Genomic DNA, 243,793 nt, shown 5'->3' on the forward strand with positions numbered 1-243,793 from the left:
ACATTTAAAATATTTTTAAAAGACTGGAATATTTTAAAACATGAAAAAATTATAATTTTGATAAAATATAAGGTTTTGTTAAAGTCACAACAACAAATATTACATATTATCTCCTGTAAATAAAATCGAAGGTTTCTATAATTATTGTCTGTATGTCCGCCCGTCTGAATGTAACGGTTGGCTTTCTTCGTCAATATTAGCATGTTAGATTTGTCCTATCAACTTCAAACTTGGCATGATGATTTCTGTAACAATTAGGTCAGATTAGAAAGTGTAGCAACTCTGTAATTGTTACCACAAAGTTGGTATGCATGGTTAAAAGTTCTGATATTCTAATAGTTATTTCTCGCATCGTATTATAAACGGCTTTCCGCGGATATAGAATGTACAGTTATAAGATTAAAACCAGCCCCGAGGTGCCGAAGGCACGGGCTAAAAAAACTGGTTTTAATCTTATGATTGTACATTTTTATATTCGTAGAAAGCTGGATATAATACAATGCTAAATATAGTTTTTTCGTATGGATGAGAACCGGTTCCTATCCACCGGATTCGAATGAATACGAGAAAAATGTTTATGGTAGTTTGTCATACAGTCTTATTTTAGAGCTTCGTTCTAATAAATGTTATCCTTATTTTTCTGTGATATTTAAGCACATAATGAATAGGAAAATCTACTTAGTGTACATGGAGAAGCCCACCATATCCTAGTAAAACAAATATATAGACCAACTTACAAATAAAATGATATAAAGGAATAAGTTTATTAACTACAATTTTATGGTTTAACAAAGGTTTGGCTCCTTTGTTTAGAAAGGTAGTTTGGAAAATTTTAGATAATTAATTTATAAGAAATAGTTAGAAATTAATTATTGATTTTAAGTTACTTAAAACATGAGAATCAAATTATTGAAAACTAATTGAATCTATTGGAAATTTTTTTGGTCTCAACGATCATAATTAAGAAAGAAATGCAAATCATATTTTTGTTATAAAATAAATTTCACATTATCTCACTCATTAAAATAAAACGTTTTAAAATAGTAAGCAAGGGTGGGGCAAAGGGTTGTTTACCCCTCCTCAAACCTTTGTATCCCCTCATATCACTCCCCCCCCCCCCACCTAAAATAAAAAACTTGGACGTCCCTAATAATAAGAGTATACATAACTATCCCTTACCCCATTATATAAGAATGATGCTAGTCTGGGATGCTATTACAGAGGAGAAGTGAGGAAGGAATTATTGATATATTATTACTTGGATGTTGCACCAGATTTTCATGTACTCTGATAAAGTAATACTCGCGTCTGGCTAAATTATCGATACTCCTCATCCAATGCCCCTTTACCACATTCTCTCCCCTCTAACTGGATGAACGAACTGACCAATAAATGAGGTCAAAATAAGCACGATAAATTGACGACAAATTTTCCCCTGTCAACATATCCACGTATATCCTATATCTATTGAAGGAATAGTTTTGTGTAGGAACTGACAGATATCTGGCAATATCCAGATACTAGACATGGCTATACACAGAGATTAGAAAGATATAGAGAGCAGTGACGTCTAAGCTTTTTTTGGCAGTGGGAGGGTAAAATAAGTGTTTTTATTGGTTTCAGGAGGGTAATCTAAGGCATATTTCAAATTTTCAGGGGGTAAAATATGATGGGGTATAAAAATTTATGGGGTGGAAACACCCTTGAACCCCTATCCTTGGACGTCTAATATAGAGAGTCAATTTAAAAGGTTTTGAAAATTAACTTTGAAACTTAAATGAATTTTTAAAAATTACTTTATAAATTATATCCTTAGTGAAATAGTTTAAATTTTTAATTTATAATTAACACCTGGCATAAGCATTACTATGACAATTAAGTATGATTTTAAAACTATAACAACTATTATATGTTAATTAGTAATTATATTAAGTTCTTCTTATCCAATTTAGACTTGTTGCTTTTCTTATTTTGACATATAGATTTTGAAATATATATAAGATAATGATTCTTAGAACTACAAGGCACAATGTTGTTAGGCTAGAAAATCTATACAATTTAGCTTTTTATGGTTTATAATATTTAGAATATAAGAATTTAAGTAAAAAAACATTAAGCCTTAGATATAAAAAATGTGGTATAAAACTGGTCCTCTACTATATTCTAAGCTCTTTTGTAAAAGGCAAAACTTTCATTATTGAAGAATACACTGATCTTTTAACTAATACACTACTATTCAGGGAGGGAGGAGACATTGGGTTGTAAATTCTACTGGTCCCCAAAGTTTTATGTTAAAATAAACTTATTTTAGTGTTATATACACATATCAAAGTTATTTTTTTTTAGCACAAAGAACTCTTTTTTTTAAGTCTTAAAACATAAATAAGCTTTATAAGACACTATTATTTTGCTCCTCTAAAAATGACTACAAACACGCTTCAAATCTGTTGGCTTAAAAACGTTGGGTACTTTGATAAGATCTTGGTTGATTCGTACAAACTAGCAGTGCAGTGTCCATAGTTTTTTTCCCCACTTATATTAATCTACAGAAAGGGGCAATTTTGCTTTTTATAATCGAGATCAATTTATCAGCCATTGTCTTATCCCTATGCAATACATAGAGTCGACACAAACCAAGACATAGAATGTCAACACCATGTTACAAGGTTCAACAAGGATAAGTATGATAATGCTTATGGAAAATAGAAATGAATAAGGATTTTAAGGGATAAGACAATGGACGATAAATGGATGTACATCCCCAATGATGATAAACAAAATTACTAGATCAAAATCATTGGACATACTAGTTTAAAATCAACGAATCAGAATTCAATAAAAGTATTCAGTGTTTTTGTGCCAACTAGTAAAATATCCAGATTAAAAACCTTGGGTACCAGTGTAATTTACAATCCAATGTGTCCTCCCTTCCTCCCTGAGATGTGGTAGATTAGTTTTCCTATGCGCCATTACTTACTTACATTAGTGATATTAGTCATGGCAAAATTTATTAGATTATATTAGTATACATAATCTCATCGTTTGTCATTATAATTTATTTAGAAAAATAGTTTAGATTCGTATAGTTAATAAAAATTATTAATTGAAAAAAAACTTTCTTAAAAAGCATACTAAAAGTCAATTAGATTAAAAATATTTACCATTAATATATTAATTAATATTTTATATAACATTAATTATATAGTATTTAAATCAAACGATTGGCTAAGCCTCTGGCAACTAGGGCCTCTGTATTGAAAGGGACAAAGAGGGTATAAATAGCTTTAAAGACCTAAATCTGATATAAAATAGTGGGATCTACTGCAGTTCACGGTAAAATATTGCTGGTAAGCAATATTTGCAAAAATCTATGAATTTTAAAGGCTACTAGCTGCCAAACGGCTGAACGTACAGATCATACCCGCACACTGTTTTAAGCGGCATAAGAAGGCCTAAAAATAATCTGGAATAGCCAAGATCCAATTATGCACAGGAAAAACTTCACTGAAGAAAAAACGCGTAAAATAGGTCTTTTTCGCGCATTTCTCTGCACTGCGAGATAATTATGCATTATTGATTTATGTCTATTACAGATTGTTTGTAGGCCTTCTTATGCCGCTTAAAACAGTGTGCGGGCATGATCTGTACGTTCAGCCGTTTGGCAGCTAGTAGCCTTTAAAATTCATAGATTTTTGCAAATATTGCTTACCAGCAATATTTTACCGTGAACTGCATATGTGCAGCTTTCCTAAATAGAGTTCAGTAGTTATTAATATCTTACGCTTAAGATAAAAAACCACAAATAAATTAGTGGAAAGCTGTAAATTTGACTGACAGAAACTTTAAGAGCAAGAGTAACTTTCGTTTCCAGAATGGCTTTAAAACCGATTAATATCCGCTGGATTAGAACTTATTCTTAGTCATACTAAAAAAATCATTTATAGCATCGCATTAAGGCAATTTCCACGAATATTAAAAAAATCATAAAATTAATATTAGTTTTTATGATAAAAGCCTGGGCTAACTAAAAAGGTTTAAATATTAGAATTTTTCATTTTAATAACCGCAGAAAGCTGTCTGTAATACGATGCGATGAATTTCTTTACATGAAATATCTCTGAAAATGAGGTAACTGTCCTACCACCCACTTATCATTGTATATTTTATTTTCTTCTCTGAATTAAGTAAAATTTAGGTTGCCAAAATGTCAAGTAGTGTGTTGCTACGTCCGACACGGCAAAAACTTCACCAATTTTCAACGGATGCAAGGGTCAGTAAATTATTAAAATTTAACTTTTCATATCCTATTATATAAAGTATTTTTTATCTGAAACTTTAGATGTCATTAACTGCTCAACTAATAAGGCTCTCTCTATTTTATGTAAGCTTCACATAGTGATGTATTGGTTTTAAGCATTTTCATTTCTAGATTTAAGTGTGTAGATGGTCTCTGCCACTTCGATACAGAGCCACTAAATGCTGTGGACTTAGTTGCTAGTCCTTAAATAAAAGTAAACGGATCTGTGTCTGTCTGTCTGTACCGAAGGATCTTGCTAACCGCTGAACCAACTTGGATCTCCTTTACGATATAGTTTCTCATAGGTCCTGGGTGGGGGGAGGGTGGTTATAGATATTCGGGGGGGAGAGCACCTACCAACCTACAAGGGAAATCGCCCCAAGAAAAAAATTGCCGCTCTACCCCAAAAAATATTTTTTTCACAAAAATCTTAAATGGGAGGATATAATCACCCTCCCCCCTCACTCCTAAGAAGCCTCTAGCTGCGTTAACTCTGTTAAGTAATAAAGGATTCGATGTTTCTTTTAAAAACAAATATTAATTTTTTGGTAAAAATGCTACTTTTTATAGCTGACTTATTATATAGGATGTGTTTTTAATTGTCCAATTTACTGATTACGGTTCTAGATCTACTATATGTATTAGTAAAACTAAGCAAATCTTTCTCTATGACTTAATCTTATTTTCCTGTAAAGTTTGGCACTAGGATGTACCTATATATACACAGGGAGGAAGGGAACATTCACTAGCCCCCAAAGTTTTATAAAAAAAAGTTGTCTTATTTTTGTTATTTATTGTCTCAACATCTTTGGGGCCTTGTATTGAATTTTGATTGATTGGTTTAGTAAGTTGGCTGTCCAAATGTTTTAACTACTAAAAGGGGTAGTTTTGTCTTATGTATCATTATTGAGGATGTACATTGTACATCAACTTATCGGCCATTGTCTTATCCCTTTAGATTCCTGATACATACGTCACTAGTAGTATTAGGTTTACCCCATAAATACAGGACGTACTTTGGATCATTCATGAACCCGGAGAATAAAAACGTTTTAAGAAACTTCCAACATTGTTTGAAGACTGATCATATTGCAAAAATCCTTATATGTTGGTCTGGTAACTTTACAAATTGTCTCAAGGTGTTCTCAGCCATGTGACGTCATAGAATTATCCACCTATTTTTTAAGGGTTTTCTTTACAACTTCTCTCTTATTTTTATGACGTCACATGGCTGATTATTGAGACACTTTGTATAGTACATTTGTCTATGTGTAGCCAAGGATCTCAACCAATATGGTTCTTCTTTACAGAGAATCTTTCATTATAGGTCCATGGATGGGTACTTTTGGTGAGGATACCTCTATCTTTCTAATAGAAATAGTCTCTTGAAAAAATTCCCAAACCTTACCAAAAAAAAAGTCCGGCATTCATTGATCAGTAATTAATAAAAAAAACTTTTTTTTTAAAATCAATCGTTTGAGCCAAAAGTCGTTTATGTTCTAAATTGATTAAATTTAACTGGAATTACATAAAGAACAAAATATATTTATGCATAGTATTAAAGACAGTTGTCCGGTAAGGTTGAGAGCCGTTTTAAACCAGCTAAAATGCAACGGATTTGGGGCCACACTGGAAAAAGGGTTTCTTTAAAATTAACAAGAATGAAATGCTCAACAAAAAGTTGAGCTAAAAAATCAGACATTCGGACAAACGAACATTAATATTCCTTATCGTAGTAACATGATGTCTATATGTGTCTGCTGCTTAAGATCTTGCTAAGCGCTCAAACAATATGATTCTCTTTTTCAAGGAAGCTTTGTTTAGGATTATACCTATTTGGGGGGAGGGTACCTCCCCTACTCCAAAGACAAACCACCCTCTATCAAAAAATAAATTTCTACATTTTCTTTTTTCGTTTAAATGAAAAGTTGATGGCCAATTGTATGATTTGAAATCGTTAGAATTATTCTAACATTCCTAAAGTTACGTCCATAGAGTTGTTTCTGGGATGTACGTACGGTAACACCTTATATTTAGAAAAGCTTCGCTTTCCGAAACAATTTAATAGAGTTATACAGGGATATAAAGGGATAAGACAATGAAAGATAAATTGATATACATCCCCATAGTATACATCATACGTTCTGTAGATTAAAATAATTGGCTGTAACAATTGAACACTACTAGTTTTGACAATCCAATTAAAATTTAATAAAAGTACCCAATGTTTTTGAGGCAACAAATATGATACTGTGCTTGATAAACCTTAGATACCAGAGTGTAAATAAAAGCCCGATGTCTCTTTCCTCCCTGGGAGTTATACAACTGAATTTGAAAGATAATGTGGACTTTCAACAATTTAGTCCTTCTCTCTCTTAGTTACTAACCAAGAAAAAATCGGAAACGTTGACAGAAATTCTGAAAAATATTTTTGTAAGTTGGTCGTTTGTGAACAGAGGTAGATTCTTAAAAAAAAATTGCCCCACTAATCGCTTAGTGGGGCAAAATTGTTTTCGTGATAAAACCTCCAAAATCACATAAAAAATCTACAAAAATTAAATAAAATCTTATGTTCATAACCCTTCTATGATTTTGTTTATTTTTTTGTAGATTTTTAATGTGATTTTGGTGGATTTATTACGAAAACAATTTTGCTCCACTAAGCAATTAGTGGGGCAAACTTTTTTTAAGAATCCACCTCAGATTATTTATGTATTTTAATAGATAAGACAATGAATGATAACATGATAAAAATTTCCGATTGTGATACTGAAAATTTTATTGCAGATTAAATTGTTAATTAACATTAAAAGTACCCCAAATAAATAGGAAGGGGGAGGGGTGTAATAGATCCTCCCCTTTTAATCTTAGAGGTTGGTGGTATTGTAGCCCAAAATAGTTATAAACCTTCCTTGATATATGAGAAGCGAGAAACACATACGCAGACATCCTGTTACTTTTATAAGGATAAATCTTATCCCATTTCTTGTTAATCTTGTAAAAAAGGTTTTAGGACTTCTACATGGGAAAGGTAGTATATATACGTAAGTATTGATTTATGTCAACAAGAGTTTCTTTCTTTTATGTTCATCGTTTTTTTTGGGTTCTGTTTAATGGTGAATTAATTCAAAGTCTGGATTTGTACAGTGCATTTTTTGTACATTGTATTCTTGAGTTTTAGAAATATTTAGAGAAGGTTTTTTTTATTAAATTGTAGACAACAAAGATATCTTTCAAACATAATATTAATTAAACTTTAAGAAGCAGTAATTTATTGGTCATTTGCCCTTGTAATTTTAAACAAGAGTATGTTCATGGTCTAGTAGGTTTCTGTCATCTGGGTAATTTGTCCTCTCGATATGTTATTCGGTAGTATTTTGAAGTGTCCAATTTCTATTATTGTCCTTTTCTTGAGGCGTTTATCATGAATAAATTGATGTGTATTCTCAATTATGATAAACAAAATTACCTCTTCTGTATATCAAAATTATTGGTTTAAACGTTTTAACAACGAAATGAAGATTTAACAATTTTAACCGTTGTCTACTTGTTTAATCTATATTCCACTGTCCCCTCCTTCCTTGCACAAACAACAAAGTGTGCTCCAACTTTCATAGGGAAATATTATTTCTGTTTGTGATGCTAGCAGCTTCACCCTTACAGTCCCATAAGAAGGGGAGGGGGGGGGGGGGTGTGCACCTTCCATTTTCAATTTTATAAATAATACAAAATAAAAAAAATTGAGGGCATTTTTTTTCTAAGGGTTATTTCTCTTCGGAGGGTAGAGTTTTAAACTTTCCCTGGACCTTCCAAAAGCTTCACTGTAAAGGAGAACCATTTTTTTTAGCAGTTAGCTAGATCCTTCGCTACACACAAACAGACAATTAGATACATAGACATCCTGTTTTTTCTATATAATAATACATACATATATGTATATTACAACCAAAAAACAATGAGTAAAGATTGTAGGTATATGATTGCAGGAAGGGAAGGGCCTTTGGGCTGTTTATTCCACTAATCCCAAAAGTCTTATAATTACGTTTTCTTATTCGTTGACTCAATAGTCTTGGGTACTTTAATTGAATTTTAATCAGCTGGTTTATTTAGCAGAGTGTCCAAACGTTTTAACCACTAATTGTAATCTACAGAAGGTGTAATTTGGAAATTATCAATGGAGATGTATAATGGCCATTGTCTTATCCCTATAGATCCCTGTTATGATTGTGTAGATACATGGTAAATGTCTCGATGTAAAACACAAGAAAATAGGACATTGGGTACAAGTTGTGTGTCATGCATCTGTACCAGGGAGGGAGAGCACCTTGGACTGGAAATCAAATTGGCACCCAAAAACTTTGGATACTTTAAATTAAATTTGTTTGGTTAAAGCAGAATTAATATTTGGTTAGTGTCAAAAATTTACCAACAATTTTAATAAACAGAAAGGATGATTTTGTTAATTATCATCGTGGATACAGTATATCTATTTATCGTTCATTTTCTTATCCCTGAAGTACCTGATCTATACAGATACATGCATTTATGTACATATATTATAGATTCATATGTGACAGAGATAGATAAACAGCTTTGAAAATTAGATTTTTATTTCCAACTAATTTTGCCTTTTAAAAAAAATCTGTGGTGGGTTTGGTATAGCGTTTAACGTTATCAACGCCCCACTCCCCAATTTTTACCCCTGTATCTCTAGACCCAATCTTGCTTAATGATATGCATGATTATATGGTCAAACGCCCTTCAGACAACCAACCCTTTGCACGAGCTTTGTCTGGGAGTTCTATCTGTTAATGGTATTGAGTTGCACCTGTTTTGTGCCAAAGCATTCCCCTTACTATAACCATTAATGTAGCGCACCTGACATAGCAGCAGTAGGAACTATTTAAACATCTTTATATATGACACAGTGATAGGCCGAGGCTCAAACCTGAACAGAAAGCGTCTGTGCTACTTGTTATGCCACAGTTGCAGTTTTGTTTTATTTAACTATTTCAATATCTCTGATATAAACATATTGACACATAATGACAAAAGTTTCACCTCTCATCTTTGTATCTCACAACATAACATAAACTTTTTTGTTTATATATAAGGTTTACACTTTATAGGCTACTAGCGGCTACGCCCCTAGAGGCCTCTAGGGACACGTAAAATTGTTTCTTTTCAATCTATTTTAAATTCAGCTATTTACCAAAAATAATTTTTTTGCCGACGGAGAGTGTTAGTTATGTTTTTAGCTAATTGAAAAAATGTCCGCACGGCGGTGTTTTTTTATTCAATTTATTTTTGTCGATTTTTCTGGGGAGGGTGGTTCCCTCCCCCAAAATAGTTATAAACCTTCCTGGGACCTTTGATAAGCTACCCTGTTAAGGAGAACCCGATAGATTAAGCGGTTAGCAAGACCCTTCGTTACAAACATACAAACAGACAATCATCCTGTTACTTTATTATAAGGATTTGTAAAAATTCAATAATGTATACAAAATTTCCTTAAGAAGCATCAAACAATATATCAGACCTCCTTCTTTTATAGCAGCTGAGAAAATTTTACTTTATTTTCTTAGCGCTTTACAGTGCCTATAAAAATAACGTCATACAATACAAGTGACCAATGATAGGCAAGTATACATTTTAATTTACTAATAGTAGACCAGTGTTACGTAAATCTTTATTGGCACTATAAAAAGCTTCAAAATTTCTGATTTCTAGATGCCACAAATATGCAACTTTTTAATTAATCTCGGCGGCCACAGGAGCCATCCAAAATCCAGAGGTGGATTCTTAAAAAAAATTTTCCCCACTAATTTTAGTGGGGCAAAATTGTTTTCGTGAAAAATCCTCAAAAATCACATAAAAAGTCTACAAAAATTAAATAAAAGCTTATGTTCATAACCATTCTATGATTTTGTTTAATTTTTGTAGATTCTTATTGTGATTTTTGTGGATTTTTCACGAAAACAATTTTGCCCCATTAAGCGATTATTGGGGCAAATTTTTTTAAGAATCCGCCTCATGTGTATTTTTAAAAGTCCGTTTACCTTCCATTTCTAAATCCTGGGGGGGCGGGGGGGGGGGGCAAATGTTAAACTAACATTATACCTGTATAAGTTATGGCAGTCTTTCAGCAGAACGCTGTATTCCCGACAGGCTTCTTCTAAAGGAACTTGTCATAAAGATGAACTGAGGTGGATTCTTAAAAAAAAATTGCAAAGTGGGGCAAATTTTTTTAAGAATCCACCTCTGCTTTAGTTATTTTTCAACACAAATTCAAAAAGAGTGTATCTTTGAGTATGTGAAGTGCACATCCTGTTTGTGAAATCTGAGGGATTTATCTCATTAAGAAAGTTGACCTTTAAGTCAAGGGACAGTCCAATGCTAACTTTTTTTTTATCCTATTATAAAAAGTTTTCAGGTTTTTTTAAGCTACAGATCTCGGAAATGCTAGATCTAATGGGTTTCAGAGAAGCTATATGTTTTTTTGTTTTTCTTATATTAACAAAAAAAGCTAACCTTTACGGACCTCCAGACAGACCGACCCTAATTATGAGAAGCTTCCCTCTTAAAAAGAAGGAATGTTTTGGCTCTTTAAAGGAGTTTACTTTGAAATTGTTTAGAATTCTAGCTGCAAATCAAACTGCATGCTCATGTTCAACTTTAGGAGTGCGATCTAAACAGCCAAACTAACAAAATAACACAGTAATCCGACTATATTTTATTTGTTTCAAACCCCTCATTTTACACCCCCTCCCCCCAATCAAAGATAATAAAGCTACTGTGAAAAATACGAAGAATCGCCCCATAAGGTGCGATGTTACGAAAGGTACTATACCCAGACAGTTTTAAATAATTGAATTAAGTTTTGTTTAAAATTTGGTCCCTTGTATCTCAGGATTTAATCACATGTGACTTAAAATATTATAGTAAAACAATAGAGGGGGTAGCGGTTAAATAACTGTAAGGCCCCACCCCGTAGTCCCTGTGATTTCTTTCAATTGGATCTTTGAATATCAGCCAATATTAACACAGCAAAGTCGCTTTTTCAAAAGAGCAGAAAGCAATTTGCTAGCAGAAAAAGATCCCCAGGTAATTGTCTGGGTTATCCATCTATACTTACACATTTAGTAACTTAATTTAAAACAAGAATGACAACATCCATAAAAGCGAAGCACTGAAACGGTAGGACAATTGGACATTAACACTTGTATAGTGTCAGATCTGAATAATCAGAATATAAATGTATAAGAGTCAAAGCAAAATTGTAAGTAAATTTGTTGAAAAACTGCTTGATACAGGATAATGTTTATTTTCATACTTACATTTTTATGACTTGATTATAGAGTTGCTTCGCTTATAACATTATACTTTGTTGTCCCAGGAATCAATATATCAAAAATCAAATTATTCGGAAAATTTAGATCACATAAAAATAAAAAAGTAGAAAAATCAACATGTTTAAAATGGACGTACGGACATTCTGGTAATGATTATAGAGTTGCTACGCTTTCTAAATCGTACCTAACTACTACAGGAATCACCATGCAAAGTATAAATCGATAGGACAATTCTAACATGCCTGAATTAACGAAAAAAGCTTTCTGTCTCAGACGTACGGACCGACCCTAATTATAGAAAAGCTTCGTTTTCAAAAAACACCACTCTAAATAAAGAAATTAAAGAAGACTACTTCCTCTTATTTTCAAATCCTATGCACGCCACTGACGGTAAAGAAGTTTATTTTTGCGGACGTGAACTTACAACCAACTTTGAATGATTAACTTTACCATTCACTGATTGAAGGATGCCTTAATACCCAGAATTGAAGGGATAGGTCAATTTATTTAAATGTAAGCGGATGTTTAATAGTGGGTGTGTGTCTGTAACAAAGGATCTCGCTAACTGCTGAACCGATAGGGTTCTCCTTTGAAGTAGAGCTTTCCCCATGTACATACAGGGAAGGTTTATAATCATTCACGGAAGGGTAGCCTGATGTCGCGCTCGAGTGTTGCCTTGTTGTATTAGATACATCTAAAATAGAACCTACTACTGCCAAGTCAGATTCGTAATTTCAAAAGTAAGATAAGGAGGAATGCCTTGGTGCATGAACAGGCGTAATTCATCATTACTTCAAGTAAGGTTGTGAATGTACCATCACATAACCTAATACCGCATCGCCAGCACCAATTTACGATTCAAACTGCAATCACAAGTCACGTTTGAATACTGTTCAAGGTGGGTGGGGAGGACCAACACTAAACTCCCCTAAGAAAGATATTAAAAAGTACTAGGGTAATGGTTTGTAATCTAATGTTGGAGCATATCAGCGAAGTATTGATTATTTCCTCCATTTACCTGTCCCTGCATCCCTGCTAAAATATTTCAATCTCTAAACTTAGTTTTCTAGATGTAATAAATAAATCAGAAATGTTTTTCCAGCAGGTATTCGAAACCGATGAATATCCGCTGGATTAGAACTGGTTCTCAGCCATACTGAAAAATCATGTATATCGTTGTATAACAGATAATGTTCCACGAATATTATAATAAAAATCATAAATAAACAATACAATTTTTTTTACAATTATTTATTCTTTAATAATACAAATAAAAATTTATTATATATTTTTTTACAGAAAAATTATTGTACTTCAGTAGATAAAAAAATTAAGAACTACTTTAGATATTCTTAATAACTCTATAAAATAAAAATAAAATTGCGTTCATAAATAGCGATTTTATTATGTATTTTTGCCAGTTAAAAATAGATATACTTGTTTAATAAAAAGCTGAGGAAGAAAAAACATTTATCTCAATAATCTAATATTTTTCATTTTGACAATTTTAATAGTTGGAGTGGCATGTTGTATTATTCTATGGCTTAACAACTTTATTAAATTGATTGGTTAGTTCATTTAGTTGAGTGTCCATGCATTTTAACGTCTAATTGTAATCTACAGAAGGGGTAATTTTGTGTATCATCATTATAAATGTACATCAATTTATCGGCCATAGTCTTATCCCTTAGGTCATTGCCTTTTCCTTAATCTTAGAGTTGAGGTCAATTAAACTATAAAACAAAACAAAATCTATATAAGGAAAATCATTTTTAATAGTTTTCTTTTAATAGAAATAAAATAGAAACACAAGTAAACAATTTTAAAATTGTTAAGAAATAGTTAGATTAATATTTAAAAAAAAACAAATTAATTTGCGTCAAAATAAGTTTTTCAAAATATATAACTCTATTCTAAATAATATTGTTTATTAACATATATATTTAATAATTCATTGATATCTTATTATTATTAAATTAGAATATAGCACCAAAAAAAGCAAAACTAACTTAATACAAGCCAAGAGGAAGGAGACACTGGTCTTCAAATATACTGGTTTCCAAAGTTTTACAAACTGGATATTTGGGGATTTTTTCTATTTTGATGTGGAGGATTTGATTAAAATAAATTTTCATCCATTGTCTTATCCCTTAAGATTCCTATTTTAAATGACGAACTTGCATATATGAAATTGTAGAGTATCTTCTTATCTACAACAAAAATGAATAATTAATAGATTATCACCTCAGTAGCGTAGCAATAAAAAATAGCAACATTTTACATAGATTGAAATTGATATACCGCATTTCTATAAGGTACAATTTTTATATTTAGCAATTAAAACGTCATTTGCATAAATTAATAAAAATCACTCACATTCATACGCCTTTTGTCACTTTGTCTGTCAATCTGTAGCGCTAATGAGGGAAATGTGATTTTCTTGGATAATGTTCAAGATAGACAGCTGAATTTTTGTAATTTTTTTTAACTAATAAGCATTTAATATATAGTTTACTTGATCCGTCTGTCTGTCAGTCATGCTAAAAAATGTAAAAAAGTTTTGTAATCTCCCCCCTCCCCCCAATTTTATCATTTATCTTTGGATAGCGGACCAAATAATGCCATTTCTCGCGATTGTACGGGTCATGCGTCATGTTGGAAGGGTGACTCAAGCTTCAGATCCCAGATTTAACAATTTGAGAAAAATTTATTTTATACTACAGGGTATTAAATACTATTGCTAGCATCGCTTTTATCTTATAGAGAAAATAGCAAATCAAATAGCAAAAACTGAAATTTCGTCACCCTTCCAACATGACGCATGATGAAGTACGACCGCGAGAAATGGCATTATTTGGTCCACTATCTTATCTATGATCTCTAAACATCTGCCCTTTAAATCTCTTTGTCGTTATTTCAATCCAGGATTTTTATGCTTTGCTACTTATTTATATTGTCATCCTTGTTTAACCTTCGACGCATTGACAAACGCTCGTTATACAGCAACTAAACATCTAATGATAATCTACACACTAATTGTACTATTTGAATATCTTCAAATATAATAAAAAAATCTACAAATGAAATAATATTGATTATAAAATTATAAGAAAACTTGAGATTTATAATAATAACATTTAAGAATAAAACAGTTTGGTACCAATAATATAATATTTTATGTATATTGTACACAGAAACGTTAAAAAATGGCTAAAAATCAATTCCTAATTTATTCAACAAGAAAAAAATCAACCCAATTTATTTTCATATTACTAGACAACTATCCATAAAACCATCTTTGCAAAGTTAATTAAGCGAAACTTTACTATAAGTAACCTCAATATGTCTGTCTCTCTTTCGTTAACGTACTTATCCTATAATTTACCCATTACATTTCTACCATTTTCTCTTAACCTTACGACTGTAGACTTTTATTTTCAAAAAGCTTTGCTTATATTGAATATCTAAAATCAGTCACATTGATTTTATATTATCGGTACCGCTTAATAATTCATTATTAACAAAAAATATAATTTTTAACAAAAACTGTTTTGTTTCTCGACTGTTATTTTATTTATCACGAATTGTACACATAGGAGTATAATATATATTTTATAGTAGGTTTGCTGAGAATTAACACCAACTCATTTGGAAAACCTGAAAAAAATATTAAAAATTATCAAAAATGGAAAATGAATAAGAAAGTTATGTTAATATTACTAAAGTGGTTTTTTTAAAAACATGTACCAAATCCCTCAAAATTAAAAAAAGGTAAAACAGTTTTTATGCGAAGGCATTTTTCCATAGGCAATTTCTACAGGGAGGATTGTGGTACCCTCCCCCAAAATGGTATAACCCTTCCCAGGACCCATTGTAAAGGAAAACCATATCGGTTCAGCGGTTAGCAAGAACCTTCGGTACAGACAGGCACACATACACATAGACATACAGATATCTCGTTACTTTTGCATAAGGTTTAAATACTTACAAGCTTACTTTGCACCCGGATTGTCAGAAATTGTTAATTTTTTCTTCTCTTCTCCTTTTGACGAACATCACATCAAAATATATGTAGAAATTAAATCAGGTTCTTTTTAGCTCCATTGGCAAGATAAAAAAAACTATGCGAGAAGATTTTATTTTTATGTTTAAAGTCTAAATTATAAAGCAATGAATTTATAATTACTTGGATTTTATACCAGATTACAATGTTCTCTAATAAAGTGAAACATGGAGCGGGCTAAAATGACGATATCCTCCTAATGGATAAACGAACTTGCCAATAAAAGGAGAAGTAGCAACCAAAATTAATGACAATTTTTCACTATCATAATATCTGGAAGTATATTCCTCATCCATTTATAAAAAAGACTATATAGTAGGCTTTACTGACCGTATAACAAGGTTTGCTTGAGCTACACCCCCCAAAGAAAATTTAATGTTTGTGTGAGTAAAAATTTGGAGAGGTCACCAACTACTTATTGGGGCGAAGTCCCTATAAGCTGGGTGGACGTCGCAAATCTAAATTGTCGTGGTAAATTTTAAAACTAGAATGAAAAGCAAGAAAATAAAAGTACAAAACAACTTTTTGTTTTATTTTACCTAGTTTTTCTCCTTTTTTATATTTTTTTTTGTGGAAACTGTTCTAAATGAGACGGAAATAAAATTGTATGTTGCAGGCTTCAGCAGGGATAGATACATAGAAAATAAATATAAATAATTTTCATTTCTGTTCCTATACTCTATATGTTCAATTAATGGATATAGAATGTACGTGGATATTATGGCAGCGAAAAAATGTCGTCAATTTTGCTTGCCAACATGGAACTCGTTTAGCGGTCAGTTCGTTACATGGGTAAAAGGGGCTGGAATTTTAGCCCGCTGCGATTTTCATTTTATTTAAAAATCTGGTGTAATATCTAAGGTTTAATATATTTTGGCCAGGGTGGTTTAAAAACCCCTCGCCATCCCCCCCAAACGCACTTCGATTGGAATGCAACAATATGCTGAATTTCATTATTAGTTATTTATCGCATCTTATTATAAACAGCTTTCCGAGGGTATAAAAATGAACAAAATCTGGTTTTAATCCTATCATTGTACATTTTTATATTCGTAGACAACTCGATAAAAAACAATGCTAGACATAGTTTTTCGTATTGATGAGAACCGGTTTCTGTCCACCGGATTCGAATGAATACGAGAAAATAATTTTCTTTCTATGTTCTACGGACAATATTTGCAAATATTTATCTGTATCCTAGACTGTAAGTAATCAAGGATTAAAAGGAAAAAGACAACGGCCGATAAATTGATGAACATCCCCATTGACAACACATAAAATAACCCTTTTTTTAGTTTACAATTAGTGGTTCCAACGTTTGAATACCAAACATAATTAACCAAACAATTAAAAGAAGGTGTATCAACTTTTTCACTTTTTATTTAAGATAGCTAGCCGGTTGTTTTAGTAAGTGGTAGATGTAAAATTTTTCATAGAATTCAGATATGCAATCGTTTTTTTTGTAGACCTCTTATTTTTTAAGTAATTTAAGTTTAAAAAAAAAATTAAGTCAATTTTAAGGTACTAAAACACAAAAAAAAAGGAAAAAAATGGCCATTATGAACAAAAATAGTAAGTTCTTTAATTTGAAACCTTACTTTTTGAATTTTGTCAGGTAATTATTGAAAAAATAGATTTTTTAAAACCAACGAGAATAAAAACTTTGAACTTAATTTTATCATTTCACAGGTAAAAAATATATGGGTTCATATATACCTTTAGAATCAGAAAAATATTACAAATCCATTGTAAGCAAAATTGAAAAAAAGTAAAAAAATACAAAATGAAAAAATGGCCTATTTTATTTTGTTGTACAGGCAACACTTTCGTCATCCCCTAGTTACCCCCTCTTTACCCCCTTCCCATTTCTATTCTCAATTCAAAAAATAAGGTGGTTGCCTGTATAATATAATATAATATTTTCATATAATTCCTTTTATTGTAGTTTATAAACTATATTGTAAACTTTTTATTTCAATTTTGCTTAGAATGGATTTGTAATATTTTTCTCATTCTAACAGTATATATAATGCCTATTTCTTATGCCTTGGTAATGATAAAATTTAGTTTAAAGTTTTTATTCTCGTGGGTTTAAAAAAATCGTTTTTTTTCAATAATTACTTGACAGAATTGAAAAAGTAAGGTGTCAAATTAAAGATCTTACTATTTTTGTTTATAATGGCCATTTTCTTTCTTTTTTTTGTTGCATTTTAGTACCTTAAAATCGACTTAATTTAAAAAAAAAAACTTAAATTACTTAAAAAATAAGAGGTCTACAAAAAAACCGATTGCATATCTGAATTCTATGAAAAATTTTACATCTACTACTTACTAAAAGAACCGGCTAGCTATCTTTAAAAAAAGTGAAAAAGTTGATACACCTTCTTTAACAAGTCACCAATTTTTTTTAGCCAACAAATAAAAAAAAATGTTATTATAAAACTTTGGGGACTAGTGTGATAAACAATCTAATGTCCCCTCTATCCCTGGTAAGTAATACTGGCAGAGTCAGACATAAAGAAATAAAATAGTCCTATATTACTCCCTATCTCTATAGATCTCTTTTACCCAGTTGTGCTACAAAAATAGCTAAATATAAAAACACTGTATTATTCCCTATCTTTACAGATCTCTTTTTCTACTCCCCTTTTCAATAGATCTCTTATAATTAGTGGTGCTACAAAAATACCTAAATGTAAATAGCTATATAACTTCCTGTCTCTATAGATATCTCTTTCTTTTCCCTTTTTCTATAGATCTCTTATACCTAGTGGTGCTACAAAAATAGCTAAATATGAATAACTATATCTCTTTCTATTCCCTTTTTCTATAGATCTCTTATACCTAGTGGTGCTACAAAAATAGCTAAATATAAATAGCTATATAACTTCCTGTCTCTATAGATATCTCTTTCTATTCCCTTTTTCTATAGATCTCTTATTCCTAGTGGTGCTACAAAAATAGCTAAATATGAATAACTATATCTCTTTCTATTCCCTTTTTCTATAGATCTCTTATACCTAGTGGTGCTACAAAAATCACTAAATATAAATAGCTATGTAACTTCCTGTCTCTATATATATCTCTTTCTATTCCCTTTTTCTATAGATCTCTTATACCTAGTGGTGCTACAAAAATAGCTGAATATAAATAGCTATATAACTGCCTGTCTCTATAGATCTTTGATTCCCAGTGGTCCTAAAGAGAAAGCTAAATAAAGAAACCTTCATTACTCCATACATCTATTGATCTTTTACCCAGTGGTGCTACAAATATAGCTCTAAAGTTTACCAGTGTTGCTACAAAGGTAACTAAAAAAAGAGCTATGATAATCCTAAATTACTCCCTTAGGGTGAATGTAATTGAAGTAAAGGGAAGGTGGAACAAAGCCAAACTGTGCATGCTATACTGATATCCCTATCTTCTCCTCTGTTAAGAACGAACATGCACAAGGCCACAGCCACCATGCTACATAACTATGAAAACAAATTTTAACAAAAAAAAGTTATAATTATATTAATGTTTGCTGATTAGAGGTAACTTTTTTTGATAATTTCTTTCTAGAAAAAGCATCACCAAAAAATTAATTTTGTACCACCTGCTGCTTGACAACAAACTGACTCTTTAGACCAGGAAAATTAGAGGAAATAAAAAGATATGTCTTGTAAGATAGATTCCCCATACACACCAATGCTTTAACAGACACTGCCATTTTGTTCACTAGAGCTAAAGTCATTTTACTCATTTATTTTCTGTGCATTGGATTGAGAGAAAAAATGTAATTTGATACATGCTAACTATCATTTTAAAAATAAAAAGGAGTAATTGTCAGGGAGTGATGGATATTAGCCTTTATCTATGCCATAACCTAAAACTAATTAGAATAGTTCCTACTTCTGCTGTATCAGTTCCATGAAACAGCCAATGTAGGAAATTACATACAATTAAAAATTTAAAATCATACCATTTGAATAGTAATCATTCTGAAGTGAATATGACAAAAATGTTTAAAAGAAAAGAATACAAAGTTATGAAATAACATTTTATATTTCATGCACAAAAAGTAAAAAAGAAAATACATCTTCACCTACTCTTTTGTGTTAATTTTATTATTCCTATAGAACACACACAGATAGGAATAGACTCAGCAACAACAGATTAATTAACACTGCACTGCATTATCTCTTTCCATTGTCTGTCAGCTTCCTTCCAAAAATAATCTATTACGCCAAATAAAGAATAGGCAACAATTATTCTTTGTCTAAAGGTAGGTATTCCTTCTCTTGTCTAGGATTAAGTAATTTATCAAAACATCATTAGGATCATATTATTTTTATCTTCTTTCTTATTCATATTACAGTTGTACTTCCTAATGACATAATAAGTAGCATCACCCACTCTATATTTGTTTTTTTTCGTATTTGTCTATCATCTTTATTGCTAGGATAGCTGATATCATTATTAGTGTAGCATCTTCCTTCACCCTTTAATTACACTTCTACTTACTTTTAACCCCTTCACTTTCTTTCTACCTCATCTAATTGTTTAAATTCTTATTTCAGTCTTTTTCTCTTCCTCTAACTCAGTTTTACTCATCATATCAAACAGTTTCCCTTCTAGTTGACATCCTTGTTTTTTATAATATGGAAAAATAATCAGTGTGTTTTGGTACGAACATAATCTCTTGTTTTTCCCTATGGCTGATTACTAACTGCATCATTATCTGGATATTTCTTGTCCGAAATAAACAACTTTTATATATTTTTTTTTTGCATTTTATTTTACTTGTAACATTTTAATATTGTTTAATATCAATTAGTTAATACATATTTGAATAACATTTAAAATTTTGACATTTAATATTACTTTTATGATGTTAAATTGAATGTTGTTATATGTTTCATAACTTATTCAATAGAAAAAACCATTAAAGATTTATAAACAGACATTTAAATGTCAGAATATTTTATTTTGTTAAACATTATTTTCAACAGAGAATATTATAACCCGGTTAATGCATATTCTATTGTTCAAAATGTTAAAACAAAATGATGTTATTCTTGACTATACAATGTTTATCCAACTTTGTTTGAATATTCTTTTTTTCTCTAGAGAAAAAAGATGCAATGCTGACTCAGGCCAACTAATAGTCATGATGCAAACAATGTACATATAGAACATCCAAATCCACATTTATATAATCGTTCTGTAGGATCTAGAAATGTTTATTCTTCCCATTTTATAGAATAATTTTATTTCTATCTTGAGTATAAGTGGATAAATATGCAAAACCATGAATGCTCGGCCACTCAAGTGTGCTTTAAATTTATAAGTATTTTTTATACCAATATGCATTGTTTTAATATTTCAATAAAAATAACTGCATAAGTCTAATTAATGTTGACTAGTTCCACAAAAAAGGAACAGGATAAAGGTCTAACTTATATTTATATTTCTTTTAAAAGATATACTTAGCGATATATGTACCGATTACATACCTAGAGTAGGAATAGTTAAAAGCCTGCAATTTCTAAAATATATGTAATATGTATGCTTATAATTGATTTTGCAGAACATGTAACATTAGATTAATATCTTGTTTAAATTTTTATAATTTTGTATCACCCCAGCTTGTAATTCCATTTGAGATAAGAAAATATTTTCTAAATTGACTTTTGTCTTAAAGTACATATTACAATGTTTAAACTTAATTGCACAATTTAATAAATTTTCTTCTTCTCAAGATAAAAGAAAATAACAAAATTTCTTTATTTTTACTTGTGTATTCATTTAAGTATTTTATAAGTATGTCCTATAAGTGTATATTAAAATAATAGTAATATTATTGTTAAGATAATAAAAGTTAATTCAATGTTTTGTTTTAAATAACAGGATTCTAAAAATATCTTATAAAAATCAAATATATATTTTGCACTTCTCCAAATAGGCTTTCACACTTTTATAATTTGATCTTACAGTTTGCAAAACCTTTGACAGGTCAAATTAAGAATTATAAAACTAATGGTGTGAAAAATTAAAAAGACTTTGTTGAATTAGATTTTCAAAGAAGATTTTGTTTTTATTGAATATATACAACTTTTTATGTATTTGATATGAAAGACACAAGAATTTTTTTAAACCTATCAATTTTGTCATACTTGTTTTCTAATAAGATTAAAGAACATTTTATGAACTAACTTTGCAAAGTGAAGAAATATGTAAATAAGCAAAAATTTGTGATTGAATTTTATGTAATACAATTTGTTGCAAACATAGTATAATTTTGATCAGAGGCGTTCGGAAATAGGGTGTATCAACCCCTTGGTAAATTAAAAGGGGGTGGGATGTACATACCCTGTGGCAAAATAAGGGAGGTGGAATAACCCTCTTAAGTCTCCACCCCCCTGGACAAGAGTACACCCGTTGAGTATAAAATAAAATTTTGCACACATCTACACATCTTTAAGTTTTTGCTGTAATTTGGGTGTAAAAATTAAGGGATTCTATCACGCAGCCCACCTCCCCCCTGGTAAACCCTGTGCATGCCACTGATTTTGGAACAAGAAGCATATACATACATATATCTCAATGATTGACCTTTTCTTTTGTCTCTGAAAATTCATTTATTTGAAATACCTTTAAAATGTGGCTTAATGTGAGAAATCAATCTAGCTGGCAGCTGGCCAACCAGGTAGCTGCCATCACATTTACTCAGCTTTATTGCTGGTCAGAATGAACATTCAACAATGGAGATGAATGTTGCAATAAATTCAAGGTACCAGGAAAAATATTCTAATAAAATTTGGAGACAATAAACTGTCGATCAATCTTCTCCCAAACTTTCAGCCATTTGTAAGCTTAGAAACGTGGGTACAGGTTGGGTCAGAAAGATAAATACTGTGCCTCCAATACTTAGTTTTAAGGTACCAAATTGGCGTAATTATGTATTTATAGATTATACATAAAATTGTTCTTGTTTTATTGTTTTAACATAAACAATTATAAGTGTCAGTAGATTATTTTTTTTTATTCCTTTTTATTATATCTTTTGTTTTTTAATTGAAAGAACATTTTCTACCCATTTAATCATAATTAGATTAATTAGAAAAAAAATTTATACAACACGTAGATGAATATCAGGGATGATTTTGTTTCATGGTAGCTAAATGAAATTAAACTAGCGGCTATGCCCCTAGAGGCTCTGCTGGTACTTAATGTGGGAAGATGAGGGGGGGGGTGTGTAATGTAAAACTCCACTATTTTTATATTATCTTTTGGGGGAGGGGGTCTTTTTTTCCTAATGACGAATTCTCTTCCTAGAATAGTTAGAAACCTTTCCAGCGGTTAGCGAGATCCTTCGGTTCACAGAGACAGACAGAAACAAAGACAACCCTGTCACTTAATATATAAAACTGAGAGTCATAATAATCAGTTTTATAAAATAAAAACGACTGAGCCCCTTGTAAAAAAACATCCAATGGTTAAAATGGTTAGTGGTTAGTGAGATCAAAATAGACAAAAAAATATTTCTTTATATAATAGCATTTACCAAATGGTCGGATGACAAGATCTTTGAAGACAGAGAGACTGACAAACATACAAACTCATATTACTTAGAATAGATTCGCTGAAATTTAAAACCTTTATAAAATTCTACATTATAAATTTTACAAGAATTCTATTATACTCGTTCTTTTTGAGGCCTCAATGGGTTATTTTTAATGTAATAATTTGAATCTGATTTCTTGAACCTTTTGTAAATATCAGATATATAATTAATGTAGCCTAACTCGGTAAGAAAAAATGCTGCTTCTTACTTAGAGATTTTTGGTAGGAGAGAAAAAGAATAGCCTTTAACTACCTAAAATTCACCCAATGGTACAACTGTTTTTTTTAGGATATTTAGTTACACAAAAGATCTACCTGAAAAAAACATGTACAAAAAAATAAAAATCTTTCTTTTTTCTTTTACAAAGAAAATCGTGAACTGCAAATTTGATTGGCGGAAAATTTTAAAGCAAAGTTAATTTCATCCAAAATAATTTCACTATTTTTAGTCAGAGAGGGAGGGGTCATTCGTTGGTTCATTAAAATCAGTGCTCTAACATTTCAAACACTAATTTTAATCTCAGTACATGAGGGGTAATTTTTTGTATCATCATTGGGAACGTAAATCAATTTATCGGCCATTGTCTTATCACTGACTTTTAGTTGTTTTTTACATAATTTGAAAATCGCTGCCACTCTATAACTAGTTTTTATATTGATGTAATTCCTGTGTCAGTTTGAGCCATGGTCTGTCCGGCATCTGACGATTCTTCGTCCTTCGGTTGTCGAACTTCATCTGAAACAGAACAGTTGACTACAATACAGTATTGATTTATGGACAGATGATCTTTTAAATCAGTTGTAGATTCGGTGAGACTATGCTACTAAAAATATGTTTGGATGAAATAGCAAATCCAATCTACAAGTATTTTGGTTGGTTGTTTGACTAATAACAACCTTTATGGCATTTAGGTTCTTTCACTTATTTTAGAATATGGTATATCATAGAAAAGTTAGCCTCAGTATAACCTCAACTATTCTTATTTTGATATTTTTAAACGCGGTTTCCGGCTAATCCGTTTGAGATTATCATACTTCTAAGTCAAAGATTGTCCCTTTATTTTATCAAGAATGTGGAATTACCTCTACTCTTAAATAGTTATAAACATTTCCTGGATCTGTATAAAGCTTCACTGTATAAGAAGAACCATATCGGTATCGCGATTATATCGAGATCCTATAATATACACTTAAACAGACAGATGGACACCCTGTTACTTATATATAACTGCCAAATTTAATATCTATACCTGGTTTTGGAGGGAAGAGAGCCAGATAGATGATTAATATTATGAAACACGTCACAAAAACTGATCAATTTAAAGTCAAATTATTTTTTATTTAATAGTTAGTTTGTTTTTCAACCCATTAAAAAAATACACTATTCTTGATTGTATATTTCGATTTTAGCAATCATTTTTAATTCATTTTGTCCCTTATAAAAGTGAATCAAGCAATATTAGCTTGGTCGTTTTTTGTTTTTTTTAAGAATTACCGACTTAATAATATCAAATAATTTTGAATATTAGACACATGTATGTTAAGTTTTTAGATGTGTAGCATCTCTATAGGTAACCACTTCCCTCACTGAATTACTGACTCGCTGACTGAATCATTCCTTACAACGGAAAAGCTGTTTATTGTTATTAGAGTGTCCTTAGAGTATGTTTTAGTTGAGTGTATTATTTATTTTCAATTTAACTCATTTTTGTATAGGTACTTCAAATTTTGCTTGGGTGGGAAGATAATGAAAATTAAATTAATATATAACCTCTTCTCTTTCTCTCCCTCTCTATATAAGAAAATATGCAATTTATTGTATGATATAAATACATACATATACGCATATATGACCATTTTCGGCCTTGTTTTAGAATATGTATTTTTTTAATTCCATAAAATTTGTTTTATTCGCCGGTTGTGTTATACTACTAAAAAATTATAAAATCTTGATTATTTTTGAATGAGGAAAAGATTTAATAAAGATTAAACTTTTCCTAGGCTTAATTTCTTTTAAATTGCTTCTTTAGATTTCCCTTAATTTATTATTTCATGGCTTCCTGTATAAACTAGTTGAAGTATTGTAACTGTAATAAAAAAGTTAAATTCCCCAAAGTACCTAGCGAGCAGAGAAACCTCCCTCCTTTTTATTTAAATAAATAAAAAAGAGGGGGGTGGGGGGGGGGGGTAGTTTATTTCCTTATGCCTAACTCCTTCGGGGAACCCTAACCAATCGGGACTACCCTGTAACGATTATTTTTATCCATTCTTATAATTAATTTATTTCAAAATATTTCTAAAAATATCTTTATAAATAGTTTAAAAGGTATAGGGATTCGAATTGAGGGCAACATTAAAAATTAATTATGTTTTTACTGTTCTTTTATTATTTTGGAAAAATAATGAATTGAAGTTCAAAAAAAGAGAAAACTTAAAAGCATAACCCACACAAAAAATTAATAGATTTTTAAGACTTTTGATATGAAATGAATCAAGTTTATCTTAAAATCAAATAACATTACAGTTACGCAATTTAAGTTTTTATTTTTAATAAATTAAAACAAACATAATCTCTCAAATTCCCTCTCTCCATTAAGTTTAAAATAAATTAAAATAAGAGAGAAGTATTGTTTTCCTATGACTGTTACTCTACATTGGGTTCTGGGTATCCATGCAAGGATTCAACAGTTGAAGAACACCTATTTTGTCTTACCATCTCAATTAAATTATGAACAATTAATTTGACTTTCCTGAAACAATGACAGCACCCATTATGTAGAATTGTTCGTTTCTTTCTTGTATCATAACTAAACAAAATTATGTTTACCAATTACATTTGATTAGGTAGGTAAGATTAAGTTTAGCCCTCCGAGAAGGCTTTTAGCATTTGTTAAGTTTGTCCAAATAAACCTTTAGACTCTCTATTTATTTAAAAAAATATTTATACATTTTTTTATTTATTCATCAAAGAAGAAATTTATTGAAGAAGGGAGGGGACATTGGCATGTATGCATTAGTTGGGTTGTCGGAACCCAAGTGGAACCCAAATTTTGTCTTCCTTATGAAGGGCAACCCTCCTCACAAGGAGAGGCCAACCCCTAAAAAGGAGGGGCCACAAATATTTTTTTCAGAACATTTAAATACAAAAATACAGGAGGATATATGACCAAAAGGATGAGAGGCGGAATTGAGCTGTTGAAAAGTACTGCATGTAAAGACATTAAATATTATACGGGTTTTGTGAACCAGTTCTTTTAAGGGTTGGCCTTAAAGCTAAATAAATAGTGTTCAAACTTTTTAACCAATAATGTTAATCCATAAGAAAGGGGTTATTTTGTTTATAATCATTGGGAATGTGCAATCATTTATCGTCCAATAACTTATCCCTTAAGATCATAGACACCCAAGGAGGAAGGGGGGGGGGGGTATACGTTAGATTTACTCTCCTCAAACCTTTGAAACCCCTCATTTTACCCGCATAAAAAAGGCTTAGACCTTCTTGCATAACATTTTACTAAAATAATGATCTAATAATGTTTTCTATAAATAAAACTATTTTACCTTCTGCAAATTTATCAATACTGCTGCTTGCAAAGAAAAATTTTAATTAGTTTTTTTTTGCTATTATTAAGTTATCTATAATACAAAGTAGAACAATGTTTTTCCGTCCCTCCGTCTGTCAAGATTTTGATATTAAAAACAAATATAAGGAGTGGGAAAAATTTCATAGTACATGAAAAAATCTCCCCCTCCCCCCCCCCCCCAAAAAAAAAAAAAAATACTTGCAAGTTGCACTCATAATTTTTTATAATATCTCTAAAGCTTAAAGAACGATATGTTTACAGGCTTGGGGCAAAACCGCTAGTAAATAATATTTGTTTATTGAAAGTGTACATTTAGATTTACTTTTGTGTGAAAGATTGTCTAAGCTATAAAACTTCGACTAAAATGACTATTCAACCTTTTTTTCAGATATTTTATTGCTGATGGTATGCTATCAAACGCTCTTGTTAAGTTCAAAAACACAAAAATTGTCAGAAACCCACCGTTTTCTTAGCATACACTTTATCTACAGTATAAATAGTGCAATTTTCAACGTCTTTAATCATGACACGAATTTAACTATAATTTAGAAATATTCTTTTGTATATTTAAAAGTAAAACTAAGGTACCTTTCTTGTAATTCTTGTAATGTAATATTATACTTTGCCAAATCTTTATCTGTTATGTTCACTGCTTTCAAGTCTTCGGGGGTTAGATTGTATCTTAAATAGATATATATAGATAGAATGTTAGATAGATAGATAAATAGATAGATATATAGATAGATAGATAGATTAATATATATATAGATAGATAGATGGATAGATATACAGATGGATAGATAGAAAGAATAATGCATACAGAATAATATAAATAGATCGATAGATGGAATGATAGATTAACAGATGTATCAATAGATATCAAAAATGATCTAATAATAATCTTTTAAACTCTTTTTCTGCTTTGCTATTTTAGACGTTGTCATCTTTTTTTTTTAAATTTTCCAGTACTTACTTCCAGAGATAAACAATAGAGGGGACAATGGACTGATTGTTTAAACCACTAGTCCCCAAAGTTTTATAGTAATGTTTTCTCATTTGTTGGCTTAACAACTATGGGTACTTAAATGAATATGGATTTACCTCTCCATTTCTTCTGGTGTGAGTATATTTTCTATATCTAATCTCATCTCACAAACAAATAGAAATATGCACAACCAAAATGTTTCTCAGATCTTGGTAGATAGTTACACTGAAAAAGAAATAAAATATGAATGCTTCTTCTTTCTACAAATTTTATGCAGAAAAAAATTGAAATTCTGAAAAGTAAACTTTTTTTTTCCTGTTTTATCATTTCAAAATATAAAGAACATTTTACATTTCTTAAATAATACTCAATAAATGAAAATTAAAATTTGAATTTCAACATGTAATCAGACTAAAACTGGTTTGAACACTTGTAGATAAAAGGCACCTTTTTTTCACGATATTATTTTTTTGAGAAATTGCTTATTCCCGTAAGAAATATGAGATATCCGATAAAAAGATTGAATACAGGGAAAAGGGAATGTGATTCTGACAAACAATTCTAAGTAAAAAAAAGTTTTTCAATCCCCTTCCCTTTTTTACTTCAACTTTCGCCATTTCAAATGGAATTAATTTGCTGAATACGTGGCAGAGTGGTAAACAAATTGGAAAATAAAAATCACGTCTCAAGATTTCCAACATGTTTCCTCAAATATGTTATTTTACATCATCTTATGCGTAGCCTATTTTTGTTATTTTTTATGTATAATTTCAAGTGAATTTTTAAAAACGAAGCTTTTTTATAATTAGGGTCGTTTCGTCCGTACATCCTCCCGCCCGTAACTGAGAGCTCTTTTCATTAATTTTGATGTGTCAGAATTGTCATCCTTGTTTTTGTTTATTTTTTAGAGTTATTTTTTAAAGTGAACTTTTGTTACTAAAAATAAAATTCTAACTAGAACAGGGAGGAGACAGTACACTTTAAATTTATCTCCACTATCATATCCCTTAAAAAATCCCAAATCTATGTAGACAAAAGCGAAGCATTCCTGTAAATGGTTTATTTAAACATGTTTGCAGCGTCCTAAATATTAAAATTCCACATGATATTAATCCGTTTAAAAATATAGTACCTCAAAGCTTTTTTTAACACAAATGTTTTACATGGTGTAATTATATATTAACCTTGGTTAATGTTATTAAAATGGCGATTCCTATGACTATCTATGACTTATTCATTGGCTCAACAACTTTGGGGACTTCTTTTATTGAACTTTGATTGGTTGTTCAGTTCATTAGGTTGAGTGTCTGAATGTTTAAACCACTAATTGTAATCTACAGAAGGAATAATATTTTCTATAATTATTGAGGATTTACATTAATTAATCGGCCATTGTTTTATCCCTTCAGATTCCTGGAATTAACCCATGGTTACGTGCAAAGTAGTCCTTGTTAAGCAAATTATCTAACCAATTAATTGTCTCCTATTACTAAAAGAATTGCATTTAAGAAAATTTGACTAATCCAGTAATTAAAATATAAATTTTATAGCACGGCAATTAAAGAAATACATGGGATGGCAACTAATTGAATTTTTAAAATCCAACATAGAGAGAAAGAGAGAGAGAGAGAGAGAGAGAGAGAGAGAGAGAGAGAGAGAGAGAGAGAGAGAGAGAGAGAGAGAGAGAGAGAGAGAAAATAGAGAAATCGAAATTCGAGAAAATTACATTTTCCAGAAAACTTTTAGACATATGAACATTTGACTACAAAATAAAGAATTCTATTTATGAAATTTATAAAAGCATTCATAATTTCCTGATTTATTCTTTGAAATACTTTCTCTGACTGTCAAATCAATTCATCTTTTTATTGTTATATCCCATTTTATTCTGTTTATCTTCCTTTGAAATTCTGAAAATAAAATTATTATTAATTAATTATAAAATATAATTATGTTACTTTTATTTTTATAAACTTTAATCTGTAAAAACAAGCATGACAATATCAATAAATAGTCAGAGAGACAATTAAAGGTCAATTTGTGTTTGTTTTATGAAATTTTTAAGCTATAAGGTTTTAAACTTTTAACTTCGCCTTTGGCCTCTAGGGGATTATAGAGAGGGTTCGAAAACTGACATAAAAACCACCCCAAGAAATATAGTATCTTATATTTTCAACCATTTGGGAATGGTAATTTTTTTAAAGAAGGTATTTCTTTTGGGAGGGTGATAGTATCCTCCCCCAAAAATAGCTATAAACCTTCCCATGACCTATGAGTAGCTACCCTGTAAAGGAGAACCATTTCATTTCAGGGTTTAGCGGTAACCTTCGGTACTAACAGAAAGACAGATAGATATTATATAATTTTTTCCACAAGGATAAAATAGTGATAATCTTTATCAGTGGTGTACAGAGGATTTTGAATGGGGGGCATAGGTGTAAAGGGGTGGACTCCCAAGGAAGTGTATCAGACCCCCTTAATTTCTCCGGGGGGGGGGGGGGGGGGGGGGTTCACCCCTCACTGCACTCCTCTGATCTTAATACTTATTATTCAATATTCTAATATAATAATAATTAGAATTTAAAAACCAATTTTTTCCCGTTAAATCAATCTACTCTGTTAAAATTAATCAAAAGAGATTATGTTTAATTTCTGAAGGGAAGCAACTGTAAAATTAATGTATATGTCCGTTTGTCTGTCAAATCGTTTTTGGGCAAGGATAAGTAAAGTAAATTGACTTTTGGTTACGGATTTTAGAGCATCCTGGCGGTCAGTAACTACTTAACTAAAATTTTATAACGAAATAGGCTATAAAAACAAGGATGAGAAAATTCAATATAAAAAAACTCGAAAAACAATCAAACGATCGAACATTAACACTTGAATACGTGTCAAAAATTAATAAGCTGAATTTTGATAGGTTTACAAAGTATTGTATATAAACTTGGTGCAAAATTGCATAAAAACAGGACTGTTTAAGGACATACTTGATATAGAGCCTTAAATATTGTACCATGTTGTCCTAGGAATTAATTTTCCAAATATCAGACGAATAGAATGATTATATCATACAAAATTTGGTTGTCAAAAAGTAAAAAGAATTAGAATGTTTTCAATGGACTTACTGACTTTGAGGTAACCACTATAGAGTTGCTACGATTTATATATTGTACTTATCTATCACAAGAATCATCATTCAACGTTTAAAATCGATAAGACAAATTTAACATACCTAAATTAGATACATATTTTAACATAAGATACAAAACAATAAATTGTTACACATACTTACATAATTTAATGCATAGTTTGGTACTTTCATAACCTAGGTTGGCCGTTAACGAAAAGAGCTAACCGTTACTTACAAAGGGACGTACATACAGATTCTAATTATAAAAAAAGCTTACAACTTAAAAATAAGCCTAATGATGTTTATTGTTTACCTATATGCCGTAAATTGACAGCCATTAACAAGAGAGATTTTTTTAAAGCAAAGCTTTTCTATAATTATTAAAAGCGAAGCTATTCTGTTATTAGGGTAGGTCCGTACGTCCGTCACTAAAAGATAGCCTTTTTCGTTAATTTAGGCATGTTAAAATTGTCATATCGATTTCAAACTTTGCATGGTGATTCCTTTAGTAGTTCTCTATACTCATTACAAGAATGTTCGTACGTCCACTTTAAACATGTTGATTTTTTTACTTTTTCAACAACAAATCTCTCTGTGATCTAATCATCCGATTAATCTGATTTTTGGTATGTTAATTCATGAGACAACAAATTATAATGTTATAAGCGAAGCAACTCTATAATTAAGTCCTAAAAATGTAAGTATGTCCATTAGGGTGGGTCGATTTGGGAATTTCACATCAGTTCACATTGGTAAGGGTTACTGGGCCAATATAAAACCCTGTAAAACTTGAAAGAGGTTTTTTAATCCCAAAACAACGGGCGCGCGGGGGGTATAAAATGTGCCTGCCCCCTTATAAAACCAAAAATTGAAATTTCTTCAACCACAGGTATGTTGCATATCAAAATGACCGTATTGAAATGCTGATTACAGATCTTAAAACCGTTTTGAAAAATTTATATTTAGTCTTAAATGATTTTCAAATAATCTACACAACAAGGACGCCCACAAGAAGAGAAGGAGTTATTCTATGAACAATTGCAAGACACTTTTGACACACTACCTACTGAAAGTGAAATTATCATCATTGGAGATCTAAATGGACATGTTGGAAGTATCAAGGTGGAGAATGTCATAGGGGACTTTGGAGTTGGTGAGAAAAACGTGGAAGGTGAAGCAATAATTGATTTCTGTATTAGAAATGGCCTTTCTGTTATGAACACGTTTTTCAAGCACAAGGAAGCCCACCAGTACACTTGGTACAGGTACAATTCTCACGTTGGTACCTATGATATTAAAACTCAAATTGATTTTGTTCTTAGCACCAGAAAATCAATTATCAAAGATGTTAAGTCAATACCATCAGAATCTCTGGATTCAGACCATAGACTGGTGAAGGGTAAAATGAAAATACACCTTCCTAAGATTGAAAAAACATCTGTTAGAAAGAGAGTGAAAATTGGAAATATTAAAGAAGCCGCTGATGACATCCAGCAAGCTATCAGAGAAAATGCTGATAGTATTAAAAGTAATGATGTTGAAGAATATTGGAAGAATCTTCGTGACCATCTCCAGGATATTCAAGAAAACATCATTGGTATGAAAAATGTTGGAAAGACAAAGAAAAAGAAAACTGGTTGGTGGACAGATGAAGTTAAATTGGAGGTTGATAAGAAGAAACTGCTCTTTAGAAAATGGCTAAAGGAACGTACACCAGAAAGCAGAGAATCTTATGAACATCAAAGAAAAACTGTCTATTATACTAAAAAGAAAGCCAAAGCTAATATGTGGACGAGTATTGGCAAAGATCTTGAAAATGATCTTAAAGGCACAAGAAAACTCATATACAGTATGTCCAAGAATTACAAAAACAGAAACGAAGATAAACCAAAGAATGCTACTATTAAAGACAAGGATGGAGACATTGTAACAGGCGAAGAAAATGTTGCTGCAAGATGGGTGGAGTATTTTGAAGACCTGCTAAATGTAGAAATTGAGGATAGTGTAGAGGATGGTGAACATGTTAATGAGAACCATGCTGAACCTGAAATTGACAATTCTGCTAACCCAATCACAATGGAGGAGTTGGAAAAGTCTTTGAGGTTAACCAAAAGTAACAAAGCTGCTGGGCCAGACCTTATCCCAATTGAAACCATTAAAGCAGGAGGCGAACCATTGAAGAATCTGATCCTAGAACTCTTGAACTTAGCTTGGAATACAGGTACAGTTCCAGAGGAGTGGAATCATTCAATTATCTGTCCTATTTTCAAAAACAAGGGGGATCCTCTAGAATGCTCCAATCATCGTGGAATATCACTTATGAGTCATGTTGGTAAACTTTATGAGAGAATCCTTGAAATCAGACTCAGAGCCCAGGTGGAAGATCTTCTTTCAGAAAGTCAATGTGGCTTTAGACCTGGACGTGGTACAGTTGACCAGATTGCTGCCCTGAGACTTTTCCTGGACAAAAGCTGGGAACATAATATTAACCAGTATATTTGCTTTTTGGACTTGGAAAAAGCCTTTGACAGAGTGCCCAGGCATAAAATATGGGATGTTCTATATGAATCTGGTGTGGACACTAAACTTTTAAGAGCTATTAAAAGTGCTTATGTGAACCAGAAAAGCTCTGTTATTAATGGCAAAATCTACTTTACAGTAAACACTGGTGTCCGACAAGGATCAGTTCTCTCCCCCCTCCTGTTCATTGTTTACATGAATCATGTGATTCTTAAAATTGAACGGGAAAATTTTATGCTGGAGAGGCTTGGCTATGCTGATGATGTTGGACAGGCAGCTGACAGCATGCAACGACTTCAGGAAGTGATGACTACCTGGGACAGAGAACTTGCTGCTGCTGGCTTAAAATTAAACTACAAGAAGACTGAGGTTATGAAGGTTGGTAGATCTCCAGAGGAGGGTGAAATTATTATTAACGGCCACACTCTTAAGGAGACTGATAATTTTATCTATCTGGGCAGTAAACTGACCTCAAACAACCTAATTGAAGAAGAAATCAACAACAGGATATCAAAATTTACAAAAAATCTGAACTGCCTTTACCCACTAATGAAAGAAAAATCTATACCAAAAAGTGTCAAAGTTTGTATCTATTCAACTATCCTGAGACCTGTACTTTTGTATGGATGTGAAACTTGGACTCTAACTACAAAGCTAAAGAGTAAAATCCAAGCTACTGAAATGAGAGTTCTACGTTTAATCCATGGTGTAACTAGAAGAGACAGGCTAAGAAATGACGTCATTAGAGACATTCTCAAAGTGAAATCAATTTTAATGATTATTGAGAAAAGCCAGCTGAGATGGTTTGGCCACATCATAAGAATGTCAGAGGACAGAGATGTAAAGAGAATGTTAGAATGGAAACCAAATCAACCTAGACCGATAGGAAGACCGAGAAAGAGATGGCTAGACCAGATTAAAGAGATAACTAGCAGAAAAATTGCCAACTTTGAGGAGGTCTTAAGTCTAGCCAGAGAGAGAGATGAATGGAGAAGGTTCATATGGAGGCTGATACCAGACGGACCATAGTCTACCTGGCGTACTGGTGAGAAGGTGAGAAGATTATTCAGTTCTGACACTATATAAGTGTTAATGTCCGTTTTTCCTACCGTTTCAATGCATCGCTTTTATGGATGTTGTCATCCTTGTTTACATTGTAGCGAAGCCTTTCATTCAAAAGATGAGGGATTGGATGGAGGGCATAAGTTGGGCAATAGCTAAATATTTTTAATATTTTTTCTAAAAGTTACAGATAAAATGACGGACGAAGAAAGCAGATGCTCATTGTCTGCGAAATCTTTACAATAATTGCCGAGTAAACCATATCCTCTATATAGAATTTCAAGAATGACCGTCAGACCGACGCCACGGACCAAGTGAGTGGGTCACTTGGTCCCTATTGGTAAGGCAAGTATTCGCGCAACAAAAAATCAGTCTTTTTATCTTAAACTAGTGGCTCGCTCCTAGTATCTAGTGGATCTGTATTCTTAGATTTAAAAAATAGCCTAAAACCATCCAAAGACTTATATCTAAAAATTGAAAAATAGCCCAAAACCATCCTGGGAACTATGTAGAGCTTCTCTAAAATGGAGAACTCAATCGGTTTGGTAGTTATTGAAATCTTAAGCTTCAGACAGAATAACCTTACTACTTTATATAATGGAATAGCAGCATAATAGTACACACTTCTTCTTGTAGCTTTACAGACTGACAGACAAAGCGAGATATAAGTAGGGTATTATTAAGAATATTAGAGTAATATATTTGTATTGATTTATGTAAGAAGATACATCCAGAGACAAGGATATTACACATAATTAAAAAAGATATTTGCCTCCACTTTTTAACCCTTTTAAAAATTATACTGAGATGGCATTTTTTTATTTGGTTTTCTTATAATATAAAGTAGTAAGTTTTTTTTGTTTGAAGCTTAAGAATTTGAAAGAAAATGGTCTAATTTTAAGTTAGGCTTTATAAATATCTTGAGATGGGTTTAGGCTATTTCCCTAAACTTTCTAACCCTCCGTAGAGGCTAAATAGGGGAGTATCCGATAGTGTGTGCTAAACAAGTAAAATTCTGTGTTTTATTGTACTATCGATAATAGAATAAATAATAATAATTGGAGGCAAAACAGAATTTCTTTTGATGTAATATCACTACCTTCGTGATAGATAATCTATAAATCTGATGCTAGTAAAAAGAATTGTATTAATATATACATATGTAAGTAAGAGAATATCATAATTTAGTGGTATCATTATTCTTCATGCATTTCTTTATAATATACTAGCGGATATCATATGGTGCCCCTAGAGGCATCTAGGAGTAATTGAAAGACAGGGGGGCTTGTAATGTTGAAAATAAAACATAATGTTTTTTTTTCTGGGGGTATTTTTAGGGGCGATTCCTCTTTGGAGGGAGGTAATACCTTCCATGGATCTATGAGAAGCTGTAAAGGAGAACCATATCGGTTGAGCTGTTTGCAAGATCCTTCTGTAAACACAGACAGAAAGACAAACATACTGTTACTTTTATATAATGATTACTAGAAGAGCCAAAAAGAATCTTTGATTTATAACTAATAAAAAATATGTTTTTGATCAAACGATTTTGAATTGTGTAACAGTTATCCACTCGTTAAATAATAACTTTTAGAATTACATAAAGGATAGAAAGCAGCCAAATTAGTATGACATGAACATAAAATAAAATGTCCAATATTTCATAAAAGATCAATTTTAAAACCACAAAATCATAAAGTTTTAATCTCCTTTCAAAGTTCAAAATTTTTATCATAGAAACATAAATTCAATGACGTATATTTCACTGCATAAAATTGCCTAAAACCATACCATAACCTAAATTTGAAAGTAAAACAGCCTAAAATCATCCCAGATGAAGCTTTCCTAAAATGGTGAATTAAATAACATAAAAACAAAAAAAAAACTTTCTACTTTATTTAGCAGAATCTCAATGTTAATAGGAATATTAAAACACTAGAAATAAAAAAAAAATACACCAATCTGAAACGCTTTTAGCTGTTCTCTGAATAAGTGATTTTTATCAACTATTTTACATCTCCCAACCACGCTAATAAAACATACTCAATCCACTTCCAAATTTTTTCGCATGAGAAAAGTTTAATTAACAAAACATTAAAAAAGATTTAAATATTATCTATATTAGATTTCTTCAGTTATAAACTAGCAAAAAAAAAGCATAAAGCTATTGTTAAAGTCAGCTTTATTTGAGGAAAATGTGAGAAAAAATTCGTACCGGAAGAATGGTTTTCTCTTCGGACGCGCCTTCGAGAGAATTGTGTTTTCTCCGACGGTGGGAGAAATTTAGTGCAGAATACCAAATATTTGTTTGGACATTAAAGTAAAAGAATAGAGGGGACATGAGCAGTATGTAACTCTGCCCAAAGGGCGGGGATTCTGTCCAGATTTTGTATTGGTCTTTCAGCTTAAATCGTGAAAATATTGAGACAGTACCTACAAAAGATTAAAATGGTCTCCACCATTTGGGCTAGGTACTTGTCTGGATTATACATCTATACTTATACAATTATTGTTTTGATTTAGATGAAATCTTTTTTTTTAAAATGAGTACAAAGCTATATGTGAGGGGGTTAAAGGGTGATAAACATTAACATCAAAGAGTTGCGCCTGTTTTTGGCCAAGATATTCCTACCACTTTAACTATTTACCAGAAGAAACCCCTTAAAACCCTGATTATAGAAAAGCTTAGCTTACAAAATATATTTTTATCGCATATGGATTCCGAGTAAATCCAACTTCTCAAATCGCGTTATAAACGGACTTTCGGGACAAACAAAGAGAGTTAGAGAGTAGCTTTGCTAATTAATATTAAATATATACAGATTTTTTTTCTTTTAACGTAATTAGATAAAAAACATAAATGATATATTTTACAATTATTTGTTATAGATTTTTGCAAGCAAAGCTTTCCTTTAATTAGGGTCTGTCTGTCCGTACATCCGTAATGGTTAGCTCTTTTTGTTAGAAATGTCCTACAACAGTTAAGTATGATTTAGGAAGCTTGCAACTGTATAATCGTTACCAGAAAGTCCATACGCCAATTTTAAAACATATGCTGATTTTCAACTTTGTTGACATAAAATTTTGTATGATGATTAGCATATACATATGTTATTTGTAGTAATGATTCCTAAGACAACAAGGTACATTTTTATAAGCGAGGCATCTCAATAATCAAGTCCTAAAATGTAAGTATGTCCTTAAACAGAATCATGTTACCTGTATACGTAGCACATTTACTCACAATTTTGTTTAGACTTATGTATGTCTATTCTGCTTATCCAGTTTTGACACTCTCAAAGTGTTAATGTTCGTTTGTCCTAACGTTTCAGCGCTTCGCTTTTATTGATGCTGTCATCTTTGTTTTTCCTAAAACGTAATTAAATGTAATACATAAATGATATATTTCACAATAATTTGTTATAGATTTTTTTTATAAGAAACACGCAAAGATGATATTAGTATTATCATTATAAATAATGAATTATTAAAGAAGGATGAAAACCTCAATAAATTGAGAATTAAAAAGAAAATAAAAAAAAACACAGCCAAGAATAATATATTTCCCTGCATGAACAAATAAATGCATAGAGTAGATGCTTATTGATAAGCGAAATGTTCAGGTATCTAAAGGGATAAGACAATATCCGATAAATTAATGTAAATTCATAATGATGATACAAAAATTACCCCTTCTGTAGATTACAATTAGTGCTTAAAACGTTTGGACAATAAACTCAATGGACCAACCAATTAAAATCCAACAAAAGACCCCAAAATTGATAATTCAAAGAATAAGAAACATTATAATAAAATTTTTGGGACTAGTGTAATAAGCAATCCAATTTCCCCTTACTCCCTGGAAATGTCGAACAAAATTAATTCTCTGTTAATCTCTGAAACTTTTCAGAGCATGACCGTCAAACAGATGGACAAAGTTAGTCGTAAACTTTATGCTCTCTGGGAAAGGACTTCTCTACACATATATGCAGCCATCTATCTTAAACAGCAACAGAGTAATTCACCTGTGACCCACAGTCACAGATTAAGGGAAATATAGCTTTATAGAACACAGCTGCATGGTAAAATATAAATAGTTCATTTTCTCGTATACATTCGAAACAGATTAATATCTGGTGGATTTGAACCGGTTCTCATCCATATGAAAAAATTATATTTATCCTCGTATTATATCCAGTTTTCTGCGAATATAAAAATGCAACAAACATAGGATTCAAACCAGTATTTTAACCCCGTGCCTTCGGCATCTCGGTTTAAAAAAGCTGGTTTTAATGTTATAATTGTACATTTTATATCCGTGGAAAGCTTTTTATAATACGATGCGAGAAATAACATTTACAATCTAATTTAAACAGGTTAGAACTGTCATATCGATTTAAAACTTTTCATGATGATTCCTTTAATAATTAGGTATGATTATAATTATCATATTCATACTGATTACAATTACCATATGGTACAATGTTGTAGGCAAAGCATCTTTATAATCAAGTCCTAAAAATGTAAGTATGTTCTTGAACAGTATCCTCTATTTAAGAAGTTTGCAACAAATTTGCTTACAATTTTGTATAGAGTTATACTTAATATTCTGCTTATTCAGTTCTAACTTATTTCAAGCGTTAATGATAGTTTGTTTTACCATTTCAGAGCTTCGCTTTTATGGATGTTGTTATCCTTTTTTTGTAGTTTATTTTTAATACAAAATATTGGATGATTAATAATTAATATGCTCTATTTAATACTCTGATTTAAAAGAAAAAAATCAAGGATGACAATATCCATAAATGCAAAATGCTCTGAAATCTAACGGTAGAACAAACGAACATGAATACTTGTAGGGTGTCAAAACTTCATGTAAGCAGAATATTAATCTAAAGGTGTAATACACAGTATTGTATATAAACTTGCTGCTAAATTGCGCCAATACAGGATTCTGTTTAAGGTCATTCTTACATTTTTAGGACTTGATTTTAGAGATGCTTCGCAAAATCAAAGTGGGTGTAACACTGACACACTCACAATGCCTCACATATTTCCTTTATTTTAATATTTGGGAAGTATGAAAATCAATATTCAACAGAATTGGATTTATTTTCCATATTTGCTTTATTTTAGAAAATTTATTTTAGAATTGAAGCCAGAAATTTTTTTTTTTCGAAGCAAAGCTACTCTAGTCCAGAGAGAGAGGGGACAATGGGATGTTATTACACTAGTCTCCAAACTTTTTAAAAAACGTTTTGTTATTTGTTAGCATAACAACTTTGGGGACTTTAGTGAATTTTTATTGGTTGGTTTATGAAGTTGAGTGTTTAAACGTTTTAACCACTAATTTTACGCTACAGATAAGGTAATTTTGTGTATCATTATTGTTGATTTACATGAATTTTTTTGGCCATTGCATTGTCTTATCCCTTTAGATCCCTGACTCTAGTCAGCATAAGGTGCAACAAACAACAAAAAAATATTAGATAGGTTATGTGATTTTAGCTGTTGCTTAGGGCTGGGATCTTAAGGGATAAGATAATGGCCGATAAATTGATGTACATCCCCAATGATTATTAGTGGTTGAAAAGTTTGAACACTGAATTTAATGAAACAACCAATCTAAATTCACCGAAATCCCCAAAGTTGTTAAGCCAACGAATAAGAAAACGTTAGTTAAACTTTGGGGACTATTGTTATAAACAATCCATTGTCCTCTCTCTCTCTCTTTCTCTGTATTTAGGGTCTATACAAAAAAATAGTAATAAAAAAAGAAAAAATTGTATCAAAATAAATATCTTTTTATATCAAAAAAATATTCTATTTGCTTTCTAGTCAAACAAAAGTTAATGAAAAATTTAATGTGGTTATCTTATGGTTCTCAGCTTAAAGTTCAATATTTTTATTTAAAAATCAAACATTTAGAATAAAACAAAAAAATAAAACAATGCAATGGTTCAAATTCTAAATTCTTTTTTGGGTTAAGAGGGTGTAAAAATCTAGATAGGGGAGAAAATTTACATAATTGGGAGGGTAAAAAATTACATAATATCATAAAATAATTTTAAGGGGGGAAGGGGTAAAAACCAACATCATTAAATAGATGGATTAATACATCCTCAAAAAAATTAGGGAAGGGTTGAGGTTAAAGTCTAATTTTCTTTCCTAACGATATATAAAAACATAAAATCTTTCCTTTACTGTTTTCCGTGAAAAGAAATGATATCTTTATAATTTTTCTGAAAATAAAGAGGTTACATAAATCAGATACAATTACCTATCTTTACCAGAAATCTAAACGGACATTGAATGATAAATTGATGTACATTCCCAATTATGACAAAATTACCCGTTCTGTAGATTAAAATTAGTAATTTAAACATTTGAACACTCAACCTAATAAACCAACCATTCAAAATTTAGTAAAAGTCCCAAAAAGTTGTTAAGCAAACGAATAAGAAAATGTTAATGTAAAACTTTATGGACTAGTGTGATAAACAGAGCAGCCCTCTTTTTATTTAACTTTTTCAACTTTCTTTTTGAAAGTTATAATAATTAAATAAATAATGGTTCAGTTATTTTTTTAAAATTCGTGCAAAACACTTCAACTGGTTTTAATCATTTTAAAATCCTTTCTCTTGCGCGAAGTCACTCCCTCATTTTTGTTCTAGTAATTTGCACGTATAACAAGTTGGGTAGTTGAAAATAATTATCTTTTATTAAATTTATTATTCTGTGTTTTTTAGTTTACAGAAATTTTAAGGAGATGTATTTTTCTTGCTGGTTTAAAGTTTGGAATGGCAGTTGGGGTACATACTTTCAGAAATTTTTTCCTGTAGCATTTTGATGCATTACAGACAGACTGATGTATCAAGTGAGATATGAAGTACATGTTTATTGATTAGGAAAATCTTTAACTTAAAAAATCAGATTCCATTACTAGAATAGCTGCTTAGTTGATTAAAAGACCGTCAGAGCACTACCGGTGGACCAAATAATAGTTATTCATCGCATCGTATTATAAAATCTTTCCGCGGATATAAAAACTGATTTTTATCTTGTGATTGTACATTTGTATATTCGTAGGAAACTGATATTAATATTTAACATAATTTTTCAGTATGGCTGAGAACCGGTTCTAATCTACCGGGTATTAATTGGTTTCGAACCTAAACTGGAAATATTTTAGTGCAATCTACATAATTTCACTTCATATAGTTTTATATCCTGTAAGTAAAATTATTCAGGTCTTTTAATGAGAAAGAAACTTATAGAAACCAGACAAAAAGAAATCTCTCTCACTCTCTCTTTGTTTGTTTAAAGACCTGAACTTTGTTTTGGTTAACTCTCCCTTTATTTATGTTTTTACTGTGGAAAGGGAAAAATATTATGTATTAGGAAAATTAATTATTTTCATAGAAATTTTTTTTTTATTTAGTAAAAGAGACATACACATTCAGCAATTTTGCTATGGCGTCATGAATATTTTTCTTTGCTAAGTATGCAACGACATTAAGAACATGGCTTTTTAAAAGCTAAGCTTATTATAAATCAAATTGCCCGTCAGTCCGCCTGTCTGTTATTGCTGTGTTACTTTTGGTCATAATTAGTGTCCTGCACAGGGTTTTGCCTTGTGGGTGCGCGAAGCCAAAAACCGAGGGGTGTTTGAGCTTTTTCTGGGTGTAATTCATAAGGGTTGTGTTATCTTATTGTCAGGGGGTAGGGGGTTACACATCCTACACTACCAACATGCAACAAGGTAAAAAAATTGGTGGTAAATTATATAACGCTCGAAGCGCGGGAATTTTTTAAAAATCCCCACTTATATTTGATGGGGGTGGGTATTTTTTACCTTGCATAACCCTTAACTTTTTCTCTAATTATCTCTGTTCAATTTCTTTAGCACGTCCCCACTTTACACTGTGCAGGCACACTGTAGACATTAAACAGAAAAAGAAAAATTTATTTTTCATCAACCCCCCAAATATTTGGGATGCCTATGGCACTGGAGGGTATAGTTTTATTTGTGGGGGGGGGGGTCTTTGGACGTCCTTGGGTAATAAGATTTTTTAGGGACTCACCTGGGAATGGTATAGATGAAAAATCATTGAATTGGTTTCCCTTACCCCTTGTTATGAAAGTGACTATACCAATGGATATAGGATATACATGAATATATATACAGGGGAAAATTTGTTGGTAATTTAGCTTGCTAATATGAACTTCACTTTATCAGAGTAAATGAAAATCTGGTGCAACATCCAAGTAATAATATATCGATTACCATACCCCTTTGTTTCAACAAATTTTCTTTCAGGCATTTTTGAGGGATAATTAGTCTTAGATTAGGGAGTTTGCAATTTAAACAAGGATGACAATATAGCAAAAATCCAAAATAATAGATAGACAAACGAACAATGTAGTAATAGAGTTGATGTTCAGTGTTTATTGAAATACGAGAGAGAAAAGGAAAATAGGATATGCTAGATTATAGATAATCACAAAACATTCATGAGAAATACTATACATATTATTTTATGTTTTTTAGCATGAGTGACAGGCTGACGGTAGAGCTCTGACATTTTTTATGATTCAACCCCCCCCCCCCTTCCATTTAATCTATAACCTCTAAATATAATTCTAGCGCTAAGGTTGAGGTTTGGGGGGGGGGGGGGGGGAGGAGGGGTTGAATCGACCCCTCATCTTTTTAAATATAGCTTTTAAAAGAAATAGTTTCAGAAATTTTCTTTAGAGGGTAATAGTATCCTCCCTCAAAATTGTTATAAACAATAAACATTCCCTGAAAGTATGAGAAGATACATTGTAAAGGAGAACTATATCGGTTCAGGGTTAGCAAGATCCTTGTTTAAATTGAGTAGCTTTGCTGAGTCAATTTTGTTAACCCTGTTCCCATCATTAAATTCGACTAGATGAGTCTACTTTTTGTCTAACTTTACTTTTCTTTGTATTAAATTTCTAATTTACATTATTTCAATAAAACAAGAAACTTATATTTGTGTGTCTGTTTGTCTGTACCGAAAGATTTTTATTTTAATCCTTATTCAAATGTGACAATTCAGAAATTCACCAAACACCGGAAAAAAAAACATTCATAAAATAAAAGCTCTAAAAACAGACGGTAGGATAAACGAACATTAACACTTGTAGAGTGTCAGAGTTTAATAAGCCAGCAGAAATTTATTTTTAAAGTTTAAACAACATTTATGTAAACATGTTACATAATTGAATATATACTGGATACTATTTAAGAACGTGCTTAGATTTTTGGACTTGATCATAACATAATACTTTGTTGTTGTCATTAGATCAAAAATTCAAATAAATAGGATATTTATATCATAAGTGAAAGTGAAAAAATCAATGTTGATACTAACATTTTCCATATATTATTCCGACCGATAAGCATATACTATAGAAATAACTTAGTCCTTCTGTCTGTCAATAATACTTTATACTCAAATGCTTTATCATGAAGACTTTAAAACTATGTGCTTTACCTTTTATATAAATTATCATCCTTTTAATTAATCCACTTCCTTACTATGTATGAGACTTACGTTTCAAACATTTTTGCTTTCATAAGTAGAATAATTGTGCAACCATTTAAAAATTACAAGCATAACTAAGGCATGGTGGGGGTTGCGAATTTAAGGGGAGTTAGGAAAAACGTTCAGGGAGGAGGGTTTAATTTATTTTCAATAAACCTTTCCCTCCACAATTTACAAGCTGACAATGTGAGAATTCGACATATAAACCTGTGAGTGAAGGATTGATATCACACATTGTCCTATCCATGATATCCCTGAGAAAAAGTGCACATATGATTTTGCAAACATATCAGGAACATATGGAATGGTATGAGAATTTTTGAGATAAGCGTTGATGTTATCAGGCGCGTGACAATAATGAAAAGTTTATGAAGATTTCCCTTTATAATAGCCAACATTTTTTTCAAATAAATCTGAGAAACTTCCAATCTAATTCTAATGATCATATAAGATTTAAATTGAAATTCAAGTTGCACTATTTTTGAAATTTTTATTTTGTGAAAATTATGCAGTAAATTTAGACTGCTGTTCGCGGTTTTTGACAATTCGCAGTTGAATATACAGCTACCAGAAGTCATTTATTTGTATCCGACGGTGCAATTTATAGCAGCTACAGCCTGCCTAATATGAATCTGCGGCTGCCTGCTTCCAAAAAAAGCTACGATTTTTCTAGTATGGCTTCCAAAACCGATTAATATCCGGTGGAATAGAACCGGCTCAAGTATTGTATCGTATTACAGACAATTTTCTACAAATATTAAAATAAAATCATGAATTTAATACCAGTTTTCACCTCGGCACCTCGGGGTAAGCAAAACTGAAATTTACTCTTTATTTCACTATCCGCGGAAAGCTATCTATGCGATAAAGAACTATTCCATACACTCAAACGTTGTGCTCTTTTTTTGCTTCATCCACAAGCATTTTACATGCAATATAAATATTCCTAATTTTTTTCAAGCCAACCAACAGTCATTTTTTTCTGGCAAAACGTTTGGAAAATGGAAACAAAAATACGTTTTCAGCCAGTTTTTAAGCTTAAAGCAATACAAAGAAAAGGCAATTACAAAAGAAATTTTTCTAAGCTAACATTGCCGAAATCTTATTTTGATGGGATGCGTCATTTTAAAAAGCACAGCAATTCTATAATTTGGGTTTTTGAGCGCCTGTATGTCGTTTTTAATTATGAGGTTTACCTAGTGGATTACCTCGTACGGGCGGGATTACAGTCCAGGACCTTTTCGACTTGGTGTACTGTCTAGGTCCTGGTCGAGCAATCCAGGAGAACTAAGGATGACTGTTACGCACCCTTCTCTGTCCAAACACCCAAGGATATTAGGTTAAGTAACATCCAACAGACAACCAACTCCCTGTGGTGCACGACCTTTGTCTGAGAAGTCCCAACTGTGCATGGTAACGAGTTGCGCCTGTTTTGGGCCAAGATTCCCCCTACTCTAACTATTTATGTCGCGCATCTGACATAGCAGCAGTAGGAACCATTTTAAACGTCTTTAGTTATGACGCAGTGTCGGCCCGAGATTCCAACCTATCACCTTTCCGACGACGAGCGGATGCGCTACGTGTTGAGCCACGGTCGCGGGTTATTAATTATGAGGTTACTCTGAGTTGCTTTCTTTCATTCCTTCTCATATTCATTTAACTTCTTTAAATTTGTTTGGAGATTATCTAAATCACGCGACGTTTACACTAAAATCCAAATGGCTTAATTCTAGAAAGGTATGGTAGGTAATTATTATTTTCCTGTGATATTCAAGCAACCTTTGATTAGGGAACAAGGAGAGCCTTATTGACACGTTCTCTCATTCGCTGGGATTTTTGGGACTTCTGCTTTACCTTGATTTGATTGCAGTGTTCAAAATTTTCTACCAATAATAGTAATGTACAGGTGGTATAATTATGATCTTTTTAAATTGGGGGTGCAAATTCTTCGATTGTCTTATCCCTTAAAATCCATGCTTTTAGTAAATTTACTTTTGAGGCATTGCTGACCTAACCTAAAGAAAGGAGACCCTATTCTTATAAAACTAATAGCATTTTGAACACAGTAATAGTGTCTGACTGATTATGACTTAACAAAAAAAATTAGCCAATGAGAGGCCACTATAAATTTTACCATTGGTCAATAACGGGCTCTCATTGGCTTATTTCTTTTTGTTACGTCATAATCAGTCAGACACTATTACTGTGTTCAGCATTTTGTTGATAAGTAATTTTAATGCTTTATATCAACCATGTGGTAAAATTGGTCATGGCTTATAAATTACAGGGGTCAACAGCCTCGGTGAGTGTGGCTTTGGGTGGCTGCGGCTGTGGGTGGCTGGCCTAGGCTGAGAGTTAATGCAGCTGAGGGTGGCTAAATTAAACTTTGATAGCTGCGGGTGGCTGATTCTTCCTTCACGGCGCTATCATTCAATGCATCCGCACATTTGTTGAGGCAGATACTTTTGGAGAGTGTATTACAGCGTCACTACAATTGCTAAAAAGCTGTTGGCTGTGCCTGAGGATCACTAGGACTAGTGAGGCTAAGTTAGGCTATTGCCGAGGCCCACTGGGTGGCTCATTAATTATCGCCACTGAAGTAAGGCTTATTGGGCCACGCAGCCGACAATGAGGTGGTTGGCTAAGATTATCCAAAACTAGTAAGTTAAGGAGCTTGCTTTAAAACCGCGGCTAATTGTTGCTATCTATGAATGCAAATAATTTGATTGTGTTTTTATCTAATGGAATGAATCTTCCTTGTTTTGTGGGAATTAAAGAATCCCAATGCATTTCACTCTTTTGACGGAGGGGGGGGGGGGGGATAGAGGAAACCCCCGAAAACATTCTCTATCAAAACGATTAACAAAATAAACAAGAAAGAAATTATTTTTCAAGCTAAAACTAAAGAATTGAGGAAACATAGTATAAAAATAAATAAAAGGAAATACTTTTTATAAGGAAAATTGGTTTTTTTTTACAAGTTTTTGCACTTACAAACAAATCTAATTTTTTAAATGATAAGAAAATATGGGAAAAATGTTTAAAGTAAGAAAGAGAAAAGATGTAAAAGTAATTCCTGTCTGATTTACAAGAAGACATAGAGATAGATAGATTGATAAACTGAGAGAGAGAAATGGCTTGAAATGAAAGAATTATTGCTGTTGATTTATAATAGTTTCAAAATTTTAGAGTTGTTAAATTAAAATAAGGGGATTAGCAATCCCCCAAAAGGAAGGCTTTTGGTTTTAAGTAAGAAATTGAGGGCTTTTAAATTATATATGAGTAGCTTTTAGATTTTAAGGCGCACAGCTTAAGTAAATCATGATGGGGGATGAAGTGGAGGAACTAAAATTGTAAGAAAATGGGACAATCAAGTGGGCTAAGGTTGTGGGGGGGGGGGGGATACAGGATAATAGCATTTCATGACACAACTACACACATTCAGAGTTCCACAGCATTAGACCTACGCACATAACACACACACGCACACACTTACGCAAATGTATTCAAGCAGCCCTGAACTCCGCGCACGCGCCTCCCAATCTCCCCCCCCCCCTTATACATACCACCCTTGTGGGCCAAACCACCCTTTGTGTGTATGGCACAGCAACCACTCCACAGCTGTGGTGCGGTGGTGGGGTGTTGTGCGGTGGTCCTAAGAAGAGAGGGATAATATTATACTTTACTCTGCTGCCTATATACATCCCAAGCCATTCTTAACGTGGCCGGAATATGAAAATAGAAGTGTTATTACAGCAAGAAATTATGATATTGTTGTGTTTTGTTATTGAGACTATTTATTTTTAGAACCATCTACTTATTGTGCCTATACAAGATAAAAGGCGGTGGCCATTTCAAGTTAGAGTGGCTGTTCTATTATCCACCTTTTTGTATGTGTGTGGGGTAGGGGGGTTGGGTGCCCCTGAGTTGGTTTGGTAGGGCGGGAGAGGGGGTGGCAGTCGGCCTTTACTCGTCCCCCATAGTTTGTTGACTGTATTTAGTTAAACTTAACCAAGGTGAACGACTAGTACAGCTCCTGGCTTTTGTGTGTGTACTAGCCATGGCAGGGACTCGACCCAGGGTTCACTGGGTGAAAGGACCATTTTTCCTTGGCTGCCGGCCTACATTGTTGTTGTTGTTGTTATGACGGTGACTGCGGCGCCGCTTTGTGTGCACATTTTGTACTTGTATCTTCTGGTTTTAATTATAAAGGCCCTAAATACTTCATATGACTTAATTCGAAATGTTCCAGTTTTAATTTAATAATTTATTGTTATTTTTCAAAAAGATAAGATAAGTTTTAATTTTATTATTGTATGACTCAAAAGAATAAGTTTTTTTTCAAATATAAAGCTGGAAATTATAAGCAATTCTTATTATTATTCACAAGCTTTTATTTCATGGCACCCAATCTTTTAAAAGTAAAAATAGACTGCAAAAACTTTCAATAAGAATATTTTAACACGTTCTTAATTAATAAATTTCTTTTTATTTTAATGCAATATTATTAAACAAAAATATTCAATATGTATATGTATATGATATCAAAACAAAAACTATTTTGCCCTTAACTTCTTCATAAAAAGCATAAACAAACAAGCTATATTGAGGTAAATATAATAAGTTGTGAATGTTTAAACTTTTTTATAAAAATTGGCAGATTTTCCTTTGAAAAACAAAATCAAATATATTTAACCTTTTAGTTAACTTAAAAATTGACTGCCTTATTTTAAAATGCGCGGATGAATTAGTTTTCTTGTAAATTACATAGGTACTATTGTTTTGAAATAAGATTTAGGTCAGTGAAAGAGAAATTATGATGATAACTGACTGGGGCTGCTGAAATTTTCTAAAATCTTTCACCTCTTTTTCTTTCACCTGTGTCGTGTGCTAGATTATAAATTCACTGTGTTCCAAAAAGTGACATTATAAGGTTTCCTATGGTTTTAAATCTTTTATAAAGTTTTTTTTTAATAATACTATTGGTTAGTTTTTCAAAATTTAAGCATATTTTCTTTTTAATGTTTTGCTTCTAAATAAACCTTATTCTTCATTCAAAAAATCCCTTTTAAATAAAATTTTCCTAAATTTTTTTTTACTTTTATCCTAAGAAAAGTTTAAACTTACCATTAACGTCACAAAGGGATTCTAAGAAATTTATTAAGTTTTAGTTTATGGAATTTTTTATGCAGGCAAAAATTAATTTTTGTAATTTTTAAACCATAGTTTCGTTGCAAGAAATTTTCACCTTATGCTTATGTGATTTTTATTGTGTGTAAGTGTGTGTGTGTGTGCTATTTGTTATTTTTTTTATTGCGCAGCTACTCTATAGGAAGGAAGTATCTTTGATTCTTACTGACCGACTGACCAACCGTAGTCAAGGATGATTTTTATTCAATTTTTGATAAATCATTTTCAATTCAATTTAAGCAGTTTTATTTGATGCATTGAAAATCTTTGGAAGTAGGATTTAGGCAACTTTCAATTGATGTAAAATACAGTGTTTTTTCAATGTTACCAATGACAATATTATGAGTAGTAGAAGTTCTAATCTAATTCATGTTTAACTTTAGACATAACTATTAACAAAAGAAAACATTTAATGTCCCACTGAGTTAATTTAACTTGTACATAACCTCAAAAAACTATTAAAATTAGCTATTTCGATTTTTGAAAACATTTTTGAGTTTGCAAGAACACTGTCAAAACTACCCAAGGTATATGACATTAAAGTAAACCTGTTGAGAGTTGACCTTGGATAGGTTTTCGTGGACAGACAGGCATGTCAGACCATAATATCCTCTGGCCAGAACAAAAAAATGATACCAACAAAACTGGATCAATTAAAAAAAGGGTAGAAATGTGACTTGAAACAACAACAATGTCTGGTTGCCGTCAAAACAGGACCACTTTTCATGCATAAATGTACTTTAAATAAAGGGTCAAGTTACACTTAACAGTAATTTGAAATAGGGCATAATTAAAATCAAAGAGAGAGGAGACGATGGACTGTTTATTACTTTAGTCCCCAAAGTTTTATGATAACGTTTACTTATTCGTTGGCAAATTTGGATTGGTTGTTTCATTAAGTTAAATGTTTACACGTTTACTCTCTAATTTTACTTTACTGAAGGGGTAATTTTGTGTATTATCATTGGGGATGTACAGTACATCAATTCATTGGCTAATGTCTTTTCCCTTTGGATCCCTGAATTAAAATTAATGGTTTTATTTTTTTCAGATAAAAGGTAGAAGCTTAAAAATGTGGCTGCAATCCGTTACAGCAGTTTTATTAATTTCATGTAAGTAAATTTTATCCTTTTATAAATCTTTCCAAATATTATACTTATATTTTGTTAAACTTAATTTCAAAACTTTTAATAATATAAAATTAAGATTTAATAGAGAAAAGTTTTCTTTAAATCTCACATTTGTGTGAAGTTTAAGATTTAAGATTGAAATGTAAAGTAAATCATCTATATTTACTTAATTTGAATTCTATTCTTGACGCCGGAAAATGCCAATTGTAGATTTCTTAATTAGTTTTTGAAAACTTAAAATGAAACTAGAATTCCACAAATATATTCACAAAATTCTTTCCTTTTTTCATTGTATGTTTTTATTTTTGATTTCTTGAAGATTTTTAAAATATTTTAAGCGAAAAATCAGGGCAGGAAATCTACTTTAAACTTATAATCTGTGTGTCTATAAGTCATTTATTAACTCTTACACGTACTTTCCAAATCTTTAAATGTTCCATTTTTACGATTGGACACCGAACTTTCATTTTTTTATTTTCTTCTTGAGGCTAACTTTCATTATAGTAAGGTTCGATTCCTTGAATGAATTTTATTCTTTTGTTTTAGCTGTTTTCTCACAAGAAGAAGATTTAAGCACAGAAGAGAAAGTCTGTGCCGATAAAACGGCCGGAGAACTTTTTCGGCTAAAGGCTGGAGAGGACAGTTGCAGAGATGTTATCCAGTGCACGGCCGCGGTAAGTCAAGTTTTTTGCTATTTTTGACAGCTCTCATATTTTCAGTTGCATTAGCACAACAAGACGATGATGATCAATTAACAGAGGAGCAGAAAATCTGCTCTGATAAGTCCGCAGGAGAACTTTTTAGACTAAAGACTGGAGATACTAATTGCAGAAATGTTGTGCAGTGCACAGCCGCGGTAAGTACATCTTGTCCACATGACCTAACACTTTAGACGGCTGTATGTATGCGGATGCGGCCGCGGGCGCCGCCGAGTCTTGTGGTAGTCTATGTTCGCCTCACCTGCTATTCACACATAATAATTGAATTGAAATAATATATTTAGTGGATTATATGGATATTCTCATCTTTGCTGCTGACAATTCTATAATTATGATATCATTTATTTTTAAAAAATTTATAACTAACAACAATGAAAGTTAAGACATTTTGGGGGGTCAGTTATCCTCCCCTTTCAGTGTAAATTTATGGCAACAACCCCCATCCATAAAATTTAATAATTACCCCCACTTATATGAGATTTACCCCTTCCCCCTCCAAAATAAAAAGATTGGACGCCCTTAATAACTAATGAAAGAAATAAAATTTTTATTATTGATTGGGAATGTTTGAAAATCACACAAAATGGACTATAAGCTACTTTACCATTTTTAATTTTTCTAGGCATTAACACAATTTTTGAGAATTTATGGCTGTAAGAAATAAATAATTGTTTGAAATAATTCTAGTAACCTCATTTCCCGCGGTCATTTGCTGGTTAAGAGAAAATATTCTGAAAAATATTTCATGGATTTGTCTTCATTATTTAGTTAAATTAGGAATCATTTGTTGATAAAAAAAAATTCAATGATTAAGTCAACCATATCAAATTTTATAAAAGAAGTAAATTCTAATATTATTGCTTGCCAATAAAGTAAGTTTTTTTTTAAATTTGTGTAAAACTTTTCTACTGATGATAATTTAATATTATTATGGATACTTAACCCTATACGTGATCACAATAACTTTTTAGATGATTAATTATTGCTTTTGATAATTTCTTTCTTGCTAAATGACAAGCCATTACTTAGAATAAAATCGGATGTCCATACAATCTCAACACGGATAAGAACATCCAATAGCAAAGAATTTTAAAAGAGTATAATATTCTATATGTAATATTTTCATATCCACTTGAAGGTTAAGGAATGGCCGGACAGGAAAGTGAATTGTAGTAAATAGTTACTTAGTAGTCTAAGGAATCTTCATACAAACTTGAAACTAAAAACCTTTATGTTAAGGCAACTATAAAAAGCTTTAAATTTTTATTTTATTAATAATAAGGTCATAACTTCTAATTAATAATCTATAAGCTATCAACTTCATTTGAAATTTTAAAGAAAACAAAAAATCACAAAGAATATTTTTTCATGAATTTTCTCACGTTAATGCAAATTTTATAATTTGAATCCAGATTAATTTTTGGTAAAATCAAACATTACAAAAAAATATTAATTTTTCTTTCATTATTTTCTTTTGTTAAAGAATTCACCTTAAAATTTTTTTAAAGATTAGTTTCAATGCCAGCATTTCAAACTCAACATTTTAATTGATAACGAAGGCCATTCGAATTAATAAAAATTTTGTGTCATTTTTAAGTCAACATAAGACTTAACAAATTATACGTAATACAGTTAATTCATTTAAAGAACATTTTAGTTACATCTAATAGAACACTATAGTTAAGGACCCAGGGAGGGAGGAAACATAGTACCCAAAGTTAAATAATAACTTTTTTCTTAACTTTGGGACTTTTACTCAATTTTGATTGGTTGGTTCATAAAGTTGAGTATCCAAACATACTCACCCCTAAATGTAATCTAAAGAAGTGGTAACTTTGTGTACAATTGTGGGGGATGTACATCATTTTATCGGCTATTGTCTTATCCCTTTAGATCCCTGTTAAAGACCAGACATTAAAAATTTTATGACCGTTAGTTGCACAATATCTGTATTAAAATTAAGTCACGAAATTACACAACAAATTTTGAGACAAATTTCTTAGCAAGTACAACCACATGCATGCATGCAGGGTTTGGTTAGTGAAATAATATATTCTAGATTTTAAAGAAAACCATTGTGATTGGCTTATGATCTACCAAGGGATAAATGACAAAGATGATTTAAATAGAAAAAAATAGATAATATATATATCTTACTGTAGATTTCTAGTATATTAATGCTTAATATTAGTTATTTCTCGCATCGTGTTATAAACGGCTTTCCGCGGATATAGAAAGTACAATTATGAGATTAAACTAGTTTTTTTAGCCCCGAGGTGCCGGATGCTAGACATAGTTTTTTCGTATGGATGAGAACCGGTTCCTATCCACCGGATTCGAATTAATACGAGAAAAAACATATTAAAGACATTTTATTATAAGTACAAATAAAGCAATAAATAAGATATACTGTAATTTTTTAATTAAATTGGCAGCTAATTTTTTCTGATACAGCATTTGTAAATACCGTAAAGAACAATTTCAAGTTATTTCTGCCAAAAATTATTTTATCGACACAAAATTCAGATATTTGAGTAGAAAAAAAACCTTTGAAGTCTTTAAAAAGCATATTTTTTTTTATCCTATTTAGAGTAGTAGGTTTTGTTGTTTGTCTCAAGCTTGATATTTTAATCATCACTGAAGCTCTCCTTATTTGAAAGGCTTTACATAGGCCCGAGGAAGGTTTTAGGCTATTATTTTTTAGATTAAATCATAGGCTATTTTCTGGAATACTTATAACAATTTGAATGAATAACCCCTTGTTAGAAAAAGTAATAAGAAATAAAGGGCTAATTTTTTTCTAGGGTGATTTCACTTGGGAGGGTCTAGGTATCATCCTTCCTTCGATCCTTACTGTAAAAGAGAACCATATCAGTTCAGCGTTTTGCCAGATTCATTGCTACACACACAAAAATACATTTTGTTACTTTATGTAATGACCAGCGGCTACGCCTCCTAGAGGCCTCTAGTGGCACTCTAAATGTTTCCTGTTTTAAAAAAATAATACGATACCTTGCAATGTTGCGAAGGAGTCTCTATCAAATTTCTACGATACTTTTACGTAGGAGTCTCTATTCGAGAAGAAAAAATTTCGATTTATTGTGATTTCTCTTGGGAGGGTGGTGGTACCCTCCCCCAAAATAGTTATAAACCTTCCTGGGAACTATGAGAAGCAACTCTGTTAAGAAGAACCCGATCGGTTCAGCGGTTAGCGAGATCCTTCGGTACAAACATACAAACACACAGACACACAGACAAACACACAAACATCCTGTTACTTTATTATAAGGATTAGTTTAACTTTGGGAGCAAATTAAGGTAATTAGTAGATGAAAAGAGAGTTGATAAAAAAACATACAAAATTCATATTATACTTTAAACTACGTTTTTATACTATACTTTAAAATCTATTTTTCAACCTTACCTTTTAATATCCTTGGGTAAGGGGCTATTGCCAATTTTAGGATAATATATTTTAGAGTTTTTGGAGATTGGGATTGCTTTGAGTAAAGGAATTGATAATACAACAAAAATTTTAATTATCCTTTTCCTTATTTTGAATATAACAAAAGGCAGCGTACATAGCATCTAGGGCTCTAAAGGGACAGGGAAGAGCAGACAAATTATCTAAAACCATCCCAAAACCACCATAGAACCCGTGTGAAACTTGTCTGAAATGTAGAACTCAATCGGTTCAATAGTTATTGCAATCTTAATTCAAAGACAAAAAATATTTTATAAAATATATTTTGATTTTATGCTGTTTCCTTTATTTGTGGGGAAAGGTAAATAGCATAAAGAGAGGATTGGGAAAGGAAAAATGAATCTGTAAAAAAGGGGGAAGAGAGAATCATTGAGGAGGAAGTTGGTCTTAAATATTAGTGCCAAAACCAATGTATATATTTATACTAAGCTATACATATATGTACATTAATATATCAATACTCTTGTTGCCAGGCAGTTTTCAACAAAAAGCTTAAAACGTTTTGAATTCAAAAATTTTTTTTTCGCATTAGAATCATGTTGTTGTATCTGAAGAAAAAAATATTTCCATAAACTCTATAAGTGGTCAAAAAAGATGCTAAAAGGTCCCCAAACTAATATTATTTGGCGCAATTTTTTTCTGCAAGAGACAATTTTGTCTAATGTAGGTCCTATTTAAAATGTTTCTAGCACCGTTGTTAAAATTTATTTCCAAGCCAAAAGTGAATTACTTTTAGTAGCAAAGTTACTTGTGGTTTTAAAATTGTGTTTTATCAAAGAATAACAATGTAAATAAGGCCTTTACATTTTATTTTAGTTTAATAAGCATTTTCTCGAAAAGGGCTCTAGAACCAACCTTTACTAAAGCTCCTAATGCATAAAGCAAAAGCACCAATTTATAATATGTCGAGAAGCGAAGAAAATATTTTCACAATTTAGCTAAAATAATTCTCCTTAAAAGCATAATTTCCTCTTATATACTAACGATAAATAAAGATATATATTATTTCTTCTAAACTAAATTTATCAGTATCGTAATTTTTTTGCTATTTTAAAAAAACCATTTTGTCTGTTCCATAGATAACAATTAATTTCAAACCCTTTCATATCACAGCTTATGTAATTTTTAAAATAGAAAATTTCTAGAGTTTTCCGTCCATACTTATTTTAGTTAAGTTAACAAAATACATTATAAGAGGAAAACCGGAATAATTCATATTTCATGAAGCCTCAATTTAATCTTGAAGAATTCAAAGCTTTTCTTTGATTTACTTTCTGGAGAATTTCTATGAATACAAACTGTTTGTTTAAGAGTGAAAATGTTTTTACATAAGAATGCCGAAGGCTTTTTTAAAGAATATAACATGTAGTATAATGTATTTGATGTATGCTTTATCCCATAAAATGGATGTATTATAATAGACCCCCCAAAAAGTTTGTACTGCAATTTTTTTACAAAGGAAATACATCCCAAATGATGATAAACAAAACAACCCATTTTGTGGAACTTTTTTTAGAAAGTTTGGAACCAATCAATTAAAATTCAATAAAAGTACCAAAGTTTTCGAACCTACAAATTAGAAAACATGGTTATAAAACTTTGGTTACCAATGTAATTTGCAGTACAATGTCCTCCCTGAATATTTATGACTAATATTTTAAATTCTAACATTGATTAGCAGCCCACTGGCTAAAAAATAAACAGCGGCTGCAAAACCCAAAAGTTTTTTTCTGGTTATAAAAGAAAATAAATGCATGTGTTGGTTCTACCAACTTTTCTCTCAGCTTTTCCAACTTCTGTTCTTTTATTTTCTTTAAAGAAATAAAGGCATTTTCAACCATTTTTTACTCTATGACATTTAAGAATAAAATGCTTCACACACAAAAATCTTTAAAAATTATTGATCTTATTTTTAAATAACTTGACATTCATTTAGCTTGATATGATTCACCTTAATGCAATTTACATATAAATGTATAGAAATTATTAAATTCCATTAATTAAATGCACTTTTAATGTTTTTGCTTATATTGAATGTGAATGCAGAGATTAATGTGAATTTTATTTGGCATAGATCCCTCTTTGATAACTCTATCTCCATCATGAAAATATTTTCTCTTTTTACCAATAGTTGTGCAATATCTGGATATCAAAGGATTGTTTTCAATTGTTGAGAGAAAGATAAAGAAAATGCCTAGCAAGGAAATATGTTGTAGTATATCACAAAATAAAAATAAAGTGTTTTTATTGTCATAGCTATTAAGTAAAATATTTATGGAAAAAACATGTATCGTAACTCAAAATTAAAATATAAATATTTTCCGAACAAATCTGAAGTTTAGAATTGCAAAATATGCTCAGATAGATGGGAAGAAGAAGGATTGCACATGTGATATATTACATTTTGCAAAACATCTCTTCTCATTGAAAAACAGAAAGTTTAGATCCATCTGCGGTGGGATGTTTTCACTTTTTATTTACAAATTACTCTACAAAGTTGAAATGATCAATTTTGCTAATGGATTTTTCTTACTATGCATTTAGTGAAGATCTATGTCTTGTTTTTGGTTAAATAAATACAGAATAGTAAAAGTTAGAAGCTTTTACAGTGCCTATAAATTTTAACGCCATACTGGCCTACCATTGTTCAATTAATATGTAAATTGGCCTGTCATTGGTAATTTAGTCTGTGTATTGTCCTATCATTGATCATTTATATTGTATAGCTTCATTTTTATAGGCACTATAAAGAGTTCCTAAAAGTTATTTGTAATATTTGATATTTTACAACAATTATTTATGCTTTTTACAAGGAATAGTTATCTATCATATCATATTATTAACAGCTAACAAAACTGTTATTAATTTTATGATTTTTATCTTAATATTGTCTTAAATATTTTGCTACACATGATTTTTCATTATGACTGAGAACTGGTTCTACTAGAAATTATTTGTGTACCTTTGTCTGTGTCCCATATTTACAGCTCAAGGCCACAAACCTTTAAAAAATGGCATCCTTAAAAAAAACGTGTCCTTATGCATGTCTATGCTAATTAGTCTATTGTGTATTAGCCGCACTATACACAGATCTTAATACAGACAATTTTGTAACTTTACAATCTTGGCGCCATCTTTTAGTGGAGGGGTTGCTACCAAACATAGGGGAAGGGGGGGATTGGTTGTTTAATGGGGAAAGGATAAAAGATGGATTGCTAAGGGCTGAATGGGGATGGGTTTTCAAACAGGAAATTCAGGCCTAGGTTTTAGGGCACTTTGATGGCATTGTAGGCCTTGCATTTATGAATAACATTAACTTTTCATTGCTGAATATAATTTTGAATGCCTATGAAATCCCAAAAGATATTTGGTAGTTAAGAAATTTATATAAGGATGTAAAATTTTAGCTTTATTTTAAATATAAGTTTAGATATTTTGTTTTCAACATTAATCAAATCTTAAAATTTGAAACCACATTAGTGGATTAACATTTCTAAATAAAGCTTAATTTACAAATTGTGTACAGGGTGTTATACAAATAAAAATACGTTTGAGGTTTTAGAAAACAACCAAAGTGAGTAGGAAAAATATAATTTTTGGTGGCAAGGCTGCTCTATAATTTTAAATATCTATTAGTTCCTTCATCTACCAGATAGTGTGTATGGGAAACGTCATTTTTTGGCCGCTATTTAAGATAGATTGCTGATTTTTTTTTACAACTTACAAAGTCTGCCAGTTTGTCATTAAGTAAATAAAGTCTATGATCTTCACTAATTTGTAATTGTTGTTTTGTGAATAAAAAAAAATAACTATGATAATCTGAAGAAAATCACGAAATTATAGTGAATATATTGCTATAAATAATAAGAATATAAATAAAAACATACCATTATTTTAATAATTCTAAACAATAATCTAAAAACGTTAGTTGGAAAATATGACATGTGACAGGTTAAATTGTAAATTATAACGAAAAGTTTAGTTTTATAACTTTCAAATTAAAATAATAATATTATATGAATGTCTAAATAAACCAGGGCTAGACAGCCGCGTGTCAGCATAGCGTAAGCATCAGCAAAATCGTCATATTATAATTTTGAAATTCAAATAGATGTCGAAACCTTTTCCTTAACAGACAAACCAACTTTTCGGAAATTTTTTTTGCACACAAATTGAAAATTGAGGCTTATGCACGGCTGACGCGCGGCTGTCGAGCCCTGCAATAAGCATTTTTATATAATATTTACAAGGCTAGGTTAATTACCATTTTATAAAACTTATTCTTCTTTTGTCTTTCCTTAACATAAAACTGAATAAAACTGGTAAAAAGTTAAACTAACCTTGATTACTAGCAACATTAAATTTGTTTCCTTACAAAAATTATTCTATAAATAAAGGTTTAGGTTGCCTATTACACAATTGGTTGCTATATTTTTAACAACCGGCTACGCCCCTAAAAGCATTGCTTTTTTGGGGGGAGGAGAGGACTTCTCTTTTGAAGGTGGCGGTGCCCTCCCTCAATATAGTTAAAAACATTTCCTGGACCTTTGAAAAGCTTCACTATAAAGAAGAAGCATATCGGATGAGGAGTTAGCGAGATCCTTCGCTACACACACACACATTATTACTATTATTACATTATTACATTATTATTATAAACAAACTATAGAGGAGAAAAGTATTTTTTTTTGTGCTGCAAAACGAGATTTTTATTAATTGATTATTTTTTCAGGGTCTGCAAGCTATCAGATGTCCTCCTGGTTTGGCTTTTGACTTGGAGAAGCAGACCTGCGACTGGAAGTGGGCCGTCAAGAACTGCGACAAGGTGACCAAGGAGAAGAAGGTGCAGCCCCTGCTCAAAACTGATGATCCTCTTTGCCCGGTAAATAATTGTTTATGAATACCTGTTACCAGCTAAACTCAATGAAGGAGGGAACATTGGGCAGTTTTAACCCTAGTCCACAAAGTGATATAATAACATATAAACTAAACAACTTTTCATATCTATTGGTCTAAACAAAATTGTAAAATGGTTTCACTACGTTGAAACATATACTTTTTCAGTTGCAAAACTGTTATAAAAACCTGTTAATGTACCACTCTACTTTTATTTTATCCATTTCTGTTTATTATATTTAAATAATGATTCTGGTAATGATTATAGAGTTGCTACGCTTTCTATATCATACCTAACTCCTATAGGAATCGCCATGCAAAGTTTGAAATCGATAGGACAATTCCAAACTGCTTAAATTAACGAAAATAGCTATCCGTTATAGACGTACGGACGGACCGACCCTAATTATAGAAAAGCTTCGCCTTTTAAAAATCTTCCAAATTTAACTTGAGCATTTAGCAGGAGAACCACCTCGCCTGCGGTGATGGTAACTGTATTGAGAGAGGTCTCTTCTGTAACGGAGAGAAGGACTGTAACGACGGCTCAGATGAGAACGCTTGTGGTGAGTAAACTCTTCAGTTTTCCTGAGATTTGGGCTATTTTTTGGTTTATATGATAATCTAATTTTTCTTCAAATAAGTTAGATTTTATTTAAATTCAAAGCACTCTCTTTCTGCTATAACTTACTACCTTCATATATAAAATAGCTTTAGCAATTTTAAATTAATATTGTAAGCTATTGCTTTCTATGCATTTTAATATATACAAATAAGATTGTTTATTGATTTTAATGTCTAAATATACATAATATCAAAAATAAGTTTTCTAGAAAAAAAATTTATTGAGATAATTAGTTGATCAACATCATTAGATTTTATTTTAAAAATATCTTTTCTATGTAACCATGTAAAAAAAACGTATGACTTCAATATAAAAAGTAATCCTGAACAAAACAAAATGTTTGAAAGCTTTATTCACAAGTTATTTTTATTTTATTTTTATAATATACATAAATTTGTGAATAAGGCTTTTAATGTATGCTTTCTATAAAACCTGATAATACTATTTTCAAGAATTGCATGATCTTTTTTATTAATGAATTATTTATCTTATGTTTTTCTATGGAAATAATAGTATATGCATGTATAGTAATATTTCCATTATGCATGATATTTCTGTAACTTTTTTGCATGACATTTTTGCAAGCCAAGTAATTTTAAAAGCTTAGTTTCCCTTATTACATTTTACATATATATATAACTATTAAACTAAAACGCAGATTTTTATGAATTATTAAACATTCCTTTAGAAATTAAAGATAATTCTTTTTTAATGAATGATATTTGCTTTATAAATATCACAAAAAATCGTCATTTTGAACTGAAGGAGCAAATTACGTTGTTTTTTCCTTTCTTTTAAGTTCAAAGTTATACTTAGAATATTAAAAAATATTCTTTTCATCATAACATTTTGAAACAACTTTTATCTTTATTTCTATGTTACTGATTTTTTGCCACCCCTGAAATTATAATTTATCAATGTCCATTTTCCATTTATTAAATTGGCTGTAAAGCAGATATATTAAATGTACACTACACCCGCCCTTCAAACCACATATGTCATAGCAAACAAAATAAGTTGGAGGATATATTAAAACAAAATGATGATCACTTTAGGTCAGGTTTAAAAAAAAAATTATTTCAATTCAAAGTTTTATCAAAGGCCTTGCTAATATCAAAATAAGGGTAGTTCTAAAATCCAGATAATTTAATAAATTTTTAAAAGAATTCCTAAAAGTTAATTATCGCACCATATTGTGGTATCCGCGGATAATAAAATAAAAAAAGTTTAAGATTAACTAGTATTGTTGGTTCCTAACAAAACTGGCATTAATCTTTTTTATATTAATATTCATGGAAAATTGTCTGAAATATGATGCTATACATGATTTTTAAATATGACTGAGAACTGGTTCTAATCCAGCGTATATTGATCGGTTCCAAAGCAATACTGAAATAGTTATTTCTCGCATCGTATTATAAACAGATTTCCGCGGATATAGAATGTACAATTATAAGATTAAAACCATTTTTTAGCCCCGAGGTGCCGAAGGCAACGGCTAAAAAAAATGGTTTTAATCTTATTATTGTACATTTTTATATTCGTAGAAAGCTGGATATAATACGATGCTAGACATAGTTTTTTCGTATGGATGAGAACCGGTTCCTATCCACCGGATTCGAATGAATACGAGAATAGTCTTTCTAAAAGTCATTTTCTTGTTGCCTTCTGCTTCTTTGTCATAAAGCACAGTGTATAACTTTGCAAAATAAATTATTTGCACTTATATAATTGTTCTGAACACACACACACACGGACACACAAACACACACACACACACATAATTATGAGCAACCATATCTTAAATACACATAAACTAATATGCATATTTAGCAAAGTTTTTGTCAAAATTTGAATAATTTACATAAACTTTATGTGTTCCTTATTTATCATAGTATTCACATAGCCAGGAAGGAAGGGAAGAACGGACTGTTTATTACAATAATCCCCAAAGTTTTATAGTAACGTTTTCTTATACTTTGGGTTGTTTTAACATTAATTGGTTGGTTCCATATGTTGAGTGTATTATCATTGGGGACGTATATAAATTTATCTGCCATTGTCTTATCCCTTTAGATCCCTGTATCTATGTACATTTTTATTTTAATTATGTTCACTGAACAGAAAGGATTTATAATCGATAGGAAATTAATATTTTACTTTTTAAGTTAACATAACTTCAAATCTTTTTATTATATTTTCATCATTTGTTCTGAAAAAAAAATATTTTCATTATGACAATGAGCAAGAGAACATTAAACTATAAATTATACGAGAACTCAATCTTTTGTTGTATCATTTAATGGCCGTATAAAACTTTAAGGACTTATTAAATTTTGATTGGGTTTTACAAACTAAGTGTCTAAACTTTTTCGCAAGTAATTTTTATTCAGAAATATGACTATGCTGGGATCAAAAAAATCATTTTGCGGCCATTAAAGAATCCCTTTATATTATGAAATGTACATACATAGATAAGACACAGTGTTACTTTACTATTTCCTGGATATACCGCTACCAAAGTTTACTAAGCCTCCAGCTAAATTATAAATTGTCAAGCTGGAAGCTAGAGTACAAATTTAAACTCTTTGCCTTATTATCTAATGGGTGTTCTTGTGAAAATATTAATTTTTACATACAATTTTAGTTTATGAACTGATTCTAAAAAGCCTAAAGGTTTTAAAAATTGATCCTGTTTACAATATTCTCTGTTAAGCTTAGCATATTTTTTGTTGTATTGTATGACAATATAAGGCCTTAGAGTATTTTGCACTTGAAAATCTGGTAAGAAATGGCTTCGAGGTCTCCTTAATTATAAATAGGCCTATCATATGTAATCATTGTTAGGCCTATTAAGCTAGTTGTAAGGCCTATATTTATCAGTGTAAATTCCAATTGTATTGTTGAAAAACAATTTTTAAAAATATTTTTACTGTAAAGTTATGAAAGGTTTAAATACTAAAATATTATAAAAAATAATCAGATTCAAAAATTGATTCTTTTACAGAAACTTTATTACATTTTGTGTTCATGTTGAATGACATTTATTGAAACCGCATATTTTGTTGTAATCGGGTTGAAACTAGCTTCAGTTTTTGTCATTATATAAAAAAATTTTCCATAGTTTGTCAATTATTAATGCTACTATTTCAATTTTAAGCTATCTTAACTTTATTCATATAAAGTAGTAAGGTTTTTTCATCTAAAGCTTAACATCTCTGAAATCACTGGTCGGACTGAGTTGTACTTTTCAGTGCAGCTTTTAGGCTATTTTCCTGCCATTCCTTGTCCTCCCCTAGGAAAGATAGGGGCGAAGTGAAGTTAATGCACGAAAATATTACAGTTTAGTTAATAAAAAAAAGTATTTTATACAGTGTATAAATATTTTTACCCCTTTCATTATATATTTTACCGTTTAATTTTGTATTTCAATTCAATGCCCTGTACTTACTTAATTGTTTGTGTGTGTGTGTGTGTATGTATATGTGTGTGAGTGTGTGTGTGTGTGTGTGTGGTTGTGTGTGCGTGATATCTTGATTTGGCCAAAGAAACGTTATTAATTTTGAGTTAGGAAACAATAATGATTGTAAAAGACTTAATCAATTCTGTTAAAATAAGTAAATTTTCAGTTTTATTACATATAAAAAAAGTTTTTAGTGATATGTATAAAAAAATGAATTCTTAATTAGAGCTTCCTCTATCTTTTGATTATCTTTGCGTCTTTTGCAAAAAATGTGCAAAAATTTCGTAATTCTCAATATGGGGAAAATTTAAAATTTCAAAGTTTACTTTCGTATTATAGCTGTTATATATTTTGTTTTGTCTGTCTGTTTACATAAAGTGTTTCTATCATAGAGTTTAATTAATTTTAAAAATCATTAGGTATACAAATATCTTTTTTCAGTTTTATACTACTTTCTTAACTTTTATTCTTTTATTTTGGATGCTCTAATCCTTGTTTTGCATGAACTGCGTTGCATGATTAATTTAGTTTAATGATGATTAGATTTATCAAAATAATATTATTTCTTTCCTGCTTTATTATTTCAGTACTTTTCATAAACAATTATTTTACAAATCAGTTTGAATTGGAAGGATTGATTATCTCATTAAATACAAAAATATTTTGTTTATGATTGGTATATAATTGTTTTTTAATACACTATTTTTTTATATAAACCATTTATTTTTCATATTTTCATTTTAATAATAAAAGTTACTGAATATTTGAATAGTGTATTAATATCATGCATGCTCTTTTCTTATCTCAAAACAGTTATGGCAGAAGAAAATAATATTATATTTAATGATAAAGGATTGTTTATCTATCAAAACTGTTAGTAATTGAATATACAGGATGTCCACAAAAAAGTGTTTAATATTTTTTTTAATTTCAGTGCAAATAGAATTCTTAACAAAAACCACGATTTTTGAGCAAAATAGGGCAATATTTTTCATTTAAATTTCCACATAACTTAGATTATGGACACCCTGTATATTAGATGTAGTTAGAACATTTCAATGTTTGTTTGTTTTTCGTTTGCCTTCTGGACTCTATCCAATTTAATAAATTTCAGACATTGATGAAGATCCTAACCGAGCTCCGGCTTGTGATAAGAACATTTGCAAGCTGCCAGATTGTTTCTGTTCAGAGGACGGTACTGAGGTGCCAGGTGACCTCTGTCCAGAGAATAACAACTGTGACAGGGTCCCACAAATGATTACAATCACTTTTGATGATGCTATTAATAATAACAATATTGATCTGTACCAGGAGATATTCAAGGGGCGCAGGAATCCAAATGGTTGTGACATTAAGGCAACTTTCTTTGTATCTCACAAGTATACCAACTATTCTGCTGTTGAGAATATGCACAGGCTGGGACATGAGATTGCTGCTCATTCTATTACTCATAATGATCTTGAAAGTTTCTGGACTGACGCCTCTGTTGAGGATTGGGCAAAGGAGATGGCTGGATCAAGGCTCATTATTGAAAAGTTTGGAAGAATCAAAGATAACTCAGTTGTAGGTCTGAGAGCTCCTTATCTTAGGGTTGGAGGCAATAATCAGTTTACCATGATGGAGGAACAGGCGTTTTTGTATGATTCTTCAATCACTGCTCCTCTTCAAAATCCCCCTCTCTGGCCCTACACTATGTACTTCAAGATGCCCCACAGATGCCATGGTAATCTGCAGAACTGCCCCACAAGATCCCACGCTGTCTGGGAGATGGTCATGAATGAGTTGGACAGAAGGGAGGACCCCCAGATAGATGAAGACTTGCCTGGCTGTGCTATGATTGACTCCTGCTCCAACATTCTTAATGGAGATCAATTCTACAATTTCTTAACACACAATTTCTACAGACATTTTGACCAGAACAGAGCACCTCTTGGTCTTTTCTACCATGCTGCTTGGTTAAAGAACAATCCTGACTTCCTGGACGCCTTCCTGTACTGGATTGATGAAGTTCTGTCCAACCACTCTGAGGCCTATTTCATCACCATGACCCAGGTCATCCAATGGATCCAGAATCCTGTCAGTGTTGAGTCTGCCAAGAATTTCGCTCCTTGGCAGGAGAAATGTTCTCCTGGACCTAGAGTAGACTGTCTGGTTGCCAACAGATGTCAGCTGGAAAGCAAGGAGCTGGCTGGAGAGGCCCTGCAGATGTTTACCTGTCACAGATGTCCCAACAAGTATCCCTGGCTCAGTGATCCTACTGGAGAAGGAATTGTTTTAAATTGAGAAACACAAAGATGCAACAGCAGAATATATGTATAGCGGCTCTATACTTACATATTATTCAAAGATGGCCTTCTATGATAAAAATTAATGAAAGTGTGGGTAGTAATAGTAAGGAACGGGGGGAGGGGGTGGGGGGTAAAAGAGAGCTGACAAGGATTTATCTTCTTTATCCTTTAATGAAAGATATAGCTGTCCTTCATTTTGTCAAAGAAGGATTTTTTAAAAGTAATTTTTATTTTTTGGCATCCAATATTGCTTTATATAAATATTTTCCATGTTGTCTTCAAATATTTGACCATAATCTCTACTGATGTAAAGTACATTTTTTTATACTTCTAAGTGATATGCTACAAAGAATCTTCAAGTGGTATGTGATACATGTGCACATGGCTGTACATGCTTTTTTTTATTTTTTCTATGTATCATAACATTTTGTTATCTTTTGTTATTTATCTTAAGTATTTCCAATTTTGCTGCTAATACAAAAAATGTACTAAGATATATTTATCTTTTATCAATAATCAATCTATCCAATTTTAATGGATCATAAAAAAACATGATAAGGTATAATTCTCAATATTAATAACATAATGTACATATATTATTATTATGATATAAAAACTTTGCTGCTAATGTTTTAACCTAATTTTTGAATGAAATATTTATTATTATATTCTAATTTAATTTGATAGAAAATATAGCATGATTAAAATAAAATAAAATTCTGATATAGTTTTGTCTTACTTGTTTATCTGTTTTAAATCATATATATTTTGGAAACAGTTTTTTGAATGATCTTTCTGAATAATTGTAGTTAAAACCAAAAACTTTTCTGATATTTGTTTTTATTTAGGGTGAAATGCTTCTTGAAACCTCTATCTCCCTTTTACAATTATTTAGTGTGTGTTTGTGTATTTTGAAACTGCATGTGTAGTCTTGTGTTTTGCTGTATTCAAGATTACTTTTTAATTATACCTATTAAATTTAATTTTGAAGATAATTTGACATTTTGTTATGAGAAGTAGATTATATAACCTGATTTAACCTTATAAATTTGAGTTAAAGTATAAAACTATTTTAAATATTGACAAAAGATCAAGTATAACTAGATAAATGGAATCTAATGTTCTTGAATTCCATAGTTTGAAAAAGTTCAAGTAACTTTTTAAACTTTTATTTTAGGAAAAATTTTAATTATAAAATAATGTTTTTAGCCCATTAGATTTTACATTTCTATTTTGTTAATATTATTTGAAATTAGTTTTGCAGCTTTAATTATTATTTTAAGAATTTATAGTATAGCATATCTATGTATATATGCAATTCTGAAATCCCCAACTTCCCTCAACCCACCCACCCATCTAGTTTACCTTGAAAACAGCAAGATAACACACATATACACACACACACACACACACACACACATATATATATTATTATACACAGACTTCTGAAACCTTCATATCCCCCATTACCCCCTACCCCCCCCCCCCCCAATACCAGAAACCATTGTATCCTTTAAAGAAATGTTAATGATAGAATGGTAGAACAACAATGCCAACAAAACCAATCAACCTTTTGGTTTTTCCATCAGTAATTCAATACAAATATATTTCTTCCCTCTTCTCCTCCTCCTTTCTAACTATCATATCTATAATTTTGTGTATTTGTCTGTGTGTGTGTGTGTGTGTGTGTGAGTCTGTGTGCACCGCCCTTTAAAAATGTAAACTTCCTAGTAATTTTGGTTGATACTTTTAACTTTATCAAAGCCAAAAGGTATTTTCTGATACATTAATTGTAAAAAATAGTTTTTGATATCATATCAAAATTCAAGACTTAAAATTTGTCAAATTATTTGTAAGGCATAATTGAGTTTTATATCATTTCTTTCTATAATTCGATTTCTTTCATTCGCAAGAAAAATAAGAACATATAATTTAATTTTTGAATAATGATTTTGATTGATATTACATGATTGTTTCTATGTGCATGTCTTTGTGTGATTTTAGGTTTTAGTGTGTTTGGTTGTGTCTTTGTAAGTGATTTTGGGGTCTGAGTGTGTGTGTTTGTGGGTGTGTGTTTGTGTGTGTGTGTGTGTGAATAAGGCATACCCATGACCTTGACTAAGTGAATGGTTGGTGGGAAGGTGAAAGTTTGGTTAAGATTTATAAACACAGGGATGCTAGGATTTGGACAAATATCCAACAAAAATAATCAATTTCCAAATTTGTATCTTAAATTATACAAATTTCTAGAGTCTTTCATAGATTTATAAGATCCTCTTTTTCTCATTGTTTTAAGATTTCTATAAAATTAAGGTTAATCTTTTGTTTTAAGTTTTTGATAGATTTTTTGTAGTATTTGAAAGGCCTTTTTAAAACTTTATTGAAGCTTATAATTAAAATCAAAAGTTCTTTATCAAGTACTCTTGGCAAAAAGTCATAATAATACCGGATAAGGTTCAAAAATTAATATTCATTTTTGCCTTTTTTTTGTTAGACATTTATAAATAAATTTAAGAGAGGTTTTGTGAATAAAAGATAAGAATTAAAACCAATGAATAACTCTTCAATATTAAGATATTTTACAAATGAATAAAGCTTTAGACTTCAATTTAATTTCTATTTATATGAAAAATTAAATGAAAACCAAATTTTGATTTTTGAAGAAAGCATTCACGAAATTACCACTATCTTATCTTATTTGGGAGTTATCCTCTTAGAAATTTTTTTTTCAATTTTGAAAATTTGAGTATCCCCCCCCCCCCCCCCAACAGCGACGAACAACTATTTTAGGTTAGGTTAGGTTTTAGGCTAGGGAGCCGAGCGCTGCGGCTAGGCAGGCACGGGGGCCAAGCGCTGCGGCTAGGCAGGCAAGGGGGCCGAGCGCTGAGGCTAGACAGGCTGCGGCCAGAGTTCATAGTTCGCTGTTGGGGGGGAGGGGGGTACTCGAATTTTCAAAATTGAAAAAAAAATTTCTAAGAGGATAATAACCTTATTTGCAGATATTAACGAGGACCCTAACCGTGCCCCCGCATGTGACAAGGATATCTGCAAGCTCCCCGACTGCTTCTGCTCCGAGGATGGTACCGAGGTTCCCGGCGGTTTGTGTCCCAGCGGCTTCGAGTGCGACAGAGTTCCCCAGATGATCACCATTACCTTTGACGATGCTATCAACCAGAACAATATTGATTTGTATGATGATATCTTCAGGAGAGAGAGAAGAAATGCCAACGGCTGCACCATCAAGGGAACTTTCTTTGTGTCCCACAAGTACAGCAACTACTCGGCTGTTCAGAACATTCACAGGCTGGGACACGAGATTGCTGCTCACTCCATCACCCACAACAATGATGAACAGTTCTGGACCAAAGGTTCTGTTGATGACTGGGCCAAGGAGATGGCTGGATCCAGGCTCATCATTGAGAAGTTTGCCAACATTACTGATAACTCTGTTCTTGGTCTGAGAGCTCCTTATCTCAGAGTTGGAGGTAACAATCAGTTTACCATGATGGAGGAACAGTCTTTCCTCTATGATTCTTCAATCACTGCCCCCCTCCAGAATCCCCCTCTCTGGCCCTACACTATGTACTTTAAGATGCCCCACAGATGCCATGGTAACCTGCAGAACTGCCCCACCAGGTCCCACGCTGTCTGGGAGATGGTCATGAACGAGTTGGACAGAAGGGAGGACCCCACTGTTGACGAAGACCTGCCCGGCTGTGCTATGATTGACTCCTGCTCCAACATCCTTACTGGAGATCAGTTCTACAATTTCTTGACCCACAACTTCTACAGACATTTTGACCAGAACAGAGCTCCCCTTGGTCTCTTCTACCATTCTGCCTGGTTGAAGAACAACCCCGAGTTTGCTGACGCCTTCCTGTACTGGATCGACGAGGTGCTTGCCAATCACAAGAACGCCTACTTCATCACCATGACCCAGGTTATCCAGTGGATCCAGGAGCCCGTTGATGTAGACCAGGCCGCTAACTACGCCCCCTGGCAGGAGAGATGCGACCCCGGGCCAAGAACCGAGTGCCTGGTCGCCAACAGCTGCAAACTGTCCTCTGATGAGGTTCCCGGCGAGGTGCTGAACATGCAAACCTGTCTGAGATGTCCCAACAAGTACCCATGGTTGAATGACCCCACCGGAAACGGAATCATTAACAAACAGTAAACCTCATATCTCCCCCCCCCCCCCCCGGCAATAATTATTAAATCCCCCTCCCCCCCCCCCCCCCTCCCAACTTTATGTTCTACATATTAATAGGGTAAATTACCAATGATCAATAATGATATCCTATGTTAATCTCAAAGTCAGATTTCTCCACAAGACTTCTAGACAATTTTAAGCAATCAAATATTTTCACAATTTTCGCAATAGCTCAATCTAATATTTAAGAAGTGATTAACATTTCATTTAAATTGGGCTAAGTTGTAAGCTTGACATTCAAGATTCAATAAATTATTTCTTAAAACCCTAACATAATAAAATTAAATAAAATTTTCCAAAAAAAAGCTTCAACAAAAAAATGGTGGAAATCTTTTTTTTTAAATGTTGTATGTATTAATTTATGAACTACAATGTAATGCATTCTGATGATAATTTTATGTATTTAACTATGATACAGGAAAATAAAATTAATTTTGTTTTTCTTTTAATAATTGCTCTTCTTTATTTCTTACTCATTAGATCAATGTAAAAAAAATACCTGTTTTCAAAAATATTTTTGAAAAAAAAAGTTTTAATTGAAAAAAGCTGTCTTAACTTTTTTGCTTTTTATTTAAGATAGCTAGTCGGTGCTTTTAGTAAGTAGTAGATGTAAAATTTTCCATAGAATATAGATATGCAATCGTTTTTTTTTGTAGACCTCTTATTTTTGAAGTAATTTAGGTTTTAAAAAAAATTAAGTCAGTTTTAAGGTACTAAAACGGAACAAAAAAGAGAAAAAAATAGCCATAATGAACAAAAATAGTAAGATCTTTAATTTGACACCTTACTTTTTTAATTCTGTTGAGTAATTGTTGAAAAAATCTATTTTTTTTAACCACGGTTAACAAAACCTTTGAACAGATTTATATCCTGATATAGACATAAAAATATGTATTTATAAATACCTTTAGAATGAGAAAAATATTACAAATCCATTCTAAGCAAAATTGAAAAATAGTAAATAAACTATGATAAAAAATTATATGAAAATTGCCAAAATATTATAACATTACTGGCAACATTTACTTAAGCTATGTCTCAATTTCTTTCTGCCATGTAAAGGTAACTTTTATAGACTTTTTTTCTAGCTTTCAACTTCCATTTTTATCTATAGAGGGTCATTCATTTTAGATGTCTTATTGATGATCATTTAGAACAAAAATCAAATACTTTAATCAAAAAATAATAAAGATAATACACCCTTAAAAAGTATTTCTTTAAAAATTAATTTCATAACAAAACAAATGTAAAATAGAAAATGAGATTGGGCTAAATTAATTCACAGCTGAATAATGAAAGTAAAGGTTGTCTTTAATGTATAATATTTTTGGCCATTTTTAATATAATACCTTTTTTCATTTTTATTACTTTTTTCAATTTTGCTTAGAAATGCTAAGCAAAATTAAAAGATAGTAAATAAACTATGATAAAAAATTAAATGAAAATTGCCAAAATATTATGACATTACTGGCAACATTTACATAAGCTATGTCTCAATTTCTTTCTGCCATGTAAAGGTAACTTTTATAGACTTTTTTTCTAGCTTTCAACTTCCATTTTCATCTATAGATGGTCATTCATTTTCATCTTAAGAGGGCCATTCATTTTAGATGTCTCATTGATGATCATTAAGAACAAAAATCAAATACTTTAATTAAAAAATAATAAAGATAATGCATCCTAAAAAAGTATTTCTTTAAAAATTAATTTCATAACAAAACAAATGTAAAATAGAAATTGAGATTAGGCTAAATCAATTCACAGCTGAATAATGAAAGTAAAGGTTGTCTTTAATGTATAATATTTTTGGCCATTTTTAATATAATACCTTTTTTCATTTTTATTACTTTTTTCGGATCATAGAAATAAAACAAAGTCATTCCAAATTAGGACAGAAGTCACTGGAAATTGATCTAAGGAAGGCTACTTATGTCCTTCATCTAACAAAATCTGACTTAAGGGAGGTGACTTATGTCCTTTGTCTTACAAATTCTTACATTAGGAAGGCTGCTTATGTCCTTCATATTGCAAAACTTAGCTTTTCTGTCCTTCACATAGCAAAACCTCACAAAACATAGCATGTCTGTCCTTCACATAGCAAATTCTTGCAAAACATATCAAATTCTTGCAAAACATAGCAAATTCTTGCAAAACATAGCAAATTCTTGCAAAACATAGCATTTCTGTCCTTCACATAGCAAATTCTTGCAAAACATAGCAAATTCTTGCAAAATTAGCAAATTCTTGCAAAATTAGCAAATTCTTGCAAAACATATCAAATTCTTGCAAAACATAGCAAATTCTTGCAAAACATAGCAAATTCTTGCAAAACATAGCATTTCTGTCCTTCACATAGCAAAATATTGCAAAACATAGCAATTTGTTAGATGAAGGGCATAAATTGTCTCTCTTAACAAAGATTTTGCAAGATGGAGGACATAAGTAGCCTCCCTTCACCACACAAAACCTAGCTTTTTGGTCCTTCACATAGCAAATTCTTGCAAAACATAGCATTTCTGTCCTTCACACAACAAATTCTTGCAAAACATAGCAAATTCTTGCAAAACATAGCATTTCTGTCCTTCACATAGCAAATTCTTGCAAAACATAGCAAATTCTTGCAAAACATAGCATTTCTGTCCTTCACATAGCAAATTCTTGCAAAACATAGCAAATTCTTGCAAAACATAACAAATTCTTGCAAAACATAGCATTTCTGTCCTTCACATAGCAAATTCTTGCAAAACATAGCAAATTCTTGCAAAACATAGCAAATTCTTGCAAAACATAGCATTTCTGTCCTTCACATAGCAAATTCTTGCAAAAAATAACAAATTCTTGCAAAACATAGCAAATTCTTGAAAAACATAGCAAATTCTTGCAAAACATAGCATTTCTGTCCTTCTTCTTGAATTCTTGCAAAACATAGCAAATTCTTGCAAAACATAGCATTTCTGTCCTTCACATAGCAAATTCTTGCAAAACATAGCAAATTCTTGCAAAACATAGCATTTCTGTCCTTCACATAGCAAATTCTTGCAAAACATAGCAAATTCTTGCAAAACATAGCATTTCTGTCCTTCACTTAGCAAATTCTTGCAAAACATAGCATTTCTGTCCTTCACATAGCAAAATATTGCAAAACATAGCTTTTTGGTCCTTCACATAGCAAAATCTCACAAAACATAGGTTTTTCTGACCTTTTTCTAACAGGAGATCAGAACTAAATCAGAACACACATAACAAGAGTTTTTACATAGTACATTCAGATTATCAATTATGCATTTAACTCTGCATAAATTATGATAATTTATTATTATTACCCCCCCCCCCCTCCCCCATTTAAAATTTACCCCTGCCAACAGATTTCATGGGGGGTAATTATCCCCTCCCCCCCAATCAAATTAAACTCTGCATAAATTATGATAATTTATGCTAAGTTAAATGTACTGTTTGAACTTCTATCTAACAGGATATGAGAACTAAATCAGAACACACATAACAAGAGTGTTTACATAGTACATTCAGATTAACAATTATTCAATTGCAGCTAGGCCCCTTTTCAGTCCATCATATGACATGGGAAGAAGGTTAAGGAGCATTTTATGCAGCCTAAATTCCCAAGAATGCAATGCCACTTTTCCTAAAAGGCATCATAGCTGGCCTTTTTTGTGCATCATATGACATGGGAGGTTGTGACTCAAAAGAGACCAGCTATGGTGCCATGTAGAAAAAATGGAATTGCATACTTGGGATTCTAGGCTATGATGCTTAGCAGCTATGATGCCTAACAGGAAAAATGGCAATGCATTCATGGGAATCTAGGCTGCATAAAATGCTCCTCAACCTCCTTCCCATGTCATATGATGAACTGAAAAGGGGCCTAGCTGCAATTGAATAATTGTTAATCTGAATGTACTATTTAAACACTCTTGTTATGTGTGTTCTGACTAAGTTCTCATATCCTGTTAGATAGAAGTTCAAACAGTACATTTAAATTTGATTTGGGGGGGGGGATAATTACCCCCCCTGAAATCTGTTGGCAGGGGTAAATTTTAAATGGGGGGGGGGTAATAATAATAAATTATCATAATTTATGCAGAGTTAAATGCATAATTGATAATCTGAATGTACTATGTAAAAACTCTTGTTATGTGTGTTCTGATTTAGTTCTGATCTCCTGTTAGAAACAGGTCAGAAAAACCTATGTTTTGTGAGATTTTGCTATGTGAAGAACCAAAAAGCTATGTTTTGCAATATTTTGCTATTTGAAGGATAGAAATGCTATGTTTTGCAAGAATTTGCTATGTTTTGCAAGAATTTGCTACTCTTTGCAAGAATTTGCTATGTGAAGGACAGAAATGCTATGTTTTGCAAGAATTTGCTATATTTTGCAAGAATTTGCTATGTTTTGCAAGAATTTGCTATGTTTTGCAAGAATTTGCTATATTTTGCAAGAATTTGCTATGTTTTGCAAGAATTTACTATGTTTTGCAAGAATTTGCTATGTGAAGGTCAGAAATGCTATGTTTTGCAAGAATTTGCAATGTGAAGGACCAAAAAGCTAGGTTTTGTGTGGTGAAGGGAGGCTACTTATGTCCTCCATCTTGCAAAATCTTTGTTAAGGGAGACAAGTTATGCCCTTCATCTAACAAATTCTCACATAAGGGAAGCTACTTATGTCCTTCCTAGGAAGGTGACTTCTGTCCTAATTAAGGAATGACTTTGTTTTCTTTTCATGATCCTTTTTTTCAATTTTGCTTAGAAATGCTAAGCAAAATTGAAAGATAGTAAATAAACTATGATAAAAAATTAAATGAAAATTGCCAAAATATTATAACATTACTGGCAACATTTACTTAAGCTATGTCTCAATTTCTTTCTGCCATGTAAATGTAACTTTTATAGACTTTTTTTCTAGCTTTCAACTTCCATTTTCATCTAAAGAGGGTCATTCATTTTCATCTTAAGAGGGCCATTCATTTTAGATGTCTTATTGATGATCATTTAGAACAAAAATCAAATACTTTAATTAAAAAATAATAAAGATAATGCATCCTAAAAAAGTATTTCTTTAAATATTAATTTCATAACAAAACAAATGTAAAAAGGAAATTGAGATTGGGCTAAATTAATTCACAGCTGAATAATGAAAGTAAAGGTTGTCTTTAATGTATAATATTTTTGGCCATTTTTAATATAATACCTTTTTTCATTTTTATTACTTTTTTCAATTTTGCTTGGAATGGATTTGTAATATTTTTCTCATTCTAAAGGTATATATAAATACATATTTTTATGTCTATTTCAGGATATAAATCAGTTCAAAGTTTTCATTAACTGCGGTTAAAAAAAATTGATTTTTTCAACAATTACTCAACAGAATTAAAAAAGTTAGGTGTCATATTAAAGATCTTTTTTTCTCTTCTTTTGTTCCATTTTAGTACCTTTAAACCGACTTAAATTCAAAAAAAGGAAACTTAAATTACTTTAAAAATAAGAGGTCTACAAAAAAACGATTGCATATCTAAATTCTATGGAAAATTTTACATCTACTACTTACTAAAAGCACCGACTAGCTATCTTCAATAAAAAGCAAAAAAGTTAAGACAGCTTCCTTCGAGTATAATATACCTAAATTGTAGATATGTACACAAACGGACTGACGGACGGACAAAAACAGGATATATAAAAGTTTGGCTTTTAAAAATATTTGGATCATGGAAAGAAAACAAAGTAGTGGGTTTCGTCGTATTTTCATAGAAGCTTTTATGCTATTTCTAGCCCCAATGGGGCTCTATCACTGCGGGGCTAATTTCCTAGCAAGGGCAATCCTTAACATTTATCTAACATAACTTAACATAACCTAACCTTTCAAAAGCTACTGTGCAAAAAAAGACGAAACCCGCTACTTCGTTTTCTTTCCATGATATAAATATTTTAGTAAGAAAGACTGGAGGAAAAGACAATTGACGCTAAATTAAATGTAATCAGAATTATATTTTTTTTTTTATAGGGGAAAATTATTAGTGAAAAACTTTGAACATTGTTAGCTTGTACAAATCAATCAATGCTTGACACAAAAACTTACGTTTTAAAGCCAACGAATAGTAGAACAAGTTTATATACTTTGAGGACCACACAATTTACGGTCCATTGTTCCATCCTTACCTTACACCGGCAAAATCTAAAGGGTAACTCTTCAATATAAAGATATTTTACAAATGAAGAAAGTTTTAGACTTCAATCTAATTTCTATTTATATAAAAAATTAGATAAAAACCAAATTTTAATTTTTGAAGAAAGCATTCCCGAAATTACCACTATGATCTTATTTGCAGATATTAACGAGGACCCTAACCGTGCCCCTGCATGTGACAAGGATATCTGCAAGCTCCCCGACTGCTTCTGCTCCGAGGATGGTACCGAGGTTCCCGGCGGTTTGTGTCCCAGCGGCTTCGAGTGCGACAGAGTTCCCCAGATGATTACCATTACCTTTGACGATGCTATCAACCAGAACAATATTGATTTGTATGATGATATCTTCAGGAGAGAGAGAAGAAATGCCAACGGCTGCACCATCAAGGGAACTTTCTTTGTGTCCCACAAGTACAGCAACTACTCGGCTGTTCAAAACATTCACAGGCTGGGACACGAGATTGCTGCTCACTCTATCACCCACAACAATGATGAACAGTTCTGGACCGATGGTTCTGTTGATGACTGGGCCAAGGAGATGGCTGGATCCAGGCTCATCATTGAGAAGTTTGCCAATATTACTGATAACTCTGTTCTTGGTCTGAGAGCTCCTTTTCTCAGAGTTGGAGGTAACAATCAGTTTACCATGATGGAGGAACAGTCTTTCCTCTATGATTCTTCAATCACTGCCGCCCTCCAGAATCCTCCTCTCTGGCCCTACACTATGTACTTCAAGATGCCCCACAGATGCCATGGTAACCTGCAGAACTGCCCCACCAGGTCCCACGCTGTCTGGGAGATGGTCATGAACGAGTTGGACAGAAGGGAGGACCCCACTGTTGATGAAGACCTGTCCGGCTGTGCTATGATTGACTCCTGCTCTAGCATCCTTACTGGAGATCAGTTCTACAATTTCTTGACCCACAACTTCTACAGACATTTTGACCAGAACAGAGCTCCCCTTGGTCTCTTCTACCATTCTGCCTGGTTGAAGAACAACCCCGAGTTTGCTGACGCCTTCCTGTACTGGATCGACTAGGTGCTTGCCAATCACAAGAACGCCTACTTCATCACCATGACCCAGGTTATCCAGTGGATCCAGGAGCCCGTTGATGTAGACCAGGCCGCTAACTACGCCCCCTGGCAGGAGAAATGTGACCCCGGGCCAAGAGACGAGTGCCTGGTCGCTAACAGCTGCAAACTGTCCTCTGATGAGGTTCCCGGCGAGGTGCTGAACATGCAAACCTGTCTGAGATGTCCCAACAAGTACCCATGGTTGAATGACCCCACCGGAAACGGAATCATTAACAAACAGTAAACCTCATATCTTCCCCCCCCCCCCCCCGGCAATAATTATTAAATCCCCCTCCCCCCCCCCCTCCCAACTTTATGTTCTACAAATTAATAGGGTAAATTACCAATGATCAATAATGATATCCTATGATAGATGTGTTAATCTCAAAGTCAGATTTCTCCACAAGACTTCTAGACGATTTTAAGCAATCAAATATTTTCACAATTATATATTATCAAATAGCTCATTCTAATATTTAAGAAATGATTATCATTTCATTTAAATTGGACTAAGTTGTAAGCTTGATATTCAAGATTCAATAAATTATTTATAAACCTTAACAAAAGTTTATTGTAAATAAAATTTTCCAAAAAAAAGCTTCAAATGGTGGAAATCTTTTTTTTAAAATGCTGTATGTATTAATTTATGAACTACAATGTAATGCATTCTGATAATAATTTCATGATACAGGAAAATAAAATTAATTTTGTTTTTCTTTTAATAATTGCTCTTCTTTATTTCTTACTCATTGGATCAATGTAAAAAAAGATACCTGTTTTCAAAAATACCTTTGAAAAGAAAAGTTTTAATCGAAGATCGAGTATAACATACCTAAATTGTAGATATGTACACAAACGGACTGACGGACGGACAAAACCAGGATATATAAAAGTTTGGCTTTTAAAAATATTTGGATCATGGAAAGAAAACAAAGTAGTGGGTTTCGTCGTATTTTCATAGTAGCTTTTATGCTATTTCTAGCCCCAATGGGGCTCTATCACTGCGGGGCTAATTTCCTAGCAAGGGCAATCCTTAATATTTATCTAACATAACTTAACATAACCTAACCTTTCAAAAGCTACTGTGCAAAAAAAGACGAAACCCGCTACTTCGTTTTCTTTCCATGATATAAATATTCTATTAAGAAAGACTGGAGGAAAAGACAAATTGACGCTAAATTAAATGTAATCAGATTTATACCTTTTTTTGTAGGGGAAAATTATTAGTGAAAAACTTTGAACATTGTTAGCTTGTACAAATCAATCAATGTTTGACACAAAAACTTACGTTTTAAAGCCAACGAATAGCAGAACAAGTTTATATACTTTGAGGACCACACAATTTACGGTCCATTGTTCCATCCTTACCTGAAAACACTCAATCAACATAAAAAGACCACAGCCGTACAGAAAGGTAAAAAAAACAAGGATGCCAGCGAATTACAGAAAATAATGATCCGTTTATAATTCAAATATCATTCATTAATACACCTACCTTAAACCTAATAGCTGGACGTCAAAAATCATCGGGGTATGATAGAAAAAAATTCGACGCGCCTCGCGCTTTACACCGTCAAAATCCTATGACCAAACCACATAAAAAATCTGTATACCTTTTTATTGGCGAAGCTACTCTATAAATCAACATCACATCTAAAAAAAAAACTGCTTACACAAATGAACATCCAGTAGATAAATTACTTGGTCCGTCGGTTATTTGGTAATGCGTGGACGGACATGGAATTTATGTTGGAAAAGATTATTTCTTCATAGATAGACAGCTGACCGATAAGCTCCTATCCCAGCTGTCTTCAGGTCTATCTGTAATGCGCTAGAGAACACCAAATCTTTATTTGGGAAATGTTGTTTATGATAGTCAACTGATTTGTTGTATATATTTTTATAATCAATGTGCATATGTACATCTACTCAAAAAAAATTGTCCGGCGGTTTTACTGCTTTGGAAGGCTGGAATAATGATATTACCAACTTTATACTGCTGAAAATTTGCTTAAAGTTTGATATGACCACTGAGCACATATTCTTAACAACTAATAATTTCGGTCTGCTTGTTTGTTTTGCTAGAGTTTTTCCCACCATTTTATTCGATGTTCTTCATAATTTTATATCTAAGAGCTTCGCTATTTAAGGTGCTAGTTTTATGTAGAGTAATACAGGGATCTAAAGCGATAAGACAATTGCCAATATTTTGATTAACTTCCCCAATGATAGTACACAAAATTACCCCATCTGTAGATTACAATTAGTGGTTTAAACGTTTAGACACTAAACTTAATGAACCGACCAATCAATAATCAATAAAAGTCCCGAATGTTGTTCAGCTAACAAATAAGAAAACGTAATAATAAAACTTTGGGAACTAGTGTAATAAACATCCCAATGTCCCCTTCATCTCTGAGAATAATAATAGTCATAATAGTATGGCTTCAAAACCGATTAATATCCGCTGGAATAGAACTTGATCTCAGCCATACTGAATAATCTTGTATAACACCATATTACAGACAATTTTCTACGAATACTAAATGAAAGTCAAAACCAGTTTTGTTAGACCGGCCCATCGGGGCTAACCACCACAGGTCCAGTAGGTTTATTACCTGAAGAGTATAACCTAATCGGTTCAGCGGTTACCGAGATCTTAAGACAGAGAGATAGAAAGAAATCGTTCTACTTTGTATTATTGATAAGTGTTTCAAGACTATAATTTAAAATAAACTTTCCCTTTGAAAGATTATTGATCAAACAAAGGGAAAGTAGTAATGTTTACATATTATTTCATTATTATTATTATCCTAATATATGTATAAAGTAGTAAAGTTTTTTTGTTTGTTTGTACACTGATCTCTCTAACCGCTGAACCGAAATGGTTCTCCTTTACAGTGAAGCTTCCTATAGGTCCAGAGCTAGTTATTATTATAAATTAAAGAAACAAAGAAATAATAAACAGTGATATATAAACATCCATTAAAGCGAAGCTCAACGAATCAAAAACATAGAGTAACAACGCATTCAATATTCAACATTATTTTTATTGATGCTTCGTTTATAACATATTGTCTAATCGTCCTAGGAATCAATATTCCCAAATTTAAGTAAATGAGAAAAATATATCGAATATTAAAATGTTATAAAAAAAAGGTAAATCAAATTCTTATGTTTAAAGACCTTGGCAAGGGGAGTGTAGGGGGATGTAAGGAGTTGAAGTATTTACCCCAAGCATTTTTGCCAGGGGGGTGGGTGGGGTGGATACACTTGTATCACTTGTACCACTCTGCTTTAGAACAAATCTCTCTTTTTAAAACTTGTTTAGAAGCCTAATTCTTTTTTCTTGATAAGTTGTAATTTACAATTTAATAGTGTGTATGAAGGTGGACCCCTAAAGGGGTGTATCCACTCCACTTTTGCCAGTGTGTGGGGAGGGGGGTCACCCCTCTACACTCCCATTTCCACGCCTCTGATATAAATATAATCTCTCTCTCTTTTGAAAACTTGTTTTGAAGGCTAAGTATAATTATTTCCTTTTTATTTTATTGTAATTTACAATTTTTTTAAAACCTGTAATTTACAATTTTTTAAAAACCTACCAGGAAATGGTATAACATTTTTAAATCCTTATTTCATTCAGATAAACATCTGAAAAAGATAATCAACAATAAAAATCCTCCACATAATATGAAATAGCAAATACTCAATAATGCACAGTTATTCGCAGTATACAAAAATTAGCAAATAAAAGTTTCCGCACGGTTTCTTTAGTCAAGCTTCATTTGTGCATTTTAGGATCTTGACTATTTCACATTATCTAGTATAGGCCATCTATATTACATAATATGTACGTTCAGCCGTTTGGCAGCTATCAGGCCTTAAATGCTTTTTTTTATATAATCGATCCTAGGAACATTTTACCGTGAACTGCACTAGATCTGATCAATTTTAAATGAGGACAATCAAACTATAAGTATTACAATAATAATAAGATATGTATTTTAGAGACAAAAAAAGCATAAATAACATTATAACAAGGACATTTGAGTCTATAAGAAGCGCTGTATGAAAAAAGAACAGTAATCTGTTATTTAGAAATATAGGTAGTTCTTATAGTTAGTCAAAATAACGTTTAAATAAATAAACTGTAAATAAAAGTACCATGCAAGCTTAATCACATTGTGAAGGTTGACATATGGACAGACGTACAGATTTAGCCTATTTAAAGCGTAGCTACGCTACTGAAACGCAAAAAGCTCCTATCAATTATCAAAAAATAAAAGGCAGACAAATGAAAAAACATTATTTTATTGGTTATCCAGTAACTGAGAAAAATAATAAATTAATTCTTTTCAGATATTTCAAATTAGAGAAAAATGAAATCGTCAACAGGCAAATTAAATAAATATTTTCCTTGTTTAATAAAACTTTTTTCTCGTATTCATTTGAATCCGGTGGATAGGAACCGGTTCTCATGAATACGAAAAAACTATGTCTAGTAGATCTTTTCATGAAAATACCCTTTTTCGAATTTCAATCTTCTGCTAACCTAAAAAGTTACTTTAGGGGCCTAGAAATATATGTACAAAATTTCAGCTCTCTATCTCTACTGGCGACCTAGCGCCAGGCATGTAAAATATCAACAGATAACGGTAGCACGGCGGTTTTAACAATATCTCAGTAATGTGCAGGTTTTTAGCTCTTCTGCATATTTCAATTTAAACACATAAGGCCAAAGATATTTTATCCAAAAAATCTTTTGTCAAAGTCTACTCTAGACCTAGCGCCAGTCAGTTTTCTAAAATCATGCATTTTATACCTGTGAAAAATGAAATCGCCAGCGCTAGGTGTAGAGTAGACTTTGACAAAGGATTTTTTGGGATATCATATCTTAGGCCTTATGTGTTTAAGTTGAAATATGCAGAACACCTAATTTCACCTTCCAAGTCATTCTCTAAGCATTTTAATTTTTTTTTGAAATAACGGGATTTTAAAACTGCCTTTAAAAGGCCTAAAAAATATCTTTTTTTGTCCCTTTTTTCACTGTATATAGTTACAACTTATTAAGATATTATTCTCAGTTAAAAAAAAATTGGCACTTCCAGCACCAAAACCAGCAAAAACAGGCAGTTAAACTTCTGAACCCCTACTTAACCCCCTAACAGACCCCCCCTCTATCTCGGCTCCTGTTACAGATAGAGACATAAAACTTTTTTCTGGTTGTTCATGTGTATTTTTAGAGAATTGCTTTTTCTAGTCATAGCGGTCAGACCGCTCTTTATCCGCTTTTTAGCGGCCAGTTGCTAAATATTAAAACAGCTGTAGAGCGGCCAATTTTAAAGCTAAGAAAACCAAATTTTATTATTTTTTATAATAGAAAAATACCTTTTCTGACCATCGCCGAAAAACGACAAACAACGGAAACCGCCAATTTTGGTGGTAAAACGGCCAATTTTAAAGCTAAGAAAACCAAATTTTATGACAAACTATTATTTTTTAACGGTCAATTTTAAAGCTAAGAAACCCAAATTTTATGACAAACTATTATTTTTTATAATAAAAAAATACCTTTTTGACCATCGCCAAAAAACGACAAATAACGGAAACCGCCAATTTTGGCGGTAAAACGGCGGTTGGCGGCGCTAAATAATATTTTTATCTGTTTATAGTTACAACTTATTAAGATATTATTCTCAGTTAAAAAAAATTGGCGCTTCCAGCACCCAAACCGGCAAAAACAGGCAGTTAAACTTCTGTATCCCTACTTAACCCCATAACAGACCCCCCTCTATCTCGGCTCCTGTTACAGATAGAGACGTAAAACTTTTTTCTGTTGGTTCATGTGTATTTTTAGAGAAAATTACTTTTTCTAGTCATAGCGGTCAGACTGCTCCTTATCCGTTTTTTAGCAGCCAGCCGCTAAATATTAAAAAAGCTGTAGAGCAGCCAATTTTAAAGCTAAGAAAACCAAATTTTATGACGAGCAATTATTTTTCATAACAAAAAAAATGCTTTTTCTGACCATCGCCAAAAAACGACAAATAACGGAAACCGCCAATTTCGGCGGTAAAATGGCGGTTGGCGGCACCAATTAATATTTTTATCTGTTTATGATCATAATAAAAGACTACATACAAAAATTGGCTGATTAAGGTCTGGATAGGGTCAAGACAGTTAATTGTTTAAACTAATGTAATAGATTTTTATTTTAGTCAGATGCCAGACGCAGACAATTAAAAAAAAAATAACATTAAGAAATATTATCAATTTGTCTACAAAGGGTTAACAACAAAATTTAAATATACAAATCTAATTATTAAAAACATCAAGATGATCTTCTCTATAAATTTTATTTGTAAAGCATTGATATTTTTATCAAATAATATGACAATGATGACAACATTAATAAGTGATTAAATACAGACAAAAAATAGGATGACAACATCCATAAAGACAAAGCTCTAAGATCAGAAGTAAGGACAACTCTCTTGTAATTACTTTTGTAATATTTAATCAACCTTAGTAAAAAATAAGATGAAAATTAGGTGTTCAGGTATGATCCAGCAGGATATAATCCTCCTAGTCTTAAAATAACTTTGAATGGCTCCAGTGTATTTATTTTTTTACTCATAGACTTAAAATTGTAAAATTAGGCTTATCTTACATGCCTACATGACATATTAAATTTTTTATTTAAATCAGCTGTTGTTTCCAGCTGACCGCAGCCAGTGGCGGCAGTCCATGTAATTTTCAAATCAATTAAATTTTTTGATAAATATATATTAATTCTTGAGTAATAATAAACTTCCGTTAATAGTAAGGCCATGGCCGTTTGGCCACTCCTTGACCGATTTTTAACTGATTTTTTATTTCCTACCTGTAGTTTTGCCGTTTTTAAGCTGCAGTAGCGGAATTCTAAAACAGCTCTAGACCAGCCAATTTTTGTATGTAGTCTTTATTGTGATCATAAACAGATAAAAATATTAATTGGTGCTGCCAACCGCCATTTTACTGCCGAAATTGGCGGTTTCCGTTATTTGTCGTCTTTTGCATTGGTCAGAAAAAGCATTTTTTTTGTTATGAAAAATAAATGCTCGTCATAAAATTTAGCGGCTGGCTGCTAAAAAGCGGATAAGGAGCAGTCTGACCGCTATGACTAGAAAAAGTAATTTTCTTTAAAAATACAAATGAATCAACAGAAAAAAGTTTAACGTCTCTATCTGTAATAGAAGCCGAGATAGAGGGGGGTCTGTTATGGGGTTATGTAGGGATACAGAAGTTTAACTGCCTGTTTTTGCTGGTTTGGGTGCTGGAAGCGCCAATTTTTTTTTAACTGAGAATAATATCTTAATAAGTTGTAACTATATACAGATAAAAATATTATTTAGCGCTGCCAACCGCTGTTTTACCGCCAAAATTGGCGGTTTCCGTTATTTGTCGTTTTTTGGCGATGGTCAGAAAAGGTATTTTTTTATTATAAAAAAATAATAGTTTGTCATAAAATTTGGTTTTCTTAGCTTTAAAATTGGCCGCTCTACAGATGTTTTAATATTTAGCAACTGGCCGCTAAAAAGCGGATAAGGAGCGGTCTGACTGCTATGACTAGAAAAAGCAATTCTCTAAAAATACACATGAACAACCAGAAAAAAGTTTTACGTCTCTATCTGTAACAGGAGCCAAGATAGAGGGGGGTTCTGTCAGGGGGTGAAGTAGGGGTTTAGAAGTTTAACTGCCTGTTTTTGCCGGTTTTGGTGCTGGAAGCGCCAATTTTTTTTAACTGAGAATAATATCTTAATAAGTTGTAACTATATACAGTGAAAAAAGGGACAAAAAAAGATATTTTTTAGGCCTTTTCAAAAGGCAGTTTTGAAATCCCGTTATTTCAAAAAAAAATTAAAATGCTTAGAGAATGGCTTGGAAGGTGAATTTAGGTGTTCTGCATATTTCAACTTAAACACATAAGGCCTAAGATATGATATCCCAAAAATCTTTTGTCAAAGTCTACTCTACACCTAGCGCTGGCGATTTCATTTTTCACAGGTTTAAAATGCATCATTTTAGAAAACTGACTGGCGCTAGGTCTAGAGTAGACTTTGACAAAAATTTTTTGGATAAAATATCTTTGGTCTTATGTGTTTAAATTGAAATATGCAGAAGAGCTAAAAACCTGCACATTACTGAGATATTGTTAAAACCGCCGTGCTACCGTTATTTGTTGATATTTTACATGCCTGGCGCTAGGTCGCCAGTAGAGATAGAGAGCTGAAATTTTGTACATATATTTCTAGGCCCCTAAAGTAACTTTTTAGGTTAGCAGAAGATTGAAATTCGAAAAAGGGTATTTTCATGAAAAGATCTAATGTCTAGCATCGTATTATATCCAGTTTTCTACGAATATAGAAATGTACAATCATAAGATTAAAACTAGTTTTATTAGCCGGTGCCTTCGGCACCACGGGGCTAAAAAAAACTAGTTTTAATCTTATTATTGTACATTCTATATCCGCGGAAAGCCGTTTATAATACGATACGAGAAATAACTATTCTCGAATTCATTCGAATCCGGTGGATAGGAACCGGTTCTCATCCATACCAAAAAACTATGTCTAGCATCGTATTATATCCAGCTTTCTACGAACAAAAAAAATGTACAATCATAAGATTAAAACCAGATAAAACCCCGAGGTGCCAAAGGCACGGGCTAAAAAAACTGGTTTTAACCTATAATTGTACATTCTATATCCGCGGAAAGCTGTTTATAATACGATGCGAGAAATAACTATTATCTTTCTATTGTGGATAAGCGATAGGATCTGTGAGTGTCTATGTCTGTCTGTCACTACCAAAGGATCTCCCTAAACGCTGAACCGATATGGTTCTCTTTTACATGGGTCCTGGTGAAGTTTTTAACTATTTTGGTAAAAGGCAACACCACCCTCCCAAGATAAATCGCCCTTAGAAAAAAAAATTACTACACCATAACATTTTCAAAAAAAATTATTTTTAAAATTAAAAATAAAATGGGGAGGGGGTCAAGTAGAACCTCCCAGCACCTCAAATGCTTCTAGAGGCCTTATCATTATGGATATATAATACGTGAATATGATATCAATGGAAAAATTGTCGTTAATTTAGGTTGCTAATATGTTCCTTATTTATTCGTCCATAGAAGGAGGGGGGATGGGGTAAAGAGGAAATGTTGTTTAAACCCGCTACAAATTTTACTTTTTTAGAGTACATAATCATCTGGTGTGTGATTCAAGTAATAATAAATCCATTAAATAATGAAAATATTTCTTATGTAGATATGACATCGTTAATGACCGCAGCACAGGTACATATCATATTAAGCGATAAGACAATGGACGATAAATTGATGTACACCCCCAATGATGTTACACAAAATTACCCCATCTGTAGATTAAAATTTTAGTTATGATAAGTTTTGACACTCTTTGTTTGGAACCAATCAATAAAGATTCAATAAAAGTACCCAAAGTTTAGATTTAACGAATGAGATAATGTGTTTACAAAACTTTGTGTACCAGTTTAATTTACAGTCTGTGCAGTAATTCACCAAAAACTATTGGACATAACATTTCTTGTTTATCTTTATTTTTCCAGCATGGTTTCGAAAATGATTAGAACCGCCAAACTGGTCTCAGCCAAACTGAAGAATCATGTATAGAAACGTATTACAGACAGTTTTCCACAAATTATTGAAATAAAATAATAAAATCAATACCAATTTTGTTAGCCTGTGCTTTCTTCCCTTCGAGGCTATCAAACTGGTTTTAATCTTAAAATTTTTCATTTGAATTGAATAACCGTGGAAAGCTGTCGATACAGAACAAGGATGTTGACATACCTAAAATTGAAGATCTTAAAATTAACAAATTCACTATCGGACTAGAGAATTAAGGACATTTTATAACTAGCGACTACGCCCCTAGAAGCCTCCATTGGCACCTTTGTAAAGAGAAAGGGATGGAGATCGACCCTTTACTTTTCATTTTAATTTTGAACAAAAGATTTTTTAATTGGAGGTGGAATAGTTTTTTTCTATGTGTGATTAATCTTTACTAAAAAGTTTGAAATTTTAGATAAGCTTTGTTTTTAATATAAAATAATCTCAATAATAATTTAATCCACAACATAGGAAATCTGGAAAAATTTGGATGAATTAAAAGAAAAGGACCCAGAAAAATATCAGGTTATACTAGTTATTCGAATATGCACTTTTTTCTTAAACAAAAGATCAGTTTTCTTTTTCAATTCCGCAAATGCACGATGTCTTTTCGTCCGGATGAAAATTAAGATCTCGCTAACCTCTAGACCAAATTTGTTTTTGCTTTGGGGCTCGGCAACCGCCCGTCAATAACATACAAGGAAAATCAATCTTTTAAAATTTTAAAATCATCTGAAAATCTAAACCTTAACTAAATATGGCATTGGCAACCCCTCTTTTTAAAAAAAAATTTAATTCCAAAACGGGTTTAAATTTGAGACTAAGGCACGTCTTTTTTTTAGAGGCACAGAATAAAAAAAAAGTATGGATTGTTGGGTGTTCCAATTTATTCATTCGGTTCAGTGGTTGGCGAGAACTTAACGGACAAACTAACAAAACCTACATCATATGCGCCCCTACATCTATTCTGAAACATCTATTGGGACAAATAAAAAAATATTATGATCGTTATGTTAGACATTTACCCTTTTATTTTATTACTCTTTTACATAAAATAAAAGAAATGTAATAGTGATAATAAAATGAATATTCGGTATAAACCAGGAATATAAACCAGGAATCTTAAGGAACTGTACATTAAGAGAGTATTTTGTGTAATAGTTTAATTAGATGCTTATTTTATGATGGGCCAGGGTAGGGAATGATACTCCATAAGGATTAAGCATAGTATTTTTCAAAAATAGATATAAGAGAAAGGTTTTAGTGAAAGCATCAAATTTTGTAATATGAATGGATAAACGATATATGTACATGGATATATTGACAGGGTAAAATTTGTCGTCCATTTAGCTTGCTAATATGGACCTCATTTATTGGTTATTTCATTAATCCAATAGGAGAGGAGAGGATGAGGTATAGGGGGTGGATGTGGGGTATTGTTATTTCATCCAGCTGCGAGTATTACTAAATCAGAGTATATGAAAATCTGGCGCAACATCCAACATTATAATGTACCGAATGTTATAGGAGGTAGTCTCGGAAACTATGAAACAAGGATCACCTAATCCAACGGAGAATAACAAGATAATTCCAGAATTGTGTGTTCAGTTAATGACACAGGTAGTTGTCACATCAACATATGGAGTTTTGATAGGCCGTGCCTCTGGCATCTCGGGGCTAACAAAACTGGCTTTAATCTTATAATTGAACATTTCTATATCCGCGGACATCTGTTTATAAGACGATGCGATAAATAACTATTGAATTTTTATAGCGAAGGTGCTCTAGTTTTAATTGTTAAAACAATTTATAATTTCCAAATATCCGTATCTTAGTAACGATGTTGGTGTAACTAGATTTTCTTGGCCGTTTTTGAAGATTATGACATAGTAGCGACTATGACTATCTTTGTTTTTGAAGATTATGACATAGTTGCAACTATGACTAACTATGTTCGTCAGTGCGTCCATTGTGCTTTGCTACCGGTGTAAATTCTATTAAAAACTGTGAATTTATCAGCTGCATGAAATCTAACATTGATAGACTTAAATGTCTTTACAAAACTAATTAGACAAATAAAACTTCTTGTTCATTTCGTCTTACTTTAGTATATTTATAAATTTCGCTTCTAATGAATTTTGCCACCCTTGTTTTTTTTAGAAAGGTGTTACTTGCTGGATGAATATACTTAGCTGGACCTGTGTTAAACAACCTGAATTTACAAATGGACAGGAAAGAAAAACTTAAAATGATGTCCAGTATGTCTTCAAAACCGAATAGTATTTGCCATACTGAAAACTCATGAATAGCATCGTACTACAGACAATTTTCCACAAAAATAAAAATCATCACAAAACTGGTTTTAATCTTTCATTTAAATAAAGTTAGAATCTAAAGTAAAGCTTATTTTTACTTTCTCTTTTGATTCGCAGGCAGCTGCCTTACCAATAGCCGGAGGCGATTATCAGGTCTATGATGGAAAATTTATATACAGGTTAATTTTATTTTTGTTGTGGGCTGCCTATTTGTGAATTATAGCATCCTTGTTTTTATTTTCTAAGCTTAAATGTTTCTACTTACTGATGAAAAGGTGATTAGCTCGAGTTTCTAACAATAATCTGAGAGGGAGGGGACAATGGACTGAAAATCATGCTGGTACGATCTCTTATTTGCTGACTTAAAAACTTTGGGTACTAGTATTACACCTTTTTCACCAAATTTTGATCTAATGAAGGTTAATTTTATTTTTTTGTAATGAAAGATGAAATCATTTTATATAACTTTTAAGTCAGACTTACTAAATGTAATAGTAGATATAATTTTGTGAAGTATGAATAGAACTTGCAGACAAAGGTGTCACTTTGTGAAATCAAAGGGTTGGTTGTCTGAATATTCAAGGGTTGTTTCAATCATCCTGAGAAAAATAAAAAATTCTTATTTTTTCCTACTTTATATAAGAACCCAAAATAAAAGAATATATTTAACATGAAAAGTCCATTCTTTTATTAGACATTTCTCTTTCTCATTTATCTTAATGAAAGCAAAACTTTTCCACATACATATATGATTTGTCTGTCTATAATTCAGTCCGTAATTAGGAAATTAATATGGCGATTTCCCTAGTCGAGCACTGGAAACCCCCCCTCCCCTTTGCCCAAAATGTTGTAATACATTGACAATGGTGGGGGTAGTTTGTGTTTGTTTTTACTTTAATTTAGGTTAGGTTATATTATGCACCATAAATATAGGCCACGTAGGGTTTAATTAGAGAGAAAATCTTTTCGATGAAACTGATTAAAATGATTTCATTATTCAGTGTTTGTGTTCATCCAAGTGTTACAAAAGACTGGACCTTTGAAGAAAAAGAAAATATCATAACTTTAGGTAAAGAAATTTTTAAGGTAAACCACTACATCCATAAAAGTGAGGGTCAATAAATTAAACAGACAAACAACAAGCATTGCATTGTTTAATATAGAATTAGGACTTTCTTGTAATAATCATAGAGATGCTACGCTTTCAGCCCATAACGCAATGGGGGAATTAAACGTGATTTTCTCTGCTGTTATTCATGATAGAAGGCTGATTTTTCTATTAAAGATTTATTATACCAATGAGCATCCAGTATGCAATTTACTTTGTCCGTTGGTCTGTCATTCATGCTACAAAATATAAAAATACATGAGTAATGTTTTCTGATTTGCTACTTATGGATGTTGTCATCCTTGTTAGAATATTATTTCTACTGGTTGTTTCTCACATTATAGTTTTAATTATTTTTTTTTAAGGAATGAAATACCTCTCGACAATACATATGGGGTTAACTTTTCAACCTGGATTTAGGTAATTTTATTCTCTGGTATGGCTTTGAATCCGATTTTTAATTTACACTGTTCTATGTTATACTGAAAAAAAAAACGTAAGCTTCCTCATTCCGTCCCTCGGGGCCAACAAAACAGTTAACTAAAAAAATTTGTAATCATTTTATATAAGTAAGAGGATCTGTGTCTGTGTGAAAGTCCGGCTGTCTGTCCCGAGAGATCGTATAAACTGCTAAACCACTATGGTTCTCCTTTACAGTGAGTTGTTTCACAGGTCCTAGGAACGCTTTTAATATTTTTTAGGGAGGGTACGACTACATCCCCAAGAGAAACGCCCATAGATAAAAATTACCTCTTTAGGATTTTTTGCGTTTTTTTATTTTCATAAGAAGATGTAATCCATATACTTCTAATTTAGAATTGAAAAGGAGTTGTTCAAAGGGGATTTTGACAAAGCAGAAAAAAGTTTGAGACCCAAGGAAAAAATTATAAAAACAGGTATGTATACTTATAATATACACTTATATACTAAATGACTGTTGTTTCCAGAGAGGGGGGGGGCATTGGATTGTTTATTGCACTACTCCCAAAGTCTTATAATAACGTTTTCCTTTTTTGTTGGCTTAACAACCTTGGGGACTTTTATTGAATTTTGATTGGTCGGTTCATTTAGTTGAGTGTCCAAACGTTTTAACTACTAATTGTAATCTACAGAAGGGGTAATTTTGTGTTTTATTATTTGGGTTGTACATCAATTTATCGGCCATTGTCTTGTCTCTTTATATCCCGGGGTATTTTTGTTTGCTTGTTATTGTTGAGTTACTTCTAAACACTTGTTATGTCTTTACCTTTATTTTATCAGAATCTCCGCTAAGCTTGATAACCGAAATAGTCAAAGAAGATGATAATGAAATTGAGGTAAAATAATAGATTATAAATAACCAAAAACAATAATAGAGATTTATAGCATCATATTATGATCAGTTTTTCGTTGATAGTAAAGTAAAAAAGTTGTAAGATAAATTATTAAATACCAGTTTAGTTGACCCATTCCTTAAAATTATACACGAGTTTCTTTTTAAAATAATTTTGTTTTTCTTGTTTAGGTAGACAGGAGCATTCTTTCAACTGAAAGGTATATTTTATAAAATTATTGATTGGCTTAAACTTAATAGAAGAAGGGTAAACATACATTTATTCTTTTTAAAGCGAAGCTTTTCTATAATTAGGGTCGGTCCGTCCGTAACGGATAGCTTTTTTCGTTTATTTAGGCATGTTAGAATTGTCCTATCGATTTTAAATTTTGCATGGTGATTCCTTTAGTAGTTAGGTACGATTTAGAAAGCGTAGCAGCTCTATGATCATTACCAAAATTGCCGTACGTCCATTTTAAACATGTTGATTTTTTTACTTTTTTAACATCAAATTTTTATGAGATCTAATCATCCGATTGATCTGATTTTTGGTATATTGATTCCTGGGACAACAAAGTATAATGTTATAAGCGAAGCAACTCTATAATCAAGTCCTAAAAATGTAAGTTTGTCCTTCAACATTATTCTGTATTGAATAATTTTAACAAATTTACTTAGAATTTTGTTTCGACTTTTATACATTTATATTCTGATTATTCAGTTATGACAATATATACATAAGTGTTCATGTCCGTTTGTCCTACCGTTTAAGTGCTTCGCTTTTATGGATGTTGTCATCCTTGTTTTTAAAGATATCTTATAGTATTTTTTTCCAGAAATGAAACAAAAAGAAGGAAACCTTTGATTGTAGAAATTGACAAGAACAAGCCTCAACAAAAGAAATCCAGCAAACCACAGTAATCTTAAATCCTTATATAAAAGAAACAGAATGTTTGTCTTTTGTAAAGCATCTCGCTAACCACTGAACCGATATGGTTATTCTAGAGTTTTTATAGTTTCAGAGAAAGTTAAAACTATTCTAAAGGGGAAGTACCACTACTTCACAAATGAAAGCATAATAAAGTAAAGGACGTTTAGGCTTTTTATTATTTATTATACAAAGTAGAATGATGTCTGTCCGTAAGTCGGTCTGTTTGTCCGTCTGTCCGTCTGTCCCTTAAGATCTCGGTAACCACTGAACCGATCGGATTCTACTCTTCAGGGAATATACCTACTGGTCCTGTGATGGCTTTAGTCTATTTTCTTGGGAGGTGGAACACCCCATCCCCCCCCCAAAAAAAAATCCCCCCACCAATTTTTTAAAAATTATTTGAAATAGTGGTGGAGTGGGGGCATCTCCAGGTCATAAAAGATATAATTATACCTCTTGGGGCAAAGCCCCTAGAGGCTAGGGGCGAAGCCGCTAGTATATCATACAATAGCATCCCCACTTAGACTAAAGAGAGGAAAAGGAGGAGATTAAGGGTAAAGAACTAAAAGATGTACATACTAACAACAGACAACCTGCAACCATGGCTCAACACGTAGGGCATCCGCTCGTCGTCGGGGAGGTAATAGGTTCCAATCTCGACCTGTCATCTCGTCATAACTAAAGACGTAAAAGATGGTTCCTACTGCTGCTATGTCAGGTGCGCGACATAAATAGTTAGAGTATGGGGGAATGCCTTGGACCATAAACATGCACAACTCGTTACCATAAACAGTTAGGACTTCTCAGACAAAGGTCGTGCAATCAAAGGTTTTGGTTTCTCTTGAATGTTACTTAACCTAATATCCTTGGGTGTTTGAGTATAGCATCCCATTACATGCGGATGATGAGACAATCTAACATAGTCACATAAAGAGTAGCTTTTCTTATGAAAAAAATGAACGTAAAACTAAAATCTAGGAACACTTTTGAACAAAATCTGCAGAAAGCTTTCAAGCCCAGCTCAAGTGATCAAACATGCAATCAAAAATCAGAATCAGATAATCAGATAAAAATCAGGAATAGTTCTATATAAAACAAACTCTATCCTTATTATATAAAGTAGAAAGCTTTTTTGTCTGTAGCTTAAGATTTCGATAACTACTGTACCTATTGAGTTCTCTGTTTTATGGAAGCTTCTTATAGGTACCTGGATAGTTTTAGGCTATTTAATTTTCATATCTAAGTTAGGTTTTAGGTTATATTACTAATTTCCTTACTCCTTTAAATACAGAGCTCTTAGAGGCCTCTAAGGGCACTTGATAGATAAGGAAGTCGATTCTCTCCCAACTTTCATTTTAGTTTGGTACCAGCAACAAAAATAGTTATAAACCTGCCATGGACCTATAAGAAGCTAAAATGCACTGTAAAGGGAAACCAAACCTAATTTGAAGGAAATATTTTTTTTCCGTAAAGCAGTGTTTAGATTCTGTAAGATTAATTGGTAAAAAAAACTTTTGGATTACTTTAAACATGATCGTCTTCGAAACCGATTAATATTCTCAGCCATACTGAAAAATTATATTCAGCATCATATTGCAGACAATATTCCACAAATATTAAAATACAGTTTTAAATTTAATACCAGTTTGTTAGGCCGGGACTTCGGCCCCTCGGGGCCAAAAAACGTTTTTTTTTTATATCTAAAATTTTTTCCATTTTGACATCCGCGAAAAGCTGTCTATAATACGATGCCATAAATAACTGTCTATAATTCTGAAAATCAGAAATGGAAAAATGTTAGTTACACTTACAAGTCCAAGGCAACCAAAAAAATTGATTTTATATACAGTGTCCCATTGCTACATCCCTGGAAATCATAGAACTATTATTTTAAAGGAATGAACAAACATTTCTCACTGAAGTAAGCACAAGAAGAATTAAATAAATAAAAAATATAGATTTCAAATATTATCTTAATTTAAATCATCAAAAATGTAAGATTTCAATAAATTTGTTGAATAGATTGTTTTGATTTATTAAAAAAATAAATTTTGATTGATCTGTTGGTCTCTAACTCTAAAACTAATGTAAATGTGAAGAAGTTATCTATAATACAAAGTAGAATGATGTCTGTCCGTCCGTCTGTCTGTCCGTCTGTCCCTTAAGATCTCGATATCCACTGAACCGATCGGAATATACCTGCTGGTCCGTTGGTGGAACTAAGGTTAATTATCTAGCTATCTATAATACAAAGCAGAATGATGTCTGTCCGTCTGTCTGTCCGTCCGTCCGTCTGAAGCTTAAGATCTCGGTATCCACTGAACCGATCGGATTATACTCATTAGGGAATATACCTGCTGGTCCGTTGGTGGTTTTAGGCTATTTTTAAAATTATTTAAAATAGTGGTGAGGGGGGATCTCCAGGTAATAAAAGATGTAATTATGCCTCTTGGGGCAAAGCCCCTAGAGGCTAGGGGCGAAGCCGCTAGTACTCATTATAAAGAGGAACGATATCTTGGCTTTATGCCGCCAGCCACAGAACTAATATATGTAGCTTTTTAAAAGCAAAGCTTTTTTTATAATTATGGTCAGTCCGTCCGTCCTGAACGAATAGCTTTTTTTCGTTAATTTAGGCATGTTAGAATTGTCCTTTGCATAGTGATTCCTTAAGTAGTTAGGTACGATTTAGAAAGCATATCAACTATATAATCATTACTAGAATGTCCGTACGTCCATTTTACAAATGACGATTTTTAACTTTTTTAACAAGTTTTTATATGATGTAGTTATCCGATTGATCTGATTTATAATACTGATCCCTACAATGTACAATGTTATAAGCGAATCATCTCTATAATCAAGTCCTAAAAATGTAAGTTTGTCCTTAAACATTATTCTGTATTGACTAATTTTTAACAAATTTACTTACAATTTTGTTTCGACTTTTATACATTTATATTCTGATTATTCATTTCTGACATTCCTACAAGCGTTAATGTTTGTTTGTCATATGTTTCAGAGCTTAGCTTTCATGGATGTTGTCATCCTTTTTTCCTTAGGGTCTCGCAAATATTATTCGATCAATAAAGTTCTCAAAACCTCATTGTTATTTTTGTTGATTTTTGCATGTTAAAATTGTCCTATTAATTTTACATTTTTCTGTTACTGTTGGGTGTAATCTGGAATAATTAGAAATTCTTACTTCTAGAATCTAAATTTTCATATTTTGTTATAAGCATAGCATCTCTATAATAATAACTTAAACATTAAATAATTTTTAAAAGATAATAGACGTCCAAGGGTGGGGGTAAAGGTGTGGTTACCCCTCTGAAATGGACGGACATACCATATACATAGTTATATTTATCCCACCACTAACAAGGATGACAAAATCAATAAAGGCAAAGCTATAAAAATTCAGACAGTAAGAAAATTGATAAACTTATGGAGTGACAACACTTTTTATATCATTTTCTGCCAATCAAGTTGGTCCAATTACTAAGTTGTTTCGATCATCTAACAGATACAGTTTTTAAAAGTTTAAGTTTAAATAAGATAAGACCATTCTTACCATAGCAACAATCAGTTATATCCATTATGGACAGACGGACAGTTTTGACATATTCTAAAAGTTTCAATGTTCGTTTGTATCACCATCTTATTTTATAGCTTTAGTTTTATGTTTGTTGTTTTTAACTGATATGGTTGAAACGTAAGGTATTGTAAACAAAAGTATCACACGCACCATGAATAGGAATTTTAAAAAGAGAAAGTAAAAGCCAAATTTCGACCATGAAATCGTGAAAAGAAAACAGTTTAAGTTAAAAGAATTGCTAGCAGTCTTTTTATGGTATTTGATATGGTTTTTTGATTCTGTGAGTTTCAATTCAGTAATAAATATTTATATCCATCGTTTAATCCTATTATGGTTATTACTATTATTTTGTCTTTAGCAAAGGATCTTGCTAACCACTGAATCGATATGGTTCTCCTTGGCAGTGAAGCTTCTCATCTGTCCAGGGAAGGTTTTTATGGGGGAGGGTATCTCCACTCTCCCAATAAAAATAGCCCCACCCTAAAAAATACTTTTTTACTTAAATTGGCAATTGGGAGAGGGTCTATTTAAAAGTATGGTCAATTTGAATAAATGTGTCATAAGACGCACACATAGAAGACTCAAGAGGTATAACCTTTCGTTAACAATTATAAAGTAATAATGTATCTAATATCATTTAGAAGTTAGAAAAGCAACAAATATCTGCTTAAAAAGTAATAAAGAAGTTACAACTGATGTTGATTTATTAAATTACTAGCAGTTGCGCCCCTAGCATCTAGGAGCCTCTACATATATTCGTAGGGATATGGAAGTGCAGAAAAATAGTCTACAACCATACCCAGACATTTTTTTTGTAAAAATGAAACCACCACAGAACCTTTAAGAAGTTTTACTGTAAAGGAGAACCATATCGGTTCAGCGGTTAGCAAGATCCTTCGCTACAGACAAAAAAAATCATACTACTTTATATATTAGGATATACACTTTTTTCAGAAAATATGGTTAAAAAGGCACGATATGTAAAGGTACGTTATATTTTACTGAGGGAAGAGAAATTTGTACTGAAAATTATATTGACCCCAAAAGTTTTATAAACACTATCTCTAATTCCGCTTATTAAGTTCTGACACTCTACAAGTGTTCTTGTACGCTAGTCTCATTTGATAGCTTTGCTATTATGAATTTTGTCACTATTGTTTTAATATTTTTTCAGGATACGAAGATTTTAATAATATTTTCTACACATTTTTGTTGTTTGATTGTTGTGTTATTTATTCTCCCATGTTAGAATTGTTCATATTTTTAGGCATTTTTAAGTGGGCTAGTGATAATATCAATTATTCAACTGAATACCATACAAAACAACACAAATACAGATGTTTTAAACATACTGCAGTTTAAAGGTAACACTCTTATCTATAATTATGTTTTCTAAACTGTGATGAGAGAGAGGGGACAATGGGCAGTTTATTACACTATTTATTCATATCTAATTATCATTTATTATACGTTTGTACTTTAAATTTTGTGTGAGTTCTTTGAAAATTCTTTTTTATTCTCTTGCATTTTTTTAGTGTTAATTTACACAAATTAATTGCACTTTTTTTTCATTATGTTATACTATGTTCCATCGTTACCTGCCTGCCGACTGGAACCATTCTAGAAGTGAATCCTTTGAACATATCACCAACAATGCAGCAGGTAACAAACTTATGTTTAAGACATACAGACAGACATAGAGAGGAAAACAAAAAATGCAACTTTTTGAACATGTTCTTAAATGTATAAATTTGAATTATTTCTTATCTCTCATTGGTTGTCTTGAAAGTTCTCTCATTCATTGGCTCTTTTAATTTTTAATTTATTTTCAGAAGCTGGCAACAGACGTCTACAGCTAAGAGTCAAATCTAGCCATCCATCAGTGTATAGACTGTTAGTAGTATTAAAAGGAGAGTTGGATAACAGCCTATTGAAATGCTCACAAGCATTGGAGGGCAAAATATCCATTGTTCACAGAGCTAAAGCTAAATCTGTCATGAAAGTTAGGTCGAGTATAAGGGAAAAACTTGATTCAGGATATATTGACCTTAGAAAATACTTGAGAAGTATGGGTTCACTATCCAGCAAAATTGATAGTCATCAAAAATTTATAATACAGTGTGCGAGGGAAAATGCTGCTTCAGCTGGAATCTCAGATCAAGAGAGAGAGCGCCATGTTCTCCCAAAGTATCAGTGAAGGTCCAAGCAGAGGTCGTGGTCGTGGTCGTGGACGTGGACGTGGTGCCAGCTCTGTGAGGGGTAAAAAACCATGTCCTTCTTGTACCTATATCACCACTAGATCCTGATGCTGTCATAGAAGAAGGAAGAAATGTTTTCTTCTCCTTTGATATAGGTTTGGCTATTAACACTGATTCGGAAATAACTCTTTCTCAATTAGAAGACGAAGTTTTTTCATTAGAAAGATCAATTTTAGATATCCAACAAGCTGGCCCTAGTTGTCACCAAGTTGGGGAGCTTTATGGTCCACCTCGCCAACATAATCTTTATGGAATTGGGGACATGAGCTCCCAACTTGTTGATGACTTTGGTCAGCCTATTTGTAGAATGGTGACTCGATCAATGTCAAGATCTTCACAAAATTAAAATGTTGTTGTAAATAAAATTTATTCATAACTTTTATATGATTTTTGTATTATCATGACGAAATAAATTATATATTTAATAAATGTGTTAAATAAAAACAAGATTTTTTTATCTTAGTGCAACACTACTCTATAATGTCCAATGTTTGTCTGTTACCTTTTTATATTTATAGGTTTTAACAACTTGGTCAAAATACTTTTATATGATTTTATATTATCATGATGTAATAAATTATATATTTAATAAATGTGTTAAGTAAAAACAAGATTTTTTTTATATTAGTGCAACACTACTCTATGATATCCAATATTTCTCTGTTACCTTCTTTTGAAAAGTTTAGAATTTTCGTTGTGTAGATTGATTTAACTATTATTAATAGTTATAAGTTTTAATAACTTGGTCAAAATATTTATAATTAATATTAATTTAAAAGTAGGTGTATTTTTGTCAGCAAAACTGTGAATTTGACAGCATACTTGAATTTCATGGGTGTGAACTTGACAGTAAAACTGTGTTTATGACAGCAGAAAGATGTAATTTTGACAGTGGATAAAAAAATATTGCCAAAAATACAGCTAAAAACGAAATTGACAAAAACACACCCAATTTTTGTCAAAAACACAGTGGCTGTATTATTGCTAGTGGTAAAAGTGGCAGCACCCCCTCTTATCTTCCAACGTAAAGATGGATAAACAGAGTAAGCCAGAAAGTTTGTGGATCCAGTATGTCACGATATCTGACTTTAAGGATGTGCAATTCCGCTTAAATGGGTATTTTCAAAAACCTGCAATTTCTTTAACCTTAACTTAATTTACTTAAATTACTTTAAAAATAAGAGGTCTACAAAAAAACAGGGATAAGGGATAGGAAACCTGGCCATAAATTAGGTCTCGGTCTGGTTTTGAAAGAGATCATGCAACTTTTACCATTTGCCTAATTTAATGACCTTACTGGCGGACGGCTCATATTGGCTACCGCTCTAAACCAATAGTGTTCTGTGATTTGGGCTTGTTTTGTATCAACCAATCACCAATTGGCGAAAATTTTAGAAGCAGACAATTCTAGAAAAAATAATGATTTCGTCTGCTGCGAAAAAATAAATATAAATGGTGTTAGATCACTTTAGTTTAATTATTAAATCTGCTTAGAGTTAAACATTAAAAAAGGGCCATATAGAAAAAACAAAAATAACGGGATTATTTTTTTTAGAAAGAAGGTAGCTACGAATTTTCATTTGGTAGTTTATAAATTAGATGTTGTATTTTGAATTTTAAAAATTTAGTACGGAATTGATACAACACTTTAACCCTAATTTTTGTACAATACAACACAGTACAGAAATATCATTACATTATAGTTCCAAAGAACTTGATAGAATGTTACCCAAGTGCATATTTATTTATTTATTTTGAATTTTAATTAGCAATGAAATTTTCAAATAAAATTTTTACTCATTAATAAAAATGCAAATAATACAAACTAAATCTGTCTGAGGGAAACCCAACGATAGCTTTCTGACAGTTCAAATTACCAAAGTAAAAGATAAAAAAATTTTGGGAGAAAAAAAACTTCATTTTAACAAAAGCCATTAATATATAGGTTTATAAAAAGTTATGTTTTTTACTTTAAACTAGCTACCTGAATTTGATTCTATACTTTATCTACACACACACACACACAGCTTTTTCATTAGCGTATAGGACGAACCACTGCGTCATCCCAAAACTGGTTTATTAGGCCTAGGCTTGAAATAGGCCTGAAATAATATTTTCCTACGTTTCCCATCCCTTATCCCTGCAAAAAAACAATTGCATGTCTAAATTCTATGGATCATTTTACATATACTACTTACTAAAAGTACTGACTAGCTGATTTTTTTTTTAATCACAAAAGTTAGGACACGTTCTTTAACCCTATTGCAATACTTATTTTTAATTTAGATTTGACCTGGAAACTTCCCTACGGATGTTATCAAAGTCAGGTGTATGAAGGTATTAAATCTTTTTTTTATAAATATTATATCTGTTCGTATTTCAACCTTCTGTCCAGGGCTCGGCATCCGTGCATCAGCTACATTTAAGCACCAGTGAAATCGAAATATTTTAACTTTCAAATTCAGCTGGATGTTTAAAACTGTTCCTAAACAGACAATTCATCTTTTCAGATTTATTTTTGCACACATGCGTATTCAAATTTCAGTCCTATACGAGGCTGAGATGCAGCTGCCGAGCCCTGCTTCTGTTTGTATATCCATCCATCTTACAATTTGGTCTCAAGCAACACAAGCAACTTTTAACCTGATATCAGAGAGTTTTGCTGTTCCATATCCATTTTTGGAATAACATTTATTTTTCTTGGGAGGGAGGTGGGGGATTGTAATTACATTCAGTCTAAATCTTCCTTCCCCAAAAAATATGCATACTATTCATACCTAAATATTCTATTAATTTTGATCCCACTTAGCCAATCAAAGATTGATTAGGTCATAGAAATATTTGTCTTTTTCTGGATGTTTCTGCAAGGTTTGCTGGCATCCCGTGATTTGAATTATTAGTTGTGAAGAAACATTGGGGAGTAAGTGAGGGGACAATAGATCAAATATTCAAATTTTAGGAGTCACAGACTTTGGAGAGTGGCTTAAAGGGAATGTGCAAGAACTTAGCAGTTTCTGACTGAGTTTGGGTACTAGCACATGAAATGCCACTACTTGGTGTGTTAGTTTTGAATATAGAAGAATTTGATATGGCTGGTTTGAAAAAAAATTTTCTCCAAAAAATATCATTTCATAGATAAAAACATTATTGTGAAATTTGTGTAATAAATAATCAAAGAACCCTAATCTAACAACTTAAATCTAATTCTTGTTTATAGTGGCATTTAAAATCTAGAAAAATGGGTTAAACGAGTTCCAGGGAGATTTTTCTAGTAATTAATTACAGAATGGTTATGTGTCAGTCTGATATACTGGTAATCTAATTTTCAAATGATTGCTTTTTTCTTGGAACTTTTTTCTGATTTTATAGTTTTCAAAATTTTATTAAAACCCCCTTTACAATTTCCTCCAAATTTTTCTGGATTAATCTGGATTTCATGGCCTTTCTTTGGAAACTCTTAAATTGAATTACTTGCCCATTGTCCCCTCCATTACTCCCTGGGAAACATTATATTTAAAAAGTCTAGTATCTAAATGATAAGAGAGTAAGAGGAGGGGAGGGGTAAGCTATCAATTCATACCCACTCTCCAATTAGATCGTAGTTAAATCAATTTATTTTTAGATATAAATATCAGCTTTGTTATTTGTACAAGATCTATAGCAGAAGACCTGGTAAATATTTCAAACTTATTGCATAATGTATCATTTTCAACTTAACAAATTATATTGTATTTTTTATTTTCAGTACTGTTCTTGGTCTTTTAGTAATTACCAAAGGTAAGTATTACTAATTCCACTTTTAATAATAAACAACATAAATATAACTGGATTGAATTTTTTTTTTTAAGCGAAGCTTTTCTATAATTAGGGTCGGTCCGTACGTCCGTACGTCCGTCCGTCCGAGATAAATAGCTTTTATTCATTAATTTAGGCATGTTAGAATTGTCCTATCGATTTCAAACTTTGCATGATGATTCCTGTAGTAGTTAGGTACGATTTAGAAAGCGTAGCAACTCTATAATCATTACCAGAATGTCCGTACGTCCATTTTAAACATGTTGATTTTTCTAATTTTTTAACAGCAAATTTTTATGTGATCTAATTATCTGTTTGATCTGATTTTTGGTATATTGATTCCTGGGACAACAAAGAACAATATTTTAAGCGAAGCAACTCTATAATCAAATCCTAAAAATGTAAGTATGTCCATAAACTCAATAAACATTATCCTATATCAAGAAGTTTTTCAACAAATTTACTTACAATTTTGCTTCGACTCTTATACTTTTATATTCTGATAATTCAGTTTAGACACTATACAAGTGTTAATGTCCGTTTGTCCTACCGTTTCAGTGCTTCGCTTTTATGGATGTTGTCATCCTTGTTATATTTAAAGTTTAGTCAGGCAAGATTTTGTAGATAATGTTTTTATCTAAACCTAAAATAATGAGGGAGTTTCTGTAGCTCATCCTCTGGTTTCAGTCAGCTGTTGTAACCAACAACTTAATATTTCGTAATTTCAGCTGTTTTTAGGGGGTTACAGTAGTATAACCATATATTATTTCTTGAATTAACTCAGTTGTTGGTTATACCTATGGGTAAACGTTTTTTTTGAAAATTAACTGTTGTGTCCTGGTTTTCATTTATTGATAATAGTTATTATTTTTTAACAAGATATGAAGATGCACCAATTAATCTTTTTCTGGCAGCTGCTCATTTATACAAAGATTCTTGGGTTTTAGGTAAGTATCAGTTATTTTTAAGCAAAATATCCAATCTATAATTGTTGATTTTTATTATAATTGATTATGGATATATGCTGGATTAGAACAGGTTCTCAGCCAAACAGAAAAATTATGTATATCATTGTATTAGATATATATAATTTTCCACAAATAGTAAATTAAAATCATATTAATACCAGTTTTGCTAGCTCTAGTATTTGGCACTTCGGGACTAACAAAACTGGTGTTAATCTTATAATATTTCATTTTAATATATACATGATTATTTTCAATCTTGTATGCCAGGTAAAGGGGAGGAGGAAGGGAAGAGAGGGAGGGTTAGGTTTAGGTTTTCTTTTAAAATTTTGTTTTTGAATTGAGGTAATATTGGAGCATTCACTTTGGGTGCAGCTGTTTTAAACCATACTGTTATTTAGATTTGGGGTGTAATATAGGAGCATTCACTTTGGGTGCAGCTGTTCTCAACCATACTGTTATTTAGATTTAGGGTGTAATATAGGAGCATTCACTTTGGGTGCAGCTGTTCTCTACCATACTGTTATTTAGATTTGGGGTGTAATATAGGAGCATTCACTTTGGCTGCAGCTGTTCTCAACCATACTGCTATTTAGATTTAGGGTGTAATATAGGAGCATTCACTTTGGGTGCAGCTGTTCTCAACCATACTGCTATTTAGATTTAGGGTGTAATATAGGAGCATTCACTTTGGGTGCAGCTGTTCTCAACCATACTGCTATTTAGATTTAGGGTGTAATATAGGAGCATTCACTTTGGGTGCAGCTGTTCTCAACCATACTGCTATTTAGATTTAGGGTGTAATATAGGAGCATTCACTTTGGGTGCAGCTGTTCTCAACCATACTGCTATTTAGATTTAGGGTGTAATATAGGAGCATTCACTTTGGCTGCAGCTGTTCTCAACCATACTGCTATTTAGATTTAGGGTGTAATATAGGAGCATTCACTTTGGCTGCAGCTGTTCTCAACCACACAGTTATTGCCGTGGATCCAATGCTAAGGTCAGTGTTAAAGCTCTTTATGGTGCCTTTGAAAAATGACCTCAAACAATACAAATTACCAATGATAGGCCAATACACAGACTAAATTATCAATTGCAGGCCAGTATACATTTTAATGATAAGCCAGTATGATATCATTTTCCATAGACACCATAAAGAGCTTCTTAGTGTTAGAAATTTGAATTAATGGACATTGATTTAAAGCCTAAATTAATAAGCATAGATGTATACTCCAAACAACTACCTACCACAAGTGGTATAGACACATTTTATCTGCTGATTTCAAAGACCCAGTAAAAATTCGGGAAAGGGTCCCTGCCCTGTGGGTAAAGTTACATATAGCTCATACTACCTCCATTCTTTTAATTCAATAATCAATCCTTCGTAATTGCTGAAAATTTTCCACCTATCTTTAATATCCTTTGATGAAATGTAATTTGTTTTTAATTGGGGGCTGCTATTCAGCCAATTAATTCCATTTAAAAAAATGGGTAAGAGTAGGAGAAAAAAGGGAAGGGGACGAGTGGAAATTTCACTTAGAATTGTTTGTCAGAATCACATTCCCTTTTGTCTGGTTTTTAAAATAATGTATAACATATAAGTAATTATTTTAGGAACCATGGGCTACTTCGTAACAGTTTGAGTAAGACATTTTCTCTTTTTAAATATTATATTAACAACTAGCGGCTACGCCCCTAGAGGCTTCTAGGGGCAATTAACGTGGGAGATACCCTCCCCCCAAAAATGTAAAACCTTCCCTGGACCTATTAGAAGCTTTATTGTAAAGGAGAACCAGTCGACCCTCACCCCTTTTTAGGTTTAGTTTTAAAAAGAAATTTTTTTTTGAGGGTTGGGTTATTTTACATTTTTTGGGGGGTTGAGGGTGTTCCACCCCCCAAGAAAATAGCTTAAAACCACCATAAGACCAGAAGGTATATTCCCTGATAGTAGAGCCCAATCGGTTCAGCAGTCAATGAGATCCTTCGCTACAGACAAAAAAGCTTACTACTTTATATAATAGGATTGATCGGATCGTATTATATGTAGACAACTTTTAACAATTTTAAAATTAACCCCGAGGGACTAACGACCAGGGCTAACCAAACTGGTAACAATTTTATCATTTTATTTTATTTTTCGTGGAAAATTGTCTGTGATACGATGCTATACGTGGTTTTTATAATGGCTGAGAGCTAATCAGTTTTGAAGAAGCCATAATGGAAATCATATTATTGTACAATTTATCTATAAGCTTAAGATCTCAGTAACCACTGAACCGATTGGGCTCTACTATCAGGGAATATACCTTCTGGTCTCATGGTGGTTTTAAGCTATTTTCTTGGGGGGTGGAACACCCTCAACCCCCCAAAAAATTTAAAATAACACACCCCTCAAAAAAAATTTCTTTTTAAAACTAAACTTAAAAAAGGATGAGGGTCGACTGCCCCCCCCCCCCTAAAAAAAAATTTCACCATCCCCCTCTCCCAAATTTTTTTTCTTTTTCTTTTTAAATTTAAATAACACAACAATAGGTTGATCAAACCTGTTGGGGCAAAGCCCCTAGAGGCTAGGGGCGAAGCCGCTAGTTCTAAATATTATAGAAATATATTGGTTGGTGGAAGGTTCCTAAATATTTTATAGTTTTTTATATTTTAGGTTTAAATTTTGTAAATACAAAGGTTTATCAAATTTTAAATGCAGTTAGGTAGGTGTATTTTTATTTTTTTGTGTGTGAATAATTATCTTACAAGTTGATTTATCATTATTGTCTTTATTTTCTTGATACAATTATAATGCTTTTTCTTGTATTCATTCGAAACCGATTAATATCCGGTGGATTAGAAGCAGTTCTCATCCATACGAAAAAACTATGTTTACATCGTATTATATTCAGTTTTCTACAAATATAAAAATGTACAACAATACTTTACCCGTGCTTAAAACTGACTAAAAAAACTAGTTTTAATCTTGTACAATGTATAAACAGCTTTCCGCGGATATAGAATGTACAATTATATGATTAAAACAATTTTTTTTAGCCCTGAGGTGCCGAAGGCACGAGCTAACAAAACTGGTTTTAATCTTATGATTGTATATTTTTATATTCGTAGATAGCTGGAACAATACGATGCTAGACATAGTTTCTTTCCGGAATAGATTTCCAAATTATTCTGGCAATATAGTGATTACAGGGCAATCTTTGTAATTTCTACCTTCTAGAAATCCAAGTTTAGCCATGTTATCGCACATTGCCAGAATATTTTGAATATTTATTCCAGCATGGATTGGTCAATATAACGAAAATACGATAAATAACTATTACAAAATTCACAGTGACACTTACACCTCAATGAAAGCAATCCAGAATGGGAAATATAATCCTGGAGGAACTGAAATGGTAGAAACTAAGGTATGTATTAGAATTGTATGTAGAAAATCACCAAAAGAAAGATGAATAGATAAAATTACATTCATGTTTAGCAAAGGTGAAAACATGCACAGATATTTTAAAACAGCTGAAAAAGTTAAAAATAATTCTCAAACGTCATAGGAATTTTCACCAAACATTTCAGCTTTATATCTCAAATAGAATGTGAGAAAATCACATTCCCTTTAGCCATTCAGATGGACAGATGTGAGTTATAGAGTAGCTTCGCTACTAATGAAAATGATAATAGATTGTTTCTTGTATTCATTCGAAACCGTATCCGGTGGATTAGAACCGGTTCTCATCCATACGAGAAAAAAATATGTCTTTTATATCCAGTTTTCTACTAATATAAAAATGTACAATCATATAATCAAAACCAGTTCTTTTAGCCCGTGCCTCCGGCATCACGGGGCTAAAAAATACTAGTTTGAATCTTATAATTGTACATCTTATATCCGCGGAAAGCTGTTTATAATATGATGCGAAAAAAAATTATTATTACTGAGCACATAATAAAATAAAAAATAAAGTTTCTATATTTTTCTTTTAGGTAGAAAATGATATTAATACTGACACAATATATTCTGTCACACTTGAGGACATTTTAGGTATATCTTTTATTTTTTTTTTGAAAAAGACAAAATGACATGAAGGAATATTGGTATGACCTTTTTCGTATTCATTCGAAATGGATTAATATCCGGTGGATTATAACCGGTTTTCATCCATACAAAAAAAACTATTTCTAGCATCGTATCATATCCAGTTTTCTATGTATGTCAAAATGTACATTCATATATTTAAGATTAAAACCATTTTTTAGCCTGTGCCTTCGGAATCACGGGGCTAAAAAACTGGTTTTAATATTATAATTGTACATTTTATATCCGCGGAAAGTTGTTTATAATACGATGCGAGAAATAACTATTAATATTTCAAAATGATATTATAAAATTAAACATGAAATTTCTAATAGAACTTGCAGATTTACATTTTATTTAAAGATTTGGTGCCTGAAAATACTCCTATAGCATTAAAGATGGATATACAAGGTTATGAATGTAAGGTAAACAATTATACCTCTTTAGTTTTTTAATGTTTTTATTTCCTCATATCAGTGATGGTTTTTATTTTTTTCAGGCCCTTAAAAAGTTTTTATCATTGAAAGATAAGAAGCATTTTATACCTTACATTTTCATAGAGGTAAAAATTAGAATATTAATTCTATCAATAATTAGTTAATTTATATAAATACTAGCGGCTTCGCCCCTAACCTCTAGGGGCATTGCTCCAAGAGGTTTGATCAACCTATTTTTATTGTTGTTTAGATTTTAAAAGAAAAAGTAAAAAAGATTTATTTTTTTTTTTTGGGGGGGGGGGGGGTTAGTCGACCCTTCTTTTTATATTTTAGTTTTAAAAAGAATAAAATTTTTTTTTGGGGGGGGGATTTTTCATTTTCAGGACCAGTAGGTATATTCCCTGAAGATTAGAGTCCAATCGGTTCAGTGGTTACTGAGATCTTAAGCTTCAGACAGACAGACAGACATTGTACTACTTTGTATTATAGATTATCTCATAATAAAATGGATTCTATGTAATTAAGTAGCTTTATTAGCAGTCCTAGTAAAGCAGAAATCTTCTATAAAATAAACTCTAAATCCTTATACTAAAGTAACAGGATGTCTGTGTATCTGTGTGTGTGTCTCTACCGAAGGATCTCGCTAACCGCTGAACCGATCAGGTTCTCCTTAACAGGGTAGATTCTCATATGTCCCGGGAAGGTTTATAACTATTTTGGGGGAGGGTACCACCACCCTCCCTAGAGAAATTAAATTTTTTTAAATTTCCAAATTTTAGAAAGAGAGTTCAACGAAAAATAAGCGTCAAACGTAAATAAAATCTAAAATAAGAAATTGAATTATCAAATTCGACTCTCTTCTCCTCAAGTGCCCCTAGAGGCCTCTAGGGGCGTAGCTGCTAGTACTCTAATAAAAAGACAAATTATATTTTAGTTAAACTTAATTTGTCAAGAAAGATATTGTCCTGGTTATAAAACTGAATTTCTTAAAGGATTAAAAGAGTCAGGTCAGTTTTTTTATCTCATATAACTGCAATATCATCATACTTTTTCAGAAGATTATTTTGTTATAAATTATTTGTTTAGGTTATATACCCTATATACCATTTAGAGTATCATATGAGGTAATTTTTTTTATTATTTTTCTATAATTCAAAATGACCGTATGTCTGTCTGAAGTTCTTACTTAGCTTCTATTAAAGATAGAGAACTAATTTGATTTAAGACATTAATTTATCTGTCAACTAGAGGAGGCGAGAGTCGAATTTGATAACCCAATTTTACTTAGAATGGATTCGTAATATTTTTCTCATTCTAAAGGTATATATAAACACATATTTTTTATGCCTGTATTAAAGTTTTTGTTCACCAAGGTTAAAAAAATAGATTTTTTCAACAATTACTCAACAGAATTCAAAAAGTAAGGTGTCAAATTAAAGATCTTACTATCTTTGTTCATAATGGCAATTTTCTTCTTTTTTTGTAGTTGCTTTTAGTATCTTAAAACCAACTTAATTTTTAAAAAAAACTTATATTACTTCAAAAATAAGAGGTCTACAAAAAAACTGATTTCATATAATTTAAATTCTATGGACCATTTTACATCTACTACTTACTAGAAACACTGCATAGCTATTTTAAATATTAGGACACCTTCCTTTATTATAAATTATTTTTAATTAAGTATATGGAAGTCAGCTGCCCATACAATGCTTTTTTTGTGCACAAAGATGCCATACTTCCTCTGGATATACTAAACAAAATAAATTATGAATTTGATGAATTATAGAATACTGTAGTTATCTAATAAATCTGGATAGTTCTTATGTTTTGGTAGCCTTCTGTATGCCTCAAGAAAATCAATCCGTTTACATTTTAAAAAGCGAAGCTTTTCTGTAATTAGGGTCGATCCGTACGTCCGTCCGTTACGGTTTGCTCTTTTCGTTAATTTAAACAGGTTATAATTGCCCTATCGATTCAAAACTTTGCATGTTAATTCCTATAACAGTTAGGTACGACTTAGAAAGCTCAGCAACTCTATAATCGTTACCAGAAAGTCCCTACGTCCATATAAAACAAGCCGATTTTTTACTTTTTTTGACAACAAATTTTTATATGTTAAAATTATCCTATTCACCTGATTTTTTTTGACTATAGATTCTTATTACAACAAGGTGCAATGTTGTAAGCGAAGCATCTATATAACTTATAGCTAACTATTATTTCGTGCTTTGTCACGTTAATAGCGGCTACGCCTCCTAGAGGCCTCTAGTGGCACTAATAGTTATAAACCTTCCTTGGACCTATGAATAGCTATCATGTTAAGGAGAGCTAGGTCGGTTCAATGATTAGCGAGTCGGTATAGACAAACAGACAACCAAACAAACATACATACTGTTACTTTTATTATATTATTATTTAATGTAATATATTATTTATTTATTATTTCTATTTATTATGCATACTTATAAGAATATAACAAAAGTGTTCAGGCATTGGACATTTCTTAGTTATAGAGTATCAAGTATTTGAAATATAAAATGAAAAAATATATAAACATTGTTTTATTCAGACTTATGAGGTAGGTGAAAAGAGAAATTTTTAAACTTCTGCTTTTATTCAAGTCATGGGAAAAATGCGTTTACAAGAATCACACGTTCGCTTATGCCAATAATAACGAAATTAATTCGAAAAAAATCACGAAACCTGTATTAGCTGTCGTTGGGGGGCAACACTTGACGACCTTTAATGTCCCTCAAATATAGTCCTAAGATTTAAGATTTATTTCGCTTGTGAAGCAGTTGAGGAGAAAGTTAGAAATCTAATGACATTTTATGCATAAGTCAGTTATCATACATTTTTTCTGTCTTCCCAAAAATCTTTACCGGATGGGGGGGGGGGAAGGAGAGGGGTAATAACATCCCACTAAATTCCCTGTGTGAGGAGGGGGGGGGGGGGTGACAGGGATAAAAAGATATTTAAAGAGTTAAAAGGTAAAAATTTATTTATTTTTAAAAAGCAAGGGCATTTAAGCATTGCTTCAAGCACAAAAGATTTCTTTTAAAAACTTTTTTCAAATAAATTTTTGTTAGGATAAAATTTTTATTAACGGGGGGGGGGAGGGTTGAGAGGGTAATATTTATATCTAATATGGTTTATTTTAATGTATTTCTTTCCATAAATTTAGTATTTGGAAGACAATGCATTTTTTGTCCACAAGACAAGTTAGTAGGTCGATATATAACCAGGATGACAACATCCATAAAAGCGAAGCACTGAAACAATTGGACAAACAGACATTAACACTTTCATAGTGTCAGAACTGAATAATCAGAATATAAATGAATAAGAGTCAAAGCAAAATTGTGAGTAAATTTGTAGAAAAACTTCTTAATACAGGATAATGTTTATGGACCTAACTACTACAGGAATCAACATGCAAAGTTTAACATCGATAGGACAATTCTAACATATCCAAATTAACGAGAAAAAGCTATCTATCTTGAACGGACATACGGACGGACCAACCCTAATTATAGAAAAGCTTCGCTTTTAGAAATACATAAATTATTGTTATTTTTTATATATGGCATAGTTTGATTTTTAAAAGCGAAGCTTTTCTATAATTATGGTCCATCCGTCCGTCCGTCTGTAACGGACAGCTTTTTTCTTTAATTAAGTAGTAAGGAACGATTTAGAAAGCGTAACAACTCTATTATCGTTACCAGAACTTCCGTACGTCCATTTTAAACATGTTGATTTTTAAATTTTTTAACAAAAAATATCTATATGATAATATATTTTTTCGTATTCATTCGAATCCGGTGGATAGGAACCGGTTCTCATCCATACGAAAAAACTATGTCTAGCATCGTATTATATCCAGTTTTCTACGAATATAGAAATGTACAATCATAAGATTAAAACCAGTTTTTTTAGCCGGTGCCTTCGGCACCACGGGGCTAAAAAAACTAGTTTTAATCTTATAATTGTACATTCTATATCCGCGGAAAGCCGTTTATAATACGATACGAGAAATAACTAATAATACTGATCCCTTAGGACAACAATGTACAATGTTATAAACGAAGTATCTCTAATCAAGTACTAAAATTGTTGTCCTTAGCCCGTGCCTTCGGCACCTCGGGGAAAGCCATTTATAATACAATACTCTAATCAAGTACTAAAATTGTTAGTATGTCCTTAAACATCCTATATTTAAGCAGTTTTTCAACAAATTTACTTACAGTGTTGTTTCGATTTTTAAAAGCGAAGCTTTTCTATAATTAGGGTCGGTTCGTCCGTACGTCCGTCCGTACGTCCGTCCGAGATAGATAGCTTTTATTCGTTAATTTAGGCATGTTAGAATTGTCCTATCGATTTCAAACTTTGCATGATGATTCCTGTAGTAGTTGGGTACGATTTAGAAAGCGTAGCAACTCTATAATCATTACCAGAATGTCCGTACGTCCATTTTAAACATGTTGATTTTTCTACTTTTTTAACAACAAATTTTCAAGTGTTCTAATCATCCGTTTGATCTGATTTTTGGTATATTGATTCCTGGGACAACAAAGAACAATATTATAAGCGAAGCAACTCTATAATCAAGTCCAAAAAAGTAAGTATGTCCATAAACATTATCCTGCTTCAAGCAGTTTTTCAACATATTTACTTACAATTTGGCTTCGACTCTTATACTTTTAAATTCTGATTATTCAGTTCAGATACTATACAAGTGTTAATGTCCGTTTGTCCTACCGTTTCAGTGCTTCGCTTTTATGGATGTTGTCATCCTTGTTATACAATATTCGGATTATTCAGTTCTGAAACTTTACGGATGTTACAAAAAAAATCTAGAATTTAATTTTATGGGAAAATTAAACCTAAAGCTTGGGACACCTTTACCACCCATCCCCCCCCCCTTCTCCCCCACTCCTCGTATGTGAGCATAACTATGTTTCTCGTATTCATTCGAATCCGGTGGATAGGAACCGGTTCTCATCCATACGAAAAAACTATGTCTAGCACCGTATTATATCCAGCTTTCTACGAATATAAAAATGTACAATCATAAGATTTAAACCAGTTTTTTTAGCCGGTGCCTCCGGCACCTCGGGGCTAAAAAAACTAGTTTAAATCTTATAATTGTACATTCTATATCCGCGGAAAGCCGTTTATAATACGATGCGAGAAATAACTATTATATGTAAGACAAAGGTAAGATGTACTAAATATTTTTAAAGGCTTTTCTCGTATTCATTCGAATCCGGTGGATAGGAACCGGTTCTCATCCATACGAAAAAAAACTATGTCTAGCATCGAATTATATCCAGCTTTCTACGAATATAAAAATGTACAATCATAGGATTAAAACCAGTTTTTTTAGCCCGTGCCTTCGGCACCTCGGGGCTAATAAACTGGTTTTAATCTTATAATTGTACATTCTATATCCGCGGAAAGCCGTTTATAATACGATGAAAGAAATAACTATTATCTGTTCGCCTGAAGCTGAAAATCCTGAAATCCAGGACCAATAGGGCTCTACTCTTCAGTGAATATAGCTACTTGTCTTGCGGTGGTTTAAATTTATTTCTCGTATTCATTCGAATCCGGTGGATAGGAACCGGTTCTCATCCATACGAAAAAACTATGTCTAGCATCGTATTATATCCAGCTTTCTACAAATATAAAAATGTACAATCATAAGATTAAAACCAGTTTTTTAGCCCGTGCCTTCGGCACCTCGGGGCTAAAAAAACTGCTTTTAATCTTATAATTATACATTCTATATCCGCGGAAAGCCGTTTATAATACGATGCGAGAAATAACTATTTTCTTGTCTCCTCTCCCCCTCCCAATAAAAATGACAATGATCAAAGTTGATCCCAAAACTACACCTTCTGTAGATGAGTATTAGTGGTGGAATGGTATGGACACTACTACCTTAAATTACCTTGTACTGGCGGGATTGCAGTCAATGACCTTATCGACTTGATGTACTGTCCAGGTCCTGGTCCAGCAATCCAGGAGAACTAAGGATGACTGTAACGCACCCTTCTCTGTCCAAACACCCAAGGATATTAGGTTAAGTAACATCCAACAGACAACCAACTCTCTGTGATGCACGACCTTTGTCTGTGCATGGTAACGAGTTGCGCCTGTTTTGGACCAAGGCATTTTCCCCCTACTCTAACTATTTATGTCGCGCATCTGACATAGCAGCAGTAGGAACCATTTTTAACGTCTTTGGTTATGACGCGGTGTTGATCCGAGATTCGAACCTATCACCTTCCCGACGACGAGCGGATGCGCTACGTGTTGAGCCACGGTCGCGGGTATGGACACTACTAAGTTGTACAGCCCAATTAATATTTTATGAAAGATCTTAACAGTTTTAATGCAAACAATTAGACAACATGTTTATAAAACTTTGGGGGAAATTTCTTAAGTCATTTTCCTCCAAGGTTGGGGAGTTGAATCCATTTTTATAGAAGCAGAAATATAATCTATGATTACGGTTTTGACCAACTAAAAAAGATATCTACCATTCCACTTTCCTCTCTTGGTGATGATATCATCAACGCCGATATGATTTTTGTAATCTACCATTCCAATTTTGCCTCTCTTGGTGATGATATCATCAATGCCGATACGATTTTAGAAATGTACCATTCCACTTTTAAGAGAGACGAAACTAGAATGGTGGTTTACACTTTTAACAATGACATAATTGAAATCATACATACTATTTTTAAATTATGTTTATTGTAGGAATGTAGAAAATACTATCTATAATTAAGAATTTTTTATGTAAAATAAAAATAATAGCTAGAATACACCATTACTATTATGTCAATTTAAATAAGGAAATCAATGTTTATGAATACGCTGATATGTAAACATAAATGTACCATTCCAGTTTTTCCTCTATTGAAAGTGGAATGGTACATTTCATAAATCGTATTGGCGTTGATGATATCATCACCAAGAGAGGGGAAAGTGGAATGGTAGATTATGTGTTTTAGTTGGTCAAAACCGTAATCATAGATTATATTTCTGCTTCTATAAAAATGGATTCAACTCCCCAACTGGTTAATAGACAGGTATAATATGTAAGTAATTGATAACAAACTCTTAAGAAAATCTAATTATATAATTATTTTCATAGTGATAAATAATTATGTGTAATCTTGTATTAATTACATAAACAAACATTCGTATAATGAAAATAAAAGTTTTTTATCATTTTAGTACCAAAGCTACTGTATAATTTTAACCGGTTTGTTTTAGTTGAACTAGTTCAAAAATATAAAAAGATTAAGGCGGTAACTATTATTAGTAGTAGTAGTAACAAAGCTACTCTATAATTCCAAATGTCCGTCCGTCTGTCTTGGTGTTTATTGTCCGATTTTAAAAAATCTTAGTAATTTCCCCATTGTTCTCAGCATATAACTTACTTTGACCGTCAGTATGTAAGTCATCATACAAAAAATAATAAGGTTTCCTGTTTGTTTTCTCCAATAAATCTTTTCTTGATTTTTACAAATACCCCTTAAATCTTCAAATGTACGTATTCCCATCCACGATTTTATGGATGTTGTCATCCTTGTTAATAATTAAATATCTTATTAGGACATAGAACTTTTGATTATAAAAACAGCTCCTTCGTGTTGGTTAAATTTATGTATAGGAGGGCTGACAGACGGAAGATCTTTTGGATAAAACTATTCGGCCCGTGAATGACTTATATTTGTATAATAATTGTTATTATCGCATCGTATTATAGACATTAAATTAAAAAATAAGATTTATACCAGTTTTGTTAGACCCGAGTGATTTTTTAAATATTCGTGGAAATTGTCTGTAATACGATGCTATTCATGTTTTTTTAGTATAGCTGAGAACCTGTTCTAATCCAGCGGTCTCAAAGTCATGCTGGAAAAGCTATTCCACTGATAAAGTCAAACATCCTTGTTGCATAAAATGATAACACCGTGTAGTGTCTATTTATACAATAGATATAGTACATATAGATACATACTCTCTATATCAGCCAACTAGGCAAACAAGGGAGGTACACTACGACCATATTTTTGGTTTGAAAGTGTGCAAATTTTTGTACGAAATGACAGTTTTTTTCATTTCATTCGCATTTCTTAGGATTAAAGTGACTTGACTAAATTGTATCGTGTCAAAATTTCTTCGCTAGTATTATTTGAAGCATATGAAAAAAAATATAAAATAAGTAAGCTATGAATAGTTGAATTTCTCAGGATATTGAAAGCTTACGGGAAATCATCAAAAAATTTCGTCGCTAGTATTATTCTAATGAATATATAAGTAAAACCAAAAGTGTTCGTTTGCTAGAAATCCCGGTGCTTGCTTACATGTGAAGACCGGAGCACCGAAAACCCCCCCCCCCCCCGCTTAGTTTTGACAAAAATCAAAAATAAGGGGGGGGTAGTTTTTTAACCCCCCGCTTAGTTTTGACAAAAATCAAAAATAAGGGGGGGGTAGTTTTTAACCCCCCCCTTAATTTTGAAGAAAATCAAAAATAAGGGGGGGGTAGTTTTTTCACTGTACAACACGCCAGAAAGTTGAGTGAGGTAAATCAAGTAAATCCAGTATACCAGAGGGGAAACCTTATTACAGGGATATTCATGTTTTGGGGCATAATTTCCTTATTTATTGACTTTGGCCAGTAAAAGGTTTTAATTTTGCGCAAAATTAAAACCTTTTACTGGCCAAAGTCAATAAATAAGGAAATTATGCCCCAAAACATGAATATCCCTGTAATAAGGTTTCCCCTCTGGTATACTGGATTTTCTTGATTTACCTCACTCAACTTTCTGGCGTGTGTACAGTGAAAAAACTACCCCCCCCCTTATTTTTGATTTTCTTCAAAGTTAAGGGGGGGGTTAAGTCTTTGCCTTGCTGAGCTTTTTTCCTCCTTGCCGTTTTCCAGACATTAAAAAACTACCCCCCCCTTATTTTTGATTTTTGTCAAAACTAAGCGGGGGGGGGGGGGGTTTCGGTGCTCCAGTCTACCACATGTAAGCAAGTACCGAAATCCCTTTTAAAGACAGATAGACTATGCAGCAAGATTGACCATCTAGATAATAGTTGAATTGAGTGATATTTACTTTCCAACACCAAAGGGCTCGGCAGCCACAGCCGTAATCAGTCAAACTTCAAACCAACAAGCTTCTTAATTTTAGCTGCTGCTAGACTGTAACTATAATTTTGGAAGTCACAAGGGTCTGTATGACTGCTGGACAAAAAAAATTAAACGCGGCCGCCATGTTAAACACAAGAAATTAGTCATTATTAAAATATCCTTATATAGTGAAATGTAGGTTGACAACATCATTGCAGTTTTTTGTATCAAAATGAAGAAAAATCGCTCTTCCAACAGCATATTAATTACTAGCAACTTTTATTTTTAAAAAAGGAGGTTGGTGGTACCCTTGCCCATACCTGTGTAAACCTTTCCAGGACCTAGGAAAACCGGTTAGCGAGATCACACACACACAGACTAACATCCGATTACTTTTTTATATGGGTAGGGTATGTCGGGCTAAAACATTTTTTTTAAATTTAACGAGACACCAAGCAACATGATGGGAGTGAAGCTGCTTAAAATTATATAAGCAAAATGTACGGGACTTTTCGAAAATTCTTAACATGAAAAGTTGCAACACTGACAGTATGACTCTTACTTAATGGATATAAAATATACGTGGATATAAAGTCAGGGGAATTTTTCGTCTATTTAGGTGGCTAACATGGACATCATTTATTGGTCAAATCGTTTATCCAGGATGGGGTAAAGGAGGTGGATGAGGGTATCATTATTCTATGGGAAGGGAATGTTAAGTAATGTCTGAGCTTAGGAAAGTAAATAGACAGACTGACACAATCACTGATAGAGTATCTTCGCTGCTAAAAATTAAATAGCAAACAAAAAGGAATTTTTACCTACAGGTTTATTTCAGTAGATGAATGTTCAGCAGCGGCTAAAAACTGGCAGCTGCCGAGCCCTGCAATAAAAAATGAATAAAATTGTCAAACGAATATCAGTAGTTAGAAATTGTACAGTGAAATAGATAATAACATATTTTATAAAGATAATAATTAATTAATATTAATTACATTTAACTGATAATTATTTATATGTGTTATGCTATGTTAGTAACATTTTGGGATTAAAGTTCTTATGTCTTAAAAAAATTTTCGACAAAAATGTTAGAATAGGTTGATTGCTGTGCTACATATTTCTCCTTGTTTATAATTCCTCTAGTGGCTGTGCCACTAGCATATAGGGGCTCTGTATTCAAAAAGAAGGAGAGGACAATAAAATAGCCTAAAACCATCCTTGGACCCATGTAAAAATTTTCTATAATGGAAACTTAATCGGTTCAGTTTCATCCATTAGTAATTTAGGTATAACTTCAAATATGAATGTTTTGGATGAAGAATTTTATTATTGTAATAATATACTGTTGTTTTTAAAGAAAGTACATGTTATTAATAATAATATTACATATTAAAAGATTTTAAAACATGAATGAAAATGAAGAAGCATTTTTAAAAAGAAGAAAGGGATAATAAAGCACAAAGAACCCATTTTAGTTAGATTCAGAGAGGGAGGAGACATTGAACTATAAATTACACTAGTACACAAAGTTTTATAATATTTTTATCTTGTTTGTTGGATCATAAAAAAATTTATTCGATTGATTGTCCTTACTTTTTAACCTAGTTTTTGGTTAAGAAGAGGTAATTTTGTTTATCATCATGGGGGATTCATATCAATTTATCCTCCAATGTCTAGTTAGATTCGTAGTTTGGAATCGACAGGACAATTCTAACACACCTAAAGTAACAACAAGAGCTATCCTTAAAATAGAAACGCTTCGCCACAAAAAAAAATAATGTTTTTAAAATAATCAAATGCAATTGTCTTCTCACTTCCAGATTTTAAAATCCCTTTCTATATTCAACTTATTATGTTTTCAGAATATAAATTTTTGTTATTGGTAGAATGTTGTTATCCACGGGAGGTTATTTTCGATGGATTATCAGTTTAATATTGTTTCTGGGAATATTTTGTAATTATATGTTAAGGTGAATCATTTTATTTTAAAGTACTCATAGTACAAGTCTTAATAATAAGGTGCTACGCCTCTAGAGGCCTCTAGGTGCAGTAGAAGTAAGGGAGAGGCGACCCCCAACTTTTAATTTTGATTTGATAATAACTAAAAATTTGAAGGGTGGGTTAGTTTTTCTAGAGGCGATATCTCGGGAAGGTGGTGATATCCCCCCCCCCCCAAAAAAAATAATTATAAACTTTCCAATGACCTATAAGAAGCTTAATTAAATCATAACGGTTCAGCGGTTAGTGAGATTTTTTTATCTATTTGAAAATAGGTGTATCTACTATCTATTGCTCATTATGCGTTTGTTTGTTACTTTATAGGATTCATATTGATTTTGCCATCATTCAAATGGTTGGAAATGGAACAGAATCTAAATATCCACAATATGATTGGACACCTTTGGGTATGTATGTAACTAGACGCGTCCACGGAAATTCACCAAAGGGGCAAAAATAATTAAAACAACCTTTAAACCCTTTTGTATCGATTAAGATTGTAACCTATAGGCCCTAAGGGGCCTTTACAAAAAGCTATTTGTCGCCCCCCCCCCAAAAAAAAAAAAAATAATAATAAAAATGGGTTATTGATTTTAACCCCCCCCCCCCACTCCAAATGCCTCTAGTGGCGTAACTGCTGGTACTGAATGAGTGCAAATATGTTTTTAAAAGCGAAGCTTTTCTATAATTAGGGTCGGTCCGTCCTTACGTACGTCCGTCCGTCCGAGACATATAGCTTTTTTCGTTAATTTAGGCATCTTAGAATTGTCCTATTGATTTAAAACTTTGCATGGTGATTCCTGTAGTAGTTAGGTACGATTTAGAAAGCATAGCAAATCTATAATCATTACCGGAATGTCTGTACGTCCATTTTAAAAATGCTGATTTTTCTACTTTTTTAACAACAAATTTTTATGTGATCTAATTATCCGTTTGATTTAATTTTTGGTATATTGATTCCCGGGACAACAAAGTACAATATTATAAGCGAAGCAACTCTATAATAAAGTCCCAAAAATGTAAGTATGTCCATAAACATTATCCTGCATCATGCAGTTTTTTCAAAAAATTTACTTACAATTTTGCTTCGACTCTTATACTTTTATATTCTGATTATTCAGTTCTGACACTATACAAGTGTCCGTTTGTCCTACCGTTTCAGTGCTTCGATTTTATGGATGTTGTCATCCTTGTTAGAAAAGTCTTGGGTGCTTGGATCCTATTTCTATGGGTACATTCTGTTACAAGTTGCTGGAGGCAGGTTTGCTGAAATCTATGGAACTAAGGTTAATTATCTAGCTATACTTGTTTAAAAGTAACAGGACCTGTGTGTGTCTGTCTGTACCAAAGAATCTCTCTAGCTGCAAGATGGTGCCAAAGTATGACTTACTGGACTTCCGTTCGTAATTTTTTAACCTACAACCGCATCCTCAATGCAAGGGTGCCTAGAGGCCTCTAAGGGCGTAGCCGCTATTACACTTACTTATTTTATATTGCTCTATTTATATTTCCAATTATCTATTTATTTCATCATGGAATCATGGTGCCTTTCTATCTATTCTATCAATCCATCCATAAAAAAAAAAACTATCTTATCAACTAATTTATATGTAACTAGCGACTACGACTAGTGGCACTTAAGTTAGGAGGGGAAAAGTCGACTCCCCTTCCCCCTACACTTTCAATTTTATTTTTAAAAACAAAATTGAAAAAAATTTTGGGGGATCATCTTTTATTGGGAGGGTGAAGATATCCTCCCCAAAAATAATTGAAAACCTTCTCTGGACCTATAAGAAGCTTCACTGTAAAGGAGAACCATGTTGGTTAAGCGGTTAGTGAGATCCTTCGCTACAAAAAAAGCTTAGGATTTTATTTGCTTACCAATCTATCTACAACTTTTGCTATCTGGCTTTCTATTTAGCAATCTGTCTACCTATTGATTTATCTATCTACCCACCTGTATCTACCTATTAATCTATCTATCTAAGGTCTATTAAATCTATCTATGTATATATTTAGATAGTACTTGGAGTTTCAATGTTAAGTTCAGTGGTTATAACCTTTCTCATTCCATGGTTAGCCTCTCTTAGTCCGTGGGCCGTTGTGGCCGTTAGAATTCTACAGGTATGGTTTTTAGCTCTTCTCTGGTTAGGTAGTAACAGGCCATCAGACACCCTGTAATACTATTGTCCTTTTATTAAAACTACATTAGAATACAGTTATACTGTCAGTTTTAATTTGTCAGATTAAAAAAAAGGATTTAAACATTGTCACCTGGGCATTGCTAATAAAGATCTTTTTTACTAAAGACCCAAAAACAATAGACCTAATCTTACAAAAGACCTAATCTGATAAAAGTTAAATTAGGTTAAGTTATGTTAGGATTATTCGATATCAATTTCTGTATAATCAACTAGCGGTCACGCCCTTAGAGTTCTCTAGTGGCACTGTAAATGTTTTTTTTCATGTCTATGGTGCGTTGAAATCTTTACGAAATTTTTATTTTTATGTGATTTCTCTTGGAGGGTGGTAGTACCCTCCCTCAAAATTGATATAAATCTTCCCGGGACATATAAGAAGCTACCCTCTTAAGGAGAACCCGATTGGTTTAGCGGTTAGCGAGATCCTTTGGTACAAACAGACAGACATTCTGTTACTTTATTATGAGGATAATCATATGCAGAAATAAATGTCCAATTATCTTAACCTAGCTAACCTAACTTAGCTTTGCAAGATTAGGTCTTATGTCATTTAGGACTTTTTCAATTAGGTCTATTGTAGGATTAGGACTTGTAATTTGTAATGTACATGTCAATTCAGTTATACACATTTTCAGGGATTATTCTTATCTCCAACTTTTCCTAGCCTTCCACCATTCACAGTAAAATGGAGCCCTATAACAGACAGGTAAGTCTTGTAGCTGTGTTTAGTGCCGCAGGAAAAGGGGGATAGATGGATAGATGTCAGTCACCGCTTTTGGCCTTCCTGTTTCACTGACGTCATAGTAGAGGAAAAGAGAAAGGGAAGGGGCAAAGATATCCCCTAGAAAAGAGATGGGGTATAATGAGAGTCAAATGCAATACTTGTAAGGGCCTCGACTCCAAGAAGGGTGGAGTAGATAGTGAGCCAATCATGGCTTCTTTAATCTATTTTTTTTAAAATCAACTTCTAGAAATGACATAATACATCGAATAAAAAAATATAAAATAACCGATTTTCGTTACAAATTTGAGCATACTATTGAAGTGAAAATTTGAAAGATATTTAGATTGGTTCATAGATTAAGATAAGATTTTTACCCTGATTTATTATATAATTTTAGCTATTAAAAGAAAAGTATAGCAACAAATCAAAATTAAACAAAATACCTAATTCTTTTCATTCTATTTCATATTCAAATTAACTAGATTTTTAAGAAATGAAACAATAAGACAAACTCTTAGAGTCTTATATTTATCACTACAAACCCCCAATTTGTAGTTTGAACAAGAATGACAAAATCCAGAAGTAGCGAAGCACAATAAACACAAAACCTTGTTTTATTTTGTATGATGACGACGGTCAAAGTAAATTACATAAAAGATGCTCATAACAATGGGAAATATTATTTTGATACAGATATCAAAAAAAAAAAGTTTGAAAATTGGACCAAAAAGATATAAGGAAATATGATAAGCATACAAAAATAGCCAAAAACCTGCTAAAAGGCAGTCTGACCGCCATGGTTGTTTTCTTAAATTTAATTTTAATATCCTTACCTTAAAAAATTTTGAAAATCGGACCATATACACCAAGGATATGGAAAAATACATGAAAAAAATTTTAAAAATAGCCTAAAACCTGCAATAAGGCAGTCTGACCGTCATGGTTGTTTCTTTAAACGACGGAAAATTTAATTTTGATATCTTTGATGAAAAAATTTTGAAAATCGGACCATAAACACCAAAGATATGGAGAAAAATGTGAAAAATATAAAAATAGCCTAAAACCTGCTAAAAAGCGGTCCGACCGCCATTGATGTTTTATAGTTTATGATTCTCCTTCATGATGGGAATGTTGTCAAAAAGTTTCAGCATTCTATCTTTCATAGGAGCTGAGTAAATCCCATTTCCCCCATAGCGTTACGGACGGACGGACGGACTGACGGACAAAGCGAATTATAGAGTAGCTTCGCTACTAAAATTAAGAGATTCGCTATCCTTGTACTAAGGGAAGTACAGTAAGTCATACAGTGGCGCCGCATGGCGACACTTAAAAATATTGGTGATTTATCTTGGGAGGGTGGTGTTACTCTCCCTCAAAACAGTTACAAATCTTCTCAGGACCTATGATAAGTTACAATGTAAAGGAAAACCATATCAGTTCAGCAGTTAACGAGATCCCTAAGTACAAACAGACAAACACATATCCTGTAAATATATTATGAGGCTTTATATTTGAGCTTTGCTGTTTAGTCTTTCTTGTTAATTTAGGGAAGATCCTATTTAAACTGAAAATGTTGGTTCTTATAAATGTTTTTTTTTCAATATGAAGCATAAACACTTTCCTTATAACCATTTACATAAAACTCTTAAAAACATGTATATAACTATTTTTTTGGTTTGTGGAAAACATACAGATTGATTTTAGTAAAGTGTTTGATAACAATTTCACATGAAGTGTTTTTTTACAAGTAAGGTACTTAGAATCAGGGATTTTAAGTGATAAGACATTAAACTGTAAATTGATTTACATACCAAATAATTATGAATTTAATAACCCCTCATGCAGATCAAAATTTTTGTCGAAAAGTTTGTACACTACTAAAATGGATTCAACCAATCAGAATTTAGTAAAATTAAGTTTTTTGAACCAAAGAATACGAACACAGTAATAGTGTCTGACTGATTATGACGTAACAAAAAAAAATTAGCCAATGAGAGGCCGTGTTACAAATAACTTATGTTACATTCAGGAACATAATGATGCCAAGCTGATAACCATGCCAAGCTGTCAAATAAGATCCATGCCAAGCAGTCAGGAGATACAAGTCCTGCTGATCATGTTGAAGAAGTAGAGTGGGAAGGAGACTTCTTCATTGTTAATTAAGCTATGCCAAGCTGTTATTTATTAATGTTAAAAGCTGCCAAAAATATATTTATGTTGATCTTATTTGATATGTTTATTTATTAGTTGTTTTCATTACAGAATAAGCTTATGTGTTTCTGGGCTTAACTTATACCGATAACAAGTATTGTTTAGTTTCAGAATAGAGATGCAAATGTTTGTTCTTGTCTAAATGGAGACACCTGCCATTTATCACTGCGCTACCACCTAAGGTCTATTTTTACAATGGTAGCAAAGTAATAAAAACGACTACGGCACTGTCTTAATATTTTGTAAGAAAAACATCTCTCTCATATTCTCTGAAGTGATTAATTAATTAAAACTCTATTCGAAAAGCGTCTACGGTAGAGCAACAATAACGATATCAAGCAGAGCGGTGCACCGATATCAAACTGGAAGGGAACTGTGGTTCAGAGGGGAATAGTCTCGATACCAAGCCGCCAAGTGGGGGTTTGAAAGATAACAAAACTGAGGTGTCAGAATTAGAGGGTTTAAAAACTAAAAATCAGGATATAAGCCCAGAAACAAAAATGTCGGAAGGAAAAGGGGAAAAGGAGAAATGGTACTATGGGAAGGGTATGCCTGTCCCTAATATTGAAGAATATGAACAGTTCGCAACTTGGGCGTCCGTCGTTACAGCGTGGTCTAAAACCACAAACATACCAAGCAAGGAACAAGGGTTCATTTTAGCGCAAGAACTACCTAGATCGAGCGAACGTTATGGAGCAACCCTGCGGGAAGACGTGTTTAAAGAATGTCCGCCGGAAAAGTTAATCGAGGATGAGAAAGGTGTGTCCAAGATAATAGAATTTTTAAAGGGCAGATTTTGGGTAGATTCTGAGCAGGATGTGTATGACACACATGATAATTTGAAAACAATCCATAGAAAGAAAGGACAGTCGTTGAACGACTATATTATAGAGTTTGATAAACTCATGAAAAAAGCTGAACAATTAAAAATTCGCCCTACGGGTGCAACAATGGATATGTGTCTAGCAATGGATTTGATAGGTACAGCAGATTTGAATGGTTATGAAAGAATGTTAATTAAATCAGTCTGCAACGTTACAAAAGATGACGGAAAAAGGTATGAAACGGTTAAAGCAAAAATGCGCGAAATTCTCGGACAAAACGGCGATAAAAATACATCAAATAATGAAAATAATGTATTATTATCCCAGAATAATTCCAAACCGGAAGACGACATTCGTAACAACACTACAGACGAAGCGTATATTGCTAAAGGCTGGAAACCGCCACCAAATCATAATAAACGATACCAAAATTCAAAAAACCGATACCAAAATAAAAGTGGGGGATATAAAGCTAACAATTCGCAACAAGAGAGCAATGGGAGGCAATTTTATAGAACAAAACCCAAAAACCCCCCCGGTCCAGATGGAAGGCCACTTAGATGTTCATGCTGTAAAGCAAACACACATTTAATAGCAAATTGTCCAGATGCAATGGAGAACAGAAAAGATAAGAGATACAAAGAAGTGTACATAACAAACAAAGAAACAGATAAGGATGAAAAAGTACTGCTAGAGATCTCAGCTTCAGAATCAGAACAAGAAGAAGGAGGAGAAGCATTCTGTTCAGTTTATTGCTCAGATAACAAGGAGGATTTAAGTAGCTTCACAGCAGAGGCTCTAAACAAAGCAGCTCTGGACACCTGCTGCACTAGCTCCATCTGTGGAGAAAAATGGATGAAGGTTTATTTGGAGGCGTTGCCAGATGATATGAAAGGAAAACTGATTGGACCAAATAAAAGCAACTAACACTTCTTATTTGGGAATCAAGGAAGACTCAAATCTATTGCTAAATATAAAATACCAGTTAAAATAGGAGGAGAAGAAAATATTATACCCATAGATGTTATATCTTTAGATATTCCCCTACTGCTATCAAAGGGAGAGATGAAGAAACTAGGAATGTCTCTTGATATCAAAAATGACAAAGGATACATCAACGGCAAGCCATTGATTCTTACAACAACTAATGCTGGGCATTATGTAGTAGACTTGTTGATGAATAACGAAGAGCTAGAAGAAGCATGCATTGCTGAACTAGATGGAGACGATGATAAAACACAGATCAAAGCACTAGAGAAAATCCATCGCCAATTCGGACATCGTTCCAAACTGCAGTTTGTGACTATCTTGAAAGAAGCAGGTAAGTGGCAGGATAAGTATTCAAAAATGATTGACAAAATAATGAATAGGTGCGAAGGCTGCATTCTTAGAAAAAGATCGCCAGATAGACCGGCTGTAGCTCCACCTCTGTCAAATGACTTTGGTCAAGTTCTAGCCATGGATTTGAAAGTATGGGATAAAGACAAAAATATATACATCCTATATATGATTGATACTTTCAGCAGATACCAAGTTGCCACGATAATCAAAAGCAAAGAAGCTTCAGAAATAGTCAAAGCATTCACCACCAAATGGCTTCCAATATTTGGAAGAGTTGACAAGATCTTGACAGATAATGGCGGTGAATTTAACAATGAGGAACTGCGTGAGGCTGCCAGCCTATTGAATGTGCAGTTGTTGTCCACGGGGGCCAATTCCCCCTGGCAAAATGGCATGATGGAGAAAAATCATGGCACAACTGATTCAGTGACAGTTGCAGTAAAGAGAGAGTTCCCAGCAATGAGTCTGGAAGTAGCACTGTCATGGGCGGTAACAGCTGTAAATTCAATGTCAAGCGTGAGGGGGTTTTCACCATATCAGATAGTGTTTGGGAGAAACATCAAACTTCCAAATATTCTTGAAGATCCACCTCCAGCTTGGGAGGAACCACAGAAAAGCAAAGAAATGATGGATACTCTTAATGCCATACATGCATCCAGAGTAGCATATACCAAGTCAGAGAGATGCGAACGCATAAAGAGAGCTTTGAGAGCCAAGATAAGAATCAATGACACTATCTATGAAAAGGGAGACATTGTCTACTTCAAGAAGGAAGGAGAAGATACTTGGAGAGGGCCCGCCAAGGTAGTATTTCAAGACAGTAAGGTGATTTTCATTAGGATTGGCTCAATCTACTATAGAGTGAGCGCCAATAGAATCATCAAGGCAGGAGAAGAACTAGCAAAAGATATTATTGAGAAAGAGAAACACGAGAACAATGAGAATGAAAACAACACAGAATCAAGAACAGAACCGATACAAACGAGAAGGCAGACAAGCAGTTACACTGACAACTGTGTACCAGACTTGAACAGTCTTACAATGAATGAAAAAGAGAACAGGGAAAGTAACACCGAAGAGATTCAGATTAGAAATGAGGAAGAGTTGGAAGCACCAATAACTCAAGAACAAGAGGACAGAGATAACACAGATGTACCTCAAACTACTGAGCAAGTAGAAACTGAACCTCAAGGTGAAAACGCAGGAGATAATGAAAATCAAGCAGACAGCAATACGAACAAAGGAAGAAAAAGGAAAAAGGTAAGCCAAAAACCGTTACCAGAAATAAATGATGATGGAACAATCAGAAATGCTGCGGCTATACTGAAAAGAAACGACAGAATTGAAATTCTGGAAAATGGTAAATGGGAAAAAGGTATCATTCTGGGACATGGAGGAAAAGTAGGAGGAAAACATGCCGGATGGTACAATATACAGCTTGATAATGGAAATGTATTTCATGATGAAGTCTCAAAGAGAGATATAAGATACAAAAACACAGAGGATGAACAACATGTTGAAGATGAAGAAGTTATGTTAAACATACATCTTGACACAGGTAAAACACTAAAAATAGAGGATATTGATAAAAGAAAAGTAAGAATGGAGAATGAAGAGGAAGAAATTGTATTGTTAGTAGCAGAAAGTGTACTAGCTGTCATGGTACCCAAGGAACAGAGAGATTCACCTGAATGTATGACGGCTAAAATGGAAGAACTGAGCAAGTTACAAGCGTTTAACACTTACAACATAGTAGATGACGAAGGGCAAGACAGGATAACAACCACCTGGGTGCTGACAGAGAAAGGAACGGAGAAAAGAGCCAGACTTACAGCAAGAGGATTCCAAGAAGATGGAGAATTTCCAACGGATAGCCCTACTGTACAAAAGCATTCGATGAAATTAATCTTGTCAATTGCTGCAACAGAAGGTTGGGACATTAGTACTACTGATATAACATCAGCATTCCTTCAAGGAAGTCAGATGGATAGGGAGGTTTATGTGAAACCACCAAAGGAAGCAAACATGCCAAACAAGTTATGGTTATTGAATAAGTGCCTGTACGGTCTGAAGGATGCAAGTAGAAAGTGGTATCTAAAGGTTGTTGAAAAACTAAAGAAACTTGGATTCAAAACAAGTGTGTATGATTCAGGAGTGTTTTATCTAATCAAAGACGGTATTCTAATAGGTATTGTTGCATTACATGTGGATGATTTTCTCCACGCCGGTAATGACTATTTTAACAAAGTTATCATGCCTCAGGTATTAGCGTGCTTCAAGGTTGGAAAGTCTGAAACCTGTGAATTCATGTATACAGGATTCTTTATGAAACAAACAGAACAGGGTATCAGAATTGATCAAGATAAGTATGTCAAGAACGTCAAGATCCCAGTGGTGGATCTTCAACAATTGAAGGATAGAAAGAGAGAGATGACGCATGAGGAGCTAACTCTCTTGAGGCAGTTGACTGGAGTAGTAAATTGGACTGCAAGAGCAACAAGACCGGACCTTGCATTTGAGATGATAGATCTGTCAACGAAATTCAAAGGAGGAGTAGTGGAGGACCTGATAAGAGCTAAAAACGTAGCTGCAAGACTGAAGAAATTGGAGATGTCAATAATGGTGTCAAATCTAGACAACTTGGAAGATTGTGAAGTCATTGTGTATACGGATGCGGCGTTCAGGAACTTGAATGAAAATACAGATAGTTGTGGTGGATATGTGATCTTTATAGTTAACATGAAGAATGGAAAAGTGGCACCCCTGGAATGGAAGAGCGGGAAGCTAAAGAGGAAAGTGCTTAGTACTCTGGGAGCAGAGACCCAAGCATTATATAATGGGCTGGATGCGGCTATTGCATTGAAGATGATGTTATCAGAACTGTATAATGGAAAGATCAATCTGGAAGTAAAGGCCATTACAGACAACTATTCTGCAAGAACGGCAGTATACTCAGAATCAGAAGTGTCCAAAAGGCAGTTACGTGGTGATATTGCAGTCATCAAAGAAATGATAGAGACAGAAAGAGTGAAGGAGATAAGATGGGTCAAAGGAGAACATATGTTGGCGGATCAATTAACAAAACGAGGGGTTAACAAGATTCCCCTGATGGAGGTGTTAGAATCTGGAAAAATGAGATATGACACCCTAAGATTAATTAGAGACTGAGAATCTATAACCTGGATTAACCTAACAATGTTAACATCGATACCAAGAAATTGTATATTTGTAAAATATTACAAAAACACAAAAATTCAAATAAAAATCCACAAAAATACCAAGAAAATCCAATAAAAATACCAAAAAGACAGAAAATCCAGCATAAAAATTACAAAAATTACCCAAAAACCCAAATTTGAACAAATTATAATAAAAATCGTGTAAAATACGTTTTTTAATACAATTAAGAAATTTACGAGGCTACACAATGTACGCTGGGAAAATAACAAGACACCAGACACTTCGTGGTATACAAAATGCGTCAAAGTTGGCAACATCATACAACAGAAAGTAAAACGAGAAACGCGGCATTCTTTGACCATGCGCGAATTTCAGAATCGAGCCGGGACAGCTCAAAATTCCTCATTTTTCAATTTTTAAGTTAAATAGCAACTTAATCCCAGCATTTATTATATGAAAGTATGAGAATAGTAACAAAAATGTGATAAGAAATCTTCGTATAGTACAAATTTCATAAAAATTGTGTTAAAAATTCATTATTTATTGATCGTTCTTTTACGGCAAATATACCAAACAGTATTATTATTAAAACTTTTGTTGGCTTAAAACAAAAAGCAAACGATACCAAAATCCGATACATTATCAAGAATTATCTAACTAAAACGTATTTTAAACAAGTTATTTAAATCATTTTTGGTCAATTCTAATTTGACAAACATATCAAGTTCAGTTTTTTTTTCCACATATTTTCTTTTTACTTCGATTTTAAAAAAAAACAATATTGGCCTATATTTTTTTTAATATGGCAAAAGATATCAAGCTGACATTATTGTTGATTTTATTATATATAAATCAAAAACGATACCAAGTGCAATTTTCTTTTCAGAATTAAACATGCCTAACGCGGCCAGATTTAACCGCAAGGACGTCGACGTAGTCTTCGCAAGCTTCAAGATGTACGAGGAGCTGTGGGACGAGGAGAGGATAGGTAAGCGGTGGATTTCCCTTGCCGATAAGTCAGCCAAGGAGATGACAGAGATCATCATTGATGCCATCCGCGACCAGGAGACCAGCAAGAACCTGGTGATTATGTCCTATCAGAAATTCGTCGGCAGGAGTAATATGGAAACACTTAAAGGTTATCTCAATGAGATTAAAGAAGAGGTTGAAGCTCAAAGAGCTAACAAGCTTAGCTTCAGTACAGCTTACTTTGTTCCTAATCACGCCACTGTGTGGAACCAGGTTGCAGAGTTTAATAGGTTTGTTCACACATTGAACGACCAGATGGGCGTCACCCGCGTGAATATTCACAGGGCTATTATGGCACAGCTATCCGACACCAACAAATCCCTGCGTATCAAAGCCTCCATGTGGAGTGAAAACCAACTGGGAGTGTACCTAGGAATGACACCTAGCTACGAAGCTTGCAGAAATATTGCAAAAACTCTCATCACTGTTTTTGACAAGGCTTTTTGCGACCTTAACAGCGTCAACAGTCCAAGAAGCAAGGAACCAAGGTTGATGGTGCCATTGTGTTTATCTGTAACTCCTGGATTTTCAGATAATCAGTTTATGAGACAGATCATGATGGACAAGCTCATAATCAAGTCCAAGAAGAAGCCAGCCAAAGATGCAAGACTTAAATGCTCCGAGCAGAGAACTCCAGGGTGGCAGGACTGGAAAATCTACCAGATTCATGGACCAATGAGGAGATTCGACGAGAGAGAGGGGGCGTTGGCAGCCCACAAAGAATGGCTGAAAAGATCTGATCCTGTACCTCAGTGGGGACAAAAATGGTCTGATGACAGAGATTTTGTCATTGTCAAATCTCCAGAGCCTGTGAACGTCAGACAGGTGGAGCCACAAGAGGAGAATGAGCCACAACCATGTGAAGACCAGCAACAAGAGCCGGTGGATGTTCAAGATGTTCAAGAATCCCAACAAGAAAAAGAGGAAAGAGATTGTAATGAAGACCAGCTTGTTGGTGCAGTGGACAAGATTGATACATTAGAGAGGCAGGTTGCTATTTGTCAAGAAAGAATTAAAGCTTACGAGCAACAGGTAGACAACAAGGAGGCACAAGTATACAAGGAGAAAGCTGCCACAAAATGGTGGAGAAATCAGGCTGAACTAAGGACTCATGAGAAGAACAAGGCTGACGAGCAGGTTAGAGCACTAGGAGTCAAGCTAAATACGTTGTCCAATGATCATGCTAGGTTGATGACGGATTATGAGTTTCTACGCAGTCTGTACGAGAGTGAGCGTCCTTCCACCAGAGTCAAGGTTGTCAGCAACATCCAGAACAAGGGTGTGCAAGGAGAAAAGGAGTATTAGTCAACAAAACAAGAAACTCCAAATTGTAATGAATGTTACAAATAACTTATGTTACATTCAGGAACATAATGATGCCAAGCTGATAACCATGCCAAGCTGTCAAATAAGATCCATGCCAAGCAGTCAGGAGATACAAGTCCTGCTGATCATGTTGAAGAAGTAGAGTGGGAAGGAGACTTCTTCATTGTTAATTAAGCTATGCCAAGCTGTTATTTATTAATGTTAAAAGCTGCCAAAAATATATTTATGTTGATCTTATTTGATATGTTTATTTATTAGTTGTTTTCATTACAGAATAAGCTTATGTGTTTCTGGGCTTAACTTATACCGATAACAAGTATTGTTTAGTTTCAGAATAGAGATGCAAATGTTTGTTCTTGTCTAAATGGAGACACCTGCCATTTATCACTGCGCTACCACCTAAGGTCTATTTTTACAGGCCGTTATTGACCAATGGTAAAATTTATAGTGGCCTCTCATTGGCTATTTTTTTTTGTTACGTCATAATCAGTCAGACACTATTACTGTGTTCAAAGAATACCCAACATGCACTAAAAAAACTTTGGGTACCAGTGCAATTTACTGTCCAATGGCCCCTGCCTTTGACTTATATAAATAATCTTTTAAATAGAATTTTTTGAATACTATTTTATTGGAAATATGTTGCAAAACTAAAAGAGATAATTTTTGCTGGCAATAAAAAAACAAAAAAAAACATCTCAAAAATAAATATGCATGTATTTTGACGTATGGCCGACGAACTAAGTAAATTAAATACTAGATGTATCATGGTAAGGGGTATCGGTATTATCCTCTTAGGAAATTTTTTTTCTTTTTTGAAAATTTGAGTACCCCCCCCCCCCCTCCCCCCAACAACGAACAACTCTGGCCGCAGCGCTCGGCTCCCTAGCCTGCCTAGCCGCAGCGCTCGGCCCCCTTGCCTGCCTAGCCGCAGCGCTCTAACCTAACCTAAACTAAAATAGTTGTTCGTTGTTGGGGGGGGGGGGGGGGGGTTACTCAAAGAGGAAAACGCCGGGGTATCTTTACTATAGCAGCCGAGAAAATTACATTTTTCCATTTGCCTGACAGATGGACTCACAAAGTATTTTTTAGAGTAGCTCTGCTACTAAAATGAAATCTTTCTATTTAAATCTTATATGTTAGGTCTAAATTTGTATCGATTACTCAGTCCGGAGGTGTTCTGGGACCCATACTAACCTTCCCTCTCTGTGGGCTCATTATGGACCATGCGGGATGGGAAATGGTAAGTTTTAACTTGTGGCGTAACTTGTAGCGCATCCGTTTGTTGTCGGGAAGGCGATAGGTTTAAATCTGCAGCCCAATACAACTTATCCTAACATGACCTAAAGTAATAAACAAACGAAAAACTGCCCCTCCCCCCTCCCCTATAGTTTTTCCTTTTTGAAATAAAGAGGGGGGGGGGGGGCAGTCTGTGCTCGGCTAATTTTGTTTAGATTGGTTCATTATTGTTTTAATCCCCGTGTTTTTACTTAAAACAGTTAGGGAGTTGAATCAATTTTTATAGAAGCAGAAATATAATCTATGATTATGGTTTGGACCCTCTAAAACTGTAATCTACCTTTCCACTTTCCCCTCTCTTGGTGAAGATATCTTCAACGCCGATACGGTTTTTGTAATGTAAGATTCCACTTTCCCTTCTCTTGGTGAAGATATCTTCAACAAGAGAGACAAAAGTGGAATCTTATATTTCAAAAACCGTATCGGCGTTGAAGATATCTTCACCAAGAGAGGGGAAAGTGGAAAGGTAGATTACAGTTTTAGAGGGTCCAAACCATAATCATAGATTATATTTCTGCTTCTATAAAAATGGATTCAACTCCCTAACTGTAAAATACCCAGATTCTGTCCCTCCTTTATTTATTTTCATATAGTAACTACCCTGAGATGCAATTAACCCTGTATTCTATAGACTTTTTAGAGTAGCTATGCCACTAAAAATGCCCTATACCTGTAAAACTTGAAAAGTGTAGAATAAGTAGAATGTGATTTTACTATTTATATTATACGTATAATGTATATATCTATATATTCCAATGCATAAGAACATTAATGCAACAACAGGGCCGAGCTAGATGGTATAGGGTAATTTATTTTGGTAATTTTTTAGTTCTTGTTATTTCATCACATCTTATTATAGACAGTTTTCCACGGATAGTAAAATGTTAAATTATAAGATTTATTCCCGATGGATATCCACTGGATGAGAATCGGTTCTCAATCGTACTGAAAAATCATGTATAGCATTTCGGACTTTCGGCCGTTTGAAAAATGTCCGGTTTTCTTTGCCCCACCCTGTAAATAATACAAGAATATCAACAACAAAAAACAAATCCCTTATATCCATGATGTTAAATAATTCTCTGAAGAATAATGGGAATGCAATTTCTAGGAGAACTTAATTTGAGATTAGAATAATTTCAAAGAATTTATTTTTTAAAATTCCAGTATGTCCTCGAAACCGCTGGATTAGAACCGGTTCTCATTCACACTGAGAAATGATAGCATCGTATTACAGACAATTTTCCATGTATACATGTAGATAATACTCATAAGATTAATACCAGTTTTGTTATCCCGGGCTACTATACTCAAATATACATGTACATATATGTATAGTTATCACAATATTTATCTTTTTTACTCTACTAATTAAAGTTAAAGAATAGAGAGGAGATTAAGCTCTACACGTAACTCTCCCCTCAGGGCAGGGATCCTGTCCCTATTTTGTATTGGGTCTTTGAAATCAGCTGATTAGATTTGGAAATAAAAACACAGCCTGATTCCTTCAAAAGAAGGAAAAGCAACTTGCTAGCAGACTTAAAAGGGTCTCTGTGCTATTTGGGGCAGGTAGTTATCTAGATTACACATCTATACATATACATTTATTCTTCTCTACTTTGTGGACATACTTTACTTGTTTTTAAGGGATTTGCGAAAAGGTTGCATCTCCCTCCTTTCCAATATGCATTTCTTATCACATATATTCTATAACCCAGCAGTGATAGAAATATATTTCACAAAATTCATCAGAAATAAAAAATGTTAGTATGTAATGAAAATATTTTATCAATTTCAATTACATGAGGTTTGTGTTTTTTAAACTTTAGTTTCTTAAAGATATACTAAGGGGTAATTTTTGGGACAAAACAGATGCCAGGGACTTAAAATAATCAGTTGTAGGATCCAGTTATATTTTCTAGGACTCGGCAGCTTCACGTCAGCCACGACTAATCCTCTTTGAACCTATCTGGATGCTTTGGGAATTTTTTAAAAGGAAGATAGTCATGTTTGGATCATGTTTAAAGTTAATTTTAAAATTGTTTAAGGTTGATTGCCCTTAGGCTTACAGGCGGCTGACGCACAGCTTATTATATTTATGAAACCTGAATGGAAACTCAAAGCTTATTTTAAGATTTTAAATGTTTTTGTTTCTGATTTTTCAGCGAATACCCGTCTCTAATCCTTACCAAAGCATCCATTCTCTTTTTCACAATTTTCTTCATCTCATTCTATTTTTAGAAAAATGGAGTTTACATATTCATTACTAGGGGCTAAATATTATTAGTTCCAAAAATGTCCGCATGGCAGTATTTTTTTTATTTTTATTATTTTTGGCGATTTATCTGGGGAGGGTGTTGGTACCCTCCCCCAAAATAGCTATAAATCTTCCTGGAACCTATCAGTAGCTACCTTTTTAAGGAGACCCCGATCAGTTCAGCGGTTAGCGAGGTCCTTCGGTACAGACAAACAGACAGACAGACAAATAGACATCCTGTTACTTTATTATAAGGATTTTAAGGCTGACAACATCCATAAAAGCAAAGATTTGAAATTATAGAACTTTTATTTTTAGCACTTGATTTTTGAGATATTTTGCTTATGATATTGTATCTTTTTGTCCTAGGAATAAGTATTCAAAAATCTGATATATAGGATAAGTATATCACATAAAAAAATTCTCAATAAATCTTTTAAATGAACGTACGGACATTATGACAACGATTATTGAGTTGCAATGCGTTTTAAGTCGTACCTAACTATTACAGGAATCAGTATGCAAAGTTTTGAATCGATAATACAATTCTAACATGTATAAATTAACTAAGAGAGCTAACCGTTACTGACGGACGGACGAACCGACCCTAATTATAAACAAGCATGAAAATGTGCATTAATATTGCGACCATTTTTTTAAAAGTCTGAACAAAAGTCTGTATACATTAATTCCGAAATTACTTAAATACAAAATAATGGAGATACTTGATTAAAGAGATGCCAGCTTATAAAATTATTCCTTACAGTCCTAGGAATCATATTTCTGGTAATGATAATGGAGTTGATACACTTTCTAAATTATACTTAAATTACTTGTTACAGAAAATATCATACTAAGTTTAAAATCAATTGAACAATTCTAACAATCCTTGTTCAAGGATAAGAGCTATCCGTTATTTTTTGCAGAAAAGAAAAGAACATACCTAAATAACTAGATGCTACGCATCCAAAACCTTAACATGACTAACCTTTTACATAATTATATAAAAATGTATAATTATATTATTCAATTAGCTTTTCATTATTATTGTACTCTGGATGACATTGGTAAGATTTACTAAATATTTTTTTAAACAAAGCTTTTTTATGATTATGGTTGGACTGTCCGTCCGTAATGGTTAGTTTATTTCTTAATTTTTAATAATGATTCATAGAACAACAAGGATTCTATAATACAATCCTTAAAATAAAAGTATGTCCTTTTACTGTGTCCTGTATTTACGTAATTTTGCATCAAATTTACTTACAATTTTGTTTAGACTTACAAATTAATGTTCTACTTATTTAGTTATGATACTCTACAAAAATTATTTTTCGTTTGGCCTTCCTTCGGAAATAAGAGCTTTGCTTTTATTAATGCTCTCATCCTTGCATAGACGTCCAAGGGGGGGGGGGGTAAAGTGGGGAATACCCCCCCCCCCCCCCAAACGAATTTGGGGGTGCCGTAGACATCCCCAAATTTTTTTTCATCTTACCCCCCCCCCCTATTTAAAATTTACCCCTAACCATTTAGAAGGGGGTATTTATCCCCCCCCCCAAACAATTTTACGCACAATTTTACCCCCCCCCCCCCTTAAAAAAATTTTACCCCCCACAAAAAAAGCTTGGACGCCCCTGCATCCTTGATATATTATTCTTATCTATTTAGGTGTTTTACATAACTGGTGCTATTTCCTTGGTTTGGTGCCTTATTTGGGCAATATTTGGTTAGTTTGCATTTTATATCTATATTTAGTTATATAAAAGTTTCCAATAAACATGCAGGTTTTTATAATAAATCTTTCGTCTAGTTGAAATATGCAGGGACAAGGGAATGATATTCTGACAAACAACTCTGAAGGAAAATTTACCCACAACCCTTTTCCACTTTTCCTCCCCTTCTTTCCCACCCCTCTACAGTTACATGACAATAACAAAATATACCACCAGATACTTAGTAAGGTTTCGTGATTTTTTTTGTAGAATTGTTGGTTAGAATAGCTACCCCTGGTAATATGTTAAAGTATTCGAAAGAGGTTTTATATAGAAATGGATTGAAAATTAATAAATTATTTATCGTAGTAAGTAAAAACTTTTTTCTGCAATAAAAAGCAACAAGGGGTTAATCTGACACCAAACTTTATAAAAAAGTTATAAACTCCCGTGAATAAGTAAAATCTACAAAAAAAAATTAGTTTAGGTGGTTATCATTAATAGAAGCTGAGAAATAATAAAATAGTGCAAAATGTAAAAGTGGCTTAAAAGCAGTTAATAAAGAACAGCCTGGCTGCCTTTTTTATTAAATTAGTAAACATGCCAAATGGTTGGAGGAATCTACACGAAAAAAGGTCTAACCTCAATCTTTCATAGCTTATAAGAAATACTAATTTTTTAACGTACTCAGTTGGACGTACAGACAAGCTGACCCTATTTATAGAGTAGCTTGCGCCACTAAAAATGACAATATATTGATTTAGTGAACCCGGTATTAGTGTCGGACTGATTATGACGTAACAAAAAAAATTAGCCAATGAGAGGACATTATTGACCAATGGTAAAATTCATAGTAGCCTCTCATTGGCAAATTTTTTTGTTACGTCATAATCAGTCCGACACTAATACCGGGTTCTGATTTAGTTAGTGACTCCCCAGAGACAAACAGATGGATATCAAAATCCGAAGTTGATTTTATATCAGCTGGCAGGGAACAGCTAGTTGCCAGAAAGGAACTAGAGCTAGAAGGTAATAGTTATTTATCGCAACGTTTTATAGACAGCTTTCCATGGATATTAAAATTAAAAATTATAAGATTAAAACAAGTTTTGTTAGACCGAGAATTAGATTAGATTTTTATTTTAATATTTGTGGAAAATTGCCTGTAATACGATGATAAACATGATTTTTCAGTATGGCCGAGAACAGGTTCTATTCCAGCGGATATTTATCGGTTTCGAAGTCACAATGGAAACGGTATATAGTAATAGGATGGCTAATCTAAAAATATTATCTCTAAATGGTTGAATGATGTACGACACTTTAGCTTCTCCAATCAGAGCGCAGATAGTTTTAAATCCACCAATCACAGACGTCAAAATTAATTAACTTAAATTGTATTTCCGCTTTTAGATAAAGAATTATACAAAAAAACGAATTTTATAAAAAAAAATCCTTAAAATTTTATGCAGATTTCAAATCTCCCTTTAAAATTAAAATCCCTTCCAACTTATATATCCTACTCTACATACTATTTGTCAGTCACGTTATACATGAGCAACTTGCATCTAGAGACTCTGTTATAGTTAAATTTTGAACAAAAAAGAGCCTAAAACCATTCTGAGACATATGTCCAGCTTCCCTAAAGAGGAAAACCCAATCGGTTCAGTATTTATTAAAATTTTTGCTTAATATAAAACAACCTAATTACTTTATCTAATGAAATAGGATTGATAATTAACAAGAATAACAACGTCCCAATGTAGCGTAGCATAAGAATATCAAAGGATATTTTGAAAGATTCTTAATTGGGTAAATTAGGGACTTTTCCTTTCTTCTATAGTCACAAATATCCCTTCGAAGGCTGGAAATTTTTTTTTTATACTAAATCAAATACATGGAAATCAGTTGACAAAATGAAAACGGCTAAAGAGCTGCTTTAAAGCAGTCCAACCGACATGGATGTTTGATACTTAAATATGCTCTATAGTGATATGAATATGGACAAGAAATTTCGGTACTACGTCGAACCCTAAATACGACAAACAGTAGATGCGTCAAACGCTAGATAGACAAATAGTAGACAGACAAACCCTCGAAACGACTTTTACGATAAAAAAGGGGTAATTTTGTATATCATCATAGGGGTGTACATAGATTTTTTTATTTGGAAATTGTCTTATCCCTTTAGATCCCTGCATTGATAAAAATATAAATTTGCTACTTATGATCGTGCAAAAATAAAAATATTTTTAATATTTGAATTCTAGCGTATATCGCTTCTAGTGTTTGTCGCACTGTTTGTCGCAAAATTGAAAATTGTACAGTTTGTCGTAGTCTAGTGTTTGACGCATATATTGTTTGTCTGTCTGGCGTTTGTCGCATCCTACTAATTTGTCTGTCTAGCGTTTGTCGCATCTACTCTTTGACGTATCTAGTGTTTGACTTAGTATCAATCGTCTACCTTGAATGGTAGCCTCGAGATAATCACCCTAAACATTTCTGTCGTACATTTGAATTAAAGAGTGACTTCGCTACTAAAAATCCTGAACATTGAATTGAATAAGAATCCCTTTTTTTCTTTTCTTTTCATTATACACTTAAATAATCTAGAAGTGCAAAGCGCAAAAAATAAGAAAATTTTACGGCGATACCAAAAAAGTTTTTTTTGTTTTGTAAGGATTGACAAAATATTTTATACTTTTAAAAAGTCTTCGTATCTTAGGTTTCCCTAATTATTATATTCTCAGAAAAAAAGGAAGACAACATTCATTAAGGCGAAGATCAACAACTGAGATCGCAATATTTACCAAAATCAACAAAAATAGAGTTAAAATGTCATGAACTATGGATGTACAGGCCTATCATAAATGATTAGATTTTATAAACAAGGATTGCGTAGCTACCCCATAAGTACATCACGATCCCTTAAAGAATTAAAAATAAGTTTGTGGGAGGGGGGGGGGAATTTTTCTTTTACATTACCCCTATGGATGGTTCACTGTGCACGCTTCGTTTTTTATTAAATGAATAAGTTGGGGTACAATGTTTGGCACTTTCGATATAAGTAAATGATAATTAAAAACCCATAGAATGCGATAATAACTTCAGAAAAATCGAAGAAAATAGTTTTCATACTTAATTAACGTTTTTAAGTTTTTCTTCAAAAAGTTTAGATAAGATGCCTTTAAATGTCGTCTATGATTTTGTCAGGGATAAAAATGTAACTTTAAAATAAGAATTACAACATATTTTTTCAATTAGTACAAAGTAAAATTTTGAACATTTTATTGATCAGTATATTTTTTAAAATGTGAAGTAGAAACCTTAATATTTTATCATGAAAATTGTGTTATGATTTGATTGTCTGCTAGATTACAAGAAAAAAGATACTGACAGTACTTGTTGGTTCTTTAAAAAAAATTAGGTAGATTACTTTCAGAACCCCTCTTTTTGCAACGTTATTTCAATAGAACAGAGCCGTAGTCTTAGTGTACTCAATGTCTAGACAGCCAACCATTGTTTTAGAATTGTTCAATTTTTTTAACTTCTGATAAAAACAGAATTAATGGTATTTTTGTAAATATTATACCTCCAAGAAATGGCTATACTTCCCAATCATATGTTGTGTGATATTTAAGAGGAATTATTTTGATATAATGTCATTAAAATATTCGTTTAAAAAAGTGCTATTCTAGCTTATACTTCACATACAAAATTCGCGAGTCGGCTCCTGTTTTTTTCTGGCTCCCAATATCGAATCTCATATGTATTATAGTAAAGATTATAAGCAAATTTACATATATAATCCAGGAATTTTTGGAGCCAAATTTTGTCTTCAAAGGCGATTTTTTTCAAAGATTTTTGATGTTTAGGAGCCACTTTACAAATGTTATATGTAACGGTAATAAAGATGTTAAAGATAAGAAAGTATTGTTTATAAATAATCATAAAATTAGTAAAATTTAACTTTTATTGAATGCAAAAATTCACCCAATCTCTTACTTACATTAATATTAAATGAAAATTCAACTGAAGTAAAACCAGTTAGCAAAACCTAACTTCTTTGTTTATGAACGGATTTCAAAAATTCTTTCACTAAACCCAGGGTGGTGAGGTATCGAGTGGGGTTGAGGGGGGAAGAGGGGGGCGACCTCACCCCCCCTAATTTTTTTTCATTTTTTGTTTCTTAACCAATTAAAAAAATTCTTTCACACATGACATCACCAACCCCCGGAGAAAGAGGGGGGGGGGGGGCGGGAGGTATTTCCCCCCCTCCCCCTATTTTTTTTAACTTTCTTGTTTCTTAACTTATTTCAAAAATTCTTTCACACATGTAATCACCAACCCCCGGAGAAAGAGGTAGGGGGGACAGATATTCCCCCCCCCCCTAATTTTTTTAACTTTCTTGTTTCTTAACTAATTTTAAAATTTCTTTCACACATGTAATCACCAAACCTCAATTACAATTTGTCTTTTTTTTGCTTTTTGCTTTTTATTGCATGTATATGAAATATTGGGCGAAGATTAATTTATCGTCCATTGTCCTATCGCTAACAACCAGGGAGGGAGAAGAAATTTGGCTTTTTTTACACTAGTCCCCAAAGTCTTATTTATAACGTTTTCTAATAAGTTGGCTCAACAACTTCGGAGACTTTTATTAAATTATGTTTGGTTGGGTCCTTAAGTTGATTGTCCAAAAGTTCAACTACAAATTGTAATCTATGGAAGGGGTAATTATTATCATCTTTTAGGATATACAACAATTCATCGGCAATTTTCTTAACCCTTTGGATCACTGGCTAACAACACATTAAATATTTGATTTATGAACTGTTGACGATAAAAAAAAGTATAGATATCAGGGATAAGACAATGGCGATAAACTAATGTTCATTCCAATTTCCAAATGATAATACACTAAATTACCCATTCTGTAGATACCAATTATTTGTTGAAACGTTTGGGCACTCAGTTTAATAAACAAACCAATTCAATAAAAGTCCCCAAAGTTGTTGAGCCATCAAATAAGAGATAAATGGATAAACCAATGAAAATAAACAAAATTAACGCATCTGTAGATAAGAATTGTAGGTTAAAATAATTAACACTGTAAGTTAAAACTAAGCAAAAAATTCAATAAAAGTAGTAATAGTTATTTCTCGCATCGTATTATAAACTGCTTTCCGCGGATATAGAATGTACAATTATGAGATTAAAACCAGTTTTTTTAGCCCCGTGGTGCCGAAGGCACCGGCTAAAAAAACTGGTTACAATATTATGATTGTACATTTTTATATTCGTAGAAAGCTTGATATAATACGATGCTAGACATAGTTTTTTCGTATGGATGAGAACCGGTTCCTATCCACCGGATTCGAATGAATACGAGAAAAGCTTTTAATCCAATAAATAATATGTTGTGTTTATAAAACCAGAATAATTTAGAGACAATTTCCCACGAATATTTAAATAAGAATAATCAATTTAATACCTCGCTTTTTAGCCGGGGCTTTTGGCTCCTCTCAGAGGTAACAAAACTTAATCTTTGATAATTTTTCATATTAATAAGCTGTCTATAATATGATGATATTTATAATTATTCTTGGGAAGCAATATCTCTGCGGCTTTAAAAGTTACATATTACACACCTAGTTTACTTTTATAGGCGTATTGTCTTGACAAACAAAATTACCCCTTCTGTAGATTAAACCTAGTGGTTGTTATTTCAATAATTGTAAGTATTGGCTCTATAATATCTATCCATCTAACTGTAAAAATGTTTAAAATACGGAAAAGTCATTGAAAGTAAAACTTTAATTTTTAACAAGAACAAAAATATTTATTGCATACCTAAAGAAAAGAAAATTAGATAAATTCAAAAATTGATTTACATAGATCACAGCTTATGCAAGGTTTATGCCATTTGAGAAATACAATACCCCCCCCCCCCCCTCTCCTATTTTGAAAATATTAGGCGCGGGATAAGTGCTATAACCCTGCTGGCGGGCTATCCAGAACTCAATAGGACCTAACCTTAATTTTTCAATTTATTCAAAAACATATGTGTGGGTTGGTAGATTAATCATTGCTTAACAGGGTAGTTTGTGTGAAATAAACATAAATGCAAAAGATCTATAGAACACATTATGCGGAAGGTAATAGAATATGCGCAATAAAATATTGAACAGTTAACAAGAACAAATCAATATAGAGTATAATCAATTTTTTATCTTATTATATATAGTTTATTTGTTTGAAGCTTAAGATTTCATTGAACTGATTGAGTTCTTTATCTTAAGGAAGCTTTACATAGATCCAGGGAAGTTTTTAGACAACTTTTCAAATCCATTACTATCCCTTCTAATATATTGATTTATTGACTATTAATAAATCCAATAGAAATACTTTAGGATAAATAATTTCTAAGGGATCAACACAAAGTTTGCATGAAAATTAATTAATCAATTAGTCCAGCTGTTTTCGTGGATCTTGTATTACATATGGACAGATATATAGACCAGCTATAAGAATTACATTTAGAATGGTAATAATCTAAAGAGTAGCCCTGCTTTGAAATAGTTATTCTCAATAACGTCTTTACTCAGATTTTTATCTTTATACTAGGGCACTTTTATTAAATTGGACCCTCATTTTCATTTTAGTTTTTAAAGATGTTTAAAAATAATGATGTTTTCTTTTTTCAGGGGTTGGGGGAGTTGATTACCCCCATTTTCGTTTCAATTTTAAAAAGAAAATTGGGAGAGGGATTGGTAATTCTTTTTGGTACAGACCGACAGATACAGATTAGCCCTTTCTTAGTGGCTGTTACTTAGAATCTTGTACAGGTTTTAGGCTATTTCCGAAAGAAAGCAAAACCCACCCCATCTTTCCCCCCATTCCCCTTCTTTTCTACTTTTTTGCGGCATATCTAAAATGAAATGTTATAATGGTATAATCGTCCTTTAATCTTAAATCCTAATAGCATTACTTGGGGATTACTGTATAAGTAAGGTATACTCTTTCCCTCGTCCCTCTAACATAGGCTAAAACCTGTCCTGGACTATAAAAGATTGGATAGATAGATATTTAGATAAATATATATAGGTAGATAGGTAAATAGATAGATAGTTAGTTAGTTAGTGAGATAGATAAAAGGAGAAAAGAAGGGGAAGGGGGAGGGCTAGAGGGATGGATAAACATTATCACATATTTGTAGATATTTTTAGTAGTGAAGCTACTCTAGAATTCACAATGCCTGTCTGTCCGTTAGACACCAAAAAGGGGAAATTTAGCTGGACTAAATGTTTTTAAAAATCAGCCTTGAGAAATCATAAAAATGAGTGATTATCCATCTCTTTTTGGGGGTTTTCTTTTTCACTTCTCTTCTCATCTCCCTCATTTTTATGACGTCACATGTCTGATTTTTGAGACACTACAGGGAAATGTAATTTTTCAGCTCCTATAAACAATCAACTATAAAACATTTGTGGTTGTTGGGCTGCTTTTTATCGGGTTTTAGGCTATTTTTATATTTTCTCTATATCTTTCATAATTATTTAATTTCTATAAATATGTTTGTCCTTGTCTCAGGGAGGGGCATTCATTTTTAACAAACTTTTCCGTTAAACATCTTATAACATATTTGAAGATATTTCATCTCTTCGCAACAGTTGAAATATAAGAAGGATAAAGGTATTCCCAATAATGATACACACAATAAACCACTTGTAGATACAATTAGTGGTTGAAACGTTTGGTTTTTAATTTAATGAAACAAACAATTAAAATTCAATAAACGTACCTAAGGTTGTTAAGCCAACGAATAAGATTTATATAAATATGAATATCAAAATAATTGAAGCAAGAAAATAATTTGATAATTATGGATATACTTAAATTATAGAGTAGCTGCACTTCCCCATTGTAAACTTTTACATTTTAATATCCCCCCCCCCCACTACGAAGACGTTAATATGTTTACTTTAAGGATAAAATCGCAACTACTCTATGTTTAGAGTAAGTACATATCATGGGTACAATAAGTACATAAGTATCATAAGTACATTAGGTAGATAAATGCTTTTCTATAATTATGGTCGGTCCAACCGTCTGTCCGTATTCAGTCTGGAACGGATAGCTATTTTCGTTAATTTAGGCATGTTAGAATTGTCCCATCAATTTCAAACAATTCATGGGAATTTCTGTAGGAGATAGGTACAAATCATAAAGGGTAGATTCTATATAATCGTTACCAGAATGTCCGTACGTCCATTTTAAACAAGCTGATTTTAAATTTTTTAACAACAAATTTTTATGTGATATAATTGTCTAATTGTATGTCGTTAAACCTTATCCTGTATTTCAACAGTTTTTTTTAACAAACAATGAATAAAACATCCACAAAGCACAATTATATGTAATTTAGTGTGTAATTTAGTATGTAAAGATACCTTTTAATAAAATTGTACCTTGTTACAGGAATTATCATGACAAGATTAAAACGAAAGGAAAATTCAAACAGGCCTAAATTAAGCCGTAGATTTTTATATACCACCATCCTAAAAGATTTTTAAAAGCGAAGTTTTTCTTTAATTAGGGTCAGTCCGTCCGTCTGTACGTCCTATTAGTTAGCTCTTTTCGTTTATTTAGACATGTTATAATTGCCCTATCGATTTCAAACTGAATGATGATTCCTATAATAGTATTAGTAAGGTATGTAGCAACTCTATAATCGTTACATGAAAGTCCGTACTTCTATTTAAAACATTAAGATATTTCACTTTTAAAAGCGAAGCTTTTCAATTACTAGGGTTGGTCCGCCCGTCCGTACTCCCATCCGTAACGGTTAGCTCTTTTCATTAATTTGGACAGGATATAATTGACCTATTGTTTTCAAACTTTGCATGATGATTCCTATAATCAGAATGTCTGTACGTACATTTATAATATGTTGTTTTTTGACAATAATTTTTCATTTGAGTTAATTATCCTATTCATCTGATTTTTAGAATACTGATTTCTATGACAACAAAATACAATGTTATTATTAAGTCCTAAAAATATGAATATGTCCTTAAACATTATCCTGTATTTAAGCAATTTTTCTTCCAATTTTGTTTATGCTTTTACATTTAGATTCTGCTTATACACTGATACAGTTCTGACACTCTACAAGTGTTTATGTTCGTCTGTCCTTCCTTTAAAGTACAACATTTTTTTGTATAATATCTTTTTTCTATTCATTTGATTTTTTGAATATTGATTCCAAGAGCAATACGTACAATTTTATAAGCGAAGCATCTACACAATTTTATCGTAAAATGTAAGCATGTCCTTAAACAGAATCCTGTATTTAAATAGTTTTTCATCACAAATAAACAGTCTATGTTATGCCCAGTTCAGAAACAACTTTTGGAGGTCGACCAATTTATTCTGTAGGTCAACCTAAACAAGTACAACTAACAAATGCCTTTATAAAAGCTTCAAACTTTTCCAGGGGTCGACCAATGTCTTTTGTGAACTAGGCTTTAATGTTTGTTTGTCATACCAACTAAATTTATAGCTTCACTTTTATGGATATTCTGACAGCCACACTAACCATCAGAAGTCACCAAAACAACCCATAAATTTGTATTTCTGAGGTGGGGAGGAGAATTGTTATAAATCTCCTTAACCTTAATACAGACCAAGGTGAAGCTTCCCTAATTTTTGTAGCCGCCAGAATAGCCGTTTTCAAGATCTAATATCTTACTTACATAAATTAATTTACAGCCCTTAGTTGATATATTTTTTTACTTTATTTATTAAAAAATATTTTAGTAGCAAAGCTCTTTAGAACTGACTTTGTATGGCCGTTCAAAATTAGAAACATTATTTAATAACAAATTTTTTTTTTAAGATTGAAGCTATTCTATAATAAATAAAGAGTGTTAAAAAACCAATCCCTTCCCTTTTTTCAATACAAATCCTTCAGTTTTTGTCAAAAACTTATAAAAAATAACACAATTCATGCTCAAGCAATGACAATGAGAAATCAACATTGAATTTTTAATTTACTCACCTCTCCATATTTTTAAAATTTAAAATTTGAGTAACCCCCCCGACAACAACGAACAACTGTTTTAGGTTAGGTTAGGTTTTAGGTTAGGTTAGGTTTTAGGCTAGGGAGCTGAGCGCTGCGGCTAGGCAGGCAAGGGGGCCGAGCGCTGCGGCCAGAGTTCATAGTTCGTTTTTGTTGGGGGGGGGGGGGGACTCAAATTTTCAAAATTGAAAAAAAAATTTCTAAGAGGATATTACCCATTTTTTTATGTTATATAATCATCCGATTGGTCTGATTTTACTCCAATTGCCAGACAGACATCCTTTTTTAGAAAATCTTTGCTTTTTAATAAATTATCTTCATCATTAAGCTGGCAATGATGTCTTTGAAAGGAAATAAAAAAATGTTTTTTTTTTAGTAGCGAAGTTTCATTATAATTCCCTTTGTCTGTCCGTCCGTCAGTAAGTCCGTGGTGCTAGTGATTTTATCAGCAGCTATTAAAGTTAGAAACATTATTTTTTTTTCAGAAGATTCTCTAAAACCTATGAGCATCTAGTAGGTAATTTACTTTGTCCAGTCGTCTGTCGACCATTCTACAAAAGGATAAATATTATAAAATGACTTATTCTCAAATTTATTTGAATTTCTATTCTTGATTTAAACAAATGCTCTTTAAACCTCCTTGTCCGTATTCCCATCCATGATTCTTTCATGCTGCGCTACTTCTACTCTCTTTCTCTCTATCTTTCCCATTTACTTTTTTCTCTTTCTCTCCTTTTTTCCCTTTCTCTGTCTTTCTTTATCTAATTCTTTATCATTTTCTCTATCTTTTCCATTTACTCTCTCTCTCTCTCTCTGTCTGTCTCTCTCTCTCTATCTATCTATCTATCTATCTATCTTTCTCTTTCTTTCTTTCTACTTTTGTTTAAAACCAAAAATAACTGCAAACCAATCAAGTTTTTATTGATATTGTACTCCTGTGGTAGGGTGAAGCGTTTCAAGTATCAACCCTACAACGCGAGTTCGATTCAAAAGAGCCCCTAGCCTTTAAGGATTCTATCAATAAAGAACTACAAGTAGTTACTGTTTAAGAGATATATTTGAACTGAATACACATACAACAAAGTTGATAGCTTATATACAAAACAGATTACAAATGGGTTAGGTAGAGAAGGGTGTGGGGGAGACGGGGTGAACAGTAGAGTGGTAGGCTCCCGTAGGGGGTAAGGTAGACGTCTCCCGGAAAAGGGTAGGTTGCTGGGGGCATGAAGTGGGGAGGGGCAGCGCCCCTCCCATTATCAGCGGTGTATAAGTTGACCGCCGTCTCTGATGCGCAAACAATGGCCAAAAATGGGCTGGCTAGAATTGTGATAAGCTGGGGATTAGCGTCTGGGTGTTATTTGGTAAACACGGAGCATCGCATACTCTGGAAAAGGCTTGTCCGTATGCCCCCTACCACACTCCTATTCCAAAGAATCGGACAAAATGTTTTTTTATAATACATTAACTGACAAAACAAGGATAACAACATCCATAAAAGCAAAGGTTGGTAAATAAACAAATATATTATGCCAAATTATCTTAGTAATCATGTTCCTAAAGATTAGGGTATAATTAAACTTTTAAACTAAGAAACGATAAAAAAAGTAGCTGCGCTTTCTAAATTGTTCCCAGTTGTTGCAGGAATCATCATTCAAAGGTAAAAACGTTAGGAAAATTCCTAAATTAAAGGTCATATCTAACCGTTACGGACGGACATACCTAGAAAGTAAGAGATAGAGAAATAAAACTTTGGGGTCTAATAAAATAAATAGCCAATTGTCCCCTTTCTCTCTGCAGTTATTTCCTATATAAGATTAGATATAACTATCTCCCTATTGGCTAGTTACCTATTATGATCTTATAGAACAATTTTATTGTCACCCTATAGGTTAAGAAAATATAGAAAAAATCTTAAGATAAGATAATTTTCTTAGAAAATACTTGCCTAAATTGGTTTTATTTTTCTTAGAATCTTTAAATTTATCTAATAACCTTTACAAACTGAAATTTTAATTCATACACTTTATTTCACTCTCTTTAGATTTTTTTTTTTAAAGTCAACATCAAATATGTTTTTGAAAACATATTGTAACATAAACAGAGGTAGGTTTTTAAAAAAAGAATGCTGTGTTAATGCAGAGAAGAAAAAGAAAGGTGAGGGCAAGGGGAAATATTTTTTTCAATATTGTATACTTTGGCATTAAAACTGAGACTGCTTACATGGCTCTTTTGGTTAAGGCGTCAGGTTTCAGATATCAAGTAGGGTTGGGCCGGATAGTTTTTTGGCCGGATATCGGATACCGAATATCCGGCCGATTTCAAATGCCGGATATCCGGTATCCGGCCGGATATCCGGCAAACTACCGGATATCCGGCAAACTACCGGATATCCGGCCAAATTGCCGGATATCCGGCCGGATAACCGGCCAAATTACTGGCATCTTATTATATAAAACTGGCGGCTACGCCCTTAGAGGCCTCTGAGGCACTTGAGGGGGCGATTTCTCTTGGTAGAGTTGTGGTACCCTCCCCCAAAATAGTTATAAACCTTCCCAGGGCCTATGAGAAGCTACCCTGTAAAGGAGAACCCTATCGGTTCAGCGGTTAGCCAGATCCTTCAATACAGACAAACAGATACACATCCTGTTACTTTATTATAAGGATTCAGGTTAAAACTTAAAAATTATGTAACTATTAAATGGTCTTTCTTCTAAGCAATTAAACTAATAAACTATTACTACCCTCAATCTGTAATATTAACCCCAGTTGGAGGATGGGCGGGGAGGTGGCATTGATCGCATACCCCCCCTGTATTTTCTCTGTATAAAAGGTAGAGGGCTATAACCCTCTCTATGTATGATTTATTTTAGGCTGAATTTTCGTGACCTTTGCAAAGCAAGTGATACAAATGGCCATTTATTAACTCCCTTCAGGAGTGGTTTTATGAAGAACTTTATAAAAGGAAAGTTGTTCAAAATTTAAAATAAATAATATTTGTTTTTCTTGTCATGATTATGCGGCATCTCCTAGGGAGTGAAAATTGAACTTGAAATTTTCAAATCTAATTTTCTCAAAAAGCTCCCGCTGAAATATTTTGGTTTTACCTGGAATCATCATAGTTTTATGTTTTTTTTCACCATACATAGGTTCCAGGGCTCGGCACTTACTTTTGTCTTGATTCAATTCTAGCCCACAGTGATGTCTCATGCTGAAAGAGCTCTTTTAGTTAACGCATCAGCTTTCAGATGTCAAGGAGGGTGGTTCAAGACCCACCAATGAACCAATATGTTTTTCAATCTTATACAGGGTGCACCACATAAATCCGGACTTTTTCTTATTTTTAAACAAATAAACATAAAATCGTCAATTTTAAAGATTTTATTGAATTTTAAAAACTGGGAAGCCACCTAGGTATATGACTATTAGATTATTTAATAAAATCGCCGCCAGCCTAAATCACCGCCTCTACATGCCCCTTGATCCGCCCGTCAACCCTGGTCACCATGTCCCTGTTCAAGCAGGCGAAGTTCTCCATGATAGGAGCAATGAGAGATGTCTTTTTGGTATGGGCGCGTCTACTTGTTCATGCTTTAATGGCGCTCCAGGCCCAAAAGTCCATTGGATTAAGATTGGGGCTGCTGGGAGGCCACATCTTCATAAGGACGGGAGTAACCACAGGATCTAAATTAACCCATCTTTAAAGCTACCCTTTGACACGGTAGCTCTCATTTGGGCCACAGTTAAGCTATAACAACGTTTTATACCTTTTTAAAAATGGCATGAAGATTAAGATTGGGTTATTAGCGCAATACATAGTCTAAAACGAGTTTCAAGGTTACATATTGGCCCCTGAAGTCAAGAATCGAGAAATTTTCAAGATTTTTGACGTTTTTGACATCTTAAAATCTACCACTATCCACTTTGTCGGAGTACTTCAGCCAAGTCAGCTGGGATAGAGAGCTCTAGTCTTTTCTAGTGTTTTCACTAGGTATCTGATAGTATCTCCAGCAAGTTTTATTAGTCCATCTCAACTACAGATGGGTTGAGGTCAGATTTAGTAGGCCCAAATCATAAATCCATGGTAAACTATCTGCACAATTCGAATCTGCCTTGTTGAACATATGCGCGGCCAGCTCTGCGTACACGTCCTCCATCGTCCAAAGATTTTCATGGGAAAAAAGGTCATTACCTAAGCTTTTTATAGTGGGTTCAAACGTCCTGATTGGTCAAGTAGTTTTGGCGCTATGTTTGTTTTTAAAAAGTCCGGATTTATGTGGTCCACCCTGTATACTTAGGCATCTAAAATAAGACTGTTGAACACATTCACTTGTTTCATGCTGAAACAGTTATTCTAGTTAAGGCATCAGGTTTCAGATGTCAAGGAGGGTTGTTCAAGACCCACCACTAAAACAATATTTTTTTAATCTTGTATACATTGGCATTTAAAATAAGACTGTAAAACATATATACAAAAGTCTCATGCTGAAATAGCTCCTTTGGTTAAGGCGTCAGGTTTCAGATATCAAGAAGGGTGGTTTGAGACCCACCACTGAAACAATATTTTTTTCAATCTTATATACTTTGGCATTTACAGTAAGACTAAAACAATAAATCTACAAAACACACATACCCCTTTAGAGATTTGGAGGTTTGGTGAGAAAATATTTTGTTTCAAGTCTCACCAAAAACAAATTAAAAAAATATTTTGATATTTTAAGTGACTGTATAATGTAAATGATTAAAAATATTTTTAAATTTTTTTTATTACTTATTATCTCAGACAGTGAAAATTAAATTTGGTGTTTGGGTAGTTGCAAACTGAAAACTATCGGAATGGAACCTCATTTCTACCCCTGAGCTACGATGACAGACATGGAAGAGTGTAAAATTTTAAAGGATACTATAAGAAATAAGTTGTCTATTTTTACAACTGATAATTGGTCTCCAATATAGCTCATTTATAGAATGTTGGTTACCTTATCTGTATGTTGTGGGTTCGAGGCTCTCCGAGAGGGGCAGGGATTTTGTTGTTGTTAAAAATTGGGAGTTTCTGTGTAATAAAAGTTGTCACAAACATAGGTATTAAATAATTACTTTGTCCTCTAGGGGAGGGCGTGAGAGGTCAGGAAAATAGCTTAAATCCGCCCAGTAAGATAAGTATAAAGCTTATCTGAAAAGAATAAAACAATTGAGATCACCAATTTCTATGATTTTTAACTGTAGACAGAAAAAAAACCCTTAAGATACTTAAAGTTATTGAATATGTTTTAACTAAAAAATAAAAAAACTTAATTTTATCATAAAACAAGAAATATTCAAGCTATCTGGCTATTTTTTTAATATGATAGAGATTTTTTATGCTTAACAACTTTGCTTTAATTTTTTGTTTTGAAAAAATCAGTTTAAAACCGGTTTAATTGTGTTTGAAAATTTAATTATGAGTAATTAGTGTCATAAACACAGGGAGTAAGGGAGGGGACAATGGATCGAATATTCAATTTTTAGGAGTCTCAGACTTTGGGTACTGGCTTAAAGGGAATGTGCAAGAATTTAGCAGTTTCTGACTGAGTTTGGGTACTTGCGCATGAAATGCCGCTACTCGTTATGTATGTTTTTAATATTGCAGACGGGGAGAAGGGATAAGGGAAGTGGGGGCAAGGGAAATAACTACTCGTTGTGTTAGTTTGGAATGTAGCAGACGGGGAAAAGGGAGAAGGGAGGTGGGAGCAAGGGGCAAGGGAAATAAACAGAATAAAAAGGGGCAGTCATATTCTTGCTAGCAGCTGGCCGGGTCCAATAATCTTGTAATATAAAAATCACACCATAAAACCTCAATATATTTTATCAAAAACAAGTTGTGATTTTACTTTACATGACGCTATGGAAATCTATTATTCAATTAACAATCCCTTTATAATTTCCTACAAATTTATTGTATTAACCCATTAGTGCCGAGCGCCACTTTTATGGGCCGATCGAGCTGAAAGTTTCAGGGAAGCTTTATAATGGTCAAAACGGAATTCTTATTTTATTGTTTTGCTCTAGTGGCGTGCACAGGAAAGTAAAATCGAAAAATGTAATTTTGAAACGCCAAAAGTGAGATGAACACTTTTTAGAACTTTGATACGATCCGAAATTGAAAACTACACAACCTCATGTAATCTATAGAGCTACAAGTATAATACGAAGCGATTTATTTCAAATTTAGTGTTTCTGCTATAGGTGCCGCCGTTTTCGGGTAAAAAAAACCGTTGCTCGAAGTTTTAAAAGACACACACTACAAAAAAAGAACATATAAAATTTGGGTGTTACATATCAGAAAACGAGAATAAAACTATTGGGTGACACCTATAGAGATTACTAGGGAATTATTAGGGTGGCTCAAACCCTTACTAATGACGTAAACTGTTATTTTTATTGGTTGAAAAGGCCCTTAGACTACTGTAATCCAGCCTAAAGACACTCTTCCTTAAGCCAGGACACTAATACCCAGGTTATCTAGTACCCAGGTGGGCCAGGGTAACACCAAAGAAGTCCTCTGTAAGCTTGAACCAAAGATCTTTAACCGTTACTAAGATATCTTCAACCGTTGTCTACTTTTAAGCCTTCTATACTACGCTAAAGGGTCTCTAACTACCCCCTGAAATTCAGATTTACATCGTAGAGTACCTTAGTAGACACTTTTGTGTTGTCATATTACACTAAAACCTCTACCGAATTAATAAAGGGTCACCGTGGACATTCGGAGATAGATGCACATCATAGTTCCCCTAGAAAATACACTATACTTGAAATTTCACTTATAAATGTTTGAAAACATTAAATTCCAAATTGACAAAATCCATGTTTCTTCGATAACTAGCGAACGGATTGAGCTATAATCGATGTTAAGGTGTCTAAATGACCGTCTCAACCCCACGGACTCACACAAAAAATTTAGGGGACTTAGGACAATTTTTAGAGGGGTAGACCAAACGATGTTTGATTTTCTGATGCAAGTTTTGGCGAATTTTTTATCAATTTTTCTTTAAAAATCAGTTTTTCCTAGAAAAACTTTTTTATTTCTCAACCGATTTTGAACTTCAAGGTGGCAAAATGTCCGTCTTGATGAGATACACACGTGTACAAAATTTGGGGTCAAGATTTCAACTCCTTCCCTGTCGGACCAAACAATATTTGCTGAAAAAGCTACGCCAAAACTTGTATCGATGGACTTACATCTTGTGGTCCAGCCCCCTAAACGTTGAGCTATCAACCTAAATTTTTTGTGTAAATTCTACTCACTAAGACGGTCATTTTGCCGTGTTTAAATCTTCTGTAGCTCTATCCTAACCCAAATGAGAAAGAAAATGAGATTTTTCAGTGGCACCCTGCTGGGTTCACGCCAAAACTTGTATCGATGGACACAAATCGTTTGTTTTCCCCCCTAAATATTGTCCTAGGATCTTCATCTTTTGCAAGCTGATGAGGCTCATTGAGACGGTCATTTAGACACCTTAACCTCGACTGTAGCTCTATCCTAGTTCAACTGACAAACTTTTGCCAAAACTTGTATTGATGAGTTGAGAGGCCGAAATCCAACTTCGCCAAAACTTATATCGATGGAACATACATCGTTTGGTCCAGACCCTTAACTTTGAGCTACTGACGTCAAATTTTGCACAGGTGTCTGGCATGATAATGCGCTAATTTTGCCGTGTTTAGATCCACTCTAACCCAATCCGTTCGCTAGTAATAGGGGATTACTTAAATTAGTTTTAAAATTTTGTTAAAATGAAGCTAGAGTGCTGGTTATGGAAAAACTGGATTAGAATCAGTTCTTAGCCATACTAAAAATCCATGTATACCATCGCATTATAGTAAATTTCCTTGTGTACCAAAATTAAAATCATCAAATTTTCAACAGTTGTGTTAGCCCAGACAGTCTCCCCCTTAAGACTAACAAAACAGGTTAAAATAATTTAATTTTTTATTTTAATATCCGCGGAAAGTTGTCTATATAGGATGCGATAATTAATATCGTTTTAATGTGGAATTGATAAAAAGACAATTTTCCTAGGGACCAAAAGGGATAAGACAATGGCAAATTGATGTATATCCCCAATGATGATAAAAATTTACCCCTTTATTTAAAAATATTTAAAATTTATGGGCTGTTTATTATACTAGTCCCCAAAGTTATATAATGTATTCGTTGGCTCAACAACTTTGGGAACTACATTAAAGTTTTATTAGTTGGATCATTCATTTGAGTGTTTAAACGTTTCAACTACTAATTTTACGCTACAGAAGGGGTAATTTTGTGTAACGTCATTGGGGATGTACATCAATTTATCGATCATTGTACTATCCCTTTAGATACCTGCAAAATATATCTATGGTTACCAACACCCATCAGACAGAAAACCAACCCTTTGATTGCATGACCTTTGTCTAAAGAGTTCTAACTGTGCATGGTAGTTAGTGGCGCCTATTTATGTTGCACACCTGACATAGAAGCAGTAGGAACGAAATTTAACGTCTTTAGTTTTCAAGATATAATTTTTAGAAACATAACTTTATAAGAAATTCAAATATTTTCAGCTAACTTATATTATGTTTTGTCATAGGCTTCCCTTTATATGAAACAATTCACCCAAGAAAAGCTTTATCCTAAGATATGCGTTAATCTACACAGAGAGAGAGAGAGGGGACAATGGGCTGTTTATTACAAGAGTTCCCAAAGTTTTATAATAACGTTTCCTTATTGGTTTGCTCAACAACTTTGTGGATAAAAGTGAATTTTGATTGGTTGGCTTATTAAGTTTTGTGTCCAAACGTTTCAACCACTAATTGTAATCTTTGTAATTTTTGTGTATCATCAATGGGGATGTAAATCAATTTATCGTCTTTTGGCTTTTTATGCAAAATAAATGCAATAGTTAAGCCCTAAAATCTGTACAATATTTCAACGAATGACATAACCGGACTGTTACTCCGCTGTTATCCTATAGGCTTCCAACATTCATAAGTAGCAAAGCACACAAAAACGAAGTTTTTTTACATTTAACTTAAGTCCGTCCGCCCGTCCGTACGAGACAATTATGTCCTTTTTGACGAACATTGACAAATATAGAGTTCTATCTCTCTCACTCTCTTTCTCCTAAATTACACCTAAATTATTAACCTTTAAACCTAAACGTATCAATAGTATCTATCTATCTATTTTTCTCCTTCTTTCTATTTTTAACTAATACATTTTAAAGATACTTGTTGCTTCGTCCCTGGTCCTTAGGAGAGGGAAGGGAAGTTATAAGCAGAATATTAACTTAAGGTATATAAACTTACTGTAAAATTGTAAAGATATAGGATTCTCTTTACAGGCATCCTTACATTTTTACAAAAACAATTTATATATATTCTTTGCTTAAAATATTGTACCTTTTGGTCCTAGGAATCATTGCTCCATAAATCAGATTAAAGGGATAATTACATTTTATAAAAGATTGTCAAAAATTTAAAAATTTTAATGTTGGTAAAGTCAGTTTAAAATACCCCCCACCAAATGTTAAACTATGTTTACAAAAATGTAAAAATATGTAAACAAGGATGACAACATCCATAAAAGCGAAGCACTGAAACGGTAGGACAAACGGATATTAACACTTGTATAGTGTCAGAACTGAATAATCAGAATATAAATGTATAAGAATCGGAGCAAAATTGTAAGTAAATTTGTTGATAAACTACTTGATACAGGATAATGTTTATGGACATACTGACATTTTTAGGACTTGATTATACAGTTGATTTGCTTATACTTTGTTGTCCCAGGAATCAACTTTATTGAACTGATTGAGTTCTTTGTTTTAAGGAAGCTTTACATAGGTCCAGAGAAGGTTTTAGGCTATTTTTCAAACTCATTCCTATCCCTTAAAATATATTGATAGATAGATTGACTATTATTAAATCTGTTAGAAATACTTATGGACCAAAAATTTCCAAGGGAGCAATAAAAAGCTTGCATGAATATTAATTAACAAATTAGTCCAGCGGTTTCAGGGATCTTTTACTAAATATAGACAGATATATAGACCAGCTATAAAGAAATATATTTAGAATGATAAAAAAGCTAAAGAGTAGCTCTGCAATTTGAAATATTTATGCTTAATAACCGCTTTTCTCAGTTTTTTATCTTAATACTAGCGGCTACGCCCCTAGAGGCTTTATTAGGGCATTTGAGGTGGGGGAAGGGAGTTAAATTGATGACAGTAGTTCGAAATCTCGGATTTTTAAAAACTTGTTTTGTTCCCCCCCTTATTTTTGTGCATTAACTGGTGTTTATACAAATGCGCCAATTTCAAATCCCCTACCTAAAATTTTTTTATAATATTTTTTATTAAAACTCAAATTAAAAAGTAGAAAGGCGGTTGACTTATCCCCCTCCCACTTTAATAATACCTAAAGGCTTCTAGGGGGCGTTGCCCCTCGTCTATCTTAAAATAAAAGCTATATCTTGCATTATTTTTTTCAATTAGGTGTTTGAACACGAATTGCATATAGTAAAAATATTTTTCCTTTTTAATTGTTATCCTAATAAGATAAAAGTTATACTTAAAAATTGTTTTAATAGTTATCATTATATTTAGCATTTTTAAAAAAAACACCAAAATTGACCAAAATATGCGTATATATTTTGTACTCACTTGCGTCATTTATATTTCAGATTTTATTTACCCGTCATCGTTAAATTCTAAAAGAAAGAGTAAAATGATGTTTTTTTTTTGGGGGGGGGGAAGTTGATTACCCCCATTTTCATTTCAATTTTTAAACGGGTGACAGAGTTCTGGATCTCAGATATTATGGATCTTTTCAAACCTGTTTACCCCTCCCCTATTTTCATTGTACATGAACCAGAAATTTCTGGATACACCCCTTCAAAGCTCTTTCAATATGTTTCTACAGTTCAACAAATTTAAATTGTAAATTGCCGTTACTAATTTATTGTTAATTACTAGCTTATATAACTATTAAATATGTAACAACGTACAGCCAGAAGTAAATAAAAATAAAAAACTATACTACTTTATATAAATGGATAAGGATAATGGTAATTTTCGATTAGTATTATAGATAGCTTCTCTAAGCCCCGGGCTAACAAAACTGGTAGGTATTAATTTTATGATTTATATTATAAAATTCGTGAAAATTGTCTATAATACTATACATGATTTTTCAGTATTGTTGAGAACTGGTTCCAATCCAGGGGATCTTAATCGGTTCTGAAGCCATACTGGAAATTTTTAGAAAGATAAAAGTTATGCTTGAAAATTGTTTTATTAGCTATTATTATAAAAAAAATTTCATTTTTAAAAAAACGTCATTTGCGTCATCTTCGCGTAATTTCTATTTTCAGATATTTTGGAGAAGCTATCTTTTAAACGAAAAATTGTGAGGGGGTGGGGTCATTTTTTTGGTAGAGACAGACACAGATTATCACTTCCTTAGATAGATAGACAAAAAGATGGGTAGATAGATAGATAGAGATAGATAAAGAGACAGATAGATAGATTGATGGATGGATAGATAGTTAGATTGAAAGATGGATATATGGATAGATATATAGATATATAGATAGATAGATAGATATAGATGGATTGATAGATAGATAGACAGATAGATAGATAGATAGACAGATAAATAGATAGATAGATAAACAGATAGGAATATAGATAGATAGAATCAAATAAAAAGAAATAGCCTAAAACCTGTCCATATAACAATACTAAGCTTCCCTGACAATTTAACAATGAATAGTTAAGAAAGCGTCATCTATTAAACCGGTTTTAAACTGATTTTTTCAAATCAAATCATAAAAGCAAAGTTGTTAAGCATGAAAAAAACTCTAGCATATTAAAAATTACCCAGATAGCATTATTTTTGCTTGTTTTATGATAAAATTAATTTTTTTCTGTTCTACAGTTTTTTTCTGTCTAGAGTTAAAAATCATGAAAATTGGTGAACTCAATTAGTTGTTCTTTTAAGGGCAGCTTTATACATATCTTACTGGGTGGATTTAAGCTATTTTCATTACATCCCTCGCACAAATATATTATAATCTTATATAGGAAATAACTTCAGAGAGAGAGGGGACAATAGTCCCCAAAGTTTTCTTATTCGTTGATTTAATAATTTTATGGCCTATAGGGAATTTTGATTGCCTGGTTTATTGAGTTGTGTGTTCAAACGTCTCACTCACTAATCTACAGATAAGGTAATTTGTATATAATTTGGGATGTTTATCAATTTATCGGACATTGTCTAATCTCTGGTTATATTATAACAATTTGTTATTAAAAAATCTTTAAATGTCATTTTATGTTTTATTCTTTTTAGTAGCAAAGCTACTCTATAAATAACTTTGTGTGTCTGTCCGTCCGTCCATCTGTACGGCTAAGGAGAAAAATCAATTTCGTAGAAAGCTTAAATTTTTAGTGTTAACCTAAGAGAGCGAGGACAATAGTTCCCAAATTTTAAAATAAAGTTTACTAATTGTTGGCTTAACAACTTTGGGGAATTTTCTTGACTTTTGATTAGTTTGTCCATAAAGTTGAGTAACTAAACGTTTCAACCACTAATTGTAATCTACAGAAGAGGTTATTTTGTGTATCATCTTTGGGTTTGTACATCAATATATCGGAAATTGTCTTATCCCTTTAGATCCCTGGTTATATTATAACCATATCTTATTTATCATTATCTTTAAATTGCTTCTTATGTTATCTTTTTTAGCAGCAAAGCTCCTCTATAAATAACTTGGTGCGACTGTCCGTGCGTCCATCTTTATAACTAATGGGAAACGTGTATTTCTTGACTACTATTTAAGGTAGAAAGCTGAAATTTTTGTTGAAAACTTATAAAACCCATGCACATCTTGAGTGAGCCATACCCCGAATTTTTCAAGCGAAGATTCTATATCAGTGAGCATTAAATGTGAATTTATCTTTTACTGTTAAAGAAAACAAGGATGATAACATCCATAAAAATAAAGCTCTAAAAACGAAGGACCATAGAACATGAATACATGTAGAGAGTCAAAACTTTGGGTACTTATATTTAAATTGATAAGTATACTGACTTCTTAAATTTTAAAATGTCCCAACCTTTTAACCAATAATTTTAATCTAAAGAATGAATAAATTTGATAATCATCATTAAAGACGCATAAACATTTATCTTATATTGTCTTATCCCTTAGAAACCCTTCAGAAAATAGATGTTTTAAAAGTTGAAATGCTGGAAATAATAATTTATTGTCTGAGATTTTCGCAAACTCTAATAATCTGTTTATTGCAGATGGGTAATATAGCGATACCCCACATCCCCTCCCAACAATAGAGGAACATATTGACTAATATCTGAAAACTATATTATCAACCTGAAAGGATGTCATTTTAATTGTCCAATGTCCCCTCTCTTCCTGAATATTTTGATTGTAGAATTTTAGGTAAAATTAACCTATTGTTATTTATTTACATTATTATAAGTAAAATATGACAACTATTTTACAGGGAGGGAGGGGGCATTAGGCTGTATATTACACTAGTCTCCAAAGTTTTATGATAACGCTTTCTTTTTCGTTGGCTTAAAAATTTAGGAGGTTTTTAATAAATTTTAAAAAAAGTTAAAGGCCCAAATGTTACAACCACAAATTATAATCTACAGAAGGGGTAATTTTGTGTTTCGTTATTGGGTATGTACATCAATTTATCGGCTATTGTCTTATCCCTTTAGATCCCTGTTAAAATATGACTTTTATTTTATATTAGGTAATGTAAAAAACACAAACTCTACGAATTAAAGAATCCGCCAATTATTTAGATGTTAAAAACAGACGTTATTTTTTCATGTAAACAAGTATGTCAGTTACTTTGCTAGATAGATAGAGAGAAAGAGATAAACAGATAGATATTTACAGGGTTCTCCTTGGAAACAACAAATTTTTAAACAGTCATTTAAATTTTTTGTCTGACTGACAGTTAAATACTTATTTTAGGTGTAAATGTACTTTATTGGATATTCGGAAATTGGCATGTGTGACGTCATAAAAATTCACCTTTTTTAGGGGTTTCCTTTTCCACTTCTCCTCTAATCCTTCCTCTTTAGATGTATTTTTATGACGTCATACATGACACTTTCCGCATAACTACCTTTCCTTTAAAATTTAAATTTCAAATTTTTATTTTGTTTATATTAATGAAAACAAAAAATCAATAGTAAGCTTTGCTCCTCCTACATATTTGTATATTGCCCCAAGACAACTCAAGAAGTTTTAAGTGGGGGGTTGACAAGGGATAGGGAAAAATATGCTTCAAGTATTTCAAGTACTCTTTTTGTATTGAAATCTTTAAATCTTAGAAAAGAAACTGATGGGAAGGGTTAGGTAGGGGGGATTCAGGAAGATTTACTAGATTGTTTGCAAAAAAGTAATTTTTTTCATTATGTTTAAAAAAAATCATATCAAGCACATAAACTAAACATCTAATAACAATTTTTGATTACATATTTCTGTCCTAATGTGTTATTTACTTTTACTTTTACAAGTTCACTTTTATTACTAAGTGAACTTGAAAACTCTTCCAACCTTTGTAAGATATGCATAAAAAAAACAAATGATAATGCACAAAATTACCACTTCTGTAGATGAAAATTAGTAGTTGAACACTCAACTGAATTAACCAACCAATCAAATTCACCAAAGTCACCCAAGTTGTTAAGCCAACAAATAAGAAAACATTATTATAAAACTTTGGGGACTAGTGTAATAAACAGCCCATTGTTCCTTCTCCCCCCCACCCCTCCTCCACTCCATCCTATTCTATAAAGTAGTAAGCTTTTTTTGTCTTTAGTGAAGGATCTTGCTAACCGCTGAACCGATAAATAAAGCCTTTTTCATGGGAATTTAGCTGTGCGGACGAGATAGCACATCATTTTATATGATTAAAGAAACAGAAATACTTAGCAGTAGGGGAGATTTGAATATGCATTTTAATCTAACATTTATGTGGTGATGAATAAATTATCAAATTACATAAAATTATTAAATTCATAATGAAGCTACTCTGTTATTGAAAATTTCATTATCATTTACGTAAAATACTGTCCAACAAACAATTAACCCTTTGATTGCACGAATTTTTTTTCTGAAAAGTTCTAACTGTAATTGTTAACGAGTTGCGCCTTTCTAAAGGCCAAGGCATTATTTCTTCTCTAACTGTTTATGACGATCACATGACAAATCCAAAGTAGAGAGGATTTTTAATAACTTTAGTTATGATCTAGTGTCAGTCTTACATTCGAACCTATCACCTCAATTTTTAAATTAACAAAAAGAGCTAACCGTTACGAACGGACGACCTTAATTGTAGTTTTATAAAAAAAAATACTAAAATGAAAATTATTTCATATTTCATTCTGAATACTGAAAAAGAAAAAAAATATCATTATTACTTATCGTGCTGTGCTAATTTTGAATAATTTCATCCTTTTAATCAATTTTATCAAAATCTTTGGAAAGGTTGTGTGATTTAAACAAGACATTTTTGGTTTTCATATGTGAAAACTCTTAAACTGGCTCTAAAAAAAATATTGAGAGCCACTACATATTAGATTCCAATGTTTATCTCTAGATCAAGGTATTTATGACTTGGTGCTTATCTTAGCTAAAATCTTTTACATATAAGATTCAACAATGGCTCTTTAAAATTCTCCAATGAGCCGGCTCTCGGATTTTATATTATTACATTTTAATGTGTATGATAATTCAAATAAAAGATAATGAAGATTTATATTATATTTAATTGTTATAATTATAAAGAAAAACCTGGAAACAGTAAAAAACTGACTTTATTTTATTGACGTAGGGAAAATTTTGTCAAATATTTGAATAAAAAAACAATATAAAACAAAATAAACTATTTTTAATATAGTCACAAAAAGGCTTAATGAGTTTAGGAAATATTTCATTCACTAATCATGTCATTTAAACTCTATTACACAGAATACAGTGTAAAAAGATGTTCTCGTTTTAATTTTAAGTAATTTCAAATGCATTTTAATACCTTTTAATGATTTATTTTTTGAAACATCTTTTTATAAAATGTTATTGATTTTTGAAGTTATATAATAGAATGTTTTTAAATTTTGTTAACATTTTGTTTTAAATGTAGAAAATTGGTAATTCTAAACATTCAAAAAATGATTTTATTAAATTTTCATCACTTAAATTGCATGTTTGATGAAATTTTCAACTGATAATTCAAGAAAAATCGTTTAAGTTTTATTATATTTTACTTTGAATTGTTAAAAAAATATATTATTGTCAAAAAAGGAGAAGTTATGTTTTCCTCAAAAAAAGACCAAAAACATGAAAATTAACACGTGTAATGAGAATTTTTTTCTTTCAGGTTTAATTTTAAGTAATTATTGATATTTTTTGTAAAAAGGATTTTATATAAAAAGTTTTAAAACTCGAGTTAGGTAGTTGTGCTAAAAAAGGTTGCGAATTTATGCAATTTTCTTGCAAAAAAAATTTTCTAGGATTTTAAAAATAGCAAAGGGTGTTATTAGACGTACTTACAGATACAATTGCTAAGTCATTTTGGCCAAACACTAAAATAAAGTTTTTACATCTGAGGGTCCACCCGTGTGTGATGATACCCTATACCCAGTATAACCTTATAAAATCTTACCCCCTTTAATTTCAATTTATTTGAAAATAAGTGTGAGAAAAGGGGTTTCTGTGCTCGACTAGCCACTTTTATGGAAACCACCAGGATTACTCTACAATCATTATATCAAACATTATTATAGAGGAGCTGCACAACTAATGTAATAGTAGTTCTTAATGAGAAATCAAATTATTGGCTTCATTCTCAAGATTAGACGCAATTATTAAAAGCGAAGCTTTTCTATAATTAGAGTTGGTCCGTCAGTACGTCCGTCCGAGATAGATAGCTTTTATTCGTTAATTTAGGCATGTTAGAATTGTCCTATCGATTTCAAACTTTGCATGATGATTCCTGTAGTAGTTAGGTACGATTTAGAAAGCGTAGAAACTCTATAATCATTACCAGAATGTCCGTACGTCCATTTTAAACATGTTGATTTTCTACTTTTTTAACAACAAATTTTTATGTGATCTAATTAACCGTTTGATCTGATTTTTGGTATACTGATTCCTGGGACAACAAAGTACAATATTATAATCGAAGCAACTCTATAACTCTAAATAATAGTCCTAAAAATGTAATCATGTCCATAAACATTATTCTGTACAAGCAGTTTTTCAACAAATTTACTTACAATTTTGCTTCGAATCTTATACATTTATATTCTGATTATTCAGTTCTGACACTATACAAGTGTTAATGTCTGTTTTTCCTACCATTTCAGTGCTTCGCTTTTATGGATGTTGTCATCCTTGTTGTCATTAATATTTAACCTTACAAAATAATAAATATATTTGATGTATTATAAAAGAAAACAGCGGCTGTGCACCTTATATCTAGGCGCTCTGCATAGACGTCCAAGGGGGGGGGGGTAAAGGGGTAATTACCACCCCCCCAAAAGGGGCTCTGTATTCAAAAGGGTAGAAAGCGTCTGAAAAAAAAGATTAAAACCATCAAAAGACTTAAATCTAAAATGGAAAAGCCTAAAACCATTGATCTATGACAATCTTACCTAAAATAGAGAACTCAATCAGTTCATTAGTTATTAGGTTATTATCTTAAGCTTCAGACAAATTACCCGTATTACTTTATGTAATAGGATATGTTTTTAAAAGCGAAGCTTTTCTATAATTAGGGTAGGTCTGTCCGTCCGTCCGTCCGAGATAGTTAGCTTTTATTCGTTAATTTGAGCATGTTAGAATTGTCCTATCGATTTCAAACTTTGCATGGTGATTTCTGTAGTAGTTAGGTACGATTTAGAAAACGTAGCAACTCTATAATCATTACCAAAATGTCCGTACGTCCATTTTAAACATGATTTTTCTACTTTTTTAACAACAAATTTTTATATGATCTAATTATCTGTTTGATCTGATATTTGGTATATTGATTCCTGGGACAACAAAGAACAATATTTTAAGCGAAGCAACTCTATAATCAAGCCCTAAAGATGTAAGTATGTCCATAAACATTATCCTGTATCAAGCAGTTTTTCAACAAATTTACTTACAATTTTGCTTCGAATCTTATACTTTTATATTCTGATTATTCAGTTCAGACACTATACAAATATTAATGTCCATTTGTCCTACCGTTTCAGTGCTTCGCTTTTATGGATGCTGTCATCCTTGTTTTACTTTAATTACCAAAAATATTATCAATACCAGACTTTTTTTTTACCATTTAAAAATAACAAAAGTTGAGACAAAACTATCAAGAATATTTTTAATCTTGTTATTTTTGTAATAATTAGTGTAATTTTTATCTTAAGACATAAGAAAGTGTTTAACTTATCTAGAAATAAAAATTGGTTGAAAAGTTTGAAATGTAAATGATTAATAGGGATATTAATAGATAATACAATGGACAATAAATTGATATACATCTCTAGATGAAAAAAAGATTATCTGTAGTTTAAAATTATTAGTAGAAAAGATTTGACACCACTAGTTTGAATTGGGAGGGGTGTGTATAGTGTATAATAGACCTGTTAATCAAAATACACTTTTTAGAATTAAATTCTTCTGCTGACCTAAAACAGTTACTTTAGGGGCATATAAATAAATGTACAAAATTTCATCTCTCTATCTCTACTGGCTACCTAGCGCCAGGCCTCTAAAAAATCAACAGATAACGGTAGCTGGGTGGTTTTAACAATTTATTAGCAATGTGCCGGTTTTTTAGCACTTCTGCATATTTCAACCTAAACATTCAAAGGATAAAATTTTGTAAAGTAATTTTTTAGGTCAGCAGAAGAATTGAATTCGAAAAAGTGTATTTTGAATAGCAGGTCTAGTGTAGAATACCTTAAATAAACCTACGAACTTTCTGGTAACGATTATTATTGCTTTATTATTACTACCCAACTGTTTAAGGAATTACCATGCAAATTTAAAATTAATAGGATGATCTTAAATTAACGACAAGTGCTATCCGTACCGTTCGGACGGAAGTACAGACCCTAATTAAAGTAAAACTTCGCCTTTTCAAGGGCTAGGTCTAAATATATTTTACCACACCAACAAAAAAATTAATTATTTATAAATTCTACTCTAACAATTGACATAAAATGTTAATAGTCATGTCAAGTTAACATTTAGAATTAATGTTTAAATGTCGAAATATTTTGTAAGTTTAGAGTTACATAAGTATTAAGATTATAAATGTCATTTGAAGAAAATGTAATATTTTGTCCCATTGCTCTAGTTTCTAAATAGTATAACGAAGCTACTCTATAATATATTATGACTGTCCATCCGACTGTTAGTAATGTTATTAAGGAAAATGTTATTTTCTTGGTTACTATTTAAGATACACTGTTTTATCTTGTTTGTTTATGATAGGTAGTACCTTAGTGTTAGGCCACAGTGGTTAAATTCCGTCAATCATTTATTTTAATCTAAATTAGCTTACAATATCTTTAAAAATATCAAATATAAATTGTACATTTACGTGCTTAAAATTAAAAATTGATTAAAATGAATTCTAAATTATTTCACATAAATACATCCATACTTTTTTAATTGCACTGGAAACTTTTAATTTTTTCCAAATTCTGAGATTGGAATAGTTATTTATCGCATCGTATTATTACAGCTTTCCGCGGATATTAAAATGAAAACTTATAAGATTAAACTATTTTTGGGTATAGTCCTTTCCACGACATCCCTCCATAAGGAGCGATTCTTCGTATTTTTCACAGTAGCTTTTCTCCTATTTCTAGCCCCTGCGGGGGGCTCTAACCCTGCGGGGCCAATTACCTAACCCTGTGGGGCAATCACCTAACACAATATAAACTAACCTAACCTAAAATAACATATAAAAAGTCATTTTAAAAATGCGAAATATCGCTCCTTATGGAGGGATGTCGTGGAAAGGACTATACTCCTATTTTTTTATTAGGAGCCAAAGGTGCGTGCTGGTATTAATATTTTTATTTTAATATTCGTAGAAAACTAGCTATAATACGGTACAATACACGATTTTTAGTGTGGCTTAGAACCGGTTCTAAACTTGCGGATATTAATCGGTTTCGAAGCCATCCTGGGAACAATCTTCTTGACCTGTGACCATAAAATAAAACCATAATCAAGAAAGTGGATAGCAGACATTCCTGAATAATTCATTTTTAAAATTATTGTTATAAGTCAATGTTAAAGTTGAGATCAACTTTTATAAAAACTTTAAAATGTTATCCATTTCTCTTTTATTTATCCTTAGATTAAGTGAGCTATAAATTATTTGTCTTTTGTTAAGTTAAAGATTATCTTTTTTTTTTATTTTTCTTTGGCGTTTGCCGATTCAACTATGACTGAATTAAAATAACAGTATATAATTATATTGGGGAGGGAATTTTGCCAGACATTGTGTAATACATTTAAAGTATTTTTTTTCCATTAACAAGTCTACTATTTAATTTGCTTAGTTTTTTGTCATAATTGTAAATAGATATAATTTTATAAAAGTAATCTTAAGTTTTACTAACAACTAAAGTTGGTTTTTTAAAGAAGACCCAACAAAACAGGAATAAATCCTATAATTTTTTCTATCCACAAAGGAAGGTAAAAATATATAATTATTTTCCAACTGTTACCTCTCAAAGATATCTTACCTAGCCACAAGCCCAGAGCACTTCCCAACTCAACAATGAGAGCAAAGATATCAAAACTGTAGGCAGCTGTGTAGACAGTTACCATTCCAGCATTGTCAATAATTCTAGCATATGAATGGCCTTTGAAGTTTTTAATGTGTGTTTTCTCCGCAAGGTTGACCGTAATTGTGTAGCAGGGCTTCATGCAGTCTTTCATTACATTGATGTGATTTCCATCTGTTAAGAAATCAAGTTCTGACCAAATCTTGTTGTATCTTCCATTGTCAACTCCAAGTGTTTCAATATCATTTTCACATTCTTTGTCATCAATATTTAGCAGCCAGGGAGGATAACATTTGTAGATTGAATAGATATGCTTCCTTACAGCTTCAAACAAACAATCTCCATAACTTTCTGTATGTTTTCTGTAGTCAATACAAGTTTCACCCTCAAAAAGTGTGTTATCATGTACTTCGTAAGAAACTTCATAGATTATGATATGAAAATCGCTTGAATTGATGGCTCCAACATCTATTGTGATTCCATAGTGATCACTCTTCTCGTTAGTTACATTTGTTTCTGTTGACTCATGACTGGGATAAACTCTAAGTGGTATGTCTGTTGTTGATATTTCTAGGAATTCTTCAGTTGGACTAGATTCAATTTTTAAGCAAAATCCCTGGTAAAATAGAAAAACTTTCTCTAGGTCAGCATCTATGTTTACCTCAACATTTTTGAAATTATTTTCAAAAAATGTCCAGATAAGATTCTGAAAGGAGGAGTTTCCATGTTTTCCTTTCCAGGTGGGCCTTGGGCTGTTGTCATTGAGACCAGCCAGAAACTTTGAATGCATACTGTATCCTTCCTTATTACTTTCTGCATAATTGTACCTTGTTTTTTGACATATGAAATATGCTGGCTTCTGAATTGTATTGATACTAGCCTCTGATGTTTGTATAACAACAGGGTAACTAAAAAATCTGTTAAATGATTGCAAAGCCTGGAAAGTAAAGATACACAAAGTGAAAACTTGAAACAAAAGTCTTATTTTAGTAGAAACTTTGATTTCCATTACATAAAATGTCAAGTATGTTTGATGTAATAAAACCAACTCAGCATTTAGTTTGTGAACTTTAATATAATTGATGTCTATAGAAAATTACAAAATTAACGAACAACACCCTCTGTCATATTATTGTTTGCATATTTATAATGCTTTTATGAAAATTAATAATTTAAATTATAGGAAAACTCTTTGATGTCAAAAAATGACCTTTTATACATTTTTTTCTGGAAAGAGTTTTTAACAAGTTTTATATTAATTTGTTGTTTAAATACATCTTTTGTCTTTTATGTATAAAAAGAGGTTTTCTCTAATTTGATAAATTACTAATAATTTAAGATGATTTTTTAAAAAAATCATTAGATATTCTTTTATAATTTTGTATGGCTAGCATAGAAAATTATATTGAATAAAGCTATTAAAATTTCTATTATATTTCAATACATATAATATTCAGTAGGCTGGCTAAAATAAACAATACATTAAACATTTGATTAAAAATTACTAAATTATTTTCATTCTGAAATTTATTGTGTAATATTTCCCTTATCCGTATAATAAGCAAGTAAAATGATTTCTGTGTGTCTTTGAAGGTTCATTACTATTTAAGGGAGGGTAACACATATATAGCAAAATAGCAACAAAACAAGGATGACAACATCCTTAAGTAGCGAAGCACAAAAAATTGTGGATAGGAATACGTATAAGTAGATTTAAAGTGTATTTATTAAAGTCAAGAATAGATTTATTGGAGAAAATAAACACGAAACCTTGTTTTATTTTGTGTGATGAAGACGGTTAAAGTAAATTACATACCTACTAGATGCACATATCATTTGGAAAAATATTTTGAAACTGTTAATGCAAAAAAGTTTTAGAATTTAAAAAAGATATGGGGAAATATCTCAAATATATAAAAATAGCCAAAAACCTGCTAAAAGGCAGTTTGGCTGCCATTGTTTCTTTTCTTAAAACGCCAGAAATTTGATTTTAATATCTTTAACTGAAAACTTTTTAAAAATTGGACCATAAACACCAAAGATATGGGGGAAAATCTGAAAAATATAAAAATAGCCAAAAACCTGCAAAAAGGCAGTCTGACCATCATCGTGATGGGAAATTTAATTTTGATATCTTTAACTGAAAAAATTTTGAAATTCGGACCATAAACACCAAAGATATGGGTAAAATTTGGAAAATATAAAAATAGCCTAAAACCTGCTAAAAAGCAGTCCGACCGCTATTGATGTTTAAAAGTTAATTGTGCTCCTTAATAATGGGAATGTTGTCAAAAAATTTCAGCTCTCTATCTTTTATATGAGCCGAGAAAATCACGTTTCCCCAAATTCATTAATTACGGACGGACGGACGGACGGACATTGTGAATTATAGAGTAGCTTCGCTACTAAAAATATAACTATCCCCATCTAGTGACCAAAAAACAGTTTTTTGGTAAACAGCTGATCTTGAAAAAAAAATTAAATGCCCCTAGTGGGGTGTAGTCACTAGTTTACAATAAATGTAAGAAAACTTTAATGAATAATCTGCAGAATTCCATGCAGTATAGTATTTTAATAAACTTTTTTGGTTCCAGCAAATCTAATACCTATTAATTTAGACTTTCATTCTTTGACATAAAAAACGATAATTATGCTAAATTGAGTTTTTACCTAGCTTTAAGTAGATAGAACAATACACGGCACTAGTGTTGAAAGAGTCCATCCACTAAAAAACACACAGCTCAAAAATAGGAATTTATTTTGATCAGTTACATCAAATCCTTATCAACCTTCTATGGTCCTTTCTGTACAAAAGTTTGTTTGAAATAATATTTTATTTAATGAGAAACTTGAAACAGTACACAAAATGTAATGTTAAAAACAAGTTGGAAAAATTTCCCCTCCCTTACGAGTAAATTTATTATAGAAGGATTGATTGGCATTTTACAAGTTTTTAGCCTCTAACCCGAATATTTATTTATGTTTACTATATAATTTTTTCACTCACAATTTCATTAAATTAACGTCAAATATTAACATTTAGAATTTTCATAAATTTCAGCATTCTATAGAATATAATCGATATTTTATTACTGAAATGTTACACCAGATTTTCATATCCTATAATATAAAGTAGTAAGCGTTTTTTGTCTGACCCGAAGGATCTCGCTAACAGCTGAACCGATATTGTTTTCCTTAACAGTGAAGCTTCTTATAGGCCCTGGGAGGGTTTTAAACTATTGTTGAGAGGGTGTCTTCACCCCCCTACCCCCCAAAAAAATATTTTTAAACTCTTTTGAAACTCAAATTTATACTCCTACCAGTGCCCCTTGATGCTTCTAGGGGCGTAGCTGCTAGTACTTTAATAAAGTGATAGTCGCAGCTATATAAAATAACGATAACCTTCATCCACCTCTTTTATCCCATCCCCATCCCTCCTTCTGCATGAACGAATTGACCAATAAATGAGGCCCATATTAGCAACCATTTAAGTTTTGACACATTATATGTATATACATATGTATTAATGTTCTTTTGCCTTATTTTAGAACTTTTTAGATGTTAACAACCTTGTTTATTTCAGGTAAAGCGGAGCCAAACCTGGTGCAAATTTTCGTGCGGATGATTGTTAGTAGAAGTGTTTGGGTTGTCATGTCCTGTGATTTTGCCTACTGGTAAGTTCATCACAAATGACCAGCTGACTCCTAGTTTCTGATTTTGTACGTATCACCCTCATCCTATCTCAATATTTACTACTAGCTAAAAAGCTTCAAACTTAAAAAAAAATCAAAAGTTGAAAAATTTAAATTTTGAATGTAAGATGAAAAATGGGTAATCAATTGTATGTTTGTCTCACAAATAATACCCATCTAGCAACTATCTCCAACACAAAATATAGAAAAAATATATTAGACTTTAACTCAACACATGAATAGGATAATTAAATCAAATGAAAAATTGTGACGTACGTATACTCTTTGAACGAATATAGAGTTGCTATGCTTTCTAAATTGTACCTAACGATTACAGTAATCACCATACCAACTTTAAAATCGACAACACCACTCATACGTGGCTAAAAACGATAAGAGCAAATTATAGAAAAGCTTCGCTTTTAAAAATACACAGTTTATAAATATTTGTGAAAGAAGAAAAAAACCAAGTGTAATTAGAAATATATAAAAATACAACATTTCCTATTACAATTTGGTTACAATTGGTGACGTCATACATACAAAAGATTCTTTGTAGACTTTTAATCAGAAAAAGCAGGGATCTTAGGGGATTAGACAATGAACGATTAATCAATGTGCAGTGCATACTGCATACCCCTTAATAATAAGCAAAAATCCCCTTTTGTAGATAAGGTTATTGGTTAAAATTTTTGGAGTTTTTTTGCAAGTACCCATTTAAAAGCTTCTCTGAAAGAAAGAAACAACAGGAGCAGCTCTTTAAATAACATGATAAATATTAGAATTTACAAAAAATTACATTTAAGCTCATAGCAAAAAGCTAACAATCTATAATACAAAGTAGTACGATGTCTATCTGTCTGTCCGTCTGTCTAAAGCTTAAGATCTCAGTAACCACTGAACTGATTGGGCTCTACTCTTCAGGGAATATCAGGGAAAAAGCTATTTTCTTGGGTGGTGGGACACCCCAAACCCCCCAAAAAATGGAAAATAACCCCCCCCCCCAAAAAAAAAAAATTAAACTAAAAATAAAAAAAGGTAGTCGACATCCCCCCCCCCCAAAAAAAAATAAATTTAAATAACACAAAAATAGGTTGATAAAACCTCTTAGGAGAAAGCCCCTAGAGGCTAGGGGCGAAGTCGCTAGTTATACAATATTCTATAATAAAGAGTTTTATCAAATGTACATCGATTTATTGTATAATATTTATATCACTTAATATCACTTAATGGAATTAAATATACAAGATACTACAGAACAAGAAGAAACAAAAACGTTGATATGGTTCAGCGACGGACGGACGAACTTTCCCCAGTCATAGAGAAGCTGCGCAACAGATAATTAAATATTTTCTATTGTTCAATAAATTTGTTAGATAATGTGTCTCATTTTCATTTCAATGTCTTTTAAGAATAAAGCAAGTATGACAACGTCCATAAATGGCAAAGCAAAGATATATTAGAATGATAAGACAAAAAAATGGATGGAAGGAAAAGTTGTAAAAATGTAAAGCATTGACAGCCATTTTATTTAACAGGTAAAAATAGTTATCTATCGCTTCGTTTTATAGTCAGCTTTTCGTGGATATTAAAATGAAAAATTATAAGATAAAAACCAGTTACTCCGGGTCAACAAAATTGGTATTCATTTTATGACTTTTAATTAATATTAGTAGAACATTGTATGTAATACATTATATTTAAGTTTGGATGAAAACCGGTTCTAATCCAGAGGATTCAGAATCGGTTTCGTAGCTGGAAAAATATGTATTTCCCCTACAGAAATGTTCTAGCTATATCATAGCATTACCGGTAGACCGACAATCATGAAGTTAATTAACTGAATGCTCATTGGTCAGAGGAATCTTACAAAAATTTCCCTTAAATCTTCTAATCCATGTGGGGTTCTTAATCCTACGGCTACCAAGTCCACAATATAACTTAACCCAACCTGACCTAAAGTAATAATTAATTAAACAAAATTATTTTCAATCAAAAAAAAGGGGTTGTGGTATTTTTCAATTTTAGATTAGATTTGCTATTTTTTTTTGTCTAGTATTAACAATAGTATGAAGAGTATAGAAATAGTACATAACATTTTTTAATTATTAAGAATTGTACAATGAAATAAAATAATTAGGATAAAAAATGAAACTTTATCTAAAAAGGAAAGATATATTATATTATTTCTTGATTTTTATAATAATTTATATGTCATATGAGGTAATCTTGTGAATTTTTTTGTGAATATTTTCTGGATCAAAAAGCATCTACTCCATGATTCGCCTAGTCCACCCAAATTGCTATCAATTGAAATATTTGCAATTTGTGAAAATTTTAGAATATTGATTTTCTAAAGTTTTTCATAAAAAAGCCTTATGATTATAAGTCATATGTTTTATTGAATGCTGAATATAAGTGAACAATGAGCAAATCAATTGATAAAAATAGCCATAAATTTTAAAGGTGGTTTTTCTTAACTTTAAAAGAGCAAATAAATTTGTTCAGGATTTGAAAATGATAATGAGAACGGAACGTCTGGGGGATTATGAAAATTAAACTTGAAATGTTCAAACTTATTTAGATTTCTTTGCATTTTCTGGTTGCCAGAAATAAAATCTGGAAACTACAAATTAAATTTTTAGAATAATGAACTATTATTTTGATTTTGTTTTAGTTGGGGTTTATATGCTCTGCTAGTAATGGGACCAACATTTGTGGAATTCATCTCTCTAGAGAGTGGGAAACAATTGACTTACACGGAGGTAACAAAATCAGCCTTGGCATTAAAGAGCCGTTTCCCTCTAAATGCCCATTCTAGCAAACACCCCTCTCAAATTAATGTTGAAATAAGTTGAAAATAAATAAAGTAATTTTTGTGGTGGTGTTTTAATTATGTTAGGGTTGGTTGAATAGGGTATAGGTTGGCCCCGTCAAAAATAGTTTTCGAGTAGGGGGAATGCCTTGGCCCAATAAAAGGCGCAACTCATTACTTCTAGAAGTTATCAACTTATCTTGGTATCAAATGATTGTCTAATCCTGCGACATTTAAAAAACGAAGCTTTTCTACTCGTAAGGTCGGTCCGTACGTCAGTCCGTTTGGAACAGATAGCCCTTTTTTCAATCTAGGCATGCTAGAATTGTCCTATGGATTTCAAATCAGAAAGCGTGGCAACTCTATAATCGTTAACAGAATCGTCCACATTATTATGTTGATTTTTAACTTTTTAAACAACATTAAATTTTTATGCGATACAATAATCCGATTGCTCTGATTTTTGGAAAACTGGTTCCTAGGTCAACAAAGTACAATGTTATAACTGTATTTCAGCAAATTTATTTAAATGTTGTTTCGACTGTTATACATTTATATTCTAATTATTCAGTTATAATGTTGTTTGTCTTACCGTTTCAAGCTACACTAGTAAGGATATTGTCATCCTTATTTTAGAATGCTCTGTTAACAACACTGCCCTTCCTTGCACAGTTTATATTCTGTCAAATATTTGGATTTCTATCTGATTACCTTGTGGAGGCTAAACACTGGCATAGAATTAAAACTCAGGTAGAATTTTTACATTTTTAAAGATATTATACAATTTTGTACAAAAAAAACATGTAATTGCTCAAATTAACAAGATATTTATCATATTGCCTGTAAATGGTGGTTTGTTCAATGTTCATGTATGTAAGAAGCTGTTTATAGTGCCTATTTAATTAAAATGATGTCAAGCTTGCTTGCCATTGGTCAATTAAATGTATACTGGCCAATCATTGGTAATTTAGTCTAGTTATTGGCCTATCATTGGTAATTTAGTCTAGTTATTGGCCTATCATCTCATATCAAAACTCATATTAATATGATATTTTAAAATGTTAACAATTAATCAATTTCTTAAAAATCAATATGTTTCAATAGACATACCGACCTTCTGATAGGTACTAAAGAGTTGCTACGCTTTAATTGATTTTCCTAATCGTTGCGGGAATCGTATATAACGCTTGAAACGATAAAACTAAAGTCAAAATAAAGGTCACCATTATGTATGGATTAATACATAAAATTTCAAATACTTGGAGGAAGTTGTATTGTAAATTTTACTCACTAATGCTTATAAACTTCCAGATCTGTACATTTACAATGAAGGGTGTCCAAACTTTTCCAACAATAATTCTTATCAATCAAAATTAATCAATCAAACACAATGTTAAAGTCTAAAGTACATAAACTAAAAACCTTTAATTAAAATTATGCGTAAAACTGATTAATTATGATAAATTGATTAACAATAATAAGAAACAAAATTACCCCTAAGTATATTATATCATTGGTTGAAAAGTTTGGACACTACTCAGAATAAAAGTTCAACAAAAGTGTGCAAAGTTATTGAGCAAACAAAAAATATGCTTGTAAAACTTTGGGTACCAGTGTAATTTTTAGTCAGAAGTCCCTTCCTTCCCTAACGCAAAATTCTTTTAAACATAAGCTTTTTTGCTAAAAATGATTAATGAAACCAACATAAAGATGAATAACTTTTCAGAAATTATTTGTTACGCTTGAGTTATTACCGCCTGCAGTTACAACTATTGCTATGGGCTTCATAACAACTGACCCTCTGCTTTGTATCATTGTAATGACTGCTGGATTTGCTTTTACAGGTTAGTATCAGGTTTTAAGCTATTCTTCTGGCTTTCCCCTAACTTCAAACATTATTCCCTTGAATCCTATGCGTGAAGATGACCTGTGCAGTGCGCAAAACAGCGGCATTCATCTGTGTTTATAACAATGAGCGCGCTAAATCCTTTGTACGTATTGTTCCGAATTTTATGTGAATCAGATGTAAATGAGTTTATCTAGTTTGAATTTTGCTCCTAGTGCACTTTCCCTGTATTATCGATGGTAAAATGTGAGAAAAGTCCTGCCTTTACAATCATAATAGGTCAGATGTTTGATGTGAGTTTTACAGTTTGTAACGTAAGATCTCGCCAACTGCTGGACCAATATGTCTCTCCTGTACCGTCAAGCTTTCTGGAAACATGTTTGACAAACCAATTTAGAAAAAATTGTTTGGCAACATTTAAGTTGATTAATTAAAAAGTTGTCATTGCTGACTTCATATCGACAGTCAAATAGAATTAATACTGTATACTTATGCTGCCATAATAATGACACAATTTATTGGTGGTGAATGCTATTCTAATAATGACATAGAATGTATATGATACTAGGTGCATGTGGTTCAGCACAAATCCAGAATATTTTCCTGCAAGCGCCCAACAGAGCTGGAACATTTCTGGGCATCAGCAATGGCTTTGGTAACTTTGCAGGTACGCAGGGCTACATTGTACCCCAATACAACAGAGAGGGGACAATCAGCTGTTTATTACACTAGTCCCAAAGTTTTATAATAACGTTTTCTTATTCATTGGCTTATCAACTTTGGGGACTTCAACTGAATTTTGATTGGTTTCTTAAGTTGAGTGTTCAAACGTTTCAACAACAATTTTTAATCTACAGAAGGAGTAATTTTGTTTTTCATCATTGAGGATATACATCAAATTATCGGCCATTGTCTTATCCCTTCAGATTCCTGCCAATGTAACCTAACCTAACCCGACCTGAAATAATAAACAAATGGAAAACTATCCCTCTTCACACAGTGGGATCTTTTGACAAATATCGGGATATTAAGAGTAGGCAAAAGTAAACTTCAATAAATAAGCTTGTATTTGATAAAATGATGTAATTTCTTTTGCTCAGAAATAACTTAAATTTTGCTCCTGTTAACTTCTAATGTGCATTTGGTAAGTACGTCTTGCTGTTTTGGAGGAGCGAAGCTACCCTTTTTTTTTTAAAATCTATAAACCTTCATAACTTTAGTTAGGATAGGCATATTTTAACAAAATCAACATCTATGTAAATATTTCTTCAATGCAAACAATGTTTGTGAACAAGAATATAGCGTCAGGTGCACCCAGTTCGAGTCCCGGCTTTTTTAGGTAGGCCCAGAATAAGTAAAATAGGACACTTATAAGGCATATTTTCAAATATTTTTTTACAGATATAAACGACAATAACATAATTTTCAAAACACTTTTGATTTTGTGTTAATAGCATTACTCTAAGTCTAGCTATTTTCATTTAAAGTTTGTATAAGAATATATACATAACTACTTATTATTTTCTCTATCAAACGTATATTTCTCTCTCTTTCTCTCTGACGCATATATAAGATTTGCAAATATTATAATTAATACCCAAATTTGAATTTCTGCTGGAACAAAACCGGTTATATATACAATTTTTTTAGAAAACATGAAATTTAGCAAATTCATTTGCTAAAGTAAAAGTATTTATAAGTCATCTTCATTTAACGACTCCTTTAACCCTTAAATGTCCATTAAAACCGCGAGAACGGCAAAAATCGTTAAAAATCACGCCAACGGCGGCAAATAACGCCGAAATGGTTGGCCGGAGGCAACTGATGCATGAGTTAAGAAAGATCCGCCTTAAAAAGTTTGAAAATATTGCAGAGATGACTTTGGGACTAAAATGACTCCTTCCCCCTCTAACAAAGGAAAATTTAATTAGACATTGGTACAGGTATCTGAAAAGTACCTCAATCAAAAATTATTTTCATAAAATGAACATAAATGTATTTTTTGTTGCTTTGAAAAAATTGTGTAAAAAAATCTGGAAAATCATCAAAACTGAAAAGAAATTTTTCACTACATTTTTTAAAAATGGCATAAATCCGCCAAAAATTAATATTTTTAAAAAATTTCTTTTCTAGCTGTCTACTTACAGCCATTATTAATTCCTAGAATAGATAAAAGTCGATTTTAAATTTTTTGGATGTCCCGATTTTTTTCAAAAGATCCCACTGTGGCTTCATTTATATGAAAATAATTAAAGATGGTATTAGAGGCTAGCAGGGAGCTTTGTGAGAAACCGATATATTATGTATAGAGGTCTCTGGGGGCACTTGGAGTCGTATCCATCTTAATTCTGATTTTGAGAAGATGTTTTTATGGGGTCATTTTTTAGGGGCAATTTGTCTTAAGACGGTGGTAATAAAAAAAAGTTATAAACCGTTCCAGGACCTATGAGAAAATTGGCGTTAAAGTAGAATCATATCTGTCGCTGTTAGCAAGATCTTTCAGTACAGACAGACAGAGATCCTTTCACTTTTATGAATTTAATTTTAGTCAATAAAAAAATGATTTTTTTTTGGGGGGGGGGGTGGAGATTTTTCATTTTTTGGGGGGGTTGGGGGTGACCCACCCCGCAAGAAAATAGGTATAAACCTTCCCGGGACCTATGAGAAGCTACCGTGTTAAGGAGAACCCGATCGGTTCAGCGGTTAGCGAGGTCCTTTGGTACAAACACACAGACACACAGACATCCTGTTACTTTAGTATAAGGATAATAATTTAGGTGCACTAATACCTGTCATTTGTAATTGGTTAACTCATGGAAGCCTGGGCTTGGAAGAGCTAACAGGATGGAGAATATTTTTTGCTTCAGGTATTTGAAATAAGGATGACAACATCCATAATAAGCGAAAAAAAAAATATTGAGCAGTGTCATAAAAAATAAAAATTAAACTTAATAAAATAAATCAAGTATCCTTTTAAAAATATATGATAACATGAAAACCTGGGAATAAATCTAGCACCCCAACCAATAAACAAATCCCAATGAGAATTATACATTGATACAAGCCCTGAAAATTACAGCCGTCTATCTTGAATACGAGAAGAGAAAATCATAACAACCTAAAAATCTAGGAATCGATCTACTAGCACCTAAATTAAAAGACAAACTTTAAAAAAATATATGTAGAATCTGAACTTGTTCAAACCCTAAAAATTTCAGCTGCTTATCTTGAATAGGAGCCGAGAAAATCCCCCATAGGACACAGGACAGACAAAGTGAAAAATAGAGTAGCCTCGCTTCTAAAAATATATGTAGGATATTGTTCATTTTGGGTGAAGGATGATTTTTGTTACATTCCCACAAAAGTGCCTAGCATAAGTAGAAATCCCCGGCGTACTATTTTTAAATTAGATGGAAAAGGAGGATCGAGGTGGGGTTGTTTTCTTTTTATAACTAACCACTTTCTGGGCTTCCCTATATGGTTCTCCTTTACAGTGTAGCTTCTCCTGGGAAGTTTTTTTTTAAAAATATTTTGGGGAAGGAAAGGGGGGGGGTCGACTTGCCCCCCACTAAAAGTGCCCATAAAGTTACTTCTAAGATGGAAAGTGTGTAGAGATGGATATTTTTATGACGGCACATAAGTCCGCCTCTTTTATATATTTTCCTCGACTAAATACCATGGATGCTGGAAACCTAAATCAGCCATACCAAGATAATTCTAAAATCAATAAATTTCTATTTCAGCTACTGTATTCTATGTGGTTGCCTGCATTTTATTTTCTTTCTTTGCCGTGGACACACAGCAACCATTTGATACTTTTTATGTAGACAAAAGTCACAGGTAAAATAAATAAAATTTATTCGTACATTTATAAAATACTAATTTTTAACTATTTGACAAATTTTTGTATTGTATAATTATCCTATTCATCTTATCTTAGTAATAAGTTCTTAATTTTGGCGGATTCCGGATTCTAGCAGTATTTTAAAAGGCTTTTAAAAAAAATAAATGAAGCATGAAAAGCTGTGAAATGAAAATAAATACCTACAAAAAAACGTAACTTTGGATGCTAGCTACCATTATACCTGTAGTTAAGAAGAAACAATAAAATACTTTTTAGGTATATGTCTGCCACATTTTAAATAAGTTTGTCTGAAAAAACAACTGTTATTTGTATTTGTAATTTTAGCCTACCAATTAAGAATCCGGAATCCGCTATTAAAAACAGATTCCGGATCCGGATTCCAAAATTTGCCCAAAAATTAGGCGGATTCCGGATTGCCATCCCTAGACGATACCTAGGACAACAAGGTACAATAGGTTATGTGAGGCAACTCTATAATCGAATCCTAAAACTGGAAATGTATCCTTTTACCGTATCCTGTATTTACGCAATCTTGCAACTTAATTTACAATTTTGGTTAGACTTACAAAGGGGTAGGTAGGTTGTGCTAAATTTCCGTAAAAGTGTGAGTTTTAAGTCTTAAAAACAGTGGTAAAAAAATAATATTCACTAAATATGTGTATTCGTCCTTATTGAATAGAACCATAAACAAAAAAAATGATATATTTATATTTAGTGAATATTGTACTTCTAATTCTGTTTTTAAGTTTTCAAACTCAGACCTATGCACAACCTACCTCCCCCTTTTGTTTTGAACATTAAGATCTGACAACATACAAAAGTTATTGTTTGTTTTTCCTTCTTTCGGATTATAGAGCTTCGCTTTTATGGATATTATTATCCTTGTTATCAATTAATTTTTAAAATCATTCGTTTTTATTTCAGAAATAATAAGAATGGAGAAATGACGCACAATTCTGCTTAAAAGAAATTTAATTTTTATTTTGTTAACCATTATTCTTTCAGAATAAATAACTACTAATACAAGTTAAGCTTTAATTTAAGAATAGAAAAATTGGTAAAATTGGGGGGGGGGGGGGGAATTTGCTCGTGCGCCATTCCCCCCCCCCAAAAAAAAAATTACCTCCCCCCCCCAAAAAAAAGCTTGGACACCCCTGATGCTAGACACCGTTTTTCGTATGTATGAGAACCGGTTCATATCCAACGGATTCGAATGAATAGTTATTTCTCGTATCGTATTATAAACGGCTTTCCGCGGATATAGAATGTACAATTATAAGATTAAAACTAGTTTTTTTAGCCCGTGGTGCCGAAGGCATCAGCTAAAAAAAACTAGTTTTAATCTTATGATTGTACTTTCTATATTCGTAGAAAACTGGATATAATACAATGCTAGACATAGTTTTTTCGTATGGATGAGAACCGGTTCCTATCCACCGGATTCGAATGAATACGAGAAAAAGAAATATTAGTTTCTCAGGTTATGCCTATTCCCTGCGGTGCCATAACCCTGCAGAGTAGAAAACCTAATATGACCTAACCCAAAGAAATAAACTAACACACGCAAAAAACTACCCATCTATCAAAAAAATTATTAATAGTCAAGAGAAGAATTATTGTTTGAATCTATATTCAAAAGGGGCAGAAAAGTAGCCTAATCCCATAAATATAAAAATGTCTAAAACCAACCCGGGTCATTTGTGAAGCTTCCCTTAAATTGAGAACTTAATCAGTTCAATACTTAAGACAAAAATATTCCCTACTAATACAACTGTATATATGCAGAAAATGAATTTCATTTGAAATTGCCGATAATTAAATATTTTGTTAAAGTAAAACTTGGAGTGAAAATAGCTTAAAACCAACTTCATGACGAGTAGAATCCAATCGGTTCAGTGGTTACCGAGATCTCAAGGGACTAGCGGACGGACAAACATCAAGCTACTTTGTATTATAGATAAATAACACAAAATTTGATTCACAGCTATATTCTGCTATAAAATTTATAAGAAAATAATATAATGGCTAAAATTTGATAGAAATATACTGAAATGATAAAATTAAAAGACAAAAGTTTTATTAAAGCCTTAAAATTTTAACATTTTTTTAATTAGCCACTGAAAGTAAAAGATATAGTTCAGAATTTTGGTTAGTTATAACATAATTTCAGATAAGTTTATGACAATAAGCTGCCTTTACCCAAATATCTTATTTTTAAAAATTCTGATACTTTATCATTTACATTTTAGTAAGAAAATATAATTCACCACAAAACAAAGCTCATAATTTTAAGTTTTAACAATCTGCAAATGTATATAAATAAAAAACAACCATTTAGAAAGAAGCAAAGCAAACAAAATAAAAAATAAAAAAACGTAAAAAGTTACTCTTCCAGTCTACAAAATTGTCTATTATTTAAGTTCATTGAGATAGAAATTTTTTTTTGGTACATTTTACCTTTTTGTGCAATTTTGCTTCAGTTAAGTTTAGGAAATTTTTGGTTTAATTTACATTAACAAGAAGCAGGTATAGCAAAGACGAGTCACAAAAATTCTATAAAATAAAAGTGAGAATTTTCTTCAAATAGATTCATTTCTGTTCTGCTACTAATATTTTAAGAATCTTTATAACTATTCCTTGATATTAGAGAAATAAGTGAAATAAAAAGATCATGAAAAAATACATGATAAATAAAAATAACAAAAAAAACACACTATAATACCTTTTTCTCATTAATGCAGATTTTGATTCATGGCAACAATTTTTGTTAATACATAAATATTATTTCTGGAGGCAAATTTATTTTGTAAATTAATTTTAATAATCATAATCACTGGGATATTGTTTATGTAAATGGCAAGGAAACATTTAGGACTAGCGAAGTTGGTTTTGTTTAATTAAAAATCATGGTAGCTTCTTCAAAAGATCCTATTTATGGCTTTTAAAAAAAAATTCTTTTTTTTTTTTAAACAAAACCTAAGCAAAGTTTCTACATTCTTAGAACACAATGGCAAAACATTTAAAATAAACAGTCTTGGCAAAAACAAAGATGGATATTCAAAAAAAAGAAAATCTTCATAAGTTTTGAAGAAAAATCATCAATTTTTTTTTTGAAAAAATCCATCTAAGATTTATTTAGGTAAATAGATGTTACAAAAATTGAGCATAAAAATTATTGTAAGGAGCAAATAGTTAATTCAAGAACTTTTAAACATCTATAGAATAATGGAATGAAAAAAAAGAATAATAAAAACTTAATAGCAAACATGGTATAGATTAAAACGAAAATAACTTCAAATATTTAGAGTTATTTGTTACTTAAATTTTTCATCATTATCCATATTTCAATCAGATTAAATTAAATACATTTATTGTAAATTATTATTTAACTGGTTTTGTTCCACATTAGAATCCTAATTTGGAGGCAGATTAAAATTAAGAACAAAACAAATGAAAACAGCAAAGGGAGGCTTAAAAGTTATGAATTGACAAAGAAAAAGCTCATAGAATTTAGCTACTAAAAGTACACAACCAGGTTTCAGATATGTAATGCCATTTAAATATCAAAATTTAAGTATTTTTTTTATCTGGAAGTATGTAGTATGAAAATATTTTTAAAATGTAGGAATTATCAGGAGAAAGAAGAGAAAAATATTTTTCTTCTGGTGTCTCACTTTAAGGAATAAAGAAATATGTAAACGGGTTATGGTTATGAAAAAAATTAAGGGAGGGGTTTTTAGATAGGCCGTTTAAAAGATTTTCGTGGCCATATGGACGAAAGTCGACAAAACTGATGCTGATGCCTACTCAGAACCCAGCAAGTTATTTTGAATCGGATTGCCTACAGCCAAAGGTCCATAATTGTTTTAAACCTGCCCTAACTAAGAAGATCCTATTTTCTCCCCCCTCCCCCCCCAAATACAAGAAATCTATTTTATTTTGTGCAAATCTAAACCCCGTTTACCTAACCCCAAAGTGCGTGGCATATTCTATTTAATAAAAACCTGGATAACAAAGGATAATAAGCTTAATATAGCACACAAAAATATTATCTCTACTACGAGTCTTGACTAAACCTCATTTTAACAGGGATCTAGCAAAATAAGGTTCTTAACAGTTAAAAATAAACTTGAACAAAATGTCAATAATGCTAAATTTAATGCTAAGAGTCTTATCTTGCTAAATACCTTCAACGTATATCAATAGTTTATAGGAAAATAGATAAATTTTGGGTATAGTTTCTCAAAAAAAAACAGCCATGTGACGTCATAAAAATGAGGGATTATACATCTCTTTTTTAGGAGTTTTCTTCCCACTTCTCCTCTCATCTCCCTCATTTCTATGACGTCACATGGCTGATTTTTGAGACACTTTGACCCCGCTACAATTTTGGGGATAATGGAAAATCTTAAATCAAATCTATCAGTGTAGAACCTTTTCAAAGAAAATTATTTACTTAAGTAAATAAAAGCTAGAGTGGTTAGGGTTTATCAAAGCAAATTAATATATTTGGGGCTACTCCAAGAATTTGATCTACTTTTACATAAAATATTGATAAAAAGTAATTAATAATATTGAGAAGTGAGGTACTTTTATCTGTTTATATTATTATCTGTATATAATATTGTTGTTGTTGTTATATTTGAGGCTGGATAATCACAACTTTGCACCCAGACGAGCACTAAAATCTGAAAAAAAGAAACATTTGATAAATTTTTTAATTAAAATTAAAAATAACGTTAAAGCTTAATGAGGGATTTCAAAGTTAGATGGGAGGGGGGGGGGGGGAGCAGGGTAATAGTTATTTCTCGCATCGTATTATAAACGGCTTTCCGCGGATATAGAAAGTACACATATGAGATTAAAACTAGTTTTTTTACCCCCAAAGTGCCGAAGGCACAGGCTAAAAAAACTGGTTTAAATCTTATGATTGTACATTTCTATATTCGTAGAAAGCTGGATATAATAAGATGCTAGACATAGTTTTTTCGTATGGATAAGAACCGGTTCCTATCCACCGGATTCGAATGAATACGAGAAAGTCCGTTACCCCCTTTCTTTCTAGGATTACAAAACTAAATCCACCATCTCCAAGGACCACAAAAAATACTAAAGATGATAATTATTTTAGGTTAGGTTCAGTAAAGATTAAAGAAGGGCTAGAAACAAGTTTTCTTTCAAAATATATGTTATTTTTTGATCCACTAGTCAAATCAAAGGATTATATGAAGTATTAAACAATGACACTTATGGTTAATAAGATCATTAGTTACAGGATACACATATTTTGAGCGACTACATAAGATAAGATAAGATAAGATAAGATTTATTTTCCTCAAAGGTACAACATATTTTATTAGATATATATCATACATTATGTTACTATGCTTTGATCTGTTTGATTCTTCTTGTTTGTTTGATGTAGGTTTGGTAATATAATAATATACATAATAACTATTATTAAGTACCTAGCATGGAATTGGCCGAACTTCGTCTCCACCTAGTTACCAGGCCAGTTCGAATAATATGAAGATAATATTTTACAGAAAAAATTCCATGCAACATTGTACCAGATAGTTAGCATAACCCTTTAAGGGTTGTGGAGCCACTGGTGTACTTTGACGCTTGCTAAAACATATTAAAGGCGCAAGATTGTTTATTACTTTAGATCAGGTTGAGTTAGGTTATATTGGACACTGGGTGGACACGTAGTAAGAAGTCATCGCAGGCATAAGCCCAAAAAGGGTTTTTCATGGCATAAAACTACCCCTTATTTTTAAATCTTTCAAAAATAAGGGATTGAAGGTGCACCAGTGCTTAACCAGCAGTTTGAGTAATAGCCCCAAGATAATTTTTAAAACATAATTGATTTTCGTTACTGTATACAACATCTATTAGCTTAATTTTTGTCAGATAGTTCAAGCAAAAAAAATATGATAAAAAGGGCCAAGTTATGAAAAATTTACAGACACCCTACTGCTTGAGCAGATAGTACATGAGTTGTATTATATAAGATTATATATGTAATGTAACCAAAACAATAATGTTCTACTTGAAAAACAATAAATCTTAATCTTTTGACGCCAAAGGATTAATTAAAAGCAATGTATTTAATTATATTTTATGAAGGATGGATAGAACAATCCCTCCCTTAGTTAGTGGACCTCTTATATCTTAAATCAACAGCTGTGCTAACTGTGATAGACCGATACTTAAATAATTTTTTAAATTCCTATTTGTTTTGTTTCATTTTAGCGGATTATAAACAAGCATAATTCGGAAATCCATAGTTGCGTCATCTAGGTCGAGGTAGAGGTGGCAAGGTTACTGTTAGTGTGGTAAACTAGAAGCTTCAAGGGATATTGCCAGGGAGATTAATAGATCATAAAGTATAAAAAGCAGGGTTAAGGATTCTGTAACCTTTTACTAACATGATATTTTAAAATTTGCCCGTCTGTCTAAAAGTAAAAGTAACCTAGGTTCTGTTTATAAAGGAATCTTTTAACAGATTTCATAATGTTAGATTAAATAACACTGCTTTGGTTACTTATGTATTTAAAATTACATAACGGTTAGGAAATTAATATATTCAAATTATACTTTAATGGCTTTATACTCAAAGACTTTAGAGTAAACATTAACTCTAAATGAGCCATGATAAATTGTCTAGTTGAAAGATTTTCAGGGATCTAAAGGTACAACGGCCGATATATTGATGTACATCTCCAATGATGATACACTAAATTACTCCTTCAGTAGATTAAAGTTATTGGTTGAAACGTTTGAACACTCTACTAAATAACAAACCAATAAAAATTCATTTAAGCCCCTAAGTTGATAAACCAACGAATAAGATAATATTATTATAAAACTTTGGGGACTATTGTAGCAGCCTATTATCCCTTCTCTCTATGAAAATTTTAGTTTGGTTAAAAGGTACAAGAATGAATGTTTATTAATTGTGATTAGAGGTTTGTGTAAGCATGATAAATAAAACCTTATTCATATTTTCATCAATAGATAGGATTAGACATCTCATAAATAAGGACGATTACGCAACATAAAAGCGAAGCTTTTAAATTATCTACAATATAAATACAAGATGGCCAAATAAAAATTAGGAGGGGGGATATGCAACAAAAAAATTCCATTGCTGTACCTCAACATTTTAGTCTGAATTAAAAACTATTGGCCAACCCTAACCCCATGACATATACATTGAGACTTGAATTTATATTGCTCTATGTTTATACAGATGCCTAATGACCTATTATCCTTACTAAAACTCACATTCAAACATTTATGCTCAGTTGTGCTATAGGCTCCCAATGTCCTTAAAATAAATAAAAGTACAGTAGCATTTACAAATATTTTAGTACAATTATCATAAAAAAACTGACTCTGTGAAAAGATTTTAAGCTATGATGAAAAAAACACACGCTTAAATACAACTAAATAGACAGTGTACCAACAAAGTATAAAGTTAGAGTAGCTGCCGTACTAAATATATTTATCAATTTATTGACAACAATTTATTAAAGAACAAAAGTAGGCCCAAAAAGAATCATTTTTCTTACTTTTAGCTTGTTCAAATATGCTCTGGATTTGGGAGTAAACTGTATTCGCTGGTAGAGAGGCATCTACACTATGGTGAAGGCCATGAGACCTAGATAGATAGATAGTTAGCTAACTAGATAGATAGATAATAAGATACCTAAATAGATATAATATGGATAATTAGATAGGAAACTCTTATTTACAGGTTGTGAGGCATCTACACTATAATGAAGGCCATGAAAACAAGGAATAACGTATATCAAACAAGCGGAATAAATGTAGACAAATATTTGAGGGGCAGATATAAAGGTTATCAATTTCGATACGTGTTGCCACACCCCACGACAGCTGAAAATCACTTATTAGTTTCCTGATTTTTTCGAACTAATTTCGTTATTGGTTTATGCTGCATGAATATCAGATGGATATTAGAAAACTATATTTGCTGGTTCAACGAAGATTCGAACCATTTACCACCAACGTGCAGAATTAGCATAAAGAATTAAAATACAGTAAAATTTCTTACTTGTAATATCCCACAAGAGGAGAAGTAAGGTTATGATATTGTTCTAGTCTCTTCTTAAGAGTCTCAGGATTGTCGTCTGACCTCTTTACCAAAGCTTCACCTACAAATATCATTAATGATGCAGATAAATAGTTTAGTTATGTAATATGTATATCCTAAGACTTTTCATTAGCTTTTTGTCGTTGCGTAAGAGATATTAGCGAACACACATGAGCAACTTGCTAATTTTTAACTATCAGTCACTTAATAAGATCCCTAAATAATTCTTATACACTTATTTCATGGGCTTATTCATACTAAATTCAAGAAACCTAATACAAACTATTTGGTTTATTTGGTCTTCTACTTATTTGAATCTTTAAGATGAATACAGCAATACTTTCATAAATACTAGTGTCTTCGCCCCAAGAAGTTAAGAAATTCCCTCTATCATTTAAATCTATCTTGAAGCTATACAGATTTCATCAAAAATCCTTTTTTAAGGAAACTCTCTGGCAAATTATGTCTCAGGATAAATGCCACGCAGTTTTGCACAGAATTGAACATGTTAACTTGTATTATTTTTTTTTTTTTTGGGGGGGGGATGGTATTTTTCCTAAGATTTTGAATAATATTAAATTTACCTGTAATATCATCTTTGCCAGGTACCCTGGGGGGATGAAATTCTTCGTGATAAGATCTTCCACTAGCAAGATGAAACCAACGTCCACAGATCCTGAAAGTGGAGGTTCATATAATAAATCTATAAAATATAGATGTATACCTAACCAGGCAACTACCTGGATCCCCCTTTGGCCGACCTCTTTCCATCTGCTAGCAAATTCCTTTCTGCTCTTTTGTAACGAAATGGCTGTGTTAATATTTCCAACGCTATTGGTTATTTTTCAAGGACCATATTGAAAGTCGGCACAGAGTCCTCGGCAAGTTATTTAACCCCTTACCCATCTATTGTTTTACTCTAATATTCAGTTAGTGAGTTCTGATTAAGAATAAATAATCAAACAGGGACATCTATGTTGAACTAAAGAAAACTATAAAAAAAAATTAGTTGAAAAAGAGAATGTTTCAGTAATTTAAAGCTGCTCAAGTAGCCTGAGTTATTGGTAAACTACCTACACAAGCGTAAACGTTACTAAGACTGACATAAATAGAATTAGTTGTTTATCAATTATCTGTGCTATGATTCACCATTTAAAAAAAATCAAAATGTACCTCTGGTAGGTATATTATACTGACAATTATAGTGAAACTATAATGTTTAATGTTTATATCATGCTTTGAATGCATTACAATAAAACTTTTTTTTAAAATTTCCATACTTTCCCACTCGCAAATTATACACCTGTGTGAACTTGTAAAGCACATAGTTAGATGATAAATAAAAATGCTTAATTACCTTGAAACTAGGAGATTGTCGTCAATAGAGAATTCAACAACAGCATCCAAAGGTTGTTTTCTGGCCTCCAACATAACATCTAATTTCTCAGCCTAAAGAAAAAAATGTTATAGGAATCTACTAATAACAGAACTTGAAAAAACGTTGAAGTATAAATGATTAAAAAGGAAGGAAAGCTTAGTACCTTCTAAAAATAACATTTATATGTTTTCTTTTCCTGTAAATTGAAAATTAGAGTTGGAGTAGAGGTAGAAGTCATTACATTATTTGCCACATAATATATTGTTGTACCTGTCCACAGTTCTAGGGAAACCAGCAAATAGGAAACTTTTCTTACATACCTTTACAATAGTTCTGGGGAAACCATCCAGCAGGAAACCATTCTTACATACCTTTACAATAGTTTGGGGAAACCATCCAGCAGGAAACCATTCTTACATACCTTTACAATAGATCTGGGGAAACCTTCCAGCAGGAAACCATTCTTACATACCTTTACAATAGTTCTGGGGAAACCATCCAGCAGGAAACCATTCTTACATACCTTTACAATAGTTCTGGGGAAACCATCCAGCAGGAAACCATTCTTACATACCTTTACAATAGTTCTGGGGAAACCATCCAGCAGGAAACCATTCTTACATACCTTTACAATAGTTCTGGGGAAACCATCCAGCAGGTAACCATTCTTACATACCTTTACAATAGTTTTGGGGAAACCATCTAGCAGGAAACCATTCTTACATACCTTTACAATAGTTCTGGGGAAACCATCCAATAGGAAACCATTCTTACATACCTTTACAATAGTTCTGGGGAAACCATCCAGCAGGAAACCATTCTTACATACCTGTACAATAGTTCTAGGGAAACCATCCAATAGGAAACCATTCTTACATACCTTTACAATAGTTCTGGGGGAACCATCCAATATGAAACCATTCTTACATACCTGTACAATAGTTCTGGGGAAACCATCCAATAGGAAACCATTCTTACATACCTGTCCAATAGTTCTGGGGAAACCATCCAATAGGAAACCATTCTTACATACCTGTCCAATAGTTCTGGGGAAACCATTCTTACATACCTGTCCAATAGTTCTGGGGAAACCATCCAATAGAAAACCATTCTTACACTCTGGTTTATCCAGATTATCCGACACCATTCTCAAAACAAGCTCATCACTGACTAGCTTTCCCTGGTCTATCACCGACTTGATCTCTTTACCAAGCTCACTTCCTATAATAATAATAATCGATATATTATTAATTGGATGTCATACAAATTTTTAAGTACTTTATAAACGATGCTCGCAGCTGGCTTAAATAACGATATCCCCATTCACCCCCTTCCTTTACCCAATCCCCTCCTACTGGAGGAACAAACTGACCAATATATGAGTCCCAAATTAGCAACATAAATTGACAACAAATTTCCCCCGTCAATGTATCCAAGTATACCTAAATCCATAACAATAATTTAGTTCAATGCTTTTTAAGTCATAAGATTAAACAAGTGGAATTAAGCGATACATTTTCAAAATTCTATGATGAGAAATTCTGCCTTTTATAAATAAATAGATCTTATAAAAAAACATGAAAAAGATTCTAGCCGGTGTATTTTTAAATGTTGAAAGAATCAGGCTAGGATTGAAAAACCTTGATTCTCAATCTCAGCTGATTTAAATTCAACCTAACCTGTTTTAAAAACTAAATTTAGAAGAGTGTGTAGTAAGACGTTCACATCCATTTTCAAAACTTAAGCGTCAAAAGGAGAGCTACCTCGCTTATTTCATAAGATAATACTACACATAACAGAAGATAAACCAATTTCCATGAGCAAAAAGCATTCATGATCATTTTTTTTTTAGGTGCGACCAACAGCACAATACTCGCCTATTGTAGAGAGGATTGGCTACTAAAACAAGTTAACCATACCTGAACCAATTTCAGCTCTGAGAAGATCCCCAGTGGCCAGGTGACAGACACAGTACTGTTCTTTTAACCTTGGGGACTGGGTACCCTTACCCGCACCAGGGGGGCCTAGTAACACTGCTCGAATTCCATGTGGACTAAAATAAAAACAATTTAAGTGGCAGGGGGATGATTATCTATCAATCCACAAAATGTTCTAATCTTCATATAAATAATTTTTTTTATAGATAACAATTAAAATGAAAGAATTTAATAGGAAAATAGTTAAGTTGAACCCAGGGGTGTATATTCTGCACAAGATTTATTTTTTTTTCCCTGCTACAATTTTTTTAAATTTTTTTCCCCTTCTAGTTTTTTCTCACCAAAATGAAAAATAATTAAAGAACTCTATATTTTATTTATTTTATCCCTCCTACCACACATTTTTTTCACCAAGGAAAGGGGGGGGGGGGGGGAAATGGAAAAAATGTTTTCAGTTTTCTTAATTTTTATATTGTTTTTCCCTCCAACCACTTATTTCCCCCCCCCCCCCTGAGCAGATGATCCCATGTAGAATATACACCCCTGGTTGAACCTTTAATACCTATATGATTTAGGTATTAAAGTTATTGTAAGAATTTGAAGAATGGAAAGGAAAATAAACTATTCTTTATTGTGTAACTAACTTAATTAATTTCGGGTGCACTGCATTGTCTTCTAAATATGTTCACAAAAGATGGATTGGGTATTATGAAACAAGATTCCTATTAAGTATATAGTTCTAAAGGATAGAGTGGATACAAAACCGCTAAAAACAAAACCGCGAATGTTACAAATCCGCGAAATTACATAACCGCGAATGTAACAAAACAGCGACTGTTACAAAAATAAAACTATGTAGGAATTTTTAAAATTTATTATTCAAACAAAGAGAAAACAAATTATACATTAAATCAATGCACAATTTATGTATCCAAAAACAATACAAAAAACATATGAATTTTAAACAGTGTCACAGTTTCCAAACGGGAACTCTTTCATGTTTGCTCTCTTATAACTCTTGAGGGACAACTTCAACATATCCAGCCTCTTTGTCCTCCTGCCCTTCCTCAATGGGTTAGGATTGGTGGCATGCATAGTAGAAACTGAGTAGATAGAGTGGTTCGATATTCTTTATATATAAAATTATAAAAATTTGAAGATTTTCATTTAAAATTTAGAACATTTTTTTATTGTAGATTTTTATTATATCTATAATACAAAGTAGTTTGATGTCTGTCTGTCTGTCCGTACGTCCATCTGAAGCTTTGGATCTCGGTAACCACTGAACAGGTTGGATTCTACTCTTCAGGGTATATACCTATCGGTCCTGTGGTGGTTTTAAGCTATTTTCTTGGGGGGTGGGACACCCCCAACCCCCCCAAAAATGAAAATTTCCCCCCCAATTTTTTTTTGCAGAAGATTTCCTTGGTCCTTTTTTTATGCAGAAGGTTTCCTTGGTCCTTTTACGAATTTCACATAAATTTTTTTTGATCACCTCTTGGGGCAAAGCCCCTAGAGGCTAGAGGCGAAGCCGCTGGTGTTATATATAAAGTATATTATTTTTCGCTGTTTTGTAATGTCGCGGTTTTGTTACATTCGCTGTTTTGTAATTTCGCGGTTTTGTAATTTCGCGGTTTTGTAACATTCGCTGTTATTTTTTTCCGCTGTTTTGTATCCACTCCCTAAAGGATATTTAAATAATATTAAGTTTTAAGAAGCCCAACGTATACAGAACTGCAATTTATATAAATACAAAAATCTTTAAGATCTAAGTGCCAAAAATATCAGTAAAGACATTTTAAAAGCGTTTTTATATTTTGGGAAGGGAATTAACCTTGGTTTATGAGCGCCCAACTATTCTGTATAAAAATATGAAGTATCTATACCGTATGGAAACTTAAAAACCCCAAGAAGACGTTCATTCAACTTATTAAAATAATCCGTATTTAAAAGTAACAGGATCTGTGTCTTTTGTCTGTGTGTACCAATAGATCTTGCTAACCGCTGAACCGATAAGGTTCTTCTTTACAGTGTACGCTCCTTGGAATTTTTTTTCTTTTTCTTCCCTTATTAAATAAAACTTAAATTGAGAGATGGGAAAGGTTCGAATCTACAAATCCCTCAACCTTCCTAAGGTGCCCCTAAAAGCCTCTGGGAGCGTAGCCGCTAGTAATAAATATTGACTAAAAGTACAATTACCTGTAAGCATCTTCTGCCGGAGAGGGTATTTCTGCCAAAGCTTCGACTGGGGCCATTTTAGTTTTAATAAAGGATGTATACAATATTAACAGATATAATACAGAGAGATACAAATCTGAAATTACAAACAGTTGAATGGTGTAAAATGGTGTAAATTGAGTATCAAAAACATATTCATTTCACAAAAAATGTAAGCTTACATAAATCAGCAATTTTACCAAAAAAAGTGAATCGAAAATTGTTGGTTCAATAGATTATATAAGCTTTTTTTTATAAAGAATTACATTACACAAAAATCTGACAAAATAGTGATTTTTCAGTATCAATATTCAATAATCAACAGCCAACATTGCATTCTTAAGACACATTTGTTAAAATAAATATCAATAAACTTGAAGTTAGTAACAAAAAATTTGAGATCAAAAGTACAACAATTAAATAAAATAAGCTCATTACTTTTCTGACAATTAAGTTTTTATAAAATTCACGGATTTTTGACAAATAATTTCGAACATTAAAAAAAAATTTAATTGAATATTATAAAATACTTCATTAATTTGAGGTGATGTTGGCTTAATTTGGCGTTTGGATTGTTCGTCAATGAAGGGTTATTTGACCTGAAATAAAAAATTAAATGTGAAATTCAAATTAAATACAGATTTTCAAGATTATTGACTATTAAACAAGGATGACTCCTACATCATATGTAGCGCAGCACAAAAAATTATAGAATGGACTAACAGACAGTTAATTTCCTTCTTACCCACTTCTCTTTAGTTACATAATAAAAAAAGTTTCATTAAAATATAAAATTTTTATTTATTTAATTTGAAATGGAATTAATTTGCTGAATCACGACCCCTTGCTGTGCTATCATTAATGAGAAATTGTTATAATAATTTTATATAATCAGACTCAGACGAAAAAAATCTTAATTATTTTTCCATAAGTTTTTAATCTATTCCTTATTAATGAAAATAAATGAGAATGCCAGAAACAAAGATGAAATTATTTTTTCATTTTATCCTGAACATTAATTATAAAAAATAATGATAACAACCAAAAAACTAAAAAACATGAATTGATTTAGTCATACGAAAATAATTATGAAGTTGAAACGCTTTCAAAATCGTACCTTACTGTAAAAGGATAAAGAGGTTAAGAAAAAGACAATAAAATCTTTTCCAGGAATAACCAACAATCGAAATAAATAAAAAAAATACATAAAGGATAATTTTGTGTATAATCATTGAAGATATACATCAATTTGTCGGTCATTGTTTTATCCCTTTAGATCCCGGGTAAAAATAGTATTTATTTCTAAATTAACCTATAACTAGAAGATACTAGTAGAAACTAATAAGAAGCAGATAAGCTTTGAATAGGCAGCCTAGCCTACATTTTAAAGATATATTAAGTAACAGGATTTATGTTTGTCTAGGTGTGTGTGTGTGTATGTATAGCACAGGATTACGCTAACCGCTGGACCGATATGGTTCTCATTCTTAAATGAACCTTCTTATTTATCAAATAAAGGTTTATAGCTATTTATGGGGAGGGTACCTCAACCCTTTCAAGAGTATTTGCCTCTGGAAAATAAATAAAGGGTAGGCTTTCCCCTTCCCCTAAAGTCTTTAGGGGCGTAGCCGCTAGTTGATATATAATCAATATTAAATATATTTTGAAATTTCATTGAAAATATTGGATGTAGTGCATTTGTGAAAAAGGCATATTAACATACTTAAAAAGTTTCACAAAACAGTAAAAAATTTCAACAAAAAATATCTGAAGTAAATGAGATGCATTTACTGCTATGTTTATGTTCAAGTTAGTGCCAAATGTTTTAATGCACAGTTGGATAATCGTGTTTATATTTGGGGATGCATATTAATTCATCATCATTTGTCTTATCCCTTAAGATCCCTGAGAGACAACAATTTCTTCACTGTCCTAATGGATTTATTATAACTTGGATCTCACAACAGCTTTTCATGTTTTCAAATAAAGTGAACCATGTAGCGGTCTAAAATAACGATCTCCACAATCCCCTCCACTCCTACTGGATAAATGAACTGACTAATAAGTGACATGGAAAATAGCAAACTAAATTGACGAATTTTTTTCATAATATCTATGTAAATTCTCTGCAGTTTTTGTAGAGAACGCCTTATTTTCATAATAAACTATCGGAAGAAAATGTGAAAGGGAAAATGGCATATATTGGGCGAAAATTTTGCAACGAAATGTCACTGTAAAATGCAGGACTAAGCAGTACAGCCGCCAAAAAACAGGAATATTTTTTAAAACAAAAAATGTGCTTGACGTGACTCTTTATTTCGTCCATTAAACACACTGAGTAACATTCGATTAAGCAGCACAAAATGCGCATATTATTAGCACCTGGATGGCGGCTGCCTAACTTTGTTGAAAACATGAAGCTTGTTTGCAGCTAAATTGCGGCTCTGATATAAAATTCAAAGCTGTTAAGCGGCTGGAAGGCGGCTCCATAGCTCTGGTAAAATGTGAAAATGGACTTATGCCTCCAAGCTTTAACACACAAACATTCATTTTTACAGGAAGAAAAAATAAATACATAAATAATGGCACTTTTATAAAACTAGCAGCTGCGCCCATAGCATCTTCAAATTCGTCTATTCAAAGGGGTAAGAACGGGGTTAAAAAATAGCCAAAAACCACCCCAGGGCTAAATCATTAAATAAGCCTGCAACCTATTTGAAATTTCCTTAAGAAAAACTCAATCCGTACAGTAGTTATAGAAATCTTAAGCTTCAGACAAAAAAAACCTTACATTATTTTTTACTTAATTATGATTTATATGTGTCAATAATATCTATTTTGATAATAAAAATTATAACAACGCGTCACAAATAAGAAAAATTTATTTAATTAACTAATTTTATTTCAATATTAAACTTAATTATGACATAGGATTCATGAAAAAACATCTGTTTATTTAAGTAGCATAGCTGCTTTATAAACTGTGTGTACGTCTGTCTTCCTTAATAGACGTTTAGCAAGCATTATTAATATTCCACATTAAAATATGTAAATGCCCAGATAGAGGGGACAAAGGGCTGTTTATTCAACGTTTTCTTCCTCGTTGGCTTAACAACTTTGGGGACTTATACTAAATTATGATTGGTTGGTTTATTAAGTTAAGTGTTCAAAATCAAACTAATTTTAATCTAAAGAAGGGGTAATTTTGTGTAACATAATCAATTCATCTGCCCTTTAGATCCCTGGTAAATGCATGTAAAAATTGCAAAGTTATGTAAGAATGTGGATGGAAGTCAAGATTATAAAATGCTGCGCTACTTAAGAACTTATTATTCCTTGTTTTCTATAAACAGATGTTAATTTAGTTCATTTTAAAGGACAAATGTTTTGACATAATTGGGGTTTTCAATTGCGCATTATCAATAGGTATATGGCAGGAATACATGGGATTGAAAATTAAATGATGATACCCAGAGTTTTTAAACACGTTATCTTATTCGTTGGCTATAAAACTTTGGTACTTAAATTGAATTATGGATCTTTAAAAATAATAATTTTATCTACATAATTTGATATATTATTACTTGGATGTTGCACCATATTTTTATTAGGGTTGGGCCGGATATCCGGTGTGGCCGGATATCCGGCCGGATATCCGGCCATTTTCAATATCCGGCCGGATACCGGATATTGAAACTATCCGGCTGGATATCCGGCTCTATAATTTTTTATACTTTACACCAAAAATCTCTGCTTTTTAAAATCTTAAATGGCTAGGTACAATTTTCTTATTATTGAAGCTAAAAGAACATTTTTTCTGAATAAGTTTAACTTTATGTAAATTTATATAAGATTTCTAAAGAAATTTTTTTTTACTACTTTAATATCTGGTAATTTGGCCGGTTATCCGGCCGGATATCCGGTAATTTGGCCGGATAGTCGGATATTTGCCGGATATCCGGCATTTGAAATCAGCCGGATATCCGGTATCCGGCCAAAAAAGTATCCGGCCCAACCCTAAATTTTTTATTTACTATAATGAAGCGAAACACATCAAACTCCTTTACCCCATCCCCTCCCTTTCTACTGGATGAACGAACTGACCCATAAATGAGGTCAACGTTAGCAATCAAAAATGAACACAAACTTGGGTTTATCAATTCATCATCCATTGTCTTATCCATTAAGATATTTCTTTAGGTTATTCCGTCAGACTAAGTTGACTTTTATCACACATAATTGTTATCAATATGGAGCAAAATTAAGTATGAAACATCCATGGCGATCGGTCTGCTTCTAGGCAGGTTTTTAGCTACTTTATTTTTCACATATTTCCCCATGATTTTACAGTCTTTTAAAAAAAGAAAATAACAATAAATATTCGTTTTTATCCGTAAGCAATACTTAAGATATTTAATAATTACTATTTACTTCTAATAAAAATTGCAAATATATATTTAATCTTTAAAAATAAAGGATAGTTATATATTTGTTTAAGAGTATTTCTTCGAATTATTTAATGGTGTTTAGGTTCAATGATTTCTTTTATATACTAAACAATCATAAATAAAAATTTTGACAATAAAAACGGTAATGAAGATTTTAGATATGCCGAATTATATTTTAAATAATTTAAACAAGCATACCAACATCCCTTAAAACGTAGCTATAAAATCAGACACTTAAATTTTTAAGGTCTTAATTATAGAGATGCCGCGCTTATAAATTGAACATTATTGTCCTAGGAATCATTATTATAAAAATTAGATGAACAAATATGATAAGTTTCAAAAAATATACACGTTTTAAATGGACATTGAGACTTTCTGGTAAAGGTTAATGAGTTGCTACGCTTTCTAGATTGTCCTTAACTGTTACAGGAGTCAAGTTTGAAATCGATAGGATAAATCTAACATTCTTATATTAACGATAAGAGATATTAGTTACAGATGGACCGACCCTAATTTAATTTTAGAAATGCTTTGCCTTAAAGAGTAATTTTATGAGATTTTAATAGGTTAAAGAAAGGTAAAAAGCAGGAAAGCTGTCTGTCTGTAACGAAGGATCTCGGTAGCCGCTGAACCAACATGGCTCTCCTTTACAGGGTAGATTCTCAATGAGTCCTGGGAATGTTTAATGCTATTTTGGGGGAGGGTTCTCCACCACCCTCCCAAGAGAAAGCTAGGGGCAATTTCACGGCTACTGACAAACCATCACGCTAAACTTGTAGAATAGTATCACTATGAACACATATAAAAAGAAAAGGTACAAAGATATTCTAAGTTGAAACACAATTTGCTTACTACTGACAATTCTTATCATACTTTGTTTCACAGACGGCCAAAATAAACAGAGCATGGCTAAAATTATTTTGTTTGCGTTTTTGATGAATCTTGTACATTCTGCTTTTAGTACCACTCGAAGTATAGGTAGTAAAATCCAAGTTTTGACAAATTACATCTAAATCGTACCTAACGAACTCGAATCAGCATGCAAAATTTGAAATCGAGAGAATTCTAACATGCCCAAATTTTCGATAACAGCATACCGTTAAGTACACACAGACCGACCCTAATAATAGAAAAGCTTAGCTTTTAACGACGACAAAGAAAATGCTTTACATCCAATTATATATCTTTTAATTCTTAAGAATGATTAAAAATGTTAGGTAATAGTTATTTCTCATATTCATTTGAATCCGGTGGATAGGAACCGGTTCTCATCCATACGAAAAAACTTTGTCTAGTATCGAATTATATACAGCTTCCTACGAATATAAAAATGTACAATCATGAGATTAAAACCAGATTTTTAGCCCGTGCCTTCGGCACCTCGGGGCAAAAAAACTAGCTTAATCTTATAATTGTACATTCCATATCCACGGAAATCTGTTTATAATACGATGCGAGAAATAACTATTCTTTCATCGTTTTATAAACAGCTTTCTGCGGATATAGAATGTACAATTGTACATTTTTATATTCGTAAAAAGCTGGATATAATACGATGCTAGACATAGTTTCTTCGTATGGATGAAAACCGGTTCCTATACACCGGATTCGAATGAATACGAGAAAAACTATTAAAATATCAAACAAGGATGACAACATCCATAAGTAGCGAAGCACAAAAAATCGTAGAGGGGAATACGTACAGGTAGATTTAAAAGGTTTTTACTAAAATCAAGAATAGATTTATTGGATAAAATAAATATGAAACCTTGTTTTATTTTGTATGATGACGATGGTCAAAGTAAATTATATTAAAGATGCTCATAACAATGGGAAAAATTATTTTGATACTGATATCCCATAAAAGTTTGAAAATTGGATCAAAATAAACAAAGATCTTGGGAAATATGTAAAACATATAATAATAGCCAAAAACCTGATAAAAGGCAGTCTGGCCGCCATGGTTGTTTTCTTAAAACGACAAAAAATTTAATTTTTAAATCCTTAGGGTAGTGCGGGGTTAATGCGGTAGGGGGGTCTAATTCCGGTCACTCGACCAACTTTTTTAAAACCGTTTTTTAACGGTGTTCTAAACGTTTGTGAGAGATCTTCAGAAAAGCAAAGTTGTAGTTTATTGCCTAAACTTTCATTTCTTACTTCAGCAAATTTTTTTCAGATCACTCCTTCTATGATTTATTTGCCCTCAAAAAGTTGCAAAAAATTTGCAAAAAAAAAATTTCAAAATAGGCCATGTTCAATCTAAAATTGTGAAAAAATGGTAAGTCCTATTGACCCCCGGGTTTTTATAAAATGAAAGATATGGCATTCATTTATCGTTTGCAATTGGAGGCGTTGTTCTAACTTGATTTTTTCATAATTTTTTTTTCGTCTCAAAAAAAGGGTCTATTCCGGTCACTTTTTTTACTTTTTTTTTTACTGTATTTATAACTGTATAATACCCTAATGTTTTATTTAGGTGATCTGGAAGCAAGAACAACCTCAATGCATGACCAAGGCTTTAACATTTCCTTGCCTGTTGTTAGATGTACATTATTAGTCATTTTACTGCTTGTATTATGTCATGTTTTGTTGCCTAAGCTTTTCAATTTGTAAAGACATTAAAAATTTTTCAGACACATTTTTATAGTAATGGGAAGAGTATATCACCCAAAGGAACGCCTTAAATATTTTCCTGAAGATGTATCAGCTGCATTGGCTCATGTAAAAAGGGGTATGTCTATTAGAAAGACTGCTAGAAGATTTAAAATTCCATATGAAACCCTTGCATCTTTTTCGTATAAGAGGGTGTTCGAGATTTTTGCGCGGTTTGGATTACTTATGTCAAATCGGCTAGGATTAAGCTAGAAAGGTGTTTAAGGTGTCTATAGAAAGCTCTTTGCATGTCCTAACAAAAACTCCCCAGGATATGGGTTCTATCTCCAAGATTTAGAGTACATATTCAAGATTTTGCATTTACAAATTTCCTGTTGCATAAAATGTGTTGAAATATTAGAGTTAGACCCCATATTATTTCGAGTTAATTGTCAGGCATGTAATTTTGCATCTTTAGACACCTTAACCACCCTTGTAGGTCAATCCTGGCCAATTTGAGATAAGAAAAAATGTATCAAAAACAGCTGTCAAAACTGGCAGGATTTTTAAAATTAAAAATTTTTTTGGAAAAAATCACTTTTTTCAAGAAATTCCAAGACCTGCGAATCACAAATTGCCTCTAATTTATGTATAAAGCTTAAAAAAAACCTAATCATATAATAAAAAGTATGATTTTTTAAAAAAAGTTAGCATGAAAAAAATTGATGTTTTTTTTTGCGATTTTACCGACTTTTTTAAAATGGGCAAAATGTGGTCAAAAAATTTTCTGATCTGCATGCGACTAGTACTGTTAGAAAGCTAATGACCTCAGCTTTCTACTCATAATTTAAAATGTTAAAAAAAATATTTTAAGGGGGTGTTCCACCCCCCCAAAGTCAACTGACCGAAATAGCCCCACCGGTGGGGTTATTCTGGTATAGGCCAACCGCCGCCCTTAAAACCGATTTTTGACCAACTTCTAGTTGCGAGATCTTAATGGGACCAAGACAGGCTTCTTCGTTATTGCCATATCTTTCATTTGCACTCTTAAAAACCAGTAAAAGTTTTTGGGAAGTATGTTTTTTTTAAGTTGAAGCAAAAAATTGACCGGAATAACCCCGCACTACCCTAAAAACTTTAAAAATTTGGAAAATCGGACCATATATTATATACTGAAGATATGGAAAAAAAGTGTTAAATATATTTATAAATAGCCTAAAACCTGCCAAAAAGGCAGTCTGGCCGTCATGGTTATTTCCTTTAAAGATGGGAAATTTAATTTTGATATCTACAACTGAAAAAATTTTGAAAATCGGACTATAAACACTGAAGATATGGAGAAAAATGTTAAAAATATAAAAAAAACAGCCTATAACCTGCTGAAAAGGCAGTCTGGCCGTCATGGTTGTCTTCTTTAAAAGACGGGAAATTTAATTTTGATATCTATAACTGAAAAAATTTTGAAAATCGGACCATACACTGAAGATATGGAGAAAAATGTGAAAAATATAAAAATAGCCTAAAACCTGCTAAAAGGCAGTCTGGCCTTCATGATTTTTCTTAGAACGACAGGAAATTTAATTTTGATATCTGTAACTGAAAAAAATTTTGAAAATCGGACCATAAACACTGAAGATATGGAGAAAAATGTGAAAAATATAAAAATACCCTAAAACCTGCTAAAAATCGGTCCGACCGCAAATGATGTTTTATGGTCAATTGTGCTCCTTAATAATGGGAATGTTGTCAAAAAGTTTCAGCATTCTATCTTTTATAGGAGCTGAGTAAATCCCGTTTCCCCATAGCGTTACGGACTGACGGACTGACTGACGGACGGACGGACGGACAAAGTGAATTATAGAGTAGCTTCGCTACTAAAAATGGATTGATATTATAAGATTGTAAAAAACATATGCCCGTATGTTCCTATTAAAAAAAAATATAGTTTCAAGAATTTTTTCCATAACTAATCAATTGTGAAATATCATGCATAATGTAAACAAATCAAACACATTTTTTTCAGCAAAAACAAAATATTTATGTATTTTATCTTTTAAAAAGTCAAAAGTTCAGAAATGTGAAATGTAATTGTTTTAAATGAACACATATAATTCTTTATTAATAGCGAAGCTACTCTATTATTGAGTCTGTCTGTAACGCTATGGGGGAAATGCGGCTTTCTTGGTTGCTATTGAAGATAGACGGCTGAAATTTTTGGTGAAGATTCCCTGTATTAATGCGCAACAAGTGTATTATTTACTTTGTCCGTCAGTTTGTCGGTCATGCATAAAAATTACAAATATTGTTTAATATTATTTCAGAACTTTTTTTGTGATATCTATGAATTATTGCATATTTATCAACTGAACCTCTTCTCTGTGATTCAATTTGTCTGTTTGTCCTTCCATAAATCTTTAGTACTTCGCTATTTATGGATGTCATCCTTGTTTCAGTTTCCATTAAGAAATAAAATTTAATTAATTTTTCTATTGATGACTTCCTAAGAAAAGGATACAAGAAATGGATGACGAAACAATAGGAAATTAAAATTTTGGAGAATAATGATTATTTGAGTACGGGTTGAAACCGATTAATATCCGCTGAATTAGAAAAGGTTCTAAACCACACTGAAAAATCGCATCGAATTAAAGACAATTTTCTACGAAAATTAAGATAAAAAGCACAATATTAAAACCAGTTTTGTTAGTCCAAGCATCGGCTCCTTGGGGCTAACAAACAGAAATTATCTTTTAATTTTAAATCTTCTATCCGCGGAAAGTTGACCATAATATTTAATTTTTGTGGGTACCTATTCAACACGATACTAACATTTTCAGATATTCTAGATATTACACTAAAAATACATTTATGAAAAAACAGGGTTTCTTTTAATTAAATCCATTACAACTTAAAATGAAACACCTTTACTTACAACCTATCAATGTTGAAATAAAATATAGTTCTATTTCTCAAATAAAAGAAAAGTTTAACATGTTCAAAAGTAGATTGTTAGAGATCGTAAACAAATGGGGGGAAAAATCGGGGGAAATTCACGAAACCTATAGGTAAGTGATTTTAAGCTGATGTTTAGGGGCAACACTTAGTAGAATTGACGGCCTTTTATCTGCCCCAAAAATATCATATTAGATTTATTTCACTTATTGGCTATATATACCTTATTCCTGGTTTAGTTGTAACCAAACAACGAGTATCGCCCTTTTATGGAGTAGCTTTGCTAAAGACATAGTTTATTTCCAGTATGGCTTCCAAACCGATTAAATATCAGATTGATTATCCCTGGTTCTCAGCCCTATTGAAAAATATTGAATAACATATTATCGCAGACAATTTTCTACGAATATTAAAATAAAAATCATAAAATTAATACCAGTTATGTTAGCCCGAGCTTTCAGCCTCTAGGGTATAACAAAACTGGTTTAAATATTGTAATTTTTAATTTTAATATCTACGGAAAGCTGTCTATAATACGATGCGATAAATAACTATTACCTTTCTTCATTCCCGTTTACTTCTTTGTCTTGTTATCAGCCTCGGGGTGCTTCTTATGCTCAATCTCCTCACTAAAACAATGTAAAACAAAATTAGTTTTCTTGGACACATGAACCTTTTCAATTAAAACAGGTACTTGTCCCTTGAATAGGTTTAGATAAACATTAATGCATTGAAATCAAAGAGGTCAAAGTTTTTTTTAGTAGGGGCAGGTGGGCGGGAGGATAGTGAAATGAGGGTTTTCAAAGGTTGGGGGAGGGGTATTTTTTAGGGGTGAATATGAAACCCCAAAACGAGGGGAAAGAGATGTAAATACCCCCTGCCCCTTGAAAATAATTTATTAAAAATCTATGGCAACTTTGAGAAAATGCATGGCCAAGATATTTCAGATTTTAAATGTGAGAATACCTTAACATTTAATATTTTTTAAAGTTGTACCTATTTTAATTTTTTTTTTCAAATCACTATTAATAAATTCATAATACAATACACTACTTACTGAAGATTGTGAAGCTTCTCTTTCTGATCTTCATAGAAGTATTGATCCTCAAGAGCAGCCTCTCGCTTGCCGAAGGCACCGCCAGCAGATCTGATGGAACCACCGCCACCGCCGCCCTTGCCAACACCAGCGCCGGGAATTCCGGTCTCACCAGCCTCGCCGCTCATCATTCTGCGCTGAAAATATAATAAATCTATAAATACAGATGTACATTAACCAGACAACTACCTAGATACCCTGTTGGGGACCTTTTTCGTCTGCTAAAAATTGCTTTCTGCTCTTTTCTTTAGCGACTTGGATGTCTAGCGTTAATCTTCCCAACGCTATTGGTTGATTTTCAATGACCAAATTAAAAAAAAACGGCACATGGTCTTCAAGAAGGGGACATACAGTTATTTAACCCCTTTCCCCTCTATTGTTTTACTCTAATGAAAATATAGGTAATAATCTTTGTAATTTATGATCTGTATAAGTATTCATGAAAACTGATAACTTACTTGGACAGACGAACATACAAACGACGTATGTTATGTCTTAATTTAATTGAGCTTGGTCAGACGATTCTAAAACTGTAAGAACCATTCTTGTAGCCAGGGTTTCGGATCCGGATCCTTGGACTCAAAAAAAAAAAACCGGAAAAAAATGGAAAAATCTACCTAAAGAGGGAGGTCATTTTCTAGTAAATCCCGTAAAGGTGTGTGTTATAAGGCCTAAAAATAGTAGTAGAACGATAAGGTGCTCTATATATCTGTATTCCCTATTGAAAAGAACAATAGGGAAGAAATTTTTTTTTTTTTTTTGATAACTTTTCCTGGAATATCTTTAAAAAATAAGAAATTTCTATCAAACGCTTTGTTTGGCTCAAACTGACACAAATAAAAAAAAATATAATCATAATAAATCAACCTGTAAAGAATGACTTCTTCCTTTGTTTAATGGTATAGATTGTTCTTAACCTTTACCTTGTACATATAGAAAACATTATTATTATAATTATGTTTTTTTTTTATTTTTGTCAGTTTGAGCCAAACAAAGCGTTTGATAGAAATTTCGTATTTTTTTAAGATATTCCAGGTACGGTTATCAAAAAAAAAAAAAATTTCCCTATTGTTCTATTCAATAGGGAATACAAATATATAGAGCACCTTATCGTTCTACTACTATTTTTAGGCCTTATAACACACACCTTTACGGGATTTACTAGAAAATGACCTCCCTCTTTATATAAAATCTCAGACATTCTCTTGATGAGAGCCAATCTTTAAGGTTTTAGGGTAAAAGTATTTTTGACTTCGAATTAAAGAATAAATATTTTTTAAAAATTTGGTGATTTTATTTTTATTGTCAAGGATCCGGAACCGGATCCGAATCCGCACTGACCAAATTTGGAGGATCCGGATCCGCAAAAAATAAATGCGGATCCGAAACACTGCTTGTAGCTCTACTAAAGCCAAAGATATCTTTATTATATTACTACAACGGACGGACATACGAACAGACAAAAGGCGGATGTAAAAGGGGAATAAAAATATGTGTATCTTATTGATTTAAAAGGTTGGTTTGTCAAAGACAAACAAATTATTCAATCAAAAGCAGAAATTAAAAAAATTTCTTATCAAAGTTATCATGAGAGAACAGACATACTTGGATAATTTATAATTATACAAGAATAATTCATGAATATAAACATCCTTAAATAAAAGTAACAGAATATCTGTCTGTCTGTGTGTGTAGTTAAGAATCTATTCCGGACATTAAAGCTTTAACTGGTGCTGTGAAGGTTAAAAACAATTTTAGTGGAGGGTACCACCCTCGCATTGTATTGTTAGCAGCTTTACGCGGATATAAAATGTACAATTATAAGAGTAAAACCAATTTTTTTAGTCCCAAGGAAGGCTTGGATTAAAAAAACTGGTTTTAGTCTTATGATTGTACATTTTTATATTCCATAGAAAACTGGATATAATACAATGCAAGACAAAATTTTTCAGAATAGCTGAGAACCGGTTCTAATCCACCGGATATTAATCGGTATCGAAGGAGCAGGGTTTCGGATCCGGATCCAGTTCCACAAGGATCCGCATATTTTTGGGTCCAAGGATCCGGATCCTTGGACTCAAAAAAATGCGGAAAAAATGGAAAAATCTACCTAAATTTATATAATCTCAGACATTCTCTTGATGAGAGCCAATCTTTAAGGTTTAGGGTCAGACTTAAAAATTAAAAGTAATTTTGACTTCGAATTAAAGAATAAATATTTTTGAAAAATTTGGTGATTTTATTTTTATTGTCAAGGATCCGGAACCGGATCCGGTCCGGATCCGCATCCGGATCCGCACTGACCCAATTTGGATCCGCAAAAAATCAATGCGGATCCGAAACCCTGCGAAGGAGTACGAGAAAAAAAATTACCACCACCCTACAATTAGAAAAAAAATGATAAAGGAGAGACCATCACACAATTCTTCTACCAATGATTAAATAATAGTAAATATGAGGTAAAAAGTTTGTGGATTAGGCAATAATTTTAACATCCTGGTCGAAGAATTTGATGTTTACCTAACTAAACTCTAAGCCTATAAATAGGTAGTAAGTGACTAAATGTCTGAGGCTTATCAAAAATGTCCATCAACACTTTTTTATAATTGTATAACTAAACTATACACGAAGAGAGACAAAAATTACAACAACAAAACAGAAAAAGAACTTTGAAAAATAGTTTATAAACATTCAGAAAAAAGCGTATCTTTAAGGGTTATTTAAGGACTATAAACTTATGCTAGATATATAATATATTATTTAGTTATTCATCGCATCAAATATAAAATAAAAATATGGCATTTAACTTTATGATTTTATTCTTAATATTTGTTAAAAATTGTTTAAAATACGATGCTATAATATCATATGACTAAGCCCATACTGGAAATATTTTTCTGCCGTGTTTTAATATTTTCTAAGAATCATTTTCAATTTCTAATAAAATTGAGAAAGAATGTAGGTATGTGATCACGTGTGTAGAAAAAGCTTTGCGAACTTTTCGTCAGCAAAATGCTTTCCATTTCTTTTTAAAACAAGAGCTTCAAAGACTGTTTGAAACCTTTGGTTTTTATGGAGTGAAAGTGACTTAAATTTTAAAAGTTTGTATGACAAAACATAGTCCTTTTTTTTAATAAAAAGGACGACAACATCTATAAGTAGCGAAGCCCAAAAGTTCATGGTACGGAAAAACAGACAAATTGATTTATAGATCATAACAATGAAAAAAAAAGAAAATAACTCAGATGTACTCACTACTTAACTTTAAAAAATGTTTATTATCTTTTGAAGTATGACCGTCAGACAGACGGAAAACAATGCATAGATTAGATGACTTATGTCACAGCAATCTTCACTAAAGATTTAAGTAGATTGCCATCTTAAATAGAATCCGAGAAATACATTTTCCCCATAGCGTTGCGGATTGCCTGACGAACAGGCACAGTAAGCTATGGAGTAGCAACCATGACTTAAAGAATATCTAAAACATAAATAATGATAATTTTCATGAACATGATCGAAACAAAATTCTTAGAGAAAAATAACAAATGTTTTACTGAAATTTCAGCAATCTATGAGTTTTCTGTTTTTTCTAAGCATACAAAAAAAATGAGAAAAGGAAAGTCTACATCGAAATAATCAGGGGAAATAAGCTAAATAGTACGAACTACAAATATCATATACATATTATATGTAATGCAATTAAGACACTTTTCTACACCAAGGGTACGCCAGTCTGTTTGTAACAGATATCTTTAACTAACAGTTATTTTAAATAGCGTATTTCTAAAAACTTACACCGCACAGACATTTTTTAGACTATAAAATAAAATATAAAATAAGAGGAAGGACGATATCATATAAAGGAATCTTCCAAAAGAGTTTCTGCAATAAATAGTTAACAATTGTTGAGATAAAAAAGTTTTGAATTTTCCGAGAAACATTTTCTCTAATTTGTTTCTAATATCTGCCACCGTAAAAAGGGAAAGGTAGGTTGCGGATAAAATAGGTAAAAGTGTTTGTTTTAAGGCTTAAAAATAGTAGTAGAACCATAATATTCACTAAATAGGTGCATTTCATATTTTTTAAAAAAAGTAATATAAATTTTTATCGTTCAATACTGTTTTTAACTTAAAACGCACAACATTTACGGATTTTACCCGCAACCTACCTTTCCCTTTGTTTATCATGAAGTTTTATTTTATCGTTCAGTGTCAAATCCCTGTTTACACAATTCAGAGAGAGAGAGGGGGTGGACATTGGACAATGGTCTGTTTTTAGTCCCCTAAGTTTTATAATAACGTTATTATTTATTCGTTTGCTCAACAACTTTGGAAGATTTATGTGAATTTTGATTGGTTGGATAATTAAGTTGCGTGTTCAAACGTTTTACCCGCTTATTTTAAAATACAGAAGGGGTACTTGTGTGCATCATCATTGGGGATGTACATGAATTTATCAGCCATTGACTTATCCATTTAGATCCCTTGAAAAAATTAGTAACTTCTAACCTGGAGAGCAGGAAGAATAACTCTATTCAGGCTTCTGAACATTTTTAAAGCTCAACAAAAGTTTTCTGCAAATAAAAAAATATTTTGTCCATCGTATAATTACTTAACAAAAATCATTTTAACAATATAATTATTTTAATATTGCAACAAAACACCCCTCAAAATTTAAGTTTCATAATTTTAAAATTAATAAATATTTTGATATTGTTATCAAAATTTTAAGAAAAGTTGGGGATTAATTAAAAACTAATTTGACAGATTGTACTTATCATATTTAGCTAAAATAATTTCTTTATTTGCAATTTTTAATTTATAATAAGGCTGTATTTTAATATTTTACACTGGTTATTCACTACTACAAAGTCCTTTGTAAGTCTATGATATAATTTATTTTATATTTTTACTAAATAATTTTCTTTACTCGTCAGCTGGGATGCCTGAAAACAAATATAAATTATGAATTACATAATAGTAACAGGATGTCTGTCTGCCTATATGTCTGAACCGAATGATCTAGCTAACTGCTGAACCGATAAGGTTCTCCTTTACAATGTACAAGTCAAGGGAAGGAATATAAATATTTTAGGGGAGGATTCCACCACCCTCCCAAGAGAACTCATCCCTAGAAAAAAGGAAAACCCAAAAAAAATTTAACTTAATTTTAAAACTAAAATTAAAAATGGACAGGGGAAGACTTTCTAGATTTAGAAGCGGACTGCCATCCATCGTGTTTAATTGATACTAATTGTTAAAAAAGCCATATTAATATTTGTTTCATAGACGACCAACCAACTTAACAAGAAAAGAATACTAAAGAAACTGACCTAATTGAGCATCTGTAAGCTTTGTAACATCCAAGTATTCACCATGACCAATGATGTGCTCGGGTTCTGTAAAAATACCATGGAAAATCCACCAGTAGGTAGCGGTGAGGATTCCAAGGCCAACGTTACTCCACCAACGTCCCTTGGGACCGTAATCGTCCCAATTTCTAAAAAAAAATACGGTAAGACTTTATTAAGTTAAAAAGGGGGCTGTAACTCTTTTTTTTCAGTTGAATTCCTGTAGTTTTGTTTTCAAAAAGTGTCACAAGGTTCAAATATTACCCAATCTTTCCTTTTAAACTAAAATTTTGCTGTTTAGTAACTTAAATTCTTAAGGTGAAAGTTTGGATTAACAAAATGAAGTTAAGTTCTCCTAACTTTTCCTCTAATAATATTTTTCTACCAAATATTAGTCAAGAGTAATCTATCATCCATTGTTCTATCCCTTATTCCCCAACAATACCTGTAGGCCCATCCTTGCTCCTTTTCATGGCCATGGCCACCACGCATAGATCTACCAGTGGAGAAATTGTGTCTACCAGCAACGCGGCCTGTGCGCACGGCGCTAACCAGCACCTGGCGCGTAATGCCTACAAACATTTTAAGAAATTTTGCGCCAAAAAATCTGAAATTGAAAAATTGTTTTTGTACAATACGTAGTGTAAATTATTATTTTGTGTTTCTTGCTGGTTGCAGTGAGAGGGATACAATTTTGAAAAAAACCAAGCAAGCCTTAACCCTGTATTACTGTACCAACTAAAGAACAATTAAAGGTACATAAATATCAAGTGAAATAGCTAATATGACAACTTTTCAATTTTATGCTCGACTTTTTTTAATCAAATCCTTAGGTAATACCCAATTCTGCTTTTATATGCATAGAATTTACACACTTTTTGTTGGAATATGCAAAATTGTCTAAAAATACTTTGAGAATACTAAAAGTGTGTAAATTATGTATATACAAATTTCATATTTTAAATAAAATAATAATAGTCTCAATATAAACTGATGCTGATTGTAATAATAAATGCCACAAGATTTTTAACAAAACAAGTATGAAAACATTAATGAGAAGCTGCACTAATAAATATAAAAACTAAAATGTAATAAAACTAAAAATCACAGATAAATAACAAAATAAAGTGTAAAGGTGACTAAAACAAAACAAAACGTGTACCTACTAAAAATACCTATTGCTTTTGGTACATAGTACTTATTAATTCAATTAAAAACTTAATTTGAAAGAAAATTAAGTAAAAAGATTAAATAAATTAAAAAACCAAGGATTTTAATAGGGATAGCATTATCTTACAAAAAATATTTTATGCCATACGTTAAAAATTTTAGATAATGTTAGAATACGTACCTACCATATTAGACTGAAATTCAAAAAAGTTTCGCCTAAGATTAAACCTCTTTAGATACCAATGGATTAATTTTCCCTGATTTTTTAAGAATAATTTTCCAAGACTTTTCTAAATTAATTTTCCCTGATTTTTGTCTGCACCTAGTCCTTTCCAAGTTCTGTCTTCTGCTGTAGAATATTCCCGGAGGCATAGATAAACTTGTCTAGGAGCCCGGAGACTGTGAACACTCCCCCGATAATTGCACACAGGTTCGACAGGAAATGACCTGAAAAAAAGTTGTATTTTAAAGAAAATATGTTAAGTAAGATTTCCCTACCCTATGAACTGAACCAATTGAGCTATCTATTTTAATAAGGCTTTATATTGGTCCAGGGATGGTTTCATTTATTTTTTGCCCCATTCAAACTCCAACCCCCATCCCATCCCCAACATATTCTAATACAGATCCTAAAGATCAGCTAAAGTAACCCCTCAATTTAGTTGACTTGTCCCGTTTTGATTCTCTAAAATATTTTTACAAAAATAAAACTAACATCAAAGAAAAGTTAACTCTTGTACAGTAATATACCAGAATTCATATTGTAGCTACTAACAATAGAAAGAAAATATTAGAAACCTTCATTTAAAAAGATAAGTAAAATATAAAATAAAATATTAGGTAGTGGTTAACTTTTAAAAAGAGACTAATGCTAAAGCAAATGTATTTAGAAGTAGACACAAAACTAAAATTGGTAAAACTAAGCTTCACAATTAGTGATCAACTGTTAAAACCAATGAATGGTTCATTAAATAACAAAAGAGATTTCTAAATAATTCTAGGAATAGATTTTAAACAGTTAGTACAGGCGTTTAATGGATGAGTTAAAGGCAGGGACAATGGATTGTTCATTTGAAGGAAAAATTTTTTTAAAAAGAATTTTATAAGATCAAATTTTTTAAATTAAATTATTTTCAATCTACAATATTGTGAAAACTGCATGGTAGAAAATTGCTGAATTTAAGAATTAAACAGCTATACAGAATGCCCCACAGATCTTTTTAGCAATCTAATCGATTTTTTAATAATCTCAAAATAGACAACGTGGCCTTCAAGTAGGGTTCAGCGGTATTTAGAATCCGTTCAACATTAAATCCTGGCTGCTCCTTCTTGCCATATATTGCAATTTTAAGTTTAGGTAAAACTGCTAGAAATATTTAAAAAATTCTTAAGACAGATAACTGAAGAAAACACCCTACCTAATTTATTAAGGAAAAGAGTAATAAAGTTTCACATGTAATATACACACTTCCTCCCCATTTAGAACCCTTTTTGTTAATTTTAGAGACATGTGACCCAAAAATAAGACATATTATTTTAAAGGTAGGTACTATAAGACAAAAACATCTCAGGGGTAAATAAAGCACGTTCTTTAGGTATCACTATATAGTGGCAGGTTTCAATCCATTTGGACTAAAAATAACCCAGATAAAAACATCTATTTCTAGCTACACAGTAAATTCAATTAAACCATTTCTCTGTCAATTTATTCCTAAATAATAAGTGTCATATCCCATAAACAGAAATAAAGTGATTTCCCGCGTTTCTGTTAAAATTTCACAGTATATTTACTATATTGACAGGGGAAATTTTGTTGTAATTTTAGGTTGCTTCTTTAGTCCTTGTTTATTGGTCAGTACACTTCTCCAGCAGGAGGGGAGGGGATAAGGAAAAAGATGTGGATGAGGGGTATTATTATATTAGCCAGCTGGAAGGACCATTTTTTAGATTAGGCAACATCCAAGAAATTACATAACAATTCTAGTTGCAGTACTCTGTAATTAGGGCATGTTCGTAAGTTAAACAATTCAACTAAAAGTAATATTTGTCTGATGTATGTAAAACCATACCTATTTGTATATGGTCGTACTTTTAGTATTCTCATCAATTTTCATTGGAAAAGATTCGGATTACTAATCTTATCTTTATCTGTATATAAGCAAATGCTGAAAAAGATCATTCTGAAAGCCTTTTCCACATTGTAATGCCCAAACATACATAAGCAAATATCAAATGAAGACACTATATGTAAAAACTCGTGTTATATTGATTAGATATTTGAAAAAACTGACTCTGGATCCCGACAAATTTTTTTTTTTGATTGAACAACACTTAGGTACCTATAAAACTTATATAACTTCCAAATAAAACGCGCGTCAATAAATAATGAATTTTAATAGAATTTATATTCGTTAAATTAAATGATTCCAATTATAGTTTTTCTTTATTTAAAAAAAGATCCTAATCCCGTTTGAAATCTGTTTTCAGGGTCTTAAACTTTAAAACTAAGCAAAAAAAATGTGGATCATGGAAAGAAAACGAAGTAGCAGGTTTCATCGTATTTTCACGGTAGCTTTTATCTTATTTCTAGCCCCTGTGGGGTCAATTTCCTAACTCTGTGGGGCAATCATTATTCCCATCTCTCATTCATCAAAAAGGCGAAGCCGTGAGATAGAAAATAAACCACGATTTACAGCAAAGATTAATATCATTATCTTATATGGCACTCGAATTTAATATACAGGATGTAATCAAAGAAGGATTTTTAAGTTCTCAATATAATCTACTTCATATCATAACAAGGTTACAAGGATGACAACATCCATAAAAGCGAAGCCCTGAAACGGTATGACATAGGAACATTAACTCTTGTAGATAAAGGTTTTGACAAAATTGTATGTACATTTTTTGGAAAATTTCTTAAATACAGAATACTGTTTAAGGACATAGTGACATTTTTAGGACTTGATTATAGAGATGTTTATTTTAAAACATTGTATTTTGTTGTCCTAGGAAAAATCAGATCAATCTGATAATTATATCACATAAAAAATTTTGTTAAAAAATTTACCTAGAAATCAACATGCTTAAAATGGACGTATGGATATTATTTTAATAATGAGTTACTAAGCTTTCTAAATCTTGCCTAACTACTACAGAAATCGCCAAATTAACGAAAAAAGGTATCCGTTCCTAACGTACGGACTCTGATATAGGAAAGTTTCGCTTTTAAAAATCTTTAATTATAAACTCATGAAAGAATCCGATCAAACTAAATATCACACTTCAAAACCATAATCTAATATTAGAATGTTATTTTTATCCAAAATTAATTTCAATATGTATTCTATTCATTATTCTTTCTTAACCAATAATGTTAATCAACCAACAGAAGGGTTTAATTTAGTTCTACACCATTAGGGATGTATTTTATGTCAGTATATCTTTTCTGAGTAATAAGTCATATGATATATAAATATTACCTATAGTATCCAGCCAAAAGTTTTAGACACAAATTCCATTCTACTAGCGTAAAGTCTTACCTGGGTACCTACTACGTACGAACGGAAAACCCTAGATAGGCAGGGATTTAAGGGATAAGACACTGGCCGATACATTGATGAACAATCCCAATGATAATACTCAAAATTACCCCTTCTGTAGATAACAATTAGTGGTTGAATCCTTTGGACACTCAACTAAATGAACCAACCAATCAAAATTCAATAGACTTACCTAAGGACTTCTGTTTCTCGCTGTATTTAACCATCATCGGAGCAAGTTCATAGGAGAAAAACACTCCGGGCATTCCGGAACCATCGCCGAAAAAGGCGGACACCACCTTTGAGTGGCGGGTGACGGAAAACTGGTTTGTGACGAAGGTTGACCCGTCCAGCCGGGCAAATATTGTGGGCACTATTTTTACATAATAGTTAAACATCTCACTTCCCTGTAATAAAGAATATTAAGTTAACAACAAAACATTTTAACGGGGGACGAAAATATTTTATTTTGCCAAATAATATAATATTAATTTTAAAATTAATTGAGTTTGGGATGATCGCAAATACTTTCTTAATATATTTGAATTAATAATGCAGTCCAATGATGGCAAAATATTGCCATATCTTTTATTTGCATTTTTTTTGTAATTTATGGCACCGTAATATGAAATGTTTATTACGATTTTTATCTAATACGATACGAAAGGAGTTTTCAGTATGACTCTGAGTCAGATCCAATACTAATCTAGCGGAAATTTGAATTAATCGAATTAGAAACCGTACTGTAAAGAAAATTCTTACCTTTTCCGCAACTCCGACGACCCCATCCATAGGATCTGTCCTACCAGGTACATTTCGCCCAAAACTCAGATGTCTGACTGTACAATAAAATCTCTTATTTTCGGATTAGTTTCCTTACAATTTCAATTAAGAGAGTACCAGTCAAAAGAATTAGGTATGATTAAAGAAAATTTTTTTACTAGCTTTTTTTTGGTTGAAATTTATCTCTAACGAATAACTTATCTATTCCTAAAGATCGTTAAGAAACAAATAATATGAAATGTTGCAAAGGTTTCGTGATTTTCAACTAAAAACTTCGCTTACCTACTTATTAAGGAAACAAAAAATGTTTAAAAGATTTGAAATTTGGTACTTGAAAGGAGATAGGTTTAATGAAGGTATCCCGTAAACCCCTATCCTATAGAACAAAAAAATCGTATATAATATTGCCTCCTACTATTAACAGTTAAGATTAGGTGCAATGTAAAGCGACAAACAATGACATTTTAGCATTTAGCTTCCTAATACCTTTATTTAATAAAAAATAGGAGATAAAATAAAGTTTTACCCTAAGCGTAGCGGACTGACTGACAAACGAACATTTAAAGTTATTGAGCAGTTTAGTTACTAAAAAGAAGATATAATTATTCCTGTATGTGTCATATTGAAGTCTGAAGAACTGTAAGGCTGCACGTCATGCACATGGACATGGTTGATGGAAAAGGAACGACCTGGAGCTATGTGGAAGCTTCCTCCAACCCTGTTCACCTAGAAATCAGATATCTTAAGGGATAAGACAATGGACGATAAATTTGAATACGTCCCCAATGATAATAAATAAAAATACACCTTATGTAGAATAAATTATTAGGACCTAGTTGAAAAGTTTAGAATCAACCAATCAAAATTCAATCAAATGTAACCAAAGTTTTTGAGCCAGCGAATTTTATAAAGTTGTTATAAAATTTCGGGAAGGTACTAGTGTTAGTGTACATTTACAGATCAATGTACCCTGCCTAAAAACTTGACATTTTCCCATTAAAATGTTTTCAATCTGTTTACCCCCAACTTGATGTAACTTACACCTATGAATCCAACAACATATTTTTTCAAGGGGGAAGGGGGTAAAATAATTTCGGCGAGATGATCAACATAACAAAATGTAAAGTAATATATCTATTTACCTCTAGATATCCGTAAATCTGACAACCTTCTTTCAAAGCTTTCTGCTCTGTAAGACTAAACTGTTCTCCCCTAAAAACAAACATTTATGGATTAGATTAATATGAAGAAAAAACGACAAGATAATATCATATGACAACGTTACACAGCAAAATCAGTATGATAAGATTTGAATTAGGCTTGAACTATCTTAGAGACACTTGACGCCGAGGTTAATAAGCATATAATCCAGTCAACTACCTGGCCCAAGAAGTGGAGAACCTTTTCACCTTCTAGCAAATTGATTTCTGTTCTTTGTAGAGACTCTGCTGTGTTTACATTTCTGACGTTATTAGAGAATTTTCAAAGACCCATTACAAAGTTGGTACAGGGTCCGAGCCTTGCTTATGAACCGAGTGCGTGAAGCTCATACCCCACATATTAACTTTAATATTTGAAGTACAATACCTGCATTGTTCAATAGTCGAGGGGACAAATTTCCATCCTTTCTTCATGTAGAGATGTTTCACCTCTTCGCAAGTATTACAACACTTGTGTGTCTCTGTCTCGGCCCCGTAACAACTTCCACACTTGGGCGTTGTCACTTCTGTAACATTAGTACAAATATAAAGAAATATTAAGAATCAAAGATTTCGCGGATTTTTTTTTACAGATTTGGAACTTCGACAAAAAGGCGAATCATCCTGTGAACAAGATATTTTTTTTGGATGGAAGATATTTTTTAAAATATGTTTCGTGTTAAGCCTCATAGCAAAAAAACTATGGTGAAAAGACGTTACCAGAACGGTCAATTGACTAACGGGATGTTATAACGGACGCCCTCGTTCTACTTTATTAAAAACTTTGTATTAAGGATAAGTAAACATTTCATTGCCTTCATTTATTGTTAGGTACTATTTTTGTCTTTTACCATTAGTTATAAGAATGTGCCTTACTTTTTCTATGGATCTACAGGGATAATACAATAGGCTATAAATCAGGGGGTGTATATTCTGCAAATTTGACCCGGCTGAGGGTGGGTAAAAAAGATAAAAAATAAGTGGTTGGGGGAAAAAAATGTAAAAATTAAGAGAACTGAAAGCACTTTTTTCTACATTTTTCTCCCCTCTTTGGTGAAAAAAAAAACTAAAAGAATATGTTGGAGGGGGGATAATATAAATAGGTAAAATAAAGAGTTTTGAAAATATTTTTCCATTATATCCCCTTCCTTACTGGAAAAAACTAGGAGGGGAAAAAAATAAAAAAAAAATTGCAGCAGGGAAAAAAATAATCTTGTGAAGAATATACACTGCACCCCTGCTATAAGTTGATATATATTCCCAATAATACAAAAAATTAACCCACTTTGTAGATTATAATAGTTGAAACGTTTGCATACTTAAACTTAATTTATCAACCAATTAAAAACTCATGAATTTCCAAAAGTTGTCAAGCGAACGTTATTATAAAACTTTGGGGACTAGTGTAATAAATAGCTTAAAGTCCCTCCCTCCCGAAAACTTTAGCATACCTTCTTCCTTCTTATCGGAGGCAACTGTGGTAGCATTGGCGTCCTGCTCCCCTATTTCATGCTTGACAGGTTCAGCTATGGGTTTTCCATCAAGGTCCAGCCGCCGTTTAAACACGTTGTGCTCGATATCGATATGCTGAAAAAAATGTTTAAAAGGTTCCTTGAAAATGTATGACGAAAAATGGACAGAGTAACGGTTAAAAACGTAAAAAAAGTTATGAGGTAGATATACAAATATGCGTTAAAAAGAGAACAAATTCGTTGGGTTTAATAAGAGTATTAACACAAGCATTTAGGTTAAAATACACAAATGTCTAGGTATAGGCGCTACCTAAGCAATAAAATTAAAAAAACATTAACTATTTTTTACACTGCCGAGTATAAACAAATATTTGAGAATAAAAGTTAAGAGAATTTAACATAGGATGGAGTAAAACTAAAAAAGGATAAATATGCATTATGCAGGTCAGAGAAAAATACAATCGACCTACACTTATTTCCCACAAAAAGATTATAATTACAAAATATCATGTGATAAATATTTTCCTTTATAATAAGAAAAAACTACATCTTTGTCTTTGAGCTCACCTGTATTTAATTTAATTATCCCCTTTGACTCCCTAATTTAAAACTAAATCTTACCTGTGCTCCGGACACATCTTGAGCATCTAGACTAAGATAATCACAGCTGACACGGGGAAATACAAAATCTACATTAATCTTCAGTTTATTGGTTTTGGATGTGTCTACAAATAACTGTTCTTCTATACCTGAAATATATGTTTAAAATAAAAAAGACATAGGTAAATATTCCATTCCAGTATGGCTTCGAAACCGATCAATATCCCCTGAATAATAATTGGTTCTTAGCCATACTGTAAAAATCATGTATAACATGCATCGTATTACAGAAAATGTTCTACGAATATCAAAATAAAAATCTTTAAAAATTATACCAGTTCTATTAGACCATGGAGCCATCTAAAATACGCGATAGTAGTAATTTCTCGCATCGTATCATGAAACTAAAAAAAAACTGTACGTACCTGGCGTTAAATAATCTCTAATTTCTGAGGTAAACAATAGAATCATAACAATACTGCTTATAACAGTAATTGTACCGCCACTGAAGGTCTTTATCCGAAAATCCTCCAACGTTTTGGGATAGGCGTCAAATTTCTTTAATACTTCTAGTGCGTTCACCATTTTGAACGCGTTATGTTCTTGTTTGGCTGCAACAGTTTTCGTTTAAATGCCTAAAATACATTTTATTTTTAAATGTTATATTTATCGTTTCATGCAGGAGGGAGGGGACAATGGACTGAATATTATACTTCTTGTAATCCAAGTTATATGATCACGTTCTCTCATTTGTTTTAAAAGAAGTGAGAGAAGTTAAGAATCTAGGAAATAAGACAAATTTTATCTACAGCCTTAATGATTTTAATTAAAGAGAAGGGTTGTACATTACTTCTATCCCCTCTAATAAGAGTTAAAAAGAACTATTCAATAAAAAGAAAACAAATTAAAGATTGCTTAAAGATAAAACAATATAACTACGTAGAAAAAGTTTTCTAGATATTTAGGGCCAGAATGTATAAACGATTTTGGTGAAAAAGTGAAAAAGATGAAACCATTTTTTTTTCAAAAGCAAATTAAGAAAACTTTACCTTAAATTTTGACTTGGTAACTCTTGTATCACAATATTTGTAAATAATAAAACAACATGATTCTGTTTGTTTCACTAAACAAGAAAAAATATACATTTTGTGAAATTTAATTATGGATCAATTATTGTGAAGATCCAGATGAAAACTGTACAAAAAACACGTATTCATTTAATATGAAACATGCGGCTCAGGATATGAAATAGTAAGATATGATGTTACTAATACGAGCTTCAAAAATGAGGGGAAAGGCCCAAAGGGGGAGTTAATTTAAAAGGGGAAGGGGTAAAACATATGTGAGAAGTACGCGTTGACCGTTTGAAAAACATTGAGGGGGGGGGGGGAAGTAACAAAGGAGAAGGTTTTTAAAATAAGGAAAGGGTTTGAGCGAAGCGACGTGGAAATCGTACAGCAAAGATTAATACCCTTTTTAAAATCCATATTTATTAGGGAAAACAGATACAGACTGGCCAGCCAATTTTGAAAATAAAAAACGTACATAACGTACACAAAAAAAATACGTTACGTACATAAAAAAAGTAAAAAAACGTACAAAAACGTACATTCCTAATAAAAATAAGTTAAATAATTTCCTAGTTACCTATTATCAATACATTTAAGTCTACTAGCAGCTACCTGTAAAGGAAAACCATAGCGAACTGACAGACACAAGATATCCTATTACTCTGTTCAAAAGAACTAGTGTCTACGCTCCTAAAGGCCTCTAGGGGCACTTGAGGAGGGGAGAGTTGAATTCAATAAAAAAACATGGATGACAACATACATAAGTAGCGAAGCTCAAAAGTTATATATAGACATCTGGAAAAAAATTAACTTAAAATCGCAATTAAAATTCATTTTTGAGGGGAGGAGGTAGTTTTTTTTCTAAAGTCAATTTCTCTAGGGAGGGTGGATGGTGATACTCTTCCCCAAAATAGTTATCAAACTTCCAAAAACCTATGAGAAGCTATCCTGTTAAGGAGAACCATATCGGTTCCGTGGTTAGCGAGATTCTTTGGTTCAAACAAACAGACATTCTGTTATTATGTACAAAGTATATCCTATTATAAGGACCAGCGACTACGCCCTTAGGGGCCTCTAGAGGAACTTGATTAGGGGGGGGGGGGGGAGTTGAATTCAAAAACCCATTTTTTTATTTAAAAATAAAAAGTAAAAAACAAGGATGACAACATCCTTAAGTAGCGAAGCTCAAAAGTTATGGATGGAAATCTGGGAACTATATAAACTATAGAGTAGTGTCGTAAAAAATAAGCATTTAACTTATTTAAATAAATCACAAAACCTTTTAAAAATATATAATAACGTGAAAATCTAGGAATAAATTCAGCCCCCCAACCAATAAGCAAATCTCAATGAAATTTAGTGGAAGTATTAAATATGAAAACTAATACAATCCCTGAAAATTACAACCGTCTATCAGGAATATGAGTTGTGAAAATCACAAAAACCTATACATCTAGGAATCGATCTAGCACTGCAACAAATAGACAAACCTTAAAGAAACTTTTTGAAAATATGTAGAATGTGAATTTATTTATTCCCTGAAAATTTCAGCCGTCTATCTTGAATAGAAGTCGAGAAAACCATGAAAAAAAGAAAATCTAGGAATAGATCTAGCACCCAACCAAAAGGCAAATCTCAATGAAAATATGTAGAATGTGAACTTATTCAATCAAAAAACAGGAGCCGAGAAAATCACGTTTCTCCGATAGCATAACGGACTGACAAGGTGATTATAGAGTAGCTTCGCTAATAATTTTTTTAGTGAGGGAAGGGGGAGTAGCGAGAACCTTCGGTACAAATAAACTGACAGAGAGACATACATCCTGTTATTACGTACGTAAGTATATCTATTAAATAAAGTAGTAAGTTTTTTGTCTGATGCTTAAGATTTTCATAACTACTTCACACAGTTACCGAGATGGTTTTAGGCTATTTTTCTACCATTTTGAATACAGGTTTTTGAAGGGATATGGAAGGACAGAGAAAATAGCCTACAACCTCAGAAAGATCATGTCGGTTCAGCAGTTAGCGAGATTCTTTGTTACAGAAAAAAAAGGATTTATAGGATAAACATATAATAGGATATAGGTTTATTTTGTCTATTGCTAAAGATCTCAGAAAATACTAGTCTTTAATACAAAGTAAATCAATGCCTGTCTGTCTAAAGCTTAAGATCTTGGTAATCGCTGAACAGATTGGGTTCTAAATTCTAATCTTCAGGGAATATATCTACTAGTCCTGTGGTAGTTTTAGGCTATTTTCTTAGAGTGTGAGAAACCCACCTCGGTCCCCCCCCCCAAAAAAAAAATCAACCACCCCTCAATTTATTTTAGTAAACTAATGCAAATCAGCGGGGTGGGGGAACCCCCACCGCACCCTGGGGCGAAGCCTAAATGAAAAAAATAATCACAATCTTTTTTTATATTTTTTTTTGACAAATTTCCAACAAACGATTCTATAAAAGAGGGATACGAAGCCTCTAATCCTAGTACAAAGTAAAAAGCTTTAAGTGTCCCTCCCCCAAAGAAAATAGCAAAAACCATCACAGGACTATTAGGTATATTCCATGAAGAGTAGAGCACAATAGGTTCAGTGGTTACTGAGATATTAAGCTTCTGATATACAGACGGACAAGCAGACGGACAGACATCATTCTACTTTGCATTATAGATAATATACTATTTTTGTAATACTTTTTGTACAAATACAAATAAAAATACAAATACTTTTATACTTACATTTGATTCTTATTCTTTTAAAACTGAAGATACCAAAAAATAAAACTTCTTAATTCTACACTGTGCACCATATGATATCTCGGAAAATTTACCCAAGTATATAAAGAATTTGAAAAAAATTATCGGAAAATCTATTAAAGGGATAGTAGCATGAAATGCATTTAAACTTGAATTTAGTCAACTGCATATCTCTTTCTGTTCAATAGTTTAAACTATATCTATAGGACATATATTTCAAATCCATAAATTTAAACTGTAAGTTCTAATAACATATATGCATAATTTGCATACATATTTTTGTTCTATGAAAATTGAAGATAATATTGAAATTATTTAAATAATACACCTATTGTTTTTGCAAAAATTTTCGTATAAAACATACAAATTACTTTTCTGCTATATTTGATTCTTATTTTTAAAAAAACGTAAAACGTACAAAAATACAAATTTCAAAATACGTTACGTACACATATCAAAATAACGTCCAGAACGTACACAGATTCGATGCGTAACGTACAAAACGTACAAAACGTACACTCTGGCCAGTCTGCAGATAGGTCAACTGAAGAATAACAAGGATTTTAAGGGAAAGACAATGGCCGATAAATTGATGCACATCCCCGAAATTACCACCCTTTGTAGATTAAAATCAGTGGTTGAAACGTCCTCGGTCAATCTAAAATTCATTGATCAACTTAGTCCTTGAATGTGTAAAAGTTTACCTTGAATAGTTTTTCTCTTTAGTAAAAAATCCCCCTTTTCAACTAAGCATTATTTTCCCTAGTTATCCAGCATTTTAAGCACATCCCCGAAATTACCACCCTTTGTAGATTAAAATCAGTGGTTGAAACGTCCTCGGTCAATCTAAAATTCATTGATCAACTTAGTCCTTGAATGTGTAAAAGTTTACCTTGAATAGTTTTTCTCTTTAGTAAAAAATCCCCCTTTTCAACTAAGCATTATTTTCCCTAGTTATCCAGCATTTTAAAAATAATCAGTCTAAAAAGACACAGCAAACATTATTTTAAGTAACAAACAAGGGTAGAAAAATTATTTATCGCATCGTATTATAGACAGCTTTACGGGGATATGGAAAATGAAAAATTATAAGATTAAAACTAGTTTTATTAACCCCGAAAGCCGAAGGCCCGGGCTCACATGATTAGAATTAATTTTTTTTCTCAATATTCGTGAAAAATTGTCTGTAATACGAACCTAAACACGAATTTTCAGTATGAATAAGAACCGGTCCTAATCCAGCGGATATTTATAGGTTCCGAAGACATACTGGATAAAAAACCTTTTTTACATAACTGGTATTTAGATGGAATTACATAAAAACAGATAGAACAGAACAAAGAATCAAAAGCTAGGTTTGATACCACTATATAATACTAGCGGATACGCCCCTAGAGGCCTCTATGGTTTTATGTAAAATGTTTTTTTTAATCTATGTTAAGATCAGCTATTAACTAAAAATAAGTTTTTCTGCTGCTATATGAGGTTAGTGTATTTTTTTTGCGATTTCTCTTGGGAAGGTGGAATCGTGGATGTATCCTCCCCTAAAAATGCTAGGTAAAAAAACTTCCCAGGACCTATGAGAAGCAACTCTGTAAGGGAAAACTAGATCGGTTAACTGGTTATAGATATCCTTTGGTACAGACAGAAAGACTGAGACCCTGTTACTTTTATATAAGGATACAACAAGAAACAAAATTTGATTCATTACAAAAAGATAAAAAAAATCAAATTGATTAAAATTCTAAAAACTAACAAAATTGGTGCAAATTTTAGTAAAAAATCTTTTTTCTTCTTTGGTACAAATGCATATAAAATGTATTGGAAAGCTTCTCACTTTAAATGGACTAGGATGAATTAATATAATCAAATCATTGCATTAATAAATAAATGATAATCTATCATAAATTGACAAAATATCTTATTTTTAAAGACTAAAAATTTACTTAATTTCTGGTTTAATTTTTTAAATCTAGAATTGCACAATATTAGATTTACAGCTCTTTGAAGATTTTAATTAAAGCTCGTTTAAAATTTAATTATGTAAATTTAATTAAGCTATCATATTTTTGGTATAAGGATAAAATAACTATATCATGGAAAATTGCAGGCATCTTTAGGGATAAGACAATGGGTAGTAAGTTAATGGAATCCTTAATTATGATTAACAAAAATACCCTTTTAAAAGATGAAACTATTGATCGAAAAGTTTAGAAACTTACTTTATACCACCCAATTAAGACTTAAGACTACAAATCAAAGTTTTTAAGCTAACATAGAAAAACTGGTTTAAAATATTAGAGGGCAGTATAATTTTAAGTCCATTATCTCATCCCTCCCTGCAAAATAGAATATAACACGGAAAACAAAGGTTTTAAGATTTAGGAACAGAAAAATTCTGTGATTTAAAACAATGCAATTTAAAAGTGCATTTAAAATTCAAAATCTACTTTTTTTCCTTTTTTATCCTATTTTCCCCTTTCTATCTCTAAATTAAATCTTTATGAGAGAAATATTCTGCCTTTTGTAGTTATTCAATGTGGAGAAAAGGAGAAGAAAGAGTTTAAAGAGTTTAACCACTATTGTCCTTTCTCACCCCAAAAATATTAAAACTTCGCGCTGGGGGGTAATTAGTTCGAGAATACCCATAAATATATTAGGTTACATTTGTTAAAAAAATATTAAAGTAAAACACGACCAGCCATTGTCCGGCAAAGATAAGGAAATTATGAGTAAGCTCTGGTTAAGAATGATAAGGGTGTGACATTTTATTTATTAGAATTATACATCTAATATTTAAATGTACAGCTTATGCAATAAAGACATCTTACAGTGGTATCTCAACTCTATACATAAGAGCACCATAGCCAACCCAACAACTATAACACACCCTATTCATTATCATCATCGATGACGTGATCAACTTCTTCAACGCCTCCTTCGAGGTCCTCATCCATATAATCGTGCTCTTCCTCCATATAGGAACCAACCACCTGAACAAATTAACAAAATTTCACACTATCCGAAAATAAACAAAAACAACTATTGACAACTTCTTACTCACTTCCCTTTCAGTTACCCCAAAAAAAAACAAGTTTTACTCCAACAAAATATTTAATTTTCGGCAATTTCAAAAGGAATCAATTGGCTAAATAGCAGCCCCTGCAAACAACCTAGAAAGCTGAAAATTAAAACATAGCTAACTATGAACATGTAACAGGACGAAAATTTTTATTAACACAGAGTTTGATGTCAATAGATGCATAACAAAATTATATATTACGGTGTGCTAACAAAAGAATAAGATTTTTATATATATTTAAATTGTTTTTTTTTTAATAAAAACCTTTGAATACCTAAGCAACTAATATACTAGTCAACTAGAATATTTCTGAGTGTAAGGAATCTCCCTTTGTTAATGTAATAGTAATCGAAAATGAACGTAAAATTTCTATATGCAAATAAAAGTACTTATAAACGAGCGCGAAGTAAATTTTTAAAAATTCTATGAAATATAAACTACAAACCTCGCCATCTTCCAATTCTACAGAATCCAAACTCTCAGTGTCTTTCTTCTAAATAGGAAAATACAATAGAATATAATATAGTTTATGGTTCCGTACAATTGAGTATAACTTTATTAGATAATCCATAGTTTATAGTTTTATCGTACCCAAATTAGAGATATTTTATTTTGGTCAAAGCAAGAATTGAAGTTATTGTTAAGATCAGATGTGTTTACAACGAAGGAAAAGAATGTAACTTAACTATCACCCATTTAAGTGTAAAATCCACAGAGGCTTATGGTGCAGTCAAAAGTCCAAATGACATAAAAAGTAGTTTGTTTGTTCGTTGACATCTTAATAACCACGGCACTGGTAAACTTTTAGCTCCAGGGATATTATCTTAAGGCTATTCATTTACTAACTAGAGATGGATTTAGGCTATATTTTTTTCGCCTAGCTTAACCTTCTAATACCTCTAGGGAGAAGGCCATTTATATTTAAACTTAGTAATAAATTAGTTTATCTTACCGGACCGTGCGATTTAGGTTTATGTTGAAGCTTTTCGTGTAATCTTCGTCCCTCATACGTTTTCAATACCTAAAAAATAAAAAAATATAGTAACAGTTAATTTAAGAGAAAAATCACAACTAGATAAAAAAACACTTCCCGCAAAAATAATATAATTTTATAACTTTAATTTTAAAAAAAAGTTTGTGTTCCAGTGTAATTATCCCCTTCCTCCCTGAAAAGATAAGTTGTAGATTAATTTTAATTCCTTACTGTTCAGACCAAGGTACGAGAGTTTTATAATAACTATTATTAATAATATCAAACAAAAAGTAAACAGAGGAGTAGTTATTTATTGCATCGTATTATAGATTCTTACCGCATATGTATATGAAAATAAAAAAGATTAAAACTGGGAGGTATTAATTTTATGATTTCTGTTTTAATATTTATGGGAAATTGTCTATAATACAATGCTTATATATTATTTTTTTGGATGCATGAGAACCGGTTATAATCCAGCAGAAATTAATCGGTTTGGAATCCATACTGGAAACAAAGTTACCTTGCCACAAATTCTACACTCAAAACTATCTCTTTGCTTCATAGGAACTCTGCTGAATAACGAGTGACCTATAATAGGTGAAAAATATGTCATAAGTGGGTGTTAATGTATATAAAATTAGTGGATATTGTGAGAGATACTCTGATAAAATATTTCTCCCAGCTGGCTTATATAAGATACAACATTCTCACCATGGAGGAACGTATTGACAAATATCAGTGGACAATAATAGCTACCTAAATTGATGACAAATTCACTTTGTCACATATTCACGTATTCTATATCCATTTCTTAGAAACAATTTAAATTAATTCTTGTTGTCAAAGTACCTACTCTGACTAGGGGGTCTGCCCGTTGGTTACCCAGTCTGTGAAAGTTTAGAAAGTAGACTAATGGAAAAAATGTTTTCATTTTTATTACTTTTTACAATTTTTTCCCCCAACCACATATTTTTTTTTTTCCCCCCTTTAGCAAGGTCAATTTTGCAGAATATACACCCCTGGGGACCTGTTTTTTTTTGAATGGCAGAAAAGATGACTTACCCATCAAAGGATTGCCAGGGTAAAGATTGGGAACACCTCCAACACCACCCCCCAACAAGTTTTGATCCTTGGGCATGTTGGGACAATGCTTCTTTTCATGTTTCCTACGTCCCTTGGCTGAGGCTAAACTTGCTCCGCATTCAAGTCTAAATACAATTAAATACATTAAAATATCTTCATTAACTATTTTGGGGAAGGGTAACCCAAAAAAAATTGTTCCCAAAAAAATGACCCACTCCATAAATACCTAAATATTTTTTAAAACTAAAATCAAAAGTCAATGGTCAATCTCATCCCTTGATTAATAGGTTGAAATGTCTAATATTTATCCAGAAGTTTTAATTTTATTTGATATCAATTCACGCAACTTACAAAGCACTTAATAAATGTTTCCAGAAGCGCTACATTATAAACTGAAGTAACAGGTTTGAATCCTAACCTGCAAAGGTATCTGATGGTTCCAGATTCTGGATCGAAGGTTCCTTGATTGGCCGCTGGTCTTCCTGGACGTCTAAACAGACAATTTACAAACATCATGAACATAATGTTTACTTGTTTTCTACAAAGAGAGGGGTAGGTTTCTGGTAGAATCCGTAAAGGTTATGTGTTATAAGTTAAAAACAGTAGTAGAACGATAAAAAGAGAGGGGTAGGTTTCTGGTAAAATCCGTGAAGGTTATGTGTTATAAGTAAAAAACAGTAGTAAAATAAAAATTTATGTTAACTTTTTTTTTAGAATTGTCTACAGTTCTTTTCAATAAGAAATACACATATTTAGTGAATATTATCGTTCTACTACTATTTTTAAGCCTTAATACACACACATCTACGGATTCTACTAGAAACCTGCCCCTCTCTTTATGTTAACTTTTTAAAAAAAAATTGTCTATAGTTCTTTTCAATAAGAAATACACATATTTAGTGAATATTATCGTTCTACTACTATTTTTAAGCCTTAATACACACACATCTACGGATTCTACTAGAAACCTACCCCTCTCTTAATCTTATAAAAGCCATTATGGCTTTGAAACAGATTAATAGCCGCTGGATTTGAAACGGGTTCTTATTCATAATGAATAACCATTAATCATTTTGATTTGTCCTATCGATTTCAAACTTTGCATGATCCCTATAACAATTAGGAACGATTTTGAAATCAGAACGTCCTAACTTTTGTCTCCCAAACCGCCTTCTGAATGGAAAGAATATAAAAAAAATATGGGGACACACAACTCCAATAAAAACTAAGAGATAATCACCTGTTATTGACAAAGTCGTCAAAGTCAGTTTGTACTGTAGGGTCCACACCCACACTTGTAGCAGGGTCAGTGTCCCATAGTCCTAAAGAAATATTTAGTAAGATTGGCATACCCTAGAATTAATTCCAGGATTGGAAAACCCTAAAATCCAAATCATATAGGAGGATTTCAATAAGTATTATAGTAGAATTTATAATGTAGTTTCTCGTATTCATTCGAATCCGGTGGATAGGAACCGGTTCTCATCCATACGAAAAAACTATGTCTAGCATCGTATTATATCCAGTTTTCTACGAATATAGAAATGTACAATCATAAGATTAAAACTAGTTTTTTTAGCCGGTGCCTTCGGCACCACGGGGCTGAAAAAACTAGTTTTAATCTTATAATTGTACATTCTATATCCGCGGAAAGCCGTTTATAATACGATACGAGAAATAACTATTCTCATTAGCACAGATAAATTAGAGTAGGACATCTGTCATACATAAATCAAGAAATCTCAGGTTTTCAATGAAAGTCCGATTAGGATTCATAACTAACATTAGGAATGTAAGCTTTTACTTGATTTTAAACTAAAGTGACATAAGCCTGTAAGGGTCATCATAATCTTGTATAAAAATATAATGTTGAAAAAAATGTTATTTTTACCTCCTATGAAAGGTGAAGGTGTAGAAGTAAAGGATGGCATTGCCGTCAACATGGAAGGAGTAGAAATACTGCTTGCTGTTGTGCTACCAGCCTAAAATATAAAATAAATGATTAAAATAAACCCAGTGACCCCCCCCCCCCCCGAAATTAATTGAAAGAGAATTGTAGGGTTGTTGCCTATTAGTCCTTCGGTTTAATTTCAAATATTTCGACTGTTTCCCCTTATATAAAAGGAAAAGGATGTCTGTTTGTGTCTTTGTATCGAAGGTTATTGCTAACCACTGAACCGATATGATTCTCCTTTACAGTGAAGCTTTTTATAATAGGTCATGTAGGGCATCAAGTAACGGTAGTAATATATATAGAATTTAAGCAGCAATCAAAAAGTTAACAAAATATCACCTTTATAAGTTTCGGGGGTCTTGGCAGTAAAGCAGGTGGCGAGGATGATTGAAATCTTGAAGCTAGACAGACACGTTTCATGGTCCCAACTGTCGGAGCTAAGGATTTTGTCTCTGTTATCTCGAGACATGATTCAGAGTCATTGGTAATGTCTGGAGATGATTCTCTACACGGATGGACTAGATCTAAATAAAAAGTAAAATATTTTTTTACGAAAACGTTGCGGATTTTTCTGGCACAAAAAAAGAGGAAAACGAAGTTGCAAAGAGTATTAAAGATAACATGCAAACGGAAAGATATATCTTTAAGAGTAAATAATCATAGTTCTAGAAAATCTACGCAAAAATTCCAGAGACTTATCTTTTACTTAAGAGTATACATTAGACAAGCAAATCTTTTTGACTCATTTCAAACGGAAAAAGTTGGTTATAGATAGGATGCTTAGTAGTTCTTCATATCTGACATATAAACATAGCATCTTAACCCCTTAGAACAAAAGTTCTAAGTTATTAACTTAATATAATACAGTGTGTTTTTTTTATGAGAACTTTTTTGAAAGCAATTTTACCCCACTTATAGTCATCAGAATTTGATGATTAATAGCTTATTTTCTTCGTTTTTTTAATGCAATTAATAAAACACCAAAAAAATATTTCAGTTTTATTAAAAAGTAAAGTAAAATCTAAAATTGAAAACTTAGGTGTCAACATCTAAAAATGGTTATAGCGCATTTTTCTTATGCCAAGAAAAAATTGAATTTTCTAAAGTCGACTTTGGGGGGCCAGTACTCCCTCCCTGGTTGAGATATGACCTTCAAACTTTGATATGTTCTAGTACATGTCCTTGATAGTATCTGTATACATTTTTAGCTCTATATCTAAACTTTGAAGTGTTAGGCTGCCATTCTTGCAAAAGGTTGAATATTTGAGCATAAGAAAAATGCGCTAAAACCAGTTTTAGATGTTGACACCTAAGTTTTGAATTTTAGATTTTACTGTACTTTTTAAATTAAAACTGAAATATTTTTTTGCTGTTCTATTAATTGCATTAAAAAACGAAGAAAATAAGCCATTAATCATTAAATTCTGTTAACTATAAAAAGGGTAAAATTAATTTCAAAAAAGTTCTCATAAAAAAAACACACTGTATTAATAGTTGTAAGAAAAGGGAAGAGAGAAAACATCTACCTATATTAAAGAAAAGTTGAAACTTGGTAAGTAACAAAGTATTTAGAGAAGGTTTGCCAATTCAAAATAAGTAATAATAATAACATAGGTACCTTTAAATGTGTCTTCTTCTGACAATTTGAACATGACTGACATCTCCTAAAGAAAGTTTTGTCATTATGGGTTTATAGTACCTATTTAAGATTCTATTGTAGATATTTTATTAAAAGGAAGCATTTATTGAAATAGATATAAATATTGTATCCCTTAACTAAATTTCAAAACTAATGCCCAGATTACGAGAAAAGTTAAAATATCCATCCTTCCACCTTAACTTGTTATATTATATATTACTAGCGGTTGTGCCCCTAGCATCAAGAGGGCTCTGTATTCTAAGGCGTAAAATTTAGCATAAAACCATCCAAGGAATCAAATCTAAAATTATATCCTTACACCATTTCTGGACCTTTGTCCAAAGTTTTATAATTAAAGTTTTCTTGTTTGATGGATTTACAACTTTAAGGACTTATGTGAATTTTGATTGGTTGGTTTTTAAAATTGAGTGTTCAAATATTTCAACAAATAATTTACTCTACAAAAGGGGTAATTTTGTGCATCATCATTGGGGATAAACATCAATTTATCAGCCATTGTTTTATCCCTTTAGATCCCTTATATTAAATCTAACCTTTGATAATTCTCCTGTGAGAATTTTCCTAAGCTCTAGAGGATGTTGAACTCCGTCTGAATAGGTTTCATAACCCAGGCCAACATGGCCAAAATCTTCATAGTCTTGAAGAAAAAAAAAATGTTATTCGTTTCACTAAACAATTTCATTTTAAAAAAATGAAAATCAAATTAAACGTGGATATTATGATAGGAGAAATATTGTCGTCAATTTAGGTTGCAATTCCCCCTCTCATTTATTGGTCAGCCGTTTATCCAGTAGGAGGGGAGGAGAAGGGGTAAAGGAGGGTGGTGGAGGATATCGCTCTATTAGCCCCTAACATAGTTCCTTTTGTTACAGAACATGAAAATTTGGTGAGGTATATTCTTATATTACAACAAGGATGACAACATCCATAAAAGCGAAGCTCTGAAACGGTAGGACAAACGGACATTAACACTTGTATAATGTCAGAACTGAATAATCAGATTGCGAATGTTTAAGAGTCAAAGCAAAATTGTAAATAAATTTGTTGAAAAACTGCTTGATACAAGATAATGATTATGGACATACTTACATTTTTAGGACTTGATTATAGAGTTGCTTCGCTTATAATATTGTATTTTGTTGTCCCAGGAATCAGTATACCAAAAATCAGACCAATCGGATAATTAGGTCACATACAAATTTGTTGTTTAAAATGTAAAAAAATCAACATGTTTAAAATGGACGTACGGACATTCTGGTAATGATTATAGAGTTGCTACGCTTTGTAACTCGTACCTAACTGTTACAGGAATCACCATGCAAAATTTGAAATCGATAGGACAATTCTAACATAGGCAATTAACGAAAAAAAGCTATTTAATAAGTAAAAAAAATCAACTTATTTAAAATGGACGTACGGACATTTTGGTAATGATTATAGAGTTGCTACGCTTTCTAAATCGTACCTAACTACTAAAGGAATCACCATGCAAAATTTGAAATCGATAGGACAATTTTAACATGTCTAAATCAACGAAAAAAGCTATCCGTGACGGACGGACGGACGTACGGACGGACGTACGGACGGACGGACCGACCCTAATTATAGAAAAGCTTCGCTTTTAAAAACTTACCTAGGTACTTCAGGTTTCGATCTTTAGACATGTAGTTGTTATTACTCTAGAGAAAAAAATTATTATCATTATTTCTTTCAGGGAATGTTACTTGATTAAGAAATACTTTTAAAACATTCTAAAGTTTGAGACATTTTGTTTTTATCATATTTTTAGTTTTAATTGCCCAAATAAGTATTTCCAATTAAATTATTAGTATTTAATCTAACTAACATTTCAGAATTTTCTTTCAACAAATAAAAATGGCTTAAAAGTTTAGACATATGGATGGCAGCTACAGATTATAGACCGATACATCAAGCTATTAACCATAAAGTTTTAATTTTTGCATGTTTTTAATATTTAATTACCTGGTTTTCATATGCTCTATGTGTGGCCATCATAGTCGCCATCTTCTTTTAATTCCAAATATTACCAAAAAAAATCCTTTAAATATGTAAATTTATTTCCACTAATATTAGTTCGATTCTATGCCATTTTAAATTAAGCTCGTCTGAAATTTTTTTTTTTATTAGTCATTACAAATTACCAAATATTTAGTAACTTCAATTTTGTACATTTCTAATGTTGACTACAATATATTATTTGGAAAAAAAATCAAAATTATATTGACATATTTTCCTTTTATTTTAATTTTAGATTATAAGTTTTCATAAATAAGACAATTTCCATCTTTTTAAGATTTCAACAAAGTTTTAGGTAGGTATTTAGAAGAAGAAAATATTAGGTTGTATCTACTTTACATTATGGGGTTGCCGACAGGTTCTGTTGCCTGTTTTCCCTGGAACAGCCACTTATTATTCTCCCTGCTGACCCTTGGGTCATCTGGCCTCATCACTGTGTAAAACCTCTTGTAGGTCCTAGAAAAAGCATTAAAAATTTTGAAGAAGAGACAGGGGTGTATATTCTGCACAAGATTTATTTTTTTTCCCCTGCTGAAATTTTTTTTATTTTTCTTCCCCCCCTAGTTTTTTCTCACCAAGTAGGGGGAAAATGGAAAAATATTTAAAGAACTCTATATTTTATTTATTTTATCCCTCCTACCACACATTTTTAAAAGTTTTTTTTACCAAGGAGGGGGGGAAATTGAAAAAATGTTTTCAGTTTTCTTAATTTTTACATTTTTTTTCCCTCCAACCACTTTATTTTTTATTTCCCCCCTCCCCCTGAGCAGGGGATCCCATGTAGAATATATTATACACCCCTGAGAAGAGATGTTTTGGTTAGCTTTATCAAAAAATATTATTTTACTTAAGATACCTAGGTAATAATAACAGATCCAATTCAATAGAAAAATTCTTTTCCTGTACAATCCCTCAAACGCACGAATTGCCTTATTAATATTTAAATCTTCGACATTTGCCAAACAAATATTAAGCTAACCAGCCGTTTTATAGATCTTAATTGGAGATACATATATACTATAAAGTATTGCTTGCTTGTAGTTCTGAAGGTAGACGGTTACACTTTACTCACAGAATCACAAAGATTTAATAAATCGAATTTATCCATATTCATAAGATACTTTTGATTCATTAAGACGTTTCAAAAAGGGACACCATACGCAGGCCAAGGACATCCCATAATTACTGGTCTGACCTCTGTTGTTGAATTAAGATTCATTACAAAAAAATCATTCTATGACAATATATGGTTGTATCTCACATCTATACATTAGAACACTTGTCCAACTTACAAATGTAAAAAAAATCTTTCCAGTATGGCATCGAAACCGATTAATGTCCGCTCTGAATTAGAAATAATTTTTAGCCATACTGAAAAAATCATATGTAGCATTGCATTGTATTACATACGATTTTCCACGAATATTAAAATAAAAATTAAAAATTAAAACCAGTTTTGTTAACCTGAGCCTTCGGCCCCCCAGGCTAACAAATCTGGTTTTAATCTCATAATTTTTCATTAAAATATCCGCGGAAAGCTGTATATAATACGATGCGACAAATAACTATTCTTACTTGTTTCCAGTTCTGGTGCCATTTTTCATGTCATCAATAGCAATTGGAACAAAGATGGCGAGTGAAACTGCAGCAATAAATGCGCAAGTACAAACTAGAGGCTGCTCTCCGTACGCATTCTAGATAAAATAATAAATTATGTTTAATCTGAATTACTTAAAAAATCGATTAAGGTCGATTAATGTTTTTGTTTAAATGAGATTTCCTACTAGAATTCTATAATACATTGTATGAATTCCCATTTATCAAAACCTCGAAAACCTACACAATTTTCCCAATTTTAGCGGCTAGCCTAGCTTAAATTTCGAGTATTATCACAAACAAGTAATTTGCCCAGTTTGAAAATCATTCAATAATTACAAATATAGTCAATTTATGGTTCAAATTAATATCTTAACAGAATAGTACTTATCAAATATACAACATTTAGGACATAAAATTTAGACTGGCAAAATACCTTTAATAATCCCATGAGACCACGACCATACTTCTCGGGTTCGCTAAGCTTCCAAAGTCTCCATTTTGGAATATTCCGCTCGTACATATACTTAGGTCCCTGTGTGGTTGTCATGATTACTTCTGAAATATATTAGTATAACTAGTACAGCGAGACGACAAAATTAAGCAATTTCTGACGAACTGTGCTACTGATTAAAGATTGTATATTCATTAATTGCGAACTGGTTTGCTTTTAAGTTTTGCTCGACGGGAATCATAAAAGAAAAGTTTTCGTTCATAACTTTTTTTGGAAGGGTCATTTTTTTATGGGATATCTATCTCTTGGGAGAATAATTGTAAACCCCAAAATAGTTATCATGCAATCTTCTAGGACCTTAGAGAGAAGTTTAGCTGTAAAGGAAATTTAACCATATATATGTGACAGGTTCAGCGGTTGGCAAGAATGCAGACGAGAATGTATCATGCAATAAAAAGTAAGATAAATCTATTTGCAACCCTTTATAAACCCTTAATCACTAAAGTCAATCTTTTACAAAAAAAAATCTAAGAATAATAATGTGTCAACAATGTTTCATCAGTGACTTCATCAGTTATATCGCATTTCAAATACCAAAACTAATGTAAAACTGGTTTAAATATATATTGTCTTATGATATTGACAGAAAAAAAAAGTATTTCAATGAGCTTTAATGAATTTAATAAACATTTAATTATTAAACACAAAAGAAATTTAAAAAGACTAGAGATCTATCTTTTTATACAACACTTAGAATATGAACAAAATGTACAGAAACGTAAAATAAAAGATTTGCCTAAATTGTCCGGAATGGCCTTTACAAGTGTCGCTTCGCTACGAGACTGATCAGCTGTTCAGCTTTTAGTTGATTGATTGATTTCAAAATTATTAGACAGTTATTTCTGCATATTTTTTCCTAGAATATACAAAGAAGAAATGCATACCATTTAAGAGGGATTTTTATCAAATGAATAAATTGTCCGTTATAATGATGTGCTGTAAAAAATGCCGCGTTTTATCTGACAATCTTGCTTTCTTTTCCTTATTTATAAATTTTCTAAAGCGTAGCTATTAAATTATTAGGTAACGTCCAACAGTCCATTCCGCATGTCAAATGTTAATTTTATGATTTATATTGTTTGCAAGACCCCTAAATTATTTGTAAAGCATTATGTTCAGCGGGCATGTTACCATTTAGCAGAAGAATCTAAAGGGATTTGGCTAAAACAAAGCCACAATATTTGGGGATTATTCAATTATATGCCATGTACCCTGCTATTAGGGAAAGATATAAATATTTACAAATCAAACCTCAAGAGAAAGACATAGAATAATAAACAGAGCTCTAAATCAATGTCAAAATCTGAAATTGTCTGTGAAGAGAGAGCAAACATGCACGAAACAATTTGCAATGTCTGAATGAATTGTGTAAACTTGATATTTTGTATGTTGGTTAACCTATATAAGTGAAATTATATGTACGTTCACATTTAGGGTAAACAAAATTACCCCCTTAGTAACATAGCATAACCTTTAGTAAAATTTAGCATGGTTGAATTTAAAAAAAAGATAATTATCAAATTTTAACAAAAACAAGGATGACAACATCCATAAGTATCGAAGCACAAAATCTATAATAAAATAGACAAACAGACAAAGTAATTTATAGAGCTGATTAACTGTTTTCATAACAAAGAAAAGAAAGAGATATATATGCAAATAAATATGCAAAAACTTGAAATCATGAAACTTTGAAAAATTAAGGTTTATATCTGAAAGTTTTAAAAGAGAAGCAGCTTAAAAGCAATCAGACTACCAAAGATTTTTCATACCTAAATATGGGGCATAAAGTCAGTAATATTGCTAAGTTTTAGTGGTGTATTTTTTGTAGGAGCCGAGAAAAACTGTTGCAAACAGTAAAAGCGTTTAAAGAGCTGTTTAGAAGCAGTCTGGCCGCTATTGATGATGAATACTTAATTATGCTTCATATTGTTGGGAATGTTAACAGGAAGTTTCAGCCTTCTATCTTTTACAGGAGCCGAGAAAATCAGTTTTAAAAATAAAAGCGGCTCTAAGCTGCTTAAAAGCAGTCCGACCGCTATTGATGTTTGATACTTGATTATGCTCCATATTTATAGGAATGTTGACAAGAAGTTTCAGCCTTATATCTTTTACAGGAGCCGAGCAAATCAGTTTTTATAAATAAAAGCGGCCAAAAAGCTGCTTAAAAGCAGTCCAACCGCTATTGATGTTTTATACAGAATTATGCTCCATATTGATGGAAATATTGATGGTCCAATGTTTCTTCCCTCCCTGAAAATTTTGCTAACCATATATAGAGACAACGATTGGTCGTTATTCCATCAATTTGTGTCGCCATTATGATAAAATACTAGTGTTCAGTATTTTCAGGGATAGATTCATCTTAATGAAAAACAAATACCAAACATTTTGTAGTTTGTAATATGCAGATTTATTTGAGAGGTAAACTGACCTACTCAGCGAATAGCTTTAAACCTGCCTAATAACTATTTATTAAGTGATATGCTCAGCCGTTTACGAGAAACATCCTAACATGAAGAAAAAAAAACAGACGAACATAAATGATACTTCTTTTATAATATAGGATACATAACCCAAACCATTCTTATGAGTGCTTTTCTCTATATTAGGAATCTATTAAATAAAATGCATTTCAGTTGCGTAGCTTCTTTTTAATTGGTATTTTTCTTAAAGTCATATTTAGAAAGCTGCTATCTATAATACAAAGTAGAACAATGTCTATCTGTCCGTCTGTCTGTTCCTTAAGATCTCGGTAACCACTGCACCGATCGGATCCTACTCTTCAGGGTATATCTGTGGTGGTTTTAAGCTATTTTCTTGGGGGGTGGGACACCCCCAACCCCCCAAAAACAAAAGAAATCCCCCCCCCATTTTTTTTTTTTTTTTGCTGAAGATTTCCTTAATTTTTTTTATCACCTCGTGGGGCAAAGCCCCTAGAGGCTAGGGGCGAAGCCGCTAGTGTAATATATAACTAACCTAAACCGCAATGTTAACCATTGGTTCTTTCCCTCAATGTGCCTAGAAAGCATAAACTCCCCTCGCTCTATCTTCCTATTATCTATAATACAAAGTAGAACGATGTCTGTCCGTCTGTCTGTCTGAAGCTTAAGATCTCGGTAACCACTGAACCGATTGGATTCTACTCTTCAGGGTATATACCTATTGGTCCTGCGGTGGTTTTAAGCTATTTTCATGGGGGGTGGGACACCCCCAACCCCCCCAAAAAACAAAAAAAATCCCCCCCCCCATTTTTTTTTTTTTTTTTACAAATTTTACGAATTTTATGAATTTTACGAATTTTACGAAATTTACGAATTTTACGAATTTTACGAATTTTGCGAATCTAATCGCAAAATGTTTTCCTGCTGGGTAGGTGCGAAAATTTGTGATCCGTTCTGCTGGGTAAGTAATAGAAGATGTTTATACCTCTTGGGGCGAAGCCACTAGTCCTATAATATAAAGTACTAAGTTTTTTTGTTTGTAGCGAAGGATCTTGCTCACCACTGAACCGATATCGTTCTCCTTTAGAGGGAAGCTTTTTATAGGCCCTAAGATGGTTTCAGGCTATTTTATTTTTATAAATAAGCCTAGGTATGGTTTTAAGCTATATTTCTGCCCTTCCATATCCCTTTGAATATAGAGCCCCTAGATGCTAGAGGCGCATACGCTATCTATAATACAAAGTAGAACGATGTCTGTCCGTCTGTCCATCTGTCTGTCCGTCCGTCCCTTAAGATCTTGGTAACCACTGAACTGATCGGATTCTACTCTTCAGGGTAACTACCTATTGGTCCTGTGGTGGTTTTAAGCTATTTTCTTGGGGGGTGGGACACCACCAACCCTCCCAAAAACAAAAAAATCCCCCCCATTTTTTTTTTTTTGTAAGAAATATCTTTGGTCCTTTGTAGAAGATTCCTTTGTGGAATATTTCCTTGGTCCTTCTTATTATTTATTTTTTTACAAATTTCACCTTACACTTTTTTACCATCTCTTGGGGCAAAGCCCCTAGAGGCTAGGGGCGAAGCCGCTAGTATTATATAAAGTAGTAAGCGTTTCTGTCTGTCTCGAAGGATCTCGCTAACCCCTGAACCGATATTGTTCTCCTTTACAGCGAAGCTTCTTATAGGTCTTGGGAAGGTTTAACCTATTTTTGAAGAGGGTGTCTTCAATACCCTCCCCCAAAAAAAATTTTTAAAACTCTTTTGAAACTCAAATTTAAAATAGGATGAGGTCGACTTATCCCCCTCCTACCAGTGCCCCTAGAGGCTTCTAGGGGGCGTAGCCGCTAGTTTTCTTAAAGTAACAGGATTTGTGTATGTCAAAGAAGACAAAGTTAGTGTATGTCTGTCTGCATCGAAAGATCTTGCTAACCGATGAACCGATATGGAGCTTATTTACAATTTAGCTTCTCATAGGTCCTACGAGGGTTTATAACTATTTGGTGAGAGGGTACCACCACCCTCCCTAGAATAAATTTCCCCTAGAAAAACATACCCTCCCAAATATTTTTTTTATAAATTTTCTTTTAGAAACTAAAATAAGGAATTGGGTTGTGGAGTCGATTTACCCACCCTCCCCTCCCCCCTCAGGTGCCTCTAGAGGCCTCTAGGGAGCGTTGCCGTTAGTAATTTATAATGTAAATTATATATTATGCTACTACAAATTATGTCATTCTTGGTAGCAATTACCTTTTGTTGTCATATTTCATCAGGATCTAAGGGATAAGAGTTAAGACTATGGACTATAAATGTATGTACAGCCCTTATAAAGATGATCAAAATTAACCCTTAAAATTAATAAAAGTGCACAAATAAATCAGAGAATTTTTTCATAGATCTTTTAGCATTATTGTATTTTAGAGTCCATTATCCCTTCCCTTTCTGTAAGTATTTTACTGATTATAATACACTTTAAGGCTTGGGACATTTGTTCTTAAAAACATTGTATGAAGTTATTAGAACATGGCAAATAAAGATTCATGTTTTTTTTATAAATATACAAAGTTCTGCAATGAATACTTATAAACTTTCTGACAATATAATTATAGACTTGCTTCTCTTTCTAAATTATACCGCATTCCTCCATCCTTTACAGCTGGCCACGGACCGACCATAATGTAGAACACCCGAGACTGTGGCGTAACATCCGCTCGTTGTTTGTTTGTTTGTTTAGCCCGACATCTACTCATCCTCCATCATCATTAACATCTGTTGCCAGATTTAGAAATCTGGCTGCTTCCAAGGGTCGGGTCCAGAGGTCTCTGGTTGTAAGGTTGGTCCTATTGTTAGGACATTCAAACAGGTGTCGAGTTGTGTGAGAGTGTTGGTTGCAGTTGGGGCATACATCTTGAATAGCGGGGTTGATTCTGGCCTTGTAGCTATTCAGAAAGTTACTGTATCCAGAGCGTAGCTGGGATAAAGTGGCTCTGGTTGCTCTGGGGAGACATTTCTCTGACTTGTGAATTTGGGGGGGAGGGGTAAGTAACACCTTGTTAGGCTCCATGGCATTGAGGGCCTCCTTGACACTTTTGGTGTGTATTAGTTTTAATTTAGACTTATATACATCCTCTGGGAGGTCAGGGCGAGACATGTGCCTGATTTCTTCTCCAAATCTAGAGGACAGGGTTTCTTTCATCTGGCGGGGGGGAGGGGGATCAGACAGGTTCACTCTGTTAGGATGGTGTGGCTTCTGTGTAGCTAACAGGAATTGCTTACTGAGCATTTCACAGTGAGGACGGACCTTCATGATCTTGGTCTCATTGTGAAGGTGATCAATGTCTGTCATCCGGTGGCAGCCAGTGGCAGTCCGCAGGGCTTGGTTCTGGGCAATCTGAAGATTTTTCCAGGATGTGTCACTTAGGGATGGGGTCCAAATGTTGCAGCCGTAATTTAAAAGGGGACGTCCTATGGCTTTGTAGGTGTTAATAATGGTTTCTTTCTCCATACCCCAGTCGGAACCAGCCAAGGCCTTCAGGACATTGTTCTTAACTTGGACCTTGGTCTTTAAGTCGGTGGCATGTTGTTTAAAGGAAAGGAGATTGTCAAAAGTAATCCCTAAAAACTTAAGTTTCTTGACTGTTGGAACTTTTTCTCCATCTATCACAACATCTAGTTCCGTGTTGCACTCATTTGAGGCCGTTGTAAACAACGTAGCTGAGGATTTGGAGGGGGATATCTCAAGGTTGCGTCCTTTAAACCAAACAGTTAGGGTAGCCAAGTAGGTGTTGATTTCTTGAACTACTGGGTCAATAACTGGGCCTGAGTTTAGGATATTGGAGTCATCAGCATATGTCTTGAGAATGATGTTACCAGGAGGGGCAGGCATGGATGACATATATAAGTTAAAGAGAACAGGGGAGAGAACACCACCTTGTGGGACACCCTGTTTCATCTTCCTGTATTTAGAGTTGGAATTTCTAAATACTACATATGTGTATCTGCCTCTCAAATATGCACACAGGAAGCGTTTTATGTGGTCATTGAGGTTTAGCTTCTCGATGTCGCTGAGAAGGATGGTGTGGTCGACCGTGTCAAAGGCACGGGAAAGGTCAATGGCGACACAAACTGTTCTGTGAACAGGTTTCTTCCTGTTAAGACCAGAGTTAATATGGTCTAGGATGCTCTGTAGTGCTGTACCTGTAGACCTGCCTTTACGGAATCCATGTTGATGGTCGGCAAGTTGGACAGCTTCTGTCACAGCTGGAAGCAAAAGTGCCTCAAGGACTTTAATAGCTGGGGACAGAAGGGACACTGGGCGGTAGCTGGGTCCTTTGTCAGCAGGTTTGCCAGGTTTCAGCAAAGGTATGATTTTGCCAGTCTTCCAGATGTTGGGGATGACTGACTCTTCCAGGCATCTGTTGAAGATATTGGTCAGGTAGTTGATGGCATTGGGGCCAATGTTCTTCAACATAATTGGTGACAAACCATCAGGTCCTAAGGCCTTAGAACTTTTTGATTTGTTAATAGCAGCTAGTGTCTGGGCAGGGGTAAACAGTATCAAAGGATCTTTTGTCTTCTTCTTCAGAGAGCGAAGCGTCCGTCTGAAGGGTTGTGATGACTTGGAATCCTTGGGAGGTGTATACTGTTTATTGAAGTTGTTGGCCATGGCTTTGGCACAGTTGGTGGTTTTATCGTTAAAGCTGATTCCTTGATTTTCAGGTTGGACAGGATTATTGTTTAAACTTTTGATGGTATTCCAAAGCTTTTTAGATCCAGGTTGGCAGCAGGCAAGATGTTCCTTCCATTTAGTTTTCCGATGGTCTTGGATCTTTTTAGTGATCTCTTTGTTGAGATCAGAGATTCTAGGATCTGCAGGATCATTCTCCCTGATTTCATCCCTTTCATTAATCAGTCTGGCTGCTTCAGTGGGGAGGGCGTTGAAGGTTTTGGGGATTCTGCCGGCAGGAATGTGAAGTTTGGCAGCTTTTTGAAGGGTGTGTCGAAAGAAAACTTCAGCTTTATGGATGCTAGTAATATCTCTAGCATGCCTAAATTTGTCTTCAACGTGTTTTTGGAAAGCAGGCCAGTTAGCTTTCGAAAAGTTAATAAAAGTAACATTTTTTGCATTAAACTTTTTGAGGTCAGCAGTCATGTTGATAATGATGGGGAGATGGTCCGAGCTCATCTTATTTCTTATCCTCCAGGTGGTGGTGGGGATGAGATTAGAGGAGACAATACTAATGTCAGGAGCAGTTGAAGCCAGGTTGGTAACTCTGGTTGGTAAGTCCTCGTTTATAATGCCGCAGGTTCGTCCTGTGATGGTGTCTGCCAGAGCTGTACCTCTGGTATCATTTGTGGCCTCTGAGTGCCAGAGTTGACTGTGGGCATTAACATCCCTGAGG

The 243,793-nt window shown here is 32.3% G+C and overlaps 13 protein-coding genes, 1 long non-coding RNA gene and 1 pseudogene across 61 annotated transcripts; 8 read left to right on the top strand and 7 right to left on the bottom strand.

Moving 5' to 3' along the window:
• Positions 1–12,979: 12,979 nt before the first annotated feature.
• On the bottom strand, positions 12,980–28,118 carry LOC145331543 (uncharacterized). 2 transcript variants are annotated; one of them, XM_080176253.1, is made up of 8 exons: positions 28,006–28,118; positions 27,493–27,585; positions 26,882–26,904; positions 26,071–26,127; positions 24,571–24,630; positions 23,986–24,056; positions 15,638–15,689; positions 12,980–15,306 (listed from the first exon to the last, which is right to left on the bottom strand). In XM_080176253.1, the coding sequence occupies exons 1-7, from the start codon at positions 28,050–28,052 to the stop codon at positions 15,642–15,644; spliced, it is 399 nt and encodes a 132-aa protein (XP_080032379.1). In that variant the 5' UTR covers positions 28,053–28,118; the 3' UTR covers positions 12,980–15,306; positions 15,638–15,641. The 2 variants fall into 2 exon arrangements, with proteins under 2 accessions (XP_080032379.1, XP_080032378.1); XM_080176252.1 differs by having other exon boundaries at positions 26,882–26,907.
• Positions 28,119–31,722: 3,604 nt separating this feature from the next.
• Positions 31,723–34,568, top strand: LOC145331209 (uncharacterized). Its single transcript, XM_080175828.1, has 2 exons — positions 31,723–31,771; positions 32,020–34,568. Exons 1-2 carry the CDS (start codon positions 31,723–31,725, stop codon positions 34,566–34,568), a joined length of 2,598 nt encoding a protein of 865 aa, XP_080031954.1.
• Positions 34,569–50,393: 15,825 nt separating this feature from the next.
• Positions 50,394–77,412, top strand: LOC145332549 (chitin deacetylase 1-like). Of its 7 annotated transcripts, none has more exons than XM_080177557.1 (5): positions 50,394–50,475; positions 51,213–51,349; positions 59,429–59,578; positions 60,053–60,155; positions 76,517–77,412. In XM_080177557.1, exons 1-5 carry the CDS (start codon positions 50,436–50,438, stop codon positions 77,410–77,412), a joined length of 1,326 nt encoding a protein of 441 aa, XP_080033683.1. In that variant the 5' UTR covers positions 50,394–50,435. The 7 variants fall into 7 exon arrangements, with proteins under 7 accessions (XP_080033683.1, XP_080033682.1, XP_080033679.1 ...); XM_080177556.1 differs by lacking the exons at positions 51,213–51,349; positions 76,517–77,412 and adding exons at positions 51,040–51,167; positions 64,792–66,693 and having other exon boundaries at positions 60,056–60,155; XM_080177553.1 differs by lacking the exon at positions 76,517–77,412 and adding an exon at positions 64,792–66,693.
• A 36-nt stretch (positions 77,413–77,448) lies between these two features.
• Positions 77,449–78,170, top strand: LOC145332551 (chitin deacetylase 1 pseudogene; annotated as a pseudogene). Its single transcript, XR_013884198.1, has one exon. The product of XR_013884198.1 is annotated as a chitin deacetylase 1 pseudogene (transcript).
• An 8,592-nt stretch (positions 78,171–86,762) lies between these two features.
• Positions 86,763–89,388, top strand: LOC145331210 (uncharacterized). Its single transcript, XR_013883698.1, has 4 exons — positions 86,763–86,787; positions 87,613–87,666; positions 88,669–88,761; positions 89,302–89,388. It is a non-coding gene; the product is annotated as an uncharacterized LOC145331210 (long non-coding RNA).
• Positions 89,389–89,576: 188 nt separating this feature from the next.
• Positions 89,577–93,900, top strand: LOC145331211 (uncharacterized). Its single transcript, XM_080175830.1, has 8 exons — positions 89,577–89,635; positions 90,458–90,525; positions 90,930–90,984; positions 91,381–91,460; positions 91,825–91,880; positions 92,069–92,097; positions 92,713–92,793; positions 93,786–93,900. Exons 3-8 carry the CDS (start codon positions 90,932–90,934, stop codon positions 93,898–93,900), a joined length of 414 nt encoding a protein of 137 aa, XP_080031956.1. The 5' UTR covers positions 89,577–89,635; positions 90,458–90,525; positions 90,930–90,931.
• Positions 93,901–97,360: 3,460 nt separating this feature from the next.
• LOC145331905 (uncharacterized) lies at positions 97,361–109,729 on the top strand. Its single transcript, XM_080176778.1, has 16 exons — positions 97,361–97,388; positions 97,670–97,766; positions 100,947–100,997; positions 102,283–102,332; positions 102,406–102,437; positions 103,335–103,402; positions 104,342–104,423; positions 105,038–105,066; positions 106,080–106,128; positions 106,758–106,833; positions 107,405–107,462; positions 107,859–107,920; positions 107,995–108,057; positions 108,867–108,939; positions 109,019–109,056; positions 109,617–109,729. The coding sequence occupies exons 1-16, from the start codon at positions 97,362–97,364 to the stop codon at positions 109,719–109,721; spliced, it is 960 nt and encodes a 319-aa protein (XP_080032904.1). The 5' UTR covers position 97,361; the 3' UTR covers positions 109,722–109,729.
• On the top strand, positions 97,986–98,662 carry LOC145332384 (uncharacterized). Its single transcript, XM_080177384.1, has 2 exons — positions 97,986–98,064; positions 98,235–98,662. The coding sequence occupies exons 1-2, from the start codon at positions 97,986–97,988 to the stop codon at positions 98,597–98,599; spliced, it is 444 nt and encodes a 147-aa protein (XP_080033510.1). The 3' UTR covers positions 98,600–98,662.
• A 9,223-nt stretch (positions 109,730–118,952) lies between the features above and the next one.
• LOC145331721 (sialin-like) lies at positions 118,953–181,380 on the top strand. Of its 2 annotated transcripts, XM_080176534.1 has the most exons (16): positions 118,953–119,062; positions 119,415–119,497; positions 120,288–120,376; positions 121,110–121,214; positions 121,927–121,997; positions 133,070–133,169; positions 137,151–137,208; positions 138,119–138,223; positions 171,724–171,814; positions 174,510–174,597; positions 175,284–175,397; positions 176,374–176,491; positions 177,062–177,160; positions 179,271–179,360; positions 180,237–180,333; positions 181,283–181,380. In XM_080176534.1, exons 1-16 carry the CDS (start codon positions 118,980–118,982, stop codon positions 181,320–181,322), a joined length of 1,431 nt encoding a protein of 476 aa, XP_080032660.1. In that variant the 5' UTR covers positions 118,953–118,979; the 3' UTR covers positions 181,323–181,380. The 2 variants fall into 2 exon arrangements, with proteins under 2 accessions (XP_080032660.1, XP_080032661.1); XM_080176535.1 differs by lacking the exon at positions 175,284–175,397.
• Positions 181,381–182,330: 950 nt separating this feature from the next.
• Positions 182,331–194,113, bottom strand: Ak2 (Adenylate kinase 2). 38 transcript variants are annotated; one of them, XR_013883841.1, is made up of 13 exons: positions 193,995–194,113; positions 191,778–191,911; positions 190,928–191,079; positions 189,838–189,929; positions 189,065–189,156; positions 188,442–188,541; positions 187,936–188,024; positions 187,649–187,691; positions 184,896–185,046; positions 184,363–184,599; positions 183,513–183,675; positions 183,335–183,391; positions 182,331–183,232 (listed from the first exon to the last, which is right to left on the bottom strand). XR_013883841.1 is itself a non-coding variant. In XM_080176540.1 (9 exons), exons 1-8 carry the CDS (start codon positions 194,048–194,050, stop codon positions 187,651–187,653), a joined length of 756 nt encoding a protein of 251 aa, XP_080032666.1. In that variant the 5' UTR covers positions 194,051–194,113; the 3' UTR covers positions 184,672–185,046; positions 187,649–187,650. The 38 variants fall into 38 exon arrangements, 2 of the variants coding, with proteins under 2 accessions (XP_080032666.1, XP_080032668.1); XR_013883865.1 differs by lacking the exon at positions 187,649–187,691 and having other exon boundaries at positions 184,363–184,451; positions 184,949–185,046; XR_013883852.1 differs by having other exon boundaries at positions 183,335–183,573; positions 184,363–184,451; positions 184,949–185,046.
• Positions 194,114–194,514: 401 nt separating this feature from the next.
• Positions 194,515–209,742, bottom strand: LOC145331727 (ATPase inhibitor mai-2, mitochondrial-like). The gene is made up of 4 exons (XM_080176546.1): positions 209,615–209,742; positions 205,065–205,240; positions 204,566–204,636; positions 194,515–194,611 (listed from the first exon to the last, which is right to left on the bottom strand). The coding sequence occupies exons 1-3, from the start codon at positions 209,654–209,656 to the stop codon at positions 204,582–204,584; spliced, it is 273 nt and encodes a 90-aa protein (XP_080032672.1). The 5' UTR covers positions 209,657–209,742; the 3' UTR covers positions 194,515–194,611; positions 204,566–204,581.
• On the bottom strand, positions 209,676–211,054 carry LOC145331726 (uncharacterized). The gene is made up of 3 exons (XM_080176545.1): positions 210,902–211,054; positions 210,439–210,605; positions 209,676–210,051 (listed from the first exon to the last, which is right to left on the bottom strand). The coding sequence occupies exons 1-3, from the start codon at positions 211,036–211,038 to the stop codon at positions 210,032–210,034; spliced, it is 324 nt and encodes a 107-aa protein (XP_080032671.1). The 5' UTR covers positions 211,039–211,054; the 3' UTR covers positions 209,676–210,031.
• An 8-nt stretch (positions 211,055–211,062) lies between these two features.
• On the bottom strand, positions 211,063–224,031 carry LOC145331722 (endoplasmic reticulum-Golgi intermediate compartment protein 3-like). 2 transcript variants are annotated; one of them, XM_080176537.1, is made up of 11 exons: positions 223,941–224,031; positions 220,272–220,345; positions 219,648–219,857; positions 219,244–219,371; positions 218,602–218,737; positions 217,539–217,677; positions 217,094–217,163; positions 216,560–216,677; positions 215,931–216,007; positions 215,362–215,575; positions 211,063–212,073 (listed from the first exon to the last, which is right to left on the bottom strand). In XM_080176537.1, exons 3-11 carry the CDS (start codon positions 219,805–219,807, stop codon positions 211,949–211,951), a joined length of 1,167 nt encoding a protein of 388 aa, XP_080032663.1. In that variant the 5' UTR covers positions 219,808–219,857; positions 220,272–220,345; positions 223,941–224,031; the 3' UTR covers positions 211,063–211,948. The 2 variants fall into 2 exon arrangements, with proteins under 2 accessions (XP_080032663.1, XP_080032662.1); XM_080176536.1 differs by lacking the exon at positions 223,941–224,031 and adding an exon at positions 223,753–223,830.
• On the bottom strand, positions 224,029–233,925 carry LOC145331723 (uncharacterized). Its single transcript, XM_080176538.1, has 13 exons — positions 233,787–233,925; positions 233,437–233,482; positions 232,337–232,440; positions 231,762–231,807; positions 230,483–230,667; positions 230,081–230,171; positions 229,430–229,511; positions 228,608–228,679; positions 228,169–228,314; positions 227,627–227,694; positions 227,083–227,151; positions 226,576–226,623; positions 224,029–226,041 (listed from the first exon to the last, which is right to left on the bottom strand). Exons 1-13 carry the CDS (start codon positions 233,826–233,828, stop codon positions 225,940–225,942), a joined length of 1,101 nt encoding a protein of 366 aa, XP_080032664.1. The 5' UTR covers positions 233,829–233,925; the 3' UTR covers positions 224,029–225,939.
• Positions 233,926–233,928: 3 nt separating this feature from the next.
• LOC145331725 (uncharacterized) lies at positions 233,929–236,001 on the bottom strand. The gene is made up of 3 exons (XM_080176543.1): positions 235,873–236,001; positions 235,416–235,534; positions 233,929–234,296 (listed from the first exon to the last, which is right to left on the bottom strand). Exons 1-3 carry the CDS (start codon positions 235,984–235,986, stop codon positions 234,176–234,178), a joined length of 354 nt encoding a protein of 117 aa, XP_080032669.1. The 5' UTR covers positions 235,987–236,001; the 3' UTR covers positions 233,929–234,175.
• Between the last annotated feature and the right edge of the window lie 7,792 nt (positions 236,002–243,793).

Source organism: Acartia tonsa, chromosome 11, assembly GCF_053477335.1.
Source record: "Acartia tonsa isolate MP-2025a chromosome 11, ASM5347733v1, whole genome shotgun sequence".
NCBI classification, from domain to species: Eukaryota; Metazoa; Arthropoda; class Copepoda; order Calanoida; family Acartiidae; genus Acartia; species Acartia tonsa.

Coding starts and splice junctions, on each gene's coding strand:
- LOC145331726 (XM_080176545.1), bottom strand. CDS start 211,038: ATGTTTGTAGGCATTACGCGCCAGGTGCTGGTTAGCGCCGTGCGCACA. Junction 210,606..210,901: donor GAGCAAGGATGGGCCTACAG/GTATTGTTGGGG, acceptor ATTTTTTTTTAG/AAATTGGGACGATTACGGTC. Junction 210,052..210,438: donor GCTTACAGATGCTCAATTAG/GTCAGTTTCTTT, acceptor ATTTGTTTTCAG/GCATCCCAGCTGACGAGTAA.
- LOC145331543 (XM_080176252.1), bottom strand. CDS start 28,052: ATGAGATTAGATATAGAAAATATACTCACACCAGAAGAAATGGAGAG. Junction 26,128..26,881: donor TATTGATAAATTTGCAGAAG/GTAAAATAGTTT, acceptor AATTTTGTTTAG/TTATGATACAAGAAAGAAAC. Junction 24,057..24,570: donor TCTCTTCCCTCCAAAACCAG/GTATAGATATTA, acceptor GTTCTGTTTCAG/ATGAAGTTCGACAACCGAAG.
- LOC145331725 (XM_080176543.1), bottom strand. CDS start 235,986: ATGACAACCACACAGGGACCTAAGTATATGTACGAGCGGAATATTCCA. Junction 235,535..235,872: donor GTCTCATGGGATTATTAAAG/GTATTTTGCCAG, acceptor TATTTTATCTAG/AATGCGTACGGAGAGCAGCC. Junction 234,297..235,415: donor GGCACCAGAACTGGAAACAA/GTAAGAATAGTT, acceptor TGCTTTTTCTAG/GACCTACAAGAGGTTTTACA.
- LOC145331727 (XM_080176546.1), bottom strand. CDS start 209,656: ATGTTCAGAAGCCTGAATAGAGTTATTCTTCCTGCTCTCCAG. Junction 205,241..209,614: donor TTATTCTTCCTGCTCTCCAG/GTTAGAAGTTAC, acceptor TTATATTTTCAG/CGCAGAATGATGAGCGGCGA. Junction 204,637..205,064: donor GAGAAGCTTCACAATCTTCA/GTAAGTAGTGTA, acceptor ACATTGTTTTAG/TGAGGAGATTGAGCATAAGA.
- LOC145331721 (XM_080176534.1), top strand. CDS start 118,980: ATGTTGTTATCCACGGGAGGTTATTTTCGATGGATTATCAGTTTAATA. Junction 119,063..119,414: donor TTTTGTAATTATATGTTAAG/GTGAATCATTTT, acceptor GTTACTTTATAG/GATTCATATTGATTTTGCCA. Junction 175,398..176,373: donor GGCATAGAATTAAAACTCAG/GTAGAATTTTTA, acceptor ATAACTTTTCAG/AAATTATTTGTTACGCTTGA.
- LOC145332384 (XM_080177384.1), top strand. CDS start 97,986: ATGTTCCATCGTTACCTGCCTGCCGACTGGAACCATTCTAGAAGTGAA. Junction 98,065..98,234: donor TATCACCAACAATGCAGCAG/GTAACAAACTTA, acceptor ATTTATTTTCAG/AAGCTGGCAACAGACGTCTA.
- LOC145331905 (XM_080176778.1), top strand. CDS start 97,362: ATGGTTAAAAAGGCACGATATGTAAAG. Junction 97,389..97,669: donor AAAAGGCACGATATGTAAAG/GTACGTTATATT, acceptor TCATATTTTTAG/GCATTTTTAAGTGGGCTAGT. Junction 104,424..105,037: donor GCCGTGGATCCAATGCTAAG/GTCAGTGTTAAA, acceptor TAATTATTTTAG/GAACCATGGGCTACTTCGTA.
- LOC145331209 (XM_080175828.1), top strand. CDS start 31,723: ATGTCCATTAGGGTGGGTCGATTTGGGAATTTCACATCAGTTCACATT. Junction 31,772..32,019: donor TTTCACATCAGTTCACATTG/GTAAGGGTTACT, acceptor CTACACAACAAG/GACGCCCACAAGAAGAGAAG.
- LOC145332549 (XM_080177551.1), top strand. CDS start 50,436: ATGTGGCTGCAATCCGTTACAGCAGTTTTATTAATTTCAT. Junction 50,476..51,212: donor AGCAGTTTTATTAATTTCAT/GTAAGTAAATTT, acceptor TCATATTTTCAG/TTGCATTAGCACAACAAGAC. Junction 59,579..60,052: donor CTGATGATCCTCTTTGCCCG/GTAAATAATTGT, acceptor TTGAGCATTTAG/CAGGAGAACCACCTCGCCTG.
- LOC145331723 (XM_080176538.1), bottom strand. CDS start 233,828: ATGGCGACTATGATGGCCACACATAGAGCATATGAAAACCAG. Junction 230,172..230,482: donor GACCCCCGAAACTTATAAAG/GTGATATTTTGT, acceptor TTTATATTTTAG/GCTGGTAGCACAACAGCAAG. Junction 227,695..228,168: donor CCCTGGCAATCCTTTGATGG/GTAAGTCATCTT, acceptor CACCTATTATAG/GTCACTCGTTATTCAGCAGA.
- LOC145331211 (XM_080175830.1), top strand. CDS start 90,932: ATGAAATACCTCTCGACAATACATATGGGGTTAACTTTTCAACCTGGA. Junction 90,985..91,380: donor ACTTTTCAACCTGGATTTAG/GTAATTTTATTC, acceptor CTTCTAATTTAG/AATTGAAAAGGAGTTGTTCA. Junction 91,881..92,068: donor AAGATGATAATGAAATTGAG/GTAAAATAATAG, acceptor TTTCTTGTTTAG/GTAGACAGGAGCATTCTTTC.
- LOC145331722 (XM_080176537.1), bottom strand. CDS start 219,807: ATGGTGAACGCACTAGAAGTATTAAAGAAATTTGACGCCTATCCCAAA. Junction 218,738..219,243: donor AAGATGTGTCCGGAGCACAG/GTAAGATTTAGT, acceptor CATTTTTTTCAG/CATATCGATATCGAGCACAA. Junction 216,678..217,093: donor AGATTTACGGATATCTAGAG/GTAAATAGATAT, acceptor TCTGATTTCTAG/GTGAACAGGGTTGGAGGAAG.
- Ak2 (XM_080176540.1), bottom strand. CDS start 194,050: ATGGCCCCAGTCGAAGCTTTGGCAGAAATACCCTCTCCGGCAGAAGAT. Junction 189,157..189,837: donor GACAATCTCCTAGTTTCAAG/GTAATTAAGCAT, acceptor CTCCACTTTCAG/GATCTGTGGACGTTGGTTTC. Junction 188,025..188,441: donor CCTCTTGTGGGATATTACAA/GTAAGAAATTTT, acceptor CTATCTATCTAG/GTCTCATGGCCTTCACCATA.